We start from the raw sequence: 288358 nt of genomic DNA, 5'->3' as shown, positions 1-288358 counted from the left end.
GCTCCAAAATTTTATTAATTAATCAGCATGGTTTGTAATTAAAAAGTCCTAATTTATATGTATGAAATTGTGATAATTTATATTACATTTCGATTTATTTACCGGAGTATATTGCTTCTTTATACTCAAAACATCTAATCTACACAAGTCAAGAGTTGCAAAGGAGTCATGACATGCCTTTTATATATTTCAATATGTTTCTTGAGGTTCACTTATAATCTTACAAGATTTTTTGCAAAAAAGAAAACAGTCATATATTTGTAAAACATGATCATTTTCCACTCTCATTCTGACCCTTGGCCTGAAACACTTGGATTTTGTACCACATCTCCTTTAAGACTTTACAGTCTCACTGCTCACAGCTACTGAGCAGGTCTACAGAAGTGATAAGGTAAAGTAGGCAATGATGTGATGTTGTGGAGATGGTCAGATACAAATGTCTACCACAGTGTGACATTACAATGTAGAAGAAGTAGAAAACAAGTTGTTTTGGCAGCTTTATTTCAACAAATGCTCTTATCGCAGAAAGGAGGAAGTTTTGAGTTCTGAAACATAATTTATTTTTATAGTACAATGAACTCTTATATGAAAAAGATCAAGGAAAATGTGAAATCCTCATGTCATGACACCTTTAAGACATTGCATGGCATTCCACATCTAGTAAAGTAAACTTAATCACTAATCACAATTAGTGTTTGCTATAATAAACATTTTGAAGTATCTTTCTTCTATAGTGCACATTGATCCAAAGTTCATGTTCCATTTGCTCTCTCTTTCCTTGTCTCTTGCCTGTAGGGCGACAGTGGAGGTCCATTGATGTGCAAGGGAGATAATGAACGCTGGTATCTGGTAGGAATTACGAGTTGGGGAGCAGGCTGTGGAGAAAGACTTAAACCAGGGGTATATAGCAAAGTGACCAGCCTTCTGCCCTGGATCTACAGCACAATGCAGGTGAGCTGGACAACATGGAGCCTCTCCATAGATACATTGACGTACATGCTATTTTACTGCCCATTTTAGGTGTACCATACAATCAATATTCTTTCTTAACCTTTCCATTTTTTGTACCATTTCAATTTATTAGCAAGAGAAGCCCTGATGCCTTTCTTTCGCATGGTGTGTCTATCCCTGAGTCTTTGAACAATGACAGTGGACACACAGATGAACAAACTGAAAGCTATGTGATGGATGGGACATGAACAACAGAACAATGCACTTTGACATGGGACAGTGTTGCAATACTGTAGCCCCAATCGGACACATATTTACAGACTTCATTTGATGATGTCGTTCCTACATTCTCCTTTGAAAATATATTATTAGATCATACATCCTGGGAAGGCAGAGTTTGGAAGGGGACCTTCCGCTTCCCTTCTTTGGCTGTGCTTTCCATTAGCTACCCTGATTCTTATCTTTAAACGTATACTGTAAGTTCACAGCACACTGCTGAATCTGAGCCTTTGTTGCCTCTTTAAATTAACAGGATCCTTGCACTGATTTTTACTACTGAAGTTTATTGGGATTATTGTTTATGAGTTTGCTGCTCTCTACAACAAATCTGTATTTAATAACCAAAAGGGTGTTCATTTTTATTTGAACATTGGTGTCTATGAATAAAGGTGAAATGTTATGTATGTGTTCAAGGGCATAGATTTTTTTTTACTTGCTTGTTATGATTATTGGGGGAAGGGGGACGGGTCTCCCCTACAAACACTTGAATATGCGAATATCATTGCCAAGAAACTGGTTGAATAAATCAGCACATAAAAGGTAAAAGGTGATGCGGTTATACTTTTAGACAATACTAGACTTACGAAAAAAGCTGCCAATACATTGATGATAAGACCAGACAAGCAACACGCGCGACCGACGCGTCTCTCATCTCGCGCGTAACGGGAACCGAGGGAGCGCGAGAGAGCTGACAAGGGCGCGCGCGACGAGGGAGGGGAGGGGAGGATACTGGGACAAGTCATCACAGTCAGTATTTCAATATCAGAAAAAGAGGTGAAGAACCTTGTTGGCTGGCATACACCGTCCAACGCTTTCATGCTCGTTTAAGCGGGATTTTATCAACTCATAACTTTTCATTAGATTTCAAACGCCATAAAAAATTATCCACTTAATAGAAAAGGGGTCGTGGACCTTAACAGTCGCGCGGATCCTGTCAATAGGAAACAGCTTTTGCCCCACTGTTGCCCATCCACTTGTTTTACAACTACCCTAAAGGAAACGAGACGAGGTAGGGCACGGTGTCACTTGTTGTCTAATTAGGGCGTGTGCTGTTGTTTTAAAGTCTTTGTGCTGTTGCATGCTTCCCCCACACCTTTATTTATAAATAGCGCATTTTGGACCGATACGTCAAGGCTCGCTTTTAATGACACCACAGTTTTTCATTCTGCACAGTGAGCCTAAATGATGCAAATATATTAAATACAAAATGGGCTGTGTACAGTATAGCAATAGATTGTAATCATTAATTTACATAGAACAAAAGTTGAGAGTTCTGGATTCAAAATAAGTCTGGCAAATGGTTTGTTTACAGATATTAAAGACTTGTTTAAATATGGAATGGTGTATTGAGAATGATACAGTGCGATATTATTGTTTCGCGAGGGTGTGTCCGAATTCCTTTGTGTGGTCTGCAAACAAAGTGCTATACCTTATGAAAGCTTTAAATGACACCAAATTGTATGTTACGTTTTAGGCTAGTCTTATGATAAAAAGACTTTAGCTTCCGTGTAACTGCATACATTTGGATGATCATAACGATACAAAAGAAATGTGCAAATATGCCTAAACAATGGAATTATTTGGCCGAAACGAGACCCATTTGACGGGGGAAATGATGGCGCGCGAGCGGATTAGAATTTAATTACGAAGAGGAACATGTATTGGCGCGTGAATAAAAGTGTGATGAAATGAGTCTTTATTATGCATGCTGAAGAAAATCCACAGGTTGGGAGGGGGTCTGTTGATGACCACGACACAACAGGTAGCGCGCAATCTTCTAATCGACAAATTATGATACAGGGGGAGTAGCCTAGAATTAAAGTGTATGTGCGTTTTCTTCGTTCCAAAAAAAAACAAAAAACAAAACAAAAAAAAAAACATGCATTTTTATCAATTTTTCCTGTGCCCCCAATGCATAAGGCTATACATTATTAGGATTATGTTATTACTTGTCATCACAGCTGAATTTCCGAACAATGGCTGATTGACTTAATTGACTTGATTGCAGGAATCGTATGCTCATTGCCATTTTCCAGACAATAATGGTCGACTATTAATTTCAGTTTCTGGGCTACGATCACTATCTTTTACAAAACTACAGCCAGCTTTCTGTACTAATATTTGGAATCACCTGTCGGAAACAGTTGCCATAGTAATATGCCTGCAACTCTGGTAGAGGCGCGTCTGGCAGCGCGCCAGTCAAAGCTTTGTTGTCATGGATACAATTGACCCTATTTGTGGTTGTGACGAAGCTTGAGGATGTCACTTGTGTCGTGCACAACAGTGTCGTGCGTCCAAGATATGCAATAATATGCTAATAAACACGGAGCTCTATGGACATGTTTCTCAAAGCAACACATTTTCCCTGAAATACAGATGGTGAGAATGACCAGTATGGGGTGTTTTTTTTTTTCATTTGACCAAAAGAGCACAGTTAAAGAGAGATAATTAGATGGAGAGACACACTGCTACAATTCTGGCAGAATGAATACACAATTTGTGCACTCTTATTACACATGAGGGTTCTCAGTCATCACCAGGCTCTGATGATGATTATATTCGCTCTCATTCATAGAGTGAGTCATATAAATGAGATCATATTCTCTTTGCTTCTAATATACTGTATGGTCTAGAAGCTACTAATTTCAAAGGGCTCTATGAAACAAAATGTACTAAATTCTGTTTTATCTTGTTCAATATTCTTAGTTTTTCATTTTATTAGATTTTTTTCTGGATTTTATGTTTATGGATTCATTTCAGTTTTTTCATCAAAAGTGTGCCTTATCAAATGTATTCATAAAACTTGAATCATAATTAAACTATGGATGTTGATTTAACACCTTAATTGAACCTAAAAAAATTTATAAAAAAAAAACGCAATTAGTCATACCCCTGAATTCCATAAAATGGAATTCTACAATCGGTGCAATTCAAGTTCTTTCTCAGTATCATTGGTTAATGCAATTATTTGTGATTTAAACACAATTAATTGCTGCCAGTCACACCTCTACCAGGGTGCAGTGATTTCAATTTTAAATTTAAATCGATTGAAAGACCGAAACTATATTTAAAATATAAATATAACAATTAATTTACAACATAACCTTGTGCCATTTTTGACAAATAAAGTGCATTAAAACAGAGCATCACAGTATAATTGCCCAGCAACATTGTAGTTATTTTATTTATTTTATCAAAGGGCTACACGACAGATGAAAACATGGATACATGTTACAATAAATAAATCAATCAATAAATAAAAATAGTGATTACTATGGAATTTGTATTTAATCATTCAGTTAATCTAATTTTGATAATTGAATTAATATGTATGCAATATACAATGATCTAAAAATGACAATGTGTAATCAATGTACTATTAACAACAGAAGTATGAATGTTATTCAACATGATAGATATTTAATAATTCATTTATTGATTTAATTATCATTTACTCAGTTTAATAATCAAAGTGCAAATCAATGGAAAAATACAACTTTATGGAGAATTACAGCCTCTCTCTGGATCTCTCTGTATGACTCTTTCTGTGAATGACCTTGAAGGAGATGTGTGTGTGTGTGTGTGTGTGTGTGTGTGTGTGTGTGTGTGTGTGTGTGTTGATACTAAAAGGATGATTTAATGTTTTAATAAGAACAGAGACAGGAACTTCCTGGTGTCCAAAAAAGGCAGATGATATATGTGCGTTAATTAGTGCTAGAAATTAGATGAAACACATGTATGTGGGTGGACATACATTTCTCCATCTTACAGGAATGTGTGTAACCAACGACTCTAGTAAGGGAAATCATTTAATATACTAATCAAATTAATGCAGAAAGTAACCATATGAAGAGATTACAGTATATTTTATACATATAAAATGAAATGGTCATGCTTTTGCCATCATTGAAGCAAGTTTGGGTCAAGGCTGAACAGCTAGAAGGGAGACAGAGAAGACGAAACTAGGGAAGCATATTATGATTTTATTGAATGAAGAGGTCATTAGAAATTTTGAAAAGTATAGGGACATGTCCCTGATGTGCACCCTTAGGGGTGCACCGATTGATTAGCCACCGATCGGAATTGGCCGATATTCGTCTTAAATCTGTGATCGCTGATCATGCCTAGATTTAGGGCCGATCTTTTTTGCAGCATGCAGGGAATCACACATGTCTCTTTTCTACTGCATGTGACGGTTCGACTCGACTCGCTTTACTTTTCTGAGCTTGCAATTCCACAGCAGTTTAGTGCCGCCTCAACGTGGGTAGGATTATAGGCTGATTGTCATAGTTGTGCCGCCTCAACTGCAGTGACATCATCTTAAACGCAACAGAAACATAACTGACCATAAACAATAACACAACCGCTAGCTGTTAGCTACTAGCTCATTGTGCTGCACAAAGCAGTTGTTGCATGATTTTACACAAGTGTAACAGTTCAATTGGCCTGGTTGATTTAGAAGCAAATTTTCCTGTAGCTGGTCAACTAAATAAAGTGAAGCTTTCAAGCAAAATATAGAGTTAACATAACAAAACGTACCATTCTCCATCGTGGACTCCAATAACGCCATAGGCCAAGTCCAGGGCACTCTCCCTCCCATTGCCATAGATAGTGTCCAGTGGTTGAACCAATTCCACTTTCTTCTGTTTGAACCACTCCGGCTGTTGTGGTCCTGATGGTTCTGTAGTCACTGAAAAAAAAATTGTTTTACGTTTCCCTACAGTACATTGTTGGTAGGTCCGGTGGTAGCCGTGTGCGGCCAACAGTTGAGACACTTCCAGAAAGACTTTTTCATTTCACGTCGTTTCGTTCGTTGCTAACGAGAGGAACGTCTGCACCTCATTTATTGACCACGGCGTGGTTTTGCGCAAAGGCATTTATTTTTACAATTCGAAAGTCATGTGAACAAATGATACTGCTATCGCTGTTGCTAACTTTAAAATTAGCTGGTTGATGTCCTTGGTTGCAAATCCAGTGACGCCGGTAGTCGCGATTCTCTCTGACCAATCAGTGATCTGCAGGATTTTGACATTACATTAAGTATCGGCTCGGCTCGCTTGGACCGAAGTTGTTCTAAAAAAAAGTACCAGGTACTATCCGCAGTAGAAAAGCCCCAAAAAGCGAGCAGAGTCGAGTTGAGTCGAGCTGTACCGTGCAGTGGAAAAGCCCCAATACACTGCTACTCTATGAATGAGTGCTTGTTCAGCCCTTGATGCATAACAGAATGGTCTTTGGAGTGTGAGTTGTTGGCAATTGTAAGCATACATGAATTTAAACTTTTGGACATGCTGTAATTCAGATGAATATGCCGGTTTGGTTTTAAAAATGTGTAAGAATTACAGGTGTATGAATATGAAGCTGCATATTTTCTAGAGTCGTTATGGCAGTAATTCTGACTAGCTGCACAGTGAGCACGGAGAGGATAAAGAGGCTGCTAACGGGTATAAAAAGCAAATTAAAAACCACAAATAAACATGTAAATACATGATACATGATGATAGTCGCGACAATCAGATGTTGTGTTGAGCTATAGAGACTGTTTGAGTGATCATGATCACGTTTAGCTTCACTCCATTCAACATGAGCACTCTCTGTGTCAAACATACGTGCTCTGCAGCTGCTCTCACTATCTCATCAGTCACTTATCCCAGTACTATTCAATGAGGATCCCAATTAATATTAGTCACAATACCACTAATCACAGATGTAACTGTTTAACCTTCAATTACAGCAGCACGCCTTCACGCATTTGCTTAATTCGTGATTTGTGTTACAACAAGATCCCAAAGACAGTAAACAAATCATATATATTAATGATTTCTCACTGGAGCAGTTTTAAAGCTTGTAATGGATCTATTTTTCTTATTAATCAATGTTAGTTAATAAAAATACAATTGTTCATTGTTAGTTCATTATATTTCATAGTGCATTAATGTTACTAATACAAGTTTTGATTTAAATATGTATTAGTATAAGTTGTATCTAACATTAAGTTAATTAGTACATGTTAACTACAGTAATGTTGTTAAATAATATTAACAAATTGAACCTTTTTGTAAAGTGTTACTGTCATTTTACAGTGTGGGGCATAAACATAACTGCAGCATATAACTTGCAAAAGTGTGGCGAAGGGCACTTTGGTATCGTATCGGCCGATCTTAGTGTTAAAAAAATAGGAGATCGTATCGGCCTCAAATTTCCTGATCGGTGCACCACTAGTGCTTAATATGCAGTTTTTGCCTCTAATTTCACATAGCTACAGATATTTTTCAATTTAGGCCAGTTTGGCCTGTAAAAGAGAAATTAAACATATTTTTGATGAACTCTTTCATTCTTTCTTTTCTGTTGCTTGAACAAAGAAAAAAATCGGCAATCATGGCACATTTGCTTGTAAAAAATCGGCAATCATTATCGGCCCATTTGCTTGTAAAAAATCGGCAATCGGAATCGGCCATGAAAAATCACGGTGCATCCCTACACACCCTTCTCTGCAACGTTTTCATCTTGTTTCAGTGGTGATCTGGATCTACAGGTACATAATTTGTTTTAACTAAATTTCAACTGGCAACAGCCATATTCAGATGGGACTAGTTTTCCCTTGGGCATTAGGAACACTTTGTGATTTGACATTGAATGTCTTTTCTTTTCTTACACAGCTTTAGTAAAAATGACAGAGCAACTTATCTACTTTTTTGCACTGACTCTGGGGACCACTGCAAAATCTAATCCCATCCGAATAGGAATGTCCATGACTGCTTTATATTATGTTTTCACAACGGTTTTCATCATTTATTTTTCTCCTCATTTTCCTTTGTCGAATATCATAACTAAACCTTAATGTGTTGTTGAGCTCCCTAGTTCAAATTCATTATGAATTTAGACCTTTTTGCCAACTGGCATGCTATTTGATTTAGAAGGAAGATTTTAAAATAGTATTTTAGAGTAAGTTTCTCTCTTTTTAAACATTATAAGATGTTTAACTAAAATTCCATAACATTTTGCATAAATGTGATTAAACGATATTTGAAAATGTGATACATTACCACTTAATATTAGGTGGCCTTAACTACTATGTACTTAACCATTTGATACAATATACTTATTATGTACATACATGTTGTTGCAATGTATTAAGACGTGGGTAGGGTAGCCAAAAACTTTACTCAAGTAAAAGTACAATTACTTAAAAAAAATCAATTACTCAAGTAGAAGTAAAAGTAATGATGTTAAAAATGACTCGAGTAAGAATAAGAATGTATCCAATAAAAAGAATACTCTAGTGAGCAACTAGATACTTTCACATATAACACAATGGATGTTTACTCTCCTGTATTCAAGTACATGATACACATTTAACATGCATTACAGAATGATTACATTTACATTTATTCATTTGGCAGACGCTTTTATCCAAAGCGACTTACAAAAGAGGAAAACATAAGTGAATGTTTCATTAAAGACCAAACGTGCTGCTGAATTCTGGATCATTTGCAGAGGTCTAATTGCACATGCAGGAAGGCCTGCAATGAGAGCTTTACAGTAGTCCAGTCTAGTTATGACAAGTGACTGAACGAGCAGTTGTGTGGCATGTAGAGAGAGGAATGGTCTTATCTTCCTGATATTGTAGAGTGTAAATCTACATTATCTTGTAGTCTTTGAGATGTGTTCTGTGAAATTTAGCTCATCATCAATGGTTACCCCTAGATTTCTGACCGTTTTGGAAGGCGACACTGTAGTTGGACCCAGCTGCTCGGTGATGTTGTGTTCAACAGCAGGGTTGGCTGGAAAGACAAGGAGTTCAGTCTTGGCTGGGCTGGGCTGAGTTGCAGGTGGTGTTCCTTCATCCAGGCTGAGATGTCTGCCAGACAGGCAGTGATTCGAGCGGTCACTGTGGTGTCGTTGGGCTGGAAAGACAAGTAGAGTTGCGTGTCATCACCATAGCAGTGGTAAGAAAAACCATGTGACTGAATGATGGGTCCTAATGACGTTGTGTATATGGAGAAGAGAAGTGGCCCAAGCACTGATCCCTGAGGTACCCCAGTAAGTAACTGATGTGGCTTGGATACCTCCCCTCTCCAGGCTACCTCGAAGGACCTATCTGAGAGATAGGAGTTGAACCAGCCAAGCACAGTTCCGGTGATGCCCAGTTTAGAGAGGGTTGAGAGTAGCATATGATGGTTGACTGTGTCAAAGGCAGCCGAAAGGTCCAGCAGAATCTTTCAGCTTTCACCTGTCTCAGTGACTCCGTGACAGACAGCAGGGCAGTCTCAGTGGAGTGTCCACTTTTGAAGCCTGGCTGATTGTCATCCAGCAGCTTGTTCTGTGAGAGATAGGCAGAGATCTGATTGAAAACTGCCCTTTCAAGTGTTTTTGCCATGAATGGGATGAGAGACTGGTCTGTAGTGTTCTATCTGTGTGGGGTTAAATGCAAGTTTTTTCAGCAGCGGGGTTACTCGAGCCTGCTTAAATGTAGTGGGAAAAGTAACTGCAAGAATAGATGTGTTAATTATGTGTGTAAGTGCAGGTAGGATGGACGGAGAGATAGCCTGGAGAAGGTGTGATGGAATGGGGTCAAGGGAACAGGTGGTTGGAGAGGAGGAGTTTAGAGACCTCAGTGTCAGTTAAAGGAGAGCAAATAGAGAAAGAAGAGTTGCATACAGGAGGTGGGTGTTTGACAGGGTGTGGTGCTGTGAATGTATTGCTGATGGCTGTAACCTTATTAGTAAAAAATGTGGCGAAGATATTTGCTATCAGTGATGTGTCAGGTGGTGGAGGGGGAGGGCAGAGAAGTGTGTTGAATGTTCTAAACAAGCTACGAGTGCCTGTGGTGCTGTTGATCTTGGTCTGGTAATATGAAGTTTTTGCAGCTTTAACGTTATCTGAAAAAGTTGCAAGCTGAAGCTGATATTTACCTAGATCGGCTGGATCTTTAGATTTTCGCCATCTCCTCTCAGCTGCCCTGAGATCAGTCCGATGTTCACGAAGGACGTCAGACAGCCAGGGGCTGGGTGGTGTAGTACGTGCTGATCTAGAGGAGAGAGGAAAGATGTTGTCTAGACAGGTTTTTAAAGTAGAGCTAAGTATGTCTGTGTGTTTACATCAAGAAAATACATTTATTGTGGGAAGCGAGACAGAGACATCAGTGGAAAGGTGAGAGGGAACGGCGAAAGGAAACCAAAGGTGGAGTCGGTTTTACTATGGATGGGATAATCATGTTGAATTGAACAAAGTAGTTATCAGAGACATGTAAAGGTGTAACAAGAATATTTGAGGTGGTACAGTTACGTGTAAAAATGAGGTCCAGCTGGTTGCCCGATCTGTGAGTTGCTGTGGTGTGTAGTCTTTCCAAGTCAAATGAGGCCAGAAGAGTATTCAGTTCAATGGCCTGGGGCTTGTCTTGGTGTATGTTGAAATCACCAAGAACCACAAGTGGCCTTCCATCCTCTGGCAAGGAGGACTGCAGGACATCCAACTCCTCAAGAAAGCTTGTCAGCTGACCTGGTTATTAATAATAATAATGTTAATAATGGAAATTGTCATCATTCACCACCATGCTGTTCCAAACACATTTGAATTCTTTCTTCCATGCATCAAATTAAAAGATAAGTAATGTTATACTTAATGTAATAAAGAGTGAAGTAAAGTTTGTTTTGCACACTTGCTGCTGTAGTGTTCTGTTGAATGTGACCCGAGTGATGATGTGCAGCTTTGAAGTTTTGCTGTCGTAAGTTTTGAATTTATTAACACTTATTAAAATAAAACCATTAATGCAACGACAGGAGCGCTACCCATTGTAATGAAATAAAAGTACAAATTTAAAGTACTTTCATTTAATTACATTTGTAGTTAAACAAACGGTGCCACAAACTCAACCCTTTTCCAAAAACCTTACTCTAACTCTAACCCCTAATCCTAACCCTAACCCTATCCTTAGTCCTAAACCTACACATACCTCAACCTCAGTAGCAGCAAATGTGAGTATTTAGCAGAATAACATGTAGTTATGCAGTAAATACATAGTCTGGTATGTATTTAATGTTCTTACATAGTAGTTAAGGCCACCTAATATGAAGTGTGACCCTACTTTATTTATTTATTAAGAACTTGACCTTCCATAAAGGCCACATCCTAACAGTATACTCACCCATCTTTGTAAATCCAATACCGTCAGAACCATTACATGAAATCACAGATGTTCTGTGTATATAACTATAACTCGCATGTCATTTCCTGCAAGGTGAAAAAGCTTAAATACAGGCAGCGGTTTACAGAACATAGCGGTGGTCACTACAGACAGACAATGAACACTTAGTCTTACTCTCTTCTCTGTTTTTACTGGCACAGATATGGATACTCAAGTGGTAAATGGTTTCTAGTCATATCTCTGACTGCTTGTCATTGGGGGCAGTGGAATGAAACGGAGGATCTGTCAGACTGTGTCTGCTGTTTACAATATGCCCACACTGCTCTGTTATGACACATGATTGAATGTCTGTAATAGCCGTTAGTCCTCCGGGTAGAGTCTTGGATGTGTGTTTTTGGTTTATTTCTGACCCTAGTGCTTCAGACAAGCAACATACTCTCATATCAGTGAGAGGATTAAACTAGTGCAAGAAAATGTGAAGGTTGTAATAAGGTACAGAGGTCAAGCTCCAATTTATTTATTTATGAGACATTTATTTCCAGAGAGTTAATAAATCTATCATTGAGGCATTCCAACTACTCCTGCTCCTTGTGCATTTACTTTCTCTGTTGGCCATTGAGCTGATATTGTCCATTAGTCAACAGCAGTGCTTCTAGAATGTGTGACATGCTGATAAGACTGGAGCGCTTAAAACAGGCCGAGATAAGAGAGGTATTTACCAATCTACACTGTGTTAACATTATCATAAATAAGCTAGTCCTAGCTACAGCTATGGAAAAAGACATAAGAGGTTTATCCGAAATGAAACTTTGTCTCAAGGATGGCTTGTATGTTGGAGCCATTACTGGAAGACATTGGAATAGATTTCCATGTCTTTTAAAATATGATACAATTATTTACTGTATATTTTACAGTTAATACTCGTTAATCAATTAATATTTATTCTGTAGTATTTTAACAGTCTTTTACAGTTGAAATTACAGAAATGTTTTACTGTGTTGAGTTAAAAACAGGCAAAAAATAAAATGTAAAAAATAATTTAAATAAAAGCAACATTTTGGTAGTTTTTTTAATTATTATAATTTTTATAACCCATTAAAATGTAAGGGTAATGTATGTGAAGATGCTAATTGCCCTAAAAGGTGTTAGTGAAGCCAAAAGGGGGTGCTCACCCTGCGGTCTGTGTGGGTCCTAATGCCCCAGTATAGTAACGGGGTCACAATACTGTAAAAAAGGCACTGTCCTTCGGATGAGATGTTAAACCAAGGTCCTGACTCTCTTTGGTCATTAAAAATCCCAGGACACTTCTTGTAAAGAGTACAGTAGGTACAGTACCGAGAACAGTAACCCTGGTGTCCTGGCCAAATTCCCCCCATGGCTTCTTATCAGTCACGGCCTGCTAATAATCCCCTTCCATGAACTGGGTCTATAAGTCTACTCTCTCCTCTCCATCAGTAGCTGGTGTGTGGTGAGCGTACTGGTGCAACATGGCTGCCGTTGCATCCTCCAGGTGGATGCTGCACACTTGTGGTGGTTGAGGAGAGTCACCCTATTCTATGTAAAGTGCTTTGAGCGTCTAGAAAAGCAAGGTTTAAAACTTGCACATTAGGATCAGTTGTCATTATAGATAGGACAGAGGACTAATCTACGCTGGTCTGATTGGCCATTGAAGTTTCAATGTAGTTATTGGTTAGAATACTCAACCGCTGCAAAAATATGTTGTAAATAGAAACCATTGATGCAACAGGAGCAGACTTAAATTAAACGCTTTAATCATCAGTTTTTACGGTTACTTAATCGTGGCAGCCGTAATTATAATTACGCGATTAGTTTTTTCGATTAATTGTGCAGCCCTACCAGACAGTCTTTTACAGTTTTTGATTACTCTGCTGTTCCTATGACTAAAATGTCCAACAGAACTTCAATGCTGTATAGCATGCAAAAGACACAAGTGAGGAAAGAGAGCCGGCGCGCTGGTCAAGCTCCGACAATGTAGCTTTCATAATGCGCTGCCAAGAATCCATCTAGCGAATCTCTGCTATCTTCCTAACAAAATGGATGAATTAATTCTCCTCAGCAGCAAAAATAAAGACTTTGCAAATTCTGCTGCATTGTGCTTCACGGAAACCTGGCTGAGTGTAGCCATTCCAGACAGCGCATTGTGTAGGGCTCACAGTTTAGGAGCGGGTTTGGTTATTAGCAATAATTAATAATTATCATAGATAGTCATTAATTATTAAAATCAATAGAACATTGATTAGAATCAATGTTAGCTTTTTTAATCCTTCAAATCAACAATCATCAAATTTAATAGAATATTAATTATAATCAAAGATAATAATTAATTATTCAAATTAATTAAACATTAATTAGACTTAAATCTAGCTTATTGATCCTTCAAATTCAACAACCATCAAAGATTATTGTCAATTATCAAAATCAATAGAATATTAATTAGGATTAATGTAGACGGGGCACCACCCTGGAATCAAGGACTAATAACCAGACAGTATAACAGTCTCAATGTTAGATTGTTCTCTTAGGAAAATTGATGTCCGTAGATCATCAAGATTAAAAAGGGAACAACGAAGGGTTGAATTCGAGCACTGACATCCCCTGCCAACCTTTGAAACATGTGTATGCAAAACAAACCAAACACTTCTCTTTTAATTATAATGAAGTTTTTTGAAAATATAATATCAATTAATAATCAATACAATGCAGTCAATAAACTTCCGACATTCAACTAAAAACTAAACAGTGACGTGATTAGATATTGTAACCAAAATAAGCCTATAACACATGAGAGGATGGTATGTGTGTGTGTGTGTGTGTGTGTGTGTGTGTGTGTGTGTGTGTGTGTGTGTGTGTGTGTGTGTGTGTGTGAGAGGAGTGACATACATGAAATGGCAGATGTGACTCTCGTGGATAGAACGTCACGTGAGATTTCCGGCCAGAGAGTATAGCCACGAATGTGGGCGGAGAGAAGCCGGTTAATGGCGTCTGCCCGTGTGCGGCATGTCTTTCGCTTGTACGACTTGTTTGTGTGTGTGTGTGTGTGTGTGTGGTTAGTACGACAGAGAGAGAGAGAGTGAAAGTGGCAGCGCCGAAGCCGGTTTCGCGATCGTGGGCGAGAAGGTAACTGTTATGGATAAACACAGTATGCCGGTCTCATCCGCGATGGCGTAAATACGCAACAGTCCAACGTGGTTGGATTACAACACAGCAAACTCTCTTTTGTGATAACAGTTTGTTACATCAATAGCTTGAGTATTATTAGCAACAAATGAGCGGACTCTGCGGTCCGTAAACTGTACAAACAATAAACTTGATCCACAAGAATAACACACCTAAATATCCTATCTTTGCCCAGACGTAACCTCTTACTTGAATCGCGTGGGAACGCATGTAGAACATGTGTTCATCCGTCGTTCGACTCCGACTTGGTTCCTTGAGGCTCGGGTGATGACGGGAGGCCATTTCCATGCTCTGTCGGCGGGCGGTACGGCTGCTGATTCTCGGCGGGCTGCCGGAATAATCAGCGACGTCAACTTGATTGAAGAGGGAAGGGAAATCTTCTTCACTTCTGTAGGCAAACGGATGATACTCTGCGGTTTCCTTCGGATCCGTTAAAGTGTTCGGTGGAACACAATGTAATCTCAACTCGTCCAGCGAGATGGAGATTGTATGGCCGCAGTATCAAGTTGCACGTTACTTCCTTGTGCAACGAGGCAACACCTGAGAGCAGCGATGAGCCACGTCTACATATGGCACACGAAGTCACTGGAAGTGAAGTACAGCTGATTTTCGAAGTATTTCTACTCTTGATGACATCATAGTTGAGGTGCGTTCTGTTGAGTGCCTAATCCAATAGGAGTTGAGAGTTCGATCCTTTGGAATTTCACACAGTTGTAAAGTGAGCAAGGCTTCTTGGGATTTGTAGTCTGTTTTGTAATCCCTTTGTTTGATTTTGGCACGGTTTTTATCAGTAAGATTCAGTGGCGGCTGGTGATAATTTTTTTTTTTTGGGAGGGCGCTTTTTTGTGGGCGAAAATAAATACAAAGCAGTACCAAAAAGCATGTTGACTACTTGAACATAAATTTTGCTCTCCTTTCTTTCTGGCCAGCAAATTTCTCAATGACTCTCTGATTAAAATCAGTCATCTCAGTAACAAGTCTCTTTTCCATGGAGAGCAATGCCAGTGCATTCAGCCTCTCCTGGGTCATTGTGTTTCTGAGAAAAGTTTTTACTCTTTTCAAGGTTGAGAAGCACCTCTCAGCTTCAGCCGTGGTCATGGGTGTGGTAATGAGAACTTTTAGGAGAGTCACAGTTTTGGAAAAGACTTCTTCGAGATTATTCTCCATAAACTTTGATTTGATTTGATTTGATTTGAAACAGCTGGAATAGGTCCACAGCACCACGGCAGGCTTTGAATTCTTCCTTGCTGTAGATGAGACTGAGCTCTGTCTTCAGCTTGCTTCCACTGAGCATCGGGAACGCTTTCATTGTGCTGCTCAATGCATCTTCAGGAAAGGTATCCAAACCTGTCCCCCTGCAACAAGGTGGCACAGACAAGGTGGTCTGTGAAGGAGAAACGCTCCCTAGTGTGTCCCAGGATGGTGTCACAGACCTATAGAGTTATATATATATATATATATATATATATATATATATATATATATATATATATATATATATATATGTAAATGTAAGGTAGTAACCTGGAGTAGGCCACTAGTTGTCACAGTTGCAATGACTTTCAAAATAAAAATAGAGCCATTTGAGTTTGTGTCCCATACAAGACAGTAGTTTTTGGTGGCTTCATATTTCAATTGATAATTTATTTTTATGTTTCCAATTTATTATTTTTGGGATGCTGTTGTATAATATTAAAATTATGATTTTTTTTAAGGATTTATATCAAACAAAAATTTTTTTCTTGAGTCTGTAGAATATGATATGTGGGAAGGACATCTCTGCAGCACAACAATGTAAAATGGTATTTAGATTAACTTCTATAACAAACTCAACTCTGCTGCAATCCTTTCACACGCTTCTTAATTGAGCGCCCGGTGCTTCTTTAATGGCCGAGAACCACTGCTTTCCTCACCAATGTTTTTTTTGAACAGCGAATGCCTTGTCAAAGGTTTTTTTGTAAATCAATGACAGAGTTTGGTTTAACTGCTGCCTTTATCTCTGCGAAAGTGATCAGCCTAGCAAGGTTTTGGCGGAGTCACCTGCGCACTCGCAAAGCATATAGCGTAAAGTTGAATGACAGGTGACGAGAACCAATCAGATTGGATAAAATAACATGTATCCAATTCTGATTCGCCAGGGACGCAGCGACCTGTGCCCGGAGGAGAATCTTTAAGCAACCAAATAGTCCCCAGCTTCAGGTCACATGCTGCCCGAAAATTTAAGGACTCAGATAGACATCCATTTGTCCGGCGTCCCTCGTCCATGAAACCGCATGAAACATATTGAAAAACATAGAAAATAGTTAACCGATTAAAGACAGCTTTTATTAAATGCTGAGGCTCTTACTACCAGCCTGCACATCGTACGAGTAAACAATTTTATTTTTTTATTTTATTTCATTTTTATATCATTTTTGTATTCATGTATATTTCTGGATTTTTTATGGGGGCGGCACCCCAGCGCCCTCTATTGACAAGCCGCCACTGGTAAGATTTATGACTTAAAGAATCAGTGAGGCTTTACGACTGTGTTAAGCCAGCTTTGTCTTGTACTGAATACATGAGTCCCAACAATTGCATCTACCGGGCTCCCGGCTGTTCAGAGCGGATCGCATCACAGAGTTAACAGGAAAACAAGAGACGGTGGAATGTGATTTTACATCAACGAATATTGGTGTACAGATGTAACAGTGCTGAAGAAGATGTGCTGCCTTAATTTAGAGGCGCTCTTCATAAACTGCAAACCTTTCTACTCGCCGCGGGAGTTTTCCTAATTTATTTTGGTGAGTGTTTATACCCCTCCACAAGTGTGTGTGAGCGCAGGACTGCAACAGCTGGCTGATCAGATCAAAGAGACGGACAACAACACCCGGACTCTCTTATTATTATTTTTGGATATTTTAACTAGGAAAATCTCACACGTGAACTCCCCAAATACAGACGGCACATTACATGCACAACCAGAGACAGCAATACACTGGATAACTGCTACACAGCAATAAAGGGTACATATCGCTCTGTCCCTCGAGCAGCTTTGAGACTCTCCGATTACTGTTTGGTTCGTCTTCTTCCGACCTACAGGCAGAAACTAAAATAAGCTAAAGCTGTACAAAAAGTTGAACAATTGTACAAAAAGTTGAACAATAAAGCAGAGCTGGAACTAGAAGCCTGTTTTGACTGCACTGATTGGAGCATTGTAACGCAGTTCAATGGAAAGGAGGAGGTGAGGACCGGCTTGACGACATAAATAATATTTTAATGATTAACTTAAACCAAAGACAAACACACACACATGACGGATATGTTCGTAAACAATCTCTCTCTCCCGCACCATCCTCCGCAGTCTGCCTTTATATTTACATTTACATTTATGCATTTGGCAGACGCTTTTATCCAAAGCGACTTACAGTGCAATTATTACAGGGACAATCCCCCCAGAACAACCTGGAGTTAAGTGCCTTGCTCAAGGACACAATGGTGGTGGCCATGGGGTTAGATCCTGTGACCTTCTGATTAACAGCCCTGTGCTTTAGCCACTATGCCACCACCACTATATCACTATACCACTATATCCCTCTCGGAGGCTTGATTAGCCAGATAAGGGACCGGGTGTGTAGAATCACGACCCGGCCCCACCCTCCGCCCTGCCACAAGCATTTTTGAGGCTGCAGCCACTGACCTCGACAAGCTCACAGATACTATGACATCATATCTACTTTTCTGTGAGGATATTTGCATTCAATTAACTTATTTAACATACAATAATGACAAACCATGGTTTACAGCAGGACTCTGGCAGCTTTGTCAGGCCAAACAGGATGCTTTCAGAAGTGGGGATAAAATATTGTACAATCAGGCCAAAAACAGGCTGACATAGGAGATTAGAGTGGCTAAAAGAAGCTATTCTGAAAATCTGAAAAAATAAGTTCTCAGCTAACGAACCAGCATCAGTGTGGAGAGGTCTGAAGGACATTGCCAACTACAAGACACCATCTCCCAACTCTGTAAGGATTCTACAACTGTCTGACAATCTGAATGTGTTTTACTGTAGATTTGAAAAGCCCAATCTCACACCCCACACCCGCTCCGTCCTTCACATCACACAAACATTTACACCTCCTGCAACCCCCCTCCTCCCCTCTCCTGCTTCTCAACCTGCACTTTGGATCTGTGAAGAGGATGGTTGCTGGGTCTTCTGGAAACAGAAGACAATGTAGATTTATATCCAGATATAGATTTATCTGCAAATATATTGTTTATCGTCCTCCAAATACACTTAATTATCGGTTATCGTGTTAGCCAAAAATTCCATATCGGTACATAGGTCCATCTGACTGACATGAAATGTGACCAAGCACAGCTAATTTTGTTTTTAAAGTGACATGGTGGTGTGGGTAAAAGAAAAACAAATGTCTGTCCTTTTGTGTTGTTTCCAAATGTTAATATGTACTGTATACACAGACCTGTACAACTTGCATATGCAAACAGATTTTGCACTAGGTTACAAAATTGTCTTGTCATAAACCACTGACCAGTGATTGAGTTGTGTAGTGGTGAAAAAGTTTCATTACGCATTGTGTCACGTTAAAGCGTACTCTAAAGAAAACATGGATTGGCAGCATGTATGTCACCATCTACAAATATTAAAATTATTTCAAACAGTGACAGCTAATCATTAATAATATCTGCAAATTCATGACATCATGTTAATTGAAAACAAACAAATTGATTGATGGATTGATCCAAGATGGCAGCGCGGTAGCACGCAGTGGCCACTCCAGATCCAAAATGGTGCTATTTTTGTTTCTTAGCCCAACTTGTATGGTGGTCGTGGCTCAGCGACAGAATTCCAGACGCTGCCATTCAGCTAGACAGGCTTGCCTCTTTTTGTGCCGACAGAAATGCAGCTCTGTGCGGTAAGACTCGCGGTGGTGGCTTGTGTGTTTACATCAACATGGAATGGTGCAAGAACTATATGCTAGTCTCTAGCTACTGCTCATCGCTGGTGGAGCTTGTGACTGACCTTTTTATCTACCACATGAATTCACCACTGTCATTATATCCGGAGTTTACATTCCCCGCAGTGCTAATGCTAAGGAAGCGCTCTGTGACCTGTATGGGGCTATTACCAAACTGCAGAACTCTCACCCTGACGGACTGTTTATTGTCGCCAGAGATTTCAACCATGTGAATCTCAAGACAGTGCTCCCTAAATTCCGAGGGGGGGAAGGATTCGGAACTGGTGAGGAAGGTGGAGCACTACCAGTTGGATCTGATGGGGCTTAATTTGATGCACAGTCTTGGCTCTGGATCTGTACTCCTGGACAGGGGTGGACTCTATTCTTCTCTGGAGTTTCCCAGGGTGTGAAGTGATGGGCGGGTGTGGGGATACTCATGAGAACCCGGTTGAGTGCCGCTACATTGGAGTTTACCCCGGTGGACGAGAGGGTCGCATCCCTACACCTACGGGTTGTAGGGGGGAAAACTCTGACTGTTGTCTGTGCATTTGCACCAAACAGCAGTTCAGAGTATTCAGCCTTCTTGGAGATCTTGAATGGAGTCCTGGATAGGGCCCAGTAGATGACTCCATGGTGATGATGGGTGATTTCAACAGAGGAAATGACAGGGACACCTGGAGGGGCGTGATTGCGAGGTACGGCCTCCCCGATCTGAACCAGAGTGGATGTTTGTTATTAGACTTCTGTGCTAGTCATGGATTATCTATAACAAACACACCCGGCCCCACCCTCCACCCTGTCACACTCCTACACATTTCTTAACTTGTGCCATGTTGGACTTACTATTTTTTGCAAGTTTCTGACTTATTTTTCAAAGTTTCCATAAATATGGTTTAGATCACACATAATACTAGTTGGGAACTCAGAATTATATGAAAGCTAAGAGTTCTTATTTAAAGTTGCTGAAAAATAAAAATTGGTCCTAGAAAAAATACTTGAAAGTCCTTTTCTTTCAATGATGCCCGCATGAAGCCTGCACTCTGTAAGAAAATCAAAGCACTGGACAAATTTAAAAGCTAGCAAAAAATAGATAGTTTTGCTCGAGGCAGTTGGTATTCATTCCCAGTTCCATAGAAATAAAGAATAATAATTTGAGGGACCACAGGACTGGTGGCAGGTTGAATTATTAATTGTAGAAAGTAATGTGACAGATTCAATTTCTCTCTTAGAGATGGTGGTTAAATATTCAGACATGCTACTAATTGCCACCTGGAGCAACTAATGTATATTAAAGGGAGGTGCACTGAAGGCACTGTGATTTGATAAAAGAGGATGTCACTGGGTTACTTTTGTTCTCACGCAGACCGCAGCTCCTTTAAAGGAACAGTTCCCCCCAAAAGTTACAATTCTGTCATCATTTAGTCTCCCTAATGTAGTTCCAAGATTGGATGGCACTGGGTGAAAGCGACACAGCGTAACAAACAATGAGAGACAGCTGTGGTACCTTATAAGGCATAAGCCAGATAATGATTGGATGAGATGTCAGAACTGAATAAATGGATGACGTAATGCGTACTACGAGTCCTCTATCAGAATTATCGCAAAGGCTTCCGTTACTACAAAAATGTATTTTGATTCGTCTATCCTTTTCATTAAAAATAGCAAAACAGTGAGGCATTTACACTCACAATGGAAGTAAACAGGGCCAATCTGTAAACATTAAAATATTCAGTTTCAAAAGTACAGCCACAAGAAGTAAACATGCATGGTAACATAATTGTAGTGTGATAAATTGGTTACTAATGAGGATTCAACAAAATTTCAGTTACTGTCATGCTCCAATATGACAAAGCATAATGGCACCATAAAGTAATCTAACTCTTGCATTACATTCAAAGTCTCTTGAAGTCACAATATTTTTGTAAACCGCAAAGTATGTAAATATGAAGTCTGCATGTGCATCATGCTTCAGTGAATACCGCTGCTCTGTTGTTTGACACATGCACACACACACACACACACACATATGGTCATGATGATGCATTGCTGGAGTGTTCCTCTAAAATAAAAGCCAGAGAGTTTTAAAGCACCAAAATAAATGCCAGAAGGTTTTAAACTGAAATGTTATTATTGTATAATATAATTATTAACAATAATAATATAATACTAATTATAATCATTTTAAATTGACGTGTAATGTGAGTGAAGTGATATCCTATTACATCTAAACTGAAGACAAAAGAGATCTACAAAATAATCTATTCCACATTTAAGGTCCACATACTGCACAATGGGAAAATTAAAGTGCCAATAGAATGTTCACAAATTTTTTTGACTGGAATTACTTTTAATTTTGCTGCTGCATTATCCAGTAGTTGTTAACATTAAAGGTTTTCTTAATAGTGCACACATATTATTTTTTTTTTTTTATGTAATATAATTCTTCTCAGTTTACTCTATTTTATACTGAAATGTGTAGTTATATAAAAAGTGGTTTCGGTGTACACCTAATAATAACAATTAGAATCTAATTTAAAGCTGCACTGCAGAAGTTTGTGCTCTCTAGTGACATCTGTGGTTGAAACTTAAATTTGCAAGCAGTTTGCAGAAGAACAATTTATGGGAGTTGTGTTTTTGCACTGATCTTCAGCGCAGATTAATCTTTTAACAATACACTCCAAGTGCTGTTACATAGAAGTTCAATAGAACAGTTACATAGAAGACATTAATATTTTAGATTATATTGTGCAAGGAAAACCATAATACTACAACAGTATGTCTATGCACTGCACACAATAACACTGTTAACTAAAAACATAAGTAAAAAAAAAGATTTAGTAATGATGGAGATCGATGTGACAACCCCCTCTACATCCCTTGGGCCCACCACCCATTGGAGAAACTGCAGGAGTCGGGTGCACTGCCATATAGCTCTGGGGACGTGGAACGTCACCTCGCTGGGGGAGAAGGAGCCGGAACTGGTGAGGAAGGTGGAGAACTACCAGTTGGAGAACTACCTACTCCTGGACAGGGGATGGACTCTATTCTTCTCTGGAGTTTCCCAGGGTGTGAAGCGATAAGGATGATATAAGGATGCTCATAAGTGTAAGTGGTACCAGAGCACCCTAGGCCGAAGGTTGATGATCGATTTTGTAATCGTGTCATCGGATCTGAGGCCATATGTTTTGAACACTCGGATGAAGCGCAAACCTGGGAAGCCCAAGTGAGTAGTGCAGGTGAACTGGGAACATTTGGAATAGGCCCCTGTCCGTGAGATCTTCAACTCACACCTCCGGCTGAGCTTTTCAGGCATCCCTGTGGAGGTTGGGGACATTAAACCGGAGTGGGCAATGTTCAAAGCTTACATTGCCGAAGCTGTGGTGGAGAGCTGCGGCCTCAAGGTCTTAGGTACCTTAAGGGGCGATAACCCTCGAACACCGTGGTGGACACTGGTTGTCAGGGAAGCCGTCCAACTGAAGAAAGAGGCCTTCCGGGAGGTCTCCGGAGGCAGTTGCAAGGTACCGACAGGCCTGAAGGGCTGCGGCCTCTGCCGTGAGGGAGGCAAAGCAGTGGGTGTGGGAAAATTTCGGAGAAGCCATGGAGAAGGAATTTTGGTCCGCACCAAAGTGCTTCTGGAAAATCATCCGCCACCTTAGGAGGGGGAAACGGGGAACCATCCAAACTGTATACAGCAAATATGGGACACTGTTGACCTCAACCGAGGAGGTTAGTGTGCGGTTGAAGGAATGCTTCGAAGAACTCCTAAATCCCAACACTATGCTAGAGGCAGAGCTGGAGGCTGATGGGGATCAGATTCAATTTCCCTGGGGGAGGTCACTGAGGTAGTCAAACAACTCCGCAATGGCAAAGCCACATGAACAGAAATGCTGAAAGCATTGGATGTGGAGGGGGTGTCATGGATGTCATGCCTATTCAACATTGCATGGAAGTCTGGGACAGTGCCCAAGGAGCGGTAGAACGGGGTGGTGGTTCCCTTCTTCAAACAGGGGGACCAGAGAATGTGTGCTAACTACAGGGGTATCACACTTCTCAGCCTCCCTGGTATAGTTTACTCGGATACTATGAATCTCGGATTGAAGAAGAACAATGCGGGTTCCATCCCAGCCGTGGAACAATGGACCAGATCTTTACTCTCGCAAGGATCCTGGAGGAGGCCTGGGAGTATGCCCATCATGTGTTTTGTGGATCTGGAGAAGGCGTATGACCGGGTCCCCCGAGATATACTCTGGGATGTGCTGCGGGAGTACGGGGTTGGGGGATCCCTTCTTATGGCAATCCAATCCCTGTACTTCCAAAGCGAGAGATGTGTCCAGGTCCTTGGGACAAAGTCGAGTTCGTTCGATGTGGGGGTTGGTCTCTGCCAGGGCTGTGCTTTGTCACCAATCCTGTTTGTGATATTCATGGACAGGATATCAAGGCATAGTCGGAGTGGGGAAGGGGTGCGGTTCGGTGGGCTGGGGTTCTCATCGCTGCTTTTTGCAGATGATGTGGTCTTCATGTCATCATCGGTCCGTGACATTCAGCTCTCACTTGATTGCTTTCATGAAATCTGTACATTTAAACAACTTGATATGATTATACATTACATGGGGAACTTCCTTGAAGTAACTTGTGCATATAGTCTTGTAAACAGACAATTTGCTAAAAGGACAATAAGTGATAGCTTGTGCATTTCTGTGACTGGGGCAAAAAAAAGTTAGGAAACAGTGGCACACACTCTTAGGGAAACTGGAATTTTTTGTATAAGATTCTCAGACTATTAATATTAGTAAGCATGTTACAGCAACTTCACTGGACGATGTGGATACATCATGATCGGTTAACACACAAGTATTGCTCGATTCATGCGATAGAGTATAAACTTTGTTGCCATGACAACGTAGTGCTGTAAACCTTAAATCTAAAATGACTGTAAAATTATTGTTTCAATTAATTAACAGCTCAAATACACAAGTTGAAATGGAAGAATGAATGTAACTGCTTTTATAAAATTAAAAGCCTCACATTTCTTGAAACCCTCCAAAAATGTGTCCCATTCACTTCCATTTTAAGTGTCTTACTGTAACCTCGAACTTCTTTTTTGCTCCATGGAAGAAAGAAAGTCTTATAGGTTGAAGATAGCACTTATTTTTAAACAGCATTTAAACATTGATAGAAAATGTTAATTTGTTGCTTAACTTTTTCATTTATTATCATTTTGGAAACTGGAATAAAATGTTATATTAAACTTTTATATTAGAGCAAAATGTATCACTAAGCCCCAGATCAATGGCAATGATAAACGTCACTCTTTAACAAACTTAAAGAATCTTCACTCTTTAAGGAAATCAAACCATTCCAAAGAGGTAATGGCAATGCCCCCACTGGAACACAAAAGCCTGAATATTTAGTGTAAATGGACAATAGTTTATTGTCCTTTTTGAAGCAGCACTTTTTATTAGAACAGAAAAAAATAGGTAATGGATGTCACATTATTTAATCATTCTCAAAAGCCTCTGCACATTGGCAAACAACAACAATAACCAGATGTGTCATAAAATGTCAAAAAGGTTGTTCGTTCATGCAACAAACTCTGGAAACAGAAAAAAAAACTAACAAGATGGGATCTGAGAGTTCTGAGAAGACAGATAAGCTAAATTAAGCCTCATGCTCTCAGACTTCCTGACCGTGCCCTTTAAATAGTGCACTGATTTGGATAGGAACAATGTCAATGTGTCAGTCAAGGGCAGAGTTTGTTATGATTTTAAACACTGTGTGTGCTTGTGAGAACTTTCTAGACTTTATGAACGTGGTAAGCATGTAACCCACTAACACCAATTCTCACTCTATTTACCCCCCCAACCCTACAGTTGCCATGGAAACTGTCCTGGTCTTCCTTTTTTCCCTCCTAGTCTATGTGACCGGTAAGTCCTCACCTCCATATCTCTTCAAGTTCCTTGTATCCTCTAGTTTTGGAAAGAACTATAAGAGAAATATAACATGGCTATAACATGGCACATTACCACAATATCTTAACTGAGAATTTCAATAGTTACCGCCCTTTAAAGACAAACTGTAGTTGATACAGTAATTAAACAGTTGTAATCATTTTACTCATTCTCATGTTGTTTCAAAGAAACACTTGTGAATTTCTTTCTTCTCGTGAACATGAATGGAGATGCTAGAGATAATGACAGCATCAGTCACCATTCGCTTTGATTTTATGGAGAAAAAAAGATGCAATGAAAGTGAATGGTGACTGTGGCTGTCATTCTGCTTAACTTTTTTCCATTCTGCTAATTTTGGTTTGGAACAACGCGAGGGTGATTAAATTGTGACATAATTTTTATTTTTGGTGAACTATCCCTCTAATTAGCTGCATGTTTTTCTTCTTATCAGTGTGTTTTGAGTACATTCTATACAGTTATTAAATTCAGTGTCCAGACACATCTAAAGCTCCATGTGTGTACTGTATGAGTGCTTTTGAGTACCTGTGTATACTGTCATGCTTTTGCCTAACAATATTTATCTGTGAAATTAGAGCAATGCTTTAAAAAACTTCCATCCATCTCAGTCCTCTGAGAGAGACTCCGTCAATTAGCCTACATGAAACCACCAGCACATGTGCACTAGATTCATACTCACACACAGAGCTCTTTACACTGGTTAACACATGTATATTTCTCTATCAACAAACCAGTCGGCTCTCTGCTGCTGAGTGTACTGCTGACTGTCAGGCTCGGGTGGCCCACATCAACTTTTATTTTTTACACTGCAGCCACAGTCTTTTCAGTCTCAGAGAATCATGTGTGTCTTATATCCTTCCTTCCTACATTTCTTCCTTTTCTCTTACTTTCTTTCCTTCCTTCCTTCTTTCACTTTCTCTTACTTTCATTCCTTCTTTCTTTCTCTTTCATTATTTCCTCAATTCTCTCCCTACTACATTTCTTTCTTTCCTTTCTTCCTTTCTTTTCTTTTACTTTTCGTCATTACTTTCTCCTTCATTTCTTTACTTTCTCCTTCATTATTTCCTCCCTTCTCTCTTTCCCTCCCGCCTTCATTTCTTTCTTTCTTTTTTCTTTCTTTCTTTCTTTCTTTTTTCTTCATTTTCCCCAGGTTGTACCTTCCTACTCTCCTTCCTTCCATACCAGCTTCAGTTTTCCTTCATTCGTTCCTTATAGCCTTCTTCCCTACCAACTCTTCTTTACTGTAAACTGTGTAGTCAGTCTTATTTATTTCTCCACATCTTAGCTTTTGTTTCTGCTTTCCTTTTTTGTTACTGTACAGTGCATTCCTTTGAGGTTGCTCTTGAACACAGTATCTTACAGTACAGTATGAAATGAAGAAACATGCAGACAGACTTACATTTGTGAGAGCCAAATTAAGTAATCAACAAGCCTTTTATGCTAGGATGTGGATTATTTCCAAAATAATAAATGCCCCACTGAAACCTACATCAAGTGTTTTATTAAGTGAAGATGCATCTAATGAGTTTTTTATATATACTGTATATATATAAACTGACAGCCTTGTATTTATTCTCTCCCCGTGAAAGCATAGTCCAAGTTTATTACTATTTTTATGGTCGTTTTAAGCTTGCTTCCCTTAATATTGCAGGCTAATTTCAAATTTAGACATTTCTAATTTCAATTATTGGATTTTTAGTTATTTATTTATTTTGTAAATATAAAACACATAATGCTAATGCTTATTTTTTGTCTCTCTCTCTCTCTTTCCCCTCTTATACCTGTATTTATCTTGGCTCTTAGCTTTGTCTGACACCGCTGCCCTGGGTAAGTTTACACCTTTTTTAGGTACAGCATCGCTGTGTGCATGTATGATTATTTTTAAACATACACACACTACAAATCAATGTAGCAAAAAAAGAAAACACACAAATGGTGGCTACTTTAAAGAATCTAAAATGTAATATAGTTTGCATCTGTTTAACAATTCCCATTCTTCCTTGTGTTTTATGCATTTATTAAACTTTTGTGGAATTTAATATTACTTGTATTTGTACTAACTTTTGTCTAGTAGTATATGTAAAGTGCTTTTTCTATTACTTAATCTAAAACTTCTCATTTCCAGTTTTAAAATACCTAACGGAATAAGACATTCTTCTTATCCTTAGACTTAAAGTGAAGATATTGATTCAGATAGTATTTAAACCTTGTGATTAATACACCTTTGTCTCCATCAGATGGAAAAAATAAAGTCTTGGATCCATTTGCATATGGTAAGAATCACTGCTTACAAAATCTTGCATGGGTAATATTAACTCACAAAAACAATTAGGATTATGTCGCTTCATAAGGATCATTCTTCTCAAACTGTTAAAAACAGTGGAATCTAATTGGTAGCCAATAACCTGAGCTAAATTAGGACCACTTCTGCAGACTAAAGAGGATTAGAACGCTGGTCTGATGGCTGCATTTCGTTCATCACTGAGATGATATTTAGGAGAGATTCAAATTGAGCTGTTGCATGTTCTTAGGAAATAATTCCTTTCTCAAGCACATGACATGCACCAAAGGAACAACTCAAATTTTATCTACAGTTAGCCCATCTAGGCAGATGCTTTCATCAACAAACACAACATATACATTTATATTCATCTTATTTAAGGTGCTTTAAAGATACACAGTGCCTTCAGAATGCAGTTACACTCTATTGATGTAGCATATCTGAAAATGTTCCACTCATTGAGTAATTTTCTAGTGTATTTTAGAAACGAAAATATGTCAGCTATGTGTGATCGAGTGGTTTGAGTGATCCCCTTCTAGGGTGTGTGCTGAGCTATACAGCAGTTAGATGATGTTTATCATGTTTTGCCAGACAGCGAAGACTCCTTTGATTGGTCCCGGTTTTTTTCTCTCCTCCTCTATGCAACACATAGCTTTAGATCAAACTTATATGTGTGTGAAAATTGCAGGTGCGTTCCTAATAATATCCAGGTCCGACTCAGTAATACAGAGTTGATTTTATTCATTATTGATTTAAAGATGCCATTGCATGACTTGATAATGTGTTTTTTTAAAAGTGATGGTTAATCCCAGCTATGAGGATCATCAGACTTGCAACAATTTATTCTCAAGAAGTAGTTTAATGCAGAGGCATAAAACTCTTCCAATGTCTCATTATGGAGGACAGCACAGTAGTCACATTAATATAGAACAGTGATTAAAACTGACCAAAACTACCTCTGCATTAAATAGTTTTAACGTATCCAGGCAGTCAGAATTTAATATTTGAATAGACCATGGTATAAGTTTAATTAGACCATATTGTATATATCAATGAATTTGTGAGGTCTTAAAACTAAAACAGAAGTCATGGAACTTCGATAAAAAGCTATAAGAAGGAAACAATTTGAATTCCTGACACCAGATTAGGTCATCCAACCAAATTGAGCAACCAGACAAGAGAGTCAGTTGTCAGATGTTGACCGAGAGGTCAGCCATAATACTTACAGTTAGAGAGTTCTTTGGCCGAAATGGGAGAATCTGTCTGGAAAACGAACAATCTCTTCAGCACTCTCCTTTGGAGAGTGGCTAGAGGCAAACTACTTCTTTGCAAGGTTAAGTCTACAAGGTAAAGTTAAGCCACTTTCTGTACCAGAGGGAATCCCAGAAAAAATGACTGTTACACTCCCGAGCACTACCACAATCTTCCATTACTCTGACAAACAGATAGCCCAGCTTATGCCATTGGTTGAACCAGTGTTCTTAATTATGACTGGTTTGGATGGTCAAACAAACATAGAGCCACAGAGCTGACATTTTCAGGGTAACAACCTATGAATTGTATACTTATAGTTGTTTCTATACTGTATACTAAAATCCCACATTCTGCTGGAGAGAGCATTTTATATAACCTGCAGCAGTGCTTAATGCATCATATTATTAAACAACTTACACAAAACGTTATATCAATATATGAAAGACAAATGATATTGAACAGTGAAATCGCTCACAGAAACATTGAACTTCACCTACGTCTTGCCTGAACTCGAGTCAAATTCAGGATCTCACACTTACCCTGCCTGGAGATGGTTGATGTAAGCTCCTCTATCTTCACTCTCATTGGTAGTCGCTCGCAAATGTCGATCGTCATTTACCTGAAGTTGACATTTTCTCAACTTATCTTGTTGCTCCCCTCAGCGATCTCTGTCACCAATGGTTGCGACAGCTTGTGTCGCAGGAAGTCACTGTGCTCTCATTGAAATTAATGGGATGGTGACAATGTTGGAGCTTCGGTTAATGTTCACATCATAAGGGGAAAAAATGCGACCTCAGTTATTTGGTCCTTGGCATGATTGTTGTTGCCCGATGGGCTGGATTGTGTATTTCTGTAACTGCTGATCTCCTGGGATTTTCACACACAAAATTCTCAAAATCAAAAAACATCCAGTGAGTGGCAGTTCTGTGGATGGAAATACCTTGTTGACAAGAGAGGTCAACAGAGAATGACCAGACTGATTAGAACTGACAAAGTCTACGGTAACTCAGATAATCGATCTGTACAATTGTGGTGAGAAGAATATCATCTCATGCTTTTCTGAGATGTGGGTTGGCACTGTTTTGGCAGCATGAGGGGGACCTACACAAAATTAGGCAGGTGGTTTTAATGTTGTGGCTGATACTGTATTTACACACACACACACACATATATATATATATATATATATATATATATATATATATATATATATATATATATATATATATATACTCACCTAAAGGATTATTAGGGACACCAGTTCAATTTCTGATTAATGCAATTATCTAATCAACCAATCACATGGCAGTTGCTTCAATGCATTTAGGGGTGTGGTCCTGGTCAAGACAACCTCCTGAACTCCAAACTGAATGTCAGAATGGGAAAGAAAGGTGATTTAAGCAATTTTGAGCGTGGCATGGTTGTTGGTGCCAGACGGGCCGGTCTGAGTATTTCACAATCTGCTCAGTTACTGGGATTTTCACGCACAACCATTTCTAGGGTTTACAAAGAATGGTGTGAAAAGGGAAAAACATCCAGTATGCAGCAGTCCTGTGGGCGAAAATGCCTTGTTGATGCTAGAGGTCAGAGGAGAATGGGCCGACTGATTCAAGCTGATAGAAGAGTAACTTTGCCTGAAATAACCACTCGTTACAACCGAGGTATGCAGCAAAGGATTTGTGAAGCCACAACACGCACAACCTTGAGGCGGATGGGCTACAACAGCAGAAGACCCCACCGGGTACCACTCATCTCCACTAAAAATAGGAAAAAGAGGCTACAATTTGCAAGAGCTCACCAAAATTGGACAGTTGAAGACTGGAAAAATGTTGCCTGGTCTGATGAGTCTCGATTTCTGTTGAGACATTCAGATGATAGAGTCAGAATTTGGCGTAAACAGAATGAGAACATGGATCCATCATGCCTTGTTGCCACTGTGCAGGCTGGTGGTGGTGGTATAATGGTGTGAGGGATGTTTTTTGGCACACTTTAGGCCCCTTAGTGCCAATTGGGCATCGTTTAAATGCCACGGCCTACCTGAGCATTGTTTCTGACCATGTCCATCCCTTTATGGCCACCATGTACCCATCCTCTGATGGCTACTTCCAGCAGGAAAATGCACCATGTCACAAAGCTCGAATCATTTCAAATTGGTTTCTTGAACATGACAATGAGTTCACTGTACTAAAATGGCCCCCACAGTCACCAGATCTCAAACAATAGAGCATCTTTGGGATGTAGTGGAACGGGAGCTTCGTGCCCTGGATGTGCATCCCACAAATCTCCATCTGAAGGCGAAAGGGGGTCAATCACAGTATTAGTATGGTGTTCCTAATAATCCTTTAGGTGAGTGTATACTGTATATATATTTCTGTAGTTTGCAAGTAGCCATGTGAAGTCTTCTGTAAGAAAATATTGTATATATTATGAATTTATTTATTTTAAATTTTCTCCTAACCAGACTATGAGAGTTTGAGAATCGGGGGTTTGACGTTGGCAGTGGTGCTCTTCGCTCTGGGAGTGCTACTTATCCTGAGTAAGCAACTATTTTTTAACCTATTATATCCCACTAACTATTCCTAACTCCTTCATTCATTAATAATGAATGCATATTGCCACACTCTCATGCTTTTTTAATGACATTAATCTGTTCAATATTTTCAAACATTTGGCAACTTCTTTGCAACCAAAGCATTTCAAAACTAAAGTAGCAGGCCATGCTGCTTCCCATTGCCTTCAGTCAAGTGTTCTCGCAGGTACACACACCAATGAATGGGTGAATGGGACACTTTGGTAACCGCTAAGGTTAAAAAAGTAGCTGTATAATTGCAGACCATTTACCATCAATAGTTTGGTATATATATATATATATATATATATATATATATATATTTTTTTATTTGGCACAAGTTTTACTCCGGACGCAAGCCCCAGTGGCTGGGGAACTTCCAATCACACATTGTAATGAAGACTCAGGTTGGTTTGGATCCATATGCGGCTTTATTAGAACAGTAAACTCAGGTCGTACAGGCAATGGTCTGGGACAGGAAAACAGAGTGAGGCAGAGAGGCAGAGGCGTAAACAGGGACAGGCTAATGATCAGGGCGGGCAGCAAACAGTCGTGGTACAAGGCAGGCTAGAGTAACTGGGCAGGTGGCTAACAAACTGGAACAGGGAATAGCTAGGTCGGTACACGGCTAAACTAGAGAGGTAACTAATGATGCTTGGAAATGTCGCCGGGGCTAAACAAGACTTCGCAAGGAGGGAACAAACAGACGTGATTAAATAGAGTGAGGTAATAAGCAACAGCTGGAGTGAGTAATCAGTATTCGGGTGAATGCGATCTCCGGAGGCTCGAGGAGGAGGCGCCTTCACCCGTGTTCGTGACAGAGCCCCCCTCCTGTGAGCGGCTCCTGACGTGAAGATGCGACCTGCGCCGAGGTCTTCCCCGAGGTCGAGGGGCCGGTCTCTCCGGGTTGGTCCGATGGTACTCTGTAATGAGGTTAGGGTCGAGGATGTCGATGGTGCTGACCCAGGACCTTTCTTCCGGGCCGTACCCCTCCCAGTCAACCAGGTACTGCATCTGACCTCGGTGGCGCCTGGAGTCGAGCAGCCTTCGCACCAGGAAGGCCTCCTTGCCGCCCACGATCAGGGGAGGGGGTCTGAGAGTGGCCTCCTCTTCGGCCCCCGGGTCGTCGGCCGGTTTCAGTAGGGAGACATGAAAAGAGGGAGAGATTTGGTAATTAGTGGGGAGCTTGAGACGGAAAGTAACAGGGTTAATCTTTCTAAGGATTTTAAAGGGGCCAACATACCTAGGGCTGAGCTTTCTGCAAGGCTGGCAGAGGCGGAGGTCTCGGGTGGAGAGACAAACCCATTGGCCTGGGGCGTAGTCGGGTCCGTGACGGTGATGACGGTCAGCTTGCGACTTAGTGCGGTCCACGGCCCACTGTAAGTGGACGTGGGCCTGGTCCCATACTGCCTCGCTGCGCTGCAGCCAGTCGTTAACGGCGGGGACTTCCGAGGGTTCTCCGGACCAAGGGAAGAGAGGGGGCTGGTACCCCAGGATGCATTGGAAGGGGGTCAGTTTGGTGGATGGTTTGAGTAAGGAGTTCTGGGTGTACTCGGCCCATGGAAGGAATCTACTCCAGTCCGACTGGTTGTGGTGACAGTACGTGCGCAAGAACCTGACAATTTCTTGGTTTAGTCTCTCCGTTTGTCCATTGGACTGGGGGTGGTAACCGGAGGTGAGGCAGAGGTCGATGTTCAGGAGATGGCAGAAAGCCTTCCAGACCCTGGAGGTGAAGTGGGTCCCCCGGTCCGAGACAATCTCTTCGGGCAGACCGTAGAAGCGGAACACGTACTGGAACAGGTGTTCGGCGGTTTCGAGGGCGGTGGGTAGCTTGGGTAGAGGTATCAAGCGGCAAGCCTTGGAGAACCGATCTACGACCGTGAGGATGGTGGTGTGCCCCTGGGAGTTGGGTAGGTCGGTTACGAAGTCCATGGCGATATGTGACCAAGGACGATGTGGAATGGGGAGAGGTTGGAACAGGCCGGCCGGTGGTTGTTTAGGGGACTTCGCTAGGTTGCAGGCTGAGCACCTCTTGACGAAGTCAGCAGTATCCTCGGGTAGGGTCCCCCACCAGAAGCGGTTACTCAGGAGACGGGTGGTAGCTGTGATTCCGGGGTGGCCGGAACTTGAGGAGTCATGCACCCAGCGGAGTACCCTCTACCGGAGGCTGGGGGGTACGAAGGTCCGACACGCAGGGCACTCAGGAGGAGGTGGGACTGAGACTTGAGCCTGGGAGATGTCTGACATGAGGTCCCACTGGACGGGGGCTAGGAAGAGCGCGGGCGAGACGATGGGTTCGGCTGGGAGGTTTTGGACTGTGGTCTCGTGTTGACGTGAGAGGGAGTCGGCCTTGGTGTTCTTGGAACCCGGGATGTAGGAGATGTTGAAGTCAAAGCGGGTGAAGCACAGGGCCTGTCTGGGGTTGAGCCTCTTGGCGGAGCGGAGGTACTCAAGATTTCGGTGGTCCGTCAAGACCTGGAATGGTTGCCTGGCCCCCTCCAGCCAGTGACGCCATTCCTCCAGGGCTGCTTTTATGGCCAGAAGCTCCCGGTTACCGACGTCATAATTTTGCTCGCCGGGAGTGAGTTTGCGGGAGTAGTAGGCACAGGGAAACAGCTTAGGTGGGTTTCCTTGGCGCTGGGAGAGGATGGCTCCAATTCCAGTGTTCGAGGCGTCCACCTCTACCACGAAGGGGAGGTCTGGATTGGGGTGGTGCAGGATGGGCGCAGTGGTGAAGCGTGCTTTGAGTTGGACTAAGGCCTGGAGGGCTTCAGCCGGCCAGTGGAGTTTGTTTCCACCTTTCTTCAGCATGGCGGTAAGAGGGGAAGCAACTGTGCTGAAGTTGCGGATGAACCGGCGGTAGAAATTCGCGAACCCCAGGAAGCATTGGAGCTCCTTCACCATGGCGGGCTGAGGCCATTCCAGGATGGCTCGTACCTTGCGGTCATCCATGGCCACTCCGTCTGGGCTGATGACGTACCCCAGGAAGGCTACCGACTTCAGGTGGAACTCACACTTCTCGGCCTTGGCGTACAACTGGTGCTGGATCAGGCATTTGAGGACAGTTCGGACATGTGTGATGTGTTCCTCAAGGGAGTCAGAGTAGATCAGAATGTCGTCGATGTAAACGATTAGATAACGGTTGAGCAGGTCTCTGAACACATCATTGATGAAGGACTGGAACACCGAGGGACTGTTAGACAAACCAAATGGCATCACCAGATTTTCATAATGGCCGCAGGTGGTGGAAAAGGCGGTCTTCCACTCGTCTCCCTCCCGAATACGCACCAGGTTATAGGCGGAGCGCAGGTCCAGCTTGGTGTAAATCTTTGCGCTCGTTAATTGCTCCAGAGCAGCGGGCACGAGTGGCAGGGGGTATCTGAATTTTATAGTGACGTCATTGAGGCCGCGGTAGTCGATGCACGGGCGAAGGGAGCCGTCCTTCTTGCCCACGAAGAAGAATCCGGCAGCTGCCGGGGACGTGGAGGGCCGGATGAACCCCTTGGCCAGCTCCTCCTCGATGTAAGACTTCATGGCTAAGGACTCGGGTTCTGACAGGGGAAAGACTCGGCCTAGGGGTGGTGTGGCTTCCGGCTTGAGTTCGATGGCACAATCGCTAGGTCGGTGGGGCGGAAGTAGGGAGGCCATGGCCTTGCTGAAGGCCTCGCTCAGGTCAGCGTACATGGGGGGTATCTGAGCGGAGTCGTCAGGAGCCTTCTGGACGTTGGTGGTTCCCACGTTAAGGGGTGGACTGTTTTCAGACACCTCGCCGCGCAGTCAGTGCCCCACTGTGTGATTTGACTGTGCCGCCAGGAGATTCGTGGGTCGTGAAGACGGAGCCAGGGGAGGCCGAGGATTACCGGGTGGTGAGGGGAGGTGACGAGGTGCAGACGGATGGTCTCGGTGTGCAGCACTCCTACCTGCAGGCGGATGTCGGTAGTGGTGTTGCACACTTGACCAGTACCCAGGGGCCGTCCGTCTAGGGCCGCCACTGCCAAGGGAGGTTCACACACAGTCAAGGGAAAACCATGTTGCTTACAAAAGTTCTCATCAATGAAATTACCAGCCGCACCAGAATCGATCATAGCGTGGACATTTAAGCTATATGATCGGTAGCAGAGTGAAATGGGAACTTTCAGGCTGGAACTGGGTAGGGTGGAAGAAAGGAACAAACTCACCCCTGGTTGTTGTCGCTCAGGCGGACGCGTCGGGCAGTTGGAGCGGATATGCCCGGCCTGGCCACAGTAGAGGCAGAGCCGGTTGGAGAGGCGGCGTTCTTTCTCCTCCGGAGTGAGGTGGGCGCGGTCTAACTGCATGGGTTCCGGAGCCGCTTGGCGCTGGGGTGCCGGAGCGGGCTGCGGGAGCCACCTAGCTGGTCGTCGGGAGCGGATGAGGTTGTCGACATGGATAGCCAACGAGATGAACCGCTCCAAAGTGGTCCCCTCATCGCGACACGCCAGCTCAGACTGCAGATCCGCGCTCAGCCCCTGACGGAAGAGGAGTTTTAGGGTGCACTCAAGCCAGCCGGTTTGCGTTGCAAGGGTGCGGAAGGTGAGAGCGTAATCCGTCGCTGTGCGATTTCCCTGGCGGAGAGCCAGGAGTTGCTCACCAGCGCTCTTGCCACATTCAGGGTGATCAAAGACGTCGATCAGGTTCTGCATGAACGAGTCAAAGGAAAATTGTGTGAAGCCCTGATTATGCCAAACCGCGGTCGCCCAGTCGAGAGCGCGGCCCGTCAGAACGGAGCTGACGAAGAGAATCTTGCTCTGATCAGTCGGGTATATCGTCGGTTGTTGCGCGAGAAAAATAGAGCACTGCATTACGAAGCCTCTGCACTTCGAGGGTGTACCTTCGAATTTTTCCGGGAAGACGAGTCGTGGGCTGGCAGCTGCTTGGGGAAGTGAATCGCCGGCTGACGCTTGGCTAGCTTGAGGAACCGCGGGTGCGGTCGCGGAAGCCGGCGCTGGTTGGAGTGCTGCCTGCACGGTGCGCATTATCTCCTCGATGGCTGAAGCGAGGCGCCCGAGCTGGAGCTGTTGCGCGGAGAGCTGGTTTGCCTGCGCCGAGAGTTCCTCCGACAGGCGGGTGATCACCGCTGGATCGAGGGGCGGCGAAGTCTTCTGTAATAAAGACTCATGTTGGTTTGGATCCATATGTGGCTTTATTAGAACAGTAAACTCAGGTCGTACAGGCAATGGTCTGGGACAGGAAAACAGAGTGAGGCAGAGAGGCAGAGGCGTAAACAGGGACAGGCTAATGATCAGGGCGGGCAGCAAACAGTCGTGGTACAAGGCAGGCTAGAGTAACTGGGCAGGTGGCTAACAAACTGGAACAGGGAATAGCTAGGTCGGTACACGGATAAACTAGAGAGGTAACTAATGATGCTTGGAAATGTCACCGGGGCTAAACAAGACTTCGCAAGGAGGGAACAAACAGACGTGATTAAATAGAGTGAGGTAATAAGCAACAGCTGGGGTGAGTAATCAGTATTCGGGTGAATGCGATCTCCGGAGGCTCGAGGAGGAGGCGCCTTCACCCGTGTTCGTGACACACATATACAGGGCAATTTAGAGTCTCCAATTAACTTAACCTGCATGTTTTTGGACTTGTGGGGGAAACCGGAGCACCCAGAGGAAACCCACGCAAACATGGGGAGAACATGAAAACTCCACACAGAAAGGGCTTAGTTGAGCCAGGACTCGAACACAGGATTTTCTTGCTGTGAGGCGACAATACTAACCATTGAGCCACCTTGCCACCCTATTGAAATATATTACTGTTGTATTTAAAATTCTAAAATTCAATGATAATAATAATAATAGTATTATTATTATTTGTTTACAAATTATATGTTTAATGAGTTCCAAAAAATAACTGTGAATGTGTACTGTGAACTTTTAAGGGGAACATGTATTTGCAGTATATAGAATAAACCAGCTTTTTCTAGACCTGTTATATGACTGTAGTCTTCATCTCATGTTAGTGTACATCATGTTTGGCATATTAGTCAAAATTAGCTAGCTACTATTCATTTAAACTATTTTACTCTTCAGTAATAATATAGTATACTAAGTTATAGTATACTAATAACTAAGTGCACCTTTATAATGATGAATGTTTATAAAAAAGCTAGGCTAAAAAGCAAGCAACTCTGATAACTCCAGTTCCTCTGTCAGGCTGTTCTACAGAGAAGTCCACAAGCAATATTACGATATTAATATAATAACGATAAAGTTTTTGCTTTTGTGTATTGTACAGGTCGCAGGTGCCACTGCACTATCAAACAGAAGCTCAGGTCAGTCCAATCCAAGCATCTATCACTGAACGAGTTTACATGCACATTCTTACACCGGTTATGCTTCTAGTAGGTTATCAACCTGTGTGGTCATGTAAACGCATTAAACAGCTTTTCTTAATCGGTGTAAGGCCATAAATGGATTTTGGAAAACAAACAATCAACACAGGTAGATTTTTGCCCGTTACCCCAATTTTGCGTTGTATGTAAACACCTTAACCGCGGTTCCCCTTTTGTCACTCACTCGACGTTGTGTCAATGTAGTGACACCAGGGGTCTCTCTTGAGAGCCTCGGTTACATCTTATCTTTGAGAAAACACATTTTTGGGAGTAATCAGCATGTTGCTGTTCATGTAAAAGGGCTAATTTTTTTCTTGTGTGGCCTCATTGTTTATTTCCTGAGTAAGCATAAGATATGTGCAAATAAGACCCTACAGAATGTTGCTGTGAACTAAACTTTGTCAATAAAAAATTTTTTCTCACTCCCATGGAGTCGAATACTGACGCTTGAGCAAGTGCTTTTCACTTCAGATGGCAAAATTTCCCTTTAGCATCTGTGTTGTGATGTGGATGGTAAGCCAACAGTACTGCTTTAAATTAGAAACCTTTGGTGTCAATACGCTGATTTTAAGGGAGTCAGAGTTATATCACCAGGAAATGTTGTGGTACAATTTTGCCAGCATGACATGATAGCTGTGTTTAATGTTGAATGTATTTTTTTTTTTCTGTATATGTATCCTCTGCTTTGCTGAAGTGACATGTTTTGTTCTCGTTTTCTTTTTTGGTTGACTGATTAAAACAGAACTCTAAATTATGCTTACAGTTTAACAGTAATGACAGAAAGTATATTTGATGTTGGGAGGTTCATATTTTAGTTGGCCACTGTAAAAACACAAATGTACTGCCACTAGAACTGCTACAAAAAGCAACAGATTAAGACATTGACCACTGTGAAATAATATATTTTGCTCAGTTAATATTTAAATCAAACAACAAAATTTGGAGAGAGGAACAGCTGATTAAATTTGTAATCATGATATAATACAGGTTTTTAGAAATAATCATATACTGTACAATGACAAGCGTGGACACATTTTAGCCAGCAAACCAGTAGCTTTCTAATTAAAGAAAATAACGATTCCATTCGCATCAGTCTGTTGACCCCAAAGGTTTCCCATTGAAAGCAATGGGTTTACTGGTCACATCAGCAGACATAAGCTGGGGAGCACATTTGGCATCTATACAGTATTGGGCTATAGTACAAAAGTCAGTATTTGAGATTTATAATGGGTCGTCAATCACATGTCTCTAACTTTTTTCTAATACTTTCTACTTTTTCAGGGCCCCAGGAGATGAGGAAGCTCAAGCCGAGAACCTCGTGGTCTCCAAAGGTGAGATTGCAGTACTATCGTTTGTAATGTGTATCTTTCATATCTACATCTACCAACATTATTTGACTGCCTTTCTCCTATTATTATTCTTCCTCTTAAAGCCAATGAGACTCCTAAAACAGAGAACTGAGACAGTCCAGGTAATTAGTGTAAGTGACAGAATCAGAAATTTCTAAAGGGTAGAACAATTTGCTTTATTAAAGAATGTCTGCTTTATTTTTGCAGTGTTGTCGAACACATAGCCATGGCTGAACGACTTCACTGATGCTGAGGATGGTGATGATGATGAAGCTGATCCAGACCATGGCTATGGAGGAGAAAGTGATTTGGGAGGGGGAGGAGACTATGACTTGGGTTATTAATGGGCAAGTGTCTTGTACGTAGACCTCTAGTCCTGTCATGTGACCAGTAACCGTATACGTCTTTCCGTCCGTGTCCTTTTAAGTGAGTTATTTAGCAAAACTAGCCACATCTTGAAGATCATTTGTAACTGTTTGGCTCCTACCCAGCTGAATTTGTGCGTTGGTTTAATTATTTTGTTGTAGGTCACGCGAAAATGAAAATTCTGTCATCACCTCAGTGTCATTCCAATTGTTTAAGACTTACTTTCTTCTATTCAATGAAAGTGTATGGTGACTTGAGGCGGTCAAGTAGTCCATATGACTTGTGCCCTATATTTGAAGTCTTTTGATAGCTTTGTGTAAAGAACAGACTGAAATTGAAGTTGTTATTCACTGAAAATTAAGAATTTGGTCACCATTCACTTTCATTTTGCAGAAAAGAGCTGCTTGGACATTCTGCCTGACATCTCCTTTTGTGCTCCATGGATGAAAGAAAGTCATACTGGTTTAGAAATACATGAGGATGAGTAGATGATTACTAAATTGTCATTTATGTGTGAACTATCACTTTAACAGTAAACAGTTACTGTTATCTGAGGAGTGACCACATGTTACCTTTATGTGTGTCCCAACTGCTGTTTTATCTCTTGTAGATTGTATTGATTATATGCAGACATATTTGAAATGAATATGCATAAGTATTTAATATACTGTAAGTATTAATTCACATGTGATGCAGAATACATATATATTTGAATACACTGTGTGTGTGTGTGTGTGTGTGTGTGTGTGTGTGTGTGTGTGTGTGTGTGTGTGTGTGTGTGTGTGTGTGTGTGTGTGTGTGTGTGTGTGTGTGCCCATATTCATATAAAACAGTGGGTGTGGGCACCCTCCTCCCGACAATCTTTCAACCTCTGTACCCAGACCAAGCACAAAAACAGAACAGTACCATAACTGTACCACAGGGGGCTCCACAGCAATGTCCTCTGATCAGCTGCAACACTGCCAGGCTCTGTGCCCACATTTGGACCCACAGTCTTAACGTCTGCAGCCTGAGAACAGACTCAGACACCATGACCGAAGGAGCAATTCACCTCACCGTAGTGCCGCTAACTTGTCCTGTACCTTCTCACCTCCTGTATACTGTTGCTCAGTGGTTCCCAACCCTGTTCATGGAGGACCCTCAATACTACACTTTTTGGATATCTAACTAATCAAACACACCTATTCAACTCAACAGCTCATTAGTGGAGACTCCAAGACCTGAATTTGGTGTGTCAGAAAATGGATATATACAAAATGTGCAGTGTTGGGGGGCTCCGGGAACAGGGTTGGGAACCACTGTGTGTAGCTAATGCATTCACTTTCTTAAAGGGATAGTTCACCAGGAAATTAATGTTCTGTCATGATTTATTCCCCCATACCTGTATGGCTTTCTTCAAATAACAGTAAAACTTTGTTATGCTTATTTTAACCTTCACAACAACAACAATAAAAAACTGTCAATATCAGGGTCACAACTATCCATGTACGGATATTGTTGGATTCGAGACCATCAATTCTGAGTCTGAGTCTGGACTTGAATAATCCAAATATCTTGAGGGATTCATAACCTATTACATCTGGTCCCCCTCATCTTTGAATATTTAGTACATTCTTGTTTGCACATATCATGTCATTGCCAGGGCCGCATTAATGTACCGTGGGCCGCCATCTCTGTTTTCACATTTGCAACTCCCACCGCACATGTTTACATGCACTTGCTCCCACGAACGTTGACGGTGGAGAATAGCATGATTGATGCTATTCAATAAGTAAAATATGCCAAAATCATAATTTTTGGGTGAACTATCCCTATAATATCACTCTTACAGCCACTGTTCAATGGGACCAGAATCTCGGCCTCTAAGGAGACCAACATTTGCTTTTGTGTGTGTCTTTGTATGTAGGAGTGTGTGTTGTGCCACATATCACTTGGTGTGATAAACCCATGAGAGTTGTAGAAATGTAGGTCGGTTTATAAAGAGAAAATTATTCCACAAATATAGTTATCACATTTAGTCAAGAACTCAACGTAATGCTACAGATGCTTCGCTATTATGGAATTTGATACAATTCTGTACACTTGCTGTTTGTGGCCGCTCTTTGTGCTTCTATACAAATAAAGTCTTTGTCTGACACAAGCATCAGTGTGTGGGTTTGTATTTTTCTCTCGGATATGTTAGAACAGAGACAAAAAGTGTCAGTCATTCTCTGGTCACCTTTCTCAGTTTTTAAAAGATCATATATCACCTGCCAGAAAAAAGCCACTTTCTTCATGTCAGGTCAAATTTTATTGAGGAGGGTCTGGACTAGTTATTCATCAGGATGTTCGATTTGACACCACTGTAGCAACTCTCCCACACTGTCGACTGACAGGTAAAAGGATTTGAAGTCAATTACCAATGGCTGAATGCTCTCTGAGGTCATTTATGTATACTTCAAAGTCAAGACACAACATGGCCACCATCACTCCCAGACTGAAGTGTTTTATACTGTGATGTAATTTGACTTCCCTTTGGCGATGATTCCAAAGGTTGGCCGCATCTTTATTTTATCACTGTTTGAAGGCCACTGTTTATAGGGTAATAAATGTGTTTCAAATAATGGTGGGCAGCCAGATTTACGAATGCTCTTGGAAGTAGGGAGGGGTTAAGGGATGGAATGCACCTGGACATAGAAGACCTCACAGGCAGAGGAACTTTCTTGCATTACAGGTAAGCAGAAATGAATCCTATCTACAGTATAAATCTGATGGATTTTTTTCTCTGTTAAAGATTTAGCAGAATTTTATACATCAAAATTATTCAGTCTTCAAAATCAGATTTGATGAGAACAAGTTTTAAATGGTTTAATATTCATGGCATTTAAAGTTTAGGTCATTTTGGGAGCGGGTTGCTTGATCATTGTGATAAGTAAATCTCACTTGACTTCCTGGTTGTGATTTTTTCTTCTTTAGTAAAAAAACAGTCAACAGATATTAGCAAAGCTTGTAGCCCTCTATTTTAACATAAAGACCGCACTTTTCAGAGAGGTGAATGCAATCCGGGATGATAACTTTAATTGACCCATTTACTGTTTGGGGTCAATATGACCTCAGTGTGAGTACATTGTTGTACACTTTAAATATATATAGGTGTGTGTGTGTGTGTGTGTGTGTGTGTGTGTGTGTGTGTGTGTGTGCGTGCGTGTGTAATTATAACAAAAAAAGAATGTAAAAATGTTTAAGTAAAGATCTGCTAATTGGTTAACTAAGTTACCTTTCCATCTGGTTAAAAATGTAAATTATCTATTTATTATCTATTATCTATATATATTTATATTATCTATTTATATATATATTTTTTAATATAATATTATTTGATGTTTTAATTTTAATGTTATATATAAAAAGACAATGAATGTAATTTTAGCACATAATGTAGTAAAATAGTATATATATATATATATATATATATATATATATATATATATATATATATATATATATATTCTACCTGATCTGACCCCACATTACTTTCATTGTTAAAAAATGTAGTCAGGTTGATTCAAACATTTAGTGTGAAATGTGAAAATTCTTAAAATTGATACATGTTTCATGGGGGCTTTGAGGCCCCAACAATAAGTAATGTGAAATTTGTCATGGAAGATTTGTTTATTAATATTTTGTATTTTATAGTGTCCATATTACATTATATTGCATGTTATAATAATTGGTGACACATTACAAGTAATGGTTCCATTTGAGAAATGCTTTAGGGATCCTGAACTAACAATTGTAAACTAACAATGTATAGTAGTGTTGTAGCATGGTTAATGGTAATTTATAAATGTATATTGTTCATTGTTAGTTCATGTTAGTTAATAATGCTTTAACTACTGTTAACATATAGAACTTTACATTTAAAAAAATATACTAGTATATGTTGACAACCGTTTACCAAGATTAATAAGGGCTTTAAAAGTGTTGTTCATTGTTAGTTCATGTTAACTAATGTTGTAAACTAATGTTAATGAATACAACATTATTATAAAGGACAACCCCACAATAATTTATTGTGCAATGGTGTAGTGTACGGGTTTAAGATCAGTGCAAGTAACTGGAAGGTTTTTATGGTTCGGTCCATGCAAGGAGCTAGCAATGAGCCAACACGATTGCACAAACTGTACCTTTGAGCTACTCAAATGGTCTTCATGTCTCTCTGAGGCCTAAACCACATGTACATGGATTATTTGTTTGTCTGACAAGATCTGTATGTTGAATTGAAAAGCAAAATGCCCTGACTGTGTCTTTATGAGTCACTTTCTCTTCAAAGCAGCATGAGTTAATCATTAAAGCGTGAGATATAGAGTGGAAAGTAAACAGTGGATCAGTATCAGCACTCGTCTTAAGAACATGTTGAGAAAACTTGGAGATGATTATCTATCTATCAATCTATCGATAGATCGATCAATCGATTTGACTTTCTGTCTGTCTGTCTATCTATTTGTTTTAACACTATAGACATCAAATGACAGGTCAAAACAAGAATGATCACAATACGGCTTGGTCCGCATATCTGTTTGACAATATAATCAGTCTGTGTTTTTAATTTAGCCCATTCCGATGATTCCTCTGCCATGTTCAGGGTGTGAATAACAGAATAATATGAATTACAGTTTTTCTCAGTCACTTTGGTACATTTCTCAGATCACAATTGGAATTCTCAAAACTACTTGTTCAACCTCCACCTCATCTAGTCACTTGTGCACATCATAAAAGCAATTTCTCATTCTTTTGAACAAATTGCCAATGCTTTGGTAAATTCATGCAATTGATTATGTGCAACTGTTTCCTACATTATGAATTGCTTATGTCATGTTGATCAAAATATATTATACTAGTTCTCTGTTGAATAGTCTTACCCCCCAAAATGTCTAGGCATTAGTTCATTGCATAAGTTATTAAATGCAAAATGGTTGAACCAGTTGTCATAATCTGTCAAGCATATTTTCTATACATTTCTATTAGACTTTTTTTTGTAAATGTGTCCTGAATTGATTCATTGCTCTCATGTGAATCTTGACTTTCACTAATGAAGGGGAATGTGTGAAGCGTTAGATCAACCAATCCATGCTGCATTCCTAGGGAAGATATCCGTTGTGATGTGGATGAGAATCTGTGGCCCAACTGACCGGAACGTCAGGAGATGAAGAAAGACTGCACTGTGATTCCCCAAACACTGATGCATGTACAGTTCTGCCTAATGGGTGTTTCCTATGTTTACCTTTTTTTTGTATTTCTTTTTTTTTGACAGACCAACAGTAAAAGTGTAAATGTGAATCCTGTCCAATCTCTTGCAATCAATATCCCACATACAGTAATTTATAACTTTGTACTGTTGAAATTGATATATGCCATACAGGAAAAAGTGCAGCCTTGTGCATTTTCAATCATTGTCATCAAAACCGTAGCCATAGTTTACATCAGGAGTACGCTGTTATATTGACAACATGGCCAAGCATTTTGACTGTCTTGTTTGTGAACAATGACACAAGAACTTCCCATTCTGTTCATTGATATAAATATTTACTTTTTAGATGGACTAAGGATTTTGAGGAAGTTACAGGCTTTTTTGCATTGTGTGGTGTTGTTTGTATGAATTGTTTCGAGAAATGCACTTACTGGTTTGCAAATGTTAAGGATGATTCGAGAAATGTACCAAAGCGACTGAGATTAACTGTAATACAGATAATTTGTCTCTGTGGCAGTCAGTTAAGGACAGAAGGGACATTTAAATTATGCTAATATTAATTTTGATATCCATTACCAGCTTTGCCATTCTGCCCTGTGACCCACAGAAAGAGCAACCATGACATCTGGAGGAGGTGAGTCTCGTTTTAAGTGTTTGCTTATCATTTATAATGGTTCATGTGTTCATCCGTATTCTTAATGGTATCTGGAGAAAGCTCCACCATTTTATCTGTTTTATTACTGTATATCACTGTAAAAAGAGCTAACCTGCAAATGTTACCATAATTGTTACCCTAATAAGTGTTTCTACCTAATATAATCCTTAAAATGATAGTTTTATCAGGGTAACCTTATGTATTCAGGTTGATTCAGTGACTATATATTTTTTAATTGAATAAGTTAATTTAGATATTTTTATACAAAGCATTTTTTTTCAGTGTATTATATAAATAATGGATGCACAAATATGACTGGCTACAGACAATTTAATTTGCTAGTGAAGCTTAGCGCTCCGCATATGCTGATGTCATATTTAGCATATAAGGCCAGAGTCGACTTCACATCATCAGTATTTTCCAGGTGAAGTAAGAAGAGAAGACTCTTCTTTGTCCCTTAACAATGAAAAATCAGCAGCTGCAGCACAGCTATGCAGTATTCCATTCCCTCCTTTCAGGGAACTATGGTTATACAGTAACCAGGAAGTTACCTTTGAAGAAGCTGGCATAAAGGGAGCCGTATTCAATCACGCCGTAGCACTGATGTGCAATGTCTACTAGCCATGTACATGTTAGTCAAAAGCATTGCTGGAGCCACTCCTTGGTACTGAAAAATAGGAAGGGAAGTAGAAACAAAAAACCAATGGCTCTGTGTCAAGGCAAAGGCACTAGCCATCCCGGAAAGTGGGTCAATATCTCAACACATATTTCCAGTCAATGGAAATGAAGGGAGCAGAGCGAGCACCTAGCCAAGGGCTTTGTTACAATTACTAGCAAAAAGAGTAGTGAACCAATGGCTTCTGGCACAATGACATTAGCTGACAGGGTATTAAATATGTTTATGAGACATGTGAGAACACAATGGCATCCACAACCGAGTAGGACAGTCTTTTCTTTGAGACTGCAAAAACACTTTATGGGACCCACAAAGCAAATAAACAGTTTATCTGATACCCTGAATTTACTTGTTCGATCAATGTACATGAGTAATGCCCTCATCTGCTAAGTGTAATATCTTAGCCACAACCGACTCAAAGGGAGAAGGACAGAATGTTTGCATGGTAAAAACCTGAGCCCCAAAGGGGGTTGCCAGCACTTGGGCGCATAAACTTCACTGTTCTTAAGAATCCACAGGAGCTATTGACTGAAAGTGCCTGAAGGTCCCCAATACATTTGACTGATGCCAAAGCGAGAGGCAGCACAGTCTCCAAAGAGGGTGTGTGTAAGCTTAACACCTCTAATGGCTCAAAAGGGGAACCCATAAGCGTGTTTAACACCAGCTTAACTATAGATCTTGATGGTTTCAGGGCGAAAAAGGCTCTTAGCCATCTCGTACCATGCAGAATTCTGCTGACAAGAGGTTATGAATGGGTGCTGTGGCAGCAACAAATTGTATACTTTGAGCATGGATGGAGAGAGTCCACATTGTATAAAAGATAGTATTGTCAGCACAAGGCAATGCATTGGGTCTTCACACCAATCAGCAAAAAGTCAGCACATGAAGGTATATAGCTGCCTCGTTGAGGTGACCCTGGCCTGTAGCATGGTGTTTAATACTGACTGAGATATCCCTGTTTTTCTCAAGCAGATAACCCCTGTATGCTGTCAACCATCTGATTGAGGATGGAGTCTCCATTCACCCATTCTGTTTTATCCTGACACTGCTGTGGTCGGTGACATGTATTGTTATAGTAGACATTACCTGCTCCAGAGGATAATTTGACTCACCAGGTTGAATGTTGGGCATTTTGACTGTACTCCTCTTTGGGAATTTATGTGCCAAACAGTTTGTGTGCCTTTCTAGGTGCCAAAAGCCAGACAGAAGCACATAGTTGTGTTCATGTGCAGTTTGTGGCTGTCTATGGCAGAATGCTCTACCAATCGAGCGGGGTAGCCGTTGAGTGAAACCGAGCCTGCTCGGCTCACTTTTGGGAACAGGTTTGTGCCTCTTGCAGTGGCTATGAGGTCTGTCAGTCATGCTGGGGCATGGCAGACTTCTGGCATATCGTAACAGCAAACGTTATAGTGGCATACAAGAGCAGGGAAGAAACTTTCAGAAGAAAATGTTTGTGTTGCGACATGGCAGTCTTCTGGCATGTTGTCAACAACAGTAAAAACAGAACTGGTCGTCCTTGTGATACTGCTGAGATGTTGCATTCTGGTTTCCGGCTCACAAATACGGGGAAATCGAGAGGGCTACTTAGGCAGCATCAAGATGCCTAAAATCCCTGTGTTGTTACATGGTAGTTTTCTGGCATAGCATTAACACAGTAAAACAGGTACCAAAAAACCTGAGTCATGCCAAAAACTTGTTCCCATCAGCGAGGGCTCCACCCAAGCTATATACAGCACCCATACTGAATGGGAAAACCCCATAATATGGAGAAAAAAGAGACATACAAGACTTGAGCCTGCGACAAACTCCATGCTCCATATCCCCTACTCTTACTCTTTCACTCATATAGTCCTCAGGAGCCGATGAGGTGTGTTATTGAGAAGATTGGGGACCGGCATCAGTGAGCCAAGTGTCATAAGTTTCATACGCCCACATTGAATGTAATCAGTCTCAATAAGCATTGTTAGGGAACAACGCTCAAGCCCGTCAGCCAGAGGGATTTCGCTCACAGGTGGAAAACACTTGTGAAACATTTCCATCTTTAAAATGACATATTTTTCATCAAGAATCTCTTTTAGTTTTCTACAATATTCTTTTTTTAGGAGTGCAATGTAAATTTGTAAAACAATTAAGATTTTGAAGAAGTGCACACACAGGGAAGAAGAATATATATCGTTCCCGCTGACCTGGTGCAGAATGCTCAGCGAAGCATTGGTTTAGGGGTCCAGGTGCTGGAGAGATTTCTCCGTTGCCCTAAAAGAGGAACATTCTGACGACGTGAAGCTAACTCTGGCTTTATATGTTTACTTTAACGACAGCACTAAGCTTACCTAGCCAATAAAACTGAATATCATTGAATATCAATATCATTGGCTGTCATTGAATAGGGTTTCAAGGTCACCGGAGCACCCCTGAGCGTGAGCTTCTGACGCAACGTCAATTTATCCAACTTGAAAGGGAACATGATGTTATATGATTCTAATATTAAACTAGTCAAGACCAATACTGATATTAAAAAAGAAAAATTCTACTGACACCAATGCTCAAATTGTCACTGATATATTGTTTATGATTATGGTATTTTGCAGAGATATTATCAGATTCTGACTGATATATCGGACTGTTGACACTAGTAACTGGGGTCCATGTTTTAGACTGTGGGTCTGTGGTATGCAGACCTAATTTTCAAATGTATTGCCAGAAGGATCAAATGAAACATAAAACCTCATAAAACTAAATGCAATTAAAAAGTGCATATTTTACATATAATATTATTATATAATTTTCATGTGCGAATTGAAACAATTTTCTCATATAATTTACAATGTCATTACATAAAAAATATTATTTTTGTATTGCTTGTTTTATTGTGTATGCTTTAAAATAATGTGCATAAAAATCCCCATCCTTTGTAATCAACTCCTTTGCATGCTATTTTGTATGCATTGCGGTTTATTGTGTTCAGTTGGGCTGTGAAACTCAAATTGACAGTTACACCACATGTTTTCCCTAGAGACCAAGATTTCCTCTTCTAACATTGTTACCGACTTTTGACATAAGTAGGGCATGTCTCGACCACCAGCCAAATAAAGAACACAATCCATTTGGGAAATCACATAAAGCATTTATTGGAAATCACAGCCGTAAGGGTACATGAAGTTTCCAAGAGGATGCAGTAACACAGTAGTGAATAACAAAGTGACTTTATGATCTCTTCAGTGATATCAATTACCTGTTCTACATTGTAAACAGCATTAGGGTACAACGAGGCTAAAAGCCCCCTTTTGCAAATCATCTGCAACAAATGTACCCTGAATAAAGATGAATCCCTGACTCTCTCCCTCTGTTCCACAGCACCTACAGTAGACCCTGATGCTGATTTTGTCTATGGTAAGGCTGAGCAACACTTTGAATGAGACATAACTAACCCTTTGTTAACTGGTATTAAATTATATCTGTGTGAGAAAGGTATGACATGTGTTTGCTCTGGTTTACAGACTATGAGACTCTGCGCATTGGAGGCCTGATCTTTGCAGGGATCATAGTGGTACTGTCTATTCTCCTACTGACAGGTGAGTGTTCAGAAAGAGTGTGTATGTGTTTGTGTGTGTGGTGTGAGTCATATCAAATCACTGATTTGTAATGGATGTCTGGTCCTCTAGGTAACCGCATCCGCAGGTGTGGTAAGGGGAAGGTAAGCAGCCTTCATTTACTAATGTTTGTCTGCTGACATCTAGTGTTCCACATATTGTACACATATTGCAATTCCAAAACGGGAAAGACCAGGGATAGATGTCACACTTTTTACTCCAGTGAATATTTCTCAGAGTAAGTTTATTTCTGTATAGGCAAAAAAAATAAACATATTGAACATTTTCACTGTTATCACTCATTGTCATTCGTTGTCAATTTTGTGACAATATTTACCTTTTGATCTGCTATTTATTGACACTGATCTGAGAGGAATAGCTTTTTTTTTTAACCTAAAAAATTCTATAGAAGTTAGAATAAATAAGCCATCTTACACAACATACTGTAGTTTAAAAGGTATAATAGAATATTTAAGGGCTTTTCAGCAAAATTCAAATAGTAAATCAAAGTATAAAACAAAGCTATTTAAGAAACAGAACATGTACAAAGTTACATATAAAAATATAATGTTGTGTGTTAGTAATTCAAAAATACATTAAAATTGCTATTCATGTTACATGAATACACATCGACTATTATGTTTTCAATTTCTGAGTTCAGAGTCAGATATTTTTCTGGGGGCTACAGTAAATAAATAAATAAAATCCAAATGGTGTAACTGTCTAGATACAGTGAACATAAAAACATATTCTCATTGAAACATAAGCTCACTTTTAAAGCAGAACGTTTAACAAAAAGAAGATTGTTACGTTTTAAATTTAAAAACAACAGATACTGTATATGGTTTCAAATTAAGACAAAAAATACAAATATTTGGACACTTGATTGTAATTAAATATTACAAGTTCAAGTATTTTAGTTTTTAGTTTGCAATCCTTTAATTCGCAGAACTTCTCAACAATGTCTGGGCATAAAATCCACAAGTTTCTGTAAAAGTTGTGGTGAAAGCTTTCAGTTCATCCACACTAGAACACTGACGATCTGAACTTTTCTTCATAGACTGGGTTCATAGAACTTGTCTTATCAGACAACAAAAAAACTAATTATTTCATTTTCCACAACTGGGAAAGTGCAGAAAGTTCACAGGCAGACCAAGAAATATAATCTTTTCTAATCTTTCTTTACAATAAATGCAAATTTATATAAACTGGCGGCTAAAAATATTGAATAATGTTCAGATTTTGCTCTTATAGAAAGAAATTGGTACTTTTATTTACCAAAGTGTCATTCAACTGATCATAATGTATAGTCAGGACATTGATAACGTGAAAAATTACTACTATAATTTGAAAAAAATTTCAGAACTTCTTCAAAGATTTATCATCAAAAAATCCTCCACGTGCATCAATGACAGCTTTTCAGATCCTTGGCATTCTAGCTGTCAGTTTGTCCAGATACTCAGGTGACATTTCACCCCACACTACCTGTAGCACTTGACATAGATGTCTTGTTGGGCACTTCTCTCGCACCTTACAGTCTAGCTGATCCCACAAAAGCTCAATGGGATTAAGATCTATAACACAAAAGTGTCTTTTTCTTTGCAATTCTTACCAGAAGGCCTGCACCCCTGAGTCTTCTCTTTACTGTTGTACATGAAACTGGTGTTGAGCGGGTAGAATTCAATGAAGCTGTCAGCTGAGGACATGTGAGGCATCTGTTTTCTCAAACTGGAGACTGTGATGTACTTATCCTCTTGTTTAGTTGTCCTTGTAAGATGTCCTTTGTCTTTGAAGACTGTAGTGATGCAGGTTGGAGTGATGGCTGCTGGAAATGGGGCCTGTCTAGATTTTTCAAATAGTGATGGTGCTATTTTTTACATCAGTGATGTCCTGACTATACTTTGTGATCAGGTGAATGCCACTTTGGTGACTTAAAGTACCAATTTCCTTCTGAAACATATACATTTGTACATTATTCCAAATTTTGCTCGCCAGTGTGTGTGTGTGTGTGTGTGTGTGTGTGTGTGTGTGTGTGTGTGTGTGTATATATATATATATATATATATATATATATATATATATATATATATATATATATATACTGTATTTCAAATCAAATTCAGGTGTCCTAACTGATATACAGGTAGCCATTTAGTTTGTCATGTTGTCAATTGACAAACTAAATAAATAAATAAAACAGAGGGGACCATTTAGACCCTCAAAACTGTGTGTTTCTTTTTTATAAGACATTTTGACAATTTTATGAAAAGCTCTTTGTCAAAAAAAAAAGAAAAACATTTTCTTGAAAAATATTTTTAACATTTGAAAATGTTTATCATCACATACAAAAAATTTTGTCAACAACAATTACCTATAAAACATTAATGGAAAATACCCTCTCCTGGGACACAATTAATACTTTCATTTAAAATCTGTTGTCATCCATTATTTTAACCTTGCTTTAAAGTATAGCAATGCTGGTGTATGCCGTTCCCTTGTTTGCCCAAGAGCTATTACATAAATGTGACGTTAATTGGAATTTTAGGACAGAATTCACTAAAAAAGATCCTAATTTGTGACTATTTTGAACTAGGTGTTTGTAACCATCATACAAAACCGCTGCTAGTCAACTGAACTTTTGACTCAAAACCTTAGGTGTTGACCTTGTGACAACTTTCCTGTGTGACAACTACCTGGTCTCTCCTATTTTTTATTTTTTTTTTCAGCATATTAACACAAGATAATATAGTATTATATATATATATATATATATATATATATATATATATATATATATATATATATATATATATATATATATATAGTTTTATAAGTGGTTGACTTCTCATTCTCTGAGTTGATAATCATTATATGTGTGTGTCTTTGTTTATCAGGGAAAGAAAGGGGGTGAAGACATTTAAAAAAGCCTGTATTGGATGTTTTTGGGATATGAACAGCCTTTGTGATGAAAAAGTATATGCTCTGTCACTATTACACTTAACTTAAATTATGCATGGACCAAATATTTTTGTGATTTTGTTGTGACTTGTTCTAATTTAAATCAATATGAACATTGGCACATTTTTGTATTTATATTATTTCAAATTTTCCACACTAGAGGGCAGCAAAGCACAGCCAATTAATTGAACCTTTTTAATAGCTAAACATTTAAACTGTATTCTCTGTTTTCTGTTAAGATACATGATTTAATGAGTGTCTAGTAATGATTTTAAAATCGGGAATTAATTAAATGTTTAATTAAATGCCTGAATGTGTGCCTACTGCAACAAATAAAGAAGGAAAATGTTATGATATGAAATCTAAACCTGGCACATTTAGATCACAGTGTGAGTTAATTTATATTGTTCAATCAATCAATAAAAAAAACAAGTAATTAATAATACTTAATAATACAATTATTTAAATATCAGCAATAAAAATAATATTGAGGTATTTAAACAAATTATATAATAGTAATAATAATAAGAAGAAGAAGAAGAAGAAGACGAAGGCGACTGTCTGGAGGAGCTATAAGATCGCACTCATCATCTCTGAAGGTGATGTTTTGCTACTGTAGATTTCCAGGAAATATCATGAGCTATGTTTGACCCAGGCAAACACAGATTTATGCAGTTCTGTGCAAATTCACTAATGCTGAACAATCCTTTCTCTAAAGTAAAACCTGTATCCTGTACATACTCTAGATCTCTGATAAACTAAACTGTCTTCTTCGATGGCTGGTTTGGTTTGCAAATCTGCATGAATTCTGCTTTACTCAGGTTACCGCCTCATTTTTTACATAGGGGTAAGTTGAGTCAGTAAATTCAGTTGTCCTCAAAGCAAGGACAAAATGAGACATTTGTCAAATGAATACACCTAATAACTATATATTAGATGTCTACTATCCAATGAAATATAAGCATCTATAACACAGGGCCATTTGGGATACATTTCTGTTTTATTTGATTTATAAAATTTGACTTTAGTACTACTAACGATATTATTACTATTATTTGTGAGGATGAGGTGGGGAAAAAACAACAACCCTCAATCATTCCTTTTCCCTGAAAGCACGTGTTTTTTGTTGTTGTGTTTTTTTGTTAGTGATGCCTTAGAATAAATCTGGCCCCACTTTGTTTCTGTCAGGATTCTCAATCATGTTATTTCCTGCATTTGCATGCAAAGTTAGACAAGTCACCGACATGTTTGTGTTGTCTGGATAATATTTCTTCCTCAGAGATCTCGTACTCTGAAGAGCCTTTTAGTTCTTGAAGTGTGTTATTGTTTCGTGGGTTGATAGGTTTTGTACAATGCTTATATAAAAATCACTTTATTGTCACCACAACATATGTAACAGAAGATGAACATTTCGGATCTACTAACATTGCCGTTATATAGTGACTGGGTAAAATGTACAAAAAACACAGTATCTCTGCTATGCACAATATATACATATTACAAAATATCCACATACTGTATACAAACAATATATAGAGGAGAATGGGTCTAGTTGTGGCACATTTTTTTTTTTCCTGTGACTATTTGTCAGTGTACAATTTATGTATAGACACATACATTAAAGTCTTGGCAACAAAAAAAAGCTGTCGAACATTTCCACCATTATTGCCCAGGAGGACAAAAGTACACTCAACATATGCTGACATTTTTTGTGGGCATGTTTCACACTATGTGGTGTAAGTTGTCACAGTGGAAACTGCCGTTAAACAAAATGTAAACAAGAAAACAAGAAAATTAATTAAATATGATGGGAAAAAAACAACAAGACCAAGAAATATATTTGACAACTAGCCCCACTGAAAATGCCCGACCTGACATAAAATAAAAACTTAAAAATACCTTCTACCATTCAAAACAAAGTTACTGTAGTAGTGCTCTTGCTAGCAAGGTCTCCCAAGCGTATAATACACAATATACAAACATTATTCCACATTCCAGAGTATTCTCTGGAATACTCTATTCTGATTGGTCAATGGCACCATCTGCACATCCACAAATCAGACCACTCATCCGGGTATTGTGAGCCATCTTTACTACTATTTGGATCACTGTGTTCTCTACAAGTAAGCTATGAAAATAATTATCTTACATAATTACATAATTTCAATGCAAATCAATATTTAATACCGATGTATTTATTTATTTTGTAAGTAGCCATACAATAAGCGGGTGTGGCATGGGGACGGGGTCATGTGACGGTTTTGGGAGAGAGAGAACGGTAAGGCTTGTCACATGGTTCATAATTACCCCTAACACCTGTCTCTACTGCAGACCAACACATGACCACGTCCCCATGCCACAGCGCGATTATGTATAGTCGGCTGGTTGTTTTTGCAAAATAAACCCCTTCAAGCTGATACAAGACCCCTCTGCTTCGCAATAACAAAAAACTATACATAGTAGAAAATTGGAAAAGGAAGAAGTTGTGGAGTCAACCTTCAGGATCAGATAGAGAAAAGCAAAAACAACAGAATGAAAGGAAAAAGGAAGTATTCAAGGTAATGATACAATTCCTGTCTGAGAATATGAATGCTTAGGACCCATTGAAAGTGACTAAAGCATTGAAGGAAGCGATTGGGGATCGTAGCCCATACACGTGAGGCAGCATTTATGACTGTCAGAAGCGGAGAGATATCTACCGCATCCAGGAACTACACAAAGGCTTCTTGAAAAAGACGTGTCTTCAATATACTTATACTCTTTTAGAGGAAATATACTCTTTTAGGAAACGCTGTTGATACGCTAAGGGCCGTGGACTGCACTGGCGTGCAGAGAAGGGAGAAAGCCAGTGTTAATGCTCCATAGGATCTAACAGCAATGCTCTTAGAGGTGAGTGGAACAGTAGTGAGTGTCTCAGCTCACTGATCACACAACCGCTCTGCTCCAAAGAAAGAATCTGTCTGAAAAGATGCACGATCCCCGCCTTTTATACCCGTATGTCCGGGGTGGTACATACAAATTCTGTTCGCCAATTTGGCATTGGCCTTTTTCATATTCAGAGGTATTCGAGGCTCTCGAAAGAAGCCTCTTGTGTCACTACAATCTACACAACATCGAGTGAGTGACAGAAGGGGAATGTTGTGTTCTGTGTTGGAAGATCAGAAATGGACAAAAAGAGTTGTTACAGAGGTTCCCAAAAATGTGTCCGAACAAACAATCAAGAGAAGTTTATCTGGGGCAGCATTAGTAGATGTCAAGCAATTGAAGTAAGTCAGAAATAAAGAAAGGTTAGAAAGTCTTTCTGTAATGTGTATTTTGACAAAGAAAAGCTTCCAGAGAGTGATTCTTGGCTTTAAAAGTTATATTGTCCGGCCACATGTTCCCCTCCGCTTAGATTCTTTAAATGTCAAAAGTATGGGCATTGTAATGATTTGAGGAGAAGGCAGACAGGTGATTAGGATCCAAACGCAGTTTATTGGGGAAGAACACAAAAATAAACAAACACTGGAACAAATGAAAGTCCACGATGGGAAAACATAGGCTTAAGTACTGGGTTAAACACAGGAGGGGGTGCAGGCAGTGAACATCCACGAAGGGGAGAGTAGTCCTCGAACGGGCGACACAACAGGGAAACACGAACGACTGGAAGCTGCAGGGAACATGAACAAAGAGCATACAGAGCATACACCAACGTAAGAACGAACATGGAACGTCAACGCACGACAAAGGGAAGGGAAAACAGCGGGGTTTAAATAAAGGTAATGACAAAATGATGGACAGGTGCGGACAATAACACAGTGACACGGCCGGAAAAGACGGGAAGAAGGGAAGTGTAGTTTTCACAGAGACAGTGAAACACGGGCGGACAACAAGGAAGACATGACAGCAAGCGTGAGCGGTAAAACAGAAAACACGGGGCGGACAACAAGGGAGCGTGACATGGACGTGACTAGTGACGGGTGAAACAGAAAACACGGGGCAGACGACACGAAACACGGTGCAGACGACACGAAACACGGTGCAGGTGAGCGAGACCGTGACAGGCATGTGGCAGCTGTTTGTAAAGTGAAGCAGTGATGTGCGAGGTGCGGTGGAAATCGTGAATATGGGAAATGTGGACATGGAGTGAAACCAAAATGTTGCAGATGCAGAGGGGAGCATAGTGCTGGTTATGGTGGATGTCAGGTGAGGAAAGTAGCAGTCAAAATTCAAAACTTCAAGTTTTGGAGGGGTAGACATACGCAGAAGCCAGAATTCCCAGGCAGTATGTGGGGGATCATAATGGTTTTTATAATCCTGCAATGGAATGAAAGAAGTGGACAGGACAAATGGACGAATGGACAGGAGTTTAAGAAATGTGTAGATAATTTTGAAATTTAACCTCATGTTATGTGTTTACAGGAAACATGGATTAAACCACATTTAAATTTTTTAATACAGGGATATTGTTGGTAATAGTGGTAGGGTTGCCACTTTTGTTAAACAAGGAATAGGATTTAGAACAGTCAATGTTAATAAGGAGTATAAATCATAAGTGATGGAAGAAATGGGCTGAAACAAAGAGTAGTACATTTTATAACCCATGTGAAAGATTAAGCAGAGAATCACTTGGAAAAAGTTGGGGGAATGGATGACATAATGGTGTGGTGTGGCAATTTCAATGCTCATAGTACACTATGAGGTTGTACACACACTGAACTGAATAGAAATGCTGTAGAAGAAATGTTGGATTGGAAAGGTTTAGTATGCCAAGATGATGGCAGAATTGCAAGGGTTGATGGAGCCCAAGGACATAATTCAGCAATTGATCTAACAATTACATCCTAAAATTTGGTGAGGAAATGTGTATGGAATGTTATGGATGAGAGCACGGTAGGTAGTGACCATTTTCCAATAAGTTGAAATAATGGGATAGAATTAACAAAGTTGAAACAGAGGAAATCCCTAGATGGAATCTCAAATCTGCTGACTGGGAAAATGTTCAATAAGTGAGATAAACATGTTAGGAATAAATATCTCTATAGAGGACATTGAGTAGTTAAATAATTGGATAAGTGGAGCCATTCGTAGTACAGCAGATGAGGTCATTGGAAAGAGTAAAGGGGTGAGGAAGAAAGCTGTACCATGTGGACAGAGGAATGCAGTGAAGCTATCCCATTAAGTAAAAGAGCACTTTTGGAAAATAAGGAAATCATTTTCATTTGATTATTTTATTGAGTATGAGATAGCACAGGCATTTGCAAGGAAAATAATCAGAAGAGCTAAAGGAATCATTGGAGAAAATTCTGTGACGATATTGGAAAGGAAGTAGATATTAATGGAATGTAGAGAATGATAAGAATGATTGGTGGGATCCAGACCTGAAGAAATATACTTGCTCTAATTAACGGAGAAAGACAAATAATAAAAATTCAGAAAAAAATGAAATATTGGCTGAAACATTTGTTAAGGTTCATAGCAAATGTAATATTTCTGAAGATATGAGATTATGTAGAGAACCTTTTATGAGAGAAAATATTTGTGTATGTGGTACAGTTACCAATATTCCCAATATTTTGCTTCAGTGAGGACCATCTGGAAGCATGAAGATTTCTCACTATTTGAAATGAAGCAGGCCCTTGCAGGGGTGAGGAATACTTCTTCAGGTAAAGATGAAGTGTGCTATGAAATGTTTAAACATCTATCAGACCCATCAATGGGGATTATACTATATATTTTGAATAAAGTTTGGAAATTAGGAAAGCTCCATTCCTTTTGGAAGCATGGTGTTATTGTTCAAATCACAAAGCCTGAGTAGGATTATTCACAAGTAACAAGTTACAGATCAATTGCATTGACATTCAACCTTTGTAAATCAATGGAGCGAATGGTAATGTCAAGACAGATGTATGTTCTTGAGACGATGGATCTGTTATGTCTGCATCAGAGTGGTTTTACTCTGGGGAGTGTTTTTAGATGTAGAAAAATATATGATATGATGTAGAAGGAAGTACGTTTAATCAAACTGGACCATATGAATATCAATGAAAGGACATATAATTGGGTAATGAATTGAATAGGTCAAACTATCCAAGTAATGGTGGATCTTCCTATTCATAGTTATACTCTGTTGACAATGGTAATCCTCAAGGTAGCGTGTTGCCCCATTTCATTCAATATTATGATAAATGACATTTTTACCAAAGTTGGTAGAGGAATATGAAAATACTTATATGCCGATGATGGTGCCTTGTGGAAGAGAGGATGAAATGTATCATATGTGGAGAAAAGTATGCAGACTGCAATTAAAGAAGTAGAAAAATGGGCTAATCATTGGGGATTTCGATTGTCAGTGCATAACACCCAAGTATTATGCAAAAACAAAAAGGAAAACTCCCAGTCAAATTAAAGTTGTATGATCAAGAGTTAGAACAAACATCAGTTATCAGAATTGTAGGTATTTGGATGGCTTCTAAATTAACATTTGCAACACAAATCCAAAGGATCATAGACAAAAGAAAGAGAGGCATAAATGTTTTAAAGTGTCTGGAAGGGATAGACTGGGGTGCCTATCGGCAGTCTCTTAAAAGAAAATATTGTGCAATCTTAAGGTCCACAATAGATTATGGGTGTACAGTATATGGCTCAGCATCATACTCATTGCTTAATAAGCTAAATGCCATACAATCATAAGCATTGAGAATATGCTGTGGTGCATTTAGAACATCCCCAGTGTCAGCACTACGAGTTGAAATGGGTGAGATACCTTTGGAAATTTGCAGACTCAAGCTGAAATTGGCATATTGGACTTCTATAAGAGGCCATTTAGAATCCCATCCTGTCAAAGGTGTATTGGAGGATTATTGGGAATATATTTTAAATTTGAATAGCTTTGGATGGAATGCAAATAAGGATGCTCAAAAATAGGAATAAGTAATATCAACATTTGCCCTATTGTAGTTATGCCAGTAACACCTTCATGGTTTTTCCCAATGCCCGCAATTGACCTCCAGCTTTTAGAGAGTATAAACAATAAAAAAGTTTCAAAAGATACAATAATGCGATCAGAAATATTTTTCAGTAATTCAAATATACACAGATGGATCTAAAGATCTTGATACAGGTCATACAGCTGCAGCAGTGTACATACCATACTTCAGATACAGAATATCAAAAAGGATATCAACTCATCTTTCAGGCTCTTCAGTGGGTCGAAGTGGTCCATCCATTTGAAGTGGTGATATGTTCCAACACCTCAGCATTATCAAGTTTAAAGGGTAGAAAATCTTCATATAGGCAGGACATTTTATTAGATATATTTCAAAGTCTGTTCAGGATATATTAATTAAGAAATGTAAATCAAGTTCTGCTAGTATATCTGAAGGATACAGACTTGAGGAGCAGGATTTAAGAATTAACTTTTTTCTTTGTCTCCCTTAAAATCAATGCTCAACACTCCATCCCAGTAGGTGGCAGTAATGCACCTTACACTGCTTTGCCAACCACCATAAAACATGAGGAAGAAGAAGAATCAAGTGAGGTAAAGGATTTTGATGCGGTACATAAATAGTACAAGTTTGAATAAAATATAAAATCTGTTAGGATCATGAGGGGTTCTGTGTGGCGGATGGAGAGGCTGAACAAGCAGTGCCATCTGAATCATAAGGTCTTGATTGAACTAGAGTGGGGACAAAGCATCTTTTTTTGTTTTTAAGGGTGTTGTTATGAAATCAGTGAGAGAAGGAAAATGAAAGAATTGGAGGTTAAAAGGAAAGATTAACTAAATAAATCATGATTGCATTACAGTTCAGTAGGTGGCGATATGCACATAGACTGTGAATCGCCAAAAAACAAAAGAAGAAGATGAAGAAGTAAAGGTGAAAGTAACTTCAAAATAAAAGACATAAAATCCAAAACATGAACGAAACACTTATAAATGTTACACTATCACATCTTACCATCTTACTTCGGTAACGTTCATTTCTTGGTCATTGCCTCTAGAGAACAACTGCACGGTTAGATGCATAGAAAGAAACTAAGAACTGGAGATGAGCCAGGACTCAGGAAGTTTGAGGTATTGTTCTGCAAGCTGACAAAGAGCATTAATCACTGCTCCAGGCCTGAGCTTAATTATGCTTGAATAAATAAGTCATTAAAGGCAGAGACAGGGCCTGTCACCAGCGCTGGTAAGCTGAAACGCTCTGCCAGTGACACCTTAATCTTTCCTTTCTCATTCTCTCTTTCTCTTCATATTGCATTAACACACAGTAACATTATTATTAACATAACATTATTTTTATTAACAGAACATTATTTGCCTGGATGTCCGTCAGGTTGTTCAGTGATTTTCTGTTAGTTTAGAAAGTAATTTTTTATAGAAATACTTATATTATTTATAATTTATTATCATCAATATCATAATATTATTTTTTTATATATATATTAGCAGTTGGTTATTAAATGCTAAAAATAAATTCATCATATTTTTTATGTTTTAATATGTATTGCACTTACAAATCTCTCTCTCTCTCTCTCTCTCTCTCTCTCTCTCTCTCTCTCTCTCTCTCTCTCTCTCTCTCTCTCATATATATATATATATATATATATATATATATATATATATGACACTGGTGGCCAAAAGTTTGCAATAATGTACCAAGTTATGGAAAGAAATTGGTACTTTTATTCACCAAAGTGACATTCAATTGATCACAATGTATAGTCAGGACATTAATAATATGAACAAATAGGCTACTATTACTAATTTAAAATGAAATAACCAGAACTTCTTAAACTAATTTCTCATCAAAATATTCTCCACGTGCAGCAATGACATCTTTGGCATTTTAGCTGTCACTTTGTCCAGATACTCAGGTGACATTTCACCCCACACTTCCTGTAGCACTTGCCATAGATGTGGCTGTCTTGTTGGGCACTTCTCTCGCACCTTACAGTCTAGCTGATCCCACAAAAGCTCAATGGGTTTAAGATCCATAACACTCTTTTCCAATTATCTGTTGTCCAATGTCTGTGTTTCTTTACCCACTCTAACATATTCTTTTTGTTTTTTCTGTTTCAAAAGTGCCTTTTCCTTTTCAATACTTCCAATAAAGCCTGCACCCCTGAGTCTTCTCTTTACTGTTGTACATGAAACTGGTGTTGAGCGGGTAGAATTCAATGAAGCTGTCAGCTGAGAACATGTGAGGCATCTATTTCTCAAACTAGAGACTCTGATGTACTTATCCTCTTGTTTAGTTGTACATCTGGCATCCCACATATCTTTCTGTCCTTGTTAGAGCCAGTTGTCCTTTGTCTTCATTCTTCAAAACAATGATTGACTGATAAGTTAATAGAGAAGCTTTTTCTATTTTTTTAACTAATATTGACCTTAAGACATGCCAGTAAATTGCATACTGTGGCAACTCAAAAACAAAGACAATGTTAAGCTTCATTTAACAAACCAAATAGCTTTCAGCTGTGTTTTATATAATGGCAAGTGATTTTCTAATACCAAATTATCAATTTTGCATGATTACTCAAGGATAAGGAGTTGGAGTGATTGCTGTTGGAAATGGGGCCTCTCTAGACTTGATCAAAAATTACTTTTTTCAAATAGGTAGCAGTGCTGATTTAGGGCCATATAGTATGATTGTGAGTGTGCTGGTGTGCTGACATGTGTGATAATATCACAATGAGCTCACAGAAAAAAAGTGTAAATAGAGGCTAACACGGACCTGCAAACAGGTGTACTAAATGGTGAGAGGGTCAATATCTCTGAGTTCCCACACATGGAGAAGTGTTTGTGCCTGTATTATATACATGATTGCACTGGGTTCTGTTGCCATTGGTCAGCATTATAATACCTCTACTTAGAGTTAAAGGATATACTGGTTTAACTTGTCACGAACATAAATCCACTTATTTGGCATTGTTAAATGCAGGGGGCTGATTGTGGCATGGGAATAGAGATACAATCTAGACACACAGGCCTGCATGGAAACTTCTCTCGCAACAGTCTGAAAACACCATGGTAAAGAGTACTTTATTACTGAACCCCATATGACTACTGAATATGAAAGCTAATGAAACTTATCCCTTAAAGGAATATTCTGGTTTCAATAGAAGTTAAGCTCTATTGACAGCATTTGTGGCATAATATTGATTACTAAACAAATACATTTGTTAGACTCGTTCTTCCTTTTCTCTAAAAAAAAAAATGAGGCACTTACCATAGAAGTGAATGGGGGGCAATTTTTGAATGATAAAATACTCACTGTTTCAAAAGTATAGACACAAGATATAGGCAATATATGTGTTAACATGATTTTATTGTGATAAAATCACTTACTAACCTTTTCTGTGAAAAGTTATATCCATGACAATGTAATGTCAACCAAGCATAAAACCGTAAAATGACTTTTTAAACAACTTTGCAGTTCAAGAAATATTTATTTGGACTCTCCATCCTTTTCTTAAAAAACAAAAGCAAAAATCAAGGTTACAGTGAGGCACTTACAGTACAATGGAAGTTAATGGGGCCAAATTTAGGAGGGTTTAAAGGCAGAAATGTGAAGCTTATAATTTTATTAAAGCACTTACATTAATTCTTATGTTAAAACTCATGTATTATTTGTGCTGTAAAGTTGTTTAAATTGTCATTTTTACAGTCACTTTAGGGTTAACATCATCATGGCAACGAAGTTGTAAAATTGGCTATAAATTTACACAGAAAAGGTTAGTAAGTGATTTTATCACACTAAAATCATGTTAACACAAATATTGTTTAAGTCTTATGGCTATACTTTTGAAACAGTGAATATTTTAACATTTATAAATTGGCCTCATTCACTTCTACAGTAATTTCCTCGTCGAGGGGCGAGTCAAAATAATTTTTGTGGTAATCAATATATTATGGCACAAATGCTGTCAACTGAGCTTAACTTCTATTGAACCCAGAATACTCCTTGAATATAAGTGCTTTTATAAAATTATAAGCTTCACATTTCTGCCTTAAACCCTCCAAAAATTGGTTCCATTCACTTCACTTCCATTGTAAGTGCCACAATGTAACCTGTCGATTGAGCTTAACTTGTATTGAACCCAGAATATTCCTTTAATATAAATTATCCAGTTGTGCACTGTTAAAGGAATAGGTCACCCCAAAATGAAAAACCCATAATCTTTTACTCACCCTCATCGTTGATCAAAGAAAGAATTTCAAGACATGTCAAGAAAATGTATTGGTTATATTTAACCCCAAATCTTTCCAAAAATAGTAGGACATTATATTTTGCATAAAGAAAATCAAGGACCATTAAGGATCAGTAAGATTTTTTTTTGTTTTTGTAACATTATTTTCAGATACTTGACACTTGAAAATAATTCATTACCACAACAGACAGGAAATGTTACATATATGATACACATTGTTTGAAAATAATGATTCTCATTACCATAACGTCTCGGTTACTGTCGTGACCTCTGTTCCCTGATGGACGAGATGTTGTGTCGATGTAGTGACTCTAGGGGTCAATCTTGGGAGCCCCAAAACACCTCAGATCTTTAAGAAAAGGCCAAGGAAAGCTGGCAAGTGGAATTTGTATGCCACTCCCTGGACATACGGGTATAAAAGTAGAAGGAATGTGCACTCTCATTCAGGTTTTGTGCTGAGGAGGTCTTAGCCATTTCAGCTGCTAGTACAGCATTGTAGCAAGAGGGACACAACGTCTCATTCCCTCCATCAGGGATCGGAGTTTACGACAGTAACCGAGACATTCCCTTCTGTCACTCACTCAACGTTGTGTCAATGCAGTGACACTAGGGATCCTTATAGAAAAACGCCACAAACGCTGAACTGTGTTACGTGAACTGCTGATGCAGGTGCAAGCAAGCTGCTGCATGCGTAATAGCAGGTGCATCAGACTGCATGTAACCTGCCCCAATGCCCCAAAAAGACGTCATGTAGTTCCCTACAGTAGGCTCACTGGGGGAAATCACTGGAGGAAATGTGTATTTGCGCAGAGCCCGGGGCCAGCTGTGTGCCATCACATTTGTGCCGAGGGGGGCTACCATCATTGCTTACCAGAGTGGGAAGTTGGAGGAAGTGAACAAGTCTACCTGTGCTTTGCCGATTTGACTCCAAATCTGCTGGACCACCTGGAGGTGGAGTCTCCACTCTCCGCTGAGCATTGCCTGTGGCACTGTGGCAGCCCAGGATGTGAGTGGCGAACTCAGCCACTGCTGACTCCAGAGGAGGAGATGGCGGGCGTGTTGCGACAAGCGAGGAGAACGCACGCTGCCTTTGGCGATTTATATACGCTACTATAGCTGTTTTGGTGGACCGGACCAACACATGCTTGCCCCAGATCAATGGCAATAGCCTCCACAGTGCGAGCAGTACAGCCAGCAACTCTAGGCAGTTGATGTGCCAACACAGTCAGGGTCCTGTCCAGGAACCAGCAGCTGCGTGCCCATTGCACACACTACCCCAGCCTGTCTTGGAGGCGTATGTGGTGACCACAACGCATCTGGACACTTGCTGTAGGGGAACTGCTGCCCGTAGAAACACAAGTTCTGTCCAAGGGCTGAATAAGTGGCAGCAGAGGGGCGTAACAGCTACGCATTGTGTGCCATGGTGCCATGCCCATCTTAGGACTCGAGTCTGAAGCCAGTGCTGAAGCGGTCTCATATGCATCCACCCGAGCGGCATGACCGTCGCAGCCTTGAACACCGATTATGTGACACAAGGAGTGAGGAAACCGCTCTTTTTTTGACAATGTGGGTACCGTAGCCCGTTCGGGTACGGCGAACACAACGCAAAAGGAAACAAAAGATTTACCTTCTGGCCCTCAACTGGAGGATGGAGTGATCTGCTTACCAGCTCCGTACCGGACATCTCTCTCCCTGGATCGTCCATCTCAGGGGCGCTTAGGAGCCTTCCGGTCCTCGTGCCAGGCCGTGAGGTGGGGGCGTCCACTTCCTATGGGGGGGTTCTACGCTGGGGCTGAGAACTGGGCTCGAGCTGTGGAGGAGCCACATGGGCTTTTGCCGCTGCAGGGGGATGCCCTCGGCGAGCAAACGGGGTACGAGATCTTGAGCCGTGCTGGGGCAAGATGTGCTGTATAGCCTCCGTCTGCTTCTTCTCCACTGAGAACTGCTGGGCAAAGTCCTCAATGGTGTCGCTGAATAGGCCAATCTGGGAGATGTGCGCGCCGAGAAAGTGAACTTTGTCTGCGTCCCTCATCGCGACCAGATTCAGCCACAAGTGGCACTCCTGGACCACCAGCTCCTGCAGCACATTGGGATCAGGACTACCCATGTGCAGCTCTTTCAGTGCCTTGGCCTGGTGTGCTTGCAGGAGTGCCACAGCATGCAGGGCAGCGGTGGCCTGTCCAGCAGCACTGTAGGCTTTGGTCATCAGAGACGACATAGTCCTACATGCCCTGGAGGGGATTACCGGATGATCCCACCATGTGGTTGCATTTTGCGGGCACAGGTGCACCGCAACCACCTTATCTACCCAAGGGACCTCCGTGTTGCCGTGGACCGCATACAAACCAGGAAGTCGGTTTCAGGCAGCAAAATTTGCCCTCCACGACTTCGTCATGCACTTCCAGGAAGAAAGGGACCGGGGGGGGGGCATGGCCGTAAGCGCGCCCTGAACCAAGGAACCAATCATCTAGCCGCAAGGGTTCAGGGGAGTATGGAGGGTTCCAGTCAAACCTGATTCTTGCAGTGGCCAGCAAGCCAGCAAGCATAGCGGTCAGCTCTGCGTCAGCCTCAGACTGGGTAGGCAGTCCCGAAGGTGGCAACCCAGTCGAGTCCTCGGCATCTGACATCACCAGTGCGCTCTCCGTTGCAGCGGTCGACCCATAGGTGGAAGGCGCAGCGCGGGGGGTGGTGGCTGGAGTGGCTTTCCCCCAGAAGAAGGAAAGCTGTGACCGCAACGTTGCCATGATCATATTCTCTCAATGAGAACATGAACCATCCACAAACGTTGCCTCAGTGTAATCACTGCACAGACACGTGAGGCAGCGCCCGTTGCCGTGGGAGTCAAAGAGATAACGACCACAACCAGGAATCACACATAGACGGAAAGGCATCTTTATAAAGACGCGTCTTTAAAAAGAAGTTCATGTCAATGTGTTTGCTCTTAAAGAGGAAATATATTCTCTTACTCTCTTCAGGAGCGTAATCTGCACTAGGCATGCAGAAGGAAAGAAAGCCACTGGAATGCGCCATATATCCAAGAGCATACGCTTCTTCGAGGTGAATGGAACAGCAGTAGTATTCAGCTCGCTGATACACAACCGCTCGCATCCGAAGAAACAATCTGAATGAGGGTGGGCATTCCTTCTCCTTTTATACCCGTATGTCCGGGGGAGTGGCATGCAAATTCCACTCGGCAAATTTCATTGGCCTATTCTTAAAGATCTGAGGTGTTTTGGGGCTCCCATGAGCGACCCCTAGTGTCACTACATGGTGAAAAGAAATAATGTAGCGCTGATCTATGAAGACTTTATTTTTGTATCACCTTGCAGTAGAGAGAATATCATAATGAACAGCTTTTTATGTATTGCAATAATGACATTTGGGGTGAGGGGATGAAAAATGATTGACAGTAAATTATGACAGAATTTTAATTTGTGGTTGAATTATCCCTTTAAATTTACCCCAAAAGTTTAATCTCTCATCATTTACTCACCTTCATGTCATCCCAGATTCTGCTGTACACAAACAAAGATTTGTAGAAGAATATTTCAGCTTTGTTGCTCAAATGAAAGTCAACAGGGTGCAAAACCCCCAAAAAGCACATGAAGGCAACATACAAGCAGGGCCGTATCAAGACAGTGTGGTGCCACCTCAAAAGTTCAATCACGCGTGTGCACACACAAACACACACACACTCCAGCATTGCAATCTTGATCAGACTGTTCATTATGCGAAATAGAGCGATATGTATCGCTATTTAGTTTTATTTTTATACCGTGTATTCTCCGTGTAAATTCGTGCACCGAGACGTGACGCCCGTACCGTTTCGGTTCAATACGAATAACTTACATGTACCGTCCCACCCCTAATATTTATCTTCATTAATGTCCTCTTCCTCACCCGAGTCTTCCTCGCTCCTGTCTCCCCCAAGGACAAGGAGAATATCCTCATTCGCCTGGCGGTCATCGCCGACGCCCTGACTAACATTAGCAGCTGCTGCATCTCCCCCGCTAGCAGCGCCAGCGGTGTCAGACTTAGTGCTGCTGGTGTCTGCAATTCCCGTGTTCTCCCAAAAAACTAGTGATTTAACAAAACATTTGTCGATCCCTGGAACATTTTTTATTGTAGCTAAACGTCTAGCATCCTTCTCTTTCTTTAATCTTCTTTTTGCGAAACCAATCAATTGCCGTCTGTCCATTTTGGATTTAGATTCATTTTCTGTAGTAGCCGTTAAAAAAATGACACATTTGCACGTAATTGTTGTGGACCAACTCAACTGTGACAGATTGGGGAGGGGGGGAGTGATAGTGGTCATGTAATCTTCATTTATTTATAATTGTATTATTATTATTATTATTATTATTGTTAAATTAGTGTTCATAAACAAGTTATGTATGGTCTTTCAAGAATTTCAAGTTAATAATATAACAATTTACGAAAAATATTTTTAAAGCTTGTGTCATGTGGTGCCCCCTAGTGGTTGTGAATGGTTGGTGCCCCTGGACACTGGCCCAAGTGCCCTTATGGATAATCCGGCTCTGCATACAAGTAATCCATTCGACTCCAGTGTTTAAATCCATTTCTTCTGAAGTGATATTTGTGGGGGAAACACAGATCAACATTAAAGTCCTTTTTTCCCCTATGAATTCTTCTTCTTGCCCAGTAGGTGGCGATATGCATAAAGAATAAAATCGGCAAAAACAAAAGAACTCTTTGGAGAGAAAGTTGAATAGTATAAAAAGGACTTAAATATTGATCTCCTTTTCACCCACACCTATTATATCGCTTCTGAAGACATGCAGTTGGAATACTTTTATGTTTCCTTTACGTGATTTTTGGTGCTTTAAAATTTGGTACCCATTGTCTTGCATTGTGAGGACCTACAGAGCTGAGAAATCTGCTAAAAATCTTCATTTGTTATCAGCAGAAAAATGAAATCATCAGAAAATATCTGGGGTGGCATGAGGTTGAGTAAATACTGACATACTTTTCATTTGTGGGTGAATTATTTCTTTAAATGTGTTAACAATTGTCTGCCTTGTAAAATCCTCCCACTAGATGTCAGTAAGTATTGTAATTCATACAAAAGCAACGCAGATTGTTGTCACACACTGCCTCTGGCATACTGTACACACCCAAGACATGCCATTTTGACTTAATCAGCATAGACGATCAAAAGAAAGATTCTCTTTTGAGATATAAATACTTGCATTCAATTGATTTTCAAAAGATCATACACCAGGTCCTCAGTGGGCAGGGAAGTGAATATGAACATTGTCATTCCTTTCAAATTATGAGGATTCGTGCCATAACCATGCAATTTTTCTCATGCCAATTTTTTTTCTTTTAGCCATTTAGTTGAATCATAAAGTAATGGTTTGACTGATATTTTATCCCTCTGATGCAAATCTTTAAAAAGCTATTTTTAACCATTCTGTGTGATGTTAACCCATGATTCTACATGATAGAATCTTTATATATTGTAAAAAGTGTTTTTTTTTTTTTTTCTTTAATTTGTTTATGGCAATCATAAATATGTCATAAATTGTCATAGTGTTTTTTTATTTATAATATAATATTATTAATATATTTACCTTTACCTTCTGTAACAGAGTGGACAGATGTGTAACGCTGTAAAACATATCTCAAAATTGAGATTGGGAATGATTCTGTTCTTATTTCAAAGTAAAAAAACAAAAACAAATACTAAGTTAGGTCATTTTTTCTTATGCCATTTAATAATTCATGCTTCAGAGAGCTAAAACAGTCACAATTTATTTTTGATTGAATCTATTGGAAATTTTCATTTAAATATGCCTGTTTTCTTTCAAATGTATAAATCAACAGAAGAAAATGGCTGATTTTAATCTGTGATGTTTTCAACCATGCGTTTCACAACCACATTTCCTCAAACCCAAATTCGCTCTCCTCATTTCTCCATTTCACCCTTTTCCAGACTTTTCTCCTATCTTCCGTTACTACTCCCTGTTTCCGCCATCCGTAATGGTGAAAGATTCTCGTAAGGATAAGCACACAAAAAAGGAGGAAGATCAGGAGATGAGAGATTTGCAAAGCGAAACAACCAACCCCCATCTATCTATCTCTCTCTATCTCTCTTTCCCTGTTTCCATCCCTCTCTCTCTCATTATCCTCCCCTGCTCATTTGAATAAATTAACACCCCCCTGACGTCTCGCTTCACCACCTTCCTCTTCCCCCAGATTTCTCCCCCCTCAACAGGCTGCAGGGAGAGAGAGAGAGCTCCAGAAATATCCTCCTGTTTCCACACACTCATTCACTTACTCCCTCATGCACATACACACAGTCACACCCATCCTCTAATAAACCAGATTCATCCTGAAAGCTCGGGTTCAACAGTCTGTCTCGCCTCCACTGCCACAAAACCCCCCCATAAATTCTTAAATAAAAATGCTCAGTCTTGTTTATGTTTTACAGACAAACAGGAACATACCAAAACACAGGCGCAGATGCGTGGGTCCCTCCCTCAACTGACTGACTTGGTGCAGCTTACTGATTCATTTGACTAATGCTGGCGAGCGTAACATGGCGTACAGTTCAGTGCAGCTCAAGCAAAACTGGACAAGCCATGCGCCACTGCACCGCCATGCTTAACCAAAGCAGCTCACCATCTGGGCCTCTTTTTCAGGCACCATTTTGGATCTGCATGTCGCTAGTTTGCATAAAGCACTCTACTAGACAGCCATACTGCAGAGTAGGGCTGAGAAATACAGGGTGCGACAGCTAACATTATGGGCTAGCATTCAGCGCCCTCCCCCTTACCTGTTTGGAGCTGAGGTGGGCAGGCATCAGGACTTGCCCCCTCCACTTTGCAACCACCCTCTGCCCCCAGTGACCTTGCAGGGCTTTGGGTGGGGTGGGGGGCTCTCTGTATTAATACCAGATACATTAGCGTTAATATGATTCTACCATGTAGCTGTGGCCTAAGGGGGAATCTGATTGTCTGCGTATTAGCATTACCATTCTCATTAGCCCACCCGCTTCAGCTTTCTCCGTTCTCTCTCCCTCCTTCTCCTCATTTGTGTTCTCTCTTGCTCTCTCAGTCTGTGTCTTTCTCCAGGCAAGAGATGAGGAGAGAGCGATGCAGATGATTTGTATTAGCAATGATTTCAACAGTGCCTGCCTGCGAGTCAGTGGTCACTTCCTCTCCAATGCACATTGTGTGTGTCATTTCTGATGATATTTATGGACAAGATAAATATAAGATATAAGATAAATACCCATCTAGATGTATTTCAGCCAGCAAGGCTTATACTCACATGATTAAGTTGAGTATTTGAGTACAAATAAAGAGTGTGTGTTATATCTGTAAGTGTGTGGGTGGGTAAGCGCAGCATTTCATCTTCTATATTTCCACTTGTTACATAACTGTGTGGAGAGGAGAGGTAGAGAGAGGTTTCTATAGGAAATGAGGAACAACTGACCTCTTCTCTGCTTTACCCCCATAAAACAGCATTACTGTTGCTTTTTGTACTCTCCCAAAAACAAAATCATCCTTAACCAAACAGAGCACAACCATACAAACCAACTTTTTAAGCCATCTTTGTTTTGGGAGAATATTTATCAATCAGGTTTTTACATAGGGATTTCAGAAAATCCTTCTTAAAAGTGTTCCAAGGTGAATCGCAACATTACAAACTTTGATTTGAAACAAAAACGTTTTTGAAAATAGTACAACAAGACAAAAGTACAAGACTATGTGCTTAACGTCTTTAATGCCAGAATTAACTACAATCCAATGACGCATTGTGATTGGTGTAATCAAATTTAAAATGATAGAAACATATGAAACTATTTATTTAAAGCTATTGATTAGAAGTATAGAAACTAAATATTTTAATTTTACTGCCGAGCTCTTTTGGTGTGCTTTGTTTGATATGATTCATTGATTTCTGGATCTTTTTATTCAGGATCATGGGTAGTGTAGTTCTACAACAAGAATTCCACTATTAACACAATTTCTGTAAAAACAGTATGTACGTACGTTTTCGACAGAACATCAATTAACAATCTCTGTGCTCATGGTAAGTTTTTAAAGGACTAGTTCACCCAAAAATGTTCTCTCATCATTTACTCACACTCATGACATACCAGGTGTGTATGACTTTCTTTCTTCTGCAGAACACCAATTAAGATTTTTGGAACAATATCTCAGCTCTGCAGGTCCAGGCAATGCAAGTGAATGGTGGTCAGAACTTTGAAGCTCCAAAGCAGCAAAAAAGTAATCCATACAACTCAATTTGATAGGTGTGGATAAGAAACAGAAACATTTTCAGTCCTTTTTTACTATAAATCTCCACCTTTAACCAGCCACAACCAGTAGGTGGCGATATGCAAGATGAATGTGAATCGCCAAGAAATAAAAGACAAATTATGTGAAAGTGAAAGTGGAGATTTATCGTTAAAAAAAAAGAATTCATAAAAAAAAAAAAAAAACGTACGTATTGGTCTGTTTTTCACCCACACCTATCATATCACTTCTGAAGACACGGATTTAACCACTGGAGTCCTATGGATTCGTTTTATACTGCATTTGTGTGCTTTTTGGAGCTTCAAAGTTTTGGTCACCATTTACTTGCATTGAATGGACCACCAGAGCAGTCTGCAGAAGAAAGTCATACACATCTGGGATGGCATGGATGGTGAGTAAATGAGGAGAACTTTCACTTTTGGGTATGGAAATGGGGGGATATCCTTTGTTGTGCAAAATGGATTTAAACATGTTTGGTAGCTGCAGTCATCATGAATTAGCCCATTTTTTTTCATAAACAAACATGCAAAGGGTGGGAAATGCAAATAACTTGTATGAATGAGTTCTGCATATTATTATGTATTATGTACGTATTATTTAATAAACAAGCACACAAGGGACCGATTTATACAACTTGGGTTTTCCAATTTTGACGAAATCTGCAGAGATATACTATACAGAATGTGAAATTCTACAGCTGCATATTTTATGTAGGACATGTAAGTTATCAATAAAATGAATCTCACTATTTACTATAGTGACTGTTCGCTGTTCATATTCTATGTTCATTTGCCTTGTTTTCTCAATATCATAACTGTAAGCCTATGGAAGTTTTTTACTAATGATTATTCCCTTTAAATGATCTGACCCCACTGTATGTATTCACATGAGATGAACCGGTATAGGACTGGGTAATGTTACATCGCTATTAGAATGTGTGTGGTATCACATGTCAGTTTGATGGATATCTGTGTTAGTTGTTTCTCTGACATGCTGTACATAGTCTATAATCCATACAGCACGTGTAACAGTTCAATAATTACCTAAAGAGGATGTGGGAGTGAGGTGAAAGCACTGGAGCAGAAACCGTCGAGCAAAACACTGCAACCATTGGTAACAGACTTTCCTTTAGTCTACACAAACATTGTTTTGGGGTTTTAAGTTACCCCAGGGGGTAATGTGCCATACTGTAATTTTACACCCAGACTCATACTTTGGCATTGCTGCCTATTGTTGTCAAAACACTCCGCAGAAATCCTGCTTTGTTCTTTTGAAGCTGACATGCGCTGTATTTTAAGGGGTTGACATACAAATTAAAATGTCACTGCCTATACTGATGTTTTGTTGTTGTGACTGAAACTCACTTAGGCTATACAGTGTTTTTATAATGGTTCATTTACAATCAAGACCGAACGTCTTTCATGTAAAGGTTTCGTTGTATAAACTTGCAAGACACTACAGTCACCAGGCAGACCGATAAAGTCGGGGTGGTCTGTGAGCATTATCCGCCACTCGAGACAATAGCGATACATGATACGCCCCCCGCATGTCAGTCCTCTCATTTTGAGCGCGGAACAATGCCGGAGATTCGGGCATTGCTCAGCGCGCCTCTGGAGCGTGCAGCAAGCGTTCTCCCGCTCACATATAGGCGACGTTAATGTATAGAGAGAGGGCGACAGGGTCTTGTGGACATGTATCTAAGGACGCACGCATGTGTCACTCAACGAGCAGTGACACAAAGCTCTTACGCACTTTATATTGAAATTACGTGCAGGCACATCAGCACGGACAAAGATGAAGAGCGAAACAGGTGTGTATCAGTGAAAGGTAAGCCTCTTGACCTCGCGATAGGTGATCCACTGTGCGTAAAAAGTAGCCCCTCAGTTCCAAGTGCGCCATGGTAACGCTGAGTGACACAGAATGCCCCAGCTGTCTCCAAGCACGTGGACCGCTCACAACAACAACATCATGTTAAGTCCTGTCCTCTCTGATGCACTCAGCCCACCCCCCACCACCAACAAAACTCCGTGCGCCGTCCTCTCCGCGTCCCTCTCTGCCGCACCGCGCTGCTGTGCAGCACCTCTCCATCGCGTCTCACCATTAGAGTACCGAAGGAGGGGCCGCTCGGATGACGGTTCCGCGGATGGGAGGATACGAGAGGCGGGACCAAAGTCTTCCCCGCTTCTCGGCGCTGGCGAGTCCGGGACTAGGGCTGGAGAGATCGCCGGGGAGCATCGTCACCACTCCTGCACGGAGCCTCGCCTGGCCAAATACTGCACAGTGCACACGTCGGGATTGCAAAACATTCCTGAGAAATATACCTGCTATTTATGGCATGTGGCTGGTAACTTTACTCCTGCTGTATTCTTTTCAAGAAGGTATGTGCTCAGTTGATTTATATCTGCTTTTTGGTCTTGTTCAAATTTGTTAAAATAAAATGTGCACTTTATTCATTTGATTTAAGTTGACTTGTATGTGGAAAGTATTTCAATTTGCGTCGCCTTTAGGATAAAAAATAGCACTGTTACAAGTTTAATGGAGAGGCATCGTGCGTTATTTTATTGCGCTCTCGCATTAAATCGGTATGTTTCAAAGTTTCTTTCTGTTGTGAACTAATGAAACTTCGTTCCAAATGTGATTTAGTCGTTTAAAATGCGGGAAATCGTTTATTTAGTTGGTGATTAATGACGAATAGCAGCTAGTGTGCCTGTTTTGGGTCCCGTTCCGTGCGCAAAGATGGGGGAGATAGCTTGATTTGTATGCAAGATATGAATATGGTGTGGAGTTATGAATATGTAGAACGGGAGAGAAGGCAGGCAGCAGATTTTTGCATCGATGGTGTGCAGTTAGGATACACTTTTGGGCTTCTGTAAGGTGGAAAAAGTAAAGATGGTTGGTGAGGTGTGCATTTGTTGGGTCCCGGTGTACATTAACTGTCCGAAGTATCGCTGTGCTCGAAAAGAGATGCAATTTTCTTCCCGTCTGTCTGTTGGGATTGTAATATGTCTGTTTATTGCTTATATCCCATTGGATCAGTTTAAATACATTTAGGAAAAGGAATCATACGTATTTTGCCATTAAAAAAAAGGGTTTTCAGAACACAGATTATCTGCATGGATCATTTGAAAATATAATGGCATATGCAGCCTCATTTCCAATTAGCGCTGGTGCAATTAGTGGTCCTCCATTTTCTATGCCAACAGATTCCTGTTTTGACTGTGCTGATGGTGGGCTTGATATGGCAAATCTGCATTTGTGTAAATGCAAAATGAAAATGAGGATTTTGTTAACCACGATTAAGGTTATTTACTCATTTAGTTAATTTTACCCATCAATTCCTGACAATGTTTGCTCAACAATGTTGTTTTTGACACCCCCGCCATACTTCCCCGTCAGCCATTGAGATTTCCTTTCAGTTTTTGCTCATTTTTTCCCTGACATTATCTTGCAAAATATGTCTGGATGAAACCAATTTCCCGCACTCAGTGTCCCTGTTCTCAAGTGTTTGTTCTTCATCTGCTATTGCTTTATCAAGTACTGCTTTTTATTTACCCACCAAAAGTTCAAATTGAAATACTGCTCCTGGTTTTACAAGGGCTTGAGTTTTGTAAGGCTTAGATTTGGATAAGTAGCAGTCCATGCTCCAGTTTATTTTTAAAATTAATTTACAATGTCATTTGAATGGGGATGTAAGGTCAGATTTATTTTCTCTCTTTCGCTCTCGCTCTCTCTCGCTCTCGCTCTCTCTCTCTCTCTCTGTCTGTGAGATAAATGTGGTGTGTATTAATATGTGTTTGTGTGTGGGGGAGGAAGGGTGCAGTAGGGCGTAAAGTGCGTAAAACGGGATACGGAGGTCGCAAACAAACTTATGTTTGCCCTGTATTTATTTTAATTTCTGGCACTCAGGTTACATTTTTTTTCTGTTAATTTAACATTATATTTCCTATCATGTACCTTGAGCTCTGATGACACGGCCGATAGGAGATGTAAAACGCACATCAATTATCATATATGCATATGCATTAGGACTGCGTATTTTTCCGTGTGGGCCGCGCCTCCATCTTTTCCACTTTCAAGGAATGTAGAAGCATTCTCTGGCAAAAAAAAACATGTTTTTTTTCACACATTTCACGAAATATAAGTGTTGTCATCGGAGCACATTTTAGTCGTTTGTTTTAGTAGTGATCAGCCATTTAAAACACATCATTATGCTTTATTGTGACCCGGGCAAGTTGTAGCATATTACCCCCGCTTTAACACCTGAACCCCGGTCTGGGGAGCGGGAGGGGAAACAGATCCAGTGTAAAGTCTCGAGAGTCAGCTTGTCTTTTTATGGAAATGAAACGAAATGAAATGAAAAACGCACCGAGGGATGCTGCAAATTTTATATGTGAAAATTGTCATTGTTATTTGCATGTGAGATCTATATTGATACTGTCGAATTGTTTAAATGATTAGACAAGGCCTTTTGTTATTGTTAATATTATTTTATTATCATTATTATGAATATTATTATTTCGTTAATTATTATTGTAATAATAATAATATAAATTCTTATTAATATTAGCCTATTAACATAATTAATTATTATTGGTATTTTAAAAATTAGTTATGGGCTTTGAATATAAGATTTTATAAATAAGCTGATCTATGTTATTCTCCAGACTCTGAAAGGCCTCAAATCTTTTTTTTAAATGATCAAATGATAACGTTTCTAACTATTATTTGTGTATCTCTATACTTTTCGTGAGACACACATCTGGGTAAACTAAACTTTAGAGCACACATAACATAATTATGACAATTTACCATTTTGGGCGGAAATAATATTTGAATTTGATTTCGTTTATGTAATTTAAGAGCAAATTTGCTTCAATACTGAATAATGAATACAGAGCCGGCTGTGTGTTTACGCGCGCGCGTGTGTGTGTTTGTGTGTGTGTGTAGCTATCTGTGTCTGTCCAATATTTATTTTAAGGATCAGCAGTCGTCAGGTCGTCAAATTTGTGTGTTGATACGATTTCCTGAACATTTGCCACGTCCAACCCATCAAACCCTTTTAGAGTTGGACATATTATTATTATTATTATTATTATTATTATTATTATGGGATATGCACCTATATGTCTTACTTTATTTATTGCTTAAACATGAGACATATTTCGAAAATATTATTTGCCTACTTTCAGACGATATCACCCCCAAACTGCCTGCAATGTCAAACCTGCTCCTCACATCAGGACACCTCCATCCCATCCGGTCTCCCCCTCATAGAAATATGCAAAATTGGTTTCCTGTCTCTTTTTTTACCCCCATTAAATCCCCTGTTCTTCCCAGCTGCGCAATTAGTAGGAGATCTGGCGCATCCCCCACTCTAAAAGTAAATCAGGTCATTGGCCATAAGGACTCCATTTATTTCTCTCTCTCTCTCTCTCTCTCTCTCTCTCTCTCTCTCTCTCGTCCGTCTATCTCTTTATTTCGTTATAGTCGTCATATTTACCTGTTCCTCCCCTTCGTTGCCGTAATTTTTCAGTAGACACACCGTGTGTGCATTTTATCAAGACTCGTCCTCTATAAATATAAAGAGTAGCTATGTGACACCACCATGAGTCATTGTTACCGACAGATTACTCAAACTATGTAGCAGTAATATGTAGGCTTTTATATGTATGAAAAAGTGTTGAAAAACACTATTAGTGATCAGTTGCTCTATTTATGAATACCCTCAACTGATTGGCTATTACCACAACGCGTTTTCTTTCCCATTCTCCATAAAATAACACCCCGCTGCTCCACCTGCCATTAGTGCGGTCAAAACACAAATCTACGTGTCACTCTCTCTGCGCGTTCAGGCGACCGCTGTTCTCCTTAAACACTCCACGCTCTTGGAGCGCCTGGACGCGACACTTCGGAGCCACTTGTCCATATCGGACACCAAGCGCAAAGTTCAGGATAATGTACCTATTATTATAGTATGCCCTAAATACGGGAATAGCTTCGTTTGCGCTATTATGTTGGTTCTCAAACCTGTTCCTGGAGGCCCACCAACACTACACTGTTTTGATATCTCTCTAATCAAACACTGATGACTGAACTCATCAGCACGTTATAGTGGAAACTCCAAGAACATGTTCTGGTTGTGTAAAAAAAAGGGAGATATACAAAATGTGCATTGTTGGGGGGCCTTCATGAACAGAGTTGAGAATGTAACAGACGGATGTTTTTTTTTTTTTAAGACGGCGTGCCAAGTTAACACCAGTTCAACTTTCAACGTTTTGTTTCATCAGGGACAGTTCACACCAAACGCGTTTTTGCACCCGTCAGCGTTTTTAAGAAGCCACGTCAAGTTAAAAATAACTTAAACTGTTCAAAACGCGTCTTTTTGCGTCAGTTCGCGGTGTTTTCGGCTATTTTCCAACGCGAAAACGCGATAGACTGACGTAGCCTAGGCCTTGCACGTCGCGTCTGGCTTTTTTCTCTCAGCCTCTCGTTCAGGAGTGTCGCGTTTTTTAAACGCCTATATAGTTTTAAAGAGCTGTTAAAACCTGTCTCGAGGCCCTTAGTTTTCCGCTCTATTAGGAACCGTTCACACCAAACGCGTTTTGAAGCTGTTTTCCCAATTGTTTTTCTATGTAAAGATGCGCTAGGCGGACGTCTTTTTACCTTTGCGTTGCGTCTTATTGTTTTTAATCAGTGTCTCGTGCAGGTGTACCACGTCTTTTAGACGACACGTGAAGTTAAAAATAACTTAAACTGTTCAAAGCGCGTCTTTTGACACCTGTGTTGTTGTTCCATTGGGGATTGTTCATACCAAACGCGCTTTTGCGTTTGTTCGCGCTGTATAAAGTTATTTTCTCACGTGAACACGCGCTAGACTGACGTATTTGCACTCCGCGTCTCTCTTCTTTTTTTTTTTTCCCAGCATCTCCTGCAGGAGTATTGTGTTTTTTTAAATGCCTTAAGTTTGTTTAAAACGTGTCTCGAGACCTATGTTTTTTTCACTATTAGGAATCGTTCATACCAAACGCGTCATTTGTAGTTGTCCGCGCTATTTGCCCCATTGTTTTTCTATGTAAGGTTGCGCTAGACGGACGTCTTTTACCTTCACGTTGCGTCTTGTGCAGAAGCGCCGCGTCAAGTTAAAAATAATTAAAGTGTTAAAAACGTGTCTCGAGACACAGAGGTTCTGTTCCAATAATTTGCACTCTGTCAAGCTGTTTCTGAACGCACAGTGGTGGTATGTCTCTTTAAATTCAATCCAGATATCGATCTAGTGTTGCAGAGCGTAACTCGCGAGAAATATTCGACGTAACTGAATACTGAAATCAAAACAATTGCAACAAAACTCTAATGACAGGGAGGTTGAACAAATATTCTGGTTCTTGTACAGTAGTTGCTGTTGCAGACCTCACTTGTGTTCATTTAGAGTTAATAAAGTGTTCCCTTTACTTTTATCCTTTATTGTATTAAAATGCATACCAAGGACATACTGAAAATGTTTCTTGCAGTAACAAGAAAATAAGAGATGTAAAAGGACCCATACCCATTTCAAAAGCCCCCCCATTTAGAAAGCAAGAGAATTTATCAACAAAAATGTTAAACACTTGTCTTAAAAATACAGCTGCTATAGACATACATTAATATTATGTGCATCAGATTCATACATGCAAAAGGCTTATTATATAGCATGCAGAAATACATTTATACCTTATTTTAGTCTCTCTCGTTCTCAATCTCCATTCCCTCAAAGAGATTGCCATACAAATGTGGGGTTACATGTGACTGGTTTCCAATCCACTTGAGCTCACTCACCCAAAGCACTGAACAAATACTGGGACAACAGCGGCAGCCTAGAGTTAGTCTAATATACCAGAACAAATGTAATCTATCTAAACACAAGTGTACATGTGTCCTCAGCATATGAAGAAATGTTTGACACATACACACACAGCTTTTACTCTTGCTATTGCAAACCAAATTATAACTGGATGCGGTGTATGGCTGACTTTAGATTCAACTGGAAGTTACTCAGCACCTGTAGTATTGATTTTTCCTTGAAGGAGGCACGTGTAAATGATTCTTGGTTTGATAAGTAGGTGGTCTAAGAAAGAAATGCAGAACAGAGGCTCTTTCAGAGAAAGCTCCGCTCTGTCTCTCTGACTTACTAATCTCAGGAGTCATTTTAAAAGGTGGTAGAAAACATTATGACACTGGAAGCTGTTAAAATATATAGCAGCATTATAGTGCGATACAGACAGATTTGACAGCGGAAATGGCACTTGAACAGTCTACGAATAAATTAATTGGGAGGCTCGGAGGCAAATGGAAGATTGAGTTGTGCTGTTGTTTTTGTTGCTCTAAAACAGTTGTGCATCCCAAAAATCTATATATTTTTTAGAAATGTTTATGTAGGTGAGAGAGAGAGAGAGAGAGAGAGAGAGAGAGAGAGAGAGAGAGTGATAGAAAGAGAGATAGTACATTTCCTTTGCTTGTGTGTGTGGATATCTTTTGGGACGGGGTGTGAAGATCCATGTGTGTGCATGTGAGAGAGAGAGAGAGAGAGAGAGTGTGTGTCAAAGCAAATGCAGATGAGAGAATAAGAGAGCTGCATTATGCCAAGCAATTCACCATTGGCAATAGCCTAGCTTATCTGAAATGCACATTCATACAACATTTTTATTCTGACTGTACACAAAAAAAAATGTATATTTGTATGTATATGTTGTACAAATGTGTTTGAATTCACGCAAGTATGAGGAACTACATAAAGGAGAAGCTGAGATGGAGGAAAATGGAGAGATTAATGTGGAAAATTGTGAAAAGAATGGAGAAATGACAAGAAATGATTAGCAAAATAATTTTTAAGCAGGATTTGTTTTTTTTGCTTGTTTGTTTTGAGGAAGTGGGTGGAGAATTCTTTTTCCATCTTAAGAGTCAGACCATAGATCAAGACAAAACAGTCACCATTAATGGAGCAATTCAGCATTTCAAGAATTTCTCCTTGTTTGGCATATGGTAGCGACTAGCGAGAATGGCAAGGAGCTGCAGGGCTATGTTAGCCCTTGCACGGAAGTCATCTCAGAACAAAGGGAGATGAAACTGGGTTATCATTGCCATTGCCCTATCTTTCCCCTCTTCTTAAGACACCCTAAAATGACCTAAACCCCTCAAAAACTGTCCCCAGACATACAAGGTCCCGTCTAGGACAGTTGCATGCTTTGTGTGTGTCCTGCTGTGTGTTTGTTTTTTAACCCTTGTGCGACCTTCGGGAAAACTTTGTCTTTTTAATTTTTGTTTTTTCGATAATTTTGGCTGTGTGGCAACAGCATTCATTATGCCGAAGGTGTGTATTGTTTGGGGAATTTTGATATTTCAACCTCAGGTCCTATAATAAATCTATAATACACTGTGCACACAATATAGTTACACTCAGGACCTTAAGGACAAAAATGTCCCCATTGAAACCCATTAAAACGGCAACATTTGATCCCAGTGCCATCAAAGCATACAATCATGTGTTCTATGATACTCAGATATCCAGAGCCCTCGCTTCAACATTTAAAGGGGTCATATAATGGTACATGCACGTTTTCAAGTTGATTGTACTGAAATGTGTGTTGGCTGTGCCTGTACACAAACATCCTATTATGATAAAAATCCATCCAGTGTTTTTGGTTTAATCTCCTTATATATTTTCCCCTGCCTCAAATCGAGCCGTTCGACCATGTGACGTCACACGGTCGGACGCCCCTCCCAGGATTGTTGATTGACAGCAGTGTTTCAACACAGACCCGCCCTCGCTCGTGAGCGAGCTGTCAATCATAGTCCGTCATCATTGTTGATACACTGGAGCAGAATGGCGCCTAGCGATTGTGGTGTTCTGTTCTTCGGTGTAATAACGAACACAGCAGTCATTTTGATGTTCCTAAATCTGAACCGCTGAAGACGCAGTGGCTGAGTTTTGTTTACGATGGGAATATTCCCCACGAGCAATGTCAATGCGTTCATGTTTGCGCGAATCATTTTTCACCAGACTGCTTTATAAACGAGGGTCAGTAGAAAGCTGGTTTTGCTAAGAAGCTGCTGCTGAAAAAAGATTCGGTACCAACTATTTATATTCCCTCTGCACCTCCAGAAGAAGTGTAACGTTTTATTAACCTTTATATTAATCTTTGCAAATCGCTTGCATGCTTCACAATGAATGTGGCTAATGTTTACACTCAGGGTACATTACGGCATGTTTTCCATAATGTTACGACGTTCTCAATATAATTCATAATCCCACGTTTATAATGAACAACGCGTTATGGTTATTGTGTTATTAAAAACTGTGTACGTAGGTGTTACAGTTAACATGGTAACACTAAGTTACACCTGGTTTACTTGTATGTTACTGATTAAGAAGTAATGTCAAAAAAACAGTTATACGGAGAATAACTCCAGAACGGAGGGGCGGGGTGACCAAAGCTCATTATCATTTAAAGTCATATGCTCTGAACGGCAGTGCTGAAAACAGAGCTGTTTTTGAGCAGGTAAAATTAGTGTTTTCTTAAAATACTAATGAGAATTTTTAATAAAAGTATATTACAAAGTTTTCATTTATACCCTAAAGATTCATATTAACTTGTACAAAAATGGCATTATATGACCCCTTTAAAAAATTTGTATTTTCCGCCAGATGGCGCCATTTTTCTCATGTTTAGCCTATGGAGCTAATACATGCTTTTTCCCTATTTTTCTGTTTGTTGTAGTACAGAGCACTGCAGGCCAATTGAATAAAAGATAGAGCTAAAATTGTGTGGGAGTGTTGGTATGGATGTCAGAGTGTGTTTTGGATATGTGTATTGAAAATGTTGTGTGGGTGTGTAAATAACAATAGTGGCATTCTGTAAACAAACTGGCATTTAAAGGGTTAAAATCCTGAAAATGAATGAATATTATGTAGTTATGATCAGGAATGATATTGGTTCTCATTGAACTCATTGAAAGTGGAAAATAATATTAATATATCATATTATTATGGCTGTTTTTTGCTAAACATAAGTGTGTCAAGATGTGTTTTTATTAGCTGAACTTCTTTTTAACTTGACAATGGTGTCTGAAAAATAAGGCTAAAAAACAGTGATTTGTGCAACAACAGTTAAAGACATCCACCTAGCACATGTTTACATAGAAAAACAATTGAGAAATAGCGCAGACAGGTGGAAAAATGGTGGCTCAGTGGTTGAGGCTTAGGGTTACTGACCAGAAGGTCGGGGGTTCAAGCCCCAGTACCACCAAAATGACACTGCTGGGCCCTTGAGCAAGGCCCTTAACTCCAGGTTGCTCTGGGGGGATTGTCCCTGTAATAAGTGCACTGTAAGTCGCTTTGGATAAAAGCGTCTGCCAAATGCATAAATGTAAATGTAAAAATGTGTTCAGTGTGACACTTAGGGTAGACCTTCCTGTTTATCTGATATTTTCTGTAGCCGAATCTTTGACTAACAGCATAAGGGCAGTTTATTCTGGTCAAGAATCACCCAATTGGCAGGAAGTGAATAGCTGACATGTAAAGCGAACATGCCATTTAGGGGCGTGTTTATCTGTAATTGACTATGCCACAATAATAAACCAGTGCGGAAGAAATGTATTTATATATTGGCACAGCAGTTGTATAGAAAAATTATGCCTTCATGTGCTATTAGAATCCAACTTAATAAGCACAAATTATATCACGTATAACTCAGAAATCAAATCTTAATACACAGTTCTGCTCATAGAAATCTAGTTAATTTGCTACTAAGTGCCTCAAACGCAGTAACTCTGAGGATCCTTAAAGAAAAATTGATATCACTAACTTGACAAACATTTTCAAATTCAGTGATTAGTTCTTCCTCATTGTATCACTCCAGTACCTCGTAAACACGACTTTGTTTTCTTGGCGTCCTGATAAAAAAAAAAAAAAGCATGCCCATACCAAGCCAGCCAATCATATTAAAGGTGTATCAAATTTTCCTTGACATTTTAACATATAAGAGGCCATTGTACTATCAAATAATACTGTACGTTTCAGAACTCAAAACTTCCTCCTCACTGCAAAAAGAGCATTGTTTTTAAACCAAGCTGCCAAATGACTCGTTCTCTATTTCCTCCACATTGTGGTAGACATTAGCATCTTACCGCCTACACAACACCACATCAACACCTACTGTACCTTCTCACTTCCGTAGCCCCGCCCAGTAGCGGTGAGCAGTGAGATAATAATTAGAGAGCAGGTCGGTCAAGAGCAGAGAGCCAATCATAACAGTGGGCATTTACTGTCAGTTATTAAAGGATAAGTTATTATAGTTTCCTGGACTAAGATGTAGATCTTTGTACACCTGTAGCACCCCGATAGCAACACCAACTGGTGTTAAGGATAAGCATACTTTCCTCTTTCTCCCTCCCTTATTTCAGACTCCCCCACCATCATCACCCTCCTGGAACCACAACCCCTTACCCAGAACCCCACTGTGAGATTATAGATATTGCAATCTTTATTATAGGGGGTTATGCTTTAGGCTATAATCTGTAAAGGCAAAAGGGTGGGGGCAGGGGGACCAACCAGCTGACCTGTTTTCCATCCCATTCAAATATGATCATGACCATACTTTCCAGTCTCTGTGTGTTTTGTCCAGATCTGAAAAAGGTCTACAACAGACCTCAAAATGATGTGTTGTCATGCAGTCTTTCTTTAGTTATCTATATTTGGTGGCATCGCACAGAGGGTGTTTGTCGTTTTTATTTATCCATCAATGTAAATGTAAAATTTTAAAGGAGCTATTAAAGATTAACCAATGTTTGTTTACGCTCAGTTTTAAGTTGTGTTTCCACAGAAAGGGGATTGGAACTGTCTACAGTGCTGAAATGTGTTTAGGAACCACTCTCGGTCACTGTCCGTGGTTCTGAAAAGGTCTCTTGGAGTTATATTTGACACCAGGATAGATTGTACTCGTCCCAGATAGCACTTTAAATCTGACGGCAGCCAGGGACTGCTCCATTTTATGCATGTCAGGGATCTCTGCTGTTAAACTCTAAAGCTGAATCCCAGAGGTTCTTTTCTGGCTCGAAACCCTATGTTTTGTCAGTACACCTCTGGCAGCGCATTGGGATCAGACCCCACTGCACAGTTTAGTCTATACTTTGTATTAATGTAATCTGGCAAATTCATATTCAAGTTCACCCAAAGTGTGAACAATGAAGAAGAGCATTGTCTTCATTTATCTAGAACCTGTGACCTTAGTCCTGGTGCCACCTCACCACTCGCTCTGTCCCCCACTTAACTTACTCCCCACCTCTCCTGACTCTAGACTTGGTCTTGTATTGGCTCATGCCCCCTCATGCCCCACAGACCAGAGTGAGATGGGAACCAATAGAGGCCATCCACCGTGCTGCGATTATCAGACCAGGAAGGCTCTGTGTGTGTTAAATGTGAAAGGAGATTATATGGATTTAACTCTCTGCGTCTGGCGTACAAATTCCAATCACATAACATATCCCTTCATGTTTTTTGTGAATATAAAGAGAGAGAGAGAGAGAGAGAGAGAGAGAGAGAGTGAGAGTGATGGATGGAGTGAGAGAAGGAGAGAGGGAATTCAAACCCCCCACCTTACCCAGTAAAGGGTTTATCTCTAATCTCAGTCTTTCAATTCTCTATCATCACTTTTTTCATGTTTTTCCATTCTATTTATGTTTTGCATGTTTTTTTTATATAGCAAATAAATATTATTATTGTGCTTTGTTTCGCTAATAGGCCATTGAAATGAGTGAGTGATTCTCACGAAACCTGTCAAGAAAATGTCCTGGTCATATTTAACCCCAAATGAAAAAAATAAAATAAAATACAACTATATTAAATTATATTTTGCATGATGGCATTGTGAAATTATTTTCAGGACACATAAAGGGATAGTTCACCTAAAAATTAACATTATTTACTCGCTTTACTGACTTTCTTTCTTCAGCAGAACACAAACAACAATTTTTAGAAGACTATCTCTGCTCTGTAGGTCTTCACAAATTAATGGTGATCAGACCTTTGTAGCTACAAAAATCACAAAAAGGAAACATAGAAGTAATCCAAAAGACTTTAGTTGTTAAATCCATATCTTCAAAAGCAATAGGTATGGGTGAGAAACAGATCAAAATGTAACTCTTTTAAACTTTTTTTAAATGTAACTTTTTTAACTCAAAATCTCCATGTGTTCTCTGTGTTTGTATCGTTGTTGGTTCTATGGTCTAGTCAAGTCTAGTAAAGTCTAGTCAAGTCAAGTCATGTCAAGTTCATTTTTTGGTTTTGTACACGTTTAGATTTAGGATTTCTGAATATCACAATTTATAATAAACTGCACTTGGGTTCATCACACATCATCGTCATCATTGTCTTTGTCATTGCCAGCGTCAGCAACTTTACAGAATAATACCTGACCGACACAAAATGAACCCAGTAGTTCAGCTGTTCCGTCTACGCCAGGGGAGTCGTCCCCTGGAGGATTATGTGGAGGAATTCTGCGCTCTGGCCTGCTGGGTGTATTTTAATGAGGTGGCCCTCAAGGACTGTTTCAGTTTTGGGCTGAATGATCTGGTTTCCTCCCTGATGCATGACGGTCGGTGTGCCGATGGCCTTGCTCTGTATATCGACTTTGCCCTACTGATAAGTGGTTCACCATTCACCGTAGGGGAGATGGTTAATGAGCCAGCGCCTACGCCTGCCACGGGTAACAAGCTGGAAGCCTTGTCCATCCCAAAGCTAGCATTACCAGCCTCGTCCGTCCCAGAGCCAGCATTGCCAACTTCGGCCACCCGAAGGAGGAGAAGAAAGGCTTCTGTTTGCAAGTCTCTGCCCATGCCCACGACTACAGAGGTCATTCCCAAGTCTCTTCCCATGTTCACAACCACGGAGGTCATTCCTGAGTCTCCTCCCATGCTCACGACCACAGAGGTCATTCCCGAGTCTCTGCCCATGCTCATGACCACGGAGGTCATCTCCGAGTCTCAGCCAGTGTTTATGACCACAGAGGTCATTCCCAAGTCTCTGCCAGTGTTCACGACTACAGAGATCATTCCCGAGTTTCTTCCCATGCTCATGACCACAGAGGTCATCCCGAGTCTCTGCCCTTGCTCACGACCACAAAGGTTGTCTCCAAGTCTCTGCCAGTGTTTATGACCACAGAGGTCGTTCCCGAGTCTCTGCCCATGCTCACAACCATAGAGGCCATTTCCCATTTATCCAAGACTCCCATTTATTCCCCTTGAGCCTCCCACATCTCCGCCTTCCACATCTTTACCCCTCGAGCCTCCCACGGCTCTGCCTTCCACGGCTTTGCCCCTTGAGCCTACCACAGCTCCGTCTTCCACAGCTTCGCCCTTCTAGCCTCCAACGACTCTGCCTTCTACAGTTTTGCCCCTCGAGCCTCTCGTGGCTCCGCCTTCTAAAATACCAGCCTACTCCATGCCATGTCACAGCAACGCCTCAGCCTGCTCCATGCCATGTCACAGCAATGCCTCAGCCTACTCCATGCCATGTCACAGCAACGCCTGAGCCTGCTCCATGCCATGTCACAGCCATGCCTGAGTCTGTTCCACACCATGTCAAAGCCACAGGTGAGCTATTGGATCTGGAGATGGTTCCCACCCTTGTACCCACCCTATGGATGCTTCCTCAGGAACAGACAAGAGGAACTTCTGACCCTTCGAATTTGCCTAGACGCTCCGAGCCCTGGACTCCACCTTGGTTCTACAAATCCTCAGTCTCTCATTGGCTCTATGTCCCTTCATCTCCACCGTGGTCCTTCGGCTAATCGGCTTCAGTGGGGTCCCTCCAGCTCCGCCTTGGTCAGTCGGTCACCTGGCTCCACCTGAGCTCTCCAATTCCACAGCTATGCTTTGTCAATCCGAGCCTACGGCTCCACCAGGGACCTCCTTCCCTACGGCTCTGCCTTGGTCCTCAGACCCACCGGCTCTGCCTCTTTCCTCTGATCCTCCAGCTCCACCTCGGTCCGTCGAGCCTTGGGCACTACCTCGGTTCTCTGAACCTCCGGCTCCACCATGGTCCTTCGAGTCGTCAGCTACTCTCCGGGCATCAAGTTCCATGGTGTCACCCTTCAAGTCTCTCATGGCTATACCCTCCATGGCTCCGCCCCTCAAGTCTCAAAGCTCTGCCCCTCGAGTCTCTCATTGCACCACCTTCCACAGATGTTGCCCTGATCCCATGCTCCGTGCATTGTCTTGCCAAGACATGCTTTAAGACCCCCAACCCCCAGCTCCCTACAGAACTTTGAGTTTATGCACATGTTTTGTGACGTCTGGAGCCACCCCTTAGTGTCATGTGTATTTTGTTGGTTCATGTTTTTCATGTCTTTTATTTTGAAGTTTCTAGTTCCTGTGTCATGTCAAGTGATTCCCTTGTCATGTGATTTTATGTTTCCCTCCATTTGTTTTCATTGGTTGATTGTCTTGTTATCTTGTTTAGAGTTCTCAGTGTTTATTGGTTATCTTTCTCATCTGTTCTCCCTTGTTCATGTATTTAAGCCTCATGTTTTCATTTTTCCATTGTCAGATATAGATTTTTGTTGATGTTACTATGTGAGTCCAAGTTCATGTCAATTCTAGTTTATGTCAAGCCAAGTTAATGTCTAAGTCAAGTTCATGTTTATGTTTCATTCACGTTTGTAGTTAGGGTTTTTGGATTACACGTTGGAATAAATTTGCACTTGGGTTATTTACTCGATCATCATCGTCTTTGTCATTGCCAGCGCCAGCAACATCATTACAGAACGTCACAGAATGTTAAACTAGCCTCCTATCCAACACTTAATTTTAAGAAAAGAATCATCAGTGAACAAATTTGATTAATCATTCCATATTTATTTATGCAATACAAATGACTGATGTATGTCAATAACCAGTTCCAAACTCCCAGTGTTTTCTGTCTTCCCTGGTACACTTAAGTTATTTTCCAATTAAAATCATGGTTAGGTTTAAGGTTTTGGTTGGAATTAGACTTAATGGTTAGTTTTATGTTTGGTTTAGGGGTTAAACTTAAAAAATATATATAACATTGTTTGTTCATTTATTTTTCTCGATGGGAGTACGAGAAAAATACGCTTGTATGAGCCAACCTTATTTCAACTTACAATTTCTTACGATTTTGTCTTCTCGTACTACCAATATGATTAATCATGAGACTGGTTGGAGAAAACAGAATGTGTAAGTGTGGGCAATCAAAATGCTTTTAAGCCATTTTTTTTGTTTCAGTGATGGCATAGTTACTGTGATTTGGCTTTGTAGGGCAGTATAGTTTATCTATCTATAGCACCCCCATGGCTTTAATGCAAAGGTAGCATGTCCTATTATTATTTGCAACATAATGAGAATCACAAGAATGGGGGTTAATCCAGGCATTGTTGACACAAACCTAGTGGGGGCATTAATTAAATGTAATTGCCTTAGAAGAAAATTCTCTTGCTTTGGGTTTGTGTCTCCCTTGGCTCGGAGCCAGAGCTGAGCTAAGCAATTCTCAGAATACAAAAAGATACAGAGCCATCCCAGCAGAAACCATGTAATCCGTAACAGAGCCGGCAGATAATAGAGACGCCAGAATGCTAAATCGCTATAATGCTGCCTTTGAAGGACATCATTAGCGACGCTGCTAAATTAGCATGCATGATAATTTACGCAACAGTCACTTTTTTTTTCCTCAGTTCAAGTTTGTTAATATACCAAGAACAGATGAATGTCTGATCCACATTAGCTGTCAGAGAGGTTTGTAGATACATAGCGGTGGTTCAATTACCTATTTATTCTCCTATCAGATGGCATACATATGGACAATGAATAGATAAAGGAATAGTCAAAATTGAAAATCCTGTCATAATTGGCTCACCCTCATGTTGTTCGAAACCTATATGACTTATGCAGAAGACAAAAGGAGATGTTTGAATGAATATCTTTATCTGTCTTTTCAATACAATGGCAATGTATAGTGCTTCACTTAAAAAAGGACAAAGTTTCATAAAAACATTGCCATGTGACTAATGGGTCATATTCAAGTCTTCTCAAGGCCTATGGTGTGGTTTTGGTGAGAAACAACCCAACATTCAAGTTATTTTTCAGTGAAAATCTTTACATCTGTTGTGCATTCATGAGCTCTATGAGATTTGTAATATTAAAAACAATGCAAAATCTCTTGTGAACGCAGTATGTGATGGTTATTAAAACATCTTGTTTTGTGTTTAACATAAGAAAGAAACTCATATAAGTTTAAATCACATGAGTGTGAGTAAATTGTGAAAGAATTTGCCTTTTTGAGTGAACTATCCTTTTAAGATCCTCTCTTGCTGTAGACCTGCTGTGCTGGCTTTTGTTTGGTAGCCTTGCTGTTGTCTGCATCTTGTTCTGTTTCGTTTACTTCTGTGTTACTGCACAATTAAGTAGCATGTGGGTGTAAAATTGCAGCATTTTCAGTTTTACAAAGCATGTTTTTAGAGTAATTTCATATCAAACACCATTTGAATCAAATCAACAAACTATTTAGCATTGAGTTAACTTACCTTAGCTTCCACATATATTGTAGATTGTGAGGGCTGCACTTGGAAAAAGGCAAAAACTTTTTTTTTTATAAATAATCTGAAAAAGGAAAGTTCTTGGTTACATAATTTCACCAACGCTGTGATTGATTTCTAAATTTGAATTGTGTTGTGCTGACACAATGGGAACGTTTCGGGGATAATCTAATCAGATGAGAGGCAGGGCAGGCCCTCCACGTGTTTTGGAGGTTTGCTACAGTGCTACACAATGCTTCTTTTATGATGTGGTTTTCAAAGTATGCCAGTCAAAGGAGAGTTACCCAAAGGAACATGTATTTTTTTTTGGTGGGTCAATGGAAAATAAGAGTCCAAAATAATGGCTGTGCAACCAACAGAAAAACCATAAAACAGGACATTATATCACATACATCATGACTGTCAGTATATTTACATTACTTTAAAAGTTTGATTTCAGTCAGACTAAAACAGTAACTCATATTTTAATATTTATTGTAAAAGCTTTAGTCCGACCGTCACAATATCAGACCAACAGACCTACTTAATGAGATTGTAGCTTTGCTTCATCCAGCATGTACATTATACATGTTAATTGGACCACAACTGACCGCTGCGTTTTGCGCTACAAAAGACAGATTTAATGCGAGTTATGTAATATACTACCATATGTATTGTCATTCCTTAAAATAATCGATTACACATTGCATCATGTATACTTGGACAAACAGATAAAGACTATAGCTTGACTACTAAAAAAAAGAAGAAGCTCGATTATGACTGTGCATGTTAGTGAACTGTGTCAAGATCAATAAGTCTCTGAAAATATTACATAATTTGACTCTTTCATGACATAGCAAAGTTACTTCAGGTTTTTCAGTGTCAAATAGCCCAACCAGAACCATCCAGAATCTTATGATATTTATTAATAATAAAACAAATTTAATTCATATTTAAATTATTATTTTTTTTTAAATAAGACGTGAGCACGTTTATGATGACACTTTTTTTCCTTGATGGTTGTACCACCTGATATTAAATCAAAACTTGGTAACACTTTAGAATAATGGTCCATCATTAATGGGAAGGAATTAATACAGGACAAATGAGTAGTACAACATTAACACTTTAGTTACTACTATTAACTAATATAGAAAAACATGATTATCCAATCAGTAAGTAATAGCGAACTGAGGGCTGAGGTAGTTCACTGTTAGATAATCAATAATTACTGAATTTGATCTGCCTCATGGAGAACTATTCACTAACAATGGCTAATTTAAAATAACTACTAATTAATTACTAATCAAAACATTAACATGTGTCTGAATGATTGTTTTTATTGTGAACATGATTATGCATTGGTTCTTTGTGGGAATTCATTTATGAATGTAACAGGTCACTAAATCAAGGCTACAGTGTATGCAAGATTATCATAGTCAAAGATGTAACCACATATTCAGGATTGATGGGGACCAAATTTAATAAAGTAATAAATCACCATGAATTAAGCCTGTTTCAGTAGACCAATAATTTAATATTTGAACATTCCTGTGAATTTTATTAATATGGTGAACCCTTTTTGGATTAAAAAATTGATGAACCAGAAACTAACTAATAAAATGTTTTATATATCTATAAGTGTATATTCAAGTGTGCATTCATTAATTAATAATGCGTTACCATGGCCCTCACTTTGAAATAATTAGTAATTCCTTAATGTTTAAGTGGTAACACTTGACTCATTACTGATGGGTTACCAAAATTATTTTAAAAAGAACTCCAGCAATATCAAACCTGCCAAAGTTAATAATCTGTAATGAACAGAAGAGATATTCCAAGGAATACACATGTTGGGCACATACATCTATCTGTAAGCAGACTGTGATACTCTACAAGACACTGTAGCCATGATTTAGAGAGCTGTTATGTTCATAAATAAATTCCAGCAAAGAACACACATGAGGCGCATGTTTCTCTGAAGGCACATTTCATGATCATGCTCACAATAAAAACATAATCATTCACATTTTAGTCACATGTTAATTTTATGATAAGTAATGAATTCGTTATTTTAAATTAGCCATTGTTAGTTAATAGTTATTAATGAGGAAAATCTAATTCAGTAATTATTGATTGCCTATTGAACAGTGAATTCCCTCAGTCATCAGTTCGCTATTACTTACCGATTAGTTAATCATGTTTCCATATTAGTTATTAGTAGTTACTAAAGTGTTAATGTTGTACTACTCATTAATACTGCATTAATACATGCATAGTTACCTATTAATGATGGACCATTATTATAAAGTGTTACCCAAAACTTTTACTGAAAACTTCATAAATGAAACCTGAATGAAAGCAATTTATCATCGACCCTTGTGTCTTATACTTGTCATAACATAGGATTTCCCTTACCCGTTGAGGTGTTGATGTTGGTAAGAGAATAAAAGTTTGTGACTGGCCGTCTTGTCTCTCTTCCAGTGCACAGCGAGGATGTGGTCTCGACGCGGCTGTACTTTGTGAATGCTTCCCTGCAGAGAGTGACCTTCTCCAGCTCAGTGGGGGTGTCCCTGCCCTGTCCTGCGGGTGGCGCCCCCCATGCCGTCCTCCGCTGGTACCTTGCCACGGGCGACGACATCTACGACGTGCCACACATCCGCCACGTTCACGCCAATGGCACGCTGCAGCTCTACCCCTTCTCCCCCTCTGCCTTCAACAGCTTCATTCACGATAACGACTACTTCTGCACTGCCGAGAACCAGGCCGGCAAGATCCGCAGCCCTAGCATCCATGTCAAAGCAGGTGAGTCTGTCTGTCTGTCTGTCTGTCCGTCCGTCCATCCATCCATCCATCCACTGTAACTTCATAGAAATGGCAACTATAAGGCTTTTGTTTCAAGCCCTGTTCAGAACGAGCTACAAGCTATTTTGCCCCTATTTGTGCCCTTAAAGGCAACTTGATGAAAGTTCTGCTATTATTTATTCACCCTCATTTTGTATGATAATGAACCAAATGGCTTTCTTTATTCTGCAGAAAAAGAATATATGTGTGGTATATTCAGAGTCTTCTTAAGCCATACAATAGTTTTGTGTGAGAAACTAAAATAAAAATTAAAGTTGTTATTCACTGAAAACCTTCCCCTCCAGTGAGCTATTGTAGGGCTCATGACATGCCTTAATTGTTTTGTTTTTTTTAATCTTCCTTGAGGATCACTTATAATATTAGTAAAGTTATAGCTCAAAAAAACAGTAATATATTTGTAAAACATGATAATTTTTCATCCTCATTCTGACCCTCTGTCAGAATCTCTCTGTTTTGGTGCTGCTTCGCCTTTAAGACTTGACAGTAAACGGCCATTGTTATGATACTTTCAAGTACTTGTTACTTCTTGACATCTGACTGTTTACTGCTACAGGTGGCTGCTGAAGTGATAAGGTAAAGTAGGCATTGATGTGTTGTCGTGGAGGCAGTCAGATACAAATGTCTACCACAGTGTGACATCACAATCGGAGGAAGTAGAGAATGAGTCTTTTTGGCAGCTTTGTTTTAACAAATACTGTTTTTGCAAAGTTTTGAGTTCTGAAACTTACAGTATGTTTTTATATTACAATGGCTATATCAACATATATCAAAAGATCAAGGGAAATTTGATTCAGCACACTGCCTCAGTGATCTTGTAGTCACAGCCGTTCATTTTTTGTTCCACTGAAAACTGAAACACACTGGGGCTTGGAACAACATGAGAGTAAGTAAATAATGACATAATTTTTACTTTTGGTTGAACTATGCATTGAACTCCTAGTTATTCCAGGGTGGTTTGTCAGTATAATAAGTTGATTGTAAATCACTTTGGACAAATAATCAATTATCTACCCATATCATTATGTACACACTTTTATTCAAGACTTCAATGGCATTGCATTCCATCAGAACTGTGTGCTACACCATGTTGTTAAGAGAAAAGAGCACAGTCAACGCAGACACAGTGGCAGAGGGGAGGCACGTGACAGTACAGGTGAAATGTGCATTCTGAATTTAACATCTGCAGTAACAGCAGAAGTAGCACTCGCCATATTGCTAACCTAAATAAGAATGTAAGTGCCAAATGGATGTCCCAGTGGTCGGCCTGTTGACCTGGTGCTTTAAAAAGCAGCGCACAGACGGGCGCATGGCGCTACAGACAGTTGGCTGACTGACCCTCCCACTCTGTGCCAAGGTCTCTGCTCGTGAGCGGGGCTGGCCGCCCAGCAACAGCGAGGGATATCCATACACCTCCTTTCACACACACACACACACACACACACACACACACACACACACACACACACACACACACACACACACACACACACTCATACACACACACATACACACTCACACACACTTATGCCAGCCTGTGCAGTCCCGGTGCCAGTGTCCCTCCTGTCTCCCAGTCGCCATCTGTCCTCTAAGCTAGAGTTTCCATCTTCCATCACACACACACACACACACACACACACACACACACACACAAAAATGTACCATAAATTACCTCATCAAGAACTCTGTAGATATCACACCTTTATAAATGACATAAGCTTTAAAGATGCAGGTCAGTATTTTTTTCCTCATAAAAAAATAAATTAATAAAAATAACATGACCAGCCGAATACAGCTCACTTAATCTGAGTAACTGATTAATTAATTATCTAATTAATAATACAAATTAATCATGATTGACTGAATAGTAAATTTCTACAATGTCATGGATAACTTGCAAATCTAATGTGTTTGAATGATTCTGGATCCACACCCTTAGGTGTCACTGTAAGTACAAGACAACATGCATACAAATGACCGAGTGCCCCTTTAAAGGAATAGTTGGTTCTCATTGTGAAAACATGATATGTTTTAACATTATTTCAGTGGTATGATAAAATCAGGTATTTATCTTCATTGCGGCATTTACTAGATTACAGGGTTTACCGGCACTACGTCTTCATAATAAAGAATTTGTAACATTGGATATTGTAATATCGTAATATTGTAGTCATCTACATATATAAGATTAGTAAGTGATTTCATCACGCTAAAATCATGTTAACACGTATAATGTTTATGTTTGTGGCACAAATTTTGAAACGGTGTGTATTTTAATGTTTATTCACTGGCCCCATTCACTCCTATTAAAATTGCCTCACTGCAGTGTTAAGTACATTTCTCAAAAAGTAATCCAATACAAGTTAATAATTACTTATCTAAAAATAGTAATCTGATTACTTCATTGAGAAGTAATCACATAACTAATAAATTAACTTTTAAGTTACTTTCTAAAACACGTTTTGCACAGCCAATTCAAAATAATGTTGTATTTCCTTTTTGTTAAATGTTACAAACTAGTCATACACTCAATGCTGCACGTTTAATTTCAGGCCTCCTCCTCTAAACAATGAAAGTGAAAGTATTTCATTTTTTTATGGTCCAAAATGCATAATTAGGGTGCATCAAAATAATCCACACAACTCCAGTGGACAACTACAGTTCTTCTGAACCCAAACAAAACAATTCTTATATACTTTCCCTCTCATGAGTGCACGTCACAGAGATGTACTGAAGTGAACATTTGTAGTTAAAAAGTATATAATTATTGTTTTGTTTCTAAAAATAATCAATCGTTTGGGTTCAGAAGAACTTTATTTGTCGACTGGAGTCATGTGGATTATTTTGATGCACCCTAAATATGCATTTTGGACCATAAAAAAATGAAGTACTTTCACTTGCATTGTTCAGAGGAGAAGGCCTGAAATGAAAACACTAAAAATCTTAAATTCTGTTTTGATGAAGAAAGAAACACAGATACATCTTGGATGGCCCGAGGCTGAGTGAATTATCAGCAAATTTTCATTTTTGGGTGAACTGTTCCTTTAACAAAATTGTCTAGACAAACAAAGAATTGCCAGCTCCCAGTATGCATTGCAGAATGAATAAATAATGAGGTTAGTTTTATAAGCTTATTATTTTGCTATTTGCCGACTTTATTTGTGCCACTGTTGTTGTTTTTTTCATTACTACTGATTTATAGTTGGTTGGTGATTTTAAGAGCTCATCTTTTACTGAATGATGATTGTTGAGTATCACCATTACTGAGGTCTTTGTGTTAAGTGTTGACATCAATGTGCCTCCACATCAAGTTAATATACCTGTAGCCTCTGTCCTTCAAGAATAGTTCATCCAGCGGTGCAAAACTTGTAGGGATGACCTGACATTTAAATCAGGTTCATTGAATGCTAACTTTACAATGGCAGGCCTTAATGTTCTGTAAACTACCACATCCTATTAAAGTTCAGCTAAATAAACTGACAAAGTTCAGCTAAATACACTGAAACTACATTAATTCAGTTCAGATTACTTTTTAATTTATGAGAAATTTATCAGATTAAATCCATGCAAACTCAAACTCAAAAAAGGCACTAAATATGAGTTGAATCAACCATTTTTTTACAGTACAGTAACGTACTTGAATGTAATAACTGTAATCTGATTACAAAAATTTAAAATGTAATGTGTATACTACTTTTTAACTTAAAAGTAACTATATTACATTTCGTAATTACTTTGTAATCTGATTACACCCAACACAACACTACCTCACTGTAACTAACATTTTTGCTCTTTTTTATTTTTTAAATAAATGACGGATGAGTAAAAAATCCTTTTGATGATTATTCTGATGAAATAAGGTGAGTACAGTCCATGCTACTTTTTCCACCTTACCCGCATTAACATTAAAGTCTCAGAGGATGGAATGAATTACCTACCAGCCAGCGACAGGACGAGGGTGACTTTCGCTTCAAATAATTACACTAATTAATCAGTTAAGTGCTGAGATGCTGCAAAAATGCTGGTGGACCTAGCAACCCACACAGAGCCCTGAGGAACGCAACACTAGGGCTGCATCAAGAGCCAAAAACTCCTGACACTGAGGGGTTACCATGGGTACAGGACAGGGTGTGGTGTCAAGTGTTTCAGGTGGAATTGGAGAATGATGACCGCAGACAGTTCACTGTATGACCCCCCCACCACCACCACCTCATGCTTCTCTCTCTCTCTCTCTCTCTCTCTCACTCTCTCGCTATCTCTCTCTCCCCATCTCCCTCCTCCTCTTTTCTCACCCACTCTCCTGCATGCTGATCCTGTGCCAACAATAGCACGGGCACCTGTGTGGATAGCTCTACATTTATGAAAATCTCCCTATGAGGGCTTCATATGAGTGTGTGTGTTCCACCTTGCATTCACTGTTAATTTTTCATTTACCATTTTACATGGTCAACTCTTCATGGCAATGATTTGTATACCTATATTCCCATATCCTTAGACACCAGTGTATACAGTACGTTACAGTCGTGCTGCTATCCAAGCCACAATAATCAGACTAAACTAGACGTCATACGTCATAGTCATTCCCCTCCTTTTGCCAATAGCTTTGTTTATGTTCTGAGCAGATGTTTTCTCACTAATGTGACTTATGATATAATACACATATCTCAGAATAGAAATAACTTGTAAAGCAAAGATCACGTATTCAACTAAGCTACAAAATCAGCTTATTCTTCATTTTTGCAACTCTCTGACATCAGGGAGGTCAATACATGATCATTCACTTTTTCGCTACAATGATACCTATTCTGTCTTCAGAAACTTGTCACAGTGAGGTAAAAAGGTAAACCTCCTTAACACTAGAATAATTTATACTAAGAGTAAAATGTGGGAAAGAACGGCAGTCTTTGTGCTGTTCCTGTCTCTGTGTAGCACCAACAGCTCTGCTTATTCTACCAAAGGATCCCGACAATATAAAAAAGTGGCTTAAGTTTATTTTTAACAAGGTCCCTGATCATTTTAGGTTGACCTTAACAGTGTGTACTTCAAATTTGGGGATTATCTTGCAAATCTGAGAGTTTTGTGGCAGTAAAAACCATTTAGCGTCCTACGGCAAACCTGCAGCACATGTCTTAAAGTAGAAAAGCATGGTTTCTCATTTTATATGCAAAGAGAGCATTTACATAGAAGTCTTAAAGGTACAGCAACAGAAAAGGGGCAGAGAGAGGAAAAAGGTTAAAAAACAAATCAATCAATAAATAAATATTAAATTTGTGAAACACACAAAAAACACTGACTAACATTTAAATAATAATAATAAAAAACAAAAACAAATATGACCCCTTTAAATTAAATTTTAGCACATGTAAAGATTTACTTATATTAAAGGAATAGTTCACCCCAAATGAAAATTCTGTCATAATTCTCGACCTCCTACTGTTCTTACATAAACTCACAAGCCGCTGTGAACATGCTTCTTGGACATCACTGAAAAATACTTAAAGTTTGGTCTGTTTCTCATTAAAACCTATCAGATGTCTTCAGAAGACTTGGAATATAACACATGAATTGCATAGACTACATTTGGATCTTTTTTAAGCTTTATTGTGTCACTATCAGCTGTTATTGTTATTAATTGAAATATCTCCTTTTTCGATCTGCATAAGAAAGCAAGTCAAACAGGTTTGGGATGACATGAAGGTGAGAAAATTATGACAGAATTTGATAAAACACTTACATCAAAAGGTTTGCTTTTTAACTTGCTCTTGGTATTGTGTCTCAGAGTAATACAGTCTGTTCTATAAAGTTGCTTGAGTTTATTTAAGGTCAGGTTGAGGGTTTAACACAGACCTTGTGCTGTGAGCGTGACAGGTGCGCTGTTGCACACACTCACACTTCCTTTCTTTCTCAGCCCTATATTTCTCAAGGATCCTGCCTCCTAATAGGTCATGTTCTTTTTTTTCTCCATTACATTAACAAGCATTATTCACTGGCTCATTCTTATTCTATTCATTTCTTGTTTCCCTTTTTATATGTCTTACATCATGAATAAGTAAATGCAGTATTTGGTTTCTCTCGAGTTAATTATTTAAAAGAGAGTGATACAGGACTCAGTCCTCCTGGTGCGCGAGAAAGCAGAGAGAGAAAGAGAGAGAGAGAGAGAGCGTCAGCCCATGTTTCAGTCCGTTTCTAAGCAACAGATGAGTGTAGTATATATAAGCATCAGTAACATTCTAATGAAGATAGAGAATCATTTACCCATAAAAATGCTATCTTCTATTGTTGTCGGCAAATACGTCTGAATTTTATGCATGCATTATTGAAGCCTTTTCTTGAAGATATTTTGTCTTGTTTATGCTGTAAAACAGCATTCCACTGCCAGGTGCAGTACATTGGTTTCCATTCAGGTTGCATTTGAGGTGAAAATGAAACTAGCTAATAGAGCCAGTTTGAGTTAGTTTATCTTTAGAAATTCAATAAGGCCCTGGACTCACAGTCAATCAATGACTGAATAAATCATTATAATTATTATTTGTAGACTATGGAGTCCAGGGTGTAATAGGGAGTTCTATTGATTTGTTCTATTGATTCAAATCTCATCTGCATCATTAAGAAGATGGTTAGTTAACACAGGCCAAATATACACAGCCAGGTTGAACTTACTTGGATGTCTTTCATTTACATATATTCATACACACCGATAACGTTTATATATACACTACTGGTCAAAGTTTTGAAACACTCATTCTTTATTATCATTTTTTTCTTCACATTTTAGAATTATAGTGAAGTCATCAAAATTATGAAATAACATAAATGGAACTATGGGAATTATATTGTGACTAAACAAAATCCGAAATAAATCAAAACTGTTTTATATTTTAGCATCTTCAAAGTAGTCACCCTTTGCCTTGAATTTGCAGACATGAACTCTTGACATTTTCTCAACCAACTTCTTGAGGTGTCACACCGGGATTATTTTTAAAAAGTATTGAAGGAGTTCCCACCTATGATGGGCACTTATTGACTGCTTTTCTATATTATTCAGTCCAAGTCATCCATTTCAATAAAAAAAAAAAAATGTGTTTTATACAATTACAGTGGGTACGGAAAGTATTCAGACCCCCTTAAATTTTTCACTCTTTGTTATATTGCAGCCATTTGCTAAAATCATTTAAGTTCATATTTTTTCCTCATTATTGTACACACAGCACCCCATATTGACAGAAAAACACAGAATTGTTGACATTTTTGCACATTTATTAAAAAAGAAAAACTGAAATATCACATGGTCCTAAGTATTCAGACCCTTTGTTCAGTATTTAGTAGAAGCACCCTTTTAAATATAAAACAGAACATCACAATGTACATAACTAATATTAAAATAAGATTTATTTTTACTGTAATTTTAACAATAATTTACTGTAAAAAGTACATGTAATCTCATATTAATCATAATGTAAATTTTAGCATTAATTATACAGGAAAATCATACTTTTACATAAAAAATAAAATAAAAATAAATATATATATATATATATATATATATATATATATATATATATATATATATATATATTTTTTTTTTGTTTACAACATTTTGTTATTGTATTCTACTAAAAACTACTATATTGTCTTTAAAATATATACAAAAAAATTGTACTCTATATTTTACAGTTAATATTCGTTAATCTATTAACATTTTATTTCTTTAGCATTTTTAGTCTTTTACTGTTAAAATTACATACATTTTTTACATTTATTTATATAAACACACACACCTATCAGCTACAACATTAAAACCACCTGCCTAATATTGTGTAGGTCCCCCTCGTGCCGCCAAAAAAGGGCCAACCCGCATCTCAGAATAGCATGAGTTGATATTCTTCTCACCACAATTGTACAGAGTGGTTATCTGAGTTACTGTAGACTTTGTCATTTCGAACCAGTCTGACCATTCTCTGCTGATCTCCTGGAATTTTCACACACAACAGAGTTTACTCCGAATGGTGCCAATAAATAAAAAACATCCAGTGAGTGGCAGTTCTGTGGATGGAAACACCTTGTTGATGAGAGAGGTCAACAGAGAATGACCAGACTGATTCGAAATGACAAATCTACGGTCACTCAGATAACCGTTCTGTACAAATGTGGTGAGAAGAATATCATCTCAGAATGCATAATATAATGTTTCTTTCATTCGCTTTTGTTTTAAGCACAAACCTTTCCCAAAATTAGTTAGATTTATATTTAAAATAACACAGATAAATATAAAAGATATAAAATATAGAAAAAATGTATATAAAATAACATTCTTTATATATATATATATATATATATATATATATATATATATATATATATATATATGTGTGTGTGTGTGTGTGTGTTTGTGTATCATTTATTTATTTATGTATTTGTCTATTTATTTAGCTTTTTTTTCATGTAAATGTATCTTGTTTTAAAGTTAAAGCAAGACGAAAATACTGATTAAGAAGAAAAAATTTGCAGAAAGGAAGAAATAAAGAGATGCAGTCTATCGCTGGACTCAATGATTCAAGACTTCACTATCAGACAAGGACACAGATTCAGTCCTCTGTGGTGACACTGGCACCTGGCAGAAGCCATTATTAATGACCAAGGAAATTCGCCTGCAAGCCAGGCTTTAATTATAATAGAGGTAGCGAGTGAAAGAGAGATGGGGAGGGGGGTGGCCTCAGAGTGCGACTGCGGGTGATTGCAACATTTCATGAATTCTTATGATCGCTCTCTTTTCCAATGGGGTATAAAAGCAGCAGAGTTGTATTGGCTGCGAACCCAATTGCAAAACCCACAGAGTTCCCTGAATACATCCTTCTACTGTGTGATCAAATTTGCGCCGTCATGTTTGTGAATGAAATGCCCTTGCTCTGAGTCTCGCATTACCTCCCCATAGAAACCAGGCAGAAATTAAAATCCGTAAGTAAATAGATGTTGATGAAAGACAGAAAACAAATTGAGTCCCTGAAATTAAAATGAAATATGGCGCCTGCTTTATCAGCTCGTGCTCCCCTGTCGCCCTTTCCTGTAGGAGGATCTCCTTGGCTGTAAATAACGTTTTCGATCTCCACTGTTTCCAAGCTCTTCTCCTCTAATGATTTTGCGTAAGGGTTGCTACGGTTGTCATGTGCAGAGAGGGTCCCTTCTGTGGGGGAAAATGTTTTTGACAGCTCCAGGGGCTGTGCGGGGTGATCCACTCAACGCTGTTTGTAACCTTGGCCAGGGTGATTTACAAAAAAGCCCACTTCCTGAACTCTCCAAGCACCTATTTACAAAAGTGATTTCCTACTCTTTCTCAAAATGCAATATTAAGTGCTCTAAACGAGTTTACAACAGCAATGATGTACCATGAACAAAATTTACAATCCCAACCTCTGTTTCTCTCCTACCTTATCACAAACAGTGTTCAGGGAACCCTACACGGTTCGCGTGGCGGACCAAAGGTCCATGCGGGGCAACGTGGCCGTCTTCAAGTGCCTCATCCCCTCTGCTGTGCAGGAGTACGTCAGTGTGGTGTCCTGGGAGAAGGACACTGTCTCCATCGTCCCAGGTAAGACATTCTTGGCGAGGTTTGACTTTTGTGTCTGTAATTGTTGAATCGAAATCTGTCATGTTTCCTTTCATACATTTTGGTTGTGCATTGGCCAACTGATCTCAGATCAGCATGTGAGGTCTTGTTGCACCTGTTGTTTTGTGTCAGGGGTTTATTTACTCTATCATATACAGGATGGGGAGGTCATTCAGCTTTGAGAGTGTGAAGAAAGAGCAATGGATGTTATAAAGAGTCAAAATAGTGTGTAAAACAATTGTTTTCGATTTAAGAAGAATGCAGCGAATGGGTATTGAGGGTCATGTTTGCAAACAGTTTAGACCAAAGGGGTAGGTGATACATACTAACAATGGCTCTGTTTCAAAACCTATTAAGCTGCGTCGCTGTCTACTGTCTACATATAAGCAGGTACGAGGTACCTTTTAAGTGGCCTTTTAAACCGAACGCATCCTTGAGCTTTAAAAAAAAAGCTAGATGCTGTGCCACAAATAGAGCAGAGCACATTTAAAAAAAATTAAAGTTCTTTTAAAATAAAACACCTAAAAATATCTAAAAAACTGTGCTGCTCTTGTACAAGACACTGAAGAAACAGCAAGACGATGCTCAACGGTCAAAGATCTAGCTCATACATAGGGAAACAGTTGAACAGCTGTGTGAATTCAGTGTGAACTGCCCTTAAAGCAGGACTCTAAATTAAATAGGACTTCGTAAGTTATTGATTTGTTACGCTCTACATTGGTGGCAACTCTGCAAATGGTTACTAGACTTTCATTCAGTACCGCCGCTCCCTCTAAGCAGACTTTGCAGTCTGCGTAGGGCACCAACTCCCTATGGGGGCACCATCTTAACCTAGGACGGCACCAGAAAGTCCACCTGCTGCCCTTACTCGCACGTCATACATTATTCAAGGGCCCGAAAGCAGTTGCGGAACACAGATCACACAATCTCATAAGATCAAGATATTTTAAATTAACTTGGCATCTTAAAAACACTATGCTCCTGAGTAAGACACTGAAAAAACTGCGAGACGAGGTGCAATGGTCAAAGGTGTCTGTCCAGTGGATGTTCACAACTGACACAACAACATGTTCTGTGTGAGTGGCCCCTTAGTAGTCAAAACAAGATGTCTTATAAGTTTGTATAATTTTGCTTCCTACTGTTTGTAACAGCCTTCAGTTCTGGTGCATGCCTGTTGTTCCTTAAAGAAATAGTTCACCCAAAAATGAAACTTTTTCTTCAAATGTGTTCTGGTGATGAAAGAAAGTCATGCACACCTGGAATATCATGAGGGTGTGTAAATAATGAGAGCATTTTCATTTTTGGGTGAACTATCCCTTTAAAATACTGTCAAGCTAGCAATCTTACTATATTTTGGAACAGAGCCATTATATTTTTCCCTCAAATACTCTTCAAAATAATAGGTAAGAACCACAAAACAAGGAATTGCATTAGTGTTTGTGCTTCTTGTGTTTTTCCTGTGATATTCATTGAATACTCATCTGAGGTGTTTGAATGAAGAGTTAATTAAAATGACGATGAAGACACTTTCCTTGTCTTTAGCCTGGCTGGGGGATCCTTACATCTTCGTTATGGTCTTGGAATGCTTGGTTAATAAATCTTTATTCATTTTGGGCTTACTCAATGTCTCCCATTTTGTCTTAATGGAGCAGACACAGTAAAAAAATGGTACTATTCAACAAAATGGAGCCAAATCAAGACGCATAAGCCCTGTACTGTCAGCATGGATTACCTTAACATTAACTAACAGACAGGGTTGGGAGGGTTACTTATGAAATGTATTCCACTACAGATTACAGAATACAGGCTGTAAAATGTCATTTGTAACGTATTCCGTTAGATTACTCAAGGTCAGTAATGTATTCTAAATACTTTGGATTACTTCTTCAGCACTGGTAGATTTTTTCACTTGTTTTGACTCTCTGATAAACCAAAATATCTTATTCAGTGTTGTTTTTGTAATATCAATGTTTTAGATATTTTTACAGGAAAACAATACAAACATTATTATCAAGAATATGATTTTTTCCCTAATATCAAAGGTCTTACTAGAAAAAAAGAAATAATGATCCAACAGGAATTTTCTTGATAAAAAATATGATCGTGTGTAGTAACGTGCATGTAAAATGGCTAGAAATAGCATTTTAGCTTAGCGTAACGCTGACTATTTACACAAGGTTTATTTCTATTTCTTCTGCTCCAAACTTACTTCAAACTTACTTCTCTGTCTGCTCATTATGAATGTTACACATCATAAGAAAGTGTTTCACCGCTGATCAAATGCACTTTGGATCACATCATTTATATGTATAAATGTTTTCCATCTGAAAGGACTAAATATTAAATGAAACAAATGACAATAAAATGCAAAGTAATCTCTTCAGTAATCAAATTACTTTCTGAATGTAACTGTATTCTAATTACCAATTATTTAAATTGTAACTGTAGTAGAATACAGTTACTTATGTTTTATATTTTAAATATGTAATCCCGTTACATGTATTCCGTTACTCCCCAACCCCAATCTGCTAACAGGGTATGTGTGCAGTGTGTGAATTATACGATTACTTTTTTTGTCAAAGGGATATCTATTTTCAGCTCATTTTCAGAGCACAATTTGTTGATGGTTGTCTCATGTGATACAAATTGTAATTTAGCAACCCAGTTAGCACAGTTAGCTAACATCTAGCCTACCAGCTAAAAGACACAAAGATATTTGTACTATATGTGTAAGTTACACAAATATGATTATGAAGTGATACATAATGACAGGATTTGTCACATTTGTCAGTGTACCGGCTGGTACTGATCACAAATGAAAGCCCTTTAGCAGCACAATGTCTCTGCCACCTCAGGTGAACGTAGCTTCTGGTTGCTAGCATCTGTTTGGCAACAAGTAAAAAATATATGACCTGAGATTTTAACTGTCACAATTTTTATTTACTTAAACTTTGTTTTGTTTTGACATGGGTTCAGGCCTTAAAACGTATCGGTTACCTAACGTAACCTCGGTTCTCTCTAGATGAGGGAACGAGTATTGCGTAAGCTAGCTTACGCTACGGGAAAGATTCATCTTTTCTGAGATATTGAAGCCAAAAAATTATCCTTAATTTTTGTATCCATTGTCAACGCAGTGCGGCAGCTGCAGACCTTGAGCGGGCTAGCTAGCGAGCTCATAGGTTGCTCTGCGGCAACTGCTGCAGCCTATAGACGAGCTTGGGCGAACTCGCATCCAATGAGAGGCGTCCGGCGCTCACTGCATCAAAGCCCGCCAAAAAGGGCGTGACTAGAGTGCATATAAGCGTAGTTCGTAGGCTGGAACCCTGGTTTTCATTGACTGAAGCGAAAAGTCGCTCGTGGCGCGAAGCACGGCCGGCTACGCAATACTCGTTCCCTCATCTAGAGAGAACCGAGGTTACGTTAGGTAACCGATACGTTCTCTTACGAGAGGTTCTCTCGTATTGCGTAAGCTAGCTTACGCTACGGGAACCCATTGTCAACGCCGTGCGCGCCAAGCATCCACTGTATAAGCCCCAGGGAATTAAGGGGGACCCGGGGAGCCCTTATGAGTGGGGAAATAATATTTGGCCGGCAAGAATGCGGGTCATTGATTGTGTAATACATAAGCACATAGTAGGACGGGAACGACAGAGCGGCGGTGCCGGTCTGTGTGGAATGTGTCCCATCAGTGCAGCTCACCAGGGGAGCTGTAGCGTGATTAAACCGCTAGTAGTTTTGCCTGCAGAGCGGGCACTTCCATATTGTAAAATCTGACAAAGGTGGAGGGGAAGTCCATCCCGCTGCCACACATATGTCGTGAATGGAAATTCCGCTGGACCATGCCCACGAGGATGCCATGCCTCTAGTGGAGTGAGCCCTAATGCCCAACGGGCATGGCAGGTCTTTTGACGCGTATGCAGCAGCAATAGCGTCCACTATCCATCTAGATAGTGTCTGTTTCGAGGCGGCGAGACCTTTGGTGCGCCCTCGAACGAAACGAAAAGCTGCTCGGAGCGTCTGAAAGCAGCGGAGCGTGCAGTATACAATCTCAGTGCTCTGACCGGGCAAAGGAGATTGGCGTCGCGTTCGCTATCCGGTGCTGGCAGCGCCGATAGGGAAATGACCTGTGCTCTGAAAGGAGTACCGATCACCTTGGGAACATAGCCGTGTCTAGGCTTTAAAATTACCTTGGAGTCACTTGGTCCAAACTCAAGACACGCAGCGCTGACAGACAGCGCGTGAAGGTCTCCCACACGTTTGACTGATGACAGGGCAGTCAGAAAAACGGTTTTGAGTGAAAGGTATTTCAAATCCACGGATTGAAGTGGTTCGAAAGGGGGCTTTCATAGTTTCGAGAACTATAGAAAGATCCCAGATAGGAACCGATGGGGGCGCGGGGGTTCATCCTTCTAGCTCCCCTGAGGAAGCCGGATGACCAGCTCGTTTTACCCCATGACTGGCCGTGCAGGGGTTCAGCGAACGCCGCAACGGCCGCCACATACACTTTGAGCGTGGATGGGGATCTGCCCTCATCCAGCAGCTCTTGTAGAAATACGAGCAGCGACGACACCCCACATGTCCGTGGGTCCAGGTCTCTGTCGGTGCACCATTTTGAGAACACAGACCATTTTGACGCATAGAGTCTTCTCGTGGAAGGGGCTCTAGCGTGTATGATGGTGTTTATTACTCCTTCTGGCAGAGCGACGGGTAGTCGTTGATCACCCACGCATGCAGCGCCCAGCGCTCTGGGTGGGGATGCCAGATTGTGCCGCGAGCTTGAGAGAGGAGATCTGCTCTCACTGGGATGGGCCACGGCGCTGTCAGTGACAGCTGCGTAAGCTCCGGGAACCATGTCTGATTCTCCCAACGCGGGGCTATGAGGAGCACCGAGTGACGCGTTTCCCTGATCCTCTGCATTACCTGTGGCAATAGCGAGACGGGAGGGAAGGCGTAAAGCGGGCGTCTGGGCCAGTCCTGGGCCAGCGCGTCCTCGCTTTCGAGAAAAATACTGGGCAGTGAGAGTTCTCTTTGGACGCAAAGAGGTCTATCTCTGCTCTGCCGAATAGGTGCCATAACGTCTGGACTGTTTGAGCGTGCAGGGACCATTCCCCTGGGGAATATTGTCTCTGGACAGTCTGTCCGGGCCGTCGTTCAGGTGGCCTGGCACGTGCGTCGCCCTCAGCGAGCGCAGGTGGCACTGGGACCAACTCAGTATGCGTTTTGTCAGATGGAAGAGGTTCCTGGATCTGACACCGCCCTGACGGTTTAGGTAGGATACCACAGATCTGTTGTCCGAACGGACCAGGACGTGGTGACCCTGAATGACCGGGAGAAAGCGCACGAGCGCGTACTCGACCGCTATCATTTCCAGACAATTTATGTGAAGGAGCTTTTCCTGAACTGACCATAGGCCGAAAACCGGAGAGCCCTCGCAGACCGCGCCCCAACCCGTGTTGGACGCGTCTGTCGAGATGACTTTTCGGTGAGATACAGCTCCCATTGTCACTCCCCGCTGATACCATTCGGCCACTGTCCAGGGCTGCAGAGCTGATATGCAGGTCTGAGTCACCTTGATGGGCTGGCGGCCTGTGGCCCAAGCCCGGCGAGACGCGCGGGTGTTTAGCCAATGCTGAAGCGGGTGCATGTGCAGTAAACCCAGCTGAAGTACTGCTGCGGCTGAGGCCATGTAACCTAGCACTCTCTGGAATTTCTTCAGAGGCGTGAGGCTGTTCATCTGAAAAGATGCGGCTAGTCGCTGAACACGGCGTCGCGCGCTGTGTAGATAAGCGAGCCGTCATTGCCACGGAGTCTAGTTCTATTCCCAGGAAGGAAATGGTCTGACTGGGCTGTAGTGAGCTCTTGGTCCAATTGACTGCAAGACCCAAACTGTTCAGATGGCTGAGGAGAACTGCTCTGTGAGACAGAAGCTCCATATGTGACTGAGCCATAATCAGCCAGTCGTCCAAATAGTTCAGAATTCGCAAACCCTGACTCCGCAGGGGTGCGAGCGCCGCATCCATGCACTTCGTGAAAGTACGGGGTGCTAAGGACAGGCCGAACGGAAGGACGGTGTATTGATAAACCTGGCCGTCGAAGGCGAATCTCAAGAATGGCCTGTGACGGGATTTATCTGAATCTGAAAGTATGCATCTTTCAGATCGAGAGAAATAAACCAGTCCCCTGGCGCACATGCGCGAGGAGTTTCCTGATTGTAAGCATTTTGAACGGTCTTTTGCAAGCACCTTGTTCAAAACCCTGAGATCTAATATGGGTCTGAGGCCGCCGTCTTTCTTGGGAACAAGAAAATAACGGCTGTAAAGCCCCGACTCGCTCAGAGAGGGTGGCACTTTTTCTATGGCCCTTTTGCACAGAAGGCTTGCTATTTCTGAACGAAGCATGCACGCTGCTTCCGTGTTCACAGTGGTTTCGAGCCGCGCTCTGAAGCGAGGGGGCGGCGATCGAACTGTAGCAAATAGCCCTGTTGTATTGTGCTTAACACCCACTTGGATATCCCTGGAATAGCTTCCCACGCTTTGAAGCGTAACGCTAGAGGGTGAATGGCCAATTCGCTCTGATTGCCGCACACAGAGGCTGAACAAAATGTGTGAGCTGCGTTTAGTGTGTTCATGCATGATTGCTCGCGGACAGCATGAACAGGCTGTTTTGTGAGTGACTTCCCGATTGGAATGAATGGGGAAAGAGTCACATCTGTTACGTGATGCGCAAGCATAGTCATGGGCACGGGACTTACACACAGAGGAATGGTTGCTGGCCGTGTAACAGAGCGGGCAGAGAATGGGCGCGCGCACGCATTTGTGGGCGCATTTATTGATTCTAGCGCTCGAGCGGTTCAGTAACCGCTTTATGTGAGCGTGCTCTGGTGGGGACACGAGACATGCAGTGCTTGTGTGCAGAAGTGAACACTGGATTGTGGGCACATTTTCTACACATAGGGCTGGTCGTGTGACAGAGCGGGCAGAGAATGGGCGCCGCGACGCATTTGTGGGCGCCTTCATTGACTCTGACGCTCGAGCGGTTCAGTAACCGCTTTATGAGAGCGTGCTCTGATAGGGGCACGGGATGTGTTATGCTTGTGTGTAGGGGCGAACACTGGGTTGTGGGCACTTTTTCTACACATAAGACATGTTTGCTCTTTACAAGATTTATTTGGGTCGCCGTGAAAACGGCGTTTGAGTGCAGAGCAAGCGGGCAGTGTCACCGGCTTGTTGGCTGCTAAATTCACCACTGTAGTAGCCTGAGAGAAGGGGACTGACAGGGGTAAAGCTTTGACAGTGGTCCGGCCGCGGCGGGACTGAGCCGTCGTTTGTTCAACACAGTTAGGAAGACTTCGGCTGCTCGGGTTTCAGCGTTACCTTAGATCGAGGCCCGCGGGGAGGCGGTCTGCGGCGGCTGTCTGAGCGCTGATCGAGGGCGGCCGCCCTGTCGACGCTGAGAAGTCTGAGATTGTTGAACTGGGCGCTGTGAAGAGGCTCGTGCAGGAGGCTGATCACGTGAGCGGCCTGCAGAGGAGCTAGCGCGACGCGGCAGGAAGAGGTTCATGGCTTGGGTGGCTTTCTGGACTTCTGAGAAGCGGTCAACAATGCCACTCACCGCGGAGCCGAAGAGACCGGTTGGAGAGAGCGGTGCGTTGAGGAACGTGGAGCGCTCTGCTTCTCCCATGTCGGCTAGTGTTAGCCATAAGTGTCTCTCGGTCACAGTCAGCGAGGCCATGCACTTCCCTAGAGCTTGGGCTGCAGCTTTGGTAGCGCGAAGGGCGAGGTCTGTCGCGCTCGTAGATCAGTAACAGCCTCTGGGTGCCTGCCTTTCTCATCCCACTCCCGAAGAAGGTCTGCTTGTAGGATCTGTAAAACGGCCATTGAGTGCAGAGCAGATGCGGCTTGGCCGGCGGCGGAATAGGCGCGGCCAACATAGGCGGAAGTCGCTCTGCAGGCCTTAGACGGGAGCACAGGCTTGGAACGCCATCTCGCGGAGGGCGGACAAAGGTGTGCTGCTACCGAGTCCTCGACCGGGGGGATGGAGGAGTAGCCTCTCTCAGTGGCGCCGTCCACCGACGCGAGAGAGGTGGAGACGTGTGAACGGGTCCTGGCTGAAAACGGAGCGTTCCACGACTTTGCAAGCTCCGTATGTAATTCCGGCAGGAAGAGAGCGGCCCGGGCCGCGGGTGTAGAGCGGCGATGGCTTTGAAGAAAGCAGCCGTCGAGTCTGTTGGGTGCCTGCTCAGGGGGCGGTGACCACTCGAGCCCGAGGCGGTCGACGGCCTGTGTGAGGAGGCGTGTTAACTCCCCTTCGACTCCGGCGCGGGTCCTGCTGGATTCCTGGGCTGAGGAGGAGGCTTGGGAGCCTGTCCACTCCTCGCTGTCCGAAGCCATGATGGAACAGCAGCCCTTATCCTCCGCTTCGTCATCCGAGATGGCAGCAGTGCGGCCGCTCGGCGGCAACTGCGCGTCCCGGGGGCGGGGAGGGTGAAAGCGATGCTCGAGGGAGAGGCTCCGGCGAGGCAGTCGCTTCAACCACAGTTTCCGGCAGCCTTTGTGAGCGGCGCTTCTTCCTGCGCGGCTGAGGGTAAGGCGGCGCGGCGGTTTCTGCTTTGACCGCTTCGAGTCGAGCCCGCAGGGTCGACATCGGTAGCTCCTCGCAGAAATCGCATCCGCCCTCAGTGAGGGCGAGCTCTGCGTGCCCCAGTCCCAGGCAGAGAGCGCAGATGATGTGGCGGTCTCCTGTGCTGAGAAGGGCGCGACATGAGGCGCAAGTGGAGCGAGGCATCTTGAAAAAGACGCTCGTACTCTTTTGTGAATAGTTCGTGAGAACTAGCTTGCTTAATAAAAGGATACGTCGTCGGATGGCGTAGCTCGCAGGATGGCTGAAGGTGGCTGAGACGGCCGGCTTCTTCTAGCGCTGTCCACGCTTGCTAGATGCCCCTCAAACGGCGACGCGGCTTCCAGGTCAGCGATGCGGAGAGCTTCGCTGAAGAGATGAAAATCAGGGTTCCAGCCTACGAACTACGCTTATATGCACTCTAGTCACGCCCTTTTTGGCGGGCTTTGATGCAGTGAGCGCGCGGACGCCTCTCATTGGATGCGAGTTCGCCCAAGCTCGTCTATAGGCTGCAGCAGTTGCCGCAGAGCAACCTATGAGCTCGCTAGCTAGCCCGCTCAAGGTCTGCAGCTGCCGCACTGCGTTGACAATGGATACAAAAATTAAGGATAATTTTTTGGCTTCAATATCTCAGAAAAGATGAATCTTTCCCGTAGCGTAAGCTAGCTTACGCAATACGAGAGAACCTCTCGTAAGAGAAGGATAGTTCACCCAAAAAGGACAAGAGCTGTTTTTTTTGATTTCAGATTCCCTCCAAAGATTGCCAATTGATTCTGGCAAGAGTCCATTGTGTGTGTGTGTTTAAACAAGGTAGCAGTTTCCTTGAGTAGCGGACTTCCTACTTCAAATAGAGGCATTTATATGTGTGTGTGTGTGTGTGTGTGTGTGTGTGTGTGTATGTGTGTGTGTGTGTGTGTGTGTGTGTGATCCCTGGCCCTGCAGTTGATTGGAAAATCAATAGGTGCTGCTTACACCGGCCAAGTCAGATGGAGTCAGTCACTTGAGTCCCTCTTTCTTGTTCTCACTTCATCTTTCTCAATGGAGGTGTGTGTCTGCCTGCCCTTCACACAGGAGCACTCATTGATCCGCTTTAGCCGCTGTGTCAATGTGTGTCAGTATAAGGTGCAAGAGGTTTCCAGCATCTATTGATTGATTATATGGTTGGATTCACCTCTGTCACAGATGATGACATGTAAGTGGTCATCCACCTGATATGGAGGATCATGGATAATATCCATTGGGATGTGCACCCTGGGAGACAGTGTTTGTGTGTGTGTGTGTGTGTGTGTGTGTGTGTGTGTGTGTGTGTGTGTGTGTGTGTGTGTGTGTGTGTGTGTGTGTGTGTGACTGATCCATTATTACAGTGCAGCATTATTGTGTGTTTTTTTTTCTCATTTTTTATTGTGTGGCATTGTTGTGGCTCTCGCAAACCGATTGTCTTTGCTTAAAGATTACAGCGTATCGATCGAGCTTAAAAAAAAAAAAGAGAGAGAATTAATTATCTGCTTCTTTGGGACAAAAGCTAACATTTGGCCTACTGGTTTGTCTTGATGTAGGCCTATGTAAACATTTTGTTGTAGACTTTAGCTGTGTTGCACGAGCATTAAACTGAAGCCCAATCCGACCCTTATACGTGAACCTGAGACCCAATCAGAACTGTTTATTATTGTCAAATTTTAAGACCGAACCTGAAATCGTCTTTTCTTTCACTTTCTTAATCAGTAGACACAGGCACATGGGTTCTCACAAGCATGTTTTTTAGTGATTTAACTGTCACCCCATAAGTGAAGGAGTGAGTGTAAATTACTTTATAATGTTACATTAAAAAGAGCTGCTTTAAAATGAACCCATAAAATAATTAATAATATTGTTTTTTCATTATTTAGAATTGGGAATGTGACAAAAAGTCTGCAAGAAACTTCTTCGTTATTATGACATGTCATGCATTCATTAATTTTGTATTCAAATGTATTTATTCAAATGTATTTATAATAGAGCTGTCAATCGATTATCATTTTTAATCAAAATAATTACATGATTTGCCAATTAGTTAATTGAATTATATAGCTACACTTTAATATATATATATCAAAATATATCTCATGCTGCTTTCAAGTGCACATTGGAAGCTTCTACAGCTGAGTCAGGCAGTCGTTATTACAATATGTCATGCATTCATTAATTTCATATTAAAATGTATTTATTAAAATGTATACATTAAATTTCATTAAATTATTGTGGCAGATGAGTAAAGCATTGATAAGACAATACAAAAAGTGGCTTTTTACTATATATTTAAATATTATTGAACATAAGCACAGAGGTGTATAGTAACGAAGTACAAATATTTCGTTTCTGTACTTTTTTTAAGTTATGTGTGACCAGTCTCCCGCATTTCCAGGAGACCTGTTCATAGAAGTCAATCACATGCGTTCACATTTTACATTTAAACAAGATATGATGTGTATGAATAATTACCAACACTCATGAAAATGTCCAACAATATTTATTTCAAAATTTTATGAAGATGGATGAATGGTCTTTGCCGAAGCAAAACTGGTTTTCTGGTTGTTGCTAAAGTGTTATAGGTGGTTGTCAGGTTGTTGCTATGCTGTTGTTAAGTTGTTTTAACTCTGTTTTTAGCACATTGCTATGCAGTTGCCAGGGTGTTCTTGGTGGTTACTTTTTGGCACAAATTAAAAGAGCCCACCCCCAGAAGTCTCTGTTCTGGTCACTAATATGACTCAACTCTCCTTGTGTTCCAATTTTTATGGACACATTAACAAGTTTCTCACCCAGATTCGATCCTAGATGTGTATGGCTTTAATTTGTTCTGCAGAACACAAACAAAAAAAGATTTTCAGAAGAATATTGCTGTTATGTAGGTCAGTTCAATGTAAGTGAATAGTGGCCAGACATTTAAAGCTCCAAAAAGCACATAATTGCAGCATAAGAGTAATCCATATGACTCAGTGGTTTCATCAATGTCTTCTGATCCAATTGGTTTTGGGTCCAAAAATAGACAAAAATATAACTCCTTTTTGGCTATAAACCTTGACATTAGCAACGTAGGGCTCTGCGCATGCATCAAGCACTAGAAAGTGAAATCAAGCTTGAAATCATGATCATGCCAAGAGATTGCAATGGCAACATATACAGTGAAAACGAGTTACAGTTTGGCTTGTTTTCACCCAAAACCAACTGAATCGCTTCAGAAGACATGGATTTAACCACTGTAGTAGTATGAATAACTTTATGCTCCCTTAATGTGCTTTTTGTAGCTTGAAATGTCTGGCCACAATTCGCTTGCATTGAATTTACTTATAGAGCTGAAATATTCTTCTGAAACCTTTGGTTGTGTTCTGCAGATGAAAGAAAGTCATACACATCTTCAAACACATGGCTTGAGGGTGAGTAAATGTTGAGCACCACCAATCAAATAAGTTGCCATGGGTTTAATGGACTGTTCCATAATTTATGCAATTTAAATATACTTTTGATATTTAAGTGCATTTAATATCAGTTACTTAAATACTTTTACTTAAGTAGTTTTCTCATGAGCTACTTTAACTTTTACTTGAGTCAATTTCCAAGTTTATTTACTTTTACTTAAGTATGAAAAATGGATACTTTATACAACACTGCATAAGAGTAACACTGGCCTACAGTCCACAGCAATCCATTTTTCAATTGAATTTGTCAATCTGAGATAGATTTATTTTAAGGGCTTTTCTAAGGATGCGTCAATGTACAGGGTTAGGGTTATCTTGTGCTGTCACTATTGTAAAAGTCCTTCTGATAGGGAAGCCTACAGGTTTAGCATAGATTAGCATTATGCAGCCGTTCCACAGACATTCTATGACAGTATACTGGTGAGGAGACATGAGGACATTCTTTTTGAATGGATGTCTATGGAGGAGATGCTTCTCAACGCTGAATAAATCACTTTTGTGAGGAAACGGCTCATAATTTAATAGATGAACCACCTGTACACTAATTTGTAATCTGTTTTACACTAGACAATCCTTTTGGAGAAAGGGTTTTTTATATATATACTGTAGATATATGCAATTATAGTATAATATTATTAAAACAAAGCATATTCATATACCATGGTTTTTATATGGTACTCAAAAAAACTTCAAATCACACACATATGTTGTACAATGCCAAAAAACTCATAGTTATACCATAGTAGGTTTCTGTAAGTGTTGTGTGTGAGGAAGTGTTCAGAATTGCCTGTGTGTGAAGCAGTAAGCTGATTTCTGCTGTGTGACTCATGTTTTAGATGGCAAGACGTGTAAGAGGATCAGGACGAGCGGTGAGGAGTTAGAGCTGGATTTACAGGTTCAATTACACTGCCTGTCATTAGTCTACCCTTGTTTTAGTTTTTTAAAAGCATTTAGATTCATTTTATGAAGCCAAGACACACGTAGACCTCACCATCTCAATGAGGACATTCCCACTGACTTCTATTGTTATTAAATTAAGCCAATTATTATGACAAATCTCTAACCTTAAAGTTGCGTAACGTGTTTTTATGTTAAAAAAAACATTCTATTGTGAAGAGACAGATTTTAAATAAACAGTTCACCCGAAAATCCTGCAGAACACAAATGAAGATTTTTTAAATAATATCTCAGCTCTGTAGGTCCATATAATGCAAGTGAATGTTGACCAGAACTTAGAAGCTCTAAAAAGCATATAAAGACAGCTTACAAGTAATCTTTCAAACTTCAGTGGTTTAGGTTTAAAAATATTCATTACTTTTCTATTTATTACACACTTCACTTTTAACCTTACAGTACAAGTTTGTCCATTTTAGATTTGACAGAGACATTATTAGTGTGTGTATGAATATTTTTTTCCCTTTAAGGACCTCACAAAAAAAAATGTTTTTTTTTCTCACAAATGCAGTATCTAACATTTACAGAAAATAAATTTTCCAAGTACTTTGTCTGCATAGCTACGTTAGAAACAAAAGCTTTAACAAAATAATCTAATAGTGAATCTGGGGTCTCCCACCACCTCCAGTCTGTCATTAAGCCATTTGGCTCCAAATCCATTTTTTTCCATCCCCACATTGATGACGCTGAGATGAGGCTTATAACAGCCAGGCAATTCCCCATGTGAATTTAATGAAATGCAAAAAAGATGGAGGGATGCTAAATTATTGATCTGAAATGGAAAAGAAATAAAGAAATAAGCACGTCAGCATGTACGATGTGAAATCATTATGCTGATAGACTATTTATATGAAGGGCAAGGAAAAACTGCATCTTGTTTGCAGTAAATCTCAAATAGTGGTGCAGTTTGTGAATGTGTGTGTGTATGTGTGTAATGCTAAATAGTTCTACATCAGCTTTGGAACTATTAGGAAAAAAAAGTGCAAAACGGAAAAAGGGGCAAACATTTCTCAATTTTGACCCCTGTCTTAAGCCCTTCATCTCGCTCAAGTTTAAATTGACAACTTTAAAAACTGAAAATAATGTCATCATTTACTCACTTTAATGGTGTTCCAAACTCATATGACTTTATTTTGTGGAACTTATGGAAGTGAATGAAGACTGATGCTATAATTCTGGCTAACATCTCTTTTGTGATCAGTATAAGAAATAAAGTCATTTGGGTTTGCAACAGCATGAGGATGAGTAAATGATGACATCATTATCATTTTTTAGGTTGAACTATCCCTTTAGCAAAATTCATTCAAACTGAGAAAATTATACATATAGTACATATGTACATATAGATTATAAAACCTTTTGGTGGTCTTAAAGTGTCTCCTTTTGCAATCGGTGTCATTGTGTCTGGAATGGAATTAAATTTACAAGCCAGTGTGTGCACGCGTGTGTGTGTGTGTGTGTGTGTGTGTGTGTGTGTGTGTGTGTGTGTGTGTGTGTGTGTGTGTGCGTGCATGTGCGCGAGAGATTCTTCAGATCATTTTTTTCTCTTCTGTATGCCCAAAACAGTGTGAGTTTTATCTTATCTCCATGGCAACGAGTATGAAACGATAGTTGGAATGAGGAAGGTGTGAGGATGTTTTTTTTTTTTTAGCATATCACCTTGGCGCCACACACATACTTACACATATAGTTCAATGCTTTCACAGTTAAGCGCATGCCACAAACACATTCCGAGTGGCTGAGAGGATTCCTGCTGAGAGGGGCGTAAACTCCAACCTGGACAGACTTCTCTGAACTAACCATTTGTATTGAGTATGCTCTGTGAGAAAAGACTGAATGAAAGAGCAGGGTTTAGACCAGAGTTTAGATCACATATCATGAGATACAGTAATAATACATACACTGATGCATTATGGAATAGCTTTATAAAAATTGTCCTCTAAAGTGGGACTGAGGATAAATCAATAGTGTGAGCAGTGAATGAAGTGAATGGAGCTTTATTCGGGGGTGCTGAAGGAGCGTGTGATGGATGAGGGAAGAGCGGACTGAACTCCAGTGGGGACTCAATCGCTGAAGAGGAATTACACCACACAGATTCGACTGGACGTTCCTTTCCAGCAGTGCATTTCCCCAGTCACTTTCCTTTAGTCACTGCTCCAATACGCAGATTTTTTTGGCCTTTTTGGGATTTTTTGTATGGATAGCAACAAAAATATCAAGTGTCTTGCCTTGGGGGAGGGGGGGTATGTACAATTGTGATTATGACATGATATCAACAGGAGAACTTTTTCAGAACTATGGTAGATGGGTGTTTCTTAAACAAACAGGTTTCAACTTGTTTGTCTTTTTATTATACGAAGGTCCCTTTAAATCTGAATTGGAAACTTTTTACCAGGCCTTCTTCATAAATTTTTGGACTGCCTTTGGTTTTTATATATTATATTTTACTGTTTTAGCCTTGTCCCACATCCAAACTTTCTAAATTAAACTATGAAAATCCATTACAAAATGTAAATGATTAAATGACAGTAAAGAACAGAAGGGTCTTAAAAGAGACCATATTCAATGTAGAGGTCTGCACGGGCCTTAAAATTAAATCCGAACCAGACCTGTACTTGAGACCATGTGGCGTTACCGTCAGATTTTAAGCCCGACCCGAACCAAAATCGCTTACTATCTAATTTCTTCTCCTAGCAAGTACTGTTGCAATAGGCTGTATTTTATGTAAACATGTAAACATATAGGCAACATTCATGACAGTACTGAAACAGTAAACATATGCATTTTTAACAAGGCCCAGCAGCCCCTTACTACACTAGAACAGAAGGGAAAAATGCATTGCCTTAAAGTTTATGTGCTGAAACTTCACTTGGTTCAGAACAATCTGGAATAATATGAAACAATGCAACAGTTCCTTCTATGCAGTTCTTGTATAAAATCTTGAATCTTTGTGACAACTGCGCTAAAAAACAATCTAGATGCAGCACAAAGAATGAAACAGAGCGCTGGTGTCTCAACATGCATTTTCGACAATTTGAAGTTCTTTTTAACTTGACATTGTGTTTAAAGTGTGCCGGTCTTGCGCAAAACGCTGAAGAAAAAGGGAGACACAGTGCAAATGTCAAAGACATTCATCCAGCATGTGTTTAAACAATGGGAAAACAGAACAGATGCGTGCAAAAACACGTTTGAAGTGAACGGCCCCTAACTCGCTCATTCACACGTGTCTGTGAGTGAGAGCGTGCTTGAAACAAGTTCGGTAAGCCTGTTTATTTTTGTATTAAATTACAATCCTGAACCCAACCCAAACCCAAAGTGCTATTTGAAAAACTGACCCGAACCCGGCCCGAAACCCATCGGGTTCTCAGGTCCCGTCAGGCCCGGGTCGGGTTGCAGACCAATGACAAATGGGTTGTGTGGATCTCATCTTGGACACACATTACACGGAACAACTTTTACTCTCAACACGCTGCGAAAGTATCTCGCTACTGAATACTTCACCACTAAACCACACAGTGAAATGTAAACATTTACCAGCCAGTTGCCAAATATCTTCACTTTAGTCACATAGGGTGAAATGTGGTTTCAAATGCAAGATATTTCCTCTGATTGTAGTGGAGGGTTGGACACAGAGTGAAAGAATGATATTGGTATTTAATAATCAATATCGAGATTTACAATAAAAACTATATTTTTACCCATCACAATTTTTGGGGTCACAGATGATGTAGATGCAATTGTAGTAGAATTTAATACAGTATTAACAATAATAATGGATTTTACATTTTGTGTTAGATACATTTCTGTGTTCAGTCAAATGTATGCATTCCGTAAGGATGAAGTTCAAAAACTGGATAAAACTGAGAGGCCTTGTGTGTGTGTGTGTGGGTGTGTGTCTCCTATCTCCTGATAAAATGCATCAATGAATTGCAGTGAGACTCAGCTGATCACACTCAGCCTCTCAGTCTGTCAGCTACAGCCATTTTCTCCCAATCTGCATATTTAGACCCTAGAATCTCTACCACACGCACACACTCACACACACTCACAGAGAGAGAGAGAGAGAGAGAGAGAGAGAGTGAAGATGGAGAGCTGCTCTGTGAGCGTTAGTAATCAGCGCTCTCTTTAGTGGAGCGTGCCTCCACTCCAGCTGCTGCCTCTACCAACCTCACCATTCTCTCTCCCTCTTTCTCTCTTTCTGATGGGTTAGAAAATGAATTACAATTTTCCCGCAGAAAGTGGTACAACAAAAATAAAGATAGGAGGGACAGGGATTGAATTATCCAGACAATGATAGAGTGATGAAAGCCATGGTAGGGATAGAGAGATGGACAGAGAGAAAGAGGTGTGTACTTTTAAGCCTAAGTGTCCCCACAGCCTCTGGGGTAAGAGGGGCTGATTGCTGCATGTCTGCCCATCCCTTATTTATTTGTCCCTGTCTCTGTACTTCTGTTGAAGAGCAAGGAGCTAAAGGAAAGGAGGTTTGGTAGGATGCCTATCCAACCTGCTGTGTAAGCGTGTGTGTTTGTGTGTGTGCAGGGGGAGATGAGGGAAATGGAGGCGTTTACTTATTGATGTCTGTTTATGGGCATCAGTGATGGTGTTGGTTTGAGCGGAGGGTTGGAGGACTGGGCTTGTTTATTCACGGCCGTGTTTGGATGTTTTACAGGGAGAGCAGGTGCAAAGCATTGACGCTTGTTTAAGAAGAGACACCAATCTCCTTCACAGCAGAGAGAGAGAGAGAGAGAGAGAGAGAGAGAGAGATGAAGAGAAGAAGAGAAATTCAACTAAATATTAAAACATGCAGATCAGTATATTTGCTGAACAACAAGCTGTACAATGGTGGGCATAGATGGGACGGCAGATTTATCTGGATACAGTAAATGTAGATGAAAGATGAATATAGATAGGAACAGATAGTGATGGATAGATCGATCAGTAGATAGATTGATTGGTAGATCGATGGATAGATGAATAGAGATGAAAAGATAGATAGATAGATAGATAGATAGATAGATAGATAGATAGATAGATAGATAGATAGATAGATAGATAGATAGATATGGACAGATGTAGATAGATAGATAGATAGATAGATAGATAGATAGATAGATAGATAGATAGATAGATAGATAGATAGATAGATATGGACAGATGTAGATAGATAGATATGGACAGATGTAGATAGATATGGACAGATGTAGATAGATAGATATGGACAGATATAGATAGATAGATAGATAGATAGATAGATAGATAGATAGATAGATAGATAGATAGATAGATAGATAGATAGATAGATAGATATGGACAGATGTAGATAGATAGATAGATAGATAGATAGATAGATAGATAGATAGATAGATAGATAGATAGATAGATAGATAGATAGATAGATATGGACAGATGTAGATAGATAGATATGGACAGATGTAGATAGATAGATAGATAGATAGATAGATAGATAGATAGATAGATAGATAGATAGATAGATAGATAGATAGATAGATAGATAGATAGATAGATAGATAGATAGATAGATAGATATGGACAGATGTAGATAGATAGATAGATAGATAGATAGATAGATAGATAGATAGATAGATAGATAGATAGATAGATAGATAGATAGATAGATAGATAGATATGGACAGATGTAGATAGATAGATAGATAGATAGATAGATAGATAGATAGATAGATAGATAGATAGATAGATAGATAGATAGATAGATAGATAGATAGATAGATATGGACAGATGTAGACAGATAGATATGGACAGATGTAGATAGATAGATAGATAGATAGCTAGATAGATATGGACAGATGTAGATAGATATGGACAGATGTAGATAGATAGATATGGACAGATGTAGATAGATAGATAGATAGATAGATAGATAGATAGATAGATAGATAGATAGATAGATAGATAGATAGATAGATAGATAGATATGGACAGATGTAGATAGATAGATAGATAGATAGATAGATAGATAGATAGATAGATAGATAGATAGATAGATAGATAGATAGATAGGGACAGATAGATAGATAGATAGATAGATAGATAGATAGATAGATAGATAGATAGATAGATAGATAGATAGATAGGGACAGATGGAGATAGATAGATAGATAGATAGATAGATAGATAGATAGATAGATAGATAGATAGATAGATAGATAGATAGATAGATAGATAGATAGATAGATCAACAGACAGACTAACATTTATGAAAAGATGGCGAGGAAGTGATAGGGAGAGAGAGAGAGAAAGAGAGAGAGAGAGAGTGTGAGAGAGAGATAGGAAGGCAGAAAGGAGTGCAGTGCGAGAGGAGAATTTCAATAGCACTCCAATCATGCAGCCAGGCTCGTTAGCCAAGGGAACATTTGCATAGAGCCTCTGTGAATTCATTTGGCGCTACCCAGAGAATATGGCTTCCTCTCCACACATTTATTTATGTAGCAAACCCCACATTGCGCCATTCATGGGCCGCATTTTTGCCACCGTTTTGTCATACTAGCAAATATGTTACAGATGTTTGTGCATAAAATTTAAATGATTGTGTACAATTTCTGTGCTGGATTCAAATATATAGCTTTTTTCATGGAGGTGAAAACATAACAGCACTTTTAAATCAGGCATTGTGAGACCTGCTTGACCAACACAACTAATTAGCACCAGCGTTAACTCTAATGAGGGCCCTGGCCTTGATGTTAACCTGGTTTAGTGTGTGACTGCAGATGTGTCAGTCTAGATCACACTCGGGAAGGGTGTGGGCCGTACCAATGTGTAAGTCAAGCATAATGAGAAATGCGGTGGATGTGTTTTTTTAAATTATTCTATGGGTCACAGAACAGATATTAATGCTGTTTGACTGCAGTAATGATTACTTAGTGTTGCTGTGTGTGTGTGTGTGTGTGTGTGTGTGTGTGTGTGTGTGTGTGTGTGTGTGTGTGTGTGTGTGTGTGTGTGAGTGAGAGAGAGAGAGAGAGAGAGAGAGAGAGAGAGAGAAGGGAGATCTAAAACTGACAATGGCAAGGAGTGACAGATTTCCCTGGAGTCAGAAATTGATGCCATGAAATATTGTGTTTATGTGTGTGCTTACGTTTTCTGTGTGCATCTCATTATTAATAGCTGTAACAAATCTGATGGACATAAATTACGCAATATACAAGCAAGAAAACAATATTTGGCCACAGTGGCCAGTTTGTTTATCTTTGATATATATATATATATATATATATATATATATATATATATTAGGGATGTCCCGATCAGCTTTTTTGGCCCCCAATACTGATCAGATATTTAACCCTCTGGGGTCTGAGGGTGTTTTGGGCCCTGGAGAAGTTTTGACATGCCTTGACATTTGTGCTTTTTTCAGTTGTTTAAAAACAAATTAATGGCTAAAGTCTGATAACACTGTATTCAGCACAAACTGGGCTACAATAATATGTGAGAAAATAACGTTTATGCGTGGTTTTTGAAAAACTAAAATTTTAAGTCACTTAAATAAGGCCATATAACACACACTAACATTTGTCCACAAGCCTTTTGAGAACTGGATCTTGTAGCCTTGAGTGTTTGCTACAAAATGATGTGAAAACCATCCTGATCACTCATTCATACAAAACAATATAGTACTTTAACTTTTGTAAGACACTTTTAGTGTTGATAGGTAATATGCAAGGAGGCGTGAACTGTCACAAATATTTATATGATTCACACCTGAGTACACAAAGACCCCTCCCCTGGGCCTATCAATGAGGAATGTGACAGAAAGAGAATGAATGTGAGGAGACTTAATGATCAAAATCAAGTTTTAAGTTAAAAGAAGTAATCTGACTAGACATTTTCTTTACATAAAGACTTTACTTCATTTTAGACCTACACTACCATTTAAAAGAAGTCTCTTCTGCTCACCAAGACTGGTTTTATTTGATCCAAAATACAGAAACAACATTGATATTCTGAACTCTTTTTACAATTTAAAAGAACAGTTTTCTATTTGAATATATTGTAAAATGTAATTTGTGATCAAAGCTGAATTTTCAGCATCATTACTGCAGTCTTCTGTGTCACATGATCATTCAGAAATCATTATAAGATGGTGATTTTCTAATATGGGCATATTTTAAAGTACGTTTTACTCATTTAACCTGAACACATATTTGCAAGCACAAGCTTTGTTGATGATAACGAGGCAGCATAAACACTAGATAAAATATATTCTAAACATTCATATTATTTTTATATCATATTACATATCATATTTACAGTATATCATACAGCATACAATGTAAATGCCTGCTTTAGCCAAAACAGCATTTAAATGTAACTAAAACTTGCCTATTAGGACATATTTCAAATGTCAATACTTTAAATCCTGTCTGGAAACAGTCCCACTAGTAAAATATGTACATTTATATACAATAGCATGTCAGCTAATGAAAACCAAATTACTTGTCCGAAATTGTATCCTCTGCTGGATCAAGTCTCTCTTCAAAATAGAAATGTTCATCTGAGTCCCGCTCTTCTTCTGAGGAAAATGTTAACTCTTCCTTAATATCCAGGAGTTTACAAAGGCAGAAAAATTTAGTTGTGTTGTGTTTACATCAAATCTCGCAGTCGGGGGGCGTGCACAATTTGCCTTGATTGTCTCAGCACATTAGCGTATGAATGGTGCACATCACTTTGTTTCATACAGATTACATTGCAGGAGAATATTTGTTTTAAATTTGAATTGTTTTATTTAAAAGTAGACATTTTAAGCTTTCTTTAGACATATGTTTCATGTTTATGTGATAAGTATTCGCAGAGTTTCAGTTCATTTTTGTGACGTGTTTCTGAAATATGCTAGTGAACACAGAGACTGCTGAAAGCTCACCCTTTTTATTTTCTTTATTTTACAAAAGCACAAGGTTTTGTTGTTATTGTGAGTGTACAAAAATAAAAGTAGACCCTTTATTGTCTCTAATGATGTCTTACACTTATCTGTATGCCCCAAAATGACGGAGTATTTTAAGTTGTTTCTGCTGTAATGACAAAAATATACAGCAGGACGCGCGGCGCGTCCTTCGACCCCAGAGGGTTAAATAGAAAAAATCTCTCGAGTCCCGATCCAATACTTGTATTTGCCTAGATAATAGAGCTCTAGACTGTTTTTTGTTTGTTTACAAAAATAACTAAGTAAACAAAGTAACTAAAAGATGTCTTCATCTGAATGCATTTAAATAAAACTCACATATAAAATCAACTTCTACTTAGAATGGTGTAATAGCTTATTTTGACTTTCATTTTCAAGTACAAAAATAAATCTCAAATCCACTGAGTTCTTTATGGATGAATATAAATCTTACATACACTTTCAAATGGTGTAAACAGCTTGACTTGAATAGTCACAACAACAAATTAATTCTATAAAAACGAATTCAAAATTTCGCAATTCCACTTAAAAGTGGCTTAAACAGTTACACTTGAACAGGCCCAAGTTCAACAATAATGAAACAGTTATTAATAGTTATGTTGTCAATATCAAAATGCCATTGAGACATACTAACAACCAGTAAAAACCATGAAAGCATCACACACCGTAGAGATACATTAAAAAATAAAAGAAATATATTCATAACAAGCTCTAAAACTGCTCCAGTGAGAATTAATTAATATTTATGGTCTGTTTACTGTCTTTGAGTTTTGCTGTAACACAAATCACTAATTATTAAACAAATGCATGAAGACGCGGAGTCGTTATAGAAGGTTAAACAGTTATATTTATTATTAGTGGTATTGTGACCAACATTAATCTGATTTAAATTGGGATGACTGTCTGATGGTGAGATACTGAGAACACCTGAAGAGTGAACGTCTTTGATTGACACAGAGCGCGCTCATGTTAAAGCGAGTAAAGCTAAAAGCGCTCATGATTGCTCAAACAGTCTCCATCACTCAACACAATGTCTGATTGTCACAACTCACGTCATGTATTTGCATGTTTATTTGTTGTTTAATTTGTTTTTAAACCTGTTAGCAGCCTCTGTATCCTCTTCCTGTTCACTGTGCAACAAGTCTGAATAACTACCGTAACGACTCTAGAAAATGGGCAGCTTCATATTCATACACATGTAATTCTTACACATTTTTAAAAACAAACTGCCATATTCATCTCAATTACATCATGTCTGAAAGTATACATTCGTAAATGCTTAGAATTGCCAACAACTCACCCACCATAGGCCATTCTGTCATGTTTCAAGGGCACTCATTCATTAGAGGAGCAGTGTATGTGTGATTGCCTGCATGCTGAAAAAAGATCGGCCCTAAATCTAGGAACAATCGGCCGATCACGGATTTAAGACGAATATCGGCCAATTTTGATCGGCGGCCAATCGGTCAGGGCATCTGTAATATATATATAATATATAGTGTTATATAGTGACCATCCTGTTAGTCCCACGAGTCTTTAATCTGGACATAATCATGAGCGCTTTTAGCTTTACTCTCTTTAACATGAGCGCTCTCTGTGTCATGTAATCAAAGACGTTCACTCTTCAGGTGTTCTCAATATCTCATCATCAGTCTCTCGTCCCAATTTAAATCAGATTAATGTTGGTCACAATACCACTAATAATAAATATAACTGTTTAACCTTCAATAATGACACCGCGTCTTCATGCATTTGCTTTTTTTTGCTGATTTGTGTTTTTACGGTAAGTGTTATTTCACGTTATTTGTCCCATGATTGATTAATTCAAACCTGCTAAATATATTGTCCTGATCGCACGCTCTCTCTCTCTCTCTCTCTCTCTCTCTCTCTCTCTCTCTCTCACTCTCTCTCTCTCTCTCTCTCTCTTTCTTTCTCCCTGTCTCTTTTTCTGGAGGTATGATTGAGTACTGGTGGGGAGATGGCTTCTCAATGCATCATTAATGGCTAATCAATGGCTTCAGTGTTATATAGTGAGTGTCCTGGGAGTCCCACAAGTCTTTAATTTGGACATAATCTCACTGGCCTCCCAGAATGCCTGAACACACACACATACACACAAATGCTTGGGCTTTTATGGATCAATGTTTCAGAGAAAAGAGGAGTTAGTGTCTGTAATATATTTTGCGCTTGCTTTATAGCTGCATAATTCGCAGTTTGCGCATTGTTCCATTCTAACACATTGCTATTCACTCTAGCAACAGTTAGGAATGAATTTGTGTCAGGCTCACTTTTATTTTCTTTATTTGGATCCAATAGGTTTCAGTACAGCTTCAGGTCTGGTTGAGAAGAGTATCTTCTAACCTGTTTCCCTCTGAGCGTAGTTATTTATAAGTTAAGAGTGTGTTTGTGTGTGAGTGAATCCATGTTTGTACCTCCTCTCTTGACTTCCACCTCCTCAGGCTCTCTCTTCCCTCCACTCGATATTCATCCTTTGTTACTCTCTCTTCTGAGCATTTCACGCACTCCTGACCCCCCTCTCCAGCTCAGGATCGTTATTTTCTCCTCCTGCTCATCTAACTAGCATCCCTTCCATCTTCCCTCGCTCTTTCTCCATGCCCCTGCTGAAGTGTCAGGCATTATGCATTTCTGTGCTCTCTGTCCAGTTTAAGTCCAACTGCTTTGGTCCAGTACCCACGCTTTGCACTGCCTTGGCCTTGTAAATCTTGTGAATTTGTTTTTGGAAAAACATACTTTGATTCTGCATTGTGTCTTGACAGCTATCTTTTACTATTGGATTTATGAGTTCTTGCTTTTGGTTGAAGTACTAATTGTTTTGCCTTCATACCGTGGCAGTGAACCTCAAGGGTCTGTGTTCGGCCCTTTTTGTTTCTCTTCCATGTAAGCTCACATAGTTGTAGAGTTGTATTCTTTTAAAGTTGTTTGGTTTAAATTGGTATGTTACAAATAGTTTGCCCTTACGCTGTTGAGGTGTACCTAAAGGGTCAGTTTTAGGACCTCTTTGTTTCTCTTCTGCTGAAGCTCACAGAGCAGTGGCCCATGATTTTCTTTGAAAGATTTAAATAATACTTAGTTAGAATGATGACTAAAGTTTTTGAATCTGAATTATGTTCATAATTATGAATTCTAGACATATGACATTTAAGCAAATGTAAGATTCTTTTTGAGGTGCATATACCTGTAAATAATTTATATAAATTACAGGTTCAAATTTCAGATCATAGTCATTCAGATTGTAAACAATCTAGGTCAAAGGTCAAGCTTCTGTGTTCCTCTACCTATACCTGTGGAACATAGAAGCTTGACTTTTGAGCTGTTGTTTGTGATCTGAATTGAAGAGATTTGTATTTAGAGTTCTGATTTTTGTTTTTTCTTAAATAATATTCTGGGTTCAGTACAATGTCAGCTCAATCAAAAGTAGTTTTGGCATAAAATTAATGACCAAAAATCTGCTAATTCTTTACTAAAACTTGTATTTACAGTAAGGCTCTTAAAATGGACATGAATGGGACCAGTCTATAAACATAAAAGTACACATTGTTTCAAAAGTATAGCCACAAGCTGTGAACAATATTGTAATGAGGAGTCATTGGAGTTGAGATCCATGTGCAGCTTTATTAATAATAATGAAAACAGGTAAACAGGCAATGGTCAATCACCAGCAGTATCCAAGGATAATCAAAGGGGTGGTCAAAAACAGGCAAGAGGTCAGGGCAGGCAGCAAGTAGTAGTAGTCCAGGTAAACATTAGTAAACGTAGGCAGGCAGCAGAGAATTAAACAGGGGGAAAACAGGCAGGAATCAAACACAGGCAGGTAATAACAACAGGGAATATGTATGCATATGTATACATATTCCCTGTTGAAATGTATGCAGGGCAAAACTTCACAATGATAGAGCGAGAGAGAGACTTATATAGCTGAGTAGATGAGGAACAGGTGAGCATGTAATAAGAACCAGGTACGGGGTTATGGGAAATGTAGTTTATAGAGTCAATTCTCAGGTAATGGAGTCCTTTGTTGGTGAGTGGAAGGAACAGCGGAGGCGGGATACATGTTAACATGATTTTAATCGAATAAAATGGCTTTCTAACCTTATCAGTGTAAAGTTATATCGAATATTACAATTTGTTGCCATGATGATGCAAAGCCGGCAAACTCTATCAGTACATTTATAACACAAAAATCATGTAGACCTGCATTTTTATCACACTAGAATAATGTTAACAGGCTATAATGTTTTACGTCTTGTGGCAATTCTTTTGAAACAGTGTGCATTTTACTGCTTATGGACTGGTCCCTTTCATTGCCATTGTAAGTGCCTTTCTGTCACTATGATTTTTAAATAAAAGTGGAAGTTGAAAAGATGTTTTGTGGTAATCAATACTATGTCACAAATGCCATCGATTGAGCTTCTAATGAACCCGGGATATTCCTTTAATCTGAAAATTTGAACTCATGATTTTATAATCTAAATAAATGTACAAATAATTCCACCTCTAATCATTTCAATACAAAAAAAATTTTGCTGTTTAAAAATACAAATGTAAGACATGACAATCTTGCCTAAGTGCTTAGGTTTTACTATGATAAAACCTTTTGCCTGGGCATACACAGGATGTTCACAGGTCACATAGAGGTCATTGATCTGAAGTCCAAAAATTTCACCTTACTAGCCCCTAACAAACCTGTTTAGCTGATAGAGATGTCTTAGTCCAATCACTAGGATACAATGTCATACTGTTTTCAAACATGTCTATAATCATAGTTGTCTCCTTGCCTCGAGAAGGCATAAGAGAAACATAGAAGGGAGGGAACATTTCTGAGCTTGTCGCTGACTAAGAATGCCAAAAGCGATGGGAGGAATGGAGAAGATAGAAGAGCCTGCATGTAATTTGAATCTCATATACATTTCAGTTGAAAACCAGTCTAGCCTTGATGCAAATCTTCTAGGGACCACCACAACCCCCCTTTTTCACCTCCTCAAACATATACTCACACTCATAAACACATCTCCTCTTCAGTCACCATACCTTTAATACAAGGCCTAGGGCATCCGAGCATGACCGTATGCCATGCAAGACAAACACACACTTGCATACACACACTGACTGGTACACAGTTAGTCTTTCTGCGTGCATGGGAACACATTGTTCTTGATGCATTTGCTGAACAGCTGAATGCTCACAGTCCTACTAACGTAAAACTGGAGCTAAATCGTGCAAGATGCATGAGTATGTTTACACACATGCGCATGCACACACTATTGTTCCCGTTTAGGCTGACACCTCTTAACTCACCCTCCATTTATCTTTTCTTTTTACGCTTATCCTGTATCTGCACACTCAACAGAGTTGTTTGTGTTTTTCTTCTCTCGTTTTCTCTCTCTCAACTCGTGCACAGTAGTGGTGAGGATATTGATTCATCCCAGTGATTTAAACCTGTTCAAGATTCAATTAGATTCTTTCACTAATTCGTTCACTGGTTCATTCACAGATTTGTTCACTGTTTTGTTCACTGATTCATTCACTGATTCGTCCACTGATTTGTTCACAGATTCATGTACTGATTCATGAACTGATTTGGTAAGAAAAACTTTCTGCAAAGCCAGCAAGTGGTCAGTGTGTGTTTTTGAGTGTGTTGAGTCACTGGATCATTCATCAACAGAACCAGCAGATTGATTTGAAAAGAGTCGTTCATGACTCAAGCCTTATTACCCTCTAATCAAATGTGCATGTTTACAGATCTACTAAGAGCCTCGACAAGAAAGAGTATCAGGATCGTAAGTGTTTTTCATCTCTTTTTTTTATCCAGTTCTTTTTAATCAATAATGAGTTTCAAAAATGTCCTCCCGACATTTTAATCATGTATAAGTATTTTTCACAAATTCATATATCTCTCCTCGTTGAAGGAGTTTGTCTCAAATGCCGACCTGAATGAATGACATGCCCACCTTTTTTCAGCCATTGTCAGTCAGCAGGCTTTGTTCACAAATTATATGCTTTGTTCGTTCAGTTCCTTCACAAACAAAATGCCTCACTTGCTCTTTTTGTTCATGAATGTCCTTGTTCATTCAGTGCCGATCCAAGTTGTTCAGAGTCGAATCCCAGACTCCGTCAGTGAAAGGGCATTTTCATTCAGTATGTCCAAACAATGATTTTCTCCTTCACAGCCAGCACCAAATGCTATTTGCTTTGCAAAAAGTCTTCAAAGCTTGTAAAGCTACCAACACATTCACTTAAAAGATTTGTTCAAAAGAGTCACTTGCAAATAAAACACCTCTAGTGCAGGGCACTGTTCTCGATAATCACTCCTTTCCTCCTTTCACATCGTGACATTCATGCATTCTCCATCTTTTTGTTTGTTTGTTTGTACATCTATCAGTTAGTTTTTTAATGTAATGTACTGTACATGTATTTTTTCCACCTCTAGACCCTGTGCTCTCTCTGTCTCTCTCTCCCTCCCTCATTCTCTCTTTCTGAATGACAAGAGCTTCCCTTGTTTATTTCAGAGGAAAACAGACATGCATTCATCCTCTCCTTGCATATCTTTCTCTCTGTTTTGTTCCTTCTTTCTTTCGTTCTTGTCTGTCTTTCTTAGACCTTCTCTAGCTGAGGTTCTGTTTGTCTCTTTCTCTCTATGAAATCATGAAGTGTATGTTGTATAGGGGCTTGTGATCATGAGGGTTTAGCTTCAGGGGATAGATTGGTGTTTACACATAGGAAAGAAAAAACAACACAAATAAGGTCTCTTTAATATCTCACTTGTTTCTCCTAAATAGCAGTGGTCCTAAATGGAGAGCAAATGTAGTCTCTTCTGAGAAAAATACCCTATTAATCTCAGATGTGTCTCATCTAGAGATCTGAAAGAGATTTTAATATCACAAACTGTTCTCAGATTTTCCAACATAGCAAAGTCTGCCATCAAAATTCAGATATTTTAAAATTAACTTAATGTTTCTGAGCTATGCTGTTCGCATTGTTTTATAGCTACTGAATAGTCTTTTGCTGTATGTTAACAATTGTCTCTTTTTTGTATATGGTAACACTTTAATTACCATAAAAGGAATGGTTTCATACCTAATTGCATACCCAAAAGTGAAAATTGTTTCATCATTTACTCACCCTCATGCTTTCCCAGAATTACTTTCTTTCTTCTGCAGAACACAAAGAAATATTTTTAGAAGAATATTTCAGCTCTGCAGGTCCTCACAATGTAAGTGAATGGTGGCTAGAACTTAGAAGCACCAAAAAAACATAAAGGCAGCATAAAAGTGATCCAAGCTATATTAGAGGTGTGGGTAAGAAACAGATCAATATTTAAGTAATTTGTTACTATAAATCTCCACTTTCACATCTACATTCTTTTCTTTCTTTTTTTTTTTTTTGTGATTCACATTCTTATTGCAATTCGCCACCTATTGGTCAATGGTGGGGATTTATATTAAAAAAGTACTTAAATGTTTTTTTTTGTTTTTCTCTCACACCATCATATATCTTCTGAAAGATTTAACCATTGGCGTCATATGGATTACTTTTTTGCTGCCTTTATGTACTTTTTGGAGCTTCAAAGTTCTGCCCACCATTCATTTGCATTGTATGAACCTATAGTGCTGAAATATTCTTCTTAAAATCTTCATTTGTGTTCTGCAGAAGAAAAAAAGTCATGCACATCTGGGATGACATGAGGGTAAGAAAATGTTGAGATAATTATCATTTTGGTGAACTATTACTGTAAAGTTCCCTTTGTTAAGGGTTTATAAAGGTTTGTTAATGACCAATAACTCATTTAAAAATGCAAAATAAATAAATATTGATATGTGTTATATCTGCATAAATAAAAAGAGCAACTGTCATGCTATACTTGCCAAATAGTGAGCCAATATACCTCACATGTTATAAATGCTTAATGACACTTATTCAATATTAGTAAGATATTAAAATGTACCTTAATGTAAAGTGGACACATATAAAAAATGTACTGAGGAGTTGCCAACATTAGAAATCTATGTACGTAAGGGTTAGAGTTACATCTCTAACTAATCTAACCCAACGGGACAGGAAAGTGACATCACAAGCGAGTTAAGACATATGAAGCAGACTGTTGCAAAATGACATAATCCCTATTTTTAATCTTACTATGATATTCTATTCTTTCTGTATTGTGATAAAAATCACGAATTAGGGCATTTAATGTTTTTAATTAATAAAAGTATAATAAGTGTTTTTATTAGCATTTATAGCATGTAAGTTGAAATGCTCATTATTTAGCAAGTATTGCATAAAAGTCACCCTTTATACATGTTATTATAACTGCATATTAATCATTTATAATGCATTCGTAAATAACTTAAAAGTCATTTATGAACCCATTTGGAAGTAAGTACGTAAGTAAAAACTTCAAAAAACATCTCCTGAGCTATGAAAGAGACACCTCTGCGCAATAAAATGTTCCTCTGGGCATTTGATACCAGTCTTTAATCAAAGGACAGGGATTTTCAAAATGACCTCAAACATTTCTCGTCTGATTGTTCCAAGAAAAGATTATCTGGGCTATGCTTATTTGTACTCTCTGTATTCATACGAGGTGTCAACAATGGTCCTGTTTGTTTCCACCAAGAAATGTTAGGGGGAATTTCTGACATACTTAAATGAAACATGGCTGAAAATGTCAAGAAGTCTCCTTTGCAATTAAAGAGCAACCTTTGAGCAATAAAGTTCTGGTTTAGATGAGTGTTTACATGGAATAATGTGCATGCAGATTGTACTGTAGTGTGAATGGATATGTTTGTGTGTGTATGTGTGGGTGGGGACATGCAGAAGCACAAGTGTATATTTATCCAGTAGTGCATGCTCTATTCTCATGGCACCTTTCTGTTTCATTTCCTGACCTGAACTGTGTCTGCTCACTGATGTGAATCACTACTTCCCTCTCTTTAGTTCCTTTCTTTTTCCTGTATCTCTCAATCGATCCCTCATTTTCTCTTCGTTTCAGCTTGGGAATTAGTTTTTTTGATGTGACAAGAGTTCTGCACCATGCTTGAAGCTCCTTCAGTTTTACCTCCCACTCTCTCTCTCTCTCTCTTTCTCCATCCATCGCTTGTGTCTTTCTCATCCACCCATCTTCCTCTCTCTCCACCCCTCTGGCTTGTCCCAGTGCTCCACATGAAGGAGGGTGTGTGTTTTTGTGTGTGGTCCACGTCAACTGCGGCTTCAATTACAATTCATCTCCATTAACCTAATTTGGGCCTTTGTGTGTGAGAGAGTGTTGTTGTTGTGTTTTTCAGTGTGTTATAGTTGTGTTTTTCCAGTTTCTGCAACTCTAGTCTTTCTTTGTAACCGATTTGCATTTATGTTTACTGTATGTGTCTCTAAGCAAAGGGAAATAAGGTGAAAGCCCAGAAAATGAAGTAGAGCCAGAGATATGTGGGCAATGGGGTAAGGACAGCCCTAGGTTCTGCCAGATGGTGGACTATTCACCCCACGCACACACACACCCCCATGCGCACGCACGCACACACTTTTGTTCTTTCCTAGAGATGGGACAGAGGGAGGCAGGGTGTGTAAAACACACACACACACAGGTAGCACAACACACACCAGATATTAGGTTTGCTCTGCTGAGTCAGTGTTCTCAAAAAAAAACATGCCAAATTGAAAGGAATAGTTCAACGCAAAATGAACATTCGGTAATTTACTCGCTTTCATGTGGTCTGACATACTTTCTTCAATGGAACACCACAGGAGACACTCTGGTCATGCTGTTCTTTTCTCTACAACAAAACAAAACAAACAAACAAACAAACAAAAAAGCTTAATAGTACTATAAATGTTGTCCATACAATTTGAGCACTATTTGCCAAGTCTTCTGAAGCCATTTGATTCGGAATGGAAAGATATAAAGAATTTAAATACATCGTGAACCAAACAAATGACTAACCATATCAAGGCAAAGCCCAATATTTAAAAATGTATGACCTGTTAAACATTATATCGTGTGATTTTATCCCTACTGGGCATTTTTTTCTACATTGTTTAATGTAACTTTTGGCCCTCTAATGGTTAAGAAATAAAACCGTATGTATCTTGAGGAATGTTTTAGTAATGATGTAAGTCGTGCTTCGGCTCTGCTCCTATGTGCGCATGAGTGTGGTTCGAGGAACCTGTGTACACATGAATACAGGGCATCTTATCAGAGCGAATGGACAAATAAATAACGAAAGAAAGAAAAAGACAGATATCCAAAAAGATGACATCTGAGCAGATAAGTGCCATATCTTATGCTGTTGTTTTGACTTATTGGAAACAGTGATGTTTTGTTAAAAAAGTTAGACAAAGTTTGTTAACATTATACATAACGAATGCTTGCACCGATTACAGTATAATTATTGTATTTCGCTACACATATAATTGTGTAATCACACACACACACGCACACACAGTGACCCAGAGATGTCTTTTTTCTTACACATCAAGTAAGATATATTGATATGATTTCTGTATAATTGTGTAATCACACACACACACACACACACACACACACACACACACACACTTTTAAATCCTTTCAGATCTCGTTGTCGCCACCTCTGAAAAGCCAAACTGATGTTGATTCAGGTTTTATTACGGACTTTGTCGCTTTCATTTTTTGCTTGTAGACTCTGCTCTGTTCAGGGTTTCTTTGTTTTTACAAAGTGATTCCTTGGAGGTTTGCCATTTGGAAAGATCCATGGTAAATGTTTCTTGTTCGCTATGATAACAAACTTTCCGCTTCAGATACTTCCATACACACACTACAGTAGCCGGATTTGCCACGAAATCTGTCATTTTTAAATAGTTCATCATTATTATAAGCATATCAAAGTTTGGAAGGTGGATTTTTATTGCATTCTCTCATTAATAACATTTTGTTATTTTTTTAACAAAATAAAGTTACATAGTGTAGCTTTAATGATCAAAATTTGAGTACTGGAATGCCTGGTAAATCGCCTTAATTATTAATCACGTAAATTAAAATGGACCATTTCTTCCGTGTAATGTGTGTCCATCAAAGATGAGATTCACGCACTCCACTTTCACTGAATAATGTGTCTTTTAACATACATTCTGTTCTTTACAGTCAGATGAAAAAAAAAGATATTTTTAATCACAAATAGCACAGATGTGCTAAAAAACAAACAAACAAAAAAAGACTTCTCATTCATTAATGAACCTTTATTCATTATTTCAAACATTGACAGCTCAAATTATTATTATATAAACAATTTCATGATGTAATATTAGTTGATAGAATGCAGAATTTTATATTTAAAAAAAAGTTTTAGTGTGATAATAATAATGAAAATAAACAAATTCTTAAAAAATACAATATACACTTTCACATACGTCTTCTGTATGTGACAAATTCTGTTTGCACCTGATCAGCCTGAATGTAGCCCACTAATTTTTATGGCTTATTTGTTTGTGATGTTCTCTTATAGAGAAAAGTATATGAGAAACTCTTATTATTTCAACTTTGAGCATTTTATTGTGTATTAAAGAACTTTATTTTTATGAGAAATTGTAATGTGCACTCAGATTTCTGTCATTATTAATAGCTTTTTGTGAGGAACAGCACCGTGTATCATGCTCAGATTAGTAATCTGTGTGTAATGTGACATCTTTCTGATAGCAGCATATCTTCCATTAAAATCAATGATCCTCTCATGGGGTCTGACCCTGCGGCCAGCGCACTAATGCACGGAGCTACATAGGCAAACATACGCACACACACAAATAAACATGTCATATTGATATTTACATAATCCTGCATTGATATTTATATATGGCTAAACATGATGCCAGTTCGAATAAAGGTTTGTGTCATTAGCGCCTCTCATTGTAGTTGTTTAGTAATGGTTGCCATTTTAAGCCATTCACTTGTCCTCTCTTTTTTGGAGTTGCGTAAAGGTTAAACCTGATATGACCCATAGCCCAGACAGCCAGCACACTGCTTTGTTTCTGTAAATGAGCGTGTGTACCTGGCTCTCCATCTGGACCCTGCCATTCCAATCATTAAAATGAACACATAGGAAATTGAAATTGATTCGGCCCCTTTGTGTCTGCGTATGCGTATGCGCAGGTCCTTAAACAGGATAGATTGTCACCCTTATGCAGGAAAATGCATGTTCGCACATGGTTTGAAGAGGAGGCAGCGAGCTCGTAACTGGAGCGTCAACGTGTTATGCCAGGGAGATTAAATGTATGTTTTTTTCCGCTCTTGATAAGTCAACAGCGTGTACCAGCACTCAGCTAATAGGAAGACTGCTTGTATACACACGCACCGTGTTGCCAAGCAGACGCTGCCTACTGTAGCACTGGCATTTGTGTACGTGCATAAATAAAAGATACTGATAGCGATTTCGCATATACTATGCTGTAATAGCAGTGATGCATCCTTGCCACACACACACACACACACACACACATCTGGGGCCTGCGTTAATCTATAGAAAAATCCCATTTAGATCAAGAAAGATTACAAAAATAAAAATAAGTCAACGTTGGGATCAACAGTGTATAAAAATAGATGAAGAAAGTGGAGATATAGAAAATAAAGTGGGGGTAAGTAGAGACAGAGAGAGTATGGGCCACCAAATGTGTGTTTAAATTTTAAGCAGGCACTTAAAGGGACGGCACAGAAATACATATTTCTGGAGAGTCACGGAAAAACAGCTTTAAGAGTGCACATGCTGCCAGGGCAGCAGTTTTTAATGGGTGTCTGTGAGGTGTAGGGAGGGAGAGAGAGAGAGGAAAGGGAGGAGAGGAGAGAATGGAACCCTTAATGGATTCATTTTTGCTTCACTAATTTTAGGGCCTTTTAACAGCATGTGCCTTCTCCCCTTTCTCTGCCTCCCTCTCCCTCTCTCCTTTTCTGTGCATCTCCAGTTAATTTAATGAAGAGTCGCCCGATTGCTTTTAGCATTAATATTCCAATATGGAGTGGTGTTAATAATAAATGCTTTCTCTCTCTCTCTCTCTCTCTCTCTCTCTCTCTCTCTCTCTTTCTTCCTCTCCCTCTCAATCCTTCTCCCGATCATGGATGATGTTGAGTCCCATCTGTTGTGTTTTTGGTGCTACTGACTGCGCACTCCCTCTGGATAGAGAGAGAGATGACAGGGAAAGCAGACACATAGCAACAGTATAGCTGAAATGGAAAGGTGTGTCTGAGCAAATTGGTTGTTTTTTGGCTTTGTTTTGCACATATTCGGTGGATGCAACAAAAGGTGGATTTGGTTGGCATCATCGCTTGGAGAAGTGTGGAGGAAAGGAAAGTGAGAGATCTCTGCTTGTGTCCGCAGACTGTTTCATTAAAGCTAGAGGCCCCTTGCAAAATTATAATGAGTTCAGCTAATTCATTTAGACCATGTCAACAGATGGCTAAAGCCACATGGCTACCGCAAATGAAATGTTCTCTCTCTTTTTACCTGCCCTCACTTTACACCCACAAACCCTCACCTAGCAAGCATGATCAGCCACCATTTTGTCACTGTTATGTATATGGTCCAAAAGTGTTTACTTAGCAGTGAAGGTTCGTCATTTTTAGATAACTTTTGTGTACAATTGTCCTCACTGACTAGGTGTAGGCAGAGCTAGCGGTGGGGCCACAGGGGCATTGGCTCCAAAAGAAATCTCTTGGCCTCTGGCCAAATCTGGATTGGCCTCTTCGGTGCCCCTATCATTTACATTTAAAAGCATAGCAAATAAAAATAATAATAATCATAAATACATAATCATAAATAAATAGGAACCATCATTCATAAATAAAGTCAATCATTTTTTATTCTAATAATTCAAATGATAGTTTTTTGGTGTAGGGTTAGTCAGATATATTGCATTTATCTCAAGACATTTTTAGGTTTTCGTTTCTAAAATCCAATTTATAATGCCACAAAAATCTATTAAACGGCCCAAACTGCTGTTATTAGTTAAAAAATGTACTGTTACGAAACAAGTTTTGGGTCCAACGTAAGAAGCCATCCAAAGAACGAAGCAACACAAGAGAATCCCGGCCCCATTTTTTCTTACTGTTATGTGGTCAATATACCTGGAATATATCGTTTTATAGTTTGGAAAGAATTAGAACTATCCCTAACCTTAAAAATAAAAATGGCTGTTTTTTGTTTTCTTTTTTTGTTAATAATTAAACTTTATTTTTTAAATAAGTAAAGTTAATGGTACAGCGTGTTCCCATTTAGACAGCTGTGTGTGTGTGTGTGTGTGTGTGTGTGTGTGTGTGTGTTTGTATAGAGAGTGTCATTTTCAAGAATGAAGGCTGATCTAGCTTCTTCTTCTATTTTTTTTGGCCCCTTTGGAATCAGAGAGGGCCCAGACTAGACCCCTGGTGTAGGCCTGTGTGTACACACAAAGACACAGACAAAGACAAAGATCCCCCATTTTAGCCTTAACAGATTGTAGGGGCAAGTGCTGTTAGCAAGCACCTATGAAGGCCGGAACGGTACACGAGGGGGTGGGTGGCCAGCACCACAGCTGACCGCAGTTGTCTCCCCAGTGGCGATGTTTACACACCGCACCAGGTACTCATTTTAGGCTGAGTCAACCTAGGGGAGGCCTGGGACCGGTTCAGATAATCGTCACTGGTGTTGGCCATGAGCGGGAATCGAACTCGGGTCACCAGGTTCGTAGCACAGCGCACTAACCGCCACACACACACACACACACACACACACACACACACACACACACACACACACACACACACACACACACACACACACACACACACACACACACACACACACACACACACACACACACACACTTAAACACTACCACTCTCACTCCCCCTAACTTTCCTTTTCTCTGATATAATCAATCCTCTTATTTTTCAAACTGTCAAATAGAGACCACTTTTCAGAATCCAGTAAATTTTTTAGGAACTTTTAGGCAAATGTTGTATGGTGGTGGTATAGTGGTCTAAAGCACATAACTGGTAATCTGGTAATCAGAAGGTTCGATCCCCACAGCCACCACCATTGTGTCCTTGAGCAAGGCACTTAACTCCAGGTTGCTCCGGGGGGATTGTCCCTGTAATAAGTGCACTGTAAGTCGCTTTGTATAAAAGCGTCTGCCAAATGCATAAATGTAAATGTTTTATTTTTTGTATTTTTCCCCTTTTCTCCCCAATTTGGAATGCCCAATTCCCACTACTTAGTAGGTCCTCGTGGTGGCGCGGTTACTCACCTCAGTGAGGGTGGCGGAGGACAAGTCTCAGTTGCCTCTGCTTCTGAGACAGTCAATCTGCGCATCTCATCACGTGGCTTGCTGTGCATGACACCGCAAAAATTCACAGCATGTGGAGGCTCATGTTACTCTCCACGAACCATGCACAACTTACCACGTGCCACGTTGAGAGCGAGGACCTCTAATCACAACCAAGACGAGGTTCCCCATGTGACTCTACCATTCCTAGCAACCGGGCCAATTTGGTTGCTTAGGAGACCTGGCTGGAGTCACTCAGCACACGCTGGATTTGATCTTGTGTCTCCAGATTGTACTCCACCACCCAGATTGAGACGAGTCACTACGCCACCATGAGGAATTGGGCATTCCAAATTGGGGAGAAAAGGGGAAACATTATTAAAAAAAGAAATATATAGAGGAATTTCTGGTGAAGAACTATACTCCCCATGCGACCACCATCGATCCACCAATCAGATAATTGCGCAGAACAAAGTGCAGTGAACTGCTGCTGCCATAACACACTGAGAATGATGCAAACGAGTCCTCCTTACACTCACAAACTACTTATATATTTGATTCTACTATATCTGAATTTTGTTTAAGAAAATCAAAATTGATTGATTGGCTGTATACTTCCAGAAAAAATAACTTTGTGAATCAGAATTGCTGAAAAAGTGGGCGGGCACTGTTGCTCAATGAATAAAAGGTTTCCATCAGAAATACACAGTACACAAGTAAAATGCATAGGGAATGCAGTTGACGTTGAAGTCGAGCAGTTCTCTGTCCTGTGTTTATGTTGAAGTTTATTGAAGGTCACAATTTAAATTGCCAATAGGCTTTAGTTATGTCACAGTGATTAACAATGATTTACAGTACTTCTTGCTAGTTTGATGCAAATCATTTTGCAAGGGACATTCTCATTGATTGGACAAAATCCGTGCTGTACAACATGAATCATTAACATTTTTTGTCCAATTTTCCCAGAAGAGAAAGACATTTAAAATGCTTATGCCTGCTCAAAGTAAAAGTTGTCAGACTTTAATAATTGCACGGGCATATACTCGAATGGACTAAAAGCCTAAAAACTCAACCATTTTTATTTCATATGGTATTTAATGACAAACTCTTTTTGGTACGGGACAGTTCAAGGCCCTTTCTCACGGGAGAAAAAGAGAGGATGAGAGAACGAGTGAATAACTCAAAAGAAGTACCAGAATGCTTTCAGCAGGTGTGAGTTTTGGGGGCGTCTCTAAGTGTGTGTGGACTGTGGTGAGCATAGACAATCTGTCATGGACAGGTGGGGTGGAGGGGGGATAGTTTTAGTGAAAAAGAGATCCGAGAGAGAGAGAGACTACATTAATGACTACATTTGTCTGTGTGTGTGTGGGATATGTAAACACCGCTACGACAGAGAATTGTTCCATTCCTCCACTTAACCAACCCCCCCCAAACCAACTCTCTCTCTCCTCACTTGGCCCCGCCACAACCATTTCACAGCTAGTTTCAGTCTGAGTATGTGAACAGAAGCCGCTCATTAATGTTTAACTATTGTGGGACCGTAAATTCAATGCCTTAGTGTCTGGGTGGGGGTCAGCTAGTTTTAAGGGACATTTGTCTTTCTGTGAAGATTTGGGAAATCAGCATTTTAGAAAACACACATATGCACAGAATACACTGACCCCACCCAGGTTGGTTCAAAAACTGCTTTGAGCTAGGACTGTGATGCACTTTTAGCAGCTGGACTTCTAAGTATACCAGACAAAACACTCTCAGCTCGCTCAAGTGCAGAGGGTGAGACAGAAAGAGAGAGACGTGAATGGCGAAAGAGACAGACAGGGTGCTGGCAGTGTCTTCACTTTGATATCGTGTTCATTGGTGTGCATTTTGCTGTGAATGGTACTAAGCCATTGTTAGCATTGGTATAAATGTGGATGGAAACTATATTTATGATATTTTGTTTGTAAATATGCATGAATGCATGCATCTATTTTAGAGGTCATGTTGACTCCCAATATGCTACAAAGAGACTGCATCTTTGTCAAAGCCCCAAGTGTGTGTGCATTTCAGGGCACGTGTGTCTTTCTGTGTCAGTTTGTGTGAGTCTGGTGTACAATAGTGGTAATTATCTTGGCTGTGGGGGCTCAAGGGGAGTGTGTGATCCTGTGTGTGTGTGTAGGTTTAGGTGGTTACGTGGCTATTTTTTAGGTTACAAACTGGTAATTACAAGGGTTATAAATGCTATAAATGTTGTTTATGAGGACCTTTCTAGTGTCCCCATAATTCAAATCTTTAGTTCGTACAGTATAAAAATCATTATGTCTATGGAGAGTCATCATAAGGATAACCACACCAACGTGTGTGTGTGTGGGGGGGGAGTGGGAGCGAGGGGCAGCAGTCAAACAATAATATAATCAGGAGCTTTTGTGTGTGAAGGGCAGAGTGCAAGACGGTGTCAGCTGTTATTGAGTACTTATCCCCGTAACGGACCATTCATCACACACATACACTTACAGTCACACACACTTGTCCCACAAGGCTTCCACAAACACAATAGTGCACCGTTCCCTGTACACTCATCTCAAAATTTACTAAACAAACAAAAAAATAAAATATATATATATATATATATATATATATATATATATATATATATATATATATATATATATATTCATCAAATATATATATATACAGAAGCAAACACACCTTTGCAGCCTGAACAACTGGTTTATTTACACTTGGCAGAGACGTGTCTTATGTATGTTTCAAATGCATCTTGAAGAGCATTATACTGGTCTTTTCATAGACGTATGTAATGACCAAGTGTAAATAACCCCCTATATTCTCTCAGTTAGCAACAATAGGTTAATGATGGAGCTTGTTAAGGTCTGAAAGACTTAAATTGCATTGAGTTGCTCTTGAAGCCAAACAGCAGATCACCACAGAAACAGCTTGTTGTGCTGCTTCTGTCACTGAGGTGATCAGAGTTAATCTCTAACTCTTCACACACACTCTTAAACACACACACAAACACATACATCATCACTGTGTAAGGGAGCTTACACTCAACAGAGCATTTGATGGACGTGAATGTGAAAGATCTGTTGAGGGTGTGGAAGGAGCCACATCAGTTTGAAATCAAGTGTGGACAGAGTGCAGCATTCTGGTTCTGGAAGTTAAAATCCCATTCATTTTCTCCATAGTGAATACAGTACTTTAAAAGACAGACCTACTGTGAGCTCAGAGGTTGTTAAATGATGATATATGGTATACTGAAGCCTTCAATCCATGTTATTTCAACTTCATAAAATAAAAAAAATAAAAAACATTTTTAATAGAAGAATTCCTGCCTATCTATTTTGCTGAAGTGCAAAACTATTGCCAAAAGAGCTTTGCAGTTAGCGGCCACTTCCATGGTGCACTGCATATGATGCAACCGAGTCTGTCTTCTTAGACTCTCTAACTACTTATATACTGGTATATATATATATATATATATATATATATATATATATATATATATATATATATATGAACATAAGCATGAACTAGACTTGAAAAAAACAAAACATGATTTGACTTAAATATGACTTGGCTTTGCTGGACTTGACTTAACTAGAACAAAACAACAAAGTTACATTCTCAATACCTTACAAGAGATAATGGCAAACATGAGGGCTTAACTACTCAGACATGGGTAATAAGACAACCAATGAACAGACAGAACGATAAACAAGATAACAAGACTAACATTCTTAATCCAATGACAAACTAGAACTGATAATGAGAAACAAGACAATTAACCAATGTAAACAAGACACATGAACATGGAGGGAAACAGGATGATCACATGACCTGGGAACCACATGACATGAGACAGGAACTAAACTTTCAAAATAAAAGACATAAAGACACAAAACATGAACAAAGTCACATCTAGACGTGACAGGCAGTTTTCTATTTCAGGTCAATTACTGTCATGGCACAGGAAGAGTTTAAAGGGAATCTTGCTGATCAAGATTATCTGTCCTCACATTTTTTTTAGATACCTGCCTGAATAATAGCATATCCAGTTTAATGGCACAGACAACAACAGATGTGGAGCATTCTCTAAACTTGTAGCAACAGTCAATATGGCATGGGGGGAGGAGGGGTTATGAGATTGCAGTGTGCATGTGTGTATGCATGCGCTCTCTTTCTATGGTCTCTTTGGGCTTATCCATGACCTTCTCTTTACCACAGATCAGCTCTGAGTATAACGGGGGTTGAACTTGAATTTGAACTACAGTATGTCAGTCTAAGCTCTCTCTCTCTCTCTCTCTCTCTCTCTCTCTTTCTGTTTCTATTTGTCTTGTCATCAATAATGCATTATTCATGTAAGTGCAAATGTGAGCTGTTCCATTCTCTCTCTCTTATTCGTTTACTTTATTCTATCTTTCAGCTAAAGGTAGAAGAGTAAACTAAGAGATTGAAACAGCGAAAATCACTTAAAGCATATTGTTGCGTTAAAAGTATCACTTGTGGATGAGCGTTTAGGGACGTGTGTGTGTTGTACAGACTAGAGAAAGAGCTCAACAGGATTCTCTGAAATCATCATATCAACTGTTGCTGCAGGGGTTTTACTTGCTGTTGGCCAGTGATTGCTTGAAGTTACTTTAAATTTTCATTACCTTAACAGGCATTGTTTTCAATTCATTTCATTTTTATGCCTTTTTGTTCTGAAGTTCTTGCTTCTTTTCACCGTATATAGCAAGGCAAGAACCCATAGGCTGTATTAAATCTTAGTATATCAATATTCACAAATATACCATTTTTCAAAACAGGAAATAGAGACAGGAACTGGAAGAAAAGGCAGCCTTTAGTTGTCGCAACTATCTCTACGCTGTAAAAAAAAAGAAAGTCAGGTTACCCAAAAATTACAAGATATAGTCTACCGATAGCATATTGATTATTGAATAAAATAATATTGACTCATGCCTCATATTGTAAAAACAAGCAAAAATTGTGTTAACTGTAATACACTTACTATTGAAGTCTATGTGGCAAGCAAAAATGTGAAGCTCTATTTTGTATTTTATTTAATTATTATTATTTTAAATAAAACATTTTTCAATACATATTTTTGTGTTATTGGAGCTCCAAAATTGTCCAAATGAACTTTTAGCAGCTGGACTTCTATTATGAACTGGTTATGTGTTACTGTTACACCTTGCCCCAAACACTTCCATTGTAAATGCATTACTGTTAACTGTTTTTTAGTTTTTGTTTATTTTATCCCCTTTTTTCCCAATTTAGAATGCCCAATTCCCACTACTTAGTAGGTCCTCGTGGTGGCACTGTTTCTCACCTCAATCTAGTCTCAGTTGCTTCCACTTCTGAGACAGCCAATCCGCACATCTTATCAAGTGACTCGTTGTGCATGACACCGTGGATTGTCAGAATGTGGAGGCTCATGCTACTCTCCGCGATCCACTCACAATTTACCACGCACCCCATTGAGAGTGAGAACCACTAATAACGACAACAAGGAGGTTACCCCATGTTACTCTACGCTCCCTAGCAACCGTGCCAATTTGTTTGCTTAGGAGACCTGGCTTGAGTCACTCAGCACACCCTGGATTCAAACTCGCGACTCCAGGGGTGGTAGTCAACGTCAATTCTCGCTGAGCTACCCAGGCCCTACCCAGGTTTTTGTTTAGTCACATATGTAACTTTACTTTTGTTGAATCTGGAACCATATGACTGAATGAACCTGATTACATTGGGGTACACAGACGAAAGTCACTTTTAAGTGTCCGATCAGATCAAAAAATGTATCTTATTGACTTAATTAAACTCACTTCCACAGTTCTGATTTGGGATATTTATGTTTTAGTTGGTCCGGTATGGGAGGGCTAGACCAAGTGGAGAAGCCAGATGGAGAGAGTGCTGGAGTTAAGGAAAGATGGGCGGATAGGAACCGAGAAAGATGGAGAGATCAGAGGAAATATGGAATATGAAGGGGGGTGGGGGTGACCTAATTGTGGAAGGGCAGGGCAGGGTGGCTGCCAGTAATCAGCTTACTGTAGCACTCCACTCCTCAATCTGGGACACCACCTCCCTCTGTATACTTGTGTGTGTGTTTTCAGTGATCTCTAAGCATGTTGATCATGGGCTTTGTGCATTGTATGAGATATGAATTTTAGCTGTGATTTATAGCTTACATTTATTAAAAGTTTCATATATGCTAGTGTTATGCCCAAAAATATTTGCTTCCAGCTACCCAAGCTCAATTTCATGAACTGTTGCATTCCAAAATGTGTCTGACTGCAATTAAAGGGATAGTTCACCCAGTAATACTCCAGTGGTTAAAGCAATATCTTCTGAAGCATTATGATATGAGTGGGTGAGAAACATATTTACTGTAAGTAATTTTTTACCCCAAATTCTCCTCCCTGCCCAGTAGGCGGCGCAGTAGTTATGCACGAAGAATGCAAATCACCAAAAATAAAAGAAGAAGGACTTCAATATTGAACTGTTTCTCACCCACACCTATCATATAGCTTCACAAAAAATTTATTAAACCACTGGAATCTTTTGGATTACTGTTATGCTGTGTTTATTTGCATTTTGGAGCTTCAACATTTTGGTACCCATCCACATGCATTGTGAGGACCTACAGAGCTTTGTAAAACTGTTACACAATTGTAGACAATTTTTTATCTTTCTTTGGTTCTTTTAGGACATTTATCTGAATACATTTGAAAACTCTACGTTCTCTACGTTTTGGCATTCCATCCACACCAAGGCGACATTTTTGTTCTGCAAAAATATTAAAAAAACAACCTCCCAAGAGAATGAATCTGAAAATGATGTATTTACAGTGTAGTGTTTACATTGTAGTGTTGTCGGGAAAACAGATACAGTATATTCAAAACGTTTTTTTGTTTAGTTTTTTGTTGTCATTTACGCAGTCATGTGACCGATTCAACCCAAAACAACCAAGATGTCAGCTCATGTTGTAGCGGCATAATTGTGCCTGTTATTTACTTTTATAGCATTGTAAAAAATTAATGTTACATTCAACCTTCACATTGCATTCCTTCAAAGGCAATGCAAAGTTAACTTGTAATTAGGGTTGCAACGGTATGAGATTTTCATGGTACGATCAACGTCTTAGAAAATATCACGGTTTCATGGTATACAGTATTACACACGTATTATTATCAGTAACAATGACCCTTAAAGGAGTGAAAACGTCATGGTTACTGTTGTAACCTCCATTCCCCGAGCGAAGGTGTGTCGCTGACCGAGAATGCATGCAGGTACCAAACCCTCTTGATGGAGGCTAACGCGTTCAGGAGGGCCATCTTCAGGGAGAGGGCCTTGAGCTCAACTGGATCAAGCAGCTCGAAGGGGGTCTCTGAAGGACCGAGAGAACCACAGAGAGTTCCCAGGAGGGAAAAAGGCTAGGCCGGGAGGGTTCAGTCTCCGGGCGCCTTTCAGGAACCTGATATTCAAGTCGTGCTTACCTAGGGACTTGCCATCTACTGCGTCGTGGTGGGTTGCGATAGCAGCTACTTACATCTTCATCTACAGCCTCTCCTGCAGAAATGAAAGCACTGACCAAACTGCGCACCTCTGCGGGTCTTCGGCTCAAGAAGAACACCAATTCACAGACAAGTGCCACTTTAGGGCGTAATGTTGCCTGGTGGAGGGAGCTCTGGCTTGGTTGATCGTGTCTACGACTACAGGTGGTAGATCCACTAGATCTTCCGCATACTGTCCAGGGGCCAGATGAAGAGGTTCCAGTGGTCTGGGTGCGGGTGCGGGTGCCAGAGGGTCCCCGTCCCCGAGAAAGGAGGTCCTTCCTCAGGGGAATTTTCCAGGGAGGTGCTGTCGCGAGGAGCGTAAGATCTAAGAACCAGGACCGGGTGGGCCAGTAAGGGGCCACCAGGATGACCTGTTCCTCGTCCTCCCTGATCTTGCACAGAAGGCTCACTTGGGGAAATGCGTACTTGCGCAGCCCCTGGGACCAGCTGCGTGCCAGCGCGTCTGTCCCGAGAGGAGCTCCTGTCAGGGAGTACCAAAGTGGGCAGTGGGAGTTGTCTTGGGAGGCAAAGAGATCTATCTGTGCCTTGCCAAATTGGTCCCAAATCAGCTTGACCACCTGAGGGTGAAGCCTCAACTCTCCGCTGGGCAAAACCTGCCACAACAGTGTGTCTGCCGTCATGTTGCGCTTGCCACCTTGGCAATTTATGTACGGTACCGTTGCGTCGCTGTCTGAACGGATCAAGATGTGTGGGAGAAACCTCTAAGCAGTCCAGAACTGCGGGGTCCTGTCCAGAGGCCAGCGTGCCCATTGCACACAGCGCCTCAACCCTACGTCCTTAGGGTTACGCGTCCTTCAGCTAGGTTTGCTGCAAGCGCCCGTACCTCCATCTCGGCTGGAGGGACGGGCTCTATCGCATCGTTGAGGAGCAGGGTCGTGATCTCAGCTCGTAAGGCGCTGGCTTTCTTGCCGTGCACAGAAGTGGAGCAAACACCGCTGAAACAAGGTGGGAGCCGGGCGAACTGAATCACGTAGCCGAGTTGGATGGTCCTGGCCAGCAAGCGCGATGGATTGGGAAGTGAAAACCACGCATCCAAACTCCGCGTGAGGGGCACTAACGGGACGATCGCTTTTGACATACTGGGTGGGGCTTCGCTGTGGGGGGGAGCAGGTAATAGCGCGGAAGAATGTCCTGAGGCTTGGGTGCTGAGAAAAGACTCAAAGCACTTACCTTGCTCCACGCACCCGGCAGGGGGCAGGTTAGAGACTGAGGAAGAGGTCCTAGAGAGCAGTGACGTGTGGTGATGTCTTAAAGAGGCTAGGCACTGAGTTATGAAAGCCAGATTACCTGATTTATTGTTTAAGCTAATAATTACGCACAAGCACAGCATATCAAGAAATGTACAAATCAGGATGTATAGTGTACTCTCTCTCTCTCTCACGCACACACACACACACACAAAAGCGCGTAAACAGTGAACGTTACGCACAAGCGCGGCATATCAAGAAATGTACAAATCAGGATGTATATAGTGTACTCTCTCTCTCTCACGCACACACACACACACACACACACACAAGCGCACAGCCACATAGCCAATCTTTTCTTACATACCAATCAGTTTGAAATGATCGGATAATTTTTGGGCCCTTTTGCTGTACTAGTCCATCTAAGGCTGGCGTAGACCTCCCTCTTGCAATTAACTCATATTTGGAATTAAAATCGAGCTTGGAAAAATTTCTTAATTCCGTGATTACAGCCGGTGCTGTCATTTTGATTTTGAATTTGGCGGGATTAGGCATGTAGGCTACGCTTAGCTGTGATGTAATGACGTCAGCTACGCAAATGTCCAGGAATATCTTGATTTTAATTGGTCCATGTCTGATACGTAACGGAGATGATTACGGGCATAACATATTTACGCCAAAAGGCACAGCAGATTTGTGCTTTTTGCCGTACGCGTTAAAGAATACAGGATCGAGCGCGCATGTGCAACATGGGTTTTCCGCTTGTCGTCTGCAATGAATGGACCGTAAATCACTGCTTATTCTACCATTTGTTTTTAGTTGATTATGCGTAACTGCTACATTTGTCATCATAACGTCTAAACAATTGGAATAACACACATATTGCATATATAAATCACAAGAATAAAAAGTAAAAATATAAATACAAGTTTATTATTTAATAAACATTTTATTTTTGAATTTTGGCAGGGTAGGCAGTGCCTAGTTTGCCTACCCAGACCGCACGTCAGTGCTAGAGAGGATGTTTTCTCTCCCCCCTTTTAAAAACTGAAGTGTATATTTACTTATATGAGCCCATTATTATTATATAATAATAAAAAATTATAGTATTTATGTTAAAATTAAAACATCTTGACTCTTTAACTACAACTGCCACTGTTGATATAAAATAAGGTTTGATAGATTCTACCTTTAGATTATTTCATATGAAACTATAACATTTTGTTAAAATATAACAGTTACTTTTACTCAAGTAAAATCATTAAACAATTTTGTAAAAATGATATATAATTAAAAAAAATATTATTAACACATAGCACAGTGTTGCTCTTTTCCTCCTCAGTGCTGTTTGGCATGTAGGATCTGCCTACTGTTCGACTTTGACTTCCTCCTCAACACTTTAAACTAGAAAAGTCTCACTAGAATTGAAATTGGTCACGTCAGTTTTGAGGTCTGAGGGAAGCCTGGTTGTTACACGTATGTGCCTGGGACCAGAGCAGATCATGATCACGAGCTGGTTCCGTTACACTTGTGCGAAAGTGCAGATGAGAAGCCTTTAGCTGATTGCGAGATTATCATTAAATATGCCTCGGCAGTCTTAAATAGGCTATCACTTGAGTGGCCGCCAAAATATCTTCAATGGGAGAAACGTGGCATTGTTCTTTCCCTGCTGTCTGTGACCCAGTCCAAATAGACCAGTTGAGAAACACTGCTTTAGTCACACACTCACTTATTTCAGACCCTCTCGTCTCGCTTCTCTCTGTGTGTGTGGTGCAAGTTGACGTGTCTGACAGTCGAGGAGGAAAGGAGATGTGCAGGTGAGATTCTCCGTCTGGTTGCATTTTTTCTCAATACTGTAGATAAGCAAATGTACATGGTATGAAAACCATCAATTTTCATACCGTGGTATACCGTGAAACCGGTATACCGCTGCAACCCTAATTGGAATTGCTAACCAGTGGCGGAACACGAGGACATTTGAGTTTCAGACCACATTTATTATTTATTTATTTTGCATGTGCAAATTAAAGGGATTTTAGCGATTTCAGACATTTCAGTGTGGACAAGTAACTTTTGGAAAAAGTATGAAAACTGTAGTATGGATGGAAAGTGTTTCAAAATGGCATTTTCAAAATCTAACTGGATTAATGTGGATGTAGTCTCAATGAACTGTTAAACCAATTCAACAAATAAGTAATAATGATTCTTTAGAAAATCTGCAATCCTGTAACCAAAAATGACTGGAAAAGTAATGGAAATATGAATAGTCAAATAGTATGGAAAACCTGTTATATATTTTCATTATAATAAAACCATAAGAAATAATTGAATATTATCTGAAAATACTATTTCAGCACACTTTGAGTACAATGTTTACAACTAATTTGTTTTTATGAAAAAACACTGTTTGCCAAAGTATGGGGTATTGGAGAGCGTTTTCGTTAGAGAAAAACACACATCCAGTGTGGAGTAAATTTAAAACGTATTAGTGTGGAAGTGGTTTTAGTTAATGCCAACATATTTTATAGTATGCTATATAGTAAATATCATTCACTCAGTATAAAAACAATTAAAGTATATGGAAAGTATATGGACCTCACCATGATGGAAAAACAAGTGTTTGTCTTAAGCATACAGTATGCTTTGTGACTGTATGTAGTACAGTATGACTGGATGGCTCAAGGCAGCGTGAGATAGGCTCCACTGGATCACTGTCACTCATATAAACACACAGATGCTGAAAGCACATCACAATGACATAGATCTGGACCTCTGTCCTTTTCTCTTACCCTTGTCTTGCGTGTGTGTGCTGTGCTGTGCTCTCACATCAAATCAAAGCGTGGCACATAAACTTTAGCCACCAGTCTTGCTCCTCCCCTCCCCCTCTTTCTATCTCTGTTGATATGTGCCTGGTAGTGGCTGCTGCCACACTGTCTGATTGGGGCTGTCATAGGCTGTTACGTCTAGGCCAGAGAGAGAGAGAGAGAGAGAGAGAGAGAGAGAGAGAGAGAGAGAGACCAAAAGAAATGAGAGATGGTATCTCTCTCTTTCTCTCTGTCTTTATGTCTCTCTATCTCTGCAGCAGGCAATAATTTGGCCAGGTTAAGGGTTAAACAGGACAGAAAATATCAATGAGGACTGTGACCTCTGGGTAAAGACATTGTCACTATCTACTGTGAAGTGAACAATTCATGACAAGAACAAGAAGTTTCGCAGATATCCACAGAATGCTTGCCATTTACAAAGTCTGACATATTTCTTTCCCCTTGTGTGGTCATTTATGAAATATTTAGATGAACTTAGTGTGTTTAGCTACCAATAGGAGCTACTTGGTCTCACTGAAACACGTTACTATACCTACATTTTTGCAATATGATTTTTACATGCCTTGTTGTATGTATTGCAGAAGTTTCCTGCTGAAAATAACATTTCGCTAATTACTTTTTTCCCTTTCACATGAATCACGAGTAAAAGGACAGATTATCAGTTCATAGACACTTACTTTTCACCCCATTCCTCACACAGTGCTTTCATTTAACATCAAACATTCTACTGTAGCTCATGACTTGTAAGGCGATAGATTTAAGTGTTTGCACTACATTTACATCTACATTTATATGCTATAGGCTTATTCCATCATGATCAAATTGTGCACTAGCTCAACTGATGAGCATTGTACTTGCAAAGTGAACGACTGGGGTACAGGTCCCGAAAAGCACGCAAGTTGACACTGTCATAAAGCACCACAAAATGACATGGTTTTTCATCTCATGGTTGATTTTATGACACTATTGGTTAGGTTTAGGTTTAAGGTTTAGGGTTGGGAGGTAGGTAGGTTTGCATCTCATTCAAGTTACTATGACAATTTATAGAAGAATAGGTCCAACACCCATGAGGGGAAAACTGCAGATTCCATCTGGGTCTAGAGATCTCCCACACACTTCATATCTGTCAAACTAAACACATTCTGGAATGTCTTTATTTAACAATTGAACATCAACTAGCGCGCTAGCACAAATGTACCACACACGCGCACACACACACAGTCCCTGCCAGCTCTTCTTGTAATCCCTCAGACAAATTACAAGATCATCTCCTCCTCCTTCACTCCCTCTCTCCCTCTTCCAGCAGCAATTGGATTTGGATAAAGATGGCTTTCCCTTTTCTCCTCCATTTTTCCTTCGTTTGGCTAAAGACGGATTTGCCCTAGGAGATTACAGTCGGCAGTGGAGAGAAATCGCATTTGAGGAAAAACATCTTCACTAACCTACAAACAACAACCTCCCCACTCCCTCTCTCTTTTCTTTCAGTTTTACAGCTTATTGCTCGGAGCAAAACTAGAGAAAAGAGAGATTGAGAGCATAATCCAGGTTGTGATGTTATGCCAGATAGACATAAAGGGTCAGCAGCCCCTCACTCTGTCTCTCACTCTATCTGTCTGTCTCTCTCTCTGTCTTACCACTGGTCTGGTCAGTGTTGTTAGTGGCATTAGCTGTAGAGGCTAACATTAGTGCTAAGTGCTGAATGGATTGGGAGTGTCAGAAGGCCAGGGTAAATGAGTGCTTAGCCGCTGCTCTTTGGCAGCTTAGTGTGATAAGAAACTAGCTTTTGACTGGATGTTGTCAGTAGATGAGGCTTAAGCAGAGAAATGAAGTGGCCAGCAGTGAATCAAACAGTCTCACACCAATCCACTGGAATGCTGCCCTTTTCAATAAATTTACTATGACTATGATCCAACGGCACTATTGGATAGGGGTAGTAGTAAAACAGACCAAGGTACTTTTGATATATAACATGGTACTGAAAGATAACAATAGTCATATCGTAAATCTAAGTTTGTTTGTTTTTTCAGATTCTGTAGATATTGCTCATTCTAAGAGCCCATGTAGAGTACTAGTGCTAGCCATCGTGATAACAGCGGTGTGTATATTATAATGTATAATGTTTACATTTATTAATGTTAAAGATTAGTTCATGACATACCAATGGAAATTCACCCCAGCAATCACTATATATAGCATTATTTTTTAAGAAATCTTAATCCACTGAACGGTCATGAATATCTGTAATGGTCATGGAAAAGTATAGTATGATCTCATGAAAAATGATGAGCTGAGGGGTGACTTTTTTCTTGTTTTGGGCCACTGCCCCTCAAAATTTCTGCACATCCCTTTAGAGTCACGCAGCCTAAAATCTTGAATGTTTAATACCAATCAATATAAGAGTGTCTTGTGAGTGTGCTGTGAGTCATGTTTGTGTTTTTGTGTGTGTTTGTGTGGATTGGTGAGCAGACGTTGGGCAGGGTGAATAATTGAAGGGTGCGGGCGGCGGAAGATAAGAACCTCAGATCCTCATGACAACAAAGCTAATCAATATTGAAGAAGGAGGCCATGATACAGGCTTACCAGAAACCACACACACACTGAAATTGACACTCAACTTTTATTTATATACAGTAAGTGGATAGTAGCTGACTTGAAATACATTTGGAAGTTGGCATGTCCTCAGGTGTAATTGTATCATAAATATTATGCATGCAGCTTTCATGACCTCATATTAATTGGAAGTCTACAAGGAATATTTGTACTTAAAATTAACTAGTGTAAGGAAAAAATGTGATTATAATTGTGAAAAACAGGTATACACTTTCCCTTTCATTCATACTTTTATTTCCTGTAGATCAACTGGCAGAGCGTGGTGCCAACAACACCAAGGTCTGGGGTTTGAATCCCATGAAACACCCATACTGATGGAATGTATAGCTTGAATGTGCTTAAAGCTAAAGTTACTACCAAATGAATAAGTGTAGATGTTCTTTTTCAGCACTATAGAGTAGACACTGCTCAAAGCTTCATGCATGCATTATAATTAAGACCTATTTTAAGATTCTTTGCGATGGATCATATTCTTCCGAGAGAAAAAAGTATGTTTGGTGTGTGTGTGAGCTTGTCCCACGTGGTGCGCTTGTCAGGCTGAGACAGGCTGCTGTGAGCTGGGCGGCTGCATGTATGTGTGTGTGTATGTGTGTAGTTGTCAGGCCGCTCTGTGCAGTTTGTGCCACCAGCACGGGTAATGGGGATGGACCTGTCAGCTCACTTAATGCAGCTAATGTGTGCTAGAGCCGGGGGATATGAATACACACACACACACACACACACACACACACACACACACACACACACACACACACACACACACACACACACACACACACACACACAGTGCTCCCCTCTTCTCGACTTGTCACTGCTCTGTCACATTCTTTTCCTTCCTCTATCCTATGCCTATTCATTTCTCTTTTATTCCTTCTTTCTTTCCTACTAAGTTGCCTCACTAAACCTGGGCAGAAGGAGCTGTAGCCCTGAATCTTTTCTGGATACCCCTTGTTTTAGATGCACAAGGTTAAGGAAAGTAAATTGATTTTGACTTCATGAGGGGTCATAAAGAGACAATACTAAATTATAATAACATAGTTGACAATATTTACCTATTGCAGCCTTAAACAAAATTTTTCTCAACATTCGTAACATTTCTCACAGAATCATCATGAAATTGTTGACGAGTAATGGTCGACTGATATGGTTTTTTCAATGGATGATGCCAATACTGATAGAGAGATGGATGGCCGATATACGGACATATCAAAAATTTAGAAAGTGAAACAGTTATTTTATGCAAAGTTTACTCATTTGCAAAAAAATTGGCAAACATGTTGGTACATTTTTTTATATGACTAGCTGGGCGAAATGACTAGATAAAATATTTCTAGATATTTTCAGTGTATTGACAATATTCCATATACATGTGGATGAATATGTGTTTGCTCTGAAATGTCTCAAAATGTTATTATTTAAAAAAAAATTGTATCGCAGGAACGATAATTGTATATAAACATCCATTGTAGCCTAGTAGATTGAATATTTTACAGGCATTGAATAAAATTTATTAAAAAACAATAGGCTAGAGGTGTTTTTTTTTTTGTTAGTTTTTTTTTTGTTTTTACAAAATGAACACAAGAGAGAATGGGATGTAATCAATTCATGCACTTTTATATTTATATTTTTTATACAATAATACAAAGTAGCTTAAATAAATGCATTATTTATTTATTTTCATTTTTTATTATTTTATTGTTTTTGTGTGAATGAACAATGTGTGCAAAAACAACTCCACTAGTTTTTTTATTTAAAACAATTGAATATTGCATAATACAAAAGTATTACTGTGGGAAAGTTTTTTTTTTTTATTTTATATTTTTTATTATTAATACTGAATTATCATTATAATTTGACATTTACATTACGTTTATGTATTTGGCAGATACTTTTTTCCAAAGCAAAATACTTGCTGTAACACTTGTTCCCTGAAAAAGTGGAATGTGATGCTGCGCTTGATTCAGCGCTTTGGGAAAGTTTTTAGGAGTGACCAGCTGTGAATAGGTGTGCAACGCGTCAATGAAATTGAATAGAATTTATAGCCTCTGTTGGTGACAGCATCAGAATGCGCCAGTACTAGGGCTATAAATAGATGTGCCACAGGTGCATCGTCAGGTATTTTGTCTGAAGAGCAGTCCTGGGACATCCTCAGTGTGGCAATGAAGCGCAGCATCTTGTTCTGCTTTTTCAGGGAACAAGGGTTTCAGCAAAGTAACCCAAGATGTTCCCTTATCAAAAGCTGCACTTTTTTTTTTTTTCAGGACTTTTTAAAGAAGTAATAGCCATAAGAAAAAACATCATCAGAGTCAGAAGCTTGTTGGACACCGACTCTAGAGGTTCAAAAGGGGTCTCAACCAGACCCTCAAAAAGTCCCATGAAGGGATCCTGGTCCTAACATGAGGCCTCAGTTGCATAGCTCCAAAAACAAAGTGAGTGAGCAAAGGATGTTTCCTCAATGGCACCCAGTCAATCAAGGTGTGGCAAGCCGATAGAGCGGCCACATAAACCCTGAGAGTACTGGGGCATGAACCTGCTGATAATTTTTCCTGCAGAAAGTCCAGAACTGAAGCAAAATGGCAGTTAACTGGATCTGCATTATGTGCAGTTCACCACCTTCCAAAGACACCCCATTTATTGGCATAACTTCTTCTAGTAAAAGGAGCCCTAGCACTCAGAATGGTCTCAATAACTTCAGGTGAAAACCCAGTGTCACTCAGTTGGTACCCTTCTGGGGCCAAACCTGAAGGTTCCACAACTTGGGCCGGGGATTAAATATTGTCCCCTGTGCTTGAGACAGAAGGTCCCACCTCTCCGGTATTGCCCAAGGCGAGCTGTCGAGGAGAGCTAGTATCTCAGAGAACCATACTCTGTTTGGCCAACGCGGTACTATCAGTAAGAGGCAAGACCCTTGTTGGCGAACTCTAGCTAGAACACCCGGGAGCAGAGAAACTGGAGGGAATGCATACAGGTGAATTTTGAGCCATGTATGTGCCATTGCATCCAGAAACAGGGGGGCTGGGTGACTCAGAGAGAAGTAGAGGAGACATTGCGCTGTCTGTTGGCGAAGAGGTCCACCTCTGCTTCGTAAAATCTTAGCCAGATTTGTTTCACTACCTCGGGGTGGAGTTTCCATTTTCCCGTCTGTATTTTTTGTCTGGACAGTAATTCCGCTCCCACATTCAGGCATCCAGGGATATGTACTGCTTTGAGTGACAGGAGATTGCCCTGGGCCCAAAGGAGAATCTACCATGCCAGTCTGTTTAGCTGGCATGACCGTAGACCTCCTTGATGGTTTATGTAAGAGACTGCCGCTGTGTTGTCCTCCCGCACCAGGACATGGCAGGACCAGAAATACAGCCATCAACTCGAGACAGTTGATGTGCCAATCGAGCTGATGGGCCTCCAATTCCTCTTGAGCTGGACGACCACTTAAGTCCGCTCCCCAGCCCGACTGTGAGACGTCTGTTGTTAGCAATCTGCGAAGGCAAGATGCACCTAGAATGGGACACAAGGCGAGGAACTGGGGTCTGAGCCACATAGAAAGGGTACATAGCCCATGGTGCGTAACCCTTATCTGCCTTCGGGGATTGTCCCTTGGGTGAAATCCCCTGGCTTTGAGCAACAACTGAAACGGTCTCATATGCAGAAGGCCCATAGGAATCACCGAGGACACAGATGCCATGAGACCTAACATCCGTTGATACTGAAGAAAAGTACAATCTTGGCCTAGCCTGACTTTTCTCAGGGTATACTGAATGATCTCGATTCGACAGGAGACAGCTGTGCCCGTATCATGATCGAATTCCATATGATCCCTAAATACGTCCTTCTCTGGGTAGGAAAGAGAATTATTTTCTTGCCGTTGACTCTCAACCCCTAAGACAATATTCCTGTGCTGTAATGACAGTTCTGTGACTGTGCTAGTATCAGCCAGTCGTCTATATAATTCAAAATGCGGATGCCCCGGAGTCTTAATGGAGCCAGTGCTGCATCCATGCACTTTGTCAATGTGTGAGGTGATAAGGCTAGGCTGAATGGAAGAACCCGTTATTGGAAAGCTTCACCCTGAAAGCAAACCTCAGGAACTTCCTGTGTTGTGGTAGAATTTCTATATTAAAATTATGCATCCATGAGATCGATCATGACTAACCAATAGCAATGTTGGATTTGTGACATGACCATTCTGACAGTTAACATCTTGAACTTGAGCACCTTGACCGAATAGATACCGGGAATAGAGAGGGAATAGAGAGGTTCAATGGGGGTGTTGGGAAGGTGCCGGCAGATGTTTTTCGTGCCCTGTCCCGAGGGGGTTTACCCCCACGAGGCTGGGCGCAAGACCGTCAGGACATTCTCTTTTTAGAAATAATGGTCCTGAGGTCTTGCTTTGGAGGCTGCTGAGGGTGATGAGCCGATCCCCACTCTTTGCGAGGTGGAGCGAGACTCGCCACACTCTGGTTTTGGGCCTCCCTTCACTCCCTTCTTCTGGCTGGCCGGCAGGAAGGAATTGCACAAAGGCTTCCTCATTTCTTTTTATCTCCCGAAACCTGGTAATGACTGTATTCATTGAGTCGAACAGGCCAGAAGGTGAAATCGGGGCATCAAGAAGGAACACTTTGCACGAGCCGTCTGCTTGGTCGCAAGGAGAGATAAATCTGTGGCTCGACGAAGCTCTGAGAATGCTTCCTCTTCGATAGTACTCCCCGCACTCAGGTCCTTTAATAGATAAGCCTGGTAAGCCTGTAACACCGCAATGGTGCGTAGGGTGGCACCAGCCTGACCTGCTGCTTGATAAGCTTTCCACACAAGTGTTGAGATGGTCCTAAAGGGCTTTGTGGGGAGAGTTGGTCCATTTAATGATGATGCCGAACCAGGCGAGAAATAGCCTGCAAGCGTCTCTTCTACCCGTGGCACCGTCGTATATTCACGAGCTTTTGACCCATGATTGTCGAATATGTCAACGTCAAGGGCACAAAGATACTGGAAGTATAAGGTTTGAGGTCATCAAAGACGGGGAGAGACTGACATTGAGTTCCCTTTTCCCGACCACCAGACAGAACTCTGTCTTCTAATTTTGATCATTTGGGGGTCTCTTGTTCATGCGGTCAATCTAACTGTAATCTGGCCACCGCACGAGAAACCACCTCGAGCAATTCCTCAACCAATTTATCATCACACGAGGAATGCACAGAAGTAGGCAACTCAGAGTCCGCAGTCCCAAGAGATTCATTGTCCCTCTCATGAACTGAAGTGGTGCACTTCAAGATGGGACCGGTTGGATCTGGAGAGAGGGCGAGTGATAGGGATGAACCTGTCTCTTGCTCCTCAGCCAGATCCATACATGAGCTCCACGATGAAATGGTGCGGGCTGGCTCTTGGAAGTAAGCGAGACTAGCGTGCAGCATCTTCACTGTGAGTAGCTCACAATGCTCACACCCGCCTCACTCCAACGCAAGAGCAGCGTGCTCTTCCCCCAAACAAACAAAACAAAACTGGTGTGTGTCCGATTCAGCCATATGACATAAACAGGGAACCATTTGCTTTGTTTATTGCTCATTTTTCTCTTTGTCTTTCACACTTAATTGACAGAAGAAAGAAGAAAAAGAAGAAAAAGATTTCTGCACACTGCCTGACAAATCTAACTCCTATCAGAGTAAAATAAAGAGTTTGTGATACTTGAGAAGCACAACACATCACAGAGTGGTCTGAAGACAAAAGACCTGACGATGCATCTGTGGCACATCTATTTATAGCCCTGGTACTGGCGCATTCTGATGATGTCACCAACAGAGGCTATAAATTGTAGTCAATTTCGTGTTGCACACATATTCACAGCTGGTCACTCCTAAAAGACGTTCCCAAAGTGCTTAATCAAGCGCAACATTAAGTGCAGCTTTTGATAAGGGAACTAACCTATGACCATGGTGTTGCTAGTACAACGATCTACCAGTTGAGCTACAAGAACAACCCTTTTATAAAAAATTATTTATATATTTTGCACATAAAATGCAGTGGTTTACAATGTTCCATTCCATGCCCTCGAACTGTCACAAGGGAAAGTTGTCACTTCTGTTAATCAGCCAAGCAAACACGATTATTGGACAATGCGATAATTGCAAAATGGCAAAATATTGGCCAATTAGTCGGGGCTGGGCTGCGTTTCCCAAAAGCATCGCAAGCTTAAGTAGATCACAGAAACCACTGGTGCCAATGTTCTCTATGATCTATTTAGGCTTACAATGCTTTTGGGAAACAAAGCCCTGGATTCTAAGTTCTATCACTATTGATGATCACAGTTTTCTGCCTTATTTTGACATATTTGTTATTAAAACAGGAAGTTTGGGTGGGACATACTGAACAGGGGAGACCAGGACTAGTTTACACTTTTATTTCCAGTTAATATTTCCCAAGGTAAGTTTATTTTCAAAAGTCAATTTCTGCATAGCTATTGAACATTTTCACACTCAAAAAAAATCCAGTTCAAGAAGAGGGAAGTCAACGAAGGAAGGGCATACAAATTTGAAGTGCAGCCCTGCACGCGTTCCCTCTCCCAGCTCGTACATCTTCCCCGTGGTGGATTATGGGCAATTAACCATCGTCGAGTGTCCATTTAATGTACACTTTATAATATATTGCACAGTGGGTAAGAATGTGTGAATAAAAGTTGGGAACGAGTGGCTCATTTCAGACACTCCTTCAAAATGGCGGACACCCGAAATAGTGCACTATATAGTGGATAAGGGGCGGTTTAAAACACAGATTCTGACATCTACAAAGGTAAAAAAAAATTGTGTTTTTTTTATTATTTGTGTTAAAATCACAAAATGTGTTAATTACAATAAATTTTGAAGCAATGTATTTCTCTAATAAGCAAATATTTTGAGCAAATGAAAACTGTATTGAGCATCCACAGTCGAACTTTAAGCTGTTCAGTGTCTTACTTTTCCCACAATACAATGCAAATTGCAAGTTGTCTTACTAAAGACAGCTGTGAGCTTTATTTATGCAACAGGCTTTCTATGTTGTCTTTAGCTGGTCAGACTAATTGTTAGATGAAGTCTTAAGTTAATGGCTATGTTTATGCAACCAGCCAATGGATTAAAAAGCCCCCTTAAAAAAAATTACATTTTGATTTCATGGGTTTAGAACCAGGGGAAACAAGCTCAATGGAGATTGGATGGTGGTTATGCCATGCAATACAGGTCAAGCCAATTATATTTATAGTTTCATTCCATTGTTTTGTGTTTCTTTGTATTTGATTTTCTGTCAACCTTGATAGGATCATTAATAGCCAGCCAATTCAATTATTTACAATTGTAGGTATTTTTGCTTTGTGATTTGATAATAAGGGGCTGAGCCCCAGATGTCATTTATGTCCCTGCATCTACTCTTAAGCTTTTTCCCTTTATCGTCACTTTCCCACAGTTGTTATGCTGTTATTATACTGGCACACTAAACTCTGGAGTTTGTCTACTGCAGTGTGGATAGGTCAGAAATCTTGCCCTTCAACAGAGGTCCTGGTGCTCTAGTAATGATTATCTGTTGACAAATGTGATGCATGCTGGAAGAGCCAGAACCCAGACAACCATGAGTAAGAGTGAGAGAGAAAAATCCAATATGGGCAAAGAAAGAAACCTCATAAAGAAGGAGTGGCATATGGAGATGGAGAAATTCCCCTTTCCTCTCTCCCATTTTAATCTCTCCTGTCTGTTTTCATGCATGTTGCTCTGATGAATGCCATCCAAGTAATGTACAGATACATTGCTATCTTTCATTCTTTCTTTCCTCTCTTGCTTCTTCCCTGACCTCCAACTGATCATGATCCATCCATTCTCCATTGTTGTAATTCTAAATGTGTTTCTGGATCAGTATTGCTTGTTGGTCCTGGAACAACATTCCTGTCAAACAAACAATGTTCTAACCCCAACCCTAAACCTAACTATTAACTACCCCTAAAATTAGAGGGAATTGATAGGTTGATAACAGTTTTGTTCAAGCCCTAGGTTTTGCATAACCAGATGTTTGTGTAGCCATATGGCCAAGAGCAACAAAAATGTTTTAATGTACCATTTAAGGCCAGGTTCATTTGAATTAGTTGATACAACAATAATAAAGTTCAACAGTTGGGTTCCGAAAGTAAATATCCAGCTATTTCTGTTTTTACATAACATAATTTATTATAAACAATAACTTATAAACCTTTAAAGACAGGCATACCATGATCTCAGAAGTTGTTTATCAATGGTATATGCTTCTTGGCAAAAAAAGGATCAAAGATGCAGTTTTTGCTTGTCTCATCATTAGCAAATCACAAGTTTAACCAGACCAGTTTTGTCCTCAGTTTGGTTCTAAAATAATTTGATAAAAAATCCAAATGACAAACAACAAGTGTATGACTTTCCTTGCCTTTGCTCTGTCCGTATGATAATCAAGATAGATGTGTAACAGTACACTCGTTGTTATAGTTAGGTTTCGTTTAATTTATGCTTATTCACATCTCTCCCCTACTAAGGCAGAAATTTTGTAATCAGTGCATAAAAAGGAGATTGGCCTCCAGTCCTGAAAGGATTTTGATTAGAGCTGTTATGCATCATGGTGTTGCCAGAGAAACGCATCATCAGACGGGCCGAGTATGCTTAAAATGGGCTCACAGGAAAACTGTCAACACTGAGCTCAGATGTTTAACAGACAAAACAATTATCATTGCGTTCATTGCACCTCAACTTCTGCTCAAACATATATTTAGTTGATCTCTTGTTAGCAGAAAAATGTTGATGGATGGATAATAGTTGTATCTATTTGTAATAGTTGATATAATATATGAATATACAGTAGATAGTCTATGCAATTTGAATGTTATGTGCATGTGATCTTTTAGAGCAAGTGATTTTCATATTTATAGTGTATGTAAAAATGTGTGTGTGTGTGTGTGTGTGTGTGTGTGTGTGTGTGTGTGTGTGTGTGTGTGTGTGTGCGTCTGCATCACAGGAGAAGGGATGGAGGACACACATTAGCTGTGCCATAGCAGATGTCACCAGGCACATGGTGCATGGCTCATAAATTATAGAGTCACCCCTTCCTCCCTCCACCATCTCATCTCATCTAATCTCGTTTTATCTCATCTCATGTCATCTCATCGCAGCTCATCTCCCTTCTTTCCATCTCCCCTACTCAAATCAGGTTTATTTTAATGTGTGTTTTGGTCTAGTATTCAGATTTCTTATAGAACCTTTCTTATATAAAGGAAACAATTTTCCCCAAAATGTCAGAATATTCATGGATATCTGTAGTTTATCACTTCCTCTACTTTGATTGGCCTCCATTTAAGATTCAGTAGTTAGCATTGGAAGCCCTACTAACCTTATTTTGGGTAGACTCCATATGTAAAGATACAGTACATTCAGTTTGGTTTTATGAGTTTTTATTTTATTATTTTGTGTGTGTGTGTGTGTGTGTGTGAGTGTGTTTATCACGTTGTGGGGACCAAATTTTCCCATATTGATAGTAAAACCAGAAATTTTTGACGTTGTGAGGATTTTGTCCCCATTAGGAAAACAGCTTATAAATTATACAAATTATTTTTTTGAAAATTTTAAAATTCAGAACGTTTTCTGTGAGGGTTAGGTTTAGGGGTAGGTGTAGGGTTAGGGGATAGAATATATAGTTTGTAATGTAGAAAAACCATTATGTCTATGGAAAGTCCCCTTAAAACATGGAAACCCAACACGTCTGTGTGTGTGTGTGTGTGTGTGTGTGTGTGTGTGTGTGTGTGTGTGTGTGTGTGTGTGTGTGTGTGTGCGCGCGCGCGGGAAGGTTTGGGTGTTTTACGAGGACTTTTTTAGTTAATAAATGTGGTTTATGAGGAAATTCATATTGTCCCCATTATTCAAATCGCTTAAAAACTTTTTTTTGTCTATAATCTATAGTTTGTACAGTATAAAAATCATTATGTCTATGGAGAGTCCACATAAGGATAGCTGCACCAACATGTGTGCGTGCGTGTGTGTGTGTGTGTGTGTGTGTGTGTGTGTGTGTGTATGTGTGTGTGTGTGTGTGTGTGTGTGTGTGTGTGTGTGTGTTTTGTATTGCTGCTTTTCTTGTTTAGATTGTTTTGTTTTAGGGTTAGGTGTCACCTGAACAAAAGCACAAATTTATCTGAGTGCACCTTTAACATTACACCAATGAAAAGTGGAGGACATAAATTCAGTCTGTTTTTTTTTTTTTTTGTTTTTGTTTTGTTGTAGTAGGGCAAGTCTACAATAATGCTCACAACCCAGTTTTCTGTCCACTGGAAATATATATTATATTCTATTGCACCCAGGTACAGAACACATTGAACAGGCTTTATTTCTATCCCTTACAGCCTTAAAGTTAGATAGAGCATCTACTCTAACTAAGGTCCATTGGGCAGCATATAAACCTGCAGATTCACACACAGGATGCATAATTTCTGGCTGGAGCTGCAGTGGGGTTCAGAATGCTGGAACACAATACTGAATGTCAGTGCTCCAAAAATTCTTCCACATGAGTTCTTTCTCCATCTTTCTCTCTGCAAAGTGTCTTTTGTTGCTGCTCTGCTTCACAAAAACTATTGCAAAAAAGTATGACTGGTCCTAAATGTATTACATTAGTGTCTTAAAGGGATAGTTTACTCATAAATTAAAGTCATAGAGGTTTGAAACAACATGAAAATTAGTAAATGAGGACAGAATTTCCATTTTTGAGTGAACAATCCCTTTATAGTTGTTATGACATCAAGAGAAAGTTATGATTTAGAGTCAAAACATCCCTCTCCCCCTCTCTCCTACTTTTATTCTCTCATTCTTTCTTTATCTTTCTTGTTTTTGTTTGGTCCCCTCCCCCTGTTGTGTCGTATGCTGTTTACTGATTATAGTGACATTGGTTAAATTGGGGCAGAGCACGAGGCACTGATGCAGAAGAGACAGTGATGCAGACAGTATTCTGTCACAGTGACTTCTCTCACATACACTGCACACACACACACAAACACACATCGTTCTGCTCTTTCTTTCTGAAATGTGCTATCTCTCGGCCTCTGGGCCTTAGCTGAGGAGACACCAAGTGCCACACTGCAACATCTGTCTTTATATAGTGCCTCATGCATTTTCAGTCTTTATACTGTTTTCCTGCCTTTATCTGCTTTTAAAGGGATAGTTCATCCTAAAATGAAAATGTTGTCATCATTTACTCACCCTCATGTATAAAGCACCCAGAGTATAAAGGGACAAGTTAAGCAGAATGTACCATACAACAAAAGCTGACAATGACCAGGGGCTATTACACTCCTAAAATGACAAAAACAGCACAAGAAAGGGACCATTAAAGTAATCCATATGACTCTATACAATATATTCCAAGTCTGGAATGAAGCCATAGTATAGCTTTGAGTGGGTAAAGACACCAGGTTTGACATCAGTGCCACAATATACACAATAGTCAATATTGATTGACTATTGTGCATGACTGGTATGGGCTACTTTTATGTTGTTTTTTTGGCACTTTTTGTCCTTTTTCGAGAGAGCCACAGGTCACTATATATGCTCATGATTTATATAAAATAGCAGCATAAGCATTAATTAAAACACCTCTCTTTTTTCTACATGAGACAGAAAGTCAGGCAGGATTTAAAAGACATGAGAAAAGATGACAAAATGTTGATTTATGGATGAACTGTTCCTTTTAGTATATGTTAGGAAAAAAGAAAATTTGCAACAGCGAAAAAGCACATTTAGTTTCTAAACTCAACCTCAAGCAACCTTTACTTAAAAACAACTCCTAAATCTCAAAAATGACAATTCTCTCATCATATACTCACCCTTATGCATCTCAAACTCAAATGACTTTCTTATTTCTACAGAATGCAAAAAAGATGTTTTAATGGATGTCTGTTTGTCCAGACAACACAAGACAGTGGGGTCAAAAACTTTCAAGCTCAAAAATCACATGAAGCAAGCATTAAAACAATCCATATGACAGTGGTTTAACCCCTGCCCTCTGAAGAGATACGGTTTTTGGATGCGTCCTTTTTCACCATAAATCTTGCCATCAGCAGTCTCCTTACTGTGTTCATGAGAGAAGCTCACTCACACATCCTCGCACTTGCGTGTGTGCAGGGCTTCAATTTTGGTCTGTTTCTTACCAAAAAGCGATTGTATATTTTCATAACACTTGGCTTAAACCACTTGAGTCACTTAGAGTACTTTTATGCTGCCTTTATGTCCTTTTTGTAGCTTGAAAGTTTTGGACCCCATTGACTTACATTATATGGACATAAACGCATTACACATCTCTCTTCGTTTGTGCTCCGCAGAGGAAAGTCATATGAGTTTGAGATGGCATAAGGGTGAGTAAATGATGAGAGAATTATCATTTTTGGGTGATCTATTCCTTTAAATGTTGTATCAAATGAAAAAACTAATCAGAGCACTTAAACCTAAGAAAGACAAAAACTGAGGAAGTCGTGCAGTTCTCTGTGAGTGATGTTTTGGCTCTGTTCTCTCAGTGTAGGAATCAGGCAGGCCAAACTTTCCTTGGCGAGACTCTGTATTGATTTGTGTGGGAATGGCCAGAGTGTGTGTATGTGTGTGTTTCTATATTGCTTTCTGCAGCCTACAGATGCAAGTCAATGTTTACATCAGTCATCTCAAGGTACAGATTCATCCCCCTGTCTTTAGTTCAACAGGGCAGGTTGGCTTATTAATTATAGATGTTCAGGTCAGATTTTTAGCAGCAAACAGAGATTTGTCTTGTGCGCTTGTCTGGTTTGCTCTTTTTCCTCTAGACTGCAGATAATCTACTCATGTTTTGTAGTGTGAGTTTTCTTTGGTGATGTATATTAGATATGGATTCCTCATTTTTCCTTCTTAAGGCCCGTGTCTGCATCAATTATCAATGAGCCTTAATTATTAAACAAGGAGACTCGGAAAAGGATTGCAAATGCGTTTGGATGTTGACAACCTCTTTTCCATGTGTGTGTGTTTGAGAATGTTACAACATGGAAGCAGAATAATATGAACAGGGGCTAGTTTAGTTTCTCTCTCTCTCTCTCTCTCTCTCTCTCTCTCTCTCTCTCTCTCTCTCTCTTTCTTTTAAGAATTTAAGGGAAAACATTTGAGACAAAGTTGATACTTATTTATCCTAATGAAACAACTGAGAGCTCAACTGAGTTATGCCTAACAAAAAAAAATTTTGCTTGGTGTTCAGCACATTGCACATTTATTTCTATTATATTCTATTTGTCATTTTTTTACCCTCATTTTCTCTCTCTTCTTCCTGCTTTAGTCTTTTTGGCATCTACTTCCACCACTTGTGTTCTTCCTGTTCAGTCCTCCCTCCCTTTCTTCTCTCAATCCCTTCTTTCAAATTGCACCCCTTGAATATTTATGGCCATTCTAATTAGGCTGCTGAGAGGCTTTAACCAGCACTGGCAGAGCCAGAGAGGGAAGGATGGAAACTGAAGGGAAAGGAAAAATAATTTATCCTTCTTGCTGCTTCCTCCCATATATTTCCATTTTTATTTACTGTATATATATGTTAACCATATTTTTTTCCAGACACAAACAGCAGTTGAGGGTGAACCTGGGCATCACAATTTCTCACTGTAGGAAATGGATAAAGAGAGGGAAGAGGGAGGAGGGGAAAATAGCTGCAGCTGGCATTTGACGGTGAAGCATTCCTTTTTAATGAGCATATTAGTCCTCCACAAACCCACACTCCTACAACCGCTGCACACAGAGAGAGAGAGAGAGAGAGAGAGAGAGAGAGAGAGAGAGAGAGAGAGAGAGAGAGAGAGAGAGAGAGAGAGAGAGAGAGAGAGAGAGAAGGTATGCAGGAAGGGTGTGGTGGAAAATAAAGAATGCAAGTAAAGGGTCAAGAGGTGGAAGATTGTAGGGACATGAGAAGGGTTCGGATGAAAACAAAAGATGACTAAACTTCTCACATACTGTAGGAAAGAAATATCACAAATACGTTTTCTTAATTGATTCTACAAATAAATAGAAAACTAATGGAAACTTTTGTCTCTAGTCAAATTTGCTTTAAGGCAATTTTAGAGACACCCCAGGCAACTTTTTTTCCCTGAAGTGAAAATTCCATACGCTTTTTCAAAAGGGGAACATATTTTTAATGACAATTTGTAAGCCTTTAAAGAAAGACCTACTGTGAGCTCAGAGGTTGTTAATCAATGGTATCTGCTTATGTTAAAGCCACCATGTTTAATAGTGGAATTCCAGGTTAAGAACTACACTACCCATGAACCTGAAGGGAAGAAATTCACCAATCAGAGAATCGAGGCAAAAGAGCTCAGCAGTGACCGCCTACTTCCATGATGCACTGTGAATGACGCAATTTTGGGTCTCCCTACATTCTTAAACTACGTATACATTTTTATATATCAGAATACTTTGCAATATAATTTAAATATATTAATTATATAATTAGAATCAATACTTTTTTGCCTCAAATCAAAGTTTCTAATGTTGTGATTTAGGCTTGTTGGTTTGGTTCATGGCTTAGAACTCTTCTATTAAGTACTTTTATAAACTCACTTTGGAAAAAGAAATTAATGGGGAAAAATACTCTGGGAACCATGACGGCTGAATAAGTGACGGGCGCTGTTGTGTTTATAGGCATACAAGTACAACTGAATTTTACAAAACTGTTTGTGTAGATTGCATTTCAATAATATATTTAAAATCAGCAATAAAGTCTGTCAACAACTGCATCATAAATTAGCTGCATTAGCTCAAATTATGCTTAAAGACTGTATTTTTGATGATTGGTGATTTTAACTTCAAGGCGGGACTTTCATTCCAACTGCCCTTCATTACACATTACATCTACTCTACCTCCTCTACCAAGTTTTCTACCAGTGGTTCATGTCCTCCTCATTTATACTGTCTCTGGCCTCCTGCTGCTCTGATTTTTCTCCTAAGAAATAAAGAACTGTAATCTCCAATGCGACTTTCAGAAGAGATCCCAACAATTTCAGATTTGCCAGTAAACCAAAGTCTGCAAACAAATGTCAAAGAGTTCAATATGAACTTTTCATCAAATTCTTCCAAATGATCTGCATTATGCTATCCACATTAATGGAATAGCTCTGTATGCTGTGAATCATCAATTGTATTATTCATTCATTATTCAAATAACATCTTCCCCGTCTCATGTCAGCATCTCCCAACACCAACATGACGTTTGCATTGTCATTGAGAGCCTCTGAGGTGTCATGAATCCTTTATCAAAATATGCTTCTATTATTACCAGACACTTCAGTCAGCCTGTTCTGTCTGCTTTCAATGTGAATAGAGCTGAAATAAAGGAAAGGTATCAGTCATTCATAAGTGTGCAGAGAGAGGGGGAGGCAATGAAGGAATGAGTGGCTATTGTCGAGGGTGTCGATGTGCTATTGTCAGGTGCTGAGTAATTTTTTTGCAGTTAACAAAAAAAAAAAAAGAAGAAAAGAAATGATGGTGGTGGTGAGAGGTTGAGAGTGGTATTGATTCCAGAAAAGCTCTGTTCATTTCCATTCATACCCCAGTCAGATTGTGCAGTTAATATAGCATTCAGTGAGGCCTTAAGATTGAGGAGGATGGGTGTTTTATAACAGTTCAATCTTAATTACTTCCTCCACAGACACATTGCACACTGTGAGCAAATGTCGATTAATTTTGTATTATGGCTGAACTCCGATGTGGTAATTGTGCATGTTTGTGGATTTGTGTGTGGGAAGGTACATCTTTTAGCTAGGTAGATAGATAGATAGATAGATAGATAGATAGATAGATAGATAGATAGATAGATAGATAGATAGATAGATAGATAGATAGATAGATAGATAGATAGATAGATAGATAGATATGGACAGATGTAGATAGATAGATAGATAGATAGATAGATAGATAGATAGATAGATAGATAGATAGATAGATAGATAGATAGATAGATAGATAGATAGATAGATATGGACAGATGTAGATAGATAGATAGATATGGACAGATGTAGATAGATAGATAGATAGATAGATAGATAGATAGATAGATAGATAGATAGATAGATAGATAGATAGATAGATAGATAGATAGATAGATAGATAGATCGGACGGATAGATGGATCCTTCCATCATCCATCTATGCATCTTTAAGATAGATAGATAGATAGATAGATAGATAGATAGATAGATAGATAGATAGATAGATAGATAGATAGATAGATAGATAGATAGATAGATCGGACGGATAGATGGATCCTTCCATCCATCCATCTATGCATCTTTAAGATAGATAGATAGATAGATAGATAGATAGACAGACAGACAGACAGACAGACAGACAGACAGACAGACAGACAGACAGACAGACAGATAGATAGATAGATAGATAGATAGATAGATAGATAGATAGATAGATAGATAGATAGATAGATAGATAGATAGATGACAGATGTAGATAGATAGATAGATAGATAGATAGATAGATAGATAGATAGATAGATAGATAGATAGATAGATAGATAGATAGATAGATAGATAGATAGATAGATAGATAGATAGATAGATAGATAGATAGATCCATCCATCCATCCATCCATCCATCCATCCATCCATCCATCCATCCATCCGACACTTTTAATTTGATCATTCTTCACACACTCTTTAATGGTACCTCCCTTTTCCATCCTTCTTCTTGCTGTATGATTTTGTGTTTTTTTTTTTTTTGTCCTCTGTAGTAGATGAGTGTTTGTTTCTCTGTTTCTGGGCTGGGTTTTGCGGCCATGTACCATATGTCACATTACTATTTTATTGCTCTGTGCATATCCACGGCAACCCTTTGGGTATCTCCGCGGCCTGGTGTAACATGATGTGGCATGGTGAGGTTAGCACTGACTGCATACCGTGTTGTGTTTGGAACAAGATGTTTTTGTAGCATTGTACCTCCGTACATGTTTCTATGCAAAATGAATTGTGATGGAGCTGTCCGTGGTGCTAAACTCTAGCTGGCTTTTGTTGGTTCTGAAGTTGTAATCGATGTGCCCTCATGCTGTCCGTGGTGCTGAATTTTTTTTGTACTATACACATTTTGTCCCCTCCAAAGGTGACACACACAAACACACATATACACTTATGCACACACACATTTGCACAGTTCTCCATATCCTGCGCCCACCCATTCTCTAATTCCAGTCAAAGTGGCTTTTATGGCTCATGAATCAGACTGAAGACACATTTGTGGGTTATGGTGCAATTTGTAAGTCACCAAAATGCAATTAGATGGGTAACCCCACCCGCAGCCAGCCAGCCAGACACATGCATTCAAAATTATTTAGACACTCTTTGATGTTGGGTGTGTATACGTGTATATTATGTATGTGTTTAAAGCTTGAATATCAAAATAAAGCAAATTAAGTTTAACAGGGCAACTCTACTTTGACCTTGACTATGCAATGATGATGGAATCTTTATCCTACACACACACAAACATACAAACTCACACACATGTTGTGGCCAGAGGAACACATGTTTATAGCTGAACTCTCCCCACTCAGAAATGTTTTATTCCTGCCCTCTGTGTCCTGTCATAAGGGCAGGTCAGTACAGAGTACGCACTTGGATGAATACTAGCATGTGTGCATAACATGAGGACAGCTGGCTCTTTACTTGACATTTTGACCTTTTTGATTCTCAGAAAGTGAATTCAAGAGCATATCTTAGTATTTCATCTAATATAATAAAGATTTTTATTTTTTTTTTTACATTAAAACACAAGTTGGATCTGTAAACAGAGTCCAAAGATTAACTCTCACCAAGCCCCAGTGTGAGAAAATAAATTGGCTTTGGTGATCCCTTGTTGCAAAATTTACCATGTTGGTATCAAGCATACTTTGGAAACAAATTTTGAATTTATCTTGCAATGAGCCACCAAAATGGAAATATGAGAAACAAACAGCTAAATAAACCCATTGTCAACAGGACAGCAATATAATGTAAAAATAAAGATTATGCAAAGAACAGTTGCATGGTTTCTAAGAAATATTGAAGGCCAGTTAATTTTTTTTAATTCACCCACCATTGTAAAAAAACTTGTCTGAAAGAGTTTTATCTGTATGTTATCAGTAGAGAGAACAGTATAATTTAAGGACTCTTTAGAATGTACTGTATGTGTATAAGAGACTGAGATAACACTCCTGAGTGTTTGAACCATGTTTTATTTAACCCAAGGAAATTTCATGTATTAAAAGGATAGTTCACCCAAACATTTTAATTCTCTCATAATGTTCTCACCCTCAAGCCATCCCAGATGTGAATGACAAAAATCACATAAAGAAAACATAAAAGTAATCCATTAGTATTCAGTGGTTAAATCCATATTTTCAGAAATGCTATAAGAGGTGTGGGTGAGAAACAGATCAAAATGTAACTCCCTTTTTTACCCTAAATCTCCACTTGACTTTTACAACTGAAAGTCACAGCTGCAAAGGTCTGATCACCATTCACTTGTATTGTATGGACCTACAGAGCTTAGATTTCTTTCAAAAAAATCTTTGTTTATGCTCTGCTGAACACATACACATACACACACACACATATGGAATGGCATGAGGGTGAGTAAATGATGAGATAATTTAAATGTTTGGGTGAACTTCCCCTTTAATAGAGAACATTATACTCAGGTCAGTCACCACAGACTCTGTCAAGTCACCTTTCACTTCAGAACCCCTAAAAACTACCATTGAAACCTCAATCGCCTTTTCTGCTTTCTGAAGAATGATTTCCGTGTGGCCCCTGGCCCCTCACACATGCACATTGTCAGGACAGAGAATGTGGGACAACTTATATGGGATGACTGGAGTGAGTGAGGTATTGATCACCCACACAGATGTGAATGAGGTTGCAGAATGGAGACAGAAATCTGGAGAACAGCTTGAACCAGTAAGCATAGAACATGAGGTAAAGTTGAACAAGAGTGGGTGGGAATGAAAGAGTGACAGCACTGAAGAGAAAAGGTAGATACAGGGAAAGGCACAAGAAAAGTGTGGTGCATAGGTAGAAGATGCTTCCTTCTCCATCCGTGCCTGCTAGCTAACTGTATTTCTCATTTTCTCTACCGATAGGTAGACCATCACAACCATCTTGTTGTTTGGGTCCTTTGAACTAAGGTCAGTACAAAATGAAAAAAGCACAAGAATATGTATTGTACTCACTAGAAGACTTTTTTCAAAGAAAGATAATTGTTCTCTGTAGTGACAGTTAAAGCGTACAAGAGGCCGTGTTATATTATGAATAAAGTCAATTCTAAAGGTCGTTGTTTGGCATGACATGCAGTCGAATGCTTGGAACCATGTCAGCTGTGAACTATAGCATGCCATAAAGTGCCTTATTACCTACATTATAAGGTTACAACATAAAAAATGGGCACAAAGTTTCATTAAAAAGTTGCTGTATTAAACAAATTAAATTTGTGTCATCGTTCCACAAGAAGATATTGTCTCTGACATGTAAGCAAAGGTTCAAGGATATACTTCGTTTTTTTGCCGTGCTGTGCTGTCTCCTACACGGTTTAGCACTAAGCCCTTCAAAATACACTCTATTGACCTTAAACTGATACTGAATTGTGATACTCTTTTAACACAGTCAACTCAAGGCACATGACATGTGAAGATGCAGACAGTTTGTGTGTACTGTGCGGATGAGGAAGTTTGCATCACATGCACAGTGTACAAATATACTGCAACATAGTTCAATGGAAAGGAGGAGGCGAGAACTGGCTTGACAATATAAATGATAATTTAATGATAAACGTAACCAAAAATACAAATACACACACAGGTGTCGGGCAGCTGCCCATAACTCTTTCTCTCTTTGTCACACTGCCATCTCCGGTCGCCTTTATACCTCTCTGGCTTCATCAGCCTATTTAGGGGCCGGGGGAGCGGAATCACGACCCGCCCTCAACCTCCGGCCTGCCACATTCCTCCCTTGTTCTCTCATGCCCCTGGCATGATGTACACCCCCCCAAACCATCTACCTGGAACCTGGAGGGACAAGGGGAGGGAAACGGTATTTGTATGCTGTAACGGCTACGGTACCAAATGAAAACACTAATATTTAAAAAGAGAGGGAAAAGGCCAATGCAGAGCGGGAGAGAGAGAGAGAAGAAAAAATAACTCACCGGTTCTCCAATACGCCGTAGCATGGTCCTCGGACACTCCTCCACCCTCTAGCGGACAACGGCTGTGCCTGCCCAGGTGGATCGGAGGCAGTCCTCCAGCCCCTGGCGGACGAAACGCCCCGCCTCGTTCAGTGGACAGAAGGGAACTCCCTCACACCTGACAGCGGTCCTGACAGTTCCAGGCGGTCGGTTAGGAGCCCCTCCCCACCTCGCGTTCAGCAGTCTCAGACCCCACCGCATTACAGTGGCTGGTAGGGGTCTCCTCCACCCCTGGCAGTGGCCCTGACAGTTCCAGGCGGTCGGTTAGGAGCCCCTCCCCACCTCACGGTCGCAGGCAATTCCTCCACTCTTAGATGGCTGCGGCTGCTCCGTTGTGATGGATGGTAGTGGCGAGGACTCTACTACGGCACATCCCTCCTCCTTCCCGGGTTTCGGCACCAGTGTAACACAGTTCAATGGAAAGGAGGAGGCGAGAACAGGCTTGACAATATAAATGATAATTTAATGATAATCATAACCAAAAAGACAAATACACACACAGGTGTCGGGCAGCTGCACGTAACTCTCTTTCTCTGTCGCACTGCCTTCTCCAGTCACCTTTATCCCTCTCGGGCTTCATCAGCCTAATTAGGGGCCGTGTGTGTGGAATCAAGAACTGGACCCGCCCTCCGCCCTGCCACATATACTTTTGCCTTAATAGTTGGAAAAGCAATGGGTGTGGCGGAGTGCTATATGCAGTTGCTAGGTAAACAGGTATTTCATGTTGTAACTATTACTATTTGTTTGTTTAAACACAGCGTTATTAGTTGGAAAAACTAGGCTGCACACAGACAGTCTGCGCGCACTTTGCTGATGACAAATTTGCATCACATGTGCTATGCGCGATGTACTGGCACACGGTTAACCTAAGTATGCTTTGGCCTTTATAGCTCGAAAAGCTTGGCTGCAAACGGACAGTCCACCCGCATTATGCTGATGACAAAATTTGTGCCACGTTTACTGTGTGCAAGAAGTGCCGGCATGCAGAAAACTGAAATATACTTTGTCCTTTGGCAGAGTGATATATACAGTTGCTAGGTGAACAGGTATTTAATATCATAGCTTTTACTATATAGTTTGTTATAGCATAGCTGTTTTGCACCGTACTGACCAATCAGCATTGGTACTATCCACTTTATAAAACTCATTTTATAACTAAACTTGACATTATTACCGAAGAACTACCTTCAGAATAAGTGTCTAAGGTGTGTGTGAAGTGTAGGTGTATAGTGTTTTGTTGTAAGACAAGGCAAGCTGAGTGGAAACAGTAGAGTCTTCTCTGGTACGGCCAATTGCGCAATGGAAGATTTGGTTGAATATTGCTTACAAAACAAGCAGAGAAGTGTGTATATGTGCACCACTATTTGGGTGAAAAAACTCGACAATAGTGTTCTTTATCGCTTCATCTCTCTAACTCTTTCCCATCGCCAACTGTCTTCCCTCACTTGGTGACATTGTTTTAATCTTTGATCCCCCCTCTCTCGCTTACGCTTTTAGCTCACTTGATTTTTGTCTGCTGTCCTTCGTTAACGGTATTCCGCTCTGAAATGGCGCTGATTCTTGCCCGCAGCCAACCCAGGCCCCCGCTGGCCTGCTTCTCCATGTGCCAGACTCTCCGTGCGTGCCCTGGTAGCCCGTTTGTGGCTTAACGAATAAATGAGTGTTAGCATCCCTTCCATTTACATCCCTCCCTCTTCCTCTCGCTCCGATTTTGCACATGCCACCGCAGCGCCCCCTAACCCATGTCACGTGAGCGCAGGGGCCCTAGCAACAGCGAGAGAGAGAGAGAGAGAGAGAGAGAGAGAGAGAAAAGTGGAGCGAGAATAGCGAGGGAGAGAGGGAAAGAGGGAGGGGGAGAGACGCAGAGCATTAATAAGTAATGGGCCAAACAGTTTGAAACCCGGTCCTCGTTAGCATTGCAGCGGCGCCATGATTTGCATGGGAGCTCCAAGAGTAAATTCAACAACAGCCTCAGCCCACACCCCTCTTTATTCGGTTTCTGTCTTCCTCTCTTTTCCAATCTCCATCATTCTCTCATCATGTGTTCCCCTTCCAATTGCCTCTTTTTCTTTTTTGGTCATTCTTATTCATTATATTTAGCATATGTCTTACATATCAAATGCATCGTCTTCCTCTCTCACTGTCTGTTGTCATCCTGTCAGACTCCGCCCCTTTTTCAGAGTCTGTTTTATTTTCCATAATATTGAGAGTAAGTTCACCTTACTGTTTATAAACTGCAAAAATAATTTTCCTACTGAGCATTTTTGTTTGAAGCAAAAACTAAATATTTTTACTTGAGAATTCGTTGAAAGAAACTTCTGGTTTATACAAGTTAATCTCAATCAACAGCGTTTTTAGCATAATGTTGATTACCAGAAAAGTTCTTTTGAATCGTCCATACTTTTCTTTAAAATAAATGCAAAAATCTAGTTTACAGTGAGGCACTTACAATGGAAGTGAATTTTGTATTTATTTTTTTATTTTTGGGGGGGAAGAAAAGGAGGGGCAAGCCAAAATAATTTTTGTGGTAATCATTATTATGCCACAAATGCTGTCGATTGAGCTTTACTTGTATTGAACCCGGAATATTCCTTTAAGGAAAATGTACTTGTTTTCCATTCATTTAAATGTACTTTTCTTATCCCACTGGCATTTTTTCTCCTACAATGAAATCTCATTAATTTTGTTACATTTCTCAAAATGTATTTTAATGAATTTAATTCATTAATTAATAATAATTAATGAATTAAATTAAATTAAAAAGAGATATTTAATGAATTAAGTAAATTTGTCTAGTTTAATGATGCCTAAATATTTGTACTGGAAAACATAGTAAAAAATTATTCTTGTTTTTTATGTTTGTTTTATTTATCTGAAAACAAGATTCATCATCTTATGTAATATCTCATGTAATTCCAAATCAAATGTATCTTGTTTTAAGAATGTAAAAATATTTAATATAAAAATACTGATTGCAGTGATAATGATGGCAGAAAAATGGCAGCTTTACTTCTGGGCAGATTTTATTTTAAGATCAGATTTTCACAGCTAACATATTTTTGTCCAGGGCTAAGAGAGAGAGAGAGACAGAGAGAGAGAGAGAGAGAGAGAGAGAGAGAGAGAGAGTTGGCCTGATGACATCCCATAACAAAATAAAAAACACACTCAAACATGTGTAGAAACATCTCTTGTCTTTGTGTGTGTGTGTGTGTGTGTGTGTGTGTGTGTGTGTGTGTGTGTGTGTGTGTGTGTGTGTGTGTGTGTGTGTGTGTGTGTTTGGGTGGTTTACGAGGACTTTTTTTTAGGTTACAAACTGGTAATTACAAGGGTATTATGCTACAAATGTGGTTTATGAGGCTATTTCTAGTGTCCCTATAATTCAAATCACTTAAAAATCATACTAAATTATGTTTTTTTAAATGTATGAATGCAGAACGTCTTTTTGTGAGGGTTAGGTTTAGGGGTAGGGTTAGGGGATAAAATCTATAGTTTGTACAGTATAAAAATCATTATGTCTATGTAGAGTCCTCATAAGGATAGTCCCACAACAACCCGTGTGTGTGTGTGTGTGTGTGTGTGTGTGTGTGTGTGTTCGTTCCTGTGGCCTTTGGGAGTCTGTGCAGAGTGAGATGTAACTGGAAGTTTGCCATGCTCCACACATAAATCCAATTCCACATTTTTTTTTCTTCTCTCTCAGTCTGACATGATGCCCCAGGCTGCCCACTGTACACACTCCAGCACTACCACAGAAACATTGTGTTTGTTTCTGTGGTTGTGCCCTTGATTTAGACAGACCTAACTTGCCCCCCTCTAATCCTTCGGACACACACACACACACACACACACACCTCAAGGCGAAGGAAGACTAGACAAGAATTGATCTGCACTCCCAAACAGAACTGATCGCATAGAGACACGGGACTAATATGTACATATTAGAGATACTCCTCTGTATCTCTCTTTCTTTCTGTCCAGCTCTCTTTTAATCAATCACTTTCAGTGTTCAATTCTGTACACCCAACGGATCACTTCTGTGTAGTCAAATGTTTCTTGTACAGTCTCTCTCACTCAGCCGAATACACACACACACACACACACACACACACACACACACACACACACACACACACACATGCACACACACACACACACACACAGACACACACACACAAAACACACACACACACACACAAACATACACTCCAATGTATTTAAAAGCAAGTAACAGATCAGAGTCTTGACCTGGCGGTTAGAGCACTTGCGGGTAATGAGAGTTTAAATCTTGCTCACTTCATTTCCCAATACAATTTCCTTCAATGTTTGTCATGACCGACCATGACATGTCAAGTTTGAAAATATGCAAACACGAATGTAATTTGAGAGCTATTTTTTTTACATAAATGTCAGTCTGTTCCTTGCAGAAATCTTTCATGTGGCTTCAGAAGACTTAGAATAGAGCACATGAGTCATATTGATTGTATATTTATGGTGCTCTTATGTCTTTTTTGGAGCTTTACAGCTCTAGTCCCTATTCATTTTCATTGTGTGGAAAAGAACAGTGTAAACAAAATCCACAAAATGTCTCCTATTGCGTTTCACCGCAGATAGAAAGTCATACTGATTTGAAACTAAGTGAGTCTGAGTAAATGATACAGAATTTTCAGTTCCTTTGACATTTCACTTCTGCCTCTTTGTTTAATGGATTACAAAAAAAAGACTGAAAGAGAGTTACTGAAAGAAAGAATGAGAGCTTGTATCACTGGTCACTGATGTTTAATTCACCAGTCTTCACAATGAGACAGATTGCAATGACTGCGATTAAACCAAAACCACTCATTGACTTCTGTTACAATCCCCTCTCTCATTCCCTCCCCGGTCTCTTGCTCTGGGTGAAATGTTGTGACAGCTCTGCGCTGATGTTGTAGGGGGTTAAAGTCACCAAGTGCATATTATCCTGTAAGGCTTAATGCGCAGGTTGGAGCATGAGGGCCGACTCTTAAATTACAGTTTGCCAGGCCTAGCACTCAGCGTGACAACAATACCCACACACTCTTACACATATGTGTGGTCGGGCTTAACTGTCGTGCAAATATTCATTCAACAGTATATTTAATCAGGCATTCCCCCCCACAGACACACACACACACACAATTGCTGTGTGAACCTACTTCATTTTATTGTCTTATCACATGACCATGACATTAACACAGGCGCATACTGAATTTATCTTTGTTTCAACCATTGTCTTTGTAACAGCTACTATCTGTGTGTGAGTGTGTGTGTGTGTGTGTGTGTGTGTGTGTGAGTGAGCTGCTTGTTATAGTGATGGAGTGTGTGTGTGGGCTGTCGAGTCAAGCCTGTCCTCTCCGCTTTCATAAATCTGCTTTGGATGAAGCTCTTGAGCTATAAAACGCATCGATCGCCATCCTTCACAAACACACACACACACACACACACACACACACACACACACACACATAGAGCATTGCTCTTCCCACAGGGTAATCCTGGTTTCTATAGGAATGTTGTTGTGTCTTGTTGAGTGAGTTATGAATGTGTAAGTGTGTCCTAATATAGACAGACTCACACTCACATACACATGTTAGTTTTTCTTTTGTGGCTGGGACTTTCCATTGATTTCTTTTGTTTTTTAGTGAGCTAATGATTTTCTCCGAACCCTGACCCTTTTTTTGTACAGAAGAACTACATAAAGTAAGTGTACAGAACATTTTAGTATGAAAGAACTGTGTAATGTAAGAACAAAAATACGAGCTGTCACGGTCCTGTCAACTTGTCAGGTTGGGTTTCTGTCTGACGAGGATTGTGGCATTGTCCTCCTCTGTCTGTCTCGTGTTTCATGTACGTTTTTTGTGTGAGCGCAGGGGTCCAGTTGTTAGTGACCGCTGTAAACGAGTTACAGCCTTGCGCTTTCCGGTGATATCACGGTCCTCTCACCTTGTCAGGTTGGGTTTTATTCTGATGAGGACTGTGGCATCAACATTCCCTGTCTGTCTTGAGTTTCATGTCTGTGCATGTTGTCTGGATTCTGACTTCCTGTCTGGTTCATTTTTGGTCTGTGCCAGGATCCGGACAGTTACTGTTTGATTTGATCCAAATATGTTGACATTTTCGCCCTTATGTGTTACAGGTGTCGCTGGCGTGCAGAATCAGCATTTCTATGGGAACCCTGATTGTTTCCATGGGAACTCTGATCATGCCAACTTTCCACTGCGAGTGGCACCTGCCCATTTTTTATTCATGCCTTTATTAATCCCCTTGTGTGTCATGTCATTTGCCGGATTGACTGTTTTAATGTTAAATGTAGTTCAGTATTGACTAAATGTCTCACTAGATTGTTGTTTGGTGTGAAGTAACTAACCTTACTCTCTCTGCCTAGTTGGTTCTGTCTTGTGTATCTGTTGGTTTGCCTGTGTGTCGGGTGTGTGGTTCCCTTCCAGTTTGCTGCATGTCAGCTGGGTTTTCACGGAGGATACCTATTTTTTACCCATGCGTCATGAGCTGCTGCCTGTCATTCTGCACCTCACTAAGCTTCAATAGAGGTTTCCAAAAATCTTTTCCTCAGCATCCACAGTGACTGTTCACATTTATTGTAAATAAATCCTTTGAACTGTTCCTCTGCATTTGGGTCTGTTTGTCTCGTTATCGCTCATCACAAAACAATTCAGCCAAGCATGAACCCAGCGGAGGAATCCACTCTTTGCTCCAACCTATATCATCTGAGACCTTTGCTGGGACGTCAGCATGATCAAATATCTGCATCTAACTGGGGCCCTGGAGATGATGGCTTCGCAGCTAACGGAGATCACCTCTGTTGTGCAACAGCTCCGCCTACTCCCCGATGCTGGCCCCTCTCAGGAAACATCTTCACCATCTCCTGCGGTTCCCTATCTTTCTGGACACTCAGAAACCTATATTCCCCTTCCAGCCCCATATTCAGGTGAGGCTGATTCCTGTGGAGCATTCCTTTCACAGTGTTTCTTGTTCTTCACGTCACAGCCCTCTGCTTTCCTGTTGGAGAGAATGAAGGTGGCTCACGTCATTCTGCTCCTCACCAGAAGGTCTGCTGATTGGGGAACCACCATGTGGGACAATGGACCTGCTTGTTGTGCATCGTTCTTAGCATTCACCATGGAGCTCTGCCGAGTGTTCTATCTGGCCCTGCTAGAGTGTGATCAACCTATTACCATCAGGAAGAGGCGGAGGAGGAGCCAGGCACCTGCTCCTCAGTCGCTGACTCCATCCACGTCCATAGAGGCTGTTTGTCTGCCGCTGCCAGTGTCAATGGTCACTAAGGCCATTCCCCTGCCATTGCCAGTGCCCACAGCCTGGGAAGCCATTCCCCTGCTGCTGCCAGTGCCTACAACCACTGAGGTCGTTTCCCTGTCACTATCTGTGCCCATGACCACAGAGGCCATTTCCCTTTCCCTGCCTGTGCTCACGGCCATGGAGGCTATTTCTCCTTCTTTGCCTAGGCTCAGGACCACGGAAGCAGTTCCCCCACTCATTTTTGCCCGCGTTTCGGGAGCTAGATCGCCATACCCTGCTGGGTGTTGTTCTGCACCTCACTAAGCTTCAAAGGAGGGTTCCACAAATCTATTCCTCGACATCCACATTGACTGTACACATTTATTGTAAATATATCCTTTGAACTATTCCACTGCTTTTGGGTTTCTCACTATTGCTTGTTACAACGAGCAGCACGTTTCTGGAGACTTCTTTTAAACCTTTGAGAATTACTTGCTTCATAGACTTCCATTGTAAGTATATTACTGTGAAACAAAAGTTTTAAATAAACTGAGGGACACTTACTTTTTAAATAATGTGCATTAATGTTGTTATCTTTCATGAAAGACACACACATTAATACACACACAGGCTCTTTTTTGTGCACAAACCCACTTCTGGATATATGCTGAGATATAATATACAGCCTTCATGGAGAAAGATAAATCAAAGTGGAGTCAGACCTCACTGATGAGAAATGAATATGACAGTAATACTCTGTTACAATAACATACACATCAAATATTAACACACTCTCAAACATAAGTGGGTAGAGTGTGTATGATTACTTAAAAAAATAATTACTCAAGTAGAAGTAAAGTACCAGCATATATAATTACTTAAGCCAGACCAAGTATCCAATTAAAAGAGTACTCAAGTAGTGAGTAACTTGTTACTTTCACAAATGACATAATGGATGTTAACTCCTGTGTATTCCATTACATAATACACATTTAACATGTACTACAGCATTATTATTATTAGTAGTAGTAGTAGAAGTAGTAGTTGTAGTAATGTAAATTCTGTCATCATTCACCATCATTTTGTTCCAAACCTGTATGACTTTCTTTCTTCCATGCAACACAATAAGGAGTCACCATTTACTTCCAGTGATTTTTTTTTTCATATTCTGAAAGTGAATGGTGACTGAGAGTGTCAGTCCCTAACATTCTGTCTAACATCTTTTGTGTTCCACAGAATACAGTAGGTCACATGGGTTTCGAACAACATGAGGGTAGGGAAATGATGAGAGAATAATAAATTATGGCTGAGCTATCACTTTAAAGGGATAGTTCATTTTTGGGTGAACTATCTCATTAAGGGCTCTTGTCAGATCTGGATGAATTTGTCAATAAGAAGAAAGGTTTGGAAATCTTACTAGTAATTATTGTAAAATAATCAGACCATAAATAAAAACATGAACAATGTCCCACAGGGACATTATATATAATGCTGAAATATAAACCAAAACAAGATCATGTTTTATTAATGCCTACTTTCACTGTTTTATAGCTTTTAGTTGTTAGCTCAGTGTAGTTACAGTTTTCAGTATCTAAATAATTTAGATCATTAGTTCTCTACACAGTACCGCTGCTCTCTAAATGCAGAGTACGCAGCCTGCGTAGGTCACCATGTGCAGAAATGCTGTCTGTCCACGCTCCTGTTGTCAATTACACATTCAGCCAAGCGAAAGGCATTTAACAATTAACGTGGATGTTTACATGGATTTATACAGTTAATAGAACATCTGCTGGTGTAAAAGTCACATTCAATAATCTCTCAGTAAATTACACATTAATTAAAATTAAGCCCAGTAATGTAACGACAGGAATTGGAATAAAGTAAAATAAATAATTTTCATTAAAAATGTACTTGAGTGAGAGTGAAAAGTACCCACTTTTAAATCTACTCTAAAAGTTTTTTCCCCAAAAAAAGTTACTCAAGTAAATGTAACGGAGTAAATGTGGCGTGTTACTACCCACCTCTGCTCTCAAACACACTCGTTTTCTTAGTCCGTAATGCATTATTTGCTGTTTCCATCAAAGAACTTGTGCATGTCTAACTACATATACACTCTGGTGCATGTGTATCTACCTATATGTGTATGTGTGTTTGTTTTGATATGCAGTGACTGGATACATGTTTCTGGATGATCTGCATCTCAGTGAATGTGTTTCTTTACCTATAAGAACCACAAAAGCCTGAACAGGTGTCTTAGCAGAGTAACCATAGATGAAGTTTATTATATTAACTGAGGAGATGTTCCCCAATGTGTTCAAATAATTTTTGTCTTCAACATTATATCTAATACTTTATCATTTAAAATGTCTTTTTGTAATAAATGTCATTCGTTTTATATTTTGTTCTAATGCAATGGCATTCAAATATTTTATGATGTGGGTTAAATGCCCTAGCCCTTTACTTTTTTGTATCTCTGTATGTTTACATATTCTCCTCTGTTTTCAGGTAATAGGTTTTTCCTGACATCGTATGGGGCCCTCTACATATCTGATGTTCAGAAAGAGGATGCCCTCTCTACCTACCGCTGCATCACTAAGCACAAATACAGTGGAGAAACCAGGCAGAGCAATGGAGCTCGTCTCTCTGTGCTAGGTGAGCGTGAATGTTTGTGTGGGTTTATTGGAAGGTTGCCACATTGTTGTTATATTTGTCGATCCTAGTGCATTAAATATAATTTTTATAATTGGATTTGTTGCTGCCTTGGATGTTTTTCTTTGAGAAATAATATAAAGATCCACATTTGTGTCATTTAAAATTTAGATATGTGTCATATTGGACAGTCCCACCAGCCATTTACACCATGTATCTTTGTTCAGATCAGTTCCTCTGTTAATAGCAGCGTCAGCTATGTTAATATGTCTGTTTAAAGAGTATCATATCATTCATTTTTATCATACCATTTTACCCATTAGTCCACTTATAATGTTAGTCAAGATTTATTGCACCAAACACAATCAGAAATTCTCTCTAATCATTATTGAACGTGTTGTTTTTGCTACTTTACGTTTAAAAAGCCTCTGTATAAATATACTCTTATTATTGGCTGACCTTGTTTAATTGGAAATGAGTAACAATGCTTAGGGGCTTTTTTTGCAGCTTCATCATTTTGAACGGGGGAGGAGAATTTTGGGTTCAGAAAATTGATGTATGCTTTCATATTTTTTATTTTTTTAATCAATACATTTTGATTTGCCATGATTGGTGGTTGACCGATATTAGTTTTACAATGCTGATAAATATAATAGACAATTTAATGACAGTATATTATACAGTATGTATACAAAATTGATCAAATTAAAACTGATTTTATACTATAATTTCTCAAAATGTACTATATATATATATATATATATATATATATATATATATATGTACTAAAATCCATCAAGAACGTTTTCGGTAGATTTGGAAATTGACCAAAGGAGCAACTGCCATTTCTATTTAAAAAATCTCTCTATACTGGAAAAATCTAATTTATAGTAATTTGCTCACCCTCGTGCCAATTTAGATATGAATAACTTTCTTTGTTCTGCAGAACACAAAGAAAGATTTTTTTTTTCTGTGAAGAATATCTCAGCTCTGCTGGGCCATTAAATGTGACCATAACTTTGAAGCACCAAAAAACACATTAAGACAGCATAAAAGTAATCCATATGACTCCAGTGGTTAAATCCATGTATTCAGAAGTGTTATGATAAGTGTGGGTGCGTAACAGATCAGTATTGAAGTCCTTTTTTACTGTAAATCTCCATTTTTACATTGACTTCCACATTTGTCTTGCATAACGCCATCTACTGGTCAGGGCTGGTCAAAGGTGGATATTTACAGTAAAAAAAAACTCATAAAATCATACTGACGACTTTTGTGCTGCCTTTATGTGTTTTTTGGAGCTACAAAGTTCTGGCCATCCTTTACTTGCATTTTATGAACCTACAGCGCTGACATACTCTTCTTAAAATATTTATTTGTGTTCTTCAAAAAAAAAGAAAGTCATACACATCTAAGATGGCATGAGGGTGAGTAAATGAGAGAATAAAATTTTTGGATGAACTATTTATTTAATTGGCATAATGGGCAAAGTTATCGTCCAATACGAAAATACAAAGTGACCAATTAATTGGTGAATTACTAGTAATGATAAGACTGCTTGAATTTTTCTGGTCAATCTATAAAAGCTTTCTCATTCTCTCTGTCCTCAGACCCCACTGAATCCACGCCTTCTGTGATGGACAGTTTCCAGTCAGGGGAGGTGCAGGTGGGCCGCAGCATAGAGCTGCCCTGCATCGCCTCCGGTTACCCCAACCCCACCATTCGCTGGCTCAAAGATGGGAGGCCGTTGCCCGCTGACTCCCGCTGGACACGGCGACTGACCGGTCTTACAATCAGTGACCTTCACCTGGAAGACTCGGGAAACTATATCTGTGAAGTCACCAATAGCTTTGGCTCCAAAGAGGTCACGGGACACCTGAACGTCATCGGTAAGGAGAAAGGAGAGAAAAGAGGAGAGATTGGAGGGAATGAATGATGATGTCTAAATACTGTAACAATGTTGGTTAGGGAACCCTTCTGAAAAATAATATCTTAAATTAGCCTAAGATGTTTTGCTGGTTTTAGCTGGTTGCCCAGCCTGGTCAGGCCACTCTATTTGCTGGTCTTAGAGGGCTTTTGGGCATACTTCAGCTGTTTAGTCACACCAGTATTTTTAAGTGAAACCTAAGATCCTGTACTAGCTTTGTAGCGTTAATGCTTACTGTCTGTAGCCACTTTCTAAACATCCTCCATATCTTACAAAGTCTTGGAATACATACATTGGAATGAGGTTTCAGGTAAATTAGGGCCAAAACCAGGATTATGGGCCACTCTAATGCTCCAGATCTCCTGTGTAACTGTTTAAAAGAGGCAGATATTGAATGGAGTACCGAACAGAAAGTCAGACAGGACTAGAGAGTGAGAAAGAAGCACTTGTGTATTTAAGTGGTGCTGGCACACTGGAAGACCTCTGCCACTTTTTTGCTGCCTTACACAGAAAGTGATCTGAGAGGGCAGGGAGACTCTTCTGGCTTCTCCAGTCTGACTCTCTTTTTCAACCAGTAGTAAATGTGTATTTGAGTGGGTAGGGGAGGGGCCTAAGACAAGTGGGAAACAATTGGCTAGAGTCTTAATGTTAAGAAAGGAGGGAGTCGAGGCAGGGAAGGTGGAGTGGACATTTGGATTTTTAGCCGGTGGGCACATCAGAACGGTGTGCTCACACAGATTCTGACAGGATGGTAGGGAGGAGGGCACACACACACACATGCATGCCCAGACACACACACATGTGCCTTCAGAACATAACACCAGCTGCCTTATTGCTTACTGACATTTTCTCTCTGGCTCATATATATATATATATATATATATATATATATATATATATATATATATATATATATATATATATATATCATCTATCTATCTATCTATCTATCTATCTATCTATCTATCTATCTATCTATCTGTCTATCTGTCTGTCATCTATCTACTGTCTGTCTATCTATCTGTCTGTCTGTCTATCTGTCTGTCTACTCTCTGTCTGTCTGACTGTATGTCTGTCTATCTACAGTGCATTTAGAAAGTATTCAGACTCCTTCATTTTTTTCACATTTTGTTGTGTTGCAGCCTTATGCTAAAATGCTTTTGAAACATTCACATCAATCTACCCTCCATACCCCATAATTAAAAAGCAAAAAACATATTTTTGATATTTTATTAAAAACGAAAAACTGAAATATCACATTGACATAAGTATTCAGACCCTTTGCTATAACACTTCAAATTTAGCTCATGTGCATTCATTTTCTCTGGATTATCTTTGAGATATTTCTACACTTTGGAGTCAACCTGTGGCGAATTCAGTTGATTGGACATTATTTCTAAAGGCACACATCTGTCTATATAAGGTCTCACAGCTGAAAATGCATATCAGAGCAAAAACCAGGCCATGAGGTCAAAGGAACTGCCTGCAGAGCTCAGAGACTGTATGGTGTCGATGCTCAGATCTAGGGAAGGTTCAAAGAAAGTCTGGCTGCATTGAATGTTCCCAAGAGCACAGTGGCCTCCATAATTCTTAAATGGAAGAAGTTTGGAACAACCAGGATTCTTCCTAGAGCTGGCCACCCGGCCAGACTGAGCAATTGGAGGAGAAGGGCCTTGGTAAGAGAGGTGACCAAGAACCTGATGGTCACTCTGGTTAAGCTACAGAGATCATGTGTGGAGATGGGAAAAACTTGAATAAGGACAACCATCACTGCAACACTCCACTGATCTGGTCTTTATGCCAGAGTGGCCAGACGGAAGCCTCTCCAAAGTACAAGACACATGAAAGCCCACTTGCAATTTTAAAAAATGCATCTAAAGGACTCTCAGACTGTGAGACACAAGATTATCTGGTCTGATGAAATTAACTGTTTAGCCTCAATTCCAAACATCATGTCTGGAGGAAATCAGGCACTGTTCATCACCTGCGCAATACCATCCCAACGGTGAAGCATGATGGTGTTAGCATCATGCTGTAGGGGTGTTTTTCAGCGACAGGGACTGGGGACTGGTCAGGGTAGAACGAAAGCTGAACACAGCAAAATACAGAGATAACTTCCTGTCTGTCTGTATCTATCTTTTTTTTCCAACAGTGTTAAAAATTACTTTCAGACTTTCATAATCAACTCTTTTTCTCTTTTTTCTCTCCATAGAGCCTCTGAGAGTTACACTATCTCCCAAGAACCTAAAAACAGGTATCAGCAGCACAGTGATCCTGTCATGTGCTGTGCAGGGCTCACCCCACTTCACAGTCTCCTGGTTCCGCAACACAGAACCCATTGTGCCTGACCAGCACTTCTCCATCCAGGGGTCCCACAACGAGACCCTCTTCATCACAGCTGCCCAGAAAAGACACTCAGGGGCATATCAGTGCTTCGCCACCCGCAAGGGTCAGACAGCCCAGGACTTCTCCATCATACTTCTGGAGGGTGAGTAGAGGAAGAGTGGATGATTATATAAAGCCGGGCTGGGGCTGATTAATACATCTGATTCTAACTATTCTAAACGCTTCTATAATGTTTCTACTATAGCTCCTTCTGTTGGAGATTTGGACAAGTTGTAGTGGTTTTCATAATAAAAAGCGGCTTTACAGAAAGTAATCAGACACCATGGCCTAATCAGGTGTGACACGGCAAAATTCCAGGAAGATTTTATTTGTATTTTTTTAAACAAAAATGCTACGCAAAGTGACAGTATAACAGCCAATCAGAACATATTTCACATTGGACCAATGTGATGTCACGAATCATGACAGAAATAGATATCAAGGAAGTGACAATATGTCTTGTTGTGGTTAGGACAAAAACGCACCAATATAAATTTGTGGTCAAAAGAGACTGAACATTACAAATTTTCAATGCGAGTTGGCGATTTTAAGTGGCACAACAAGACTTTTGGCAATGCAAAATTTGAGCACACCTGAGAACTTGCCAGCCAGTGACTACCAATGGGAGTGTAATGGTCAAGTTCATGCGACCTGCTTCATGGTACAGTTGGAAGAAATGCATACTAGAAAGAAACTTGGTGACCTTCAGATATTAAATCCATTGCTTAACCATTAACCATTAAAACCATTAAACATTGCGTGATCCTTTATCATGTTATACCTGGTTTGACCATGGTTTCATGGTGTCATGGTTAATATTTTTAATATTTAAAAAAAAAAAGCTGAATATTTCAGTTCATAATATTCAGCACTTGTCACTCGTTCTTGAAAACTTTAGTTACTTAGTGTGAAGTGACATTTGAGCAATGTACCTTCCAAAGTTTGCTTCTGAATTTCCTTTCTCTTTCCTCTCCCTTTCTTCTCAGACGGCACCCCACGCATTGTCTCTTCCTTCAGTGAGCGCGTGGTAGCCCCTGGTGAGCCCTTCTCCCTCATGTGCGCAGCCAAAGGCGCCCCTCCGCCCACCGTCACCTGGACGCTGGACGATGAGCCGGTAGCGCGGGACTCGGCGCACCGGGCCAGCCAGTACACGCTCTCCGACGGTTCCACGGTCTCGCATGTCAACGTCACCAACCCGCAGATCCGCGACGGGGGCGTGTACCGCTGCGCCGCACGCAACTCGGCCGGTAGCGCCGAGTACCAAGCGCGCATAAACGTAAGAGGTGCCTGTCTACTTTTCAATCTCAGACATTTAGGGTTAAAAACCCACCACCTCCCCTTCACCCTTGACCCCTAAACTTGTCCACCCCATCTCAAGTCGAGATGTCATTGCTTCTGATCTGACTCAAGTGTCATTGTGTGCGTGCTTGTGTTTGGGTGGGTGGGTAAATGTGTGTGGGTGGAGTGTCTTATGTTGTTTGTTCAACACAGTACCATCACCTGTGCGTTTTCTCATCTTGAGTGCCATTCTTTTGCCTTCTCAATATCCCTTTCTCTCTTTATTCCACCTTTTCTGTTTGTCTATCCATCTGCTGAGTCTTTGTTCCTCTCTTTCCCACATACACGGTGTCTCTGTCTGTGTCTCTGGCTGGCTGACTGGCTGGCACACGTGTGGCATTCTGACTGTTCTGGGACAGAGTAGAAATCTGGCAGCAGGAAGAAGTATTCACGCCAGAGAGAAAAGAGACACGGTAGCTTAGTAACTAGGAGAAGAGAAGAGAAGAGACGAGATGAGATGAGACAAGAGGAGAGGAGAGGAGAGGAGAGGAGAGGAGAGGAGAGGAGAGGAGAGGAGAGTCAGTGTCTGTCAGTTTGGAGTGATCGTGACCTCTGTTGACAGGCCTGTTGAATTCACTCTCTCGTCTTCCTCCTCTCTCTCTCTGAAATGCTCAGTTATGACATATCTGTCTGCTTTAAGGAGACATGCCAGAACAATCATTGGAGTGAGAATGAGACCCTGTTCCAGGGAGCAACAGTCATGCACACACATACACACACACCCACACCCGCTGCGTGATACCAACGCTCATGGACACACTCATATAGTCTTAAAACACTGCTGCCTGACTAATACACTATTAGACTCATGTAAACTGACAGCGTTGACTTTTAAAGACCCCATGAAATCAAAATTGGAGTTTTGTGGTTTTTAGTCCATGTCTATTAGCTCTGAAGTCATCAGATGAAAATTGCTGTGCTTAGAACTCTTTCATAGCTCTGAAAACTTCATGAAATATTCTGGGTTCAATACAAGTTAGTAAGCTCAAGTGACAGCATTTGTGACATAATGTTGATAACGGACACAAATTATATTTTTACTTGTCCCTGCTTTTCTTAAAGAAAAGCACAAAAAAAGGGTTACAGTGAGGCACTTAAAATGGAATTGAATAGGGAAAATCTGTAAACGTTAACACACTGTTTCAAAAAGTATAGCCACAAGACGTAAATAATATGCATGTTAACATAGATTTAGTGTGATAAAATTGCTTACTAACCTTTCTGTGTGAAATTATGTCCAATTTGACAACTTCGTTGCCATGATGACTTAATGTTGTAAACCCTAAATCCGTAAAATGAATGTAAACACAACGATTTAAACAATTCATATAAGTGCATTTATAAAATTAAAAACTTCACATTTCTTCCTTTAAACTCTCCAAAAATAGCCCCATTCTCTTTCATTGTAAGTGCCTCACTGTAAACTCTATTTTTGCTTTTTTAAAGAAAAGCAGGGACGAGTCCAAATACATTTGTGTGGTAGTCAACATTATGCCACAAATGCAATTAACTAAGCTCAACTTTTTGAACCCTGAATATTTCTTTAATGAATGTCACCATTATTCATTAAAGCATTAACTTGATTTCTTCTCCTACATTTTTTGGGAAGAAACAAAAATGTGACACAAATTGGACAACTGTTGACATATTGAGTATATATATAAAACTTTGACTTTTGATTGTAGACTTTGGTATCCTAATCTTTTTTCCAGCTGGGAAAATGGACCAAAAATATTGATGACATCCTGTTCTACACAGATTTCTAATCCAATCAAATGTTCTCTAGAAAGAGAATGTCCCTCCCCCTAATATCATCTGCCATTGACTAGCAAGTTTTCAACTTTGCAAACAAAAAGCGGATGATCCCTTCAATATGTCCCACTGTAATTCCTGTTTTAATAGGAAATACATCAGCACAGGAAAGAAAACATTTCATACGGTCTTTAATACACACCTAACACTTTGAGGTGATAGTCTCACAACACAATTTTTAAGAAACACAGACACTCTTGAGCAATCAGGCCCATTCATCCTGTAAAAACAGCACAATAGCTGTGCTCAGTTCCTGCTTGGATCTTTATCTAAGTTCATGCATTCATATATTATTTTATGAGAACAAAAGAATTAAGGAGAGAGATGGAGAAAGAGATAGCAAGAGAATAACTGTGAAGAAGAGAGAAGAGGGATACTGTGCGACAGTCTTCTTGAATAATACATCAGGGTTGACTTGTCAGAGTGGTGACTTCAAAGCACAACGCACGCTGAGCTGAGAGAAAGGCTGAGAGAGCAGCAGAAGAAGAGAGAGACATGGGGATGAGGAGTTGGTTGTTAGATAGTATATTTGAGAATATTTGTGTGCATAAAATCTCCAGATGCCCCTTCGATGTGTTCAGTGTTTATAAACTGATCTGTCCTCCATTTTAAGGCAAATGTCCTCCTCTGCAGTCTTGTTCTTCTGGTTCCTCTTCCTATCTGATGTGTCTTTAGTGCCCTTTTCTCGCAGCTTCATCTATCTCAAGGGTACTCAACCTTCTACTCGCCAGGCGACTGCCATATCGGCCAACCTTTACGTTTTAGGGCAGTATGTCAGTCACACTTCTGTGCATTCACCTTTGGCAACCACTGGCTAGTTACACTGAGTTCACCATTGTATCCAGGTCACCATTGAATCTGTAGAAGCCTACTGTAATAGAGTTCACAAGATGCGCAAGGAGGAAGCTGGGACCGGCTTGACAAATACGTAAGACATTTTAATGTGACACTTTTACTCCTGCAGCCCAGGTGGAGCTCATTCACCACTCATATTCCTAGCCTCGCTCTGCCCAGATGCCACTCGGCCCTGCCCTGCTTGCAAGAGAAGCTGCATAATTTATATATAGTTGTGGCAGAACAAGGCGGCCTTCCTTGCGTCATCATCACCGCAACTTTTCTAATGCTCGTCCTTCAGCCTGGCTCACAACATGGGTGGGCAGGAGGGAGGAGAGGCACAATTTAATAATCCTCATTTTAAATGCAATGAAGAGGCCAGTGTCGAATTCCCGTACATGCACACTGGCATCCTCGCAGGTCCAGGAGCAGAGCAGGAAGGGAGCGGGGCGAAGGGACCCCCCTCCCTCGAACACCCGGTGCAGTTTAGATGGCTGACATGGATTTAAGCGCATGTAGAAGGGAAAGAAATGGTCCAGGGAAGTATGAAATGCAAAGAACCCACCATCCCTCATGCCCCGAACCCAAGAGGGGAAAATTTGCAACTGCCAGACCCCTCCCCTTATTTCTGGACCAGCCCGTTGGCGCAACCTGACCTTCACTAAGGCCCTTTTCACAGAAAGGATGCCAGATTTCCCCTTTGTTTTTACAAATGGACATGTCGTTTTCCTCCTTTTGGACTCTTATTTTAGTTTATTATTTAAAATAAATGCCTCTCCGAGGCCTGACACCATACCCACTGTGTCTCTTGCTCACCCTGCTACAACAGGTCAAATATAAAACTTCAAATAAATAATCTCACTGACCACTTTAGTAGGAGCACCTGTACACTTGCCTATTCGTGCAATTATCTAATCAGCCAATTGGGTGGAAGCAGTGCAATGTATATAATCATGCAGATACAGGTAAGGAGCTTCAGTAAATATTCACAACAACCATCAAAATGGGGAAAAAATTATCTCTGTAATTTCAACCATGTCATGATTGTTGGCTGCCAGACGGGGTGTTTTGATTATCTCTGTAACTGCTGATACTCTTGGATTTTCACACACAGCCATCTCTAGAGTTTACTCAGAATGGTTCCAAAACCAAAAAACATCCAGTGAGTGGCAGTACTGCAGATGGAAACACCTTGTTGATTAGAGAAGTCAACAGAGAATAGCCAGTCTGGTTTGAGCTTGCAAAAAGGCTACAGTAACTCAGATAACCACTCTGTACAATTGTAGTGAGTAGAATAGCATCTCAGAATGCACAACACGTCGATCCTTGTGGCAAATGGGCTACAACAGTAGAAGTAGAAGGATAGAAGTAGAAGACCACACCATAGTGATCCTAATAAAGTGGTCATTGAGTGTTTACCGTAAATAAAATGTAGTTCATGGACGTCTCCTGCAACCTCATCAGTGTCTCTTAGGTTAAGAGGTTAAGGTTAAGAATCTCTCCTCTATCTGTTTCTCTCTGCTTTTTAATTCTTCAGACATTTACATCTTCACAGTGTCCAACTCTCCATTCATCCATACACCCCTTCATCCTTGTGTGTGATCTGAGAGCAGAGTCTTGAAGAAAGTCAGCCTTCCCTTCAAAACATTTTTAATGAAACATGGCTTGGCCATTATTAACTTTATTCAAATAATTTGTCAAACTACCTTGCTGAAAAAACAACTTATACATACCTATGTTGGTTAGCTGGTCTCCATTAGGCTGGCCTTTTTTGTGTTTTATAGATGTTTGAGCACTTTTCAGCTGGTCAGGTTGGGAGACCACCTAGCTTAAACCAGTTGTGAAAGTCAGGAAAACCTCTCTAGGCTGGATTAAGTGTTTTTTTCAGCAACATATCGAGACATGCGGGATGTTAGCATATGCTAATCACATTAAAGATTCACACTGACAGAAATTTGCTGAAACAAATCGATTTTCAATGAGAGTCATCAATTTTAGCTGATCACAAACAATCCGACAAACTCAAGCAAACCCTGTGCAAATGCACAGTAATGTGATGTGGTGACTACCAATGGGGATGTAGACAGTGGAGCGCATGCATCTCCCTCTTGACACAGTTGGAAACTGTATTTGAAATATACACACTCACTAGCAACTAACAGTAAAGCGACTAATCAACCTGCAATGATTCAATCGCTGTCAGTGTGATTAGACCAGCATAATAATGTTACTATTCCATAGCTTTTCAGTTTCTTAGAAAAAAGTTAGCAGTTAGCTTGCTAGCATGGCGCAGTCGCTTAAGACAATTCTAAGGCCTCTGCTCTCGCAGTCCTCAATCCTTTAAATGTAGGTTTTGAGATATTGCTATGAAATGTGATATTGTATTTGCACTGTGCGTACACAAACACATTAGGTTTTATGTAATTGTTAAGATTTCACCACCCATAACGTTATCCAATTAAATGCTTTGGCTTGGCCTATTAAGCTAAATGTGCAGAAACACACCACATTCAGTTGCTGAATTTATATGGCGCCTTGGCTTGTCTTATATTACATGCCTTTCTGCCAAACTATAGATAATTATAAAAACTGCAGTACTGAACAAGTTGATACTTTAGATACACGCAGCTATTAGACAGACTTATTGCACAACAGTGTCTGCTTTGAAGACCAAGGGCATTCTAACCCCCATTCTCCCCCATGACTTGGTCTTTCCTACTCCCTTCTTCCCATTCTGACCACCTTCCTTGCTTCCAACTTCCCTCTTCTTTTCCTCCTTTCCTTGCTTCTTTATCTCTTTCTTTCTTTCTCTCTTTCTTTCTTCCTTCATTTTCCCCTCATCTGTTTGGTTCCTACCTTCTTTTCTTTGTTCCTCTTCGGTACCCTTCCTTCCTTCCTTTTACCCTATTCCTTTCTGTTTACTTCATTCCTTCTTCTTCCCTCTTCCATTCTGTTCCTTCCTTCCTCTTAAATATCCTCAAAAAATTAATAATCCATTTTACCAACTCTATCACTCTTTCTCCCTGGAATCCTCTTTTTTTACCCTTCTCCGACCCGCTACATTTCGCTCCCTCTTTTTTTCTGTCTTCCTATCTCCCTCTATCTCTCTCTTTCTTTCACAGGTCCTCCCAGTATCCGGGCCATGCGGAACATCACAGCCGTTGCTGGTCGCAACACCTTCATTAACTGCCGTGTGATTGGCTACCCCTATTACTCAATAAAGTGGTACAAAGATGGGATGCTGTTGCCAGACAATCATCGTCAGGTGGTGTATGAGAACGGCACTCTGAAACTGAGCGATGTGCAGAAGGGCATGGATGAGGGGGCCTATCTGTGCAGTGTGCTAATCCAACCCCAGCTCTCTATCAGCCAGACTGTCCATGTCACCGTGAAAGGTTAGAACTTTCTGCTAATGGCTGCAAACAGAATTGCAAAATGGTTGTTCCTAAACAGGTTTCCCAAACATGCCCCAGTCTGCTGTTGTTTGGTTGTCCCAAAGTTAGTCCTGCTCTAAACTCAAGACATTTGCTGTAGTTGGCAAAGATATGCTTCCAAGTATTCTTGATTGGCTAACACATGTGGGACATGGTCATATTATTTTTTGTTGAGATTTTGTACGGCATTGATCCATCATTATTATATCGAAGTCAAGGTTGGTTTCTTTTAATTCAATGATGTTTTGGTGCAAAAATTGTTTTTTAAAAACAGCCTGCTTAATTTTTAAAGCCTTATCTACTAAATATTTAGTTATAAAGTGCCATGAATGTGTTTGGTGGAAGGGAGTGTGCGTTGTGGTGGATTGAGCATGAGGTTAAGCTGTAGGCTGTGTTGAAGGTTGTGGATGGTCTCTCCCCTCACCTGGCACAAAGACCCTGAGAGAAAGAACACCACTATTAGCCTCTGATTAACAGGATTATAGGTCTTCAAAAGAATTAGAACCATTCATCAATTACTCAGTGTACTTAGCATGTGTATGAGTGAGGGGGATGTTATTTTCAGTATGTTAAAGGCATAGTTGACCTCACATTGTTCCAAACCAAAAGTATGACTTTCTTTCTTCCGTGGAACATAAATGGAAAAGGCAGATTGTTAGGAACAGCCACAGTCACCATTTAATTTTATTGAAAACAAAAATTATATGAACGTTAATGGTAACTGAGACTAACATTCTGCCTAATATCTCAAGGGAGAAAAAAGATCATATGTGATTGAAACAACATGATGGTAAGTAAATGATGAATTAATTAACATTTTTGGGTTAACTAACCCTTCAAATGTAAATGAAAGGGAGGTTGCTCTAATGTTGGGTTTTGAATCTTTTCTTGGCCATGTGTGTCCATACAAGGGGTTGAAGCTGCTCTTTGAAGACAGCAAGGTCTAGTGTGTGTGTTTGTGTGAATGCATGCATGTGTGTACTGGTACAACAGAACACTGACTCTAGTGTGAAGTCAGTATAGTGTGCTGCTTGTCTTGTCATGTCTCTGATTTAATTCGCTGAATTTTAACGAGCCCCAGATTAAATCCCCCCAGATATCTCCAATGGAGCCCCCCATCTCTGTTTCCATGGCAATGCCATTATTCCTCATGCCAACTGGGCTCTAATTAGAGCAGCTATTATGGGCTGGAGGGGTGGGTGTGTGTGTGTGTGTGTGTGTGTGTGTGTGTGTGTGTGTGTGTGTGTGTGTGTGTGTGTTTTGAAGGGTGATGGGGGTCAGAATTATATTGCATATCTTTCTCTCCTTCTCCATCAGTTCCACCTCTCATTCAGCCCTTTGACTTTCCTCCCACCTCCATCGGTAAGCTGATGTACATTGCATGTGTGGTGTCATCGGGAGACATGCCGATCCGGATAACCTGGCGGAAGGATGGGCAGGAGATAGTGTCAGGAACGTCAGGAGTTGCTATAGAGACCAAGGAGTTCATGAGCTCCCTTCAGATCTCCAAAGTCTCGCTCAAACACAACGGGAACTACACCTGCATTGCCAGCAATGATGCAGCCACTGTCAGTTCAGAGAGACAACTCATAGTAACAGGTGAGGGATAGGGCAGGTTATGTGGGGATATAATGGAATGGTATGCTTAGTTTAATTCCGCCTAATAAGACATATTCCGGGATCAAAATGCTAGTTGGTCATATGCCAATCATCAATCAATAAATCAATCAATCAATCAATCAATCAATCAGATTTTAGGGTTAAGTTTGGGTTAGGGCTAGGATTATGCTGATTGCTGTGTTGGGGCTTGAACAACACTTATTTTATAATTTCCCTCTCATCTCCGGGTAGTTAATGCTTGGAGTTAGGGTTGGGGTTATGACTATGAGGGTTAGGGTTACGACTTTGTTGTTTTACATGAATGTAGTTGCAGAACCAACAAATGATGTTGATTTCCTACATGGCAAAATAATAATAGTGGAAAAGGGATAGAACCACGGTAATTAATAAGAGTTGAGGAATTGTCTTGCTGAGTGGAAGAAAAAAGATTACTTATGGTAAAGAGGGAGTATCCATATATAGAAAACTGGAGGGCAAATAACATTCATGAAACAAATAACCGTGAAGACCAGAAACCTCCTGGCCACTTCAATATCAATCTTTTAGCATTAGTTTTCATAATTTGAATAGCTTTTGTTGGTGTCTCCTCACCTAAAATATCACATGTTCTCATTTTTCCTAGTTCCCCCTCGTTTTCGAGTTCAGCCCAATAACCAGGATGGGATCTATGGAAAGTCAGAGGTTCTGAACTGCTCTGTGGAAGGGTATCCTCCTCCCAAAGTCGTATGGAAGCATGCCAAAGGTACCATCTTCTGTTACTGTCTTTACTTGGTTTTAATGAGCCAGTGATGGGCCACAAATCTGGTCATCTGATCTCAACCTCTCTTTCTAACACCACAAAATTCTCTTCATTTTGGTTCTGCAGGTATAGGAAACCCTCAACAGTACCACCAAGTTCCACTGACGGGTCGCATCCAGATCTTGTCCAATGGTTCACTGCTGATCCGTCACGTCCTAGAGGAAGACAGAGGATACTACTTGTGTCAGGCCAGCAATGGAGTGGGCTCTGATATCAGCAAGAGCATGATGCTTACTGTTAAAAGTGCGTCTGACCTATCATACACATCTGTATAAAATAATGCAGAGTTTTCACTAGGATTTTTTTCAGCAGCGTTGCTGTTGTGGGTATGTCCACACGCCTGCTATGCCAGACCCATATTAACAAATGTTGGTCAAAGAATAGATTAAAAAAGGGGTGTCAAATCAATTTCAGGCTGGGTCACATCAGGGTTTATTTGTGCCCTCAAAGGGCCCTTTGAAAATGTGGCAACAGCACCTGCTTTGGTACCATGCAAATAATATTACATGTTACGTGCATTGAAATGCACATTTGAAAGTGCAGCATTGATTTTGAGGTTAGGATCCAGATAAACATTGTGATATTAACAACAGTAATACCTGTGGGGAAACAAATGAACACCTCGTTTTTATATGGCTAAATTGAAATATTCTAAATTGTGAAAACGTTGGGTCTTCTTTACATATTCTTTTCATCAGGCTCTTACTGATTAAATTATAGCCATGTCTTGTAATTTATGAAGGCGAACAAAATAACTTACATTTTCCTACAATCAGAGAGCATTACAAGTGTACACATTTTACATAGCTGGAAAACATCATTCATAATTCACCATAGCATAGTACAATCCTCACAAATATTTGGGAAAAAGGTACATTTTAATTAAATGAAACTATTATTTATTTGTACTTTTCAGTTTTTATGTAATAACTATTTATAGCCAAAAGCTTATTTATCAACATTTCTTTCAAATCTGTCCACCATTATGGATACATTTTTAACTGTGCTTACTACAACGCATTATAGTTTTGCCTTATCTTGAAATTATACTTGCAATGATGCCTAGGAATTTTGCCAAAGTAACATTGAAGGCAGCATAAATTTGCTGGCTAATGTATTGAACAGCTTTTGCATCTGGAACACACCTATATTGCCTAAATGTGTTACCTGGGTAGACAGCTGAGTAGTTTTTGGAACAGAGCTTTCGAATCCTTATAGAAGTCCTGGTTCTCACTATGGCTGGTCCGCCGCTGCTGATGCCTGCGGAAAGGGTTCAAGATGCTTGATTGGACACACACACACCGACACCACACCACTCCTCCACACACACATACACACACGTACACCTGCACCTGTCGCACTTAGTCACTCAAACTAATGACCCAGTTTATGATATATACCGGTCACACTGAGAAAAGAAATACAAGAAGCCTTCTACTTTTTTATGTTGTTGCTAGAATGGCCAATGTATCGGACAGTGAATTGTGTGTAAGCAGCTCTCAATAAGAGCAAGGGAATCAAAACAACAGATTCGAGTCTGCTAAATTCATTTAGATCGTAGAACATTACAACGGAATCCATAAGGCCATCTCATGACTGATCGTTAGATCGGACACACGATCTGTTCGGTCCACATCCATAATATTGATCCCTCAAATTAATGTATAGAGTGTAGAAAACTGCCGTGCACACAACACTGCCCTGGGCTTGAGTTACAGTTCTGGCCAGATTTAAACATGCTTCAGACATGAGTATTTTCATTAACACAAACCAGAAAATGACACCTGATTTCAGACATTGAAAGGATCAATCAAATTTCATGTATTGTTTTTTGTTTTTTTACAAATAGAGGATTTAAAAAAGGAAATACTCCTGTTTTTGTTACCTCAGGAAAGCAATCAGTTGGAAATGTAAGATATATTTGACACTGGTTAGAGATGAACAGAAAAATGTCATGCATTTTCATGTAAAGCCTGTGGATATCATGCAGCTTAATGTTTACAGGATCCAACATATTTTTTTCATGTCTAACAGTGGATCTCTCTCTCTCTCTCTCTCTCTCTTTCTGATTCAGTGTTGGTGTTATTGATTGAATTGTTCCTCTGTTCTGCCTCCCTCAATTCTATCCGTTTCACTCGTTGGAAAGGGAGAGAATGAATAAGTGATGAAAACAAAACAGCGGAACCCTCCTCAGATCGATATTGTGTGTGTGTGTGTGTGTGTGTGTGTGTGTGTGTGTGTGTGTGTGTGTGTGTGTGTGTGTGTGTGTGTGTAAGGCAGCACTAGAGAGGAGTTACTCGGGGGGAATGAGTGAGTGAGAGAGTGTGAAAAAGTGATTGAGGAGGTGGAGAGAGACTTGTGTCACCAGAACGCCAGATGTTGGGTTAAAGTCACACTGATTCCTGCCTGTTTTTTTTCAGATTAACTTTCCTTATGATTTATTTACCTCCTGCCCTGCTATCTTATCTTTTCCTGCAGTTCCAGCCATGATCACATCCCATCCAAACACCACAATGGCCATAAAGGGGCAGAACAAGGAGTTAAATTGCACGGCCCGGGGTGAGTACCCCATCATCATCCGCTGGGAGAGGGGTGACACTGTTATCGACCCCGACCGCAACCCTCGATATTCCATCACCACCAGCCCCAACGAGAAAAGTGATGAAGTTATCTCCACACTGAAGGTGAGACACATACACACTCACTCATACAGATACTGGTTTTGGATTAGCTAGACTGATTAAATTACTTAATACTTAAAGCTGAAATCAGAATCAGAGTCAGAAGCTTTATTGCCAAGTATTCTTACACATACAAATAATTTGTCTTGTTGACAAGCTTCAAGTGCACAAACAATACAGCAACAAGACAGACATAATAATAAAAAATAGAATAAAAATAAAAAGTGAATAGAAAATAAAGTATATATAGAAATACACAATAGGTCTATATATATATATATATATATATATATATATATATATATATATATATATATATATATATATATATCCATCTTGCATGAAGTGTATAAATTGAATAAATAAAAGAAACAGCTGAATAAATGTCTGCCTAAATCATTCGTGAAACCATTTATAAGTTATTTAATTGAATTAAATGCAACAACATAAGAATGCTTTTATGAGCTATTGCTTGTGTTTCATACATGAAGACAATTGACCAGATTAGCTAAACTATACTATTGCCTGCTCAACAGATTATTACATGTAGAACTGCCCCAAACTCATAATTGAGCGCTCAAACAGAGCAATTTTGTTAAAACATTATAGTCACCATATTTTCACAAGTCAACCTACAACCTGTTTTTTGCTTGATTTAACACTGATAAATTCATACATTTCATCTTTAGTCAAAAAGATAGTACTATATGTAGAGCCCGTTTTATGGAGTTCCATACGTGTTTTCCCCAATCTCAATGCATGAGGTAATACAAACAGCCAATCACATGACTATTTCTTACAATTTTTACAACATACCAAATCTACTGTGAAACTTTGTATCCTTATCCATGTAATACTTCCTCATTATATTAACACCGTACAACAATACATGATTTGGCCCTTAAAAAATGGGTAAAATAGCATAAGGCATCATTCACTCCAAAGACATTCTTGCTCTAAAACAGCAAGACGCATCAGAACGAAGAGAACAGAACACAGGTCTGTTGAGATGCAATTTTAACAGTTGATGTGCCATCTTGCATGAGACACGTGGAAAAAACCTCAACTGTTAAAACTGAAGTGGTCCTCAAAAATGAGGAAAACAGCTTAAAGGGCGGTTCACACCAAAAGTGTTTTTGCACTAAAACAAAGCAAGATGCAGCACAACAAATAGAACAGAACGCAGGTGTCTTGAGACATATGTTTAACAGTTCTTTACAGCTTAAGACTACATCTAAAACATGATGCTACACCACGAGATACATACAAAAAAAAAACAATTTGAAAAAGCGTCCGTTTAACAGTACTGAGGCATGCACAAATCTGGTCATAATGCAGGCGTCTGACGACCTGGAGAGATGTTTTTCACAGTTCTTTTTTAAGTTAACATGACATCTAAACAATTTGGAACACCTGCGCAAGACACCGAAAAATCAGCAACATGCGGTACAATGGTTAAAAGGGTTAGTCTAGTGCATTTTACATAAGAAAACAATTGAAAACTGCACAGACGGACAAAAATGGCTTTTGGAGTGAACGACCTACTCTACAACCGAACTATGTACCTTTGTCCATGTACCACTTAATCATAGTAACATTGAACAACAACCCATGAATTGGTCCTTAAAATAATGAAGAAAAGGTGGCTTTGGTCGCCAGAGATGACATAGACCTACAGGCCCTGGACGGGAGTCTCGGGCGATTTTGCCAGGTGGCAGCGTTTTGCGGGCACAAGTGCACGCAAAGTCCACGGCCAGAAGTCTGGTCTGGGCAGTAAATGGTGCCCTCCACAACTTTGTGAGTTCTTCATGCACCTCCAGGAAGAATGGGACCAGGGCAGGGTGTGGCCGTGAGAGGCGATCCGAACCAGGAACCAGAACACAGTGCAGGGTGGAGGGTTCCACTCCAGCCCGACACTCGCGCCTTCCCAGGAAAGCATGGCAGGCAGCTGCGCATCAGCCTCAGACTGGGTGACGACAACTGAAGGTGGAAGCCCAGTCGAGTCCTCAGCGTCCGACTGTGCCAACCCGCTCTCCGATGCTGTGATCGAGGGCTCATCCTGATAACAAGCTCCGAAAGAGACATTAAACTCACCCTGAGGCGAGCTGCCTGTCTCATCCCAGAACTCAACCAGGGCAAAGGAGCGTTCTGGGGAATGGGAGGTCTGTGGGGGATTGCCCGGTGAAACCACTCCCATTGGAGTCCCCAATTCGCCCCCAGCGCTAAATGACCTGGCCTCGTACTCATAGGTAGAAGGCCCGGGGTGGGAAGCAGCTGCAGTGGCATTAATGCACACTCTTTTAGAGGAAATATGCTCTTTTTCTGCAAGAATATATACTCTCTTAGCTGTCGAAACGCCCAGGGGCGTACTCTGCATCAATCGCTTATACGGGGAGAAAGCCTATAAATGCGCCGTATATCCAACAGCATACACTGTTACATTGTCTGGGGGAGTGGCATGCAAATTCCACTTGTAAATTCCCATTGGTCTTTTCTCAAAGATCAGAGGTGTTTGGGGATCCAAAGAGTGACCCCTAGTGTCACTACATCCAGTACCGCCGCTCCCTATAAGTATATTACGCAGTCTGCATAGGGCACCAACTCCCTAGGGGGGGGCACCATCTTACCCTAGGAGGTCAACAGAAAGTCCACCGGCTGCCCTTACTCGCACGTTATATGTTATTCAAGGACGCAAAAGCAGTTGTGGAACACAGACGATTGCTTCATGATCATATCACATGACCCCCCCCCCACCCCCATCAATTTGGCCAGCGGTGGCCCTGACTACATCGACACAACGTAGAATGAGTGACAGATAGGGAACTGATTTTAACTTGACACAGCATCTAAAAATTACAATGCTTGTTGTATATGAAGCAACACAGTGGTCAAAAACATCCATCTAGTTCAGGGGTTGGCAACGTTTTTGACATGGGGGTGCCATTTTTAATTTTCCTGGTCAATGGCTGCGCTAACGCACATTGTGTGGAATCTTTGTAATCATGTAAACACTAGCACGCAAGCAACAGCGAGAGAAGAGCAGGCGATTATATTTGTATGACGTTTTTTGCACCTACATTCCGATCTACATTTTGATGTAATCCTTCCTCATTATCACACAGCGTGTTTTCATGAGCTGAATTGGAGGCTAAACACTATTAAAGTGTGACGAGACTCACGCTGCGCGTGCATGCCATTCGTACATCCCAGGCCAATCTATATTGCCCTTTTCAGTGAATCGCACTTGCAAAATCCTAAACATTTATTTCCAGGTTTAATTTATATTTTGAATGTTTTCTCTTTTAATCGTTTAATGTAATATTGAATGCTACCATGCTTTAAGGAGGGTGCACCTGTATGCTGGGTAAATTTTTCAGTAGCTTGACAGTAACTCAGCTGCTTTTAAATCAGAGTAGCTTTTCCAGTAGTGAACTACTTTTTAAGTAGTGGCGTAGCATGACCAAACGCTTCATCATGTTGGTCAGATTAGAACTAATAGCCTTCCTTATTGTGTAGAAGCCAAATCTTTAATGGCAAAACATCTAACTATCTGGTAGCATATTTCTGTCTGCTGATCAGAATCAGGCAGCGTCTTCTTCCTCTTTTGTAAAGGCAGATCACAAACAAAAATAGTGAGTTACCGCCACCTACTGAGAGCTTATTACAGCTCACTTGGAGATGAGGAGATTGTCTGATGGTTATGAAAAGCAAGCAACCACAGTTTGTTTACTTTTACAAGACATACAGCACAGGGGCAGGTAAATCTGAAAATGATAAAAAAATAACCTCATTTTATTCTTCTATGTAACAAAGAATGTTTCAGACACTTTGTTCATAATTGATCACGCAACAGCATATTTACCTTTACTATTTTAAATAAAATAATAAAAAAAGTTATTATTGCCTTTTGAGGGATTTTGTTTCTGTTCTAAATATGTTGATTTCGCTTCTCATCATCTGTGCGTTATTGGAAGCAGTGAGTGAATTATTATTATAATTTTTATAAATATACAGTATATATTAATTATTATAATAATTACTATCATGCAGAACTATTTGATTTTTCCATTTCTTAGCATTTAATTAACTATTATTTTCATGTTAAATAAATTTAACGATTGGTAAAAGAAATAATTTATGGCATATGTTATTATGCAACAATCTAGGATGACCATTCGTCCACTTTTTTTGGACCTGAACAAAACGAATAAAAAATATTTGTAGAGCAACCTCTGTATGTGACCTGTAAAGCTGGCACTTGCATGTCAGTGGCAAAAAAAGTCAGAAAATACAATGAGCATGAACCCAAGTGAGGGGAAAAACAAGCCCTGGGTCTTTATTCACATATTATCCACACTAAATATTATGTGGCAAGAACAAAAAATGCCACCCCAAAGAGAGTTTGTCATAAAAATGTGATATTTAGGGAAGTAGGCTACACCTGGCCACAGCAGGACTGAAAAGTGTGAAGAATAGTATCAAATAATGTTTTAATGGCACCTGATCTTTTTTGTTTTTATTTTATACTGTTTTATTTTATTTTGTGCCATTATTATTTGTATTAATGTTACTATTCATTAATATATTTAATTAAACACATTACATTTATTTAATTAATACATTAAATAATAAATGTCATTAGTGTAAATTATGTTATTCATATTATTGGTTTGATAGTAACATTTAAAACAATATATTGCTTCATTAAGTAGCTTAAATGTAGCTGACTACTTTTTGATAGTAACTTGAAGTGTATCTAACTACATTTTCATAAGAGTAGCTTGACTGTAGCTTAACTATTTAAAATTATGATTAGTTGTAGCTTGTGAAACTACAGTTTCAAGTAGCTTCCCCAACACTGCGTGTTGTTCAGAAAGCAAAAAGATTTGAATGAAACATGGAATGTAGGCTGTCATCCGCACAGCCTGACCGAATGAAAGCGGACACGTTTACTCGTGCGTAAAAAGTTAACTAAAAAGTGAAGCGGTGCCGGCTCGTGATGCGTGAATGGCTTGCATACGCTGCACCAGTCTGTTGGCTATACTGCAGTCTCGTTACATTTGAACTTTTTGGTTAGCCTCCCATTCAGCTCATGAACACAGATGTAGATTGGACTGCAGGTGCGGAATTTATATAAATAAAATAGTCTACTCTTCTCTCACTGTTGCTGGCATGCCAGCGATTACTCCTCCTCGTGCCAATGTGGCCTAGGTTGGCGACCCCTGATCTAGTGCATGTTTTCATAGGAAAACAAAAACATGTCCGATGTGAACAGCCCCTAACAGCCTTTTCTCTCACACACAATTTTTCTCTTTTCACAGCTGAAGCCAGCCGAGCGCGGGGACTCCGTCTTTTTCTCCTGCCATGCCATCAACTCATACGGCGAGGGCCGAGGGCTCATCCAGTTGACAGTGCAAGGCACGACAATCAGCCATGAACAACAAGCTCACATCTTACATGATACTGTTTATCTAGAGACACAAAATCAATAATTTACCTCCAGGCCCCAAGCCACCTCTTACTCTTTACTCTCTCTCTCTCTCTCTCTCTATCTCCTCCATCTGTTTGAAGTTGTTTCTACCATTTTGTTTGCAGAGCCCCCTGATCCCCCAGAGTTGGAGGTGCGAGAGGTCAAAGATCGCAGTATGAACCTGAGGTGGACGCAACGATTTGATGGCAACAGTATCATCACGAGCTATGACATAGAGTACAAGAACAAATCCGGTGCGGCATTGCTCTATTTCCATTTCAAGCTTGGCTGAATTACATTGTGTGAATGCATTAAATATGGATTTGTATGTCAGAACAATATGTAGCGAATAAACGTATACTTTGAGAAGATGAATAGGATGTCAATGGATTCATGCGCCACACAACTTAGGGGTATTGCCTCATTTTGCTGATGTACATCTGCGTTTGTTTATTCATATCTGTATGATTTGACCTGTAAACATGTATTTTTGCATGCCAACGAACACTGTTCTGGACTGGCCTGGATTAAGATGTGATGTAGTAAAAAATCCATGTTATTTTGTTACTGTTGTAGACCCATGGGAGCTGAAACATGCCACACGGAAGATCTCTCCCACAAACAACCAGGCCAACATTGTGGAGCTCCATCCAGCTTCTGTGTACAGCATCCGCATGTACTCTTACAACAAGATCGGACGCAGTCAAGCCAGCAAAGAGCTGACAATAAGCACAGAGGAAGCACGTACGTTTATTGTCCCTGAAGTACACAAACAAACTCATACACCCCTGCTAAAAAGAGGGTCTAAACTAGCAGATCAAAAAGGTAATTGGCTCTCTTAAATGTATATTCAGAGGTCCGATTTTGCCCTTTCATAAGTATACGAGTGAACAATCTCATCCTTATAATGTTTCTGGTTTAAGTGACCAGCTAAGGTGCTCTTTTCAGCAGGGCCATGATGTAATCTCCATTGTCTTCTGCTCACAGCTCCTGATGGGCCACCTATGGAAGTGATTCTTCAGCCAATGACCTCTCAGAGTATCCGTGTGACTTGGAAGGTACGCCTGCAACTCCCAGATTTACCATTCTTTTGGATGGTTGTTCCCAAAAATTCCTTTTGGTTCAGAAAATGAGTTAAGATTCAAGAAGATTCAACTCACGATTTTCTCTCCATTCAGGCACCTAAGAAGGAGCTCCAGAACGGAGTGATCCGGGGCTATCAGATCGGTTATAGGGAGAATGGGCCAGGCAGTAATGGTCAGTACAGTATAGTGGAGATGAAAGCCACAGGTGACAGCGAAGTGTACACGCTGGATAACTTGAAGAAGTTTGCTCAGTACGGCGTGGTGGTCCAGGCATTCAACAGAGCCGGAACCGGACCTTCCAGTTCTGAGATCAATGCCACCACACTTGAAGATGGTATGAAACACACATGCTCATCCATCCAGTCTGTCTGTCTGTCTATCACCATACCATTCAAAATGCTTGTCAAAAAGCTCTGAGGAAATCTCTTGTCTGTGTTTGCATGTGTCATGTGTGTACAGGGTGTCTCTGGCCAAAGGCCCTCATCCGCAAGGGTGTCATGTTCACAGCGGCGACATTGATATTGATGCTGTTAAGGATAATAGTAATAACAAATGCATAGAAAAAATTATTATAATTAGCCTGTCTGCTGAGGCCCCTCTCCCTGATCCACTGTTTTTCCTCCCAGTCTAATTATCTGCAGCTGAGCGCATTGTCTCCCCTCTCTCGCTTTTCATCTTTCCTCCAGATCCCTGTCTCCAGCTTTCAACTCCCCTCCTCTTTGCTTCCAGTCCTCTTTTACTCTCTCTGAAAACACCTTTCATTTCTCTCTCCCTCCATCTCCCAACTTCCCCTTCCTTCCCTCTGTCCACCACTGTTCCACTCTCTTTCTTCTCCATACATATTTTTGGAAAGCTCCTGGATGCTTTTTCTGCTCATGTAACTGTTGTTTATATCTCCATCGGTGGTTCTCTTGTGATTTTTAGTTTCTCTTCTAAATTTGTAAAACTTAAAATTGTAAATGTGCTGTTCTACCGGGTCTAATCAGCTTGACCAAGATGGCCGATCAGGTCCACCAATTTATAATCCAGCTGAACATCCATGTGAACTAGCTTGAACCAGCTAATGACCATTAATGATCAGCTTGGACCAGCTAGAAGCCATGTAAAACTAGCTACCACATTAGGGTGTATTTACACTTGAGTCACAAAGACCCAGAACTGAGTATGTTTACATGGACAGTTATAATTGAGCTACCACTTTTGTTCGGTTACCACGGTTATCACAATTGAGCAATCGAATAGAGTGAAGAAAGGACATCAGCTGAGAAAGTGACATAGATATTTTCCGGTTGACCTTTTGCTTCATAATTTGTTCTAAATATATGCGCTCTGCTTTGCTTTATTCCTTTATACTCTACGTAAAGACTAATAATAATGTTTAGACCAAAAAGAGATGTTGAGACTAAATAGACAATTATGATAATAGATGTCTTGTCTATATTTTCCAGAGACTGTTGGTACTTTCATAGGTTTGTTGTCTGTACACTTGAACCGTTCTACCTCTGTCACTGAATCTGTGATTTGCTTCAGGCTGCATAGTCAATAAATATAATTTTTTCTACCTCATTCTATGAATGAAATCCATGAGATAAGTAAAAGGAGCTTTTATAACCACTCGATGATGATTGAAAGATATATGCAGTATATAAATGTGTAATTTGTAATGTTTACATACTACTTGCATGGCACTAATGTTAATGCATGTTAACTATGGCCATAGTATACACCTATTACTCTCTTTTATTATATCGTATGATGGAATTTGCGGAAATAGTCCACCTAAGATCATTAAAAATGTGTTTATTAAATGAAGACATTTCATGGTACCGCAAAGATGGATGTTGGTTGATATGGGTGTTACTTTGGCAGACAGATAAGAGTTAATGTACAGAATACAGGCAAAATAATAATAATTAGATGCACATCAATCTGTCACAGGTGTGAATGGGTTACAGATATTCAGTCTAAAAGAGAACATTTCTAGTGTTTGCCACTTCTCTGCTTTGTGTTGCAGTTGACAACTTTTTGGAGTTCGCATCCAATTAATGTATGTACATGCTGGACTAAGTCAAGCTACAATCGCATTATCTTGGTCTGTTAGTTCAATTTGAAAAAAATGGTACATTTGAGATTATTTAACAAAAGTAAGCAAATTGTCATGGGGTCATTGTTGTAGAGTTTCTGAGAGTTGTGCTATTGGGTGCTCTGTAGGCTTCTCTACTCTAAATGGCAGTTTTAGTGTGGTTCACCAGGGCCAGACATGGTCAGACCCTAAGACTTTTTCAAACAAATACCATAATTTCTCCTCTCCTTCCTCCCTCTTACCCCTCTCCTCTCAACACCTCCTTTACTCGCTCGGTGTCTTCCTCAGCCAGCTGCAGCTGCTCCCATATAGAGCCAAGCCAGCTTTATCCCACCTCTATCCCCCCCTTTCATCCTGTCGTCCGCACACGATTTCTCCCTCCCAGCAAGCCACACAGACAGGCTCTGTGTACCCTCAATAGCACCATTATTTATTCAAGGACACAATTTGGCACATCACCGGCACCACATTTGCGGTGTATCCGGTAAAATTTAATGCGCGTAGTAGGTGAAACAGCTTAAGATCGAGATCACAGTAACGTTTCACATCTCTTCAGCTTCGGGATTTGATTGTTCCATCCATTTTGAGTGCTGTTACGAGGTTGTTGATGCTCTTGGGCCACACCAAGTGCTCCAATTGCAGTTTATTACTGTCATTTTACTATTTCACTGTAATTGTGCTCTTTCGCTGCAATTTCTGTTTCCCACTTCACCTATTGTATCTTGTTTCCTCTGGTGCCTGAGTTATTTTCCTGCAGTTTTATTTTATATGACTGTCTCTTGTTTTTAAAAATATGCATGTACACAAATATTGGATTATTCACAGGGGCTGTGTTTTGTATTTATTTGGATATGTGGCACTTATTAAAAATTATTGTGGTGGCACCATGGTACAGTGATGGTATTAATGCGTAATGCCATTGCACTTTGGTATACTGTATACCACATGGTCCTGAATGATTACTATATTCTTATACAATGTCATTTACAGTATGGTACTACAAGGCATTTCAAAGTATAGCACGGCTTTGAAGGGTAGTGTATATAGGGTTGGCAACCTTTTGCCACACATAACGGGATATGATGCTTGAGCATTTTGAGCACTTCAGTATGGTACAGGGTTCCAAGTAGAGTGCTAAAATACAGGACATTACTCTCTTAATTTCAGCCAAAATGTGGGACATCCCAACTGACAGGACAGGATGGGACAGCTTGCAACACTAAGTTAATATTACGGTCATCTTTGTGCTCTTTCATTGCAATTGTTGGCTACAATTCACCTATTGAATCTAGTTTCCACTGTTGCCTGAATAATTTTCCTACCGTTTCCTTTGCTTAAACCTGTATGTGACCATCTCTCATTTTGTCTCTCGCAGTTCCCAGTCAGCCTCCCCAGAATGTGCGTGCCATTACTGTGACATCGGACGAGGCGGTTATCACATGGTCCGAGCCCCCGCGGATGACCCTGAATGGGGTTCTTAAGGGCTACCGTGTGGTGTTCTGGTCCCTCTACCCCGATGGAGGTGGGTGCTGTGGGGGCCAGACACTGGGGTTTAACCAGAGTAATTATACACTACTACTGTTACTCCCTTTACTAGCTACAGTACTATAGTCCCTCTAGAGCCCTGCTAGTGTCTGAACTAGTGTCTTTATCCCTGCCTGTCCAAACCACAGATGTTGTTTACATTTGTGGCTGGACAGGTTTATGTGTTTTTGTTGTCGTCTTTTATATCTTAAGGGTATATTAAGTCTTTGTGAGTGAAGAAGTAGTGGTGAAGGTATAAACAAAGGTGTTCACAAAATGATTTTGCTATACTTGTGAGGATGAAATTTCTGAAAAGATCCTCACAAATATAGTAAAACAAAAAAGTAAATAAAAATTTTTATAAAGCGATCATACATTTCTGTGCATCTAGCGTAACCAAACTACATTGCAAATATAATGATTGGGTTTCCTGAACACTTCCCTTGTCTGCCATGCTTTGTTAGTTTGTTTTTGGTACAGTTATGTTATCAGCTTGTTATACCATGATAATTTCATATGGTACTGAATGATTACTGTATTCATATGCCATAGTTTTCATATGGTAATCCAAGGTGCATCAAATAATAACGATAATATGGTACATGTCCAGAAAACACCAGAAAATTCCATGGTACATTTTTGTAAGTGGTTTGTGTGTAAACATGGTTCTCCTCGTGTGTTCATATTAGACTGCTGTTATTTGAGTATTTGAACATGCAGGAGAGGGTAAAAAGTAATTTGATGTTTTTCTTTTGTCATCCCTCAGAATGGGGAGAGATGCAGAACATCACCACCACTCGTGAGCAGGTGGAGCTGAAAGGTTTGGAGAAGTTTACAAACTACAGCGTTCAGGTGCTGGCCTACACACAGGCAGGGGACGGCGTCCGCAGCAATGTTCTCTACATACAAACCCGAGAAGACCGTGAGTTCACACAAACACACACGGCAACTGATCATATATCACAAAGACATACTGAATAATTTAAAGATGTTATATACTGCTTGCACTGACACTCACACACAAAAGGTCAATCTAATGATGAATTAACACAGAGATAAATTAATGCATGCTTTAACATTTCAGATTCATCAGAGTATCTTAGCATACAAAATTGTACATTAATTTATACTTTAATAGTTACATAGTACATAATATTACTGAATCTGCTTTACTCAAAGTCACCAATTATATTTTACATTACAACTGATTCTGGATCATGCTGAATTTTAATTTTATTTGATCTATTCTATTTATTCAGCATTTGACACAGTAGATCATGACATCCATTTACAACATCTTGGTCTGCAGGGACCTGTATTTGATTGGTTTGCTTCTTACCGAAATGATAGATTTTCTTTTTCGTCACATGCAACTATGTCTTATGGTGTTCCTCAGGGTTCAATTCTTGGGCTGCTTTTGGTCTCGCTGTATGTTCCTCCCCTTGGTTCTATTATCCAGAAATCAAATTTTGCATACCATTGTAATCTTTCGGTCAAGTCGGACAATAGTTGCTCCCTGTTAAATATGTTTCAATGCTTAAATTACTTTAAATTAGGGCTGTCGATTTAATGCGTTAATTCTGTGCGATTAATTTCACAAAAAATAACGCGTTAAAAAAATGTACGCAATTAATCGCAATGCCCCCCCGGACCGTAATGTGGAAGATTTCTGAGAAATGCAAGCTTGTAGTACCACCTGTTTATTCCAGAGGCCAGTAATTGAAACTTCAGCTGTTATGGCAATGCACAGTTTTTATAGTGAAGAAAACAACCATCCGGCAGAAAACACAACACAAACATGCGTTACGTTCTTGCGTTCAAAACACTTGATGGAGCGTAAATCCGAACTAAGGGATCTCAAGATGTGTTCTAAGTATTAAACTATATTTAACTTGACACAGTGACCTAAAAATGTGTGTCTATGATGCAATGCATCCGAGATGCTACACAAGTATGTCTGATGCAAGTGTACATCGACGGGTCCTTAAACAAGCCCTCATAATAAATATATATATATACATATATACAATAATTAATACATTAATATTTAAAGATAACTATATAATTATTTCATCATTATACATTGAATTATTTTTATATGAGGGGCTTTCTCAGCAAATATTTGTATATGTGATTAAATTTGATTAATCGTGATAAATTAATCTGGACATTATGTAATTAATTTGATTAAAATGTTTTATCAATTGACAGCCCTACTTTAAATGTTAGTTGGAAATGAACTACAGCTTTATGATAATGAAGCAGAAAATATGGTTGTACTTTCATTATACTTACAGTGTAAGTACCCAAGAAAGTACTGAGTAATATTAGGTAACTACATGTACTGAATAGGGTTTAAGTTTAGGGTTGGGGTCAGGTTTAGGTTTAGTACCTAGTAATTACTGTAGTTGTTTTAATTATATAGTATGTAAATGTAGAACAGTATTGTAAAATAAAGCGCTAACAAAATAAAAAAATGTATTCTCCTTTCAACCGCAGATATTGGTAACCAGCTAGGTCCTCTGTCTCCAACCTATGTAGTAATGTCAAAACTCTGGGTGTCATTCTAGATTCATCTTTGAATTTTGAGAAGCAGATCAGTGCTGTCTTAAACGGCAGTTTTTTCCAGCTTCAATGTATTGCCAAAGTAAAAATATGTTCTGATGAAAAGACCTGGAAACAGTTATTAATGCATTTATTTCTTCTAGGTTAGATTACTGTCTATTTGGGTCTTCCTAAATACTCTCTAGATCATCTGCAAATTCTTTCAGAATGCGGAACCTAGACTTTTAAATGGTGTGAGGAGACGGGAAAATATTACCCCTGTATTGGCCTCATTGCATTGGCTGCCAGTCCGTTTTAGGATCTGTTTTAAAGTGTTATTATTTGTTTTCAAGGCCCTGAATTGACTTGCTCCACAATATTTAATTGAGCTCCTTCAACCATATTCAGCCTCTAGTTCCCTTAGGTCATCTAATCGGTTTCTTCTTTCTGTCCCTCACTCTTGTTTTAAGTCAAAGGGTGGCCAGGCTTTTTCAATGGCGGCTCCTAGACTTTGGAAGAGTCTCCTTTTTTGTATTAGTATATTACAAATAAGGGCTGAAATAGTACATTTTTAATTAGATTGTAAGATTTTATTCCTAATTTTTAGTATTGAATGATAATTATTTATAATTGGCATTGACATTTCTCTTGAGCCCGTCCACCATCTGGGATTACCTTACACGCAAAGGATACATGTGTTGCTCCATGCTGCATTTATTAATTTTTTGTCCTAAAAGGATGTAACTTAATACTGCTACGTACCTTTGGGAACAGCTTTTGCAGCTGGAGCATTCATATAATGCCTTAAAATCATGTCTGGGTAGGCAGCTCACTTGGTTTTGGAAAAGAGATTCAAAGGATTTGATTTGCTGAATATAATTGTGACTGCCCAGTGAGCTTTCAACCTAGACAATGGAGAACCCGTATTCCTTTCAAACACACAGCCACATTATGTGAAAGCCACTTCCTTTTAACACACAACTCCATACAAACTCAAGGGTGTGTGTGTATGCCTGGGTGGGTGGGTGTGGTAGATTGTGGGGTAGGGAACCTTGCCACAGACCTTATTAGCTTGAGGCAAGTGCAGCATGGTCCAGGTCTTGTGGATGCTGGAAACTGTCACCTTGGCGAAATGTAACCTCTAATAATCCATTAGCACAATTAATAAGAATTAAGAAAGGGGGGGGGGGTCTTTATTCTTTGTGGATTATCTGAAATTAATTTTGTGCTTACACTGGTCGGGATAGGATTATGGCAATATCTGTCTCTCCTCTTTTCCCTGGTGGGTTAAGGGGGTTCAGGGAAATAAGGGGTGTCTGGGTCATGGAGAAGAGGAGCGTAGGGATAGGGAATACCACTTATTGTTTTTTTAATCCAATACCAACTCTCTGGTACTCTCTAGTACTGTCAAAGCCAATATTACTGATATCAATACAATACCACTACAAATGGAATGTTTTTGTTAATTCTTGGAATAAAATGGGTAATTATGGTCATTTCAATATTTAGCCAGTTAAAAAGGTAGATGTATAAATGGTATATGCTATTTACACCCTGATACTATTTTCACCCATATTTAAATACTAACATGCAGTATATGGGCATCACGTCTACTCCTAAACCTAACCTTAACCTTACCTTAGAAAAAATAACCTTGGTTTTAATACAGTAACCATGGTGTCACGCGGGAGCGAATGCGATCGACAGTCCCCGCCTCCAGATCAAACCCTTCTCGGCAATCCTTGACATTCACCATGACCAAATCACTGCGATGAAATCAACATTTATATTCATTTTATCTATTATTTTAAGTAGTATTAAAGGAAATATTAAGAGTGGAAATAGAAAATCGAATGGGAAAAAGAGTGGGACAAAAGGCAGATTCAAACCGCTGTCACAAGTACAACAGTACAGATTCACACACCGTCTATACACTCCACGCCACTGCAGTGACAAATACTGATTAGTTTGTCATATATTTCTGTGGTTCCACCAGACTATTGAGGTGCAAATAGCTGTAATGTATGGCATTTGCAGAAGTTTACATACACTTTGTTAGTATTTTGTGGCATTGCCTTTAAATTGTTTAACTTGGGTCAAACGTTTTAGGTTGCCTTTCACAAGCTTCTCACCATAAGTTGCTGGAATTTTTCCCCATTTCTCCAGACAGAACTGGTGTACCTGAGTTTGTAGGCCTCCTTGCTCGCACATGCTTTTTCAGTTCTGCCCACAAATTTTCTATCGGATTGAGGTTAGGGCTTTGTGATGGCCACGCTAAAACCTTGACTTTGCTGTCCTTAAGCCATTTTGCCACAACTTTGGAGGTATGCTTGGGGTCATTGTCCATTTGTGATGAACTTTAATTTCCTAGCTGATGTCTTGAGGTGTTGCTTCAGTAAATCTGCATCATTTTCCTTCCTCATGATGCCATCTATTTTATGAAGAGCACCAGTCCCTCATGCAGCAAAGCACGCACACAACATGATGCTGCCACTACCATGCTTCACGGTTGGGATAGTGTTCTTCGGCTTGCAAGCCTCACCATTTTTCCTCCAAATATAACAATGGTAATTACGGCCAAACAGTTACATTTTTGTTTCATCTGACCAGAGGACATTTCTCCAAAAAGTAAGATCTTGTCCCCATGTGCACTTGCAAAATGTAGTCTGGCTTTTTTATGGGGGTTTAGAGCAATGGTTTCTTCCTTGCTGAGCAGCCTTTCAGGTAATGTCGATATAGGACTTGTTTTACTGTGGACATAGATTTTCACCAGCATCTTCACAAGGTACTTTGCTGTTGTTCTGGGAATAATTCGCAATTTTCACGCCAAACTAAGTTAATCTCTAGGAGACAGAATGTGTCTCCTTCCTGAGCGATATGATGGCTGCAGGGTCCCATGGTGTTTATACTTGCATACTATTGTTTGTACAGATGAACTTGGTACCTTCAGGCATTTGGAAATTGCTCCAAAGGATGAATCAGACTTGCGAAGGTCTACAATTCTTAGCATATTTCTTTTGGTTTTCCCATGATGTCAAGCAAAGAGGCACTGAGTTTGAAGGTAGGCCTTAAAATACATCCACAGGTACACCTCCAATTGACTCCAATGAGACAATTTGCCTATCAGAAGCTAATTGTCTAATTGCCTAAATGCTTGACATAATATTTGGGAATTTTCCAAGCTGCTTAAAGGCACAGTTAACTTCTGACCCACTGGAATTGTGAATTAAAAGTGAAACAATCTCTTGGGCAAAAATACACACTTTGGATCACTATTTTTATGCTATTTCAAGATTGATCCGCCCATCCCTCGATGAGAGATGCAAAGGTATTTTAAAGCTTATAGGAGTGTGCGAAAGTTTAGCAGTACAATATATGTAATGTCAATATGACCAAGGACTTCCTTCTCTATGATTTTAGTTTCACTTTTTTGGACTCTTTCTCTCTTTCTCCCTTTCTCGCTGTATTGTTTTGGACATTTGAGGTGTTTGCAGCTTTTCTGGGGTCTTTTTAAAAATGGTTTATTACAGTGTGCGGAGCTGTGGGTATCTAAAATCGAATTTCACAAATGACTACTATTCTCCATAATTTAAGGCACAAGAAATGCAATTACACCATCACTAATGGTGATTAACCCCACATGGATTAACCCCTGTTAGACTAAACCCTAGTAATGATGACGTTTTTTTTTTCCAAATCCATCTTAATCCCATGCGTCTTCTTGAAAATTGTAGACACACAATCACACTAAAGTATGACGATTATTTCTATGATGCAGAAATAGGGTAGTGGCATAAGGAAGCTGGATTGATTAGTGGTTTTTGGGTCAATCCACTCCAAAAGACCCTGGAACCACACACACTTAACTTTTTTGACATAAACGGTTAACGTCTGAATAAAGTTGAATGCTCGCCTTTCAAAGTATACTTCTTTTGACTGTGCGCATACACAGAAGGTTAGTGCATGTGTGGTACGACTGTTACAACATTCTGGACTATTTCTCTTCAGCGGTTAAACCCATAAAGATGTCTTCATATTCCTTCAGACTTGAGTTTTACAAATGCGGATGTCTCCTGACCTCCTCACACAGGTGCTCTTGACATGGACATCCACTGTTGTTCTTTCCAACTTTGTTGTTTCCTGTTGTTTAGCGGTGATTACATCATCTTCTAGCACTTTATTCATGACAGCAACAGCTCAACTGTGAATGTTGCCACCTTGTGGACCCACTAATAAATGCAAATTCAGAGTATACGGGCCACACGTGATCAATGCTCGAGCACTCTGCTAATGACCAAATTTGTGTCACGTGTCCTGTACACAGACGCTTAGCATTCACGTCTGACCCAAGTATATTTTGTGCTTTAGTCTCAGGGTAAGAAGCTCTGCCTACAGTGCATTTTCTCAAAGTGATTTTCTTTGCCTTCCAGTTTTTCTTACTTTACCTGTAGCTCTCTTCCAAAGTCTAATCTGCCTAGACAGCATTGTAGGGCATCATTGACAGCAAAATGATGCTGCCTTAAGAGCATAATAACTCTTTTGACCAAATTCTAAGGCAGTATTTTATGTTTATTTTGTTCAGTACTGACAAGTATTGATAACGCTACATTTTTATTCTTATTAGAAATCAGTTATGAGTTGCATCTTTGGTGCACATCACATGAGGGACATTGTTTTTGTGACACTTGGAGTTGCTGCCTAATTAGAATGTTCCAAATCAGGATACTTTTGAGAGTCCATGTCAGTTAGGATGCTGCCTTTGTAGGCAGTAGAGAGAAGACAGAAAGGCAGCTCACTAGGTTTTGGAACCAGGATCCTAAAAAGTTTAGAAAAATTTTGAAAAATTTAAAAAAATTTGTAAGAACATAAAAATCGTTAGCCATGTTTTTATCAAAAAAATACACCACTATGCCCCTGTCAGACATGAATCTAGATTTCTTTCTATCTCTCTCAGACCCTGGTCCTCCAGCAGGCATCAAAGCCGTGCCATCTTCTACCAGCAGCGTGGTGGTCTCCTGGCTTCCCCCTGTCAAGCCCAATGGTATCATCCGCAAATACACAATCTACTGCTCCAGCCCTGGATCGGGCCAACCGGTAAGGCAAGAAAGGGAAAATGTCTTTTTAACGATCATTTTAACATTGGCATCTCTTGGTTAAGTAATATTTTTATAAGCAGGAATATTTGTGTTGGTGTGTGTGTGTTTGAAGCATGCAAGAGTTAATATCGCTGTGTTTCTGCACATAATATGTGCCTTATTTCATAGGGGTTTGTGAGGGGTGTGTAAAATAATTGTGTATTTTACAGTCTGAGAGTGTTCTTTTAATTCTAAGTGTACATTTTTGTTTATTTCATAGTGTTGTCTATTTGTGTCTGGATGTGTGGCAAGTGTCTTTTTAATCTCTGTATGTGTAAGGTTGTGCTGCAGTATCAGCAGGATATGTGTGTGTAATTGTGTGTGTGTAAATGAGAGGCTCATACTGCAGTGTGTGCATGCAAGCTCACCCTCCCAAACTCATTTGCATATCTGCGTCTCATCTCGTTGCCTAGACAACCTCATCTGTTCATCAGGGAGGGCAGGAAACAAGCTGACAGCACACACACACACACAAACACACACACACACACATCACACAGGATCTATCACATTTATAACCACCTCTTTGACAAACATTCACACACACACACACACACACACACACACATAATTTGTTTACTCTCTTACTGAATTAATGTACCTGTCCATATTTACACAAGCTCACTCTCTTTATCTCTTTCACTCATTCACAAATCACTCCTCTCTCTCTCTCTCTCTCTCTCTCTCTCTCTCTCTCTCTCTCTCTCTCTCTCTCTCTCTCTCTCTGGCCTCTTACGGAGTATAGGGGTGATTACTATGTAAATGAGTGTGAGAGGAGAAGGTGGAAGGGGGGTCAGACTCAGTGTGCGGGGAGTACTTTTGTTCCTCTTTTCATTATCTCCCTCTATCGCTCCCCGGATAACCGCTATCTCTACACCGGAGGAATATTTTAATATCTGTTACACCACTTCACCCCTCCCACGTGCACCTCTGTTTCCTGATTCACGCAGAGAGAGACAGTGAGAGAGGAGGAAAAAGGTGAATCGAAATGAACAAGGGAGAAAGGAGGTAGCAATTTCAGGGGTAGATTGAGATTGTGTACCAAAGAGAGAGGAACCTAGTGAGCTACCGACCTAGACAGCATTTTAGACATGAAGACTGGTAAATGCGTTGACAGTAATTTGAAATATTTTATTCAATACCACAAAGTATAGAAAAAAGTCCAATATAGGCCTAATCAGAACCCAATATATCTGTGCTATGTATTGCTTTGTTAGCTTAGCAACATGCTAACATCCCACTTTATTGACCCTTTTCTCAGAGTATGATGATATTTTGGTTATTGGGTCCGGTCTCTACATTTCCTTCCCAGCAAAGGTCCGGATGTGCACATTACATGGTGTCAGTAGTTATATGTCTAGCAAATAATGTATCTTTTTTTAAATAGTTTTATAGCTTGCCACATTGGCAGCAATAGTATTTTGTAAAAAAAAAAAATTCTTCTAACTTAACTGTAACCCCTGTTCCCTGATAAAAGCGGAACGAGATTCTGCGCTGATTTAGCGCTTTGGGAACAACTTTAGGTGTGACCAGCTGTGAATATGTGTGCAACACGTCAATGAAATTGACTAGAATGTATAGCCTCTGCTAATGCCATCATTGGATGCACCTGTAGCAGGGCTATAAATAGATGCATCACAGGTGCATCGTCAAGTATTTTGTCTGAAGAGTAGTCCTGGGGCATCCCAGTGCGGCAATGAAGTGCAGCATCTTGTTCCGCTGTTATCAGGGAACAGGGGATACAGTTAAGTAAACTGAGACGTTCCCTATCAAAAAGCTACACTTTGATGCTGCGCTGATTTAGCACTTTGGGAACGAGAATGCCCACGCCGCTGCACTGTGGATATCCGGACCCTTGCGGTTGTGTAGTTGTGCTCACAAGAGCACGAGAGGTCTCAGACATGAGCTTGTGATGTTGACTCAAGGACATAAGAGCCCGGAGTGGGATGAACATCCAAACTATAAAATCTTAGGAATGTGTGCGGAGAGGACCAGCCTGCCGCATCACAAACATGCTGCAGAGGGACACCTCTATCCAAGGCTTTAGAGGAGGTACCTACTGGCGAAGCTTGACCGCAATAGCGTCCCTCACCCAATGCGACATTGTCTACTTGGTGGCGGCCGCCTCCCTGTTGCGGCCTCCATGGCAAACGACAAACGTTGCCCTGACTTACCCCACTGGCTAGAGCGGTGGACATAAGTCTGAAGGGCACGGACCAGACAAAATCTGTGAAGTCTTTCCAGCTCTGGCGTTGTAAATGGCGGGGAGCAGAAGGCTACAAGAGTGACCGAATGTAAAGTCGAGAATGGTAAAATGGTCTGCACTTATATAGCGCCTTTTTAACTTTAACGGTATTCAAAGCACTTTACACTGTGACTCATTCACCCATTCGCACACACATTCATACACCAATGGCGGCAGAGCTTCCATGTAAGGTGCTAGCCTGCCATTGGGAGTAACTCGGGGTTCAGTGTCTTGCCCAAGGACACTTCGGCATGTGGAGTCGTGTGGGCCAGGATTCGAACCTGCGATTAGTGGCCAACCCGCTCTACCAACTGAGCCACAGCCACCCACGAAAGGAACCTTAGGCAGGTATTCAGGATGAGGGTGCAAAATTGCTTTAGCCATTCCTGGGGCAAAATCTAAGCAGGCTGGCAAGACAGACAGAGCCTGTAAGATACCCACATCTTTTTAGAGAAGTAATTTCCATAAGAAAAAACATCTTGAGAGTCAGAAGTTTATGAGACACTGACTCATGACTATGATGATATTTTGGTGATTGGGTCCGGTCTCTACATTTCCTTCCCAGCAAAGGTCCGGATGTGCACATTACATTGTGTCAGTAGTTATATGTCTAGCAAATAATGTATCTTTTTTAAATAGTTTTATAGCTTGCCACATTGGCAGCAATAGTATTTTGTAAAAAAAAAAAAAATTCTTCTAACTTAACTGTAACCCCTGTTCCCTGATAAAAGCGGAACGAGATGCTGCGCTGATTTAGCGCTTTGGGAACAACTTTAGGTGTGCCCAGCTGTGAATATGTGTGCAACATGTCAATGAAATTGACTAGAATTTATAGCCTCTGCTGATGACATCATTGGATGCACCTGTAGCAGGGCTATAAATAGATGCATCACAGGTGCATCGTCAAGTATTTTGTCTGAAGAGCAGTCCTGGGGCATCCCAGTGTGGCAATGAAGCGCAGCATCTCGTTTCGCTGTTATCAGGGAACAGGGGTTACAGTTAAGTAAACTGAGACTATCAAAAAGCTACACTTTGATGCTGCGCTGATTTAGCGCTTTGGGAACGAGAATGCCCACGCCTCCGCACTCCGGATATCCGGACCCTTACGGTTGTCTAGTTGTGCTCACAAGAGCGCAAGAGGTCTTAGACATAAGGGCATGACGACAAGGGAAGTATAAGGTTTCCTCCATGAACGAGAGAGCACGTCACGGAGGTCATCAAAGAAAGGACTGATGAGGCGTTCCCTTCCCTTGGCCACCAGACAGAAATCTGTCCTCCAACTTGGAGCGTTTGGAGGTCTCTTGTTCGCGTGGCCAGTCAAATTGAAGCCTGGCCACCGCATGAGTAATCACCTCGAGTAATTCCTCCGATGATTTATTATCATGCACGGTATGCTCAGAGGAGGGTAACTCGAAGTCTGCAGACTCAAGAGATTCACGGTCCCCCTTATGAACCAAAGAGGCGCCGGAGCGCGCTTCAGGATCACGGGAAGGACCAGCTGGATGTGATCAAAACTGGTGTGTGTCCCTCTCAACCATAGAGTGTAAAATCAGTCTTTTTTTTGTTAAAAAAAGAGAAAGGTTTCTGCGCACTGTCTAACAAAATCTAACTCCTAACAGAGGAACGTAGAACGTTTCTGACAGGCTCAACACAAGCACAACACACACAGAGTGATCTGAAGACAAAAGATCTGACGATGCACCTGTGACGCATCTATTTATAGCCCTGCTAAAGGCGCATCCAATGATGTCATCAGCAGAGGCTATAAATTCTAGTCAATTTCATTGACATGTTGCACACATATTTACAGCTGGTCACACCATAAGTTGTTCCCAAAGCGCTAATTCAGCGCAGCATCAAAGTGTAGCTTTTTGATAGGGAACTGCCTTTTTTAACAGCGTTAAAAACTAGCAAACTTCATATTTTAAATTTTTGTATTTATTGTAAATTTATAACATTTTACCTTATATTGTATTGTTAGGTTAGCAACATGAAAACATTATACTTAATGTGCTAAAAGCACATAAAAAACAATGCTGCGATGGGTTTCATATACAGCTGCTGAGGGAGTGACAGTAAATGCGGTGTCTTTCTCTAATTGCTGTAATCCACTGCTGATATTTTTACCTATTTTTTAAAGTTGTGTTAGTGGAGTATTTATTTTACCTTTGAGCAAAAAGAAATGCAAAAATAATATTTGCTGTTGTCTCCCATTCACCGCTATAGATGTTTACACTGCTATAGTTTACTACCTTATTCCAATCCCGAATTCATGAGTTCACATGTTCATGTAATCTTTGAAATGAAAAGTACGTAAACATTTGTGGCCCCCAGACTTCCTTGTCTGATTTAGTAACTAGCCACGTGGAATTGGGGTGGCGGAGGGATGCTGGAAGAACTGTGGCAGGACAGAAGTAAGCAGCGGCTTATTTACGCTTACTCCAGCGTTGATTGGTTGGATTAAATGAACATGCACCTCCCGAAATTTTGTTAAGAACTTAATTTCATGAGTTCACATGTTCATGTAATCTTTCAAATGAAGCAAAGGTAAACATTTGTTGCTCACTGTCCATAATGGAGGGCTCAAGCTGGAGACCCAATTTCCAATGCACTAAGCCCTTGTGGTGGCATAGTGACTCAATCCAAGATGTGGAGGACACATTTTTTTGCCTCCACATCTGAGACCATCAATCCGTGCATCTTATCACGTGGCTTGTTGAGCACGTTACCGTGGAGACATGGCATGTGTGGAGGCGTCACTCTATTCTCCGTGGCATCAACGCAGAACTCACGACGCACACCACAGAGAGAAAGAACCACATTATAGCGACCTCGAGGAGGTTACTCCATGTGACTCTAGTCTCCCTAGCAACTGGGCCAAATTTTGTTGCTTAGGAGACCTGGTTGGAGTCACTCAGCACTCCCTGGATTCGAACTTGCGACTCCAGGGGTGGTAGTCAGCATCTTTACTTGCTGAGCTACCCAGGCCCCCAGAAACGCTTAGCTTTAAGAGGCACTGGCGATTAGGGTATTTAACGAGTAGTGGAGAACGAAATGTTGCATCTGCGGACACCTTAGGGGGAAAGCAATGGACACTTATGATTTCTATAATTATTACAACTTATTATTGGTAGAGAAGCGGTGCTAAATTCAATGGCCTTCAAGGGTGATTAAAATCTAGCAAGTAGTTCCAGGGCACCTTACTGATTTACGGATTGCAGCAATTGAGAGAAGGGTGTTTAGATTGCCCTGATAGGGAGATTAACTTGGTCAGTTTTCCTTATTTAGGCTTAAACAACCATCAGAGGCCTACGGACCATAGAGGGATTAACATTTAATCAGTTGTGGTATGGAAGTGCATGAGCAGTGGTGATCGCTAGATCCAAGCAGGTGAATAAAGGAAGTTTATTGTAGTGGAAAAATAGTGTTCTCATTTCCATATCATTGTAAGCAGGGTAGAGGATGCAGAAACAAACTTAACTTATTTGCTTGATTAAATTTCTGGGTCATATGTGAAGCAATCAGGATACTTTACAAATTTACGTATGTGCATAATGTGACGACTTATAAAGGGATGATTTGTCATTAAATTAGTAGGCAATTGAAACTAAAGTTATTGGATGAATGTCCGTGGTCTGATATTATTTAGCTTATATGTATGGTTTGGGAGTTTAGTAGATTATTCTATGAACGTAATAAGTAATTAAATAATTCTGTATTATATTGGGATGAGATGACTCATCTCGTTATGACATGGAGTTTGTGCCTGAGAATTGGATTTAAAATATACTGTATGGACACCATCTGCTGTTGTTTAAATACTGCTTCTTTATATTATAGCCTGTACTAAATTCTACAGAATAACTGAAATATTCGGAGGATAAAAGGCTAATTCTAGGCCGAATCATCTGGCGCTAATTTCAGCACGTTACTTTAAGATTGTGTGGAGCGCTGAATTATGACAGATTTTCTGAGCCACTTTAAAAGGTAGACACAGGTACAAATTAGGCTCTAAGGTAAAATTTAAGAGTCTATGTTCCATTCATTTAGAATTGCTTTAAAATAACCGACAACATGTGACACAATAGAGAAGACTTTTCTGTGAGATTAAAGAGATAACGTTCTTCCTGGTTTGTGGGAGGAGAGAAAGTCATATGACGGCCTATAATTAAACGTTTGCAGTTTACTGCGTGGTTATCAGAGTTGTGTGGCAATGCGATCGCAAATGCTGTGAGGAGGCAAGACTCGTTGCGAAATTAAGTAGTGATGTGGAGAGCAACACGCCGCATGTGGAGCCGTACTTTGCTTGCGTTTGCTCGCACAGAAGCTGTATGCAGCCGCACGCAGATGCTGCTGCGGCAGCGAGCTCACACTAAAAGGTCACTCTGGTTTGGAGAGATGTTTATAATTTAGACTAGCGGTCGTTTGAGAGGAAGTTTGCTAGTTGTGTGATTGGCCCTGCATTCCAAATGGAATAAATCACCCTCCGAAGGGCATTTTGAAGGGAGAACAATAATGATAGTCTTGTGAAATAGCTTTGAACATAAGGTCCAATAAAAGGCGAGTTCAGAAAGCCCCACAACGTTTAGCCATCACAGTGGGTTGAAAGTCTTTGAAGGGAATAGGGCATAGGAATGATCACTTCTGATGGAATGCCCAGTAGAGCGGGCTCCACGGCGAAGTTATCAGGGCTGAGAGGAATTAAACACCTGAGCGGGAGAACCAGTTTGAAACTTGAGTGTGTTGGAATATCAGTTCAGTTTGAAATCAGTGCTGTACTTTGATTCCCTTGACTCAATTTAAAGCTGTGATGGAGCTCAAGTGACTTGAAGCCGGAGCAGCATCCAAATGTGGAGGCACTGCTCCGGGTGGAAGTTAAGATGAGAGGACCTGTGTACGCCTATTGAGCTGTTCTACAGGTATACAGCGATGCAGTGGCCACTTCCGGTGACAGCTTCAATGCCAGGTTCTGCTTCGTTGAGGATAGAAAGAAAGAAGAAAGAAAGAAAGAAAGAAAGAAAGAAAGAAAGAAAGAAAGAAAGGTATGGCAGAAACAATAGTTAAAGTGGCAGCTGCTGTTGAGCTTACCTGATGAGGGCAAATACTTTGCACATTGTAGGTCATCTGTTGCATGGATCTGGTGCGGGTAAGTGGGCAGGGCCAAATGCCGGAAGAAGTGTCATAGGACAGATGTAAGCAGTGTTGCCAATTATTTATCATGGGAAGTCTCACTGAAATGTCATTAAAAGTAGCTAAATCATGTGATGGCGTAATTTATCATGTATGTCAAATTTACATATGTAAATGAATTGGTGAAAAAAGCTATGGCAATTCTTTAAAGGTGTAGAGCAATTTTTTCTTTTTTTTTTAAGAACTAATAATTTAACAATTAGTATTTAACCACTAATTATTTAGCTATCACTAATTGAACTTGTCAAACAATCTGACAGTGGGGGATTTCTATTAATTTTTATATTTTTTATTTATTTTGTAAACTACATTAATGAACAATGACAAAGTTCAAAATTATCCAATAAAAAGCAACCAGGGGTAGGCCGCAGTGTAGTGTTGGGGAGGGTTTGTTTTTTATGATTTGTTTTTAAACATGGATTTTTATGCCTCATAATGACTCATGTGGAGCTGTTTTGAAGATATGTAATATATATATATATATATTTTTTTTTTTTTTTTTTACATGTATGTATGTTTTGTGATGCTGATCCAGTGTTACTATGCCACAATGACTTTTTGACAGTGACATCTCATCTGTTCATATCACTTATCTCTACAATTTATTATATCCTCTACATATCCATTCCATTCACTCTCTCTTTCTCTGTCTCGCCCTGCTAGATCATTTCTCAATGTTCTTCTATCACTCTAGGCTGACTTTTCTTCTAAAAGGTTTAGTTAAGCAGACATTTGCAGTTATGCATTTTGCAGACACTTTTATCCAAAGTAACTTACGGTGCATTAAAACTATACATCACGTGTGTTTCCTGGACATCAAACCCATGACCTTGGTGAAGCAAGCACAATGCAGTACCACTTGAGGTACTGAAAAAACAAAAGTGTTAGTGCCAGGGCCAAGTGTACGACAGGAGGAAGGATTCAGGGTGATTGGTGGGAATGCCAGTGTGTGTGTTTGTGTATGTATATCTGTGGGCATCAGACATTTACCATGACAAGCATGCGTTTGGACAGCAGACACACGGCTCTATTAAATACACAGCAATTACTGAACTGCTTGCAGCGCAGCCTAACACAATGTCATTTCTGTGTGAGTTTATACAGTGATATGGTTATGTTTTTGTTGTGCGTTATAGTAAAAGTGAATATAATAATATTATTACTGATTGAGTGTGTGTGTGTGTGTGTGTGTGAGCGTGTATTTATCACTTTGTGGGGACCAAATGTCCCCATAAGGATAGTAAAACCCGAAATTTTTGACCTTGTGGGGACATTTTGTCGGTCCCCATGAGGAAAACAGCTTATAAATCATACTATATTATGTTTTTTGAAAATGTAAAAATGCAGAAAGTTTTCTGTGAGGGTTAGGTTTAGGGGTAGGGTTAGGTTTAGGGGATAGAATATAAAGTTTGTACAGTATAAAAACCATTATGTCTATGGAAAGTCCCCATAAAACATGGAAACACAACAAGTGTGTGTGTGTGTGTGTGTGTGTGTGTGTGTGTGTGTGTGTGTGTGTGTGTGCAGGCGTGTTTGGGTGCTTTATAAGGTTACAAACTGGTAATTAATTACAAGGGTATTATGCTATAAATGTGGTTTATGAGGACATTTCTAGTGTCCCCATATTTCAAATCGCTTAAAAACATATTAAACCATATTTTTTAGAAAATGTAAAAATGCTGAAAGTTTTTTGTGAGGATTAGGTTTAGGGGTAGGTTTAGGGTTAGGGGATAGAATCTATAATTCATTCAGTATAAACATTATTATGTCTATGTAGAGTCCTCATAAGGATAACCGCACCAACATTGTGTGTGTGTGTGTGTGTGTGTGTGTGTGTGTGTGTGTGTGTGTGTGTGTGTGTGTGTGTGTGTGTGTAACACATGCTGAGGTGAGCAGCAGATATCTCTCATGAGTCGGCTTCTATTGTTAGTGTTATATGAGGCTGACTGATCTAGTGTGTCAAGGGGCATTGTTTTTTTTTACCCTCTCATCTACTTGTGTAAGGCCCCCTGGGACTCTCTCTCTCTCTCTCTCTCTCTCTCTACACACACACACACACACACACACACACACACACACACAGAGTTCAGCATTTTCCAGCTACAAAAATGAAAGCAGTAGTATCATTCAATATCTTCTAATCTAAAATTGACTATTGTACCCAATCTTTGTGTGAGCTTTGTATTATTATGCTTATTAATGTATCTCGTTGATAGCTTAGCAACATGCTAATACCATGGTTTTTTGTTGTTGTTGTTTTTTGTAACCTTACACGTGTTTTGCAATGATCTCAGGCACCCAGTGAATATGAAGCCAACCCTGAGCTGTTGATATATCGAATCACCCACCTGAACCGGGGTCAGCAGTACCTGATCTGGGCGGCCGCCGTCACTACTGCTGGTCGAGGCAACATCAGCGAGAAGGTCACCGTTGAGCCTGCTGGCAAAGGTGTGTACCCCTGACTAGAGCTTAATTTGGAATTAAGTAAGCAAGTTATTAACGTAGACAGTCAGATGCTCATCTTCATGAAGGTCAATGTCTGAGAATCATGTTTGTACTTGACCGCATGCAATAAAGTAGAAGAAATATGGTCTCATAATGGACAGTTTGACAGAAATGTTAAGGATGGCTGCAAATTAGTTTTATTTACCAAGCTTTTATGTAGAAATTTAAAACTGATTTATATAGTTAAGGTCCTGTGTGATCACAGGAAGTTATGGGTCATTTTCTGTCACTGTTCCTCTCTTCCTCTGTTTTTCCTCCTTTTCTCCCATTACCCTCTGTCTGTCCATTCTCTCCTGATGGATTGGGGGATAAACTGTTTTTTATTATTTGGACAGGAGTTAAGGTAACTAAATGAGAGAGAGAGATGGCAAACAATGACCCAGCCAATAAGCCAGACAATAGAGAGAGAGGAAGAAAATGAAGGGGGTAGTTCAATAATTTTTTTTCTGGGTCAGAAATCAATAGAAGAAATGTATGTGTGTGTGTGTGTGTGTGTGTGTGTGTGTGTGTGTGTGTGTGTGTGTGTGTGTGTGTGTGTGTGTGTGTGTGTGTGTGTGTGTGTGTGTGTGTGTGTGTGTGTGTGTGTGTGTGTGTGTGTGTGCGCGTGCATGCGTGTTTGTGTTCTTTTCATTCAACTACTCAAAAGCAAAATTATTTGAAGTTTAATGAGTTCTTTGACAGCTTATGCGCAACAAGTGAATTCCCTTTGTATAGCTTTCTTACTTACATGTCTGTTGTCCCTAAATGCATACTTTTTAAAATGACAACTATAACATTTCTGTTTTCAAATATTTCTCAGAAGGGTCAGACACCCCTAATCCCCCTCATAATTCCCACTTTGTGTATATCCAATGGTTCCGGATGTAGAGTAACCCTGCATTTCTCATTCTCAGCTCCTGCTAAAATTCTGTCTTTCGGTGGAACGGTGACCACCCCATGGATGAAGGAAGTGCGGCTGCCATGCAGCTCGGTGGGCGAGCCGACACCCACCATTAAATGGACCAAAGACAGGTCTGACATCAGATTTTATAACATACTGTACATGGGAATACTGTGTCTGTCCCATCTGTCTGACAGAATTTTCATTTTTGAGTGGACTATTCCTTCAAGCTTCTTTTTGCTCATAGAAAGTCCTCTGGTTAGTAAAAGTTGACGAGTTCGTAGAGCTTTTTTTGTTAAAAGATGCAAGTATGGTCATAATAAAAAATGGTACAACACAATGGGGGATATTCACATGGAAGGAATTGTGCCCAGTAAAAGTGTCAGTTATTTGCACTGTCTGCGCTGGTTTTACCGCTCGAAGCAATTACTGAAGGAGTTATGGTGATTAGGCAATGGTGCAGACCTGCCCACAAAATTGCTCCTGAATGTAATTAGCACACTCAATTCCGATCCTGCGGGCTAGCAAAAGATGCAGCAGACCGCCGTTATCTAACACACTTTGGCAGGACTTAACAGCATCACTGACTACTGTGATCCAGACACCTGAATCATCGATTTAACATCCCGAAAATGCGCTTGACTACACCGTGGATCTGAATGTATACCAGGTTATGACACTCCGTTATTCTCCATCATTCAATGACTGCTGATATTATTGACAGAAAATGTACACATGTACATCACTTTTTTACAAATAAAATTAATTTTAACGCCTGCTTTCACCTGGCGAAAATAGTGCGACGTGAATTGCGGGCAGGACATTTTTATGGATGAAGCAAAATCTATAATAAGCCTATTTTTCAAAATGAGACGTGCTTGCTCGAAAATAAATTATATTGACTTAATTGAAATACTTAAGAGCAGCGCAAATTCAGCACTGATTGTGCCTGCTAGCGAACTCGCCACTACATTGCGGGATGTTAGTGAATAAGCCAAAAGTGGTGCATCTGTTCAGTGAATTCCCCTATTGACCTCAGCTGAATAAAACTGAGTGCAGATCATTATCTGATGCTTACAGTGAGGACACCGCCATCCCGGTCACTCAAGACGGTCAACGTAACATCCTTTCAAACGGAACCCTGGTGCTGCGCTCCGTTAAAGCCGAGGATTCAGGGTACTACACCTGCACAGCCACCAACACGCTGGGATTTGACACAATCATCGTAAACTTGCTGGTGCAAGGTAAGGAACAGTATATTTCTACACAGTACTGTAAAATATGAAGGTGGCCATGATTTTGTCAAGTAGGACATGTTCTTGTAGAGTGATTTTAGAGGGCCAACCCTCCTGGGCTGGAGTTGGGGCTTGAACAACATGTGTAACGTTAGCCAGCTGGTACGTGATAGCTGTGCAGAGCGTAAACCTCACTCTCCTGGCTTTAAGAGAGATGCACTAGCGTCCAAGGCTTTAGGCTATGGCTTTTATAGCCGCCTTGTTAGCACGTCCAACTCTCATGCCGGGGATCGCCGGTTCAAATTCTACTTGGGAGGGCCGAATAGGACTGGTGACACTTGTGCTGTGACCCAGATAGGAGTGAAGTTTAGGGAGGTGAATATAATGGTATCCAGCTGGTATGTGATAGCTGTGCAATGTGTAAACCTCACTCTCCTCACTAAAGGACACATGCACATCAACCAATCGTTTCCCTCTCATTTTTAGGGATAGAACTGTTTCTTTGACAGGACTGTTGTTCCAGAACAAACAAAAGATGTTTATCCAGGAATACGTCTTACAAAAACACAATGACCAAAATTTGAAAAATGGCACAGCTTGAATGTTATGAGATGTATGTATTGTATGTAATGAGGTGTAACCTGTGTAAAATCTGTATGTGTTCTGTATTATAGTCCCTCCGGATCAACCCCGTTTGACCGTGTCCACCACCTCAACTTCCTCTATCACTCTGGCCTGGATCCCTGGAGACAATGGTGGAAGCTCCATCAGAGGTACAAACACCTGTCCCAATCGCTCTGTTCCCTATGGGGACTGCTAGATTGTATTTAGGGATTTCAGCCCCTCCACTATGTGATTGACATTTGCTTGAAAAGAGCTGCAGTAAAATATCTGCTTCTATTTCACTCTGAATACCCCATTTAACAGCCACTAAAAAACTTTAAAAAGTTTGCAATATTAACAATACTATTCATTATACACATGGGGATGGGCTGAGCCCCTCTAAAATTGAATTCCTAGAATCGCCCCTCTCGAACTCTTAAAGTCAGGTTGTTTCAAACATTTTTACAAGGGGTCTCCTAATAGACGTGTTTTTGTGCTCTTCTCTCTTCTTTTTTCTCTTTCCCTTTCACCTCCATTTGTTTTTTGCTGCTTGTCTATCTTTCTCTCAGTCTGTGTTTAGACTATCACATGTCTTGATATTGTCAAACTGCTTGCCTGTCATTGTAAATTAGGTAAAAACATTAGATATCTGCGGTTTGTGTGTGTAAAGGTGGGAGGAGAATAAGGAGCACACGGGGCTGTCAGCGAGAAATCCTTTTGATGTGGCAGCCTTTTTTTACCATCTGCCAAAGCTAAAGTGAGACACCAAATCCGGCCCGCTCCTAATGATGTGCGATGCCATATTGTGCATTTATTTGCATAACTGTGCAGTCAGCATTTCTCTCTCTCGCTCTCTCTCTCTCTGTGTCTTTCTCTGGGTAACTAATGGAGGTTTATTGCGATCAGATCAGCACTTCATCTGAGATAGTTACTTTATGATTAGTCTGTTGGGTCAATACGCCATCTAGTGGAGAAGTTAGGAAATCTCTGTCACTGAGTACTCAGTATATTCAGTTCTACTGAAAAGGATACTAGAATATATATATATTTTGTTTTTGCATTTAATTAATTTATGTGCTATTATAAAATGAAAATAGGAGCTAAAATTATTAAGTCTTGTTTGCAAATAAATCAAACACAATTTAGTGAGGTTTATGCTTAAATCAAGAAAACTACATTTAAAATTAGCCCATATCAGATCTCATATGTGTTTTTGCTTTTTATAGTCATGCAACGAAATCTGATATGTGCCATAGTGGCATGAATATTTGTGAATTGCTGTGAATATTTACAATTCACACACCTTCATCGTATGTGTGTGTGTGCGTGCGTGTGTGTGTGTTTTCAGGTTTTGTGTTGCAGTATTCAGTGGATAACACTGAGGAGTGGAAAGATGTCTTCATCAGCTCCAGCGAGCGTTCCTTCAAGTTGGACAACCTGCGCTGTGGCACATGGTACAAAGTCAAACTGGCAGCCAAAAACAGTGTGGGTGCTGGCCGCATCAGCGAGATCATTGAGGCTAAGACCCACGGCAGAGGTGAGAGGGACTATTCTTACATATGGTACTTCTAAAGCAGTGGTTTTCAACCTTTTTGACCCCAATTTGACTGTCTTTTACCATTTATCAATTGAAAATGAATGATAAAAGATCATCTGTTTGTTCTGAAGCATAGTGACATGAGTCTAGTATTTGTTGGAATATTTTTACATTAAAATGAAATATTTTTTTAGATTCAGATACCAAGTATGGGGCATAGAAGCCCTTGTGACTGTGGAATGATGCTGAATGTGGGTTCAGGGATGTCTCGAGAGAAAATTTAGAAAACATTTTTTAAACATTTTTAAAAACATTTGCATATTTTCATTAAAGTGAGAGACTAATCTACCAACTAGTAATTTTAGTCTTTCCTTATCCATTTCAGACATCATAATTTTCACAAAATTAGAACAGAAATCAATTTGTTTATTCGATTTGTTTATTATTAAAGGCTCGTAACATGCTGATTAATAAAGATACATTTAGAAGGGAAAAATGTTTTGGTCTAAAAGGTGCTTTGAAACCACGTTAACTTGTGCGGCGCTTCATGTCTACACACATGCAGGGAAAAGAGGCAATGCGTGCGGAGTGGGACAGGGCAGAAATGATGCATGTTTGGTGCTAGAGAACAATATTCAAGATTACAGCGCAGAAAGATCAGAGCCGTTGTCTACATCAGTGTTTCCCAACCGGGGGTACGTGAGCAGTCCCCAGGGGGTACGTGGGATGATTCTCAAAAGACAAAAAAACATTTTTTAGCCATTGACTATTCTCAAAACATTATATAATATAATATAATTATATAATATATATATATATATATATATATATATATATATATATATATATATATATATATTATATAACATTATAATCATGTTATAATATGGTCACCCTGTCCTTCCCGCCAAATGTGCTTGTCCGTGGACGCGGCTGTGTGGCCGCAGCAGTAGAGTGACCATAGCAACAGGCAGAGAGGCTAGCTTTGAGTAGAACACTAGCTAGATATGGATCAATGGCTAAAAAACGCGCTGCTCCAAGCAGCAGCAGTGCTAGTGGCAGCTCAAGTGAACCCATGGAAAAAGAAAAAAAAAGCTGATAAGTCAAAGTACCGGCAATTTCATGAACAGTATGTCGTTTTCGGTTTCACGTCCACACCTACTGAACCGCCTCAGCCGCTGTGTTTCCTCTGCGGGGATGTGCTCTCTAATAATAGCATGAAACCAGCCCATTTACAACGACACCTAAGTACCAAGTTGTTGGTTCTTGGTTGTTCCCAAGACACAGTTTCGTTCTGTGATAAAGCATTTTCTTCCTATGCTTTGGAATTCAAATACATTAGTGACTTTTAAATCTTTTCTCAAAACATTTTATTTTAGGATTGCTTTTACTTGATTATTAATTTTATTAGTTTATTTTTGTATTTAAAGTGTGTATTTTTCTCTGTTGTTATGTTTGCCTGTAAAGCGCTTTGAGAAAGCAACTTTTAAAGGCGCTATATAAAATACATTTATTATTATTATTATTATTATATAAAATGTGATCTTTGTTTTTGTATAATTGGTCTGTACATGTGAAGATGTGAAAAAGTCATACAAATATTGAACAAAGACAAGTATTATATTATAAGAGTTATAGGAAGTAAAAATATCATTATTTACAGGTAAATTCAGGTATCACCTAAAATTTACATCAAATCTAAAAATCACACCGATCACATGCGCTTGTGGGGGTACTTCAGGCAGGATAAAATGTTTTGGGGGTACAGTACCCTAAAAAGGTTGGGAACCACTGGTCTACATCACTGTTGTTCTGTCGCGCTCTTCACTAGAGACGATGAGAGAGCGCAACCGTTGTCATGAAGTCTTGTGGTGCGGATGGAATCAATCCGTTGTCTGACGTAACCTAATTATTAGCAAGGCAGCTACCATTAGCGAGTTCATCCAGTCTGACTCCATGTTACCACTGGCACGTTGTGAGCAAAGTTGAGTGTTTTCAATTCATTCCTATGAAAGCTGAGTGTCATGCTCGCAAGGTGGATCGTAGGATTGGCAGCGGTGCATAGAAAGCTCTCTCCTAGCGATGTGAGCGCCTTTGAGCGGATTTCGTCCACCCCAGTGGAAACGCAGCCTGAAAAAGCGAAACTGCTTGTGTTTTAGCAACATGCAGTAAATATCGAAAATTCCTCAAAAGCTTATCGTGGATTTTCTTTATCATGATATATATCGATATCGTTTTATCGTCCAGTCCTATGTACGATTAAAATAATTAATTATGGATAATTTTGGTGATTGAGAACCACTTTTCTATAGGAACAAAATAATTCCTCTGAAGCAGGATATAGATATATGTTAAAGGAGCCAAATTCTACACTTATGTAGCATTTAAGTCAGTTATTAAAATCTCCGCTCACTCTTTTGACTGTTTATCCTTTGTACCCAAGACTTCTTTATGTAAATGACCTATTATTCTCTGCTTATTGGTGCCTTTCACACCATTGTTTATTAGGGTGGGGCATGTTTCTAAGTGTGTGTTTATATGTAACATAGGTGATCATATGTTAATATACTCACTGTTGCGACATCATACTTGTGGCGATTTCATACCAACACATTTTTAAAGCTTAGTTTGCATTAATGACTGGGAATTGTTAATGTTATATATTTCTACATCAAATTTTTATTGTAGAAGAAACATCCATCTTTTGATGATGAGAAAATAAAATTTATGCAAGGTTTTTGAAAAAACAAAATCTGTTAAGTCATTGAAATAAGGCCATATAACACATACTAAACATTTGCCCACAAGACTTTTGAGAACTGGATCTTGTAGCCTAGAGTTTTTGCTATGAAATGATGTAAAAACCATCCTGATCACTCATTCATACAAAACAATATAGTAATTGGACTTTTGTAAGACACTTTTACTATTAGAAAGGTCATATGCGAGGAGGTGTGACCTATAATGAATACTGATTGTAATTCACACCTGAGGAGACAAAAGACCCCTCCCCTGGGCCTATCAATGAGGAATGTGACAGAAAGAGGATGAATGTGAGGAGACTTAATGATCAAAATCAAGTTTTAAGTTAAAATAAGTAATCTGACTATACATTTTCTTTACATAAAGACTAATTTTAGACCTACACTACTGTTTAAAAGAAGTCTCTTCTGCTCACCAAGGCTGCATTAATTTGATCCAAAATACAGCAAAAACAGTGATATTGTAAACAGTTTTCTATTTGAATATATTGTAAAATGTAATTTGTGATCAAAGCTGAATTTTCAGCATCATTACTGCAGTCTTCAGTGTCAAATGATCCTTCAGAAATCATTATAATATGCTGATTTTCTAATATGGGCATATTTAAAGTGCATTTTACTCATTTAACCTGAACACTTATTTGCAAGCACAAGCTTTGTTGATGATAATGAGGCATCATAAACACTAGATAAAATATATTCTAAACATTCATATTATTTTTATACCATATTACATATCATATTTATATCATAGAGCATACAATTTAAATGCCTGCTTTAACCGAAACAGCATTTAAATGTAATTAAACTTGCTTATTAGGACATATTTCAAATTTCAATACTCCTAGCTGGCAAGTCTGGAAACAGTCCCACTAGTAAAATATGTACATAGTTATATATAATAGCATGTCAACTAATGAAAACTAAATGACTTACTCGTCCAAAATTTTATCCTCGGCTGGATCAAGTCTCTCTTCAAAATACAAACATTCATCCAATCTTCTGAGGAAAATATTGACTCTTCGTCACTATCCAGGAGTTTTCTCACTTGTGTATCGTGCTGTCTTTCAAACGCGCAGAAAAGTGAATGGGGCGCCCCAGTCTGGGGCGTTTACCATTTGCATTGATCACCTCAGCACATTACTGTATGAATAGCGCACTCTGCTGGTGGGTGAGATCACATTAGAGATAATTAGCTGAGCCAGGAGAAACCATAAATCGCTTTGTTTCATACAGATTACATTGCAGGTAAATATTTATTTTAAATTTGAATTATTTTATTTAAAAGTAGAAATCTTAATCTTTCTTTAGACATTTGTTTCATGTTTGTGTGATAAGTATTCGCAGAGTTTCAGTTCATTTTTGTGACGTGTTTCAGAAATATGCTCGTGAACACAGAGACTGCTGAAAGCTCACCCTTTTTATTTTCTTTATTTTACAAAAGCACAAGGTTTTGTTGTTATTTTGAGTGTACACAAATAAAAGTAGACCCTTTATAGTCTCTAATGATGTCTTACACTTATCTGTATGCCCCAAAATGACAGAGAATTTTATGTTGTTTCCGCTGTGATGATGAAAAAATCCAGCAGGACGCGCCGGCGTGTCCGTCAACACCAGAGCGTTAAACATATTTTTATTATATCAGTTAATGCATAAACTTTGGCAGCCCTTACATTTTTTTACTAAAATAAAAAATTAACTAAATTGAAACGAGAAAAAAAAAAATCAACTAAAACTAATGGTCATAGAGTGAAAACCTTTGACTACATAACTAAATTGGAATGAGAAAAAATAAATAAATAAAAACAACATTTAAAACTATAATTACACTGGCTCAAACTGGTCTTGTCTTTGTTTTGCAGAGCCTCAGTTCAATAAGGACCAGCCACTCTTTACTCACATCAACTCCACCCACGCCCGACTTAACCTGCAGGGCTGGACGAGCGGCGGCTGCCCAATCACGGCTGTCCTTCTTGAGTTCCGTCCCAAAGGCACCTGGGCCTGGCAGAGCGTGCGCACCAATGCTTCAGCTGACATTTTCCTTGCCGAGCTACGTGAGGCCACCTGGTACGAGCTCAAGATGAAGGCATGCAACAGTGCAGGCTGCGGCAACCAGAGCTCCCAGTTCGCCACGCTTGATTATGATGGCAGTAAGTTTACATATGGGAGATATTTTTATTGGGTTTAACCTGAAAAGACCAGTGCGGCTGGCCACCAGCAATACATGAGATGCTGTTGTTTTGCTAGTGTGTTGAATTTTACAGATAAGAGGCTTTGACATGAGCTTTCTTTGAATATCTCTACATCTCTTCATGAGATCATCACTCTCTTTCCTCTCTTCCACAGGCACTATTCCTCCCATTAAGTCAGCGCGAGGGGAAGGGGACGATGTTAAAAAGCTCTTCTCCATTGGCTGTCCTGTCATCCTGGTCACAATGGGCATGGCTCTGCTCTTCATTATCCGAAAGAAACGCAAAGAAAAGAGACTCAAGAGACTCAGAGGTGAGAGAGACATTGAGGTCATTAATGCAAAATAGTTTTAAAAAATATCTTATTTTGTGATGACCAGCTGAAATTATCCTGATTATTACACAGTTGCTTACCAAATAAGTAGGTAAAATGGCATAAAGTATTGATTTCAGTTTGATAAATTTTATTATGCAAGAAGAAAGGGACTGCAGAGTGCTATAAGTGACATAAATCTTGCAAAGCTCTGTAGGAAATCGATTGCCTGCCCAGTTATCAACAAGATGCGGGCCAAATCTGGCTTACTTTTGGCACTTTTGGTTAGGTTCTGGCAGTGAGATTTTAACACCTTTGAAGTCTGGTGTGAGTCCGGTCAACCAAAAGTGGTGGTGTAGTGGTCTAAACCACAGTACTGGTAAACTGTTAATCAGAAGGTTGTTGGTTCGAGCCCCACAGCCACCACCATTATGTCCTTGAGCAAGGCACTTAACTCCAGGTTGCTCCGGGGGGATTGTCCCTGTAAGAAGGGCACTGTAAGTCACTTTGGATAAAAGCATCTGCCAAATGCATAAATGTAAATGTAAAAGAAAAAAAGCAAAGCTTGGCAATCATTTGGCTGGACATTGGCTTGTGTCTGGTCAACCAAAATCGGCTGAGATCTGGGCTGAGTCTGCTTTGCCAAATGAAGAAAAGACATGCTGTTGGCTGAATTGTGGCATGAGTGCAGATAAACACAAGCAGACATGCTTTTGGCTAATTTCTGGCAGGCTCGAGTCTGTGTTTACAAGAGACGAGACAACGGTCAAATATACAGATTAGTGATCATTATTAAAGAGCACCTATTATGGTTTTTAAACGTGCCTAATTTAGTTTTAAAGGTCTCATACAATAGATTTACATGCACCAAGGTTAAAAAACACTTTATTTTGTTCATAATTAAAATTGCAGCATTACCGTTTTTCCCAGTGTCAGAAACGACTCGGTCAATGATCCATTCTAAAATATTCATTCTAAACTCCTCCTTTCAGAGCCTACTCTGCTCTGATTGGTCAGATGTCCCAATCTGTTATGATTGGTCTACTGCTTAGTGTAGTGTTTGAGGGCGGGTCAAAGCTGTTCACAAGCAGCCAATGAAGACCAGATGCGGGTTTTTTGTTACCAAATTATGTAGGTTAGTACAGGAACTAAGTCTGGAATTACTGACGACTCGTTTCAGGTGTTCAAAATCGGTTCTTTCTTTTGGGAGTCAATAACTCCATTTATCCTAGCACTTTGATTTTTGAAACATTGCAGACTTTTTTACATTCAAAACAGTTATATAACACACTACATGAAAGGTAATATTTGAAAAACCATAACAGGTGCTCTTTAAGGATTTCAAATAAAAAAATGTAATGTGATTATTTGTTGAATTTAAGATAGAAATGCACTTTCGAATGGTAAATTGAGCATTCGAATTTTGGATGTGTTCCAAGCACTAATGATGACTGATATTTTTGGGCTACAGCATGCACAGTGCAGCTAATAAAACATAATGCAGGTGTCTCGAGATGTGTTTTAATGGTTTAAATTCAGTAACGATGCATTCTTTTAGACGCTGTGCCAAAAAATGCATCGTTACTGGATGAGATGAGATGCTGAAAAAACAGCAAGACACGGCACAGCGTTCAAAGACGTCCATCTAGCCTAGCGCATGCTTACATAGAAAAAGACATGCTTGGAGTGAACGGCCCCCAGAGGTTGAGGTCCTTGGCGGTTGTGTCTTAACTATGTCTTGCTCTCCTATCAGCATCCCACTGCATAAGCTTTAGGCACATACCTACTATTAGTATTTAATGAAAAACACTGTGGCACCGAAGGTATGAAGCTTGAGTCTATGTTAGCACTATGGCACTGGTACATGCTACTGTTAATGCAACTCTAATTTAACATAGAACTGTCTATTGAAGTGTTTCTTTTCTCGTTTGACTTTTTTACTTATTATTTGCGAATATTAACTGGCCAAATATTTTGATTATTATTTTACTCACATTCATTAACAACTAGATATGTTGCTGATTGTTTTTTTAATGATTTGTTGCGCCTTCTTGTTGGCAAAGGAGATGACATCAATTTAAAAATCAGATGTCTTGTTGATTTTCCCCCTACCTGAAATAATGTCTTTAATATTTTAATAGAATTCAAATTTTGTGTCATCTATGCTACATATTTAAAATTCGAAAATATTTGAATTATAATTCGAATTTTGTTAATATTTCAGTGAAAAATTCAAATTTAGTTTCTCAGCACTGTTGGCAGCCCTATACATTATAAAAAAATATTTGACCACAGAATGCTGCGATTGACCAATCAGAGAGCAGTGTAATAAATGAAAAGGAAAGTTGCTTAAAAAAAATATTTTATAATTGCCCATTTGACATTGACTAAAGTGTTTGATTAAAATAACTCTTTCCTTTGTAGATGCTAAGAGTTTGGCTGAGATGCTTATCAGGTAAGGATTTAGTTCATTGTCTCTCTGAACTTAAAAATAATTCCTTATGTACAAAATGTCAGTGTCAAAACTTGTGTGTGTGTGTGTGTGTGTGTGTGTGTGTGTGTGTGTCATCTGCACGCGTTTGTTTTACACTTGGAGCAGTAAGAACAATCGAAGTTTTGACACTCCAGTGAAAGGCCCACCTCAGGGACCCCGACTGCACATAGATATCCCCCGTGTACAACTACTCATCGAGGACAAGGAGGGAATCAAACAGATAGGTCAGTGTGTGTGTTTGTGTGTGTGTACATGAATATGCCGGAGTCATGATTTTACAAAATTTGTCAAGATATTTCAGAAATTTTAATACAAACTCAAACATTTCTCATCAAATGCTTCCAAAACAAAATTATCAGAGCTATTCTGTGCACAGTAGTTTGATAGCTCTTTACGCTTAATGCATGTCAATGATTGCATCATTTGTTTCTATTTTTTATACTTTATTTAAATCAAACATAATTTAAAACTCCCTCAAGTCTCTATGAAAGTGCCATAAAATGTACTTCTGGGTATGTGTGCTATTGTTTGAGCATTTTACTCTCTGCCCGATAGGTGAAGACAAGGCCACCATCCCTGTCACGGACACTGAGTTCAGCCAATCAGTAAATCCTCAGAGCTTCTGTACAGGCGTGTCTGTGCATCACCCCGCCCTCATCCAGAACACAGGCCCTTTGATTGACATGTCCGACATCAGACCAGGAACCAGTACGTCCCAGTTCACTCACTCGTGCATGACTGACGATGGTACATTTGATAAATGTTTTATCTTTGCCCATTCTCTCAGATCCAGTATCGAGGAAAAGCGTCAAATCAGTACACAGCACAAGGAACCGCTACTCCAGCCAGTGGACATTGACTAAATGCCAGGCGTCTACACCTGCTCGCACACTCACCTCAGACTGGCGGACAGTGGGCTCCCAGCATGGCATCACGGTCACAGAGAGTGACAGCTACAGTGCCAGCTTGTCCCAGGACACAGGTCCACATACACAATCACACAATCGGAATTATGTTTTTTTAGATTATGTATAGTCTTGTTAGACAGACTTTTGACTATGGGCATAAAGTCTGTTCCACATTGCATCATATTCAGACCAAGTACCGCCCACTTAGAGTGAAAAAAGAACATCTGATTGACATTTAAATTGACCAACTACAGGACCAGTGAGTGCTCTGTTCGCATGCCATCTGGGGCTAAAACTAGAGGATTAATTGTGATATTTTAGCCTGATTCCAGTTGAATACCAAACTAGTTTTCTGAATATTTTTAGATTTTGCTTTGGGTCATACACAAGTTAATGAATGAAAAAATAAGAACAAATGAATTAATGGCATACTAAATATGAATAAAATTATAAATTATAAACCAAAAGACATTAGTTAAACCACTTTAAACCTAGTAATATTCCAAATATGATGTTTTCTTAATCTGTGTGTTTTTGCTCACTGAATTACCTCTCTTTAACCTTTCCTCAGATAAAGGACGTAACAGCATGGTGTCCACTGAGAGTGCATCCTCCACATATGAGGAGTTGGCCCGAGCATACGAACATGCAAAGCTGGAGGAACATCTACAGCACGCCAAGTTTGAGATCACAGAGTGCTTCATCTCAGACAGCTCTTCTGATCAGATGACCACTGGAACTAATGATAACGCGGACAGCATGACGTCTATGAGCACGCCGTCTGAACCGGGCATCTGCCGCTTCACCGCCTCCCCACCCAAACCACAGGACTACGACCGCGGCAAGAACGTGGCAGTGCCCATACCTCACCGTGCCAACAAGAGTGAGTAAATGACACATTTAGGGCGATGATCTTAGAATCAACATGAAAGCAAAATTGACCCGAATTACTTTAATTCATGTTCCTTGTCATATTGTGCAGGACTCATTGATGCACATTATTAATAATAATAATTTATGAAAAAGTATCCTAGATTTTTTTCTTGTAGAATATCCTGTTTCATTTAGAAATAATAAAATGGCTAGCAAATGCTATTTCCTGTTGACTTTTTTGGTTTCTTTTAAAAACATCTAAACCTCCAGCCGAACATTTCACTGGAAAACTGCAGCCAAACTTTATATAGCATGTCAATTTTGGATGTAAAAAAAGTTTGTCATGTTCACCGAAATTTCATAGGATGAGGCTGTTGATTTTAAGTGTATTATATTTCTTACTGACCCCTGCCTCTTTCTTGCAGGTGAGTACTGTAACCTTCCCCTTTACATGAAGACGGACCCTTTCTTCCGGAAGAAGGTGGAGGTCCATGACCCCTGCCCTGTTGTCCCGCCCCGTGAGGCATCCATCCGGAGCCTCGCTGCACGGGCCTACCACACTCAGGGCCGCCACATGACATTAGACCCCTCCAAGCAGCAGGCCCTGACGCTGGGCCACGGTGGCCTGAGCAGCCTGACCAGCTCAGGAGCCTCTGGTACATCAGGACCAGCCTCAAGCGGGGCTGCTGGGAGCTCCAGCATCAGCTCAGGAACGGCCACCCTGCCCCAGAGGACTCTCACCATGCCCAGCACCTCCTCAGCTCTGAGCGGGGCAGCCGCTGTTGGAGCAGCCGCCAGCGGGAACTCCTTAGGGGGCAGCGGCCTGACACCCGGGAGCTCAAAGGTCGGGGGATCCAGAGACTCTCTGCTAGAGAGCAGCTCGTCTGGCCTGGGCAGACTGCAAAAGCAGAATGCTGGGGCGTACTCCAAATCCTACACACTGGTGTAGCTCCCACACACACATAGAACGTTAACATACACACCTGGAGTCTGTCCGTCGCAGGGCAGGGGCGGAACTGAGCAATGGCGGGACTTGAACAGCACAGGGGTCTTTCTCTTTGTCACCTTTCTCTCAATCTCTTTTTGCTTTTCTTCTTTTCTTCTTCACTTTCTACATTTAAATTTATGCATTTGGCAGACGCTTCAATCCACAGCGATTTACAGTGCATTCAACGTCTACATTTTATCTGTTTGTGTGTTCCCTGGGAATTAAACCCATGATCGAGGCGTTGCTAGCGTCACACTCTACCAGTTGAGCTACAGGAATCCTGTTTTATCGCTGTTGTTCTATCTCAAGCCTTCTTCCTGGATTAAATATGCCAAAACCCAGGACCTTTTTCCTCTATTTTGCCTTCTTATTTTGTCTTTTTTTATCATTACTTTGCTTCTCTCTTCTTTTCTTCCTCTCTCTCTCTCCTCTCTGTCTTCACTCTCTCTGTCACCTGGACCTTATGCACGAAATGCTTTCCATGTGCATTTGTTCATTTGATTTCTTGAATTCCGAAAAAAGGACAGAAAAGTGGTTTTAAGAGATATATGGTTTCACATTAGCCTGTCTAGATGTTTTTCAGGCTGTCGAAAGTGTCTCTTTTAATGTCTCTTGCATAACTTCGTACTGTAACGCATTGCCTCGGAAAGCTTATGCATTAACAAATCCACCACGGTGTCCACCTTTCGCCCCGTCCTGTTCCACATCAGAAAAACAGCTCGAAGACGACTGTCTTAACCGCCTGAATCTAGTCTTTGGGATTTTTTTCATGCAATTGATGACACAGTATAAAGTGTTAATGACTATTTTGTAAACAAACAAGAAAAAGTGACAAAAAAAAGAAGTCTGGAGCCATTTTCACAGAGGATGTATGGTTACTGTACTTTTAGGTTTGTTCGTTTGGTTTTCTATTTTAAATATTTAGAATTGAAGCACTAATGAGGGTCAGGTGGATCCACTAAGCTTTCTCAAGCTTGTTTGTATGTGTGGTGTGTGTATGTGTGTGTGCATGTATATGTGTAAATATATATGTATACATGTGGCCAGCACACACCTTTAAGGGTCATCTCAATCAGGCCTGCACAATTGGGCTCTCGGCATCGTGTATCACCATGGAGCCGGAGGAGTGTCGCCAACTCTCTAGAGTCCAGATGAAAAGGTAGGGGGTGGGATGGAGAGAGTATGTAAAGGGTAGACAAATCAACCTTTTCTCTTCACAATTCCCTGTAATATGAAAGAAAGGCTCTTGTTTTTGCTGTTTGTTCATTTGTTTGTGTTTGATGCCATTTACTTATCACCCCTCCTCCCACAACCCAGACTTCCCCAAAACATTACCGCTTCCTCTGTCTCACTGTGAACGCCTAACAGCCTCTCCTGAATAGACAGAGTGCTGGAAGAAAGGCGGGAAGAGGACGAGAGGTAGGGAGTAAGTATAGGCAGATAGAGATGAGGGCCCATGAACCGAAAAGGAGAAATATCTGCCGTTGCTTAATAGATTTCCTGTGTTTGATAAATCGTTTCTTGTTATTCTTTGCTTTCCTTCCCCAAACGAAGACTCTAGTGGCCGTTCCTATTCGAAGGTCTTAGAGACTTTAGCTTTAGGTAGCGCAGGGGTGGATAAAGGATGGAATGAGTGAAATGTGGGAGGGAAAAATGAGAGAATGAAGAAAAGACTTATAATTCAACCCCTGAACAAAATCAAACAGCATCTCCCCCTCCTTCATTCACTCAACTTCCAAAGCAAAGCCCCGTCACAGAGAAACTTCCAAAAATCAACAAACTCTCCCAATGATTTCAATGGAAAAATACGTATTACATCAGGGCTCCTGCAATACAAAAGAAAAAAAAAAGAAGAAAATATATTGCAATGTTTGTTGTCAAAATATATACATATATATTTCTATCTAAATATATAGTAAATATATACATGGTGAAAGCAGAGATTTAATGCCATATCTAATTGAGAAAGAACATTTTTATTTAAAAAAAGATTTGAAGACAATCGCTCAGTGGGAAGTGCAGCAGTAAGCCAGAGGAGGTGTTGATCATGAAACAATGAGATAAACGGGTAACAAAACCAAGAGAGATTGAAAAAGTACAGCAGAGGTTGTGCTTTGACAAGGTGGGAGTTAGATTGGGCAGCAGTCATCTTGAAAAGAACTATGAAATTCAATGGCCCTGTCCGAAATGCGGTTGTCCTCCGAGTCTACACTTCGCTGATATTATGTCCCATAGACTGTCATATAGTATTATGCTGTAGAGTTTGAATCATGAAGTCTTGGCGAAGGGGTTCATCAAGGGCACATTGCAGGTGTTTTTGCATTTAGCAGATGCTTTTTCATTGTTTTTGAGTAGTTAACAAGTAAACGTGGTAGATGACCATCTTTGACTGTTGCAACGTGCCTCAAATTTTTTTCAGTGGCACGTTTTTGGACGCAGTGTCAAGTTAAAAAAGGACTTAAACTGTTAAAAACAAGTCTCGAGACACCAGCGATCTGTTCTATTCGATGTGCTGCTGATGTGTTGTCATTTTTAGCGCAAGGACTTGTTTGCTCTGAACAGCCCGTTACAGTGCATTTGTGCTAGGGCTGTCGTTTTAACACGTTAATTTAGTGTGATTAATTGTTTGAAAACTAACGTTATATAAATTAATGCAATTAATTCCCCACTGACTATGCATACATTTTGTAACAAGAAATGTTCCTACTAATGGTGCAACACAAGATTGAAGTAGCAATCAGCAGGGGGCAGTCAGCACAATTCCAGCCATACAGGCAACGTGCAGTTGTACAGGCAAAAAAGGCACTTATCGGAAGCAAGCAGCACAAAATAAAGGAGAGTAAAGAAGCCTTACATCAGGACACATTCTTGTGTACAAATGCAGTGGGAGCACAAAAGAATGCAGGGGTATCGAGATGCTTTTTTCAAAGTTTCACGCTACATTTAACTTGGCACAACTACTTAAAAATGCAATGTTTTTAGCATGTGATGGTGGAAATCAATAAAACATAATGCAAAAACCAAGAGAGATTGAAGAGTGATGGGCTATGCCTAGTGCAAGTCTGCAAGACATCAAGTACACCAAGTGCATCATTTGGGACAAGGCCATTGGTGTAGTCACCCCTAGCTAACTTCCCATTACCGTTATAACAAGCCAGTGTAACATGCCTGTATAACATTATCCGTTGAGTTCCAACAGTATGAAGGACAGTTGCGAGATATTTATGGACGTTTCCAAACACACTCTCTACAGTTGCTTGGAAACAATGGAAATTTGCCACTGCGAATCCAGCTTGTAGATGTCTGAATCCATTTACAGTATGCACCATCTCTACTGCCAAATGAGTAGTTTAAAATACCCTTAGTGCTTTGAGAGCTTTTCTTCAGGCCCTTAAATGGATAGTTCACCAGAAAATGAAAATGCTTTCATTTACTCACCCTTATGTTGATCCAATCCTGTATGGAATGCAAAAGGAGATGTCTGGCGGTATTGTCTCATTCATCATTCACATTTATTGCATCTATTTTCCATACATTGAAAATTAATAGTTCTTTTTTTTTTCATGGAAGGAAAGTCATATTGGTTTGGTAAAATATAATGGTGAGTAAGTAATGACCACATTTTAATTTTGGCATGAACTATTCCTTTAAATTGAGATCTCTTCTGTAACTTTGAGCATCCAAGCTCCAAGCTCTTTCAGCACTTCTGATAAGTCAGATTTTATATATCAGGGGAAAGTTCAGATTAATTTATGTACCAGGTATTTATTGGTTTCATATAACACCCAACCTTTACAAACTTCAGTACAGGATATAGCACACATTTATAGTTATTCAGCAGGATTCAGTTATATGCAGCCGCCTGAACATATCCCATGTTAGCATGATTGGAATCAACAGATACCTCAAAGGTACAGAAAAGGGCCATGTTGTGTTGGGTTTAAAATTGAGCTGATTGAACGACTATATATCTTGAATGTGTTTGTGGCATATGACGAAAACCTGTTTGACTTATTAGGAGATGTTTTATTGGTGGCTTTATTAATTAGGATTGCATTACAGTGCATCTAAAGTTTGTGTAAGATAAATTCTTTTGAAAACCCAGAACTAAGCCAGCTGAAACAGAGTTGTGAGCATGTGGAATGTGGACTTTCTAGAGTGTTTTAAAAACAGTGAAAGAAGTGTGTTCCTCTTATTGCTGCTCAAATGCCCACTGACTGGGTTATTGTGTCTGATGGCAGACTTGCCCAGTGCATTTTGCCATAAACAGTTTTCATTAGATTTAGAACAATATCTATATCAGTATTCAATATCCATGCCTTTTCAGGTGAATCATCTAGTGAAATATTCCCTAAACCACCACAGAAAGCCCCACATGGCTCATGTTTTTCATATTTAAAGGTCAGTTGCTGACTTAAAGGAAATTAAATTTTTTTGTTGCATTATTTATAAACAATAGATGTATCCAACTTAGATTTCGTTTTGTTACATGATGTTTTATGTAAAATAAAAAAATGCAGTTTTGTTGCGCAACGGGGCAGGCCTGTTTAGCCAGTTGAATCAGGGACCCCCAAGCTCCAATTAATCACAGGAGAAGCTGTGTGGATATTGGGCAGAGTCAGGAATAAAACTCCACCCTCACATTTCCCCACCTTAATGAACTAACTAGCCCCTTTTTCTTAACAAATATAAATGTCCTGCTATACCCAATACATCCCTGTCAGCATAATTTCTAATCTGCAAATAAATACTCTTGTATATACGAAAATGTTTTGTATAAATAATTACTATTTTCGACATCTCCGTTAGCAACCAGGGCACAGTTATGTCTGGTTAAAGGTATAACTTTAAATGTGAGGGGATTAAAAAGCCAAAAAAATATTAAAATCTAACAAAAAATACTTTTTGAATGGGGCATAGAGACCCAGACTGAAAAGATGTCTGGCATTTGTTTTATTTTCTCCTTTTTTATATAATTTGTCTTATGTTTTTACTCATTTATGTTGTTGGCTGTTTTGTTTGTTTTTACTTTGCTTTTGTTTCTACCTTTTGGTTAACTTGAAGAAAAATGGCATTGCATGCTCTGAATATTTTGCTGGTTATTAAAAGAATAAGGAAAAGGAGACAAATATCTTAAAGGGGGGAAAAAAGTTTAAAATATGTGGAGGGGGATTCTTAAACTTTTATGGAAAAAGTTGCTTCAATTTGCAATTGCTTGTGTTTAAATATACAGTTTTTTTTTCTATGAAAACAAAACAAAAACTGAAAAAGAGTACTCCAACACCTTGTGCAATAAAAGCTATCTTTCTATGAATGCTGCCTTGTCCATTGTGTGATTTGTTCCACCCATGCATACTGTACAAATGTATATTTCATCCCACAGGAATGAAACTATGTTGAGTTGCATTAAATTCAGGGGCGTAACTTAAGGGAGGACAGGGTGGGCAGCCACCCACGGGTCCGGAGTGAGAGGGGGCCAGCAACGGTCGACCAAAAGAAACCATAAAAATGACAGTGGCCCCAAGGTTGGGGGCTCGCTCGCTCTATCTATCTATCTATCTATCTATCTATCTATCTATCTATCTATCTATCTATCTATCTATCTATCTATCTATCTATCTATCTAGTAGTCACATTATTGGTTTTATGTATTCAAAATAAATAGAAGTAATAACTATGTTTTACATGTATTTACAAACTGTTTAGAATTTAAATAAATATATACATACAGTACATTTATATTCAGCCTCTTCTACAATGTGGTGTAAGAATTTTTCCTTTGCATCCAATCCACTAGTTCACCAGTAGAAGCTACATGCATAATTAAATGTTTATTAAAGTAATTGTACATTTATAAAGATGTACACTCTTACACTTACATTAGCTTGTTAGGGGCAGTGGTGACTCAGCGGTTGAGGCTCTGGGTTACTGACCAGAAGGTTGGGGATTCAAGCCCCAGCACCACCAAGATGCCACTGTTGAGCCCTTGAGCAAGGGGCACCGTATCATGCCTGACCTTGTCACCTCTCTGTCTATCTGGAGTCTTTCTGGAATAGTAAATGCTGCTCTCTACTAACTGAAAACAAATACATTTCACTGTATATATGCAAAAATGTATGTATAAGGTGTGACCAAATTAAAGGCTTATATTCTCTAGCAGTATATTTGCAGTTAAAAAAACTAGAGTGTATTTTTCACATCATTCCAACTAGGCACAATGAAGCTACATGCTTCAACAATAATTAAATGTTTATTAAAATGATTGTACATTTATACAAAATATAACATATTTATATAAAATATAACATTCAAAATGTTACATTGAGAGTATATTCATTGTCGCACAATATAGACAGCATCGGCTTAAAGTAATGAATAAATGGTAAATACGTGTTTGTGCACTGTTTGTTGTCGCCATAACGTCCTTAATTATCTTGACATCTGATCAGTGATTGTTTGTGTGCCTCTGTGGCGTCTGTCATCAGTAAATGCTCTACAATGTTTGTCATTGTGTGAGTGTGTGTTCGTGCTGGTATCTTATCTATAAATCAGAATACGTGACAATTGCTCACTGAATTTGCTCTTTAACATTGACACCAGACAAGGTTTTCAAATGAACAGTTGCTGTGGTTTGGGTACAGAGAGGAAAATACTTGGTCATGATCAGTGCAAAAGTGACACTTCAAAAGCCAACAGCTGACCGTAGCCTGCTTGACCTCTCATTTGTGATCTTTCTTTTTCTTGTGCTGATACTTTCTGTACTGGTTCTGAATAGTAAATGCTGCCTTGTCTGCAGAGGAAGATTTTGCTGAAGCAGAGTATCCATTACTTGATGAAGAGCCTATAGAAATTAAAGAAGAGAGACAATGGATGAACTTGGACGTCAGATAATGGTGAAGTGGTGAATTAGACTGCTAATAAATGTTAGCATATATTTTAAGACTTTTGTTCATACTTACTCTTTCTGTAAACTCCTATGCTGTTCCTTCTCTGACCCTCAGACTACAAAGCAAAGCATACACAAATATAATATAACAAAGGAACATTTTCTTATTCCAGCTTGATCAGTGTTGGGGAAGCTATTATGAAACTGTAGCTTCTCAAGCTAAAAGCCACTTATAACGTAGAGTTGTTTGCCTACAATAAAGTAAATCTTGTTTGAAAAAGTATCTAGCTACACTTCAAGCTACTAACAAAATGTAGCTAACTACACTGAAGCTATTTAAAGAATAAAATAATTGTATATATCTGATTTTTGATTTGCAGAAATAAATAAAATAACCTGATAGTCCTATACGGTATGTAATTAGGATGACGTTCCCTTTTAACAAATTAAAACGATGGTTTTACTACAGTAGCCATTGTTTAACCATGGTAGCTGAAGCAAAACCACAGCAACCACAAAATAAACCATGGTTCCATCATGTTACTACTATATTACTATAGTAAAACCATGGTTACTATATGGATACTACGGTATTACTGTAGTAAAATCCAGGTTAATTGGATTTGAAAAAAATTTTCTCCCAAAAGAAAAAATATATATATACAGTCATGGTTACAGCAACATTACAATTGTAAAACCATGGTTCATTTTCATGAAGGTTTAACATGTTTTTAAAGTCTGTTTAAGGCTGTGCAGGGCTCAAGTGAATCATGAAAATGTAGTTCAGTTATTTAAAAAGCTACACTAACGTAAAAAAAAAATAGGTGAACTAATGTCATGCTACTAAAAATGTAGCCAAATTAGCATCTTTGCTACTTTTGGATAACTACTTCCCAACACTGCTTAATATACATGTTGATTTCCCTGAAAAGTGGCTCTGTGGTACTATAAAAACATTGCTCTGTTTCTGTTTGCAGAATGTTGCATCAGCGTGAGGTGTTCGGCTGATCATGTTATTCTAAAATGGCAGCCCCCATGAGGGGACCCTCTCCATATAGATTTAAACAGCTTTTATATGGTTAATAATATAACAGGAGTCTTTATATCATGTTAGTGCTTAAGATATATATATATATTTCAAAATTATTATTAATTTCTAAGCAGCAAATTTTTTTAATGTGGAAAACATGAGTGCTCCTTTTTTATTTATTTCTTATTTTACAACGAATTACAATGACATGAGAGTAAGTAAATAATTTTGGGGTTTTGGGTTAATTTAGATTACTATAAGAACTATAAGATTCAGAAATTTGTGAAATTTAAAGAATGCTTTCATGCTTTTCTTGTAGATCTATAGTAGTGTCAATGCATCCTCATGTCCTTGAATGCACAAAAGCATCAGCCAGGACAGTCTTATCACACATGTCACCTCTCTGTCTTTTTTCTCTTGTACAGTTGGAATGTGCTAGACATGGAGGTACAGACAAAACATGCAGGTGTAAGACGTTTCTGCTGGGATATTCCACACATGCCACTGCAGCGGGTTGCTGGATGTAATATCCCAGTGCTGATGAGGTCATATTGAGGACACTCTACTCCATTTCGCCCAAATACAACATGACTATTTTCAGAAAATTGTATAATGGTATACTGTACGTAAAAGTGTTTAAGAGTATTTCCTTTTGGGCTGATTCTCCTTCAAAAGGCACTACAAGGCTCAAACATATCCCTACATTTTTCAAAGGGACTGCTAGTCCTCTACATACAGTAACACTAGGTTGGGTAGAAACGTTTGATAAAAGGTTTGATTGATGAAGATACTAAACACCAATTAGTGTACTTTTAAGTTATATTGGATGACAAACATTTTCTAAATTATAAACAATGAGATGAATTCTCATCTTACAGTGCTTTATATCTACAGTAAGTCTGTCTACTTGCAACAGCACAAAACCCAATCTAAGTTCAGAACTTTCTTGGCGTAGTGAAGAGCTTGAAACATAATGTAGAGAAGATGCACAGATTATTAGCAACCTGGTTCGACCATTTCAACTGTTATACCAAACCAAGGTGGTTTCTATGTGTTTCCTGACTGGCCCAAGTTGCTTTGTTGCCATGTGTTTATTTGTTGTTGTGGGTCCAAGTCAGAAGAGCTCATCCTCTAGTATGATATTCTGGCCACTAGATATGGCTTTGGTCACCATGATATAAAAGGTTCCAGATAAATATGTTTTGTTGGTCCTGAAACTATTGTCAATGAACCATAGTCCTAACCCTTACCCTGCCTCGAACCCCAACCATAAAGTTCTTCTAAAATTAGAGGGAAATAATAGCTTGATAGGAATGCTGTGAAAGCCCCTAAACCTAGCCCTAAGACTAAACGCTGCATAACGTTGACCCAAAATGAATCCCTAAAATCTGATTGGTTGATAGAAATGTTGTTCCAGGAGCAACAAGGATTTGAATCCAGTTGCATGTGCTACTTGTCGAAGCCATGGTCCCTATATGGCTTCAATCCATATAGTCTTATCTTTGGGAGTCTTTTGGATCCCTTTGCAAGCACAACTAATAAAGTACAATTAATTTAGTTATGTGTAATATTGTCAGAAAAAAAATACTTAGTGCATCTTTAACATACAGTTTGAGTTTAAGCAGAAGACAGAACCACAAATGTCATAATGCATTAAGACACAAATCCCTCTCCATTGGATTAAAGGCCTGAGGGTTGTTCAAGACTAGATTTTCTAAGGCTAGCAGCCAAGGAGAATCTGTCTGTTTGACAATGGCCTTGAATGCCAGTGGGTAATGTCTGATAATTCATGGCATTCAAACCAAGTCACATTATGCAACATCAGTAGAATAGGATGCAACAGCTAGGGCATGTGAGGTATAGTTTACAGTACATGGAAACTAACATAATACTGAGAGAGGAAACCTCTGAATCACTTTAAAAAAGAGTTAAGCCAATGGTTACTCAATGACACAGGGCTCAAAATCTCATCTCTTTCCTCAATCCACCAGCATTACCCTCTCTAACCTTAAAAGCCACTAAAAAGATGTCAAGGCAAAGTCCTTTCACTGTGCATTTAATATAAAGACTATTGTAGCCAAGCTCATCTTTTAGGTTGAATCTCACAGAAATGTCTGAGTTATATTTATAACCCAATATATAATAATATATTTTATATTATTCAATAATATTATTCAATAATACATCATTATCAATGAATCCATCAGTTCTACATTATAATAGTAAAAATTAGATTATATATATATATATTTTTTTTTCTCGAATAAACGTACTGAGAATTGGTGGAGGGATGCTTGATTATCATGAAACTATATATATATATATATATATATAATTTTGGGGTGGCATATGACCTGGGTGTTGTTTGTGACCGGTTACGTGGCACTCTAAATTAGACTCAACACTGGCTGTTAGGCCTGTGGATTTCTCACATTCTTTATTTTGCTCATGGTGGGTTTTTTAAGGTTTGAGGTGTTTTAAGTGGTGTGTTAAATGTAGGTAATATTTAATGTGGACAGGGTTACATAGAATTTTACCTCTGTACGACTTCCTCTTCGGCTCTGGGAGACATTGAGGACCTGCCACGGCAGGGGCTGAGACACCATGTATGGCAGAGGCTCCGGCTGATGCACCCACCGAATGCCCAGCTGAAACACACAGGACAAAGCTGTATCAGTGTGTCCACAATGGCATGTGTGCTGCATGTATGGTGTACAGTATGTGTTTGATGTATGCGCACACATGTTCCATTTAAGACCACATTTGGCCTCTTTTAGGCAACATCTAGTTTCAGCATAAGGTCATCCAACTTCCACAGGCCATGGTCTTATGTATATTGCATATTAAATTGAAAACGTTTTCTCAATTTTGTAAGCTCTAATCTAATTGGCTACCTTTAAGCTTATTTAGTGTTTTGTTTGAGTAGATATCTACAAGCAGAAAAGTATATTCTGATTTGATTTCTTAGTTATGTCTTTAGTCTGAACTTATTTTCTGCAGTGTACTGTACTTGGGAGTGTCTACACATTTTCTGTTTTTATGTGAGCTTTCTGAATATTAATTTTCATATGCTGATGCATCATTATTTCAATGCCAGTATTTTTTTCAGTGCCTTCCACAGCAGAACTCAAACATGTTAGCCTGATGCTGTGGACCCTCATCAGTACTATGATTCGTGTGGATTTTAGGTGATAGTCAAGACTTGCCGTGCTTCTGTGGTAATTACATTTCACCTTACAAAGGCAGCATAGTACTTTATTTGGAATTTCCAGGTTTGATCTGTACAAAAATTACAGATAAAGGGCACCTATTATGGAATTTTTAAAATTACCTTTCATGTAGTGTGTAACATATATTTAAGGGAACAAAAACATCCTGCAAAGTTTTATATATGAAAGTTCACCGTAAAAAAAGTTATTGTCTCTCAAAAGTAGGAGTTGACTCTGAGTCAATTTAATGAATTTTCCAATGAGTCATTTTCCTTTTCGTTGTGACGTCAAGACGAAAAATTATCAAATTGGCCGCACCCACTCATTGCGCGTGCAGACACCAGGGAAAACTTGAAAACATCATGTCGACAACAAGACGCTGTGTTCTGAAGTGCATATCAAAAGCAACCTTTTTTTCACTGCCCAGGGACGAGCATTCAGCAATCAGTGGCTAGAGTTTATATTTACAACTATACCATACAACTATAGCCCGAACCTTGTGCTGTGTTCGCGTCATTTTAATGACGATTGCTTTGCTTTCAAATGTGGATTCGCGAGACGGTTGATACTGAAGGAAGGTTCAGTACCAAGTTTATTTGGATCAGCTTCCTCCTCCGAATCACAACCTGTAAGTATTATTAATAATTTTTGCTTTTATGTGTTTTTTAGCATGCTTAATAAGTATTTGTGTGTGTTGTGTAACTTACGCTCAGCGCAGCTTCTAGGTCTCCAATGTCAATTTTTTTTAAATATCTGAAATGTTTGTCGATGTTATTGGAGTTTTCATAAAGAGTAGAGCAATAACTTGTAGTAATGCAGTGCTTTACCAATATGTTTATGCATTGGGCTAACGCAAACAATAACTGATTGGGTGTTTACCACCGAACTTTGGGCTATGATCGCTAACATAAATCAACTCAAATTCCTTCTCTGATTTTGATTTTTTTACTACAAAGCGGTGATGGGTGTTCGTTTCCGACAATCTCTGCACAGAGTATACCAATCACAACTGACTGGGTCATCTGACCAATCACCGCAGATTAGCGTCACGCAAAGGAGGGATTTGGAAAAATTAGTCATTGAACGAATCATTTGGGAGTCGGTGAGCAAATCAGGTAAACATAAATGCATATTGTAAGACAACAAAAGTGTTTTTTGTCATTGCATGCATGTAAAACTGTTGTTGGGGACTCCCAAAACAATATTAGGAACATTTTAAATGCCATAATAGGTGCCCTTTAAAAGTTAGTTTTCTCCACCACTTGATCAATGACATGGAATTGCTGTTTCGTGATTGTTTTTTTGTGTATGTACATTCAACATGATCACACTGGAAGCGGGTATGTTGTTTCTGAGAGTTCCGATACCCTAGCCACATATGCCGACTTACTGACAAGTGCCCTTAAAGGGGTCATGACATGAGAAACCAAATTTGCCTTGATCTTTTGGTATATAAGAGGTCTTTGTATCATTAAAACGTCCTGCAAGTTTAATATTTTAAGACGTCCTCCCCATTCTAAACGAATCATTTATTTAATCAAGCTCAAAATACAGCTCGTTCTGGATTCATGGTTAGAAGTGACGTGACGGTTAGAAGTGACGTACCAGCGTTTGCATATGACCGCCTCCAGCACAAGATAACTACGCTTTAAGCGCTAAGACAGCTACGCTCATTTCAGTATCGCCGTCGCCTCACAAGTGTTCAGTCGATGGACAGCGAGCTCTGACAGAGACTACTTGTGCACAGGAAAATTACGATGCCACACAGATGTGCTGTTCCTGGCTGTGGTCAAACAAAACCTCTGAATAAGCTGCCGAAAGATCCAGACGTCAGGGAAAAATGGATGCAGTTTATTTTTTGCGGACGTCCCAGTCACGGCAGTGTTAACTTAAGCGTTTGTTCTGTACATTTTAAGGATGACTGTTTTGAGAACAAATCTCAATATGATGCTGGCTTTGCCAGAAAGCGGTTGCTCAAAGATAAGTCTGTGCCGACTATTCTGGGAACAACGACGACGCAAACTGTAAGTAATCTATTTTAAACTTTAAACTACTTTTTAAAGCGCAATTTCATTCATTATGAATAATCACAGTGTTTTTACTTAGTTTACTTGCATATTGTTCTGGCTGGGGGCGTCAATAATTGATACATAGGCACTGACGTTAGCCAATCATAACAATGGGCGTTAACACTGAAGTCTTAAATGGAAAACGCCCCCAAAACAGACTGTTTGAATCAGAGGATGAGAAACAGGGTGGGAAAAGGTCATAAATCACTAGATTTTAAAAGTTTTTCTTAAAAAAAAATATATTAATACTATAATTGCACCTAAGGGAACATAATAATACAATAAAAAAACCCATGTCATGACCCCTTTAAGAAATTTTTGCATCGGCTCCAGCATGTTTAACCTGTAGCACAACTGGAAGTGTGTTGCATCAGCAGCAAGGGAGATCTGGGTTTGTCTCCTGCATTGAAAACAGTAAGTAATTGTTCTTGCATAATCAAGTCTAACTGCATTTTAATGTTTGCATTTTCCCCTCTAACATTACATTTTTCACTACACTGATGGTTAGATTTGAGTTTGGGTTGGGGGTACGGTTTATAAAATATGCATTCCGCTTCACTGTATCACAACCTGTAAAGCTGAAGACAACTCGCTTCACAGCTCACTCTTGTAACCCCTCCATGGAAAATAGAGCTCACACAGGCCCATTCACGCCCAACAACACTCACCACTTTGGCCACTGGGGGCAGTATTTCACATTTCAGAAAGCAAAAACTGATTTTAGCTAAAGAAAAGGCAACATACTGTTTCCAATTTCACTGTAAGGTCAGTCTGATATGTCAGTGTAATGAGTAGGGGTTGCATTAACAGAAACTTCTCTGTCATATAAAGATTTTTTAAAACACTAATGGATCATTTCAAATGCGTTTTTTCATTTTGACAGATACAAAAAGAAACAAGAAAACCATTTAAACCTAGTGCATAAGTTTTGATTTTACTCCCCCACGGTGTGTGCCCTCCCCTGTTTATTGCCTGGCGTGAGATGCGCTTAGAGCGATCCAATCACAAGTGGACTGGCGGCATCTAAATTTGCACCTCATCTTGTAAGCGTCTCTTTTGACCACATCTGTTGGGATTTCGAGGGGGGTGACTATGATTTAATTGCTGCATACATCAATCATTACAGTATGTCAATGTGTTACTGCATGATAATAAAACGCAAAAGTTTAAAAAACAAAGTGCAGAAAAATACAGCATACCTTTTTTGCCCATAGCACTTGCTTTGGAATTCTCTGATATTTAAATGTGGAACCTGTTTTAAATTAGCTAATTTGCTTGATATTAGGCACACTGAAGTTCCAGGAAGTCTGTACATGAGTGTATACAATTTGGACATTTTTCGATCAAACAGTAATTTCCTCTTAAGTTCCACATAACTTGCAAAGATTATTAATCTTATTTTAGCACAGTGATTAACTGACATGTAGAATTTCACCGTAGAACTCCTGTTTCAAAATACTACCACTTGAGTCAAAAATCTATTATATCCACAGTTATGTACTGTATGACATTATTATGGATGCTACACGCATGAATGTAGCCTCAGTAGTTGTGAAATGAAAGCAAGTATGACGGATAAAACAAATTTCAAGTGCAACCTCTTGAAACAAACCCAAACTCATCGCAAAGGATTTGTCCTTTTCCAAACAGTGTTTATAACTCACACAGAGCTGAATACATTGCCAAAATGTAATGTCAAATTGGTGTATGCGTTAATTGTGTTAAATGAATAATTAATCGATTTGGACACCTCTAATTGCTTTACATGTCAGTCAGACATTCTCTTCTTGTCTACAGTATGTGGGCGAGTCTTGGCAAAAAGTATGTGTTTGCAGTACAGACCAGAAGTTCTGCAGTAGTCAAAGGTCCATCTAAGCACTGACTAGGTGACGTCAGGATTCTATTGGATTGATTTGTGATATGTCATAACCTTGCATGCTAAGCTGTCATTAGAAAGTGTTCATTCTGTCCCCATAAACTAAATAAATCCATGTGGAATAAACAGAACAGCCGTGTCGAAACGTACCCTGTGCTAATTTATCTAGTTCCCACAGTGTCATTCCTGTTTGTCAAGAGTATTAATCCCTGGACTGCAATGTCATGCACCCTTATTTCTTTAATCCTGAGGCTCAAAAAACTAAAGTGTTCTTAAAGACCCTTAGGAATCACATGGTAATACATTATACTTTGATTCATACCATGGTACTGAATGAACAATGTACCATAATATTTAAGGATGGTTCTTTTATGTTCCAGGAGTTATTTATTTTTTGTATTTTCATAATTAACAGATTTCAGTGGTTTCATTTTTTATATGTAAAGGTCATATTAAAATTAATGACTTGGTACTTTGCCTGCATGAAGATGATAAATCTTCATCATCTTGGTGCTATGCCTGCATTTATCATCATAGATTTTAATTTCTTAACATACTAATATATATATATAGAGAGAGAGAGAGAGAGAGAGAGAGAGAGAAAGAAAGAGAGAGAGGAAGAGAGAGAGAGAAGTTATTTCCTAGCTTTAATAGTGTAGTAGTAATACAAGCGAATACGTAGTGCTGTTGTATGTAAACACTGACTCACTTCACATCACCTAACTGGCTCATATTAAACACAAAAATGTATTTTGTCGCCACCTGCAGGCTAACATATGTAATGTAAAAAAAGACATGTAAAGAGACACACAAACAGTAGCTCTTAACACATATGCACTGCTCTTACACATTAGTTTAGCACAAACATAAGCAGAGTGATGATGGTATGAGACCATCAGTACTCATGGAACGTCTCTCCTCCAATCAGATTTGAGGACCGGAACTGTTCTTTGTATATATATATATAAATATATATATATATACAAAGAACAGTTCCGGTCCTCATATATATATAGGGTGTCCAAAAAGGAAAAGAATCCCCCTTAAAAGGTATTCCAAAGTACCTCAACGACTACCAAAGAACTTTGTTGTTTTTTTGTTAATAGAAAGAAAGGCATTTGTTTTTAATATACACCAATTCTACTTCTCTCCATATGTTTAAGAAAGCTTCAAAATTGTCAGGAACCATCTGATGTGACTGTAGTTGATGATAAAAATATCTGTTCCTTAAGTCTGTTTATAGTGATATATGCTCTGTGGAATTAGGGATAAACAGTCCTCTCACATCATATTTGTCTTAATCTAGCATTTTTGTCATAGCTCATAGTGTCTGGCACATGACGCAATGACAAGCATCTCAGCCAATTAAATGTCTGTAGTCTAGTATGTTGACAAACGGTGACTACTGCATGAAGATCTTAATCCAATGTGTTGACTTACCTGATCAGCCACTCTCACCATCAAGTAAATGGCTGTTAGCATTGTCACCAACATTTTGAATGTCAGTTAGATGCCTTTCTTTGTGTTTTCCTTCAGTTAGTCCTGTGCAGAGAACTTCAACACACCACGTCAATCCTGGTGATACTCTTGAGATAAAGTAAAGGATCTAAAGCTGCATCTTTCTGCGAATACACAGACACACACATGCACCATTCGCACTCACTCACAATAATGTTTGTCCACTATTTCAGTCATACACACTCACACGGCAGGGCTAAGTCAGCTAAAGAGCTTTGCGTTACAGAAATAGGAGGCATATAATCTTTTCCTCTGCGCACACAAGCGTTTATCTCTGTGGGTATAGAGCCTTAACCTCATGAGGACTCAGAATTAGACATGACACTTTGAATTTAATAATACTTATATGACTTCATTTGGCTTTGAACAAAAAAAGTGTTTCGTTTACAGGCACACTATGTGCACTGTGACCTCTTTGAACGTTCCTGGTTGTTCTCTGGGCATCATGAGTAGATCAATTGTGGAACAGGAAATGATGGCCTGGTAATGGGCCAAAACTCCAATGTAGAGGGCATTTTTGCTTGAAGTCAAGGGATAATAAAGCATTTGCTCATGTTTTTCTTGAATGGGGATTTTTTAATACATTTAATAAATTAAAGTTAATGAATTAGTTGATGGTGCTTACTGAGGCAAGCATGATTGTTACTATTGCTCATAGTTAAGGATTTTTCAAAATCTCCAACTCAACATGTAGCTCCATTTGAGCTAAATTGAATATACTTTAAATCAGACTATTGTCCTGCCATGCAATGAATGTGTGAAAAATATGCTACAGACTTACATTGAAGGAGGGACACTAGCCCTATCTAGTGACCAAACATCATAGAGACTTGGAGATGGGCTCTTTTGATTTGGGCCAGTAAGCAAATATTAAAACACCACCCAGAACATCCAAGCATGATTTCTATATACTGTGTATTTAATATTGCTAATGCTTTATCATTTCTAATAATATAATACAATCTCCACACATCATTTCCCCCAGGGATTAAAACAATACATTGAGCCATGTAAATATGATTGTCATGTATAAATGATTTACATATATAAATAGATGACATTAAAAGCTTACTCCATATCATAAATCACACTTGAAATCAGGTCTGTAAGGCAAATGCTATCAAAGAAAAAGAATGTTAAGAATCTCTTCTTAATTCTTCAGACTTTCATTAGTCAAAACCTGGATACAGGGCCACGCACAAACATTTTGAGGGGGAGTGCATGGCTCAAACTGAGAAAAAGGGATTTTAGCAGCCTCCACTCATCTTCTTTTTTGTGAAGGTGTGTTACTATAAACAGTGTGCAACACAAACTTTGAAATGTATCCAATATGCACAGCATAATGTGATGCCTGGTATACAGACCATGTGTTATTTAACATTATAGTTAACTTCCATGGTTATTTAAGTGTTATTATCACTTTCTTCATTATATATATATATATATAGGACTGAGATATGCTTTATATATTTATCTATATTTTAATACACCGTAAATTGTAGAAGACAGCTTGCTTCATATATTTAGTAAAGCAACAGTTGAAGGCCTCACTTTATGGTTCTTTATCATTTAGAGTGCAACTTTGATTTAGCTATGCAGCAATTGTAGTAATAGGAGCCTACATTTAAGTTTAAATAAGAAAAAAGAAAAGAAAGAAAAGTATGAATTTTTAGGGACTTACAGTAGCTCTGTGATCTGATCATTCACCTAATGAACTAATGCAAGTTTTTAATGCATTTGGACGCTTGAGTGTCAAGCGACTCTCTCTCCTGATCCGCTGCCCTGCAAAACAAGAGATGCAATGCAACAGCAGAAGATGGTTGTCTAGCGCATGTATACATTAACAAACAATAAAAAAAATTATGCATAGAGAGTTTTAATATTCATGATATTTAAATCACTTGAATAAAAAGTGTCCGTAAAATGAATATATGCAAATTATAGTACTTTCCCAGAGGGGTACCTTAGCCCAGTAGGGCAAAGTGGCAGTGGCTTGGGCCCCTGTGGCCATCCCTGCCTGGATAAATAGCAAAAGTTGTTTATGTCATTAATAAAGTCATCATTCCTGTTGGGTAGGTGCCAATATTTCAAAACTGCTGCAACACAATCATACACACCTATACACCATAAAATGCATAAAAAAAATTAAATAAATATCAAAACTATTGAATTTTGTACCATTTTGAAAATGTGCTTGCCTGTACAGAATTTAGCACATTGCTAAGTGTTCTGAGTGTTTTTAGCATACTGCTATGTGGTTGATAAGGTGGTCTGGATTGTTGTCAGATGGCTGTTGACTGACTAAAGTTAAAATAGCCCACCACCAAGTCTTCTGGTCTCTAGATAAGGTTTAGGTCATGTATGTTTATGGGTGCAAATTTGAATGTTTACAACTACTGTCCACTGAAAACAAAGACATCTGGCCTCCCTTAAAAACAATAATTATTTTGCACAGAATTGTCTTACAAAAAAATAAAAAAATAATAATAATAATCTGTTTGGATTATTTAGAATTTTTTCTGCTGCATGAGAGTTTTTTGGTGCATGAGTGTGTACGTGATCAAGTGTGAACTCTATGTGTGTTTATACCTAATGAACAGGGTGGGGAAAATTAAGAGATCTTATCAGCATTGTTTGGAGTGAAATTTCCAAAGTGGGGAAGAAGGCACATCAAAGGGGCTTACATGCTTCTCCTCAGCCTGCCTGACAACTTCAGAAATGAAATGGACTTTTAATTTTTTAAGTTGATTGGAACAGAAGGTATAATAAACAGGATGTGTAAGCCAAATCCCGAATGGTCCATTGAGTAGCAAATCTGCGACTACACACAATGCTCAACCATACAGTGATGCTTTTCTTGGGCTAAAGCAAAGGACTTTAAAGTTATAGTTCAGTGAAAAATTAAAATTCTTATGTCAATTCAAACCTGTAAGACTTTCTTTCTTCCATGGAACACAAAAGGCAGTGTAAGGCAGAACGTTAGCCTTTGTCACCATTCATTTTTATTACATGATTTGTTTTTCCATACAATGAAAGTGAATGATAACTGAGGCTAACATTCTGCCAATCATCTCCTCTTGAGTTCCATGGGGAAAAAAAGGCATCTCATAATACAATTATGTTGCGTCAAACATTTTGAGCCTGTTCTCATTTTGTAAGAGCAGGTGGATTCATTTTTTTTTATTATTATTCATTAAAATGAAAAAGAAGAGAAGCAAATTGAAAATTGCAAGTGACTTGCATTGTTAAAGCAATTGCTGTGCCAATATAAAATTCAATATAAAATCTATGTGTGATTAAAACTACATTTGTGGGGGAAAAATAGTTTTTTGTACTAATACTGATTTTGTTAATTATTACAATTAAATGTAATTTTTGATTAACGTTTTACATGCTGATTCTGCAACATCTACCAGTTAATATTAAGAAACGATTAAACCAAAGTGACACAAACTGTTCACACGTTTAACCTGTGCCCGCAGTTAGGAAACATCACCACCAGAGGTCAGGATTTTCATGCATTATACACTTTTGTTCTTTACATGTATATAATATCACAAGCATAGCATTGTAACTATCCAACCATAAAGGTTACATCACTTAAGGGGGATTTTTCATCATATTATCATAGTGCATTACACAAGCTTTGGACTTTTTGTGAAAGGGAAATTTATTTATTTTTTATTATATAATTTACTAACCCTTATGACATCCCAGAAGTGCATGACGTTCTTTCTTCAGCACAATACAAATGAAGACTTTTTGAAGAATGTTTCTGCTCTTTTGGTCCATGCAATGCAAGGGAATAGGTGTCAACATTTTGAAGCTCCACAAATCACACAAGTCAGTATAAAAGTAATCCATATGACTCAAATGGTTAAGTCAATGTTTCCAGAAGTGATTTGATAGATGTTGGTGAGAAACAGATCAATATTTAAGTCAGTTTTTATAATAAATTCTCCTCCCTTCTATGTCAGTTTCCAGTTTAGCTTTCACTCTCACATTCTTCTTCTTGTGTTTTTGGTGATTCATGTACTTCATGCAAACGCCCCCAACTGGGCAGTGTAACAGCGGCACACCCAAACTTAAATTAAAATGATAAAACTTAAATATATTTGGGTGCCAAACAGGATTAAGCCTGTCAAAAAGAAAAATGCATCCCCAGATAGTTGTTTTAAAGCCACCAGTCAGTGCAAAAATTGTCCAGAAACATAGAGATAAAACATAAATGTCTGTGACTCAAACACTTTACTATATTTGTTTTTATCAACAAATCAACATGAAGATGAAACCATTTCAATGTAAATAAAGCAAGCAATCAATTAAATTAAACCATTCTGCCTTTATATGATTTTTGGAGCTTCAAAATGTTATCACCCATTCACTTGCATTGTATGGACCTACAGAGCTGAAATATTCTTCTAAAAATCTTACATTTGTGTTCTGCAGAAGAAAGAAAGTAATACACATCTGGAATGGCATGAGGGTGAGTAAATAATGACAGAATTATCATTTTTGGGTGAACTAACCTTGAAGTACAAATTTCATCAATGTCAGTGTATTTTGCTTTACTTTATTTGTAATGCAGCATTTAGTAACCAGGCACTCTTCCATTTAATATTGGCAATTAAAGAACAAAAATAATAATAATATTTTGTTTTTGAAAAATGGTCTGAACATGTTTGTTAATAAAACCAAATTCCCAGTGAAGTCAATACCATCCAACACAAATTTGGGAGTAACTGTTTAGGAATTACATAGATAGTTGAATAAGGGCTAAAGGAATATCTTTAGTAACTAAATTAAATTCCATAAAATGTACAGGGAAGGTGTAAGTGATCATAAATTGTTTGTATGTAAATATTTTCCCATTGTTATCAAACACACATTTGGTGAGCAGATAACTTGGTGATAAAGTACCAGCGGAGACATGCATTAAACGGTCAGATGCCATTAACCAGTCTCTCCGCCCACCACATTCTCTGGCCGAAAAGCTCTCTTGACTTACTCTCCATGAGATCCATGTCCACCATTTTGTGTACTCCACTCATTACACACACAAACACATACACCCATTCACACACACACACACACACACACCCATTCACACACATACACACCCATTCACACACATACACACACACATACACATGTTGGTGCAGCTATGCAGGACTCTCCATAGACATAATGATTTTTATACTGTACAAACTACAGATTCTATCCCTTAAACCTAACACAACCTCTAAACCTAACCCTAACAAAAAACTTTCTGCATTTTTACATTTTAAATAAAACATTGTTTACTATGATTTTTAAATTATGGGGAGACTAGAAATATCCTCATAAACCACATTTATAGCATAATACCCTTGTAACTAGAAAAAAAAAGTTCGTCGAGACAAACTTTAAGTTGGCTTGTGAAAGTTTGGACCAGAAAGTTTGAAGAAGTTTAAAGTAGTTTGAAGTTTAAATTAGTTTAAATTAGTTTAAAGTTTAAAGTAGTTTATAGTTTAAATTAGTTTGTAGTTTAAATTAGTTTGAAGTTTAAATTAGTTTGTAGTTTAAATTAGTTTGTAGTTTAAATTAGTTTGAAGTTTAAATTAGTTTAAATTAGTTTAAAGTAGTTTATAGTTTAAAGTAGTTTATAGTTTAAAGTAGTTTAGTTTAAATTAGTTTAAAGTAGTTTAAAGTTTAAATTAGTTGCTAGATAGATAGATAGATAGATAGATAGATAGACAGACACTCAGATAGATAGAGAGATAGATAGATAGATATTTACCCTCAGATAGATAGATAGATCGATAGATAGATAGACATTGACCCTCAGATAGATAGATAGACAACAGACAGACAGAGAGACAGATAGATAGATAGATAGATAGATAGATAGATAGATAGATAGATAGATAGATATTGACCCTCAGATAGATAGATAGATAGATAGATAGATAGATAGATAGATAGATAGATAGATAGATAGATAGATGGATTGATTGATCCTTGCTACCCTGAGTCCCATGAACAAAGCCAGAAGTCTTTATGTTGTTCTGTTGCAGAGATATGTGATTTGTTACTCGGTTGCTAGGGTAACCCCATATGGTTGCTAGGCAGTTACCATAGTGATACTTATCAAGTCTTCTTGCCATCCTGATTGAAATAAATCAAACCAGAAGTCTCTACGATTTTCTGTTGCAGAGATATGTGATTTGTTACTCGGTTGCTAGGGTAACCCCATCTGGTTGTTAGGCAGTCACCATAGTGATACTTATCAAGTGTTCTTGACATCCTGATTGAAATAAACCAACCCAGAAGTCTCTACGAATTTCTGGTCCAGAGATATGTGATTTGTTACTCGGTTGCTAGGGTAACCCAATGTGGTTGCTAGACAGTTACCATAGTGATACTTATCAAGTCTCCTTGTCATCCTGATTGAAATAAATCAACCCAGAAGTCTCTATGATTTTCTGGTGCAGAGATATGTGATTTGTTACTCGGTTGCTAGGGTAACCCCATTTGGTTGCTAGGCAGTTACCATAGTGATACTAATGAAGTGTCCTTGCCATCCTGATTGAAATAAGTCAATCCGGAAGTCTCTACGTTTTTCTGATGCAGAGATATGTAATTTGTTACTCGGTTGCTAGGGTAACCCCATCTGGTTGTTAGGCAGTCACCATAGTGATACTTATCAAGTCTTCTTGACATCCTGATTGAAATAAACCAACCCAGAAGTCTCTACGATTTTCTGGTCCAGAGATATTTGATTTGTTACTCGGTTGCTAGGGTAACCCAATGTGGTTGCTAGGCAGTTACCATAGTGATACTTATCAAGTCTCCTTGACATCCTGATTGAAATAAATCAACCCAGAAGTCTCTACGATTATCTGGTGCAGAGATATGTGATTTGTTACTCGGTTGCTAGGGTAACCCCATCTGGTTGCTAGGCAGTTACCATAGTGATACTAATGAAGTCTCCTTGCCATCCTGATTGAAATAAGTCAATCCGGAAGTCTCTACATTTTTCTGATGCAGAGATATGTGATTTGTTACTCGCTTGCTAAGGTAACCCCATGTGGTTGCTAGGCAGTTACCATAGTGATACTTATCAAGTCTCCTTGCCATCCTGATTGAAATAAATCAACCCAGAAGTCTCTCTGATTTTCTGGTGCAGAGATATGTGATTTGTTACTCGGTTGCTAGGGTAACCCCATGTGGTTGCTAGGCAGTTACCATAGTGATACTTATCAAGTCTCCTTGCCATCCTGATTGAAATAAATGAACCCAGAAGTCTCTCTGATTTTCTGGTGCAGAGATATAGTTATTGCTAAACGGTTGCTAGGGTACTCTGTTTAGTTGCTAGGGAGTGGCTTGACAGCTGCCAATCATGAAACTCCAAAGGCTGCTTGTCAGTATGAATGATATAAACCAACTCCCATGCCTCTGTGACATTCAGAATGGAAGATATCCCTCTATGGATTTTGGTTGTTAAGGTGCTCGACAATGGTTGCTAGGGAGGGGCTAGGAAGTGTTGAGGTGATTCATGATTGGCTGTTTGCTGCCCCGAGTCAAACGAGACCACCCTTGTGTTTCTATGACACTTCTATCCGGAGATATCCCTTTGATATCTTTCATTAGAAGTCTGTGGGAGTTGTTGCTAAGGTGCTTTAAATTGTTGCTAGGGCGTGGCTTGATAGCTTCACAATGATCCCGAGAGACTGATTGGTCGTCTGAGTAAAATGAGCCCGCCCCTTGTCTCTATGACACTGTGATCCAGAGCTATGTTCAATACAAAATCACTATGCAATGAGGGAGAGAGAGAGGAGAGATGCAGGGCTGACAGGCCCTTTTTGTCTGTGTGTGTTCCCAAATTAATGACTCTAATGAGCCGGTTCTTTTGACTCTACAGTGTGAAACATACAGTGTGACCAGTGTAGTCTGATTCCCAAATTAATGACTCTAATGAGCCGGTTCTTTTGAATCTACAGTGTGAAACATACAGTGTGACCAGTGTAGTCTGATTCCCAAATGAATGACTCTAATGATCCAGTTCTTTTGAATCTACAGTGTGAAACATACAGTGTGACCAGTGTAGTCTGATTCCCAAATTAATGACTCTAATGAGCCAGTTCTTTTGAATCTACAATGTGAAACATACAGTGTGACCAGTTTAGTCTGATTCCCAAATGAATGACTCTAATGAGCCAGTTCTTTTGAATCTACAATGTGAAACATACAGTGTGACCAGTTTAGTCTGATTCCCAAATGAATGACTCTAATGAGCCAGTTCTTTTGAATCTACAATGTGAAACATACAGTGTGACCAGTGTAGTCTGATTCCCAAATGAATGACTCTAAGTTTATTGACTGCATTGTATTGGTTTGTATCATCGGCATACAGAGGACCACAGTCTTTTGACCAGCCAAAGCATGCTTAAGTATTTATTGATGAAGCGGAGTACACTATCAAGTCAAGATCGCCGTTCTTCACGTCTCGAACACTTGAAGTTGTGTCTGTATAATGGTACTTAATGTTCATCAACCATAAGTGTACACAAAACACACAATGAACATTGTCCCCTCATAAAGGATGCTGAGGCCTTTGTAGTGAACAAGTTTTCTCAAATGAAGCTTATCCCAATGTTCACACACTCTTCCCCATTCAAAATACCAGGGAAAAGGTTTATTCTGTCATTGTCCCTGCTGTGAATGCATTTCAGGGTACTCATAATTTATGCCTGAATAAAATAAAGGCAGAAACGTTATTAAATCCCAATCAACCAGCCACAGTAGTAGAGGCACAAAGACCTCCCTCCGCTGTGACGCTGGTTGTGGGCCAGTCATTAAAAGTAAGCCAAGCGTGCCATCTAGTGGTTACATGTTGCACTACAGACATGCATTAATTCCTCTGTTTGCCTGTCTAACGGCTTGGCAGCTGTTTAAATATGGGTACTTCAAATGATAGATCATGGTTATGTCATTAAATTCATTCCACCAGTATTCAGTGGGGTTGTTCCAATATACATCTCTGTTTGGGAAGCCCCGTTTTTGATTCGTGAAATTAACTCTCTCTTAGAAAAAGGGGCAATAGAGGAGATTCCCCCTTCTCAGCGAGAATGCTGCTTTTATAAAGATAGTGGCTTGCGTCCCATTCTGGATTTGAGACATTTGAATTTCACCGTTTTGGTTGAAATTTCCAATTTCACTGGTTTGTGACAATAGATTTGAAGGATGCTTATTTCCATATTCAGATAGCTCTGAAACAACTTGTTTTTGGGGGCAAAGAGTACTAATTTTGCGTCCTTCCATTTGGAGATGCGCTGGCACACTTTCACAAATTGCATGGATTCAGCTCTGACACCCTTGAGGCTTCAAAGCATCTGCGTTTAGAATTATCTTGACAATTGTTTGGTGTTAGACCAACATCGAGATGTTGTTCTCAGCCATTTGAGCAATCTAGCAATTTTTTTCTAGGTTTGGAACTGGACTCGCAGGTGATGCAGGCACGCCTGTCTCCAGCTCACGTTCTGTCATTACGCCAATGTCTAGCAATGTCCAGAGTGGAATGTGTTCTCCCAGCGAGGACATTTTGCAGGCTTTTGGGGCTCATGATTGCTGTGTCCACTGTCATTTCTCTGGGCATTTTGCATGCAAGACCTTTTCAGTGCAGGATGATCTCCACAAAAGGGACTTCAACCAATGACACATGAGACGTCCCTGCGGAGTGATAATTGGGTGCTACCAAACTGTGTTCCATTGGGACAGGTGTGTAACCGAAAGTTGATAACGACAGACACCTACTCCACGGGTTGGGGCACTGTATACAAAGGTCATCCAACCTATGGAGTCTGGATGGGCCAGCAGCAATATTGGCACATTAGCTAGCTGGAGATGCTCATGGTGCTGCTGGCGTTAAGGTTTTTCCTTTCCAGAGATTTAAGACAGTCATGTCCTCATCCGGTTGGACAACAGGATGGTGGTGTCCTACATCAATTGCCAGGGAGAGGTGAGGCTGGCAAGTCACGTTTTTCAGTGTGCACGGGATATTGCACTTCCTCTAAGAAAAATACATATACATAAAATACATTTGGGGACAGATCTCCTGCCCAGACAGGGTCTGACACCCAGAGAATGGACATTACATCCACAGATTATGGAACAAATATGGGTAAGGTTCGGCAGAGCGGAAGTGGACCTGTTAGCTTCGAGCAAGACATCACACTGTCCCCTCTGGTTTTCTCTCTCATCCCCAGCACCACAAGGCATCAATGCATTGGCGCATCAGTTATTTTGCTCACAGACCATTATATTTAAGGCTTTCATGTGAGTCGGAGGAGCATGAAATGCTACATATGATTTGTCCAGTTCGGGCACTGCGAGTTTATGCTGACCGTACTAGCCAGTGGCGTAAATCAGAGCAGTTGTTTGTGTGCTTTTGTAGCCACAACCGAAGTGCTTCAGTGTCCAAGCAAAGACTGTCTCTTTGGCTTATTGATGCAATTTCTAGTGCTTATGAATTTCACAGTTTACCTTCACCTTTAGGTATTCGAGCCTATTCTATGAGGAGCATGGCATCCACATGGACTTTGGCTAGAGGTGTCTTTGGAGGACATTTGCATGGCAGCAGGGTGGTCCTCTCCACATACAGTACATTTGTTATATTTTATAATCTGGATGAGGGTTTGACTCCCACTTCTCAGGTTCTCTCTGTTGGAGCAGGAGTAAATTCATAATTCCTTTTATTGAAATTTAGCTCGCTTGTGCACCACTATACGCTTGCCACATGGGCTTAAACAGTTGGTAGCTACTGTTCACATGTCATGAATGCATTTAGTTCGCATAGCGATCATACACAACTCGAGTCCCACAAAAGGGAACATCTCGGTTATGTACGAAACCTTGGTTCACTGAAGGGAACGGGACAATGTGTAACTGGCTATGCTTTCTAGCAGATGCATAGGCTTGTGCCTTTTATAGAAAATATGACTTGATGGCAAGAAAGTGAGTGCATTTTTGGAGCCTGTAAAGTAGCTTCCTAAGGAGAGTCACTTATGAGCCATCAGTCAATAAATTGGCAAGATTGTATAAGGATTTTAGACCAAGTGACACTCGGATGGTGTCCCATAGCGATCATCCACAGCATCTTGTTCCCCTCAGGCAACCCAGGACACGTATGTAACCAAGATGTTTTTAGGGTTGTTTTAGGCTTTGCAGCTTTACATCATCATGGCAACAAAGTTGTAAAATTGGATATAACTTTACAGAAAAAAGGTTAGTAAGTGATTTTATCACACTTAATTCCTGTTAACCCACTATAGTTTACGTCTTGTGGATATAAAGTTTTGAAATAATGAGTATTTAAACTTTTGTGGACTGTCCCCATTGTCTTCCATTGTAAGTGATGTCTGAAACTAAACTAAATAACAAATTGAAATTGGAAATGAAATAAAAATGGAAACTAAATAAAAAACTAAAAAATACTATAATCTTGCAGTACAAGCAAAAAAATTTATGGAGTGGGGCCGGTTCATGTTTGACCTCGCTTAGGGCACCATAAGTCAAGACTGCCACTGCCTTTAAAGACAGACTGTGAGCTCAGAGGTTGTGAATCGATGGTATTTGCTTCTGCTAAAGGCATCGATTATTTCTACTTATTTTTTTTTTTTTTATCGTCTTAAGTAGTGGAATTCCTGATGAAGAACTACACTACCCATTATGTTGAGGAGGGAAATTCATCAGTCAGAGAATCTCTGCAAACGCACAGCAGAAAAAGAGCTCAGCAGTGACTGCCCACTTCCATGACGCACTGCAAATGAAGCAACCGAGTCGGACACCCCCCCCCAACCCCCCTTTTTTTCATCTTGCATAGAAATACACAAAATAATACTTAATTTTAACATTCATTCTCCCAATTCAGTCCTATGGAAAGTATGCTGCAAATAAGAAATCCCCCTGCCCAGTGTCAATTATGCTTTGACGGCAACAAAACTGATATAATCCATATGCAATTGGATAAATTGGATCACGTAAATGGATTGCATGTAAATGAAATTAAGCTGCAGCAAAATGCTCAAGAATTGTGTTAAATTGGCTAATTAAAAAAATACAATAATTGAGCAACCAGCAAAAATCACTTTAAGTGAATACTATTCATTAGAAGTCTGAATCAATTTTAACAATTTAATGCGATCAAACCACTTTTTGATAAATTTGTTGAATTTCATTTGAACTATGCACAACATAATTATGCTCTCATTTAATCTCATGAATTGGTTATAAGTTTACTTGTTTATTATTTTCAATAGACCTGTTTTGCCTATTTTCACTGTATGCAACAGAAAAAGATATATGTGCAACAAAGCATTTCAGTAACTTTATTTAAAAAAATGTTTTATGTTGTTTCAACTTTGCTTTATGTGTTCTTCATTGTCATAGCTTGAGTTATGCTCAGTATGGGGGTACTGAGAAATAACGTGTTGACGACCCCATCATAGATTCAGCAGCTGAATCTCTACCATGCTGTAATCAATGAGCAACAACTGGCCTCGCGAACTGGCATGAAAGAGACAGAGAGAGTGAGCGAGTGAGGGATTAAAAGCCATTTGAAATAAATTAAAAAGTGTGCAGAAGGACATAAAATTAAATAAAAACATGTGACATAGCAAAGCCTTAAAAAATAAAAATTGTCCTTGTTCGCAGGCCAGTCTAGATTCCTTTGTTCCCAATTTCACACATCCCTACTGGCTCTACTCTTTGTTTCGTCCTCAGCTCTGTTTGGAATGTTCAGCTCCTGGTAATAGAATTTCAGACATCAAAAATTCTGCATTAGTAAACCAATTTCAATATATTAAAATCTTCTCTATAGAGGCGACCATGCAGCCACATCATGGCTGGATATTACTTTATAATCACCTCCCTTTTTATTGGTTTAGACACTTTGAGGAGACATCTTTGTAATCTGATTGGGCAGCTGAGCTGAGAGGATTCTCCAGCTCACTGTCCAGATTACCTCAGATTAACCTGTCCCTAAATTGTGATTGATTGCACAAGATTATGCTGCAATGCAGACCAGACCTTTTGATGTTTTGTCGAAGGTTTATGTATGCAAGACTAATCCTAACATAACCACGACCATACTGTAACAGTGAACCTGTTTCATCTCACATACCCTCCTCTTTATGTGCCTCATTATATTAGCTACATAATAAGGGCTCAATTTGATCATATTAAACCCATAATTTAGCCTTATTGGGAACTTTTTCCTTATAGAATTAGAAAAACTCCAGCAGGATCTGAAATAACTGGCTTCAAACGAATGTGAGAGGTTTGCTGCTACCATTAGGAGAAGATTTTTCAAAACTGAGGTAAAACAGACCTGAAATGGAGGATTTTATGACACTTTTATGCACACAGATTGAAAATAGAGATATCCGCCCTTTGTAAAGTAATATATATATAAAATTTCCGCTGTTGGATTTCTCTTTTTTGTTGCTGGGAATTGTTTGTCTGACACAAATCGTGAGACAAAATCTACAAGACATTCCTTAAACCATCTGTACAGAGTGAAATACATGAATGCTCCTCTCCCTTAGTTTTATGGTGATGAAAGTGCTTGCATTTGTGAGTTCGGTGTGTTTCTCAGGCTGATAATTGGGAGTGGAGCTTCTAGCAGAGCAGCACCTTTAAAGATATTGCCCTGTTATTTATCTTGAGTTTGAGGAAATGAATAAACAATGAAACATACAGAATGTTTAAAGCATCAAGGGTCAGATGAGGTTAATTGTGTGGGTGGAAAGGAAGGATGTTCTCTTTGCTGCCTCTCAGCAAATATCAGGAGTGGTGGTGGCGTAGTGGTCTAAAGCACATAACTGGTAAACTGGTAATCAGAAGGTTGCTGGTTCGATCCCCACATCCACCACCATTGTGTCCTTGAGCAAGGCACTTAACTGGGGGGATTGTCCCTGTAAAATTGTCCATGGGGTCTGTAAGTCGTTTTGGATAAAAGTGTCTGCCAAATGCATAAATGTAAAATGCCAATTATGGGATGGCTGATCAATGAAAGATCCAATTATACACAACTAAGAATGCATCGAAAACCGAACAAGTAATCTGAAATGCTTCTGAATAAATCACCCCAATTTTCTGATAAGCGGAAACAGCTTGGCATAGCTGTTTCTTTCTGTAATTTATGTGGATTTTTTTTTTTAAATGGCTATGAGTGCTTTTTTATTATTAAAATGGCATATATATATTACAATTACCAAATTACATTATTTAAAAAACAACAATACTCTTTTTGAATAGGTGATTTGTTAGATTTGTTCAATGTTAAAATATATGTTTGTATCCTAGTTTACAGAAACATACTGTAAGCTAAACCAATGCATCAGCTTGGGGTGATACTTTCTGTTTGTTTTCTCAATGGCCTTCTAGAAAACAATCATTATTTTTGCAATCCCATTTGGTGACGCTAGAGGACCATTTTTATGACATAGCAAAGCCCGTGCCCTTGGGTAGAAGTGTATCTGTGGGTGTATACAGTATACACAAACTATGGGTGTATTGTATGTTAATGAAGTAGTGTAAAGCGCAATTTACTAATTTCCAGAGAAATATTTTAAAGCAAAATTGACTGGTAGAAGTGAAGTGCAAGCAAAACTGGAAAGCTGCGAATACTTGTGATTAACTTGATCAGTATGATTAATAATATTTACATTCTGTATCATTTAATGGAGACTAGATCCAAATCTTGACAAGAACCACAATTTCCAAAAGTATGTCACTGTCATAGGAATATGCCTGACATTCAACAAAAACGAAGTTAATGCACAAAAGAACGGAAGTCCATATTACTGTTTTTTTATATACAGCCCATTTTACACTACCAACTTCTTATGAATGTGCTGTCTTTGTTTATATCACTGGTGCTTGACAGAGAATGGACTATATGATAGGATGCAGATGGTGCAATAATGGGAAAAGAACTTGCACCTGGCCCAGCCCATTAGCACTTTGCATGTGAAATTTCACCAAACCCTCTTGCGCCTAGACCTTGCACAAAAATACCAAAACTTCATGAACATGGCCATTGTCTTTGCACATATTAATTACTGCATAGAGCGCTGCTTAGCACTCTTAAGATAGGGCCCAAAGTCTTTTTTTTTTACTAAAAAGCCTTTTCAGCAGAATGTACAAAGGGGTTCATGATCATTACTTTTCAACAGACAACAAAAGAGAAAAAATCCCATTTCCCCTCATTAAATATCCTGTTGCACTCAAAAATACTTTACAGTTCAGAAGTACAAACCCATTTGTGACTGTCCTGGGATTGGAATTGAACTTTAACTAAGGTCAACATTTGAGACTGGCAAACTGATTGAAAATCAGTGCCATTAACCAGAGCCAATACACTACCCAGTGAATCTCTAACATTGCTCTCTGTGCTCTCTTGAACTTCATTTAAGCTCTCTATTTCTCCTTCTATCAGCAAAAGCAACTGCTCCCTAATGACACCAATGTTTATGGTGCAAGAGTAGTCACTGGGGTCGCAGAGAGGTCAGATCTTTGAAGAGGTTAAAACCCACATGACAGGAGGGATAAAATTATTAGTGTTGATTGTCTTACACTAACAGCTTTGCCCAGGGCCAAATTCAGAACACAAGCTATGCCAAGACATTTACTTAGACAGGCACAACTGCAATTAACCTTTCTAATCCACTCTATTCTACCCTTTTTTGGCCTTTTTTAGCTCATGTTTCTCAGGGCATCAACAAGATGGTAACTGAATGTGTTTAGCCTCATGCCAGCTGCAAAAAACATCCAGTCCATGTCGGCATGACATTCCAGTTTAAAAATACAGCCAGGTGTTCAACTTTGAGTGAGCTAAGTCGTTTAGGATAATGGCTTTAACATGTATGGAATGTTGAAATGTCTATGCATCAAACAATAATTAATGCCCGCTGATTAGTAAATACATTGTTGACCCAAAAAAATGAATTCTTGTTATCATTTACTCGCCCTCACACGCTTTCAAAAACATATGATTTTTTTCTGTTGAACATAAAAGTAGGTGTTAGATGTGATGTTCACACTGCTCTTTTCAATGCAATGAAAGTAAATGGTCGCCAGCAGTTGTCAAGCTCTACAGTTTTAAATGAATGGAAAAGGGAAGCATAAACACTTTTGCTACTTCTGTTGTAATCTACAGAAGCAAGAAAATCAATTCAGGTTTAAAACAACATGAAGGCGAGTAAATGGTGAGAAAAGTTTAATTTTGGGATGGAATATTCTTTTCAAATGTGATATTCTGATCAGTATTCATTCATGAAATTCAAAGGCCCTCTATTTATAAAATGTCTGTATTGGTCAAACTCTGTAGAAGGCACTGCATGATTTGTTCTGTTCCATTTATTTACTATATTGACAAGTGTCGGGTTGGTGTGAATGGAAAGATTATAACACATCAGTAGTTATCAAGACTGTTTTAATATACGGTATAAAGAAGAGCTCATTTGTGCAGGAGCATAATCATCAAGGGAAAAAAAACAGACATGAGAACAAAACCTACTGCAATCTTTTAATATTTGTAATAGTTTGATCAATATTGATTTACATAACAGCCACCCTGGAAAATTCCCCTAGAGTCCACCACCGTGTGTGTGTGTATTCCAATCAAATCACAATCAACATTTAAAACCATAAGCAAAATCACTTTTGAATTGGTTTATATAAACATTTGTCAGCCAAGCCAGAACTGAACTCGTGACCTTTCACATTTAAAGAAATATTGCTCTCAGCTACAATATTACATATTTAGATATGAACCAAAAATCATCCCTAAATTCAATGACACTTGTGATCATTGATTCAAATGATTGTCTGATATCCTATACATGGAACTATGAGACCAACAAGTTTTTCTCATTACTCTGTGATCACAAGTGCGTTCATTGGTTGGCTTAGCAAGGAACATACTCCTCAAGCTGGGACAATAAAGACCTGTTTTCATTAACAATAGTTAACAACATTAGTTAATATTATGAACAAAACATTTCATAATTCAATACTTCTCAAGTCAAGTCATGTGGTTATTATTGTCATTCAACCCTATACAGTTGAGACGAAATGAGACAAAGTTCCTCCAGGACCACGGTGCTACATAAACAACTTAATACAAACACAGAACCACATGAGACAACACAGACTAAATAACATTCCTACATAAAGTGCACGTGCAAACGTGTGCAAAAAGTATGGGACAGTACAATAATTACTAAAAGGAACAGGACAACAGGCACTGTGAGAGACAGTGAGAGACAGTGCAGTGCCGATCAGTACACATTTTTAATCTGAGTAATGCAAAAAGATGACACTTTCTAAAAATGCCAAATGTAAACATAACAGACTATCTATGTTCTATGGACATAGTAGTTATTCAAGTAGTAGCCAGGTATAAAGTGACAATTAATTTAAGTGCAACTCTGGACATGTGCAAATGTTGGATGGTGTACAGGTGTGTGTGTGTGTGTGTGTGTGTGTGTGTGTGTGTGTGTGTGTGTGTGTGTGTGTGTGTGTGTGTGTGTGTGTGTGTGTGTGTGTGTGTGTGTGTGTGTGTGTGTGTGTGTGTGTGTGTGTGTGTCTTAGGGGAGCGGTAGTGTGTGCGTGCGTGCGTGTGTGTGAGTGTGTCAGTCCAGTTCCTGACTGTTGAAGAGTCTGATGGCTTGGGGGAAGAAGCTATTACACAGTCTGGCCGTGAGGGCCCGAATGCTTCGGTACCTCTTTCCAGATGGCAGGAGGGTGAAGAGTTTGTGTGTGGGGTCATCCACAATGCTGGTTGCTTTGCGGATACAGTGTTTTTTGTGAATGTCTTTGATGGAGGGAAGAGAGACCCTGAAGATCTTTTCAGCTGTCCTCACTATCCTCTGCAGGGCTTTGCAGTCTGAAACGGTGCAAGTCCCAAACCAGGCAGTGATGCAGCTGCTCAGGATGCTCTCAATAATCTCTCTATATAATGTAGTGAGGATAGGGGGTGGGAGATGTGCTTTTCTCAGCCTTTGAAGAAAGTAGAGATGCTGCTGGGCTTTCTTGGTAATAGAGCTGGTGTTGAGGGACCAGGTGAGGTTCTCCGCTAGGTGAACACCAAGGAATTTGGTGCTCTTGACGATCTCCACAGAGGAGCCATCGATGTTCAGCGGAGAGTGGTAACTCTGTGCTCTCCTTAAGTCAACAACAATCTTTTTTGATTTGTCCACATTCAGAGACAGGTTGTTGGCTCTACACCAGTCCGCTAGGCGCTGCACCTCCTTTCTGTATGCTGACTCTTCATTCTTGCTCATCGGCGAACTTGATGATTTGGTTCGAGCAGTGAATTGCTGCACAATCGTGAGTCAGCAGAGTGAACAACAGTTGACTGAGTAAACAGCCTGGGACGCCCCAGAGCTCAGTGTGGTTGTGGTGGATATGCTCTTCCCTGCGACAGGACAGTAGTCGTTGAAGCAGGAAACTGAAGACTTCTTCGGCATGGGGACGATGGTGGTGGCCTTGAAGCCTGTTGGAATGACAGCGCTGCTCAGAGAGATGTTGAAGATGTCAGTAAGAACATCTGCCAGCTGGTCTGCACATCTTCTGAGCACTCTGCCAGGAATGTTGTCTGGTCCAGCAGCCTTCCATGGTTTGACTCTGCATAGAGTTTTCCTCACATCAGCCATGGTAAGACATAGCACCTGGTCATTGGGAGGAGGGGTGGTCTTCCTCAGAGCCACGTCGTTCTGCGCATCTGGAAGGGAGGCATCTTTGTCACAGGCAACTGATGTTGTCCTGTAGTTGGTGATAGCCTGAATGCCCTGCCACATGCGCCACGTGTCACCGCTGTCCTGGAAGTGACTGTTGATTCTCTGGACATGTGCGGACTTTTCCTCTCTGAAAATACTATGAATAAATGCATTTTTATAAATCAATATTAATCAAGATTAATAAATTCTTCAAAAAACATTTTTCATTGTTAGTTCATACCTATTGCAATTACTAATGTTAACAAATAGAACCTTGTTGTTAAAGGGGCATTCAGTAGTTCTCTAGTTAGCATTAGCATTGCTCTTCTTCATGTAATTTAAGTACCGATACGACAGTGGGGTTAGACGCTGTACTGCCATCATTCGAAATGTTTGAGATCATTTCTAAAGTTATTTATTACTCCTATAATATAATTACTTTGCCTAAAATCAAACATCAGGATTCAAGCAAACAGACTTCTACAGTTAAGGGCAGAATTTATTAACCCTAATATCAATAATCTTTGGAGACTGTCTACGTTTCGTGTTATTTCTAAAGACAGTTAATACCTTTATTATAGAACTGCTTAGCATGAAATAAACCTCAATTATCTAGTGTTACAGAAAGTCATCATAAATGAAAGATTAGAATTGTTTTTGATTATCAAATTTAGCTTGTGCATGAATACTGTATTTGAAGAACTCCAGCATTATGGTTTACTCAAAATCCACAACAATCGCTGTACCAAGCTACTAAACAAATTAAGCCTTGTGCCATTTCATAGAGGTGGAGGTAGATGGGCCCCCACTTAATTTACATTTACATTACATTTATGCATTTGGCAGATGCTTTTATCCAAAGCGACTTACAGAGCCCTTATTACGGGGACAATCCCCCCCAGAGCAACCTGGTGTTAAGTGCCTTACTCAAGGACACAATGTTGGTGGCAGTGGGGATCGAACCAACAACCTTCTGCTTAACACTTTAGTGCTTTAGCCCACTACCACCACCACTCCATTATTATAGCTGTGAGTATGCTATGAAAACTATGAGTTTTCTGTAAATTCCCCTGATATTATATTAGAGAGAGGTCTAAGCAATTAATAACTTCTTACCTAACAAAAAAGAAGCAACATCTGCATCACTAATGTTTTTCTCCATCATCAAATCTTTCCTTTAGTACCTTTAGTATGACGTACCAATGTTTAGTCTAGATTTTTGTCTTTCCCGGTCTTTCTGTCTTCTTGCTTTGGACCTTTTTCGCTTCTTCAGCAGCACTGCTACTGAATTTCCTGTTGTCTCTGCTTCCAAAGCCCGATAAATAAGTATGTTCCATTGTGTTCTTTTTGCTCTTCACATCACCAAACAACACTGCACTAAGCATAGACAGCCAGTTAGTGCAAGGATTCTCTTCTATGACGTTTAATGAAACATGGTGGGTCATGTCATTTAAACATGGTGAAACACATTGAAGGGGGCACCCGCACCATGTATAATAAAACACTTTTTTATAAAACTATTATGAGTAACAGTCTTCATCTCATGTGAGTGTACACCACTCAGATTACTCTTCACAAAAACACAATTCATTTGTTAATGTGTAAAACGTTTTATATTTGCCCCAGATTACTGAATACACCTTTAAGTAAAATGTATATTTGCAGAGTAACAGTGGCCATGCATCTAATGAGTGTGCAAGGAACGTTGCTAAACTCTTCACAGATTCAATCATACATATTATTATTATTATTATAATTAATGGTGAGTCCATTAAAATTCTCCTCAGCAAAGCTGATTTTGGTGACAATATCAGTGACTACTCATGAGACTAGTAAATGTCATGGGTTCACTTACCAATAAACACACAGGGTTATAACTGAAATGCAAGTTGCTTTGAGTAAAAGTGAACAAATATAAATATTAGACTGCAGTTCCACCTTCAAAAAGTGTTTAAAGATGCAGAAAAAACAAATACTGTACATTCTATTTGAGCCAGCATTTCTTAAGTCAAATATATATATTTTTTAAGTGGAATTATGATACAGTTATTAAACATCCATAATATTGAATGAAAAATTGATAATCAGAAATGTCTAGGAAATACGAAGGAAACCTATGGTTTTAAAGCAATGTGGTGATCTTTCTTAAAGACAGCGGGAATAAATCCAGAGCGATAGGTCTGATAATGAAATACATCACAATGGAGAAACATTACAGGAGGGCATTTTTCAATGTAATTTTGCACTGGATTTAACAACCACCACATTTTGTAATTAAATCTATATTTTATTCTGTGCGTGAACATTAGCTCTCTGACTACGTGCACTAGCACACTGAATTATCTGCTCCTCACAGAACCCAAAACTGGGGAAAGAGGAATATGATCTCAAACTGAGATTAAAGACTGAGTTTACAAAAAATTGTATATGTCTGAAATGTGCATAATTGTGTGCCTGCAGCTTTTGAGAGAGAGAGTGAAAGAAGGAGGTTGATCCAAGAATGAGAATTCTGTCTCATTTTAGTTTCAGTCTCACTGCGGTTGTGACAGGAGACAAAGTCACCCCTATTCTCTCTCTCACTTACTCACTCTATCCCCTCACTAACCACTCTCCTCCTGTGAGACAGTGCAAAAGCACATCAGAAACAGACTTCTGCATTGAAAACTGGGCACAGAGGATCATTATGGACGTTTCCCTGTTGAAATTTTTTGTGGAGATGTGGTGATGAACAAAATATCAACTGCGAGGGAACATCTCAAATCAGCACCTTCCTGAACGTCAAGCTATTGTGCAGCAGGTACACTTTCTGTCTCTTTATAACTCTTCTTTTCAAACAGGCACATGTCAATTATAACGCACATGTCTTTTTAAAATGCTATGGAACATTACATTGCTTTTAAAATACTTTTTTCACAGGATTTGCTTTTTAATCAATGTTTTCCTTGCATAATGAATCAATAAGTGGAAAAATGTATTTGATTAATTGAGTTAATATTTAAAAGCTTTATTAATGATTAAAAAGAGAATTTCTTCATTGTTTTTATCAGTCATCAATTATTAACTGTATCTGCCTTGTCTCATTCTGTCCACCCACTGTCTGACAGCTTTATTGGCAGCTGATGTCACCATTAGATACCTTTTCTCATATAACACAACTGATAACAGTGTTTTCATTTGTATTTGATCCCTCTCACTGTTCAGAACTAGAAGTGATGAAAAGATGGTATGCTTTATTAGATGAACATCATTGTGTTCCATCCTGGTGTGGATCATAATAATATAGATTATGCTAAATTTGTATGCAATGTTTTTGTATTATTATCATTATTATAATGGTGCATCATTTTGTGGCTTTTTCCAGTCATATCTGCTGTTCATTTGGTTTGATTGCTGCTGTAATCATGTATTCATGTAATCATACATCCTAAAATTCTAATTGAGTTTGATATACGTGTATTCAAGAAGTGATTATGGAGTTATAAACAGCTCCTTTTTTCTAAATTCATAAGGCCTTATGCATTCTTGTGAATTACTTCTGCCAGACAGTGTGGCTTTAAATAAGGTTAAATACCTCAGGATTTCCTCTAGATTATACTAAGTATTAACACTGTAATTACACCATATGACTTACCTTGGGTAAAAAAAGCCTTAGCTTCAACAATTAATTGCATCGGAGAAACACTGCCTTTCGTTTGCATTTAGAGGGTGCTCAAGTGTCATCATGGCAGAAGGAGAAAGACTCTCTCAATCAAGAGCATGGCAACAGCGTTTCCATGTGCCAGTCTCACATTGTGTTTATCTCTAACAGTGGAGCGAATATGTACCTGTATGTGCGTGATGGCTGGTGCAGATGTTCATGAACGTTTCTGTCACAGGTACCAATGGATCCTCTTCTGGAACAAGTGTTGGCGGGCTTTAACGGAACCCTTGGAGCTATGAATCGAACAGACCCCCTGGATAAATTCTCAGGAACCCAGCTGCTCTTACGCTTCAAACCCCTCTTTATTCCCCTCTACGCCTTGATTGTTGTTGTGGCCGGTGTCGGGAACAGTTTCCTCCTAGCCTGTATACTTGCAGACAAGAAGCTCCACAACGCCACCAACTTCTTCATCGGCAACCTGGCAGCTTGGGATTTGCTCATGTGCCTGAGCTGTGTGCCACTGACAGCATCGTATGCCTTCGAAACACGTGGTTGGGCATTCGGCCGTCCGCTGTGCCACCTTATTCCCCTGTTGCAGGGCGCAACGGTCTTTGCCTCAGTTCTATCCCTCACCGCCATTGCCATGGACCGTTATGTAGTGGTGGCATACCCAGTGCGAAGGCGTATCTCTGTGTGGGGTTGTGGCGCAGTGGCATTGGGTGTCTGGGCGGTTTCGCTGGCCCTTGCCACTCCTCCCTGCCTTCACACTCGCTACGTGGACCTGCGGCCCAGTGGCATGGAGTTGGTAGTATGCGAGGAGTTCTGGCTGGGCGCTGAACGACAGCGCCTCCTGTACTCCTGCTTCTTCTTATTGGCATCCTATATGATCCCTCTCTTGTCTGTTAGCATCTCCTACTGCGCCATCAGCGTGCACCTTCGCAAACACACGCTGCCCGGAGAGCCCTCGCAAAGCCAGCAGCGATGGAGCAAGCAAAGGCACAAAACGTTCTCTTTGCTGGTTGCCTCCGTCCTCGCCTTTGCCCTCTGCTGGCTCCCCCTTCAGGTCCTGAACCTGCTTCTGGATCTAGACTCTGAATTCAAGATACTGGACAAACGTTACATCAACGTGCTGCAGGTCAGCTGCCATCTGGTTGCCATGAGCTCAGCCTGCTACAACCCCTTCATCTATGCCTCGCTGCACAGCAAGGTCCGCATGCACCTGCGGGGATACCTGTGTCCCTGCAGACGCAGTGGGCAGGAGTTACTATCTCACTGCACCTCTCGTAACCCTGCCACCTGCCTGACACTCATCTCGGAGGTGGTGGTGAAAGAGAGCCAATCATCCGAGAGCCCCATCCCTGACAGCTGCCTCTGAAGATCAGTGGAGACTAATCAGAAGGAGCACTCGTGGACTAAGGAGGTGTCCAACACTGGAGTGGTATTCTAGAAAATATTTAATGTTCTTATCTGAGCTTTTTTGTTGTTTTTTCTGTGGGGTTTTCTTACATGAGGACTAAAGAGAATCCTCTCAGGCTCTCAGCTTTGTTTTGATATCACTGTGGACATTATTGTTCCAGGCTCAAGATCTCCTCATAGATCTCTTTAACATTGAAGAAACCTCCTGTTACTAAACACAGTTTTAAGATGCAGCTTTTACTAGAGGAGCAAACCCATTCAGGGAGAAATACCCTGTCTTTGAACCCACCATAGTCAAGGGGAATATTTAGATATTTTATTTAATATTTATTCATATTTCATATTTTCACTTTTCTCTACTCACTCCCTCTCTTTCTCTCTCAGCTAATAGTCGAGGAAGTATCAGGTTTTATGGACGAGGTACCTTGTTCCCATCACCTCTGACTCAATCCTATTAGCATTTACACAATTAGCAGTGACTGTTTTCCTTAAGCTCTCAGCCGTGTCAGAAAACATGTGATGCAGACCTCACATCTCTCTTAGGATCACTGCTTGTCTAATATAGATCATTGTTCTAACCCTTTCAGAACATCTCACTCAAGTCCAGACACTCTCAAGAGGGTTCCGGCAATCAGAGTTCAATCAAATGACAGCCTTTCGCCTCTGGTAATGGACTGCACACTCTGCTTTAAGACGCAGACAAGATAGCCTCCACTAGAAGTAGCTCAACACATATTCTGAAGATAGGAATAGTTCTAGAAAATGTTCAACAGCGTGAGCTCGACCTTTTTAAGTGGTGGGAACTAAATTGACAATAATTTCCTGCGTCACAGGAGCGGGTGCCAGTTGTTTTGATATTAAGTGTTTTTGTCATTTCCCATGGAGAGCTGTGAGAACTGATGTCTCATTTGACAGTCCTCTGGAGGAGTGAAATAGACTTAATTAGATGAGCTACACCAGATCACTCATTTAGTCAAGCGATTTACTCTAAATAATGCACGTCAAAACATGACCCAAAAGGTTTCTGGAAGTAACTGGTAGGATTTCAGAGCGCGCAAACACAAACAAAGCCATAATACTTTTTTTTTTTTTTAATGTAGACAGCAATGGTAACTACTAGGAATGTCATTTTTACCTGTTTTTTTTTTCTTCTTTCAACACAAAAATAATGCAAATGAACAATTAATGCTCTTGTCAGGGTGTAAATTCTTTTAATAAGGAAATAAGCTTGAAGTACTACCAAAATGCTAAACATATTCTTTCAATGGAATGAAACAGAATGTAGGCATCTCAATGTTTTCGAGCTAGTGATGTACTGATGTGTCTGACAATCATCTGTATTAGCCGGTACAAGCAAATATCGTCCCATTGTTTAAAAACAGCCATTGATCAGGGCAGATTATTTCCTGTCAATCAAAAGGGGGTGGAAAAAGGCATCAGTGTTGTGCGGTGTGTTGAAGAAAATGTCTCTTGTGTGGAGTTATTTTGAATTGGTTGACAATGCCAACAGAGTGGCATTTTGTAATCTTTGCACTGCTAAAATTTTTGAGGGAACTTCCGTTTAAACTTTTAACACTTTTAACACAACTACATTCAATTTATTACATTTATTTTTTTAAATTGTTATTGTCATTATCAGTGATTTCAAACTAAGTAGCATAAAAAACAAAGAACCACTAAACTATTGGTGTTGCTAATGGTACCGGCAGAAGTTGTTCTAAATAACCAGATGTCGTCACGCAAATTTTGTATCTGTGCATCCTTAGTTTGAACATTTAACTTGGAATGGTGTCTACAAAACGCAGCACTTACGGGGCGAAATGCTGAAAAAACTTGTGCAAGTGATGTTCATGTCACAAATAGTTTATAGACCATTCATTAACAAATAGAACAAATGGAAAGAGTGAACACATCCTGTGTAAAAGGCCCATGTCTACTTCAGACAGATTGAAAACACAATTGTGGAATGGATCTCTGGGGACTATAGGCCAATTAAAGTCTTATGTTCAAAGATATGGAACACAACATCAACAACCAGGGCCGGACTGGGAAGAGAAATCAGCCTGTGATTTTACATAGCAACTGGCCCAAATGTTGAGCCAAAAGTTGTAATTTTAGCTTACTGCGGCCCATTCGGCCAGTTTCGTGGCCGACCCACCGGCCTGCTCGGTTCTCCCGATGGCCAGTCCGCCCATGATCGGCCCCAAAGTGTGTCAGCCCACCGGGAAAATGCCCAGTACACCAGATCATCAGTCCAACCCTGTCAACAACAAAAAAACTACAGTAAATATTGATCTCTCAAGCAACTTTTTGTCTATTCACTGCATTTGTCTGCCACAATAATGTAATACCTTTGAATTATATTAATTTGGGGCTTTTCTCAGCAAATATTGATAAATGTGATTGACTGTGATTAAGTAATTAGCATGTTATGTAATTCATTCAAATAACAAACTTTTTGATGGATTGACAGCCCTACAAATGCACAAACCTGATTCTAAGCCTCGAAAATGTGGAGTATGACCTGTGTGACTGCAATTACATAGCATCTGCTGTCGTTATGGACTTTTTGCAATTGTGTTACCTTGTAAATGTGTGAGTAAAATGTATCACTTTTACCAGTGTTTAAAAGAGTCTTGTCATTTCTTAGAACACTTGCATGTTTGATCTGATTTTTCACAATATTCAGAATGTTTTGTGTAAAAAGGAATAAAATTCAATCATTAATGTAAACAAATAATCACTTTTTTAGCACAAACACAGGCAAATATTATTGTAATAACATACACCAGCAGAGTGGCCAGAGAATGAAGCAGTTTTTACAAAATGTCAGGTTAAATACGCTTTGTGATCTGAATGAACCTGAATGCGAATTACCAAATCAGCCCGCCAGCACAGATTCTAAGCCAAGGATGGGGCCACCAGGGGCAAGATGCACAGTGAAAAGGGAAGACAGGGACCAGTCAATGGTCCTGAGGCTCTTTAATAAGAGCCTGTGTATTCTTATGTGTCGACCCCTGATTTCAAACAGTGGCCTCCACCCGTCGCACAGGGCTAGATTCACAAAGAGCACATTAGCATCAATGCTAACAACATGTCTCATAATAGATGACGAATAGACCCTGGGGTTTTGTTTAAACTGTGAGAGGCAGGACGAGTTTGTCAGCTCATGTTGTGCATTGTATGAGTAACCATAAATCAGGTATAGCTTAATTTCTGTGGCAGCCCAGAGAAAACGTTTATTGAGAAGGTCGCATTTTCATGACTCAGGAGACTTAAAGGATTAGTTCACCCAAAAAATAAAAATCTCGTATGATGTATTCACCCTTTTGGCATCCCAGATGTGTATGAAATTATTTCTTCTGCAGAACAGAAATTAAGAATTTATCAAAATATTCACCCATTTACTAACATTGTATGGACCTACAGAGCTGAGAAATTATTTAAAAAATCTTAATTTGTGTTCAGCAGAAGAAAGGAAGTTATACACATCTTGGATGGCATGAGGGTGAGTAAATGATGAGAGAATTTAAATTTTTGGGTGAACTTTTTCCTTTAAGGGAGCTCTCAGTTATATTTTAACATTGTCCCAGGGGCCTCTTTGTTCGGACATGACATACAGCACTAGCTGTGACAAGCGACATCAACATGCTGGCCATCCTTTCGTCCAGGAAAATAGACTATTTTAGTTTCCAGTAGAATGTA

At 39.6% G+C, this 288358-nt stretch overlaps 4 protein-coding genes across 5 annotated transcripts in view; all 4 read left to right on the top strand.

Moving 5' to 3' along the window:
* LOC127632068 (transmembrane protease serine 13-like) overlaps positions 1-1660 on the top strand; it is a 24927-nt gene extending 23267 nt beyond the window's left edge. Inside the window, exons 12-13 of the mRNA XM_052110545.1 lie at positions 796-951; positions 1085-1660. Coding sequence (XP_051966505.1) covers positions 796-951; positions 1085-1099 — 171 coding nt within the window. The 3' untranslated portion in view covers positions 1100-1660. The remainder of the gene's footprint in view (positions 1-795; positions 952-1084) is intronic.
* Positions 1661-1979: 319 nt separating this feature from the next.
* On the top strand, positions 1980-40479 carry LOC127632073 (FXYD domain-containing ion transport regulator 6-like). 2 transcript variants are annotated; one of them, XM_052110550.1, is made up of 9 exons: positions 1980-2239; positions 25401-25454; positions 27300-27323; positions 27734-27769; positions 31493-31567; positions 37859-37895; positions 39237-39286; positions 39388-39426; positions 39512-40479. In XM_052110550.1, exons 2-8 carry the CDS (start codon positions 25406-25408, stop codon positions 39414-39416), a joined length of 300 nt encoding a protein of 99 aa, XP_051966510.1. In that variant the 5' UTR covers positions 1980-2239; positions 25401-25405; the 3' UTR covers positions 39417-39426; positions 39512-40479. The 2 variants fall into 2 exon arrangements, with proteins under 2 accessions (XP_051966510.1, XP_051966511.1); XM_052110551.1 differs by lacking the exon at positions 31493-31567.
* A 33906-nt stretch (positions 40480-74385) lies between these two features.
* On the top strand, positions 74386-249530 carry LOC127632067 (cell adhesion molecule DSCAML1-like). Its single transcript, XM_052110544.1, has 33 exons — positions 74386-74635; positions 93302-93622; positions 103119-103265; positions 184709-184855; positions 186463-186741; positions 188992-189267; positions 190151-190447; positions 196271-196543; positions 197900-198181; positions 198825-198944; positions 199068-199244; positions 201480-201685; positions 207004-207100; positions 207278-207406; positions 207729-207896; positions 208140-208210; positions 208331-208571; positions 211696-211842; positions 212611-212766; positions 219343-219482; positions 229253-229406; positions 230357-230474; positions 231424-231587; positions 232253-232351; positions 233530-233718; positions 238343-238630; positions 238827-238982; positions 241407-241437; positions 241579-241700; positions 242032-242184; positions 242264-242458; positions 242956-243267; positions 243683-249530. The coding sequence occupies exons 1-33, from the start codon at positions 74386-74388 to the stop codon at positions 244204-244206; spliced, it is 6429 nt and encodes a 2142-aa protein (XP_051966504.1). The 3' UTR covers positions 244207-249530.
* A 32701-nt stretch (positions 249531-282231) lies between these two features.
* LOC127632070 (prolactin-releasing peptide receptor-like) lies at positions 282232-284612 on the top strand. The gene is made up of 2 exons (XM_052110547.1): positions 282232-282394; positions 283473-284612. The coding sequence occupies exon 2, from the start codon at positions 283479-283481 to the stop codon at positions 284610-284612; it is 1134 nt and encodes a 377-aa protein (XP_051966507.1). The 5' UTR covers positions 282232-282394; positions 283473-283478.
* Positions 284613-288358: the final 3746 nt, after the last annotated feature.

This window comes from Xyrauchen texanus, chromosome 38 (genome assembly GCF_025860055.1).
Source record: "Xyrauchen texanus isolate HMW12.3.18 chromosome 38, RBS_HiC_50CHRs, whole genome shotgun sequence".
Taxonomy (NCBI): domain Eukaryota; kingdom Metazoa; phylum Chordata; class Actinopteri; order Cypriniformes; family Catostomidae; genus Xyrauchen; species Xyrauchen texanus.
This window is presented reverse-complemented; position numbering and strand designations above follow the sequence as displayed.

Excerpts from the sequence above, each read along its gene's own strand:
- LOC127632073 (XM_052110550.1), top strand. The coding sequence starts at position 25,406 with ATGGAAACTGTCCTGGTCTTCCTTTTTTCCCTCCTAGTCTATGTGACC. Across the intron at positions 25,455-27,299 it reads CCTCCTAGTCTATGTGACCG|CTTTGTCTGACACCGCTGCC; the intron begins GTAAGTCCTCAC and ends CTTGGCTCTTAG. Across the intron at positions 31,568-37,858 it reads GGGAGTGCTACTTATCCTGA|GTCGCAGGTGCCACTGCACT; the intron begins GTAAGCAACTAT and ends TGTATTGTACAG.
- LOC127632067 (XM_052110544.1), top strand. The coding sequence starts at position 74,386 with ATGACGGTTCCGCGGATGGGAGGATACGAGAGGCGGGACCAAAGTCTT. Across the intron at positions 229,407-230,356 it reads CGTTGAGCCTGCTGGCAAAG|CTCCTGCTAAAATTCTGTCT; the intron begins GTGTGTACCCCT and ends TCTCATTCTCAG. Across the intron at positions 238,983-241,406 it reads GAGACTCAAGAGACTCAGAG|ATGCTAAGAGTTTGGCTGAG; the intron begins GTGAGAGAGACA and ends TTTCCTTTGTAG.
- LOC127632070 (XM_052110547.1), top strand. The coding sequence starts at position 283,479 with ATGGATCCTCTTCTGGAACAAGTGTTGGCGGGCTTTAACGGAACCCTT.